We start from the raw sequence: 263232 nt of genomic DNA, 5'->3' as shown, positions 1-263232 counted from the left end.
TTAGAATTAAATTCAATCTCAGGATGTGATGAGTTGACATCGAGGTGTCAAAAAATTCCGTCAAAAAGAATTTTTGAGAGTCATCAGTCTGTTATTTTCGATGTTATGTCATAAACTAATTATAATATAAAATAGAATTGTTTACATTAAATATTTCAAAAGTTATCATTTTTTTCTTAAATATTATATCAAATTAAACAATGTTACATAAAATGAAATGGAGATGATACATAACTTTTTTAACTTCCCGTTCGATATCTATTGCCCACATTACAACCCAAATAAATGCGAATCGTGCAATGAAAGACCCATTCAAGAATGTTATTTCTTCATATTGAGGCTCAAATTCAAAACCTATTACTAAGATGGAATCACTCTCATTAATGAGGCTCAAATTCAAAACCTATTACTAAAATGGAATCACTCTCATTAATGCACCAGAGTCTATCTCGACGGAATATACAATTTTATTCATAGGTACAATACTAGGTGACAATATAATACAATGTAGTTGCTTTTTCTGCATTATTTATTAAAAAATTAAAAAAAGTAACAAATCACTCAAATTTAAGGAAAGTTTCAAAAGTTTGAAAATAGACTTTTTAACCCCACACGCGTCACTATGAAATGCTTCGTGCTCCGTGCACGCTTCTGTTTTTTTTTATTTTTTGTTCTTTTTAAACCCTTATTCAGTTTTAAAATATTTAAATTCAGTTTTGATATATCAATACCTCGTAAATTGGTTCATAAGGTTATGGACAATATTAACGAGTAATTTGAATTTTTTTAATTAAGATATGACATTAGAATTTATATTAAGATTTTAGAGTTTAAATTTAATTCCGTAAAATCTACTTTCTCTTATTCTATATCCCTGTTTACTCGTTCATTTTGACCAATCAAGAAAGTACAAAAAAAGTTATATTATATCATCATTTAAATTTTTTTAAAATTTTAAGTTTTGATTTATTATTTTTAAAATCATAATTAATAAAGGTAAAATTATGACTTCACTATGTTAATTACTGTTATCTTAATATGTGTGTCAACTAAATAAAGACAGAGAGAGTAACATATTAAATGTTATGGACAAATTATGAATGGTTCCATTATAAATTCACATGCATGGTATTTACTCTATTCCTATTTACCATATCAAAAGTCTTGTTTTACCAAACTTCAGCGTATGATCGTAATTTATGATCAAATAGATATTTAAAAATAAAATTTTCAAAATTAATGATCGAAACTATAGTAGAGGTATGGGCCAAAATTGTATTCCTGTTTGAAGAAATGTTTCAACGGCAGAGAAGTCTATTTAGTATAGGATAGGTTGAAGGGGAAGGAGTCAAAGCACTAAAAAGAGGAATTTTTGACAGAGACCAAAGCTGTAAATGTACAAAAGACCTATAGTTTGGATACACCCACCACATACTCATTCAATTTCAAACACATTAAAACTTTACTTTATTCAAATAAAAATTCTAAACTTGTCGTGTTTATGGGGAGTTTGAATTTCTGTCTTCACTCTTGTGTATTAACCTTCAAACAAAAATAGTATGTATAGGGGAAGGGCTACACTATACCTCCCAATCGATGGAGTACAACATTATTCGAGGGATCGAGAATTTAGTGTCTTTATCTGAATTATAAATAAGTTTTTTAGTATTAGTTTTTGAGGTTACGTTAGTTTATTTAAAAAATTACTTTTTTTATATGATATTAGATGTCCAGTATTGGATATGAGGAGGGAGGAAGCGTCGAGTGACTAGGGTTGGGAGATTTGTTCCTTTATATGGACTGTAATCCTCATGCAAAGTATAGCAAAAGAGATATTTATTGACAATAGATTTTTCTTTTAACGATGTTTGAGGTTATTGTATCTCGATCAGTTGCAAAAGTCTATGGCGATATTTATAAAGAGTATTGCTAATAAATACTCGCTATTATATTAAAGCCACTAACATAATATAACGAGAAGTATATTATTATCGCAAAATTATTTATTTGTTGTATTATAAAAGAAGGCTTTCGGGTTGAATTAGACGAGAATTCATTTCCTTAACATGATATTTGAGCCAGATATATCCAAATTCATTGTTTTTAGCTAGCGTTTGGCCATAGATTTCCAAATATTCTTGGCAAATATTATTTGAGTGAAAATTTGGGTGAAATTTCACCATGTGTTTGGCCATAAAATTTGGGAAGTATATTTCACCTTTTTAGAAAAATATAATTTATACACACAAGTTTTAAAAACTATCAAAACTAACTAAAAGTTTGTATTACAAGTCAATTGAATGTTAGTTACAACAATAACAAATAATGTCCATGACACTGAAGCAATGTGGTAATTTGGAGTGAGTGCAACAAGAATTATTCCATACATTGTGAAGTAGATAAAGTACATGACTTTGTTACCTAAAGTTAATTTTTAATAATTTTCATCAACAATCATATCATTATTTAATATTCACTAAATATTTCATCACTATTTTGGTGTTCACGTAAAAAATGATGTAATACAACGCAAGCAAATACTAGAGAGGGTGTTTTGTAAAAGATAAAAGATTGGTGTAAAATTTTAATTTTTAAAATATCCCAAATAATGATATTTGGCCCAAATACTAGAAAAAACTAGTATTTGGAAATTTGGGATATTTGCCAAATAATGACAAATTGTATGGACAAACATTATTTGCCAAATTTTTCCCAAATATTATTTGGAAAATTTATGGCCAAACGGGCCCTTAATGTTGTATTTCCGTTTTATATCATCCTCGCTTCTAATTTTTTTTGTTAGAACCCTTTATCTTATATTGTTCATGCTTTAGATGTCTAGTTCTAAGTGTAAAAATATTGGAGTCCGCATCATTCACGTGATAAGAATTTAATCTTGGTAAATGATTTAGGATAATTCTTCCTAGAGCTACTTTTTATGGTTTGAATTAAGTCCATTTCTTTTAACAGAAGAAAAATTTACTGCAAAGAATCTATTAGGTGAAGGCAACAAGTCAAAGCAGTAAAAAGAGGAAAAATTTTGGCAGAGATAAGTCACAGTCTGCCTATAATATTTTGGTATAGACAGAGAGCAAAGCATTAAATGGACAAAAAAAGATCTCAACCTTAGATTCTTTGAGTAATCCACATTGTATTTTTGGAACGTTTTGTTTATATTGTTGTCTCATTATATTACAATTAATTACCATACATTTTAATTGAGTTCGTAAATATATGATGAGATGTTTTATCAAATATTTTCGATTCATATATAAGTTTATCATATAAAACAGGGAAAAAAAATAAGTATACTTTGAACTATCGTAAATTATATATGCAGGTATATTCAATCATACTTTTGAAATGTTAGTGTCTCTGTCATCCGAAAGCTAGAGTAATATGCTCTTTACATTAACAAAAGACTAAATAGGACGAGTGACGTAATCTTATCCGTCGATCTGATATAAAATAAATTTTGAATCTATAGATAAAATTATGACACGTGTATGTTCATTAGTATAAAAAATTTATATGCTCTAGTTTTTGGACGGCAAAGACATCAATGTATTAAAAGTATGACGGATGATATCTGTATACCATTATTTGCGATAGTTAATAAACATATTTATCCCTTTTCCCAATAAAATATGCATACAAGTCTCTATTCCTCAAAGAGTTGCACCAAATTTAATTAGGAAATATAAATGTTCATAAAAACAACCTTTTAAAAATTGTTAAAGTATTGTTCTTCAACCAATCTCCTTACCATTTTATCGAGTATATTATTAAAAATAATGCATTATTAACATATTATTATTAAAAATATCTTTATAAATTATTAAAATATTATTTTCAACCTTATTATTGAAAATAATGCATCGTTATACACATTGTTGTTAAAAACGATTGTTGTATGAAATTTTATCGACATTTGTGTTACTTTTTTTAAATAAAGAAAGTTAAATTGACAGACTTTGGGACCTCAATTTTTGATATAGCGTTTCAATTAGACAAGTGGATTTAGTCTAAATATAATGATAATGTCGTGGTAACTTTGTTTAGGCATAATGGGGGACAAGGATACCAGAATTTTTTCCTCTCATTTCACATCAAACTACATTTTTTTTGACAATAATAGTCCTAATTAAGTTAATATTAATTGTAATATTATGAGTTTAAAATCGAAAATAAACATACAAATATATCATGCCAATATCTCTATATCACTTATGTCCTCTACCGGAACTAATCATATGTTATGTATTGTTTTCTCCTACCTAAAATAAATAATTTGGTTGAAGTTTGAAGCGCATCTGATATAGTTGAAAAATTCGATAAGAAGAAGAGTAATTTTAAAATAAATTAATTAATATTACTTTGGCCATTGAAGAAAAACATTTACTTTGAATAAAAAAAAGAATCTTTATTTTGAATCGAAAAAAATATTAATCATTTCTACCTAAGATGTTAAGATGATATCTTTGAGCAATTATATGTCTAATTAAGACCCTTAAAATGTATAGATTATACTTCTCAATGCTATTTCTATCAAATATATATTAAAAATTCATATAGTGATTCTTGAATTGTTATTAGAATATTTATGTGGAACTTTTTAAAAAATTTCACGTATGATACATGTTTTCTAATTTTTCGAAGTAATTTCTTTTCATCGCAGGAGAAAATAAGATTTATTGTCCTTTTTATAATTCAAATAGAAAAAAATAATGATCTTTTCATATCTTTTATGTGTAAAATGATGATTTCTTACAATAAAAACTCATAAAATTTATTTTTTTTAATAGAAGGCTAGAAAATCATTTCTCCCTATAATAGTGTCTATTGTGTAGCCTTAATCTTCCTCGCTGTCCAACATGGATTATGGTGTATTGTTGGAATTGTTTCACCCTTAACCAAAGTTTTCAAATTCGAATCCTAGGTATGGAGAAAATTCTATTGTGACTGTCATCCAAAATGGATCATGTAATACACGATTCGAACTTAGTCATGACTCTAATGTGGACTTCTGATACCAAATGAGAAAAAAAAAAAACTTTCATGAGTGGGACATAATAAGAGATCACTTGTAAGGTACTTCATTTGGGCCAAGTTGTCTAAAGAGTCCATTCCATTTTGGATTATAATTCTGTGTAGGCTTTTCTTCACGTTCTTTAAGGTTAAATTGTATGAACATATAAATCTGATACATATATTAGAAAACATATGATACAATTTAATTATAAAGCACATGAAGGAAGCAACTGGGCATATTCTGATAAAAAAAGTATATAATATAATAATATTAGTTTGAGAAGTATTAAACTCAACTCGACTCCAAACAGATCAATGGAGTCATCAATCAACAACTGAAGTTCTGAGTATCCATTTTTTCACCGTCACAGATAATTTCATAAAAAAAAAATTTAATTTAAATTTTTTAACTAAAACTATAAAAATATTTGTTATTATATCACACTCGCCTTTTTTTTTTGGTGGGGTGGGGTGGGTACAATGTAGCTGTGAAGCATTTACACTAACATGACCCATTCCAATTAATTGTTTTCCATTTTAAAGGATAATATAATTATAATGTTAATATGTGACACATAAAAAAGATGAGGAATAACATTACCCATGGATAGTCTAATTAATTAAGCTGGCCCTAGACCAACTAACTAGCTTAAAAAATCAATTTAATTTTGTGTTATCTACTTACCCAAATTAAGCATCGCTACATTTGCAAATGTTCTAACACTTTTAATTAGCATCACATGCTTTACACTTGTGTAACAAAAATTATATTACTATCAATCACAAGAGAATAAAGAAAGTTCCATTTGGAGAGCAATGATTAAGTTAGCAAAAGTATTTACAAATATTTCAATTTAATCAATGAACAAACATGTCAGTTTTCGACTCAATATTTTTTTTTTAATACCAAAATAATCACACATTCTAATTTTGTGTTTTATTTATGTGTTTGATCTTTTCTGTCTTAGTTTGGCTCGTTGAAGTAAGATCAAAACTAATAATAAGAGAAGGGCGATTGAAGAGTTGCATTCTTAGTCGTTGGACTATCCTAGCGATTAGGATAATATAAGTATAACATGTATATACTCTAGTAATATCTGTGTATATCAATAGATAAAAATATATCATAAATTTAATCAGTATTATGCGATAAAGATTTTGATAATGACCTAGTGTTTTTTAATTGGAGTTTTGAATTGGTATATAGACCACAATTGAAGGACAAGTAGGGTCAATCCACACATGGGATTTGCCAACCCAAAACTTAAAAAAATTTGTGATTTTCAAATTGATATTGAGTAGTAGTACAAATTATCATCATTATTACTAGTGATTTGGACATGTTATAAAGTAGGATGGTTCCACTCATCATGTGTGGCTTTGATTTGCTTTGTCATTGAAAGATCAGATTTGTCTATCACATTAACCCTTTAATTTTGCTTTTTTTTTGGAGAACTTTTGTAGAAGGACCAAATATAAGGCCCCCTCCTTAATTAATTCTACACATGGATAATTAATGAGACGTTAAGAAAAATTATTGGTAATTAACACATGATTAAATGCGAAATAAATAGAGAAGAAAAATAAGTAACAAAAATTTTCAAGTATGACCTATAGGTAAGCCTAATTCTCAATAGTGATTAGAAAAAAAATTATACTATCTCATATTAATTACCGTTCTTATTTATATATTTCGAATTTATAAGATATATATATTTTTTTAATTCTACGAGGACAATATATATTTTTTCCTTTCCCAAATCTATTTGGGAAAAAAATGAATATCTTAAACTTTTAGAAATTACAATTTTTTTTATGTATATAAGAGAAAAAATAAAAATATGATTAACAATAACAGATAAATTAGAGTGACCTATATGTGTGAATTCCTCAAGTCTCCTTTATTACTCTATTTAAGCTCGTCTCAATCTGATAACGATCAATATATCAGTTAGATATTTGAAAATCACTATGGTTTGAATTTGACCATTCAATTTGATCGTTGCTTGATCTCAATTTTCACTTAGGGTGAAAGTTTCACAAGATCCATTATATTTATCTTTTTTACTAAAAAAAAAAAATCAAAGCAAGTGATTTGTATGTGGACCTCACAATTTGGAAAGTGAGCTAATATCTTTCAAAAATTACGAAAATTTAATCCATAACATAAAGTTAGAAAATGCTCTTCGATCCGCATGTAATAACACAAGAATTTGCTTGGACTTTAATAACACCACAAGACTAGCTTATACTTCACATGCTACTAAAGGTTAGGTTAAAATCGAGAATCAAAATTAATAAATCGAATCAGTATTTTAAGAAAATTAACATCAAAATAATCAAATCAAACAAATTCTACATTATTGATTTGGCCCGGACAGCTAGGATTGGTTAAAACTAAAGAACAACCTACTTATCCAGTTGATTTTAACAAATTAAAAGTTGACATAAAATTTTTTAAAAATTAATGGACGTTCACCTCGTTATTTTTTTTTTTTTAAAAAACAATGGAATGAGTTTCCCTTGTTTCTTTAAATAATGTCTCGATTTCTATATTATTTTTAATAGTGAGTAGTAATTTCATTTATCATAAATCACATATAGTTTCGAAAATCAGTGGCTATAGCCTATAATCAGCATTCAGCAGGGCACTATCCAAAAATCGAGTTGGTTTTCATTCGACTAATAGTAATTGTCGATCCAAAATATTAATCGTATTTATACATGCGTTGGAAATTATTGATACATTACAATGGGTTGTAACCATGAAGAAAATATCAAGTAGGTAAGTAGGTCCATGTCTGGTCTAATAATAGTTCATTACAACCCTTTATTTTCACAGCAAGTTAGGCATATATGATCTAACTATCAAAGTGAAGCAACGTGAAAAGGAAATAATTGTAAGCACAGCCCCCCCTTGTCCATGGAGTAATTTGAATTTCTCAAAGACTCGAAGTTGTGAAATTTTCTTATACGATCTATCTAGGGGTGTCAAATAGACGGGATGGATTGAAATTGAAAATATTAAAATGAATTGAAATAGAAGTCGGGTTGAGTCTTGACCCGCTCAAGTTTATTTTGGGCTCAAAAGGGTTGGATCAAATGGGCTAAAAATGGGTTGGATTTTGACCCGATTAATCTCAATAATTTAACATATTGATATTTAACTTTTATAATAAGAATTTGAATTTAGCTCAAGAATTTTTTTTTTAAAAAGTAACAAATAAATAGATAAACCCTAAAAATGTTAAATATATAATAATTCATACCTAAAAAAAAAACATATCTTAGTAAAAAGTTTTTAAACGGATTGAAATTAGAGATTGAATTAGGCTCAATTGAGGATTCTCTTCAAATGAGTTATGTTTGAATGAGTTGAGATTGAACCTAATTCAAATTACCTTGAGTTCAACCCTTAAAATTCTGGACGGATTACCTATGTTTGGGTTATCCCACGTATGAAGCTCTCGGATTACGTACGAATCAATTAAACAAGCCAAACCAAGGCCTTCCTTCTAGAGAAAGCAATTGTCCTAATGAGTAAATCATGATTTATAAACAAGATTGCAGAATATCCTAATGCACAAGTATATCTCCATATTCTTTTTGTAAATAAATATTTGCGGTTATAAACTTTCAAATACATACTATAATTTTATAACGATTTAGTAGTAACTACTCAATTTTTTACCATAATCCTTTCACATGGTACATAGAATTTTTTCACGAGTATGAGTCTTATTTATTTGAAATTTGAAATTATGGTCCCAAATCACATATCTAAAATATTTGATTTCAAATTGTATGTCCAAACGTTCTTAATAAACAATACATTTCTTATTTCTCCACTTGTCTTTGATATTTATATTGAAGCCGATTAAATTCAAATTTGTTTAAAAAAAATTTCATTAAAAATAAGTGCCTTTTAACAAATCGACGAGCTCATACCCTAGAGGCATTGAATCCGAAATCTATAGGAGATTCAAGTTCAATATTGGGGTAAAACTTTCCCTTATAAATAATATGATTCCGTACGAAAGAGATTGAAATTTAAAAATCTTTAGCTAAAAATAAAGGACTACTTTATCAATAATCGTTGTTGGTTAATAAACAATGTTAATACAAGGATAGCGGTTAAAAAGGGATAAAATCGTCATAATTTGAATTTTCGCTGAGAACAACTTTTGAATACTGACAGCTCTTCTTCTGTCCCCAGTCTACACTGTACTATTAGGCCTCTCTTCCATTCTCAAATCACATGCTTCTCTCACTTTCTTTGGTTAGTGAGAGAAACATCTCCCAATCCTTCAAAGAGAAAATCATCATTTTCTTCTACAGTTCGTTATACAATTGGAGGTTTTGATTAACAGAAGATCAAACAATGGCTGGATATGTAGGTGTTTTTGTATCTGATACATGGCTTCAGAGTCAGTTCACTCAGGTTGAGCTTCGGCGATTGAAATCTCACGTAAGTTTTTCGATTTTCAATCTCTACGATTTGATACATGACTCTGCTTTTTAGCTAAGGTTCGGATAAAGGATTCAAGTTGCGGTAGGTTGAGAGAAGGAGTTACAACGCTAGAATTTTGATGAATTTCTGTAGACTAGGTTCGAATGGAGTTGGAACGAATTTTTTGGGGATTTGTACGGAGATTTTAACTAAATTTGGATAGATATGTAGCTGATTGATTTAATGTGTTAATCGGCTTATCAAAATCAGTTCTGAATTCTAAGTATTTTTGCTGTTTGCAGTTTAATGCGATGAAAAGAGAAAATGGAGATCTGATGCTCGCAGACTTACCATCTAAAATGGCCAGGATAAAGCACGTCGGTGAGAATCTTACAGAACAAGAAAGAGAGTCGTTTCTAAGAGATTCCTACAAAAGCTTGGAAGAAGATGTTGATTTCGAACTATTTCTTCAGGTAACACACGATCTCATTTAAAAGTAAATGTTGTTTGTTCGATAATCTGCATTTTCAAATTTGAAGAAGATATCTAGATCCTTTCTTCATGTTAGAAGCTATAGAAATGGTCTGGATTCGCTATAAAGGTGAATTCAAGTGTGAATTTGATTTGAACTTTTTTGTTATTTGGAATTACCTTGTTAGAACCTTCCATTGTACCTCCAGAGAGAACTTCTTTCACTTCCAAATAAGCAAAATACAGGACAATGGAAAAACAAAAAGGAATTGAAACTCCATACTTTAGACCAGTCTCTTTTTTGGCTAGAGATTTTGTCAGTTAAGTTATTTTATTGAAGCTTCTTATTTTTTACTTTTCTCGGCACATAGAGAGGACTTTAAGCTTTCAATAGTTTCAAATGATTATTTTGTGTGTCCATACTTTGAAAATAAATGAATCAATTCCGATGTTACTCCTTGTAAATTTAGAGTTTTGATATTTGTTTTAACAACTAGGAAGAGGAAGAAGAAAAAAGTAATGAATAACTAGCTTAAAGAGGACCTTTTAATCTCCCACAAGTATGTTCCTTCATTCATTGCAATTGTGACTCCAATGCATCTGTTGAATCCTACGGGCATTTGGTTTCAGCAGTTCTATTCTATCTATAAACTTAGTTAGAACGTTATCGTCAAGAATTTGTCGGTTTGCTTTGTCTAAGATCACAAGACTTGTTGAACTCATGACAGGTTTATTTGAAAATCCAAGCACATGCTGCTGCAAGGATGGGAAATACTGCAAAGAGTTCATCAGCTTTTGTCAAGTCAGCAACTTCTACATTGCTCCACACAATTAGTGAATCTGAAAAGGCATCATATGTTGCACACATTAACAGCTATCTTGCGGATGATGAGTTTTTGAAGAAATATCTTCCTATTGATCCTTTAACTAATGATCTCTTTGAGGTTTCCAAGGATGGAGTTCTTATTTGGTGAGCATCAAATCTCTCACTTTGTCTGTTAATATGCCTCAAGTATGTAAAACTTCTTTGACTAGATTGTTAATAGTATTTTCCTTTTGCTGCAGCAAGCTTATCAATGTGGCTGTACCTGGAACAATTGATGAACGAGCAATAAACATGAAGAGAATGCTGAATCCATGGGAGAGGAATGAAAATCATACCTTGTGCCTCAACTCTGCTAAGGCAATTGGTTGTACTCTAGTGAATATTGGCACTCAGGACTTTATTGAAGGAAGGGTATGTACCCCTTTCACATCAGCAATCTGTTTTCCAATGGATTTGTCCTATAAATTTAGGAAACAATTCCGACACGACTTAGTTGACTGTGTTCCTTGTTGAGTTACCAAAGGGATCTCATCAGTTGTGGGTTTGTAAACATGGTTTCAGCATGTCTTACTCATAAAACCATGTCTCAGTCTAAATAGCTCTATCTTCTTCCCTTGGCTTTGAGAAGCATTTCTGTAATATCAGCTGAATTGCCTTTTTCTTTTCATTTGAATATGAACTTAACCCTGAAACTTATGTTTGAGGGGCGACATCAAATCATATCTTACATGTTCAGTGATATCACTCAACCATGTGTCTTTATCCCTGCTGCCTGGACATTGTCTTGTTCTCTGGTCCAGTGGCTGGATTATATCGATTTTAGTCAAACTTCCTATGCTTCTTTTCTGCAATATCATGGTCTAATTGTTATTCAAAGATGTGTTTCATGCTTTTAGTATTCCTCGAGATATATTCATAAGATTGCTTTAATCAGCGTGAATTTCTTTGCTTGTGAGGTCTTATGGCTGACATGTGTTGTCTAACTTCAGTTTCTGTAGTTTTACATACTGGTCTAATACTTTATCTTTCTTATCGGTTTCCAGAGGCATCTAGTTCTTGGAGTGATATCTCAAATCATTAAGGTAATCTAAATGTATCCATACTGAATCATTTTAATGGATTTTTAAACTTTTAAATAATGAGGCAACTTTAGTATGGAATTTGCGCTACAAGATGAAGGAATCAGCATCAAGATATAAAAAATCACCAGCATACATTTTAGCTTACAGAACTTGAAATCAATACCTAAGCTTTTTTAAAGGACATTAATTTTCTTTCATGCTATTTCAGATTCAACTATTGGCAGATCTCAACTTAAAGAAAACACCTCAGCTATTGGAGTTAGTTGATGATAACAAGGTAAACGCACACACACTCATCAATGATTCATTATTTGACAACTTGTGGCGCAAAACATGTATTATATACTTGATTATTTCAAATCTGTGATGTCAGGACGCAGAGGAGCTGATGAGTCTACCTCCAGAAAAAATCTTGCTCAGATGGATGAATTTTCAATTGAAAAAAGCTAAATACGAGAAAATTGTGACAAACTTCTCATCTGACATAAAGGTAGATACGAATGAGTTGGACTTTGAATCAATTAGGTTGTGACTATGCAAATTTCTAATATCTGCAACATTTTTTCCTTGGTCTTCTAAAGATAATCTTTTCCTCTCAGAGAGAGGGTGACTGGTGTTTTTTTTTTCCCTCCGATTCCCAGAAATTCTAAGAAAGTTATCCATTGAAAAAATAAAAAAGGATCAGATAGTTAATATAATTAAAGACATCTGAGAGTTCTTAAATGGGCTACTAATTTTTGTAGAATGAGTGGTGGAAGACTTTCTTGTCCTTCTAACCTGGAAATAAAGGAGAAGAGCTTTCCTCTTCTTCCCATTCATGTATTTTACTAACCCCTTCTAAGTGTATAATGTTCTTGTAGGATGCAGAAGCTTATGCTCACCTCTTAAATGTTCTTGCCCCGGAGTACATTAATCCCACTACACTCAGTGTGAAAGAACATTTAGAAAGAGCGAAGTTGGTTTTGGATCATGCGGATAGAATGGGTTGCAAAAGATACTTAACAGCAAAAGATATTGTGGAAGGCTCTCCAAATCTTAATCTTGCCTTTGTGGCACATATCTTTCAGCATAGGTAAGAAGCTAGTGTTTCTTTGAGTTCGACGTGTGAACTTACTGACTGTTTCTGTTTTAAGTTTTCTTGTGTATGACACATTTATGAGAAGAAGTCGATGTTTAACTTTTGTGTTCTAAGAATTTCAGCTGTTGTAGGACACGGTTTTGGTAATTTTAATTGCTTTTTGATTAGCAGAATAGACAGAATATCTGCAACTTATGGACCATGTCAATATGTATATTATCTCTTGTTCTTCTAAAACAGTGCGTCTTGGTGCTTACCATGTTTCTTTCTTAGCATACTATTTGCAAGCAGAGTGACTTGAATAAGTAATTTTGTTCTTTTTAGCCACACTTTTGTAATAGAATGACCAATTGTATGATTAGCCAATTCAGATAGTCAAGTTTGAGAGGTTACAACTTCATAGCAGGTGTGGTAGAATTAGTGCCACACATTACATAGGGATTGATATTTAACAGTAAAATTTAGTTATTTGGTTACTTGTTTCAATCTCGAAATGACCATAAGCCTCTTATCCATAGGAATGGGCTGTCAACTCAAACAAAGGAAATATCCTTTCTGGAGATTTCACCAGATGAAGCTCAAATGTCCAGGGAGGAGAGAGCTTTCCGCTTTTGGATCAATAGTCTTGGAAATTCATCTTACATAGACAATGTTTTTGAAGATCTCAGAAATGGGTAAGTGCTACCTAGATTATCTAGTGCTGCAAACTTCCCCATGGTAGTCGGCTTATATGATGTTACTACGAAATTTTCCTGACTAGGTCAGACTAAAGAATTTGAACTCTGTTGTGATCTAATTTTGCTCATGCAATGACATTTACAGATCGATTTGGTGTCATGGAAGGGTGAAGTATTCATACAAAATACCACGTCTATGAGTGGTGTGCACACAGGTGTATTTATTTCAATCTAATGAATGTTTGTCTTTCCAGATGGTTGCTTTTAGAGACACTTGACAAGGTGTCTCCTGGAATTGTTAATTGGAAAATTGCTACTAAGCCTCCAATTAAGATGCCGTTCAGAAAAGTAGAAAACTGCAATCAAGTTGTGAAGATTGGGAAGCAACTGAAGTTTTCTCTCGTAAATATTGCTGGAAATGACATTGTACAGGGAAATAAAAAATTAATATTGGGTAAGTGTTGTCATCCTTTTTTCTTCTTCTTTTGTCTCCTTAAATTTATTCATTTCTCTTTCTCAAAAAAATTAATTTTATCTGTTATATCAACATGCTCTTTTTTGGTTTTGGGGGAGGGCGGAGGGCTTGTTTAACTCAAACTGTTTTGGGCCAACGTTCTTTGTTCCCTATTTCAGCTTACTTGTGGCAGTTAATGCGATGTAACATGCTTCAGCTCTTGAAGAATTTGAGATTTCATTCAAATGGGAAGGAAATCACTGATGCAGATATCTTAGAGTGGTCCAACAGCAAAGTAAGAAATTCAGGAAGCAAGAGTCGCATGGCTAGTTTTAAGGTATAATTTCTAAAGATCAGTCATTTTCAGATTTAGAATAATAAAGAGTTGAGTAGGCCTTCAATTGATTATTTTGATAAAAAGCAGGGCTTTGTTAGCAGACATATGATCATTATTAGCTTTGTGTGTGTGTGTGTGTGTAGGTGGGTGCATATAGCTTCTAATTTCAATGTTTTGAACCTTGCTTTGAAATGTTTTGTTATCGGTAGTTAAAAGGCGTGTAAATAATGTCAGTATGCACAACAAGTTCAAGCTTTACTTAGGCAAACTATATACATGTATACATATGATATGTAAGCCTTAACTATGACTAAACGTGACAATCAACAAAGAATTCCGGTAGAAAATTATCTGATATGGCTTGCAAAGAAAGTTTTATACAGTCTGATTTTCAATTGGGCACCTGTTTTTGGTAAAATTGGATGATTAATGATCAGATATTCTGATATAGTTGTTAGATGATGCATTACTAGTTGAACAATACCCCACAACTTGGCTAGCATACACCTGTTTTGCCTCTCGTTATCATGAGACAGAGAACTGAGTCTGTTTAATTTACAGGATAAGAGTTTGTCAGATGGCATCTTTTTCCTTGAGCTGCTTAGTGCTGTACACCCTCGAGCTGTTAACTGGAGCCTTGTTACAAAAGGAGAAACTGGTAATCTTATTTCAGACTTCAAATAGGCTCTTTCAGTTGTTCTGATTTTATATTAGTTGCTTGTTGGTATCAACACGAGGCATTGTTTCTCCATTCAGTCATGATTGTCAGTACATTAGACTTCTTAGTAATTCAAAATTTTATTTTGGTTGATGCAGAGGAGCAAAAGAAGATGAACGCAACCTACATTATCAGTATTGCAAGGAAACTTGGATGTTCAATATTTTTATTACCCGAAGATCTGATTGAGGTAATCAGTCATTTGCTCAACATGCATGGATGTTTGATGCATTCTATCTTCCAGGACACTAAATAACCTGTCTGTGATGCCTTTTGCTTTCAAGCAATTGAATTTGCTGCCTCTAATACTAAAACAAGTAAAATCACATGCGGCTTAATTTCACAGATGGTCACTCAACTATGCCTAAATATCACGAAAGTTACTAGATAATTCTCTTGCAAGTAATAACAGAAAGTCATTCGAAGGAAACAAATTAGACACCATTTGTGAATTAACCCGTTCGATGCTAGTATTGTGTCCTCTACTGATAACTGTAGTAACACTGCAAATCATAGTATAATGGTGTGTATGTGTATGTGTTTAATTAGGTAAATCAAAAGATGATGCTTACACTCACAGCAAGCATAATGTATTGGCACTTGAAACAACCAATGGAGGACCAAATTTCAATTTCAGATAGTGATAGTAGCTCAGTGGACACAATTTCAACCTCAACGTTGGATGATACCGCGTCTGAGTGTTCAATGGACGACAACAGCAACAGATAAACTGGGGAAATTTTTCATGTGTGCTGGATTTTATTCTCTCCAAATTCTTTGTTTTGATCGAAATTTTGAAAAAAATAGGGTGTATGGCTTTGTAAGTAGTCAGTCAGTGTTCTATTGCAGTCTCCGAAAAAGGAAGTCTATATTGTGAATATAGTTAAGAGAGTTATTTTTTTATTGTGCAAGTGATCTTGTGTAGTATACCTTGGGTTTTATATGTTTATTACTAGTGAATTTGTATGTAAAAGACCTAAATAATCTTATTTTAATATCCAATGGAAATAGTATAGTCGTCAATCCAGGTACATTAGATTTCAAGTTATCCATTATTATTAACGTTTTATTTATTCTTTTTCTTTAATTTTTTGTCACTTAAGTCTTCAAGACATATCGTTGATCTTTATATGGTCTGTATTGCACTATTGATGAAGTTATTTTCTCTTAGATAAATGTGTAATTAACAAAAAAAAATCATAAAATTAATCTCTTTAGGTGCATGTGCAATAATTTTTTAAAAAACATGTATTTGAAGTAAAAGTTTGCAAGTTTAAATTTCATATAGTTGATAGTTTAAATACTTATGATTAAAATTTAATTACTTTTTATCTACAGAGTTCATTCACAATAAGAGTTTAATAACAAATTTAATATAATTCTACAAAATGACAAAAAATATATGCATATGATCATAATTAAAATATTATTACTCGAAATTTAAAATTAAAACATCTCATATCTAAAATTACTTTTTTTAACACACATGATTTTATTTAGGTCTTAATATAAATTATTAATTTAGAAAAATAAAACCAATAGATGCGAATTTATAAGAATTTTGTAAAAACTACTACTACTATTTATTTAAATTGTATACGATAAATAAGAAAATATTTTAAAAAATAAAAATAAACTTTTGTCCATTAAAAATAAAATTTTAATTAGATGGTCGATTTCGAGTTAGGTCGTTTGAAAAATAAAAATTATACAACTAAATCCCCCAAAAGGATAATTTTTAGGCGTTAAAAGGTCCCACGATTTAGGAGTTTTTCTTCCCCGCCAACATCCGATTCTTCAGATTGGAAATCGAACTTGTAAGTATAATCAATTAAAAAATATTTACCTTTTTGTTGTTTTCGTATTGAAGTTGTGATTTTTTTTTTTTTAAATTTTGGATTTGTTAGGCTTATTATGATTCTTTCTGAGGAAAAAATCCGACGACTTGAGAAAATTTTGTGATTTTGATGTGTTTTTTCACATGGTTTGGATGAGTAAATGTCTATTCCAGTCTATGTATATAGTATATGAGTTTGTTCACTGAAAAGTCTTGAGGATTCTGGATAACTGTTATTTTGTTGAATTTTCCACTTTGGCTGTCTGATTCTGAAGTTGAAACTTGAAAATTTGAGTTTTTGAAGCTTGGAAATGTATTTTTCTTGGAAAAAGATTGAATTTTTACGAGGGGATGACCAGTTTTTGGGAACTCGAAAATATATGAAAGTCGGATCAAATTTCATGGCCAAATAGATATTTGAAATAAGTTTTCAAAACTTGATCCAAAATCTGTGGCGGAACACGAGATAAGTTTTTATCGGGTCAGTCATGAAGTGATTTATTTTCCTTTGTATATAGCTTGAAGCCTATATTGTTTCTATTTTTATTTTGGCAGCTGGATGCTTGTAATACCTTGTTTACTTCAGCTTGATGAGGGTAGTAAATGTTTTCTCTTTAAAGGAACAAATTATCTTCTGTTTGATGATGTTTTCCTGCGGAGATTTCTATCTTTTCTTTTGATGCAAGGAGAGGTTTTAGAAAAAAACAGTTGTTTGAGCTAACGAATGCTAAGAAAGACAATTTTTTACCAATATGGGTTGTGGTGGGATGGTTGGGTCTTGAATTGAGCCCTGGTAGCGCTGCCTCCTAAAAAGGGCTTGCAATGTGCGAATACGAATTAGTCAGGCTCCAATGCAGGTACCAGAACCAAGTGGGAAACCAACAAAAAAAAGAAGAAGACAAATTTGAAGTTTATTTATTTTTATTCCAAAGGAAGTTAGTAGGTTTTTTATGATCTTGTTAGACATTGTAAATGACAGGTGAATCTTACCAAGGTCAGACTTGAAAATGGTTTCTGAATTGATAAATGCTAATCCCATTGTGTATGAGAAGAAGGAGCGTCAAGCTAGGATTGCTCCAAGTACGGCTGAACATTCAGCTGAAACTATCGACCAGCTAGAAATTTTTGATATCCTTCTAAATGAATGCATTCTACCTGTTATGTTTGACTTGAAATTAATCTTTCTATGATTAGGGACTATCTATGAGGCTAAAACCCATCCACTTCAGAATCTTTGAGTTTTATTCTCTCAAATACAATCATTCAGATTTCAAATGGAGCAGTACTAGCATACTAAATCTATGAGTAGCGATACATAGAATACCTAGAGAAGGTCTTTGAATTTGCAAGTAGAGTTAATTTCGTCTTACTTGTTTCTGATATTTATTTTTGTACTCTACAGCTCAATGTGAAAGATGAAGTGGAGAAAGAACCTTTTGCTCCTTTTCTTCTTAACTTTTTCTTATATCTATTAAAGGGACATGTCATTCTACGCAAACAATTAATGGAGAAAACCTTTTGCGCCTTGGTGCGCGAAATATGTTTGCCAGCTTTCTCTTTTCTGGTGCAAACTCTGTTAATATGACTTAAAGGTTCATGAATTGTGTGTGCAAGCTTTCTCTTTTCTTGTGCAAACTCTGTTAATATGATTTTAACTGTGAAAAAATCGTCCCTAATCCTCATGCTCCAATGGTCTGATGTAGCATATGGTACTCTGTTCAAACAAAGATCAACCAGGTTTTGAGATTCATCCATCTCCCAATCCTAGGAATTCTCCCTAGATTTCAGATTCTGTTGAACTTCCCCTTCATGTCTTATACGAATTTGTTGGATTGTCAGCTCTCTCTGGCATGAGATTCTATAATGTTCGGAAAGGAAAGCCTCAACTCACACCCTCCACATAAAAGTTTTGGGGGGGAGGGTGAGAGAGGAGAGGGTGATGAGGGCATGCATTATTTCCTCTTTCAACATTTGTTTTACATCTTTTGTGCTTTTGTCCATGGCAATTCGAAGTGCGCATTGGTTTGCAATTCTTAGAAAATAGTAGAATATATAGGATCACATGTCATGAAAATTTCCTGGCTCATGTTGCTTCCGGTTCTGATCTGAGGTGTTACTCTTTAGTCTGAGATAGATTTATCTCTGTATACTTCCTATTCAATTAAAGTATGGGTCAGTGTAACTAATTGCTAACACGTGATTGCAATCTTCACTTTACTGCTTGATGAACTTTTGCATTATATCATACTTCCCCTTTTACTTCACAAATGTCAGTGTCCTTCAACGAGTAACATGAGCAAGTATGAAGTTTAGTTTGTTCGGATTAAATTTATAGATATGAATAGGTAATCATTCCTTAACATTCTTACACTACCTTAGAGATATAAAAGATCCAGAGCATCCCTATTCTCTGGAAGAGCTGAAAGTTATAACAGAAAATGCCATTGAGGTAGATGACAAGCGAAGCCATGTAAGGTGAGAGCTAAATCCATTTCATATGATTCTATTTTGATTCCTCGTAGTTGGCGTTTTCGTGTTGACTAAGAAGAGGAAGTTCTTCGATTTAGGGTCACATTCACGCCTACTGTGGAACATTGCAGCATGGCGACTGTTATTGGATTATGTTTACGTGTGAAACTTATGCGATGTTTGCCTTCACGTTATAAGGTATGCTTTATCACCCTTTTACTTAGACTAAACAGACTTGTGTGCGTTACAATCTTTCCCTGTAAAAAGCATATTACAGTTGATAGACTATTATGTTTTACATGATATGCTGTTATGATTTTATAGAAGTTGTCAATTTCTAAAATCACAGAGTACTGGAGAAGACGTTCATACCTGTAACCAGTCTCTCTATAATATGTCAACATTCGAGTTGCATTTTTATACTACAAGAATCAACGACTTCTATTGGAAATCATTCTTTTGTTGGAATATTATGATTTTTTTTATCATTGACGTTTCTTGTTGATATCTAGCTGTCAATTTAAATTGTTGGAAATGTTAATATATTTGCAAGTTATCAGTTTGCTTGTTCCTTTTAGTAATATATCCTTGTTGTCTTTTCAGGTGGATATTAGAGTAGAACCTGGGACTCATGCTACGGAAGCTGCAGGTATTGTCTCTCTGTATCTATCATACTACATCCAATATTTTAGTCACTATTACCAGTAAGCTCCAATTCTTAGCAGTCAGCTTCGACAAATGGGAATCATCCTTTTTCGAACAAAGTTCCTGAATTATAAATTATATTTGCTCTTCTTAGCATACCACACGGGCATAAAGCTGATTATGCATTTCTTTCCATGTATATGGTGTTCACGCTTTTAGTTAATGCAAGTATATCCCAAAAGAAAAACATACAAGCTTCTTGTTGTTGATCATACGAGAGCTTTCTAGAGCATTACCAATGATCATTTGTTTTGTGAGTGCAGTAAATAAGCAGTTGAATGATAAAGAACGAGTCGCTGCAGCATTGGAAAACCCTAACCTTGTCGACATGGTAGACGAATGCCTTGCTCCATCTCTTGAATGAGGAAGTGAGTTCTTGTTTAGTATGTGCAGATACAACTTGAAACACTTTAATCAAAAAGTCCCACGTTATATTATTTTGTTGTGCTTGTTTTTTGAACAGCGTTTCATTGGTTTTATTTAATTCATTATATTGATAATGTTGTTGTTTAGTGAAACTGTGAAATCACAATGTAGTTGGTTGGCATGAAATATGTTGTATCTTTTTTGTAAAGAGATATATGCAATATTCACTTGGTATTTTCCATATGTACGATCATTCTGTAGTTGGAATCTATATTGCTCAGGCTCTTTAAATACGGGTGCATGCATTCTTGGAGGAGGATCTGACACTAATGCCATAATGCGGCAGTATATTTAAAGAGTCCTACTAGTAACATAGAAAGGCAGTGCAAGATTATGAAAAAAATACAAAAAATAAAGTAAGGTAACCAATTTATCTTCTATTCATCCTTATTAATAATGACACTGTAGTTTGGAATGGCTAAAAAACATGTTTCCAAAAATTCTAAGAAAAAATTCAAATTTCTCGTACATGGTATGGAGTGGTTATTCCTAATATGTCAAATACCGTCATTATTTCTTCTTCTGGAAAAAAAGTTCACGACCTGTGGGTCTTCTACCTCCATGTGGCATTGCCCCGTTAGGCTTTCGCTCATTGCAGAAAAATTCCTTAGCCTCCTGTAAAAGTCTGGGCCGTGTCTCAATCCCAATGTGGCCATGGCCTAAAAGGCCTGTTCTATAATTAGTAGATATGACATATTGTATAAATATATCTACATAATACTCACCTTGGAACTTTGAGAAAAAATTACCTAAAAATATCTAATAAAAATAATTTACCATATAATTATAAAGTGTTTAGATTCTCTATTAAAAGAGACCATAAACTCCAAATACAGCTACGAACTTTAAAAACAACCAAAACTTTATTTTCACTTTTATCTTATAGGACCAATTTAGATTTTGAACCCGTGACAAGTTAATTAACAAGATTCATATTTAGTTTTTAATATAATTTTGATTTTGATAGATTTTTATATATAAATTGATGTTTTACAAAAAAATAATTAAGTTGAGGTAAATTTTGTATAGTTTTTTTTGGAATATTTTTATTTTTCTGTTTGAGCACTTACGACTTGAACCATTTTGGTTTGAATATTTAAGACTTGGTCCTTTTTTTTAAAGCGCTTACAACTTGGATCTTTTTTTTTTTTCTCTTTTTGAGCACTGGCGATTTGAATCATTGTTTTGTTTTTCTATTTGAACACTTACGACTTGGACCATTTTATTTATTTTTCTGTTTGAGCACTTACGAGTTACATCATTTTTTTTTGTTTGAGCTACTTATTATTTGGATCATTTTTGGTTGTTTGTTTATATCTATATCGATGCATGTGACTAGTTAAATTTGGTGAGGAAGATCTGAATGAATTTTGAGTTCAATTCTTCTTTTTATTTTTATAAATTTTGTAACAATTAATATATACAATTTGAGATTACAAAAGTATATTCATAAAAGCAAAATTGGAAAATGAAGGAATATTGGGTGGCATTAAAGGCTCACCAGTTGAATGGTGATAGTTTATTAACCCTTTCACTGTGTTATAATCATTCTTCGTTAACTCGTTCAGTTTGTTCAAACTCAATTATATTTCTTTTATTTTTTTAAAGACAATTACATAAGAGATTTTTATGTATAATTTTTTTTTTAATGTAATTGACAAGTAACGATACATGAAATAAAATTTAATTGATCAATCGGTAGTAGAGTTCACCAAAACATTTACCTACGCAATAGTAAAATCTTACATTTGATTGGGATTGTATAAATAAGCGAATAAATAAAGATAAATTTTCTATTTGATTAAATTAAATATCATATTTACCTTCCTCCTGAATACTAATATTTCCTACTCTATGTACACATCCTTTTTTTTTTTTTGTATCTTCTAATGATTTTACTTTCTAATTTCAATTCGATTTCTCTAAATTAACTATTTCATTTTGTCATATTTGATTATAGATTAGAAAAAAAAGTTCTTTTTTCCTGTATCTATCTTCTTATAAATGAAATCCTCCAATAACAAGCGATATAATATTTAAATTTCGATAAATACTATAATTGGTTCGTCTCTTTACCCTTTTCCCTTTTAAAATTATACTTTTATTTACAGTTGAATTAAACATTATTACATAAACCTGTGACATATAAAAAAAACATATGAACGTGTTTTTAATTAGAGATTAAAGAAGGATTAACAAAATATTATCAAGGGGATTGATTAGGCAAAGTGGTTGGTGAGGTGATTAATTTTATTTTCTTTTTGGCTCCTATCATGATAGTCCTACAATTAAGATTTGTTATTGTCATTAAAAAAAACAAACATGATGTGTTATATATGTGATAAAAATTTATAATCTAAAAAGCAAATGAGCTTTTTGCTTTAAATTTTAAAAAAAGAAAAAGGTGATCGTAGGTGGTATTTTTTTTTAAAAAAAAATCTTTGTGATTTAAAGATATGAGATTTTCTAAAGATATATTAATTATTTAAATAAAAAGCTAAAATTAAATAATTGTACAGTATAAAACATGTTTATTATGATTTTAGAATGAGCCAATATATAATTGAAAAGTTATTTGGATGGGTATGTTTTAATAAACAATTATTATTTAACGATATTTTTTTTTATAACTATTCATAATAACACATAACAATATTATAATAAATATATACTACGTATTTGAAAGTGAATTATATATATATAATATAAATGTATTATATTCTAAAATATATTAAACTTATCATATATTATTATAAGCATGAAGCTCAAAACTTAAAAGTTGAATTACCATTTTGCCCCTCTAATAAATTAAAACTTTTATAATTTTCATATGTATAATCTTCTTATTCTCATTCCATAATCTTGACCTTTCAAATTTCTAACACAAATGTAAATAAAAATAAAAATAAAAATGAATAATTATTCCTTATAGACAAGAAATTAAAGTAGATTCATGTATCTTTAAAATTAAATTTCATCTTTATCTTTTTTATATTTATTTTAACAACAATTCATGTGACTTTTCATGTTTCCATAATTTTGTTCTATAAATTTAACTTTCAAGAAAAACTTTTGTTTACCACTTCTACAATCTTGTGTTTAGGAACTCTAAACATGTGAAATAATGTCACAATTTGAGGTGAAAGTTGTGAGATTCCCTTCTGCAGTCACGAGAATAGACAAGAATTTAATTACTGAAGCATCAGAGCTTGATGTATTAGATCTATACTTATTTGTAGTAAGAATTATAATAAGATTTTTTTGTCTTTCTTCATATAGTTGAATTCATATTTTTTTAGTAAGTTGCTCTAAATTCATATTTGTATTTTGTATGCTCAAATGTTCAGTTTCACTATAGAGAAAAAAATAAAATGAAATGCCTAATTATCTTGCTTATATGTACCTTTTTTTATTTTATTTTTGGCTTCGTACTTATAATTTTATATATACATTAATTTTCATCTTTAAGAATGAAAGCGATAAAATAAGATGTTTACTCTTTTCTTTTCTTTTTATAGAAAAAAAAAGGTGAAACATATAATATTAGATTAATGGTGGATAAGTTATGTATGAAGAGAAAATTAAATTTTATATAAAAATAGTAGTTATTCATAAATATTTTGATTTTCAAAATATAAATAATAAAGACTTTTTACATAATAGTTTTAAATATTTATAGTTAAAGTAATTAGTTTAAAGTGTTTGTGAATAATAATTTAATACAATACTTTAAACACATTCATTACAATTATCAGGATATTCAAAAGGAAAAATAAAAAAGTTAAAAGGTTTTATTTTCCTTTCACTCAAAGTTAATCTTACACTATTTCTTCTAACATTATTCTACCAATAAAACGGAACTATCAAGAAATTTAATTTAGATAATTTTTATTTTTCCTTTTTGATTTGCATAAACGAAGTTTATTTTATTAATTTCTCATATTATTATCTCAATGCATTCACTTGGAGGTTAGAAAATTGGAGTGTCACAATTAGTAGTAAAACAGAGTAAGAAATCTCAATTAGACATATTTTATTATTTAGTAATACTATCTTTTAAGAAATAATACACTCATCGGTTACACGCGCAAAGCGCGTGCTCAGAAACTAGTTTGATAATAAACTGGAAAACAAAATATATTATAAGTATGTTGAAATGTATCATATATCAATAAAATTTATATTATATATATTTTATAAATTATTATCCTTAATATACATATATATATATATATATATATATATATATATATATGTATATATATATATATATATATTAAAATTATCAGTATGGTGCTACGGTTAATTTTAGCTATAAAAACCTATCAAAGAATTCAGAATTTTGATATTACCAAACATGGCAAAAAAAAATATTGTTTTACACTATAATATACTGTTAATTTGTTTGTTGGCATTTTTGTTTTTGTTAACAGAAGGGGCACCTCAGAGTGCACTGGTAACTCAACTCCCTGGCTTCAATGGCACTTTTAACTCAAAACATTATGCTGGGTTTGTATTCTTTTTGATAAAAAGATGTAAACTTTATATTGATTTTTGTATTTTTCTGAATGTTTCTTGAAAATGGGGTTTCAGGTATGTTAATATAGATGAAAGTCATGGCAAGAATTTGTATTACTACTTTGTTGAATCTGAAAGAGACCCATCAAATGATCCAGTTGTTCTTTGGCTTAATGGTGGACCTGGTTGTTCGAGCTTCGATGGATTTGTCTATGAGCATGGTAGGTAACAACCCTTTGTCGGAAAATTGCATTATATATACAAGGTTGAATCTTTTTTTACGTATATATAATAGATAAAGATCCCCTTTTGACATAGAGTGAGCTAGGACTAATAGCGCGTTTGATTCATGTTCATATTTTTACAGTGGCGTAGTCAGAAATTTCTTAAAGGGTGTCCACAAATAGCAATTTGTTATGTTAAGGGTGTCCAAAATAAGTTATTTAATCATTTTGTATATCATGTTATATGCTATTTTTTTTCCGATGAAGGGTGTCCCCTTGACACTATGTGGCTACGCACCGACACGTTGTAGTTGATAACCTTCCTTATTCTTCTTGTTAGTAGTTCCATTTTTGTGGAAGCAGACACTAATGTTTGTATCAGAGTAGACTGTTTACATCCCTAACCCTGCTTACATGACGATGGTTAAAATTAAAAGATGTGAATTGAAAAATGTAGTCCATAAAGATGCATTTACTAGTTTTTTTTTTGTAATAAGGAAGGGTACTTGTTTACATTGCAGGGCCTTTTAATTTTGATTTTGGAGAGCCAAGTGGTAGCCTGCCTTCTCTGCATAACAATCCATACAGTTGGTCCAAGGTTATTATTTGTGTTTGATTCTACTTTTATCATATGCTTACATTTCATTACTCACTCATTATGATTTGATTCTTCCAGGTTTCCAATATAATATATCTGGACTCTCCTGTTGGTGTTGGATTGTCTTACTCGAACAATAAATCTGACTACGTGACAGGAGACTTAAAGACTGCATCTGATAGCCACAAATTTCTCCTCAAGGTAACTACACAAACTTGAGTCCATACTTAAATTTACTAGTTTTACGCTAGCAATCAACCTACTACAACGTGAGCAGCTTATAGTTCTAAGTTTTATAGTTGTTCTGTATAGTAAAATTCATTTATTTCTTTGTCCTTCTAACTCGTTCGTGGTTCAACTAAATGATGCTCCCTCTCTCTCTCTTTAGTGGTTTGAGATCTATCCAGAGTTCCTCATGAACCCATTTTACATATCTGGAGAGTCTTATGCTGGAATATACGTACCAACTCTGGCTTCTGAAGTAGTAAAAGGTAATCATGTATTGGTTGTTGCTACTGCTAGGGCAGGGGATAGACAAACTTACCTTCTAATACCTGTCTTTTAGGTATTGATGCTGGAGTAAAGCCTGATATCAACTTTGAGGTATAATACGTTTGAAGATTTTCACGTGTTAACTAGTTGTATAGGCTGTAAACTCTTAACGTTCTATTGCGGACAGGGTTACATGGTGGGAAATGGAGCGACAGATGACTACACAGACGGTAATGCTCTAATTGGATTTCAACATGGTATGGGCCTCATTTCAGATCAATTATTCGAGGTATTTGCTTCTTCTTGTTCAAGTTTATTGCTTGAATCATTTGACATGTTCCAACTTATTGTAGCATAACACATATTGGAGCATTACTAGCTTATGATATATATGAGAAGGTTTATCAAACATAGATGAAATTGCCTGAAGATAGTTGTCAATTTTAATCCGCCAAAAAAGATGTCACAACTGGTCTCTGGTTATTCTGTTTTCATGCTCAGGAAGTTAATGCTGCATGCAATGGAAATTTCTACGAACCATCGCGAGAGGAATGTATAAAGATGTTTCAGAAAATTGATCTGGTAAGGTGTTGTCATTTTGTCAAGACAACAATTCATTGTTCTGATTTAGCCTTTATTGACCAAATCCACCTTTTTGCCTATTGCAGGTACTTAGTGATATAAACGTCTATGACATTCTAGAACCGTGTTACCACAGCAAAGAACCTAGTTTAATTACCATTAATAGCTCAAGATTACCTATGAGCTTTCGTAAACTAGGCGAGACAGAAAGGCCTCTTCCTGTCAGAAAACGAATGTTTGGCCGTGCATGGCCTTTTAAAGCTCCAGTAAAAGAGGGACGTGTCCCAACTTGGCCGGAGATTCTCAATGGTGTAGCAGTCCCTTGCACTGTAACTCACTCTTCATCTTTGTTTGTTCTCTAATGGTTCTCCGTTTAACTAATTTATATCAAAACATCATGTCCATTGCTCTACCTATGCATACTGTTTTACCTTTTAAGCATTCTTATGCACTTTTAAGTTCAGCTGTTGTAAATTTAAGTTCTTTCAAGCTTATATTGTTCCCTCTTTTAGAATCATGGTGGTTTAATCTTGAACAGACACATAATCTGAAATGAGAATATGCAGGATGATCGTGTTGCTACTGTGTGGCTCAACAATGCAGATGTTCGTAAAGCTATTCATGCAGAACAGACAACTGTGATAGGTCCCTGGGAGCTATGCACAGACAAAATAACTATGTATCATGATTCTGGAAGCATGATTCCTTATCACAAAAATCTCACAGCTCGGGGCTATCGGGCAATCATATACAGGTTCAATAGATTACTAAGTCTCTTGACTTCTCTCTATGCATTTTTTTGTGATAATTTCGCTATCACAGTAATTATAACATGCTCTTCCACTATTCTCATGTTGCTGTAGGCTGCCTAAGGAAAATGTTGTTAGTGAACATGTACCTGATCACACACAAATTATCCGAGAACTTTTTTGATGCTATAACCAGAAAAATTATGTTCATTTTTTGGTTTGTTGCAGTGGGGATCACGATATGTGTGTACCATACACTGGTTCAGCACTATGGACAAGATCTCTTGGATATCCGATCGTGGATGAATGGAGGCCTTGGTATGTGAATGAACAAGTTGCAGGGTATGTTCGCGTTCTAAATCCTCTTTATGTTTAACTAGTGCTGTTGCAATTCTGCAATATCCATTTCAAATGCTTAATCTTTTGTGCAGTTTCATACAAGGTTATGACAACAACCTCATTTTTATGACTGTTAAGGTATGTTCATATCAAGAAAAACATTCATTTTTCTGTTTTTTTTTTTTTCCTTTCTTTGATCTAAATTGATTTTGGATATGTTCAGGGAGCTGGACACACCGTGCCAGAATACAAACCACGAGAGGCGTTGGCGTTCTACTCTCGCTGGTTAGAGGGCAAGAAGATATGATAATATGAAGATTGAATTGGAAGAGTGGCTAGAGGGCAACAATAATATAAATGAATAATGAAGATTGAATTAGAAGACATTAAGTCCAATTATTTCAGAGATTTTTCTATGATAATATTGGATTTTTATCATCAATTTCTGTTTGCAATAAGGAATTAGTATTTGTATGTTATCCAATGTACCTTGTGTCTGTTGAGTCATGCATGCTCTTATTAATAAACTATTAATATTAATTAAAAATTAAAAGATTACAGAAATACTAAATAGATATGTGCATATATTTTTAGGATTTTTTTCTACTACCGAATATAATATAATATAATAAAAATTTTATTTTATAAAGAGTCTTGAGGCGATATGTAAAAGTATTTTTAATATGTATATATCTAACATAAAACTGGGAAAAAATTGAATGCGAAAGGTTAGGCGGAGTGGATTTTTTTTAAATAAATAAAATAATATCTAATTTAGTACTTTAAAGAATAAAATAATATCTTCAGCGTCGAATTTAATGAATCTAATGGGTTCAAAATCTCTGCTTAAAACGATATGTAATGTCTTTGCGTGCGAGAGGAGTCTACCCTTGCTAGAAAAAAATGATGGATTCGTGGGAATTGATTTGAGAGTGAGAAATCAAAAACTAAGAATTTGATGTGTGTATTGACAAGCCGTAGTCATACTCTTTAAGAGAAAGAGAGAGTGCATTACACTCACCATTAAAATGCGTTTCTCAAACTAATAAGTGATAATTTAAGTATGAAACTCACGCTTTCAATAGTTCAGATATAAAAATAAAATTATACTTTTAAATATGTTTTTATCTCAAAATTATGAAAAAACATAACTTCAATTACAATTTTGAATTGTTCTAAATGAAATATATTTTTAATTTTCTTTTTAAATTGTTAAAAAATCTAAAAGTAAATTTGGAGATAATTTTTTAAAATGATCAATGTGCTCCACATACTTTTTAGATGTTATCTCTTAAAAAGATAACAATTTAAGAAGTGAACGATATATTAAGCACATTTTAAATGTGTGTTTTGATTAGTTGTTGTTTATTGTTATTCTTGTTTTTATTATTATTGGATATCCCAATTTTGTGGCATGACATCTACATTAACTTTATGTGGTGCCATTCCTTTTTGGCCATGTTCCTTTTATATTTTAGGACCAATTTAGATTTTTAACATGTGTCATAAGTTCATTAATAAGATTCATCTACTTTACATACATCTTTATTCAGAATTTAAATTTTATATTATTTAATTTTTTAAATTTTAGTATTGAGTTCATAATTATTAACGTTATATATAAATTCAATTTTTATTATATTTTGATAAGTTTTTACGTATAAATTGATATTTAAATTATTAAATTTAGGTGAATTTATATATATTTTTTGAGATATTCATATGTTTTTGTTTGAATACTTACAACTTTTATCATTTTTTTTGGTTGAGCACTTACGATTTGGACCATTTTTGTTATCTTATTCTTTTCGAGCACTTTCGTAAAACTTGGACCATTTTTTTTGTTTTTTTTTCTTACTGACCACTTACGATTTGAACCATTTTTATTTTGTTTTTTCTGTTTTACACTAATGACTTGGATTATTTTTGTTTTGTTTAGCACTAACAAATTATTTTTTTATGGGAAAGAGTTTGAATTTAATCCTTCTTTTCATATTTTTATTATTACGAAGTCCCTAACAATTCATATACGCACTTTGATGATATAAAAGTATATTAGTAAAAGAATGGAAAAGGAAGAAATATTGAATGGTTATATTTTATTAAACTCTTTCACTTTATTATATGATAAATTTTCTATTTTGATGATTAAACTACGTGGAAAGTATAACAAACTACTTCTTTTCATATTTTAATTAATTTAAGATAAATTTTTTTATGTGTTATGTAATTATAAAAAATAGTACTAAAGTTAAGTTAGAATATCAAAAAAAAATAAAAAATGGTTAACTTTAATAATTTCATCTGTGTTGTATAATTGAGATTGTAGGAGTAACATATATTATTTGATAATTACACTAAGAGTATTATAAATTACAATAATTAACAACTTCAAATATTTGAAAAACATATCAAAACGTGGTTAATTTTTGAAATTTCACATGTGTCACATAAATTGAAAGAAAGATAAAAATATATATTATTTAAAAATTAATTAAAATTATTATAAATCACAACTTAGAATATTTAAAACTCGATTTCTCTCTCCTTCAAACTCGTACTATTGTCTACATTGATTCAGAATTCATAACATGCATTTAACACATATTATATATTGAGCTTTTATTATTAGATGAATGTTAGATGAAGTTTCTCTTATATATCTTATCATTATATAGACTTCATAAAAATAAACTTAACAATTTTTTGAATATATTTTATTTTACTCTAAACCATATATTTTGTTGACTCGTCTCTCTTTATTATACTTATGAATAAATTTATAATCTAAATAAGCAAAATAAGCTTTTTGCTTAAAAAAAGAAAATGAAAAAGGGATCGTAGGTGGGAGGTTTTTCACTATAAAACAAATATAGCATCAATAATTGCAAATAATTATTTTTTTTAAAAATAATTTATCCTATTAAGATGTCGTGAGATTTTTAAAAATAAACAAAAAAAAGGCTAAAATTTGGAAGATTGTCAAATATAAAACATGTTTATAGTATTATTTCCAATAAAGTCAATAAATAATAGTATCACGTAAATAAAATGAAGTGAGTAATGCAATACTAAATAAAGAATGAATTGAATGGAGAAAAATAGGAATGAAATTACGATTTTGCTTATATGTTAGGGATGCTTGGTTCCTACTTTATATTTATCTTTAAAAATCATAAATACCATATGTTTTGTTTATTCAATACACTATTTTTTAAAAAAAATTCAAACTTATAAACTTAAAATTTTAATTTTGATTTTCCATCGGAATCAAAGAGTACATAGGAAGCTATACAATAACATACTAGATATGCTATTAATTAATAAAAAACAAATTGGTAAACATTTATAAATTGTTTTTAGCTTTCTATACGGCTAAAATTTTTAGCTTTCTATACGGCTACGTAAAAAAATGTTCCTATTTTTATTTAAAAACAGTTTTAGTGATTTATTAAACACTTAGGAGCCGTTTGGTTACTTATTGAAATTATGCAGGTATTTAGTTATGCATGGTTTAGTTATACATGTATTAGTTATGCATGATTTATTTATGCATGTATTAGTTATACAGAGTTTAGTTATGTTGAGTTTAATTATGTGGGTATTAGTTATGCAGATATTAATTATGTAGGCATTATTTAGTTGTGTAGAGATTACAATATATGAATGATTAACTATTGAATATTAAACTTGTTGTAAATCATTAATATATATTATTTACAAAATATTACTAATACATGCTAATAAAACGTGGAATATAATGTTATACTTGATTAACACATGTACCGTCAAAAATATACAATCAAATTTTTAATATTAAAAAAATATTTATATTTGCATAAATAAATAAAAAAAATACTATAAGTATATAAAAAGAAATAAAAATAGTCTATATATAGTAGGGAAACAATAAAGTTTTATTTTAAAAAATTAAAAGAAATGAAAATGATCTATATATTAAAAGAAATAAAAACAACAAATATATATAGGAAAATAATAAAGTTACCCATTAAAAAAAAATTAATAGGGTAAATCTGTAATTTATCATTTTAATACATGTATAACTAATATTCACATATTTCACCTTCTATCTTGCATAACTTTATATATAGATTCTCTCATAAGCTATGTTGATATTAATTATGTTAGACTATAAAAAAATGCAACCAAATATCGTATCAATTAATACATGAATAACTTTTATACAACATTTAAATTCTTACCAACCAAATATGGTATAAGTTATGTTGACTTTTATATCTAACACAAAACTTCTACGAAACATAGTAAAACTAATACAACTTTTAATACATGTGTAAGATGTCTCTTATACAATAACCAAACAATCCCTTGTGACCCATATTATTTGCGGAAAGATTTGGCAAATAGTTTTTGTCCATACATTTTTTCATAATTTGACAAATATCTCAAATTCTCAAATATTAGTTTTTTCTAGTATTTTGGGTCAAATCTCATTATCTGGGATCTTTTGAAACTTGAAATTTTACATCAAACTTTTATTTTTTACAAAGCACCTTATGTAATAGTGTTTGCGTTGTATTACATATTTTTTTTACTTGAACATCATAGTAGTGATCAAATATTCCGTGAATATGAAAGTGATGATATGATTGTTGATGAAAATGATGAACAATCGGCTCAGGGTAACAAAATCATATGCTTTGTTTATTTCACGATGTATTGAGTGATGATTGTTGTACTCACTCCAAACTACGACATTGTTATTTATTGCAACAAGTTCGAATTTTCTTGTAATCAAAGGCGAATCCAGGATTTAAAGGTTTTAGGTGCACCCTACCTTCTGCCTATTGCACAAGAGCACTTTTATGTTTTTTATGGGTGCACTGTTAACTATATCTTAGTTTCTACCAGTTTTTCAAAATAAATATACATCTATACATATGCTTTTTTCGAAAGTTACCGGTTGCACGTGCACCCCTATGGTAAAGGGTAGGTCCGCCCCTGCTTGTAATACAAACTTATGGTTACTGATAGTTTTTAAAACTAAATATAAATCATATATTTTTGAAAAAGTGAAATATATTTTTCAAATACTATCACCAAACACATAGTAAAATTTCATAATATTTGCTAAAAATATTTAAAAAATGGCCCAAAGACTAGCTTAATTTCTTTACTAAAAAATACTTTTTTTTCTTAAAATAAGTGGTTTTCCTAACAACAGTATTGCCAAACAGACTCTAACTATATTTTGAAAACCTTATCTTCTGTCACTTTCTCCTAATCTTGGCTTAGAAGCAATAGTTGATGGACTAGTTGTTAGTATGATTCTATAAAAAACCATGAAAAATTCAGAATCTTCATATACCAAACATGGCAAAAAAAAACTTTGTTTTACACTATAATCTACTGTTAATTTCTTTGTTGGCATTTTTGTTTTTGTTAACAGAAGGGGCACCTCAGAGTGCACTGGTAACTCAACTACCTGGCTTCAATGGCACTTTTAACTCAAAACATTATGCTGGGTTTGTATTCTTTTTGATAAAAAGATGTAAACTTTATATTGATTTTTGTATTTTTCTGAATGTTTCTTGAAATGGGGTTTTCAGGTATGTTAATATAGATGAAAGTCATGGGAAAAATTTGTATTACTACTTTGTTGAATCTGAAAGAAATCCATCAAAGGATCCAGTTGTTCTTTGGCTTAATGGTGGACCTGGTTGTTCAAGCTTTGATGGATTTGTCTATGAGCATGGTACGTAATAACCCCTTCGTTTGAAAAATTACATTATATGTACGAGGTTGAATTCTATTTAAATACATATAGTAGATGAAGATCCCCTTTTGTGAAAATTCTGTCTCCACCCCTGTTTCAAACAGAGTGACGGACTAATAGCGCGTTTGGTTAATCTTTAGGGTAAAGAATCTTTACATTATCAATGTTTTTTCACATGTTGTAGTTGATACCCTCCCTTATAATTCATGTTAGTAGTTCCATTTTTTTTTGTGGAAGCAGACATTAATGTTTGTATTAGAGTAGACTGTCTACATCACATCCCTACCGAACCCTGCTAACATGGGGATGTGGAAATGTCGTACCATAGTGATGCAATTGCCATTCTTATTCATCATATTTGTTGTTTTTTACTTATAAAAGGAAGGGTATTTGTTTACATTGCAGGGCCTTTTAATTTTGATTTTGGAAAGCCAAGTGGTAGCCTGCCTTCTCTGCACAACAATCCATACAGTTGGTCTAAGGTTATTATTTGTGTTAATTTTACTTTTATCATATGCTTACATTTCATTAGCCACTCATTATGATTTGATTCTTCCAGGTTTCCAATATAATATATCTGGACTCTCCTGTTGGTGTTGGATTATCTTACTCGGGAAATAAATCTGACTATAATACAGGAGACTTAAAGACTGCATCTGATAGCCACTCATTTCTCCTCAAGGTAACTACATAAACTTGATTCCATACTTAAATTTACTAGTTTTACGCTAGCAATCAACCTACTACAATGTGAGCAGTGCATACCGGTGGAGTTATAAGTTTTATAGTTGTTCCGTATAATAAAATTCATTTATTTCTTTGTCCTTCTAACTCGTTCATCGTTCAACTAAATGATACTCTCTCTCTCTCTCTCTTTCTAGTGGTTTGAGATCTACCCGGAATTCCTCAAGAACCCATTTTACATATCTGGAGAGTCTTATGCTGGAATATACGTACCAACTCTGGCTTCTGAAGTAGTAAAAGGTAATCATGTATTGGTTGTTCCTACTGCTAGGGCAGGGGATAAGCAAACTAACTTTCTGCTACCTCTGTCTTTTAGGTATTGATGCTGGAGTAAGGCCAGCTATCAACTTTATGGTATAGTACATTTCAAGATTTTCACGTGTTAATTAACTAGTTGTTTGGGCTGTAAACTCTTTACGTTCTATTGCTCACAGGGTTACATGGTGGGAAATGGCGTGGCAGATGATATAATAGACGGTAATGCTATTGTTCCATTTCAACATGGTATGGGCCTCATTTCAGATGACTTATATGAGGTATTTTCTTCTTCTTGTATGGTTTTTTAGTGCTTGAATCATTTGACTTCTCAAACTGTTCTTTTATTTCTGGAAGTAATATATAGCTGGCAAATTAGTGGTCAATTATAATCCGCCAAAAAGATGTTACAAAACAAATGTTAAGCTGTGTGTATACATTTACCACTCCAATATATCAGAAAAATATGATCATTGCCTCTTTGTCTATTAGCAACTGGTCTCTGATTGTTCTATTTCATGCTCAGGAAGCTGTTGTTGCATGCCATGGAAATTTCTACGAACCAGTGGATAGTAATTGTTCAGAAAAGCTTAATAAAATTGATCAGGTAAGGTGTTAATTATTCTGTCATACTTGAACAGCATTTCATTGCTATGCTTGATTAACCCAAATACACCTGTTTGCCTATTGCAGGTAGTTTATGATCTAAACGTTTATGACATTCTAGAACCATGTTACCACAGCAAAAAACCTAGTGTAATTACCACTGGTAACTCAAGATTGCCTATGAGCTTTCGTAAACTAGGTGAGACAGAAAGGCCTCTTCCTGTCAGAAAAAGAATGTTTGGCCGTGCATGGCCTTATAAAGCCCCAGTAAGAGCGGGACATGTCCCAACTTGGCCGGAGATTCTCAATAGTGTAGAAGTCCCTTGCACAGTAAGTCACTCTTGATGTTTTGTTTGTTCTCTAATGGTTCTCCATTGAATTCCCAACTTAACTAATTTTATATCAAAACGTGTCGATTACTCTAGCTAGCTATGCATCCTGTTTATCTTTTAAGCATACGATCTATTGTCCCAACTGTTGTAAATTTTAAGTTCTGCTTATTTTGTACTCTCTTTAATGGAGTGAATTTCCTTATCTCTATTTCATTTAGGATCATGCCGGTTTAATCTTCAACAGACACATTATAATCTGAAATGAAATATGCAGGATGATCGTGTTGCTACACTGTGGCTCAACAATGCAGATGTTCGTAAAGCTATTCATGCTGAACCAGTAAGATACAATTTTCTCATCTTTACCTTTAATAAAAAAAATAGAGTTGGTGATTCATTCGTTCCAAAATCGTATGGTACAACAGGCAACTGTGATAGGTCCCTGGGAGCTATGCACAGACAAAATAGATCTGGATCATGATTCTGGAAGCATGATTCCATATCACAAAAATCTCACAGCTCGGGGCTATCGGGCAATCATATTCAGGTTCAACAGATTACTAAGTCTCTAACTTCAAAATTTGAATTGTGATATTTTTTCTATCAAAGCAACTATAACATGTTCTTCCACTATAGATACTCATAGAACCTGATGACACACTGATTATCCAAGATGGTCTCTTTGATGCTATAACCAGAACGATTATATATGTTCATTTTTTTTGTTTTTTTGCAGTGGAGATCACGATATGTGTGTTCCATTCACTGGTTCAGCAGTATGGACAAAATCTCTTGGATATCCGATCGTGGATGAATGGAGGCCTTGGTATGTGAATGACCAAGTTGCAGGGTATGTTCGCGTTTTCACCTTCTAAACCTCTTTAACTTCTCAAATGTATTGCAATTCTGCAATATCCATTTCAAATGCTTAAATCTTTTTTGTGCAGTTTCATACAAGGTTATGCCAACAACCTCATTTTTATGACTATTAAGGTAATGTTCATATCAAGAAAAACATTCATTTTTCTGTTTTTTTTTTCCTTTCTTTGATCTAAATTGATTTCGGATATGTTCAGGGAGCTGGACATACCGTGCCAGAATACAAACCACGAGAGGCGTTGGCGTTCTACTCTCGCTGGTTAGAGGGCAAGAAGATATGATAATATGAAGATTGAATTGGAAGAGTGGCTAGAGGGCAACAATAATATAAATGAATAATGAAGACTGAATTAGAAGACATTAAGTCCAATTATTTCAGAGATTTTTCTATGATAATATTGGATTTTTATCATCAATTTCTGTCTGCAATAAGAAATTAGTAATTGTATGTTATCTAATGTACCTTTTGACTGTTAAGGCATGCATGCTCATATTAATTATTTCACTCCAATATTCATCTCCCACACTTATTTAAGCTCATCAACAAGTATTTGAACACAACGTTAATCGAAAACAATATCTCTATCTCATAAAAATTAGAAGGAAGATTTATTATCCCTCTATCGTGACACTTTCTAATTTTCGAGAGTCAAATAATTTAAGTTTGACTGAAAAATTTGTGCATGAAATTTTCAATCTTTTGAAAATGAAATTCATATATTTGTAAACTAAGTAAAAAGTACTATAAGTCATTGATAATTCAAAATGTTCAAAATATCTATGAAAAATGTACTGGATAAACTTATTTGAATCTTGAAATAAAAAAAAGTCATATAAAATAGGACGAAAGGAATATCATTTATTGTCGTTGTCACGTTGAATAAGCAGGGGTAAACTAAAACCACAAAAAGCTAAACAATTTCGTGTGCTAACGTAAAGAGATTATTCGTACAATATTAGAAAAAATAGCTACAAATAAAGATAGAATTTGTTAATGTGATTCATAAGTAACAATATTAAAACAGGTGTGGCACATCGTGCATGCAATGGCGTGTGATATGTAATATTTTTCTACAAATATATATATGTGTATACTTTTAAGTAATCTTATTGTTATGAATTACACAAAAATTAGTTGTATAATGGATACTATTGTTATAACATTGGTTTTAATCAACCTTGTTATCTGCTCTGAAATTTCTTTTATTTACGTACTATAAATGAACAAAAATAAAATATTTTCAAAAAATTATAAGGCGAATCAATAATGATTGTAATTGAACTTCTCTATTTATCTTCAATATCGATTATGAATATTATGATGATTAAGCATAATCGAAATTTTTCAGAGACTTGAAATTGATTTCTCGTAGCTATCCTTCATGATTGGAGCTGAGATAATTCATACCAACTTGATTAGGTCAAATATCGGTAATAATATGTAATAATAATAATAATAATAATATCTACCTATCATAACTTTAAAATATTTTGTTTAGTGGAATTGTTACAAAAAAAATGATTTGATGTGGTATGTACAGTCACCCTTTTTATCAGACTTCCAATAAATTAATAATCTAACAGCAAAATGAGCTTTTTGCTTTTTTTAAAAAAAAAAAAGAAAAAAAGGATAGTAGGTGGGAGCTTGTATTATATGAAAATGTGTGGCATCAATAATTGCAATTTAATTAGACATAAAATATATAAATATATTTCTTAATTTGTGATATATGAGATTTTTCCAAAAGATATTAAGATTAAAATAAAATAGTAAAAAATAATTTATACTTAATTAATTATAAAATTTATTTATTATATTATTTTGAAAGCATCAATAAAATCAATAAATAATAATATAAACGGAATTTATCATTTTTCTAGTAGGTTAGGAACTTACTATATATATATATATATTGTATAATTTATTCAAAAATGTAATTCTAGCTGGGACTTAGAATAGATATAAAGCTACTTATATAGAATAACAAATTCCATAAAATGTTTCAACAAAAACAATGATTAAATAACAAAGTATTTTCCGTTAGAAAAGTCATACCAGCCTAAGCATGTGAGTTCATTTATAGTATTATCTTTCTTGGTTCGATAAATTCAATTATAATATATTTTATTCGTTTAAAAAAGAGTGAATTAATTTAATTTAAAATAGAATTTAAAATAAAATATTTTTAATTTTATAGTTGTATAGTAAAATTATATCAAATTATCAAAATATTTTTTAATTTTATGATCTTAAATATGTCACATGAAAAATTAAAATTAAAAACAACCTAAAAAAAAATTGAGTAAAAATCATACCATAACTAATTTACAGTATTTTAAATTGAGTAAAAATCATACAATAACTAATTTACTGTATTTTGAAAACCTTATATTCTGTTAGTTTTCCCAATCTTGACTTATAAGCAAAAAAAAATTTGATGGACTACTTTTAACTTATTAGTATGATGATACAGTTTAATTATTTTCTCAAACTATAAAAACCCATCAAAAAATTTCAGAATCTTGATATACCAAACATGGCAAGAAAAAACTTTATTTTACATTATGAGTTACTGTTAATTGCCAGTTTGTTGACATTTTTGTTTTTGGTAACAGAAGGGGCACCTCAGAGTGCACTGGTAACTCAAATCCCTGGCTTCAATGGCACTTTTCACTCAAAACATTATGCTGGGTTTGTATTCTTTTTGTGTTTTTTGATAAAAAGATCTCAACTTTATCTTGATTTTTTTACTTTTCTGAATGTTTCTTGAAAATGGGGTTTCAGGTATGTTAATATAGATGAAAGTCATGGCAAGAATTTGTATTATTACTTTGTTGAATCTGAAAGAGACCCATCAAATGATCCAGTTGTTCTTTGGCTTAATGGTGGACCTGGTTGTTCAAGCTTTGATGGATTTGTCTATGAGCATGGTAACAACCCTTCTGTTGTAAAATTACATTATATGTACAAGGTTGAATTTTTTTTTTTAATAGTAGATGTAGATCTCCTTTTGTTTTATAGTTGTACATAGAGTGAGGACTAATAGCACGTTTGGTTTATCTATAGGTTAAAGAGTCTTTGCATTTTGTAGTTGATATCCTCTCTTATTCTTCATGTTAGTCGTCTCGCTTTTTATGGAAGCAACCACTAATGCCTGCATTAGAGTACAAACCCTGCTAAAGTGAGATGTTTCGTGCAACGGATTGCCCTTTTCTAACTCATACTTGTAGTTATCTTTTAAGTGATCTGCTAGTGTAAAAATGTTTTTTTTTTCAAACACATTCAATGTATAAAAGTTGAGAACTTTTTAATCTTTTACATAGATAATTGGTCAACCAAAACTGTGTTTTTGACAGTCTCTGCAATTGACATAAAAATGTTGATTTCTTCCTTGACAGATTTGAAAATTCTTTTAACCAGCTCAAGTAAAAGATGTTAATTGGAAATGTAGTCCATAGAGATGCAGTTGCTATTCTTATTCATCATAAACAAAGGATTTCATTTACATAGCTTTTTGTTGTTTTTTTTATAATAAGGAAGGGTATTTCTTTACATTGCAGGACCTTTTAATTATGAGTTGGGAAAGCCAAGTACTAGCCTGCCTTCTCTGCATAACAATCCATACAGTTGGTCCAAGGTTATTATTTGTTTTAATTCTACTTGATCATATGCTTGCATTTCATTAGGCACTCATTATGATTTGATTTTTCCAGGTTTCCAGTGTAATATATCTGGATTCTCCTGTTGGTGTTGGATTATCTTACTCGAAAAATAAATCTGAATACGAGACAGGAGACTTGAAGACTGCATCTGATACCCATTTGTTTCTCCTCAAGGTAATATTACATAACCTTGAGTTGATTGTTAAAGTTTCTAGTTTTATGCTGTGTCCTAACTCATTTGTTGTTCTACTAAATGATGCTCTTTCTAGTGGTTTGAGATCTACCCAGAGTTCCTCACGAACCCATTTTACATATCTGGAGAGTCTTATGCAGGAATATATGTGCCAACTTTGTCTTACGAAGTAGTAAAAGGTAATATGGATCTTAAATGAACATGCATTGGTTGGTGTGGTGGGCCAAACAAACTAACTTTCTTCTGCTTATGTGTTTTAGGTATTGATGCTGGAGTAACACCCGCTATCAACTTTAAGGTATATATTATTTCAAGATTTCACGTGTTAACTAGTTGTCTGGGCTGTTAACTCTTAACGTTCTATTGCACACAGGGCTACATGGTGGGAAATGGTGTGACAGATGAGAAAATAGATGCTAATGCTCTTGTTCCATTTCAACATGGTATGGGCCTTATTTCAGATGACTTATATGAGGTATTTGCTTCTTCTTGTTTGATTTTTTAGTGCTTGAATCATTTGACTTCTCAATCTGTTTTAGATTTCTAGAAGTCATAGCTGGCAAAAGATGATGCTTTGAAGCATCTAATGCTTTTAATTAGGACATGCTCCAAATTATTGTAGCATAACAGATATTGGAGCCTTACTAGCTTCTAGTACATATGAGAAGGTTTGTCAAACATAGATGAAATTGCCAGAAGATAGTGATCAATTCTAATCTGCCAAAAAAAGATGTTACAAAACAAATGTTAAGCTATGTGTATATATCTACCACTCCAATATATCAGCAAAAACATAATCGTCGCCTCTTTGTCTATTAGCAAATGGTCTCTGATTATTCTATTTCATGCTCAGGAAGCTGTTCGTGCATGCCATGGAAATTTCTACGAACCAGTGGGTAGTAATTGTTTAGACAAGCTTGATAGAATTGAACAGGTAAGGTGTTGTTCTGTCATAGTTGATACATTTCGTCGAGACAGCAATTTCTTGGTCTGCTTTATTGATCCCAATTTACCTTTTCGCCTATTGCAGGTAGTTAATGATCTAAATGTCTATGACATTCTTGAACCGTGTTACCACAGCAAAGAACCTAGTGCAATTACCACTGGTAACTCAAGATTGCCCATGAGCTTTCGTAAACTAGGTGAGACAGAAAGGCCTCTTCCTGTCAGAAAAAGAATGTTTGGCCGTGCATGGCCTTTTAAAGCTCCAGTAAGAGCGGGACATGTCCCAACTTGGCCGGAAATTCTTAATGACTTATATGTCCCTTGCACTGTAAGTCACTCTTGACTTTGTGTTTCCTTTGTTTGTTTTCTAACAATGGTTCTCCATTGAATTCCCAACTTGACTAATTTTGTATCGAAACATGTCAATTGCTCTAGCTATGCATTCTGTTTATCTTTTAGGCATTCTTATCCACTTATTCTATTGTCCTACTGTTGTAAGTATTAAGTTCTTTCAAGCTTATTTTGTTCCCTCTTTGAGGAATTCATTTCTTGCTTTTGAAGCTTCACTAGGACTTTCTTATTTTGGAACCCCCACTTATCCTTTTGTGACCTCTTTAATGGATTGAATTTCCTTATCTCTGACTCTTTTAGCATCATGGCAGTTTAATCTTCAACACTGAAATGAAATATGCAGGATGATCGTGTTGCTACTGCATGGCTAAACAATGAAGATGTTCGTAAAGCAATTCATGCTGAACAAGTAAGATACAATTTTCTTGTCTTGTACTAGCTTTAAAGATGATGATTTACCTTTACAAAAACCAAAACAAAAAAATAAAGTTGGTGATTTATGGTTCAATGCTATGATACAACAGACAACGTTGATAGGTCCATGGGAGCTATGCACAGACAAAATAGGTCTAAGTCATGATTCTGGAAGCATGATTCCGTATCACAAAAACCTCACAGCTCGGGGATATCGGGCACTCATATACAGGTTCAATAGATTACTAAGTCTCTAACTGCCCTCTATGCTTTTTTTTTCTTTCTTTTGAATTACAGCTAAAACTTCTTGTCCTGTGCATTTCATGTATATTCTATTGTCTAAGTGCCTAAAGCACATACTTATTGGGATTAGAAAACTACTTGGTTTCTCGAATACGATAGCCCCCCATTTTAAGTACACACTACTCATGAAATTAAAAAAAAATAGTTTTAAGTTTTACAACTATCTCTTACCAGATAGCAGGTAGATATTACATACTGTGGACTGTGGAGATGTGAAAACAAAGATACAAATAATACGAATCTGACCTCATCTATGGTTTCTCATGCTCCAATTTAAATGCGCTGTGTAAATGTAAAGACCTGTCAATGATTACCATGATTACACTAGTCCTCAAGAAAAAGACAATTGTCTACATATGCGCGCTACTAGTAGAGATCTGTAGTAGTTACTCCTATGTCCCATCTTATATGACACTCTTTCCCTTTCAGTGACGTCTTTAAATGTTTGACATGATTCTCTATTTACTGCTTTGAATTTTTGTGAGATGTTTTCCCTATCAAACTAACGTTCAACCATTAATATAACATGTTCTTCCACTATACTCATGTAGTAGGCTGCCTAAGGAAAATTTTGTTAGTAAGCATGTACCTGATCACACACAAATTATCCGAGATCTTTTTTGATGCTATAACCAGAACGACTATGTTCACTTTTTTGTTTCTTGCAGTGGGGATCACGATATGTGTGTACCATTCACTGGTTCAGAAAAATGGACAAGATCACTTGGATATCCAATCGTGGATAAATGGAGGCCTTGGTATGTGAATGAAGAAGTTGCAGGGTATGTTCGCGTTTTCACCTTCTAAATCCTCTTCATGTTAAACTTCTCTAATGTGTTAAATGGTTAATATATTTTCTGCAGTTACATACAAGGTTATGACAACAACCTCACATTTATAACTATTAAGGTATGTTCATATCTAGAAAAAAAATTCATTTTTCTATATTTTTTCCTCTTTGATTCTATCAATTGATTTCCGATACCTTCAGGGAGCTGGACACACCGTGCCTGAGTACAAACCACAAGAGGCGTTGGCGTTCTATTCGCGCTGGCTAGAGGGAAAGAACATATGATGATATGAAGAATGAAGACTGAATTAGTAGACAATAATAAGTTCAATTATTTCAGATAAGATTTTTTCTTTTTCCTTATGAGTACTCTTAACAGGTGAAATTTATAAAAGAGAAAAGAAGGGAGAAGAATATTGGATTTTTACCATGTATTTGAAGATATATTTATCCAATAAGAAATGATAATTTCTCTGTTTATCCAATTTATCTTCCTACTGTTAAAAGCATGTTCATATCAATTTCTACGTGTTAAAGAAAATCTACTAAATATTATTAATTTTAAATTTGAATCTGATAACTCAAATGATCATTCATAAACTTCAAATCATAAATATTGAATGACTATTTTAGACCCTCGTGATACTGGAAGCATGATTCCATATCACAAAAACCTCACAGCTCGGGAATACAGGGCACTCCAAGTGAACTTGTCCATTCTAATATGTGTGTATATATATATTTTTAATATATAAATGTATCACTGACAAAATGTATAGCGACCTTTTAATATGTAATATACATTTATATATATATATCATTGAATCTAGTAAAAAAATAATTAGATATTCGTTGATGTTGTATGTACCGTCACCCCTTTATTAGACTTGGAATAAATTAATATTAATCTGAACAGCAAAATAAGCTTTTTTGCTTTTAATTTTAATTTATATAAGATATGTGGTGTAGCTTAATTAATTGGTATGTCATGTAACAAAAAGACTAATTTAAAAAGGATATTAAAAGAAATAAAAAGTTATGAAGAGACCTTCTTTTTAATAAATTATGAACAAGATAATATAGTTAAGATTTGTCAATATAATAATTTTTAATATTAAATATAATATATTTTTAAAAAAATTATAATTAAAGATTTATTTTGGAAAGTTAAATTTTAGCTTCTTAATTTAACTTATAGCATTGTGTCACTAATTTAAATAGAAATTTGAGGAAAATGAGAGAAAGTAAATGAAGAGTAGACAGATACAAAACTGGTCAAATATTCAATTATCTTAATTTATGCTTAGTTTACAATGTATCTAACTTAAAATATAATACAAAATCTTTAATTAATGAAAAGATATGTAATGATCTGTAAATAAATATAGGAGTAGTAAATATAATAATAATATATTTAGACTTCTACTTCATCATTTTCTCAGTCAAACATTACAAAAATCCAAATACAGAAATAAATTGATGAATATCATTAAATATAAAAGTTTTTTCTTTTTTGTTATTTTCTCCGTCAAAGATTACAAAAATATAAATCAATTCATAATTGACTTTTTACTCTATTATGATGTTGCATTAAAACAAATATTAATTATAATGATGTCACACTTCATTTTCTCACACTATAAAAGCCCCATCATTTGTGTTATTTTAAGGAAATCATCAAATAATTCTGAATTTTTAATACACCAAACATGGCAAGAAAAAACATTATTTTAGAGTATAGTATAGTATTAACATTGTTGGCATTTTGGTTTTTGGTAACACAAGGGGCACCTCAGAGTGCATTGGTTACTCAAATCCCTGGCTTCAATGGCACTTTTCAATCAAAACATTATGCTGGGTTTGTATTCTTTTTGATAAAAAGATGTAAACTTTATTTTGATTTTTGTATTTTTCTGAATGTTTCTTGAAATGGGGTTTTCAGGTATGTTAATTTAGATGAAAGCCATGGAAAGAATATGTTTTACTACTTTATTGAATCTGAAAAAAATCCATCAAATGATCCAGTTGTTCTTTGGCTTAATGGTGGACCTGGCTGTTCAAGTTTTGATGGATTTGTCTATGAGCATGGTAACAACTCTAATCCTTAATTTTACTGGTTGAGTTGAATTTGAGCGGGTTAAAATATACTCGATTAGATAAAAGACTTGATTTTTTTTTACAAATGCCTTTATTTTGTAATGAATAATGTTAACAATTCGTGTAACAGTTGAGTTTTGTGTTCTATACATTGCAGGACCTTTTAATTTTGAGTTGGGGAAGGCAAATGGTAGTTTGCCTATTCTGCATAACAATCCATACAGTTGGTCTAAGGTTATTATTATTTGTGTTAATTCTACTTTTATCATATGCTTACATTTCATTACTCACTCATTATGATTTGATTGTTCCAGGTTTCCAATATAATATATCTGGATTCTCCTGTTGGTGTTGGATTATCTTACTCGAAAAATAAAGATGACTATAATACAGGAGACTTAAAAACTGCATCCGAAACCCATTCGTTTCTCCTCAAGGTAACATTACATAAATTTATTAGTTTTACGCTAGATCTGTCCTAGCTCGTTTATGGTTTTTACTAACTGAATGCTGTTGCTAGTGGTTTGCAATCTACCCGGAGTTCCTCAAGAACCCATTTTACATATCTGGAGAGTCTTATGCTGGAATATACGTGCCAACGCTGGCTTCTGAAGTAGTAAAAGGTAATCATTTATTGGTTGGTGCTACTGCTAGGCAGGGGATAAACAAACTAACCTTCTGCTGCTTATGTTTTTTCAGGTATCGATGCTAAAGTAGAGCCCGTCATCAACTTTAAGGTCAGGGCTGACTCTGTCCATGTTTTAGGTAGATACACTGCAAGATTTTAACTAGTTGTCAGGGTTGTGAACACTTTATGTTCTATTGCACAGGGTTATATGGTGGGAAATGGCGTGACAGATGAGAAGATAGACGGTAATGCTCTTGTTCCATTTCAACATGGTATGGGCCTTATTTCAGACAAAATGTTTGAGGTATTTGCTTCTTCTTATGCTCGAATCATTTGGCTTTCTGAACTTATTTAGAATTCTAGTCTGTCAAGAAATATGTTACGAAGCAAATGTTAATGTATGTTTATTACATTTACCGCTCCAACATATTAGCAACTGGTCTCTGATTATTCTTTTTCATGCTCAGGATGCAACTACTGCATGCAAAGGAGTCTTCTACACCCCAAGCAGTCAAAATTGTACAATGTTACTATTAAAAATTACTCAGGTAAGGTGTTATTTTGTGATACTTGATTCATTTTGCCGTGACAACTACTCATTGTTTCTGTATTGGTCCAAATTCATCTTTTTCGCGTACTGCAGACAGTTATGGGACTAAACATTTATGACATACTAGAACCGTGTTACCACAGCCCCCTTAGCACCAAAAACTCAAAATTGCCAATGAGCTTTCATAAACTAGGCGAGACAGAAAGGCCTCTTCCTGTCAGAACTAGAATGTTTGGCCGTGCTTGGCCTTTGAATGCCCCAGTAAAAGAGGGACTTGTCCCATCTTGGCCAGAGCTTCTTGATAATCATCATGTCTTTTGCACTGTAAGTCACTTGAGATTTTTTTTCTTTCCTTTTTGTTTATTCTCTTTAAGAGACACATTATCTGAAATGAAATATGCAGGATGATACTGTTGCTACTGCGTGGTTAAACAATGAAGATGTTCGTAAAGCAATTCATGCTGAACCAGTAAGATACAATTTTGCTCATCTTGTACCAACTTTAAACATGATGATTTACTTTTACCAATTGGTGATCGATTTATGGTTCAATCTTGTGGTACAACAGGCAACTGTGACAGGTCCTTGGGAGCTATGCAAACACTTAAACTTCACTCATGATGCTGGAAGCATGCTTCCGTATCACAAAAACCTCACAACTCGGGGATATAGGGCACTCATATACAGGTTCAATATATTTCTGAGTCTCTTAACATGCATTCTGCTGTTCTTCTGTGTTACTCGTGATATTATTATTATGTAAAACACATAAAGAAAACTGATCGTCTATATGTATTTCGTGTATATTCTATTTGACTAAGACACATTTCTTTGTTGCAGTGGAGATCACGATATGTGTGTACCATACACTGGTTCAGAGAAATGGACAAGTTCACTTGGATATGCAATCGTGGATGAATGGAGGCCTTGGTATACGAAAGACCAAATTCAAGGGTATGTTCGCGTTTTTCACCAACTAAATCATGCTCATGTTAAATTTCTCTAAGGTGATCCAATTCTGTAAAATTCATACTAAATGCTTTAATCTTTTTTTGCAGTTACGTACAAGTTGCAGGGTATGTTCGCGTTTTCACCTTCTAAATCTTGTTCATCTATAATCAATCATGTGTTGCAAATTCATTCTAAATGCTGAAATCTTTTGTGCAGTTACACTCAAGGTTATGCCAACAACCTTACTTTTCTGACTATTAAGGTATGTTTACACCAAGAAATGTTTTTTTTTTCTTTTCGTTTTCTATTTTTTTCTTTGATTTTATTGATTGATTTCGGATATCTTCAGGGAGCTGGACACACCGTGCCTGAATACAAACCACGAGAGTCGTTGCAGTTCTACGACAATTGGCTACAGGGCAAGAAAATTTGATTATATGAAGAATGAAGAATGATTTCGGAGATTCAAAATAGGTTCTTCTTATTGAAAAGTTTATAAGAGGGAAAAGAAAAGAGAGGGATATTTGATGATGTATGTTCCTGTCAGCAATAGAAATGATAATTTCTCTTAAAATTGTACTCTTATCAATTTCTCTTCCGTATTCATCTTATATACTAGTAGTCTATTTACATTGTAATTTTCGAGTTCAAAAGAGTGACTATTAGCATCTTTTGAATCAAATTATTAACGAAGAAATAATATCAAAACTTCTTTACTTCACATTCATTATTGCTAGGTTATATTTTTACATGATTATGTAATTACTTAAGAAAATACTCTCAATAATAAACTAAAAAAAACAAAATAATTTATAATTATATAAATTAAATTAAAATATGTCGTATAAATTAGAACCTTAAAAGTAATTTGTGGACTTATAATTATTTCTGATAACGGATCCAAACCCGACATTTATTTTATTTTTTAAATAGAGTTTTCTCCTTTCACACTAGTGGAGAGTTTAGGGCACTCATTTCCCCCAAAATTGGCTAACATTCGAAGATGGCGGTCGCTAATTTGCAGAGATTCGCCTCACGAATCGCACGAAACCCTTCGATTTTTTCAATCACTCGATCCTCCGCATCCTCATGTTCGTCCCGCTCCGGCTCCGCCAAAGTCGCCGATCGGATCGTCAAGCTCTTCGCCGTTGACCCTGAGGGCTGTAAACGGGAGATTATAGGGCTCTCGGGTCAAACTCTGCTCAAAGCGCTAACCAACCACGGGTTAATCGACCCGGATTCTCATCGCCTTGAAGACATTGATGCGTGTTCCTCCGAGTGTGAGGTGCACATTGCTCAAGAATGGCTCGAGAAGCTTCCAAAAGCTTCTTACGATGAGCAGTATGTGCTGAAGAGGAACTCTAGGGCTAGGGTTTTGAACAAACATTCTAGGCTGGGTTGTCAGGTGGTCCTCTCACCGGAGCTTCAAGGAATGGTTGTAGCAATTCCTGAGCCTAAGCCATGGGATATCCCATAAAAGGTGAAAATGAATAGTTCTCTATGTCTTTGAACTGGAATTTTAGTGCTTTGAGTTAATAAGATGTGGAACTTTTGGTACTTGATAGGCAATTTCTGTCAAAATTGTCTGAAAGTTGACAACTTTGTTCGTTTTAAATGAATACTTTCCCGATTCCTGTATGAATTATTTTTAATATCGATCTGTCTTTGGTGGTTTGACGACACTTTAATTTACCGGTACTAGAATGGAGTTGGTTCGATAGAGTGGAGCAGATATAAAAGATTCATATTGTTAGTCCCAAGTCCCAACTAATTAGTGTAAGGCATAATTGTTGTTGTAATCTTTTAATTCCTCTGCAATCTGAAATTCATGTTTATGCCTTTGTAAAAATGTATTACTGACTTGAGAAACAAGGCTATGACTAAATTTGGTAAGAGGTGGAAAACATCATAGCCTTGAAGAAAACTAAGGATTGCATACCACTGGATGTGCCTATATAGAAAACTAATTGTAATGTATTAGCTGGAGTGCTATTTACTGAGTGTATTAGGTCCCTGACCTTCTAAAGCAACAGGAATTCTTGAGCGTTGTCGTGGTTAGCTGCAACTAAACATCGAGTGCTACTGGATGTGCCTCTAATTAGTTGTAGTGTATAAGCTAGTATTTGCTGAGTAGATTATGTCCCTGACCCTCTAAAGCAACAAGAATTCATTACATTTAGTGCCAATCTACTATTTACTGTGTAGATTATGTCCCTGGCTCTCTAAAGCAACAAAAATTCATAACGTTTAGTTATAGGCACATACAATCTACTATTTACTGAGTAATTATGTCCCTGACCTTCTAAAGCAACACAGATTCATTCTATTGTGAGGAAATTCTCCCGTTTCAGTTTGCAAGGGTTCTAGTCACACCCCATAGCAGGAGGACATGTGACGCTATGTCTGAGATCAATAAAAACCCCTTTCGTAATTGGGAGGGTTAAGATTCTAATTGGCACCTTAGACACAAGGAACTATCCCAGCTAAAGAGATTTTATGCGACATGCTTAAGAAAGGTAACAGAGTATCACTGCTCATACAAAATTCATTCTGAGAACTGGATAGTAGGCGGCCAATCAGTTGTTAACCTTGCCTATATACTTCCAGCTTTCTGTTTGTTTGAGTTTATGAGCAGTGTCATGTGTTAGCTCTAGATGTATTCTTTCTTCTGTTATTCTCTAGTATTCCCATCACCTTCTGCAATAAGGCTTAGACCTGTATCTGTTTCTGCTGTTAGACGTTCATCTACTGCCGTACTGTCACAAAAATGTCATGCATCAAATTTCCTTTCTAAACTTTCTTTTGTTTTTTGTTCTGGTAAACTAATAAATTTTATGAAGTGGAGGGCAAAACATATAAGCACCCTTTTTTCTGAACCTGAATCAGAGGACTAATATATTTTGGCCTGTCTGCCTACTTTCTTGAAATACTACTTGAGAGCAACATATACCCCTTGTAATCCCACAATTGGGGTCTGGTGTACGCAGACTTTACTACTTGAGAGCATCAACCTTAAAATATATTTATCATTGCGCTAAGCATATCTATCGCTGTACTCATGTGTTCTCTCACTAATGAATGTAGACATTTCTTCCCATGTCCTTCTTTACTCCTACTCGTGTCTATCTACCTTTGAAATGTTACTTTATTACTTCTATCAGACCAGCTTTCTTTTCAGCAAGCCATATTTTCATGGTACAACTTCGATTTTCATATCTTCAGATCACGAATATAAATGCACTTAAGACTTGCTTGGAAGAGGTAAACTTTATAGTTCAGCGGGTAAGTCAAGAAGCTTGAACTAGCTAATTTGATTTCAGTAGCCACAGAGTCTTCATAGTTCCAAGTTTTAGTGTTCATTCACATAAAGCTCTTTAGTAGTAATTATAGTACATGCGCAAAGCATTAGGTGATATAAAAGGTGGAATTGGGAATATAAAAAGGTGAGCCTTTTGGCTGGAGTTTGTGAACTCAATGATCCTGGCACATCTCATGATCCATTTAAACATAGTAACTTGCATTATTACCCATTTTCTTGGCATCTTGGTCTTGTGCTTATATATCTCAGCACCGCTATATTATTTTCTGTGTTTCTGAATACTTGGAGTAAGTAAGCACTATCCAAAACCAATCATATCTTTGTTATGGCAAGCAATAGGATGTAACAAGTTTGAAGCTTCTGGTTTTTATTCCTTTAGTACCTAAATTGTGTCTGTACACAGCCCTCTTACTGTCTTCAACAGTTAGGCATGAGCAACACACCCTCATACATGTACCTAAAAATGTTTTCGCTATGGCTGGTCGTGTTTCATGGGCCAATTTTGCCACCTCTAGAACATTGTCTTTACTCTCTTGCAGCACATCCGCCATGAACAACGGAGTAACTCAAAATCAGATTTAATAGTCCCTACAATGACTGAAAGGCCACTTATTACGACTTTATTGTTGAATTTTATCAATTTCTCCAACCTATATTTAGCTGGATGCATACTAGTACTTGTATAGTATACATTAAATTTTACGTGGTCCTAAACCAGACCTCACGTTTACAGACATGAGTTCCACATTGCCATATTTCAAGAGATGCCGTCCAAACTCACCTACTCAAACGTTCCTCTTCGCGAGTAACTACTTACCCATACCCGATATTTATATGCAATTTAAAATTAAAGCGAGAATAACATATCACTAAAAAAACAACATAAACACTAGTCTCACAAAGGATGGTAAAGTATATGCAAAAAAAACTTTCGAACAATTAAAACAAAAAATAGATAATAACATAACAGAATCAATATAATAATCTATGTACCACAATTAATACAAGGTGATATTATTGGTCCATATTATCTATTTCTCGATTCGCTTAGACTATTATTTATCTAATCTCCAAAAAGTTCAATAGCAATAAAGTTAGATTTGAACAAAATGTATCTTTTAAAACGTCAAATAGTTTCAAACAAATCTAATTTATCTTAACTAATATTTGATACGGAATTAATAATTAAATAAAGTCACCAAGAAATGTGGATTTAGATATTCTTGGGTCTATTTTTATATCTTAAAAAGAATATCATTGATTCCACGAAATTAGTGGGTGTCCTCAAACCACCCCTCTTAATTTTCCTCCACCATTTAAACCCCTTAGCCATATATTTTTCTCTTCTGAGAAATATTATTTCCTCTCAAATTTTCATGCTTCTTTTAAACACCATCAAAATCCCAAACCCAAATCCTTCTATACTAAAACCTTCAAAGGGTTTATTTTTAGATCATTCTCTTTGTTATTTGATCTAAGAAATGGACCCCGTAGAGCTAAATAGAATATTCCAAATGTTTGATCGTAATGGAGATGGAACGATAACGAAAAAAGAGCTCAACGACTCGTTGCAAAGCTTGGGAATACACATTGAGGATCAAGAACTTGATCATATGATTGAAAAAATAGACGTAAATGGAGATGGATATATCGATGTAGATGAATTCGGGACATTGTATAAGTCAATCATGGACGAGAAGGACGAAGAGGAGGATATGAGAGAAGCGTTCAACGTGTTTGATCAAAATGGTGATGGATATATAACCGTGGAAGAATTAAGGTCCGTTTTGGGATCATTAGGGTTGAAACAAGGTAAAACATTGGAAGATTGTAAGAGAATGATCATGAAAGTCGACGTGGATGGTGATGGAATGGTTGATTTTAAAGAATTTAGACAAATGATGAAAGGGGGTGGATTTTCATTAACATGAAATTTATTAGATCAAAAAAAAAGAAAAGGGTATATACTTGTGTATATATATATCCTTTTTTTGTATGTGGCCCTTTGAAAGAAGCAACACATGTCATATTTCTTTAATCTTGGTTCATTTACTTGTGTTTTTTTTAAAAAAATAATAATACAATATGTCATTCAAATTAGCTTAAACTTTTAGAAAAGGAAATTGAAGTTATATTCAGAATAACTCGCTAACAAATATCATTTAATTAAGATGCACATGTTATATCTTTATGCGCTAAATTTAGTGTACCTAGCAACTAGTATAAGCAAATTATGTGTAAAAGATTAATAAAAATAGTAGTCACTACGTTGTAGTTTCAAATTTTACAGGTGAAACACCATAACAATTTCTTAGTAATTTACGCATGGAATTTAAAGTTTCGCGATAATAACTATTTATCAATTACATAAGCTAAAAAGGTGGCTATTTGTGAAAAGATTCACAAGTGATGGTTTGGGCCTTCAAAGAAGACCATACTAGCCCAAGTCCATCAGCTAAGTATCCAATTTAGACCCATTTAGCTATTCCCGGAGACTGACTAGTTCCCCGTCGGCCACCAGATAGTCTGAAAAATGCTCTGGCGAGGTTTCTTCTTTCCGGCGACGCTCTGCAAATCACGGCAGCTACAACATCTCGTCTGCTGCCGATTCATCTTCGAACCCGTTTTACCCCATTCCGTTCCCCAGCAAACCAGGTACTATTTCTTCAAATTATGATATTTTGTTTCTGCAAAAATCATGCATTTACACTGATAACTGTTTATTTTGAAGTGATTGTGCTAATCTCATGATATATTAGTCTCTTGAATGCAGTATGCAAGGTTTTTGAGAGAGGAGTTACTGTTGGGCCACGCTTAGTCGTACAAAAATGGGATTTTGGATTGATAAATTCGGGCCGGTATTACTGTACGGCTGGAAAAGCTGGGGAAACGTCGAACGGCGGTGGGAATGATGCTGTTGCAGAGAGTTCCGGTGAGTTTAAAGAAGATAAAATCAAGAGGAAGAAACTGAAGGGTAAAAGACAGGTTGTGAAGTGGTTGAAGTTCTTCAGGTGGAAGAAGAAGAAAGAGTTCCAAAGAATGACAGCTGAAGAAAGAATACTTTTCAAATTGAGGAAGGTAATGTTTTTCTTGTAGCATGTTATTTAGTTTAGTGGAAGTTCTGTAGGATGATGTTTGAAGTAAACCTGTACCTATGCTGGTGAGAGGTCACAGGTACTCCTGGAATTAGTCGAGGTCTGCGTAAACTCGCCTGACTCCACCGTAGTAAAGATAAAAAGATGATTCTTGAACTTTGAACTACTTATGCTGCACGGTATCTCTTGAAATTGTCTTAGCTTGTTTATTTCATTCGAATGAATCAATAAGCAATACCTCAATCGCAACCTAATTAAGGTCGGATAGTTGAATCTTCTATATCTATTTCACTGTATCCGGCATCATTTCATTCCAATACTCATAATATCCCCTGCATTGATATTCAAGTCTATAGGTTGCCTAAGAAGAATGTCTTAACAAATATGGATCTAATGTAAGTGTAAGAACAAATAAGTCTTGATCCCAACTAGTTGGTATCTTTTATATATATCTTTTGGTTATAATTTTTCCTGTTTTCAGTTAATTATGCATTCTTCCTAGCAATTGTGAGTCTTTTTGTTTATATACTTCATTATAAATATAGTTTATGGGAAAGGAGGACTAGTTCTCTAGATATGCTTGTTCTAGCTTTTGTTTCCTGAAAGGATTACTCTTTGCCATTTCTGAACATAGAAATTATGTGTTCCTAATATATGACTTTCTTGAGGTTGAATAATTTAATGGACTTTCGGTGTCAATCTAGTCATGTCAAAAGGATATCTCAGTTGTTCTGGTTCTGTTGTCATTTGTAAATCTAGAACTGTTTTTGTGGTGAGTTGTGATGTAAGTTTCTTCACTAATTTACTTGCCACTAGATGCTAAAGAATAAATTGCTCTTTAGATAATTACTTTATGGCAATTCGTGATCCAAGACAATTATGGATGGGGTTGCTCCACCTACTTTATGTCACTGTCAAATACAATTGAAGTATTTAGGGATTGCAATTTTTCATCTTTCTAGGCACGGAAGAAAGAGGAGAGGCTTGTTGAAGCTCTTAGGAAGGTTGAGCCTAAGGAGATACCGGAGGCTACTCATGACCCAGAAATATTGACACCAGAAGAACACTTCTACTTCCTGAAAATGGGGGAGAAGTGCAAGAATTATGTACCAGTTGGAAGACGTGGGATATACCAGGGTGTGATCCTTAATATGCACTTGCATTGGAAGAAGCACCAAACTCTGAAAGTGGTGGTGAAAACCTTCTCTCCTGAGGAGGTTAAGGAAATAGCTGTAGAGCTTGCAAGATTAAGTGGTGGAATCGTTCTTGATATCCAGGATGATGACACCATTATAATGTACAGGGGAAAGAATTATTCTCAACCACCAACTGAGATAATGTCTCCAAGAAGTACTCTTTCCAGGAAAAAGGTTCTCTTACTGTCTGCTAATTTTTGGGTATGCTATAATGTGGATCCCCACTTTTTCGCGCTCTTATTTTTGTTATTGCTCCTTTACACAGGCCTTAGATAAATCTAAATACAGAGATTCCTTAAGAGCTGTTGAGAGATACATTCCACGGCTGGAGCAAGATCTTGAGCTGCTTCGGTTGCAAGCTGAAAATAAAACTGATGCTCCTGACAAAAATCAAGAGGCTGGCTTTGAGAAATTTCAGCCTGAACACCGTTCAGATCAGCAAATTGAGGCATCTGATAAGCTCAAAAGGATAATGATTGAAAATGAAGAACAGAGTGAAGAAAATGATTCCATGGTAGATACAGATATATGCTCAGATTCTGAAGATCTTTCAGATATTTTTGAAACAGACTCTGAGGAAGAGCATGAAGAGAAGGCTGAAGAACCACTTTATTTGGATGTGTTTGAAAAGTTTCCAGTGCAAAGTAATGGAGATGCACAGGATTTCGAGGAGCATTTGCGTCAAATATCTTCTAACTCGAGGAAAGAGAAATCACCAGGTAAAGATGTCGACACACCAGGTCTTGATGAGGTTGATAAGATTATTCTGCAAGCTACATCACTTTTGAAGAAACAGAAGAGATGAAAGTGGTTTATTCGTTAGCTAAAGTTCCAACAGGGGTTTGTTAAATGAGAGGCCTGTTATAGTCAACAGCTGCAACACCTTATTTTCACCGCTTCAGTCCTAAGAGTTCTATAGACATGGGGCGAGAAGGGAACCACCATGATGAACTAGTGTTATACGAGAGCCCAGACACATTGTGGTAGAGGAACACGCGGGCAAAGTTGTTTTGCTGAACAAAGACGATTACAACATTAGCAATTTCATTCTGGGGTTCCTGGACAATAGGATTATTGTTATCCAAGGGTTGATTCTTCCCTAATCCAGAGTGGAAGTTCACAAGTATGATCAGTCCTAATCTGGTGCCACTTACAGAACTCTTCCCTTTACGAGTCTACACAAGAAAGAACTTACTCATATTTGATATTTACTTCGCGACTATAGTAAATTACAATGGTTTGGTTAAAAACTGCAAACTTCAAACCCGTAATCTATGTAGTTGTTTCTCAGAAATGTATGAAATACAAAGTTGAGGACTGCCATTTCTTTGTTTTTGTCAACTATGTTGAGCATTTCTAAGAAAAATTGTGCTGGTGTTTCTTTGGGTTATTGAGATCTTGTTGAATTATATTAGTGTATCACTTCTTATATGAAATAGAATCTAAGTTAGATTCAAGATTCAAACTTAATGAATTCGACCAAGATTGTTAGCACTAACATCACTTTACTTTTGAAATTTAAGATTCAAATTTAATATTTTTTTAACATCGAATGTACAGAATCTGGATCCATGATTCTGATTCGAATTATTGATCGTTAAACTCCCTTTTAATAGATGAATACTTTAATTTCACAATTTAAATATTCTCTAACCCTAGCGAGCCGTTCTCTAAACAATTATGAGCATGTTTATACATATATTAAAAGACTTTGAGTAAAATTAATTATTGAACCCTTCCTAGCACCCCTTTCTAGATATACATATATATATATATATATATATATATATATTAAGCACAAAAAATATTTTTATCAGCACATTTGCAACATGCAGCACCCCAGTGTCAGAATACTACTTCCATTTGGTGGTCAAAAAGACATAATAATTGAACTATGTGATAATAACACAAGTCTAATAAATCATGCCCACACATATCACTCTTCTTTAGATATTGCAAATCATAAATAAAAAACACATTGCTTAGTAATTTAGATGGCGAAACTAGAATTTACTGTTTATGAATTTTAATAATTTCTAATATAGTAATCAAAATTATTGAATTCAATAGAATTTACAGATGATGATATTTTAATTTCGACTCTTTTTTTATTTTTTTACAAAAATTAAAAAAATAAATCTTGAATTTCGATTATAAAAAATGTATTAAGTATTAATGGTACCAATATCGAATTTCTATGCACTCCCACCCACCATCTATACAACAAAAACTTCTTTTCCTTTTAAAAAGAAAAAAAAATTCTTTAAAAAAAATTATTTTCCATACAATCATCCAAACAAGATCTGTCAGAGTCACGTGCCTTTCTCACGTGACTCCAAATCTTTACTTATTTTGTATTTCAGTGCTCCACTCTCTCAGCTTCTCTACTCTCTCCCTTTTCTTCTCCATCACCGGTAAGTCAAACACTCACTGAATCTGAAAAATTCTTAAGAGAGTTACACTTTTATCTGCTTTACCCTTTTGTAATTTTGTGTAGTTTGATGGATTTTTTGAGTTATTTTGATGATTTAGCCAAATGGGGTGTTAAAGCACATGTCTTTATATGCATGTATCAAGAATTATGTAAACTTTAGGTTTAATAGTGTTATTATAATGTTTATATGTTAATAAAAGTGACTGAGAAGTGTGAAAGTTTCATCCTTTAGGGTAATTACTAGTATGTTTTGTTTGTATTTCTGTTTTATGCTTACATTTGCTTGAAAGTGAAAAAGGGATCTACTTTTTCTGTCATTGTGTGGGAATTTTGATTTTAGACATTTTGACCTTAACTTTCATTTTTAGATACTATGGGGTTTTAGTTTTTATTTTTATTTTGTGGCTTTTGAAAATTTTACTCATCTTTTTAATTTTTTAGAGACCTAGTTGTGTTTGGTATTAAGGAAAATGTTTGTAAATTATTTCCTCGAAAAGTTTTTCAGATGTTTAGTTGTTGAGTGGAAAATATTAATTAAGGATGGATGTTATTAGCTTGTTTGACCATGTTTTTGGGAGATCTTTTATTTGAAAAAAGTGAGGTGTCTGGCCAAACTTTTGGGGGAAAATAAGAGTTTTTGAGGAGTAAGGGAAGATTTGGTTAAACACTAATTGTTGCTCAAAAGTGTTTTTTCTTAAATTTTATTAGCCAAACACAAATTGTTCCTCACCAGAAGTACTTTTCTTGGAAAACACTTTTCAAAATAAGTTGATTTTGAAGTCTGACCAAACATGTTATAATTGTGAGGATTAAATTATGATTTGTTTTGGGAATTTGATGAAATTTCTAATTTATTGAAAATAATGTTTAAGTGTTGGTGTAGCAAGGACGTGGATTAAGAGTCGTGATATTTGTTAAAAGATGATTTTTTGTATGCCGTAGGTGAATCCTTTTGATGGAATTTTTCCAATGAGAAGTGTTTCTGAATAACTTCTTTAGTGAAATACTTTCTAGGAAATTGTTTTCCTCCTTTACCATACACATGGAGAATCCCTAATTTGACTTGTTCATCAGAATAATATGCAGTTGAAAAGAATCGAATGGATACAATGGTTTCACTTAGTCAGGTCCAACTATTTTGCAGTTGAGGCATAGTTGATTGATCACTTCCACTGATTTCACTGTGATTCTTGTATTTGCCTTTTATGCCCCGATTCCTTAAAAAATGTTTAATAGCGGTAGGGTAGTTTCTGTCTGATTTTTGATAGATCGTCAAATTAGAGTTCAGCTTATACTAACAGGTAAAGTTAGATAGGAATGTGAAAATTGTGGAGTATCTCATTGAGTAACACCTTCTCTAACGTATGGACTTTGTTCTTTCTGTGAATTGCAGATCACAGGAAAGGGTCCTCAAGTCAGGCACTGAGAAAAAATGGCAAGCCAGGGAGAAGCTCACCCCTACGTTCCACATGATCTAAAATTGCCTGGTTTTGTTCCCCTATTCCTCTCACAGTCAGAAATTGTTGGTGTATATGGCATCTCATCCGTACTGGTTGTGGTGTTCATGTGGATATTCTCAGGTAATTATTCAATGATTATTGCATGACTGATTTGTTCTCCTTTCTCATCTTCTCCTTATATAGTATTTCGCTTAGTATCTTAGTGTTCATTTTTACTACTACCTATTGCTTCATTTGAGTATCTTAGTCTTCATTTTTACTACTGCCTATTGCTTCATTTGCTTTGTTAGTCTTGCTATTTTGCTGTCATTATTTTCCTTTCAATCCTGATTACACTTCTTTTAAGCTGAGGGTCTATCCGAATCGGCATCTCTACCTCACAATAGGGATAAGATCTTCTTACATCCTACCTTCCCCATATCCCACTTGTGGGACTACGATGGGTATGTTGTTGTAATTGCAGGCTGTCTTGACCATAAAAAAAAGAATCTAGTTTGATGTTAATGTCAACCCACAACATTACTGACTTGTGAATAGGATTAAAGAAGATATTGAACCCTAAAACGTCGAGTTGTACAGCTTATCCTATGCCTCAGTCAGGACTTCAAGCAATCTTGACAATTATTTCACTTTTCAATTAAGCTCATGCAACCTGTAAGTGTTAGTTTCATGTACTCAAAAGTTTAGTAGTGAATGATAAATGAGGACATAAATTACTATAATGTTGGTCTTTTCTATCTAACTCTATACTACATAATTTTTGGCTGCATTAGTGTTATAAATGTCTATATGCTAAGTCCATCTTTTTCATTCTCCATTGTGGCCCATTTTGTTTTCTAACTTCATTTCTCCATCTTCTCCTTGCTAGGATTTGTTCCTAAATTATCAAAGACTGACAGGGTACTCATGTGCTGGTGGATTTTCACGGGCCTAACCCACATGGTCCTTGAGGGCTATTTCGTTTTTACTCCAGATTTCTACCAAAAGACTAGTCCCGTTTACCTTGCTGAAGTCTGTAAGTCTCAATTTAGCAAGTCTTCTTACAATCAAGAACTGTTCATTTGTATTAGGATATGTTTCTAATTTGACCTATAAAAGTACCAACACAAACAATATATTGCAGGGAAAGAATACAGCAAAGGTGATTCAAGATACGTAGGCCGAGATGCTGCAGTTGTTAGTGTTGAAGGGGTCACAGCTGTCATAGAGGGGCCAGCGTGCCTTCTTGCAGTGTAAGTATCATTCTCAAGTGATATTAACTTGTCATGCACCTTGAGACTGTCAGAATCAATGTGCTTATCCTAAGGGGTTGCTTGTTCACATTCTACTTTTGCATGAACTTATAATGTACCAAATGTTATGCGGGAAATAACAATGAAGGGCTCTATTGCAGTGATCATTAATTATACAAGGAATAACTTAACTAATAACAATATACAGGGAATATAATTTTGATTAAGTAATAATACAAGGAATATAATGTAACAGTTACTTATTTTAAGGGTATCTCTCTCCTCGAATATGTTATCTTCGTAATGCTAATCCACTATTCTTATTCCACACTTTATCCCGCATAAAATAACATGTTTCTTTCTCGTGATTTAATGTCAGTATTTTTTTATAGCGCCAACCAACACTACATTAGATTATTGGGGATTTAATTATGCGGATTGTTTTCCTTGGATATCTGTGGTGGTTGAGTCAACTTGCATGCATCTCTAGTAATTTCACGTGGTACCTGCTACCTCTCAGTAGCTCATGTACCATGTAACTCTGTCCACCAAGGCTTTGGAAAGTTAGAAAGAAATTTCTTGCCTCTGCTTCAACCAAATATTGTATGCTGGGATCATTTTGACTAAATCCTTTCAACCAGACTATTAGTAGAAGTATATGGACAGGGCAGGGACATGTTTACAAGTTTGCTTCTATAAACCTCACTGTGGTTTTGGCATTGGCAGGTATGCTATAGCTACTAAGAAGGCATACAGGCACGTACTTCAACTATCCATTTGTTTGGGGCAGCTCTATGGCACGGCTATATACTTCATAACAGCTCTTTTGGAAGGCGATAATTTTTCTACAAGCCCCTTCTATTACTACGCTTACTATGTCTTTGCAAATCATTTCTGGGTTTGGATACCAAGTCTCATAGTGATCCACTGCTGGAAGAAAATATGTGCTGCTGTCCGCGTCCACGAGCAGAAGACCAAGACCCGCTGAGGTGATTCTAAGCATAGACATCCAAAAGCCTCAACTGAATAACATTGTCACATTTCTATTTTTTTTGTATGGTTGTTGAGTTTAATTGTCTGCATTAGAAACAATACTGGATTATTATCTCTGTTCTTGAAATCTGCTCATTCCTGCTGGAAAAAATGTCATTCTATATCTATGTTCTCCGTCTATATTTCTTAGTTCAGCGTCTTGTATACTAACACTACCAGGAGATATAAAATGGCATGATGACAAAATGAAATTCTGCATTTCCGCAACTTTCAACAACAAATAAAATCTGAAGATTATTACTTAAAACAGCCTCCCTAACTCCACGAGATACTGGGAGTTCATTGGATATGTTGTTGTTGTATTACTTAAAAATCACTGCACTACGCATTGATGTGATAAATTAACTGTAGATTACTACTATAGAGAAGAACAATGTACACTTGAAACAAGTTTTATAAAGAGTTCACGTGATCTTTCAGTTCAAAGTTTGCGTTAGTCTTATTCAATGAATGTAATTGTGTATCTTTTCCACTAAAATGAGTGGCTAAACCTCATTAGCAAGGGTCGTGGAATCCATGATGACTTGACCTGACCTAAACAAAGGATGTTTACGAAATAAAACATGTATTATGATTGTATACGTTATGAGTGAGTTCATTTTAATTTGATTTCTAATAGTTACAAACATTAGAAGAGGAAAGGATCAAAATAGTCTCTTTTCTTTGGGTTAAGGCCCAAAGTGATTCTTAAATTTTTACATGGAGCACTAATAGTTCCTCGTGTTTGTAATATTTGATGCACTTTTGGTCCTTCTCCAAAAAATTTACCTACTTTTTAGCATCGATTTTATTCATAAACTATGCATGAGATATTCAATCGTCATTTTATTCATTAAGTAGAAATAACAACTCCATATGAAAGAATGTGAGAAGAAAAACACTTTGTTTTGTGCAGTAGAAATCGTATTGCAGGTAAATATACATTGATGATGCAAAAAATTATTACATTATTAGTGTATAAAATTTAAATACAAAAAAGAAAACATAGAATATAAGTGTATATATGTTACACGAAAATGAATATCATTCTAAACATATATAATTTCACTTCTAGAGATTAAGGGAAATTGATAAGACGGCAGCTAGTACAAACCAACCTAAAAAGAAATATCCCACTAATATTGTTGGTTCCACATCTTCTGGCTCCTGTAATTATATGTTTATATACAATTAAAAAACGTAAATATTGATGAAAATGTTATTTTACTTATTTTATAGTGCTTGATAATATTTTTATCGCTTTTAAAGTGATGTTTTTGATATAATAACAATTAATTGAGTGATGAATTAGTACCTGAGGAGGAGGAGTCCCCGTAGAGGGCGGAGTTGGATCAACTTCAAATGGCCATTTGTAATCATCTGGTGCTTCACTCCTTACCAAACTCCAATCATACAGCCTTCTCTCCTCTGGTGTTGACAAAATTGAATATGATTCCTATGTATGATGTCAAAATGGAATAAATTAATCTCTAAAACTTTCTTTATTAATAATAAAAAATGAAATGAAATGAATACTTTTAGGAGTTGAAGCTTCTTGTTAAGCTCTTCTTCTACCAATCCTTCGTTCGTAATTTCTTCAATCTTTTTCTTGTACGCTACTGGAACCTATATATATATATTGTACGAACACAAAGAACAAACATCAAACACTTTAATCCAAATTGCCGTAACAATTCAGACCTTTTTACCTCTGCATTATTTAATAGTGTATTTTAAAGGTATATATATGTTTACATACGCATCAAAAAAAAAATATTGATAAAGTTTGGTATGTTAACAACAGTTTCGACCAAAATTGATCCTTTTCCCTTTCTTTTTCATCTGTGGGATGGGTGGAAAAAAGTTAAAAGAGAGGTAGTGTGGACCTCAGCATATGAACATTTTCTTGAAAGTCCTAGTATTCCATAGTGATTTATATCTGTTATTGCTGCATTCTAAAATGAAACTTATTAGTCAAATGAAGGAGGACACAAAAAGGTAAAATCATAGTCAAAATCGAATTTAAAATCTTGAAAAGAAAGAAAAAAGACAGATCTGCAGAGTTACCTATGCCAAGAAGAGCTTTTTCAACATTAAGAGCAGAGATAATAGAAGGGGGAATTTCAACGGGTGAGGTTTCATCTGTGTCTATCGCTGAGGCTGTGTCGCTGCTACTGGAGTTTCCAACTATTAACGCCAATTTTCTGCTCTGTTTTCGAAAATCTATAAAACAAGTTACATTGTTGGAGGCTATGTAATTCTGAGTTGTAATTGTTGGGAATTTTTGGGTGTAAATGTTGGGAGTTGCAGCCATCCTGTATATCTTCTTCTCTATATTTCTTTTCCTTTCTTCTTAACAATTTAGATTTTAAAAAAACAAAGTATGGGCAATTCAGCACCATTCATTACCAATCTATTACACTATTGAATAATACAATATTATGCGTTGCACAAAACATATAGACAACAATGTCGTTGTAGTATAGTGGTAAGTATTCCCGCCTGTCACGCGGGTGACCCGGGTTCGATCCCCGGCAACGGCGTTTATATTTTTTTTTAATGAAAGTTCAGGTAGCCAACCAGTTAAGCTCTTGTCGGTTGCGGATGAAAGTTGTTCGTTTTTTTTTGTCCACCAATATATATCTCTGTTTATTACTTCCAACAGTATCCCTAACTCCACGAGATAGTGATAAGATCTGTACACTTGGGATTTCAGTGGATATGATCGTAGTATTACTTAAAAATCATTGTACTATGCATTGATGTGATAAATTAACTATATATATATGTTACATATCCATATGATTTTCCAAGGTGGACTTTCCTGTCCATAACCTAAACAAATATTACAAAAGATTGAAATAATAGATCCCCTTACAAAGATATGAAGCTCCTGTGAGGTAGCAAATGTTTGATTGAATAGTTGAAGTGTACACAAACTAATCCAGAGACGGCTGTTATTAGAAAACAAAATAGGATTTGATAGAACAAAAATGATCAAGCAGTCCTGTTTTCATGGGGGTGGACGTTTGCGTGGATAAATGCATACCATGCAGCAGAAATATACACCAAAAGACCCGACGAAACGAGGATTATGAGGAAAGTAACTGATATAATAGTAGATTTAGCTCCACAGTATAGCATCCCAGTCTTGATCTCAACCACATTCAACATAGAAACCATGAGAAACAAGCAGCCCATAACAGAGGAGATAGCTGTCATCAACATTCCTGCTCTAAGGAGTGTTGCACTGACAATGTCACTGAAACCATGAGACAGATCTTCGCTATACAGAAGATGGAGGGAGAGTTTTATGGCCAGTGCTATTAGTGATGAGAAGAGAAAGAAACTGAACGAAAGCACCTCGAAGATTACTAGTTGTTTTACAGTTAGAATCCCTGGCTGACAACGTTTGCTACTGTTGAGGCTCTTTTGCCCTGGAGATGCTAGAGATAGCCCCACAAAAATGGCAATGGTAAAAAGTGAGTTCACATTTATGACTCCGTCTAGAGCTGTCACGGCCACACTGTGCTTGCCTCTGTTGTCTGAGTTTCTGCCAAATCGCAACAGCAAGATTATTTCAAAAATGAACAAAATTCTCTCACCAACAAGGTGAAAGGTCAGGTAATCAACCAACTGAGCTACTAAAATTCTCCGGATTATGCATTTAGGTTATGTATTTTTCCAACTATAAAACTTCGTGACAATTCAAAACAAAGCCAGCCAACCATTCTAAACATGTACATAACCAGCAAGCTAACACATTAAAAATGCCTAAAAATACAAAGGAATTCAAACTATACATACACTAGCAGTTCTATCACTCCAATTTAACTGATTATAGCTCGCGATTTTTTCTTGATTACCAGCAAACATTTGTTATGAAAAACATAAATCATATAAACATTCTTTACAATAACTTTAAAATGTAAGCTACATACTCTGAAGGTGCCATGGCTGTTCTCTAAAGCTGAAAGGAGTAGTTATGTATTTGTTTTCTATGAATGTTTACGGTGACTGAAAAAACTAATCTACAGCCTGGAGGTTTTATAAATGTGTATCCTCAATTTGGAGGTAAAGTATTTTAATGCATGATTTGCATGTAGAGAGAGAGAGAAATATTTTGTTTAACTGTTCATTTTTCGTATTTGCATACTTGAAAAAAGCTATGATAGAATTTGAGTAGAGTGAGTTACAATTAAAGATAATATTCTAAAGAAAAGGGAAAACATCTGCATTTTTTAAGACTTCAATCGTTCTTTATAAATTTTTTTAGTTATATGACTACCCTTTAGAAGATACTTTTGCTGTTTTGCATAAAGAGTTGGGAAATTGATGATATAAAACTAAGGGTGTTAATCGTTCTGTTTCGATTATTCTAGTATGTGTTGAGTCCAGACCATAACTAGTAAAAATCAGACTCATACTGACTTGGAAAATGTAAGAATTTTATATACAGTCAAGTCATTGAAAGAGAACTACAAGTTATAAAGAATAAGACAAGTAACTCGTTACAACGAGTTAAATTGCAGTCCTCCAAGAGCTTAGTAGTTCAATATACAATTTAACATTGATAATGTATAGTTACATCAATTAACGAAATTTACTTAACAAAGTAAGGAAGATCAAGGACATAAAGGAGGAAATAAGCCCAAGTGACACCAGAACTTCCACCAAAAAAGAATCCACCAGTGAATTTAGCCCATCCATCTGCAGTTTGCAGTTGATCTGGTACTTTTTTCCTGCCAGTCAATGTTAGTGCTGGTGCTGTTGATGGATCTCCTTCTTTGAATGATGAAATTCCATAAATTGTCAAACACATACTAAGGATCACAACAAGTCCTGCTGCTGCCAATGAACCAGCTCCCCCTGCAACAATATTTTCGACACACAAATTAGATATATATCGTGTATGCATAAACAGTACAATAAGTTGAGTTGCAGAACTGTTTTGTAAATGACCTTGTTAGACCAAATTTTGTAGATGTTAGATGACTGTTATCTATTGGCAAAACTCTAAAAAACTAGGGACATCTACAGTGTGAATCAACCGCGAGTTATAAAGATTAAACTCATCAAGTTAAAATTCTATAGTCGGATTTTACCTGCATAGGCTGTGTTTCTTAACGGACCAGCCTTAACGAATGGGCCAACTAGTAAGAATCCATGGGCCAGGCCCACTTCTACTCCCCGGAGAAGTGGGTTCACCGCGGTCCGATAGGCAGGCAAGTTGGAGAGATACCATGCAATCAATGGACTTGAGGTGACTGGAGTTTCAAGACTTCCAATGAAAGGGTCACCATTAAGGGGCTGAACCACTTGGAAAGTAGGCTGCAGAATCAAGAAAAACAACACAAAACAAACCAAAATTTGTAAGAATTTTTTTTTCTTATAAGATAAGCTTTAGGTATGACATTTGAGTATTGATTTTCAGATTCATTGATCTTTCTGTCACTACCCAAAGAATTAAATTACTGAATTTCCTCAACACAAGAGAAACTTTTTATATAATGGCAAAAGGTGATTAAAAAAAGTTAGTTCCATGTATAGTTGTGCTTGCCTTCACTTAGAAACTCTACGCCCCCAATTAGATTCACGCATACTCTCGAAACTTGAATTTACATTGCGAGATTGAAATCCAAGTGTGACACTTTATTATCTTTCAAGATTTCTCTTTAGAACTTTTAGCTCCACAATTTATCTAAATAAAAAAAACAGAAATCCAAACTATAGGTGATTTTTTCTCATTTGTCAACCCTTAGTGGACAGAATTACTCAATAGATCAGAAATTTTAAATTTATGAGTTCTGAATAAATTATTGAACATATTAAGTGAATGTTTTTAACACAAATATAAAATCTACCGATTTGACCCCCTGTTGAGGCAGTACAAATTGATCTAAACATCATAATTATCTCCAAAAAAAGTAATCAAATTCAAGAACATGATAATAAGAAGAGTGATGATTACTTTATCAGCTTGGACAGCCTTGACGGTGAAGCAAGACTTTCTTGTTGAAGGGAAAATCTTTAAAGGTGCACCAGTAATGCCTTTGGGAGTGACAAGGCCGAGGCCTTTGGTTAAAGACGAAGCAAAGCTGCTCTTCAACTGGCTAGCCATTGTGGATGCTGCAGTAGCCATTTTGGAAAAGTATTGTTTGGCAGTACTGCTGTTTGTTCGATCAGAATATAACAAAAGATGCAGACAAATCCTGTTAATGACTGGCAAAGAAAATCTTTTGGGTTTACAGATTTTGGTGGTTCTTAGGGTGGATCAAACTCTTACGTGGGAGCTTCTTATTGGTTAGTTTTAAAACATTATCTCTTATCCAAACTGCATTGGTCAAGAATGGATCATTCATAGCTTACTTGATTTTTGTATAAAGAAAACAGGGAAAGAAAGTCCTGTTTACATCCTTCACGACGGTGGCCCAGTGGTTTGGGCATGAGACTTTCAGATAGGAGTCTCAAGTTTAAAACCCCTTCCCAGCGAAAGCAAGGAGTTTGTTTTCTAGGTCAAGTTTGTCACATCAGGCCTGTTTAGTGCAGGTTACGTTTTTTTTTTTGTGATTTGCAAGGCACCCAAAAAGTAGCAGTAGTGGCTGTTCTTGAAAACAGAAAAGTCCCTATTTACACCAAATTGACTTAATAATTTTACATTATAAGAACACAAATTAAATTGGAAAGGGATTAAGTAATTTTGGTATGCTTAATAGTTGAGTTGCGCGAATCAGCTTATAGTCGAATAATTTTTGTTAACATGAGAATCAATACGATTGTTTCTTCAGCAATTTAATAGAGTTCAGAGTCTAAATGACAACTTTTTTCATCAATAATTTAACAAAATCGAAACAGACCAAAAGGGTAAAGGCGTGACCCCTCACACGCCTTATTAACTTTTTTTATTGAATGACGTGTGAGAATCACGCCTTGGTTCCCACACCTTTCCCTAAACGGGTGAGGAGCATAGTTGAAACAGTTTGCTAATGGCAGACGCATTTTGTTATGTTTCAAATAGTTTTGAGGCATTTTTGAACCAAAAACCAAATGGATGATATTTCATTTCCAATAGTTCGAAGGTGACCATTTATGGTTGATTAAATTAAAACAATTTATATGTAAGACATGTATCTTATATTTGGTTCCATTTTTGACAAGCATATAAACCACTTTCAAGCCAAATTTGTATTTCGTGAACAGCTATCCATTTAGTCTTTAGACTAAACAATCCAACTTGAACTGGTTGATTTTGAGAAACCAACTTCTTCTTCTTTTTTGATAACCGTGATGTCTGGACCAACTTTCACATAGATGAAAAGAATCATCGGAGATTTGAACGTGAGACCTCATGACTCTCAACCACTTCATAGACCATTAAACCACGCCCTTCAGCCCTTGAGTGCTAGATATCACTTCTTTTTTATATAACCAAGATTAGCCACCTAACACATTACACATTATGCATTGCGCGATTACCACTAAACTAGAGCCTGAGGCCAGAATTAGAATCAAGAACAAAATGTGCGGATATGCTAGTAAAAATTCATTACATTCCCCCAAGAGATCAAGCGGTTCGATATACAACTTTGATTCATAATAGTTGCATCAATTAATGAAATTTACTTAACAAAGTAAGGAAGATCAAGGACATATAGGAGGAAATAAGCCCAAGTGACACCAGAAATTCCACCAAAAAAGAATCCACCAGTGAATTTAGCCCATCCATCTGCAGTTTGCAATTGATCTGGTACTTTTTTCCTGCCAGTCAATGTCAATGCTGGTGCTGTTGATGGATCTCCTTCTTTGAATGATGAAATTCCATAAATTGTCAAACACATGCTAAGGATCACCACAAGTCCTGCTGCTGCCAATGAACCAGCTCCCCCTGCATACAATACGCCGGGTTCATCATCTATTATATGTACAAAAAAAATTGGACCATAGTGTAATTTTTCGACAAATGAGGTTCAATTGAATTCTCTTTCATACTCCCCTTCCTTGTTAGTTAACAGTTCTGTAGGTAACTATAAATTGGACTTTACCTGCATAAGCTGTGTTTCTTAATGGACCAGCTTTTACAAAAGGCCCAACTAGTAAGAATCCATGGGCCAGGCCCACTTCTACTCCCCGGAGAAGCGGGTTCACCGCGGTCCGGTAGGCAGGCAAGTTGGATAGGTACCATGCAATCAATGGGCTTGAGGTGACTGGAGTTTCAAGACTTCCAATGAAAGGGTCACCATTCAGTGGCTGAATCACTTGGAAAGTAGGCTGCAGAAACAAAGAAGATCAGGACATGAATTAACCATATACATGATTCGAAGAGGGTTCAATTGAATCTAATTTATAGAAAAGAAAATTGAAATTGTATATGTTTGTATTTCATATGTGACATTTTTATCATTTTCGAAAAACACTGAGAAAATATTGAAATTCAAGAACATGATATAATAAGAAGAGTGATGATTACTTTATCAGCTTGGACAGCCTTGATGGTGAAGCAAGACTTTCTTGTTGAAGGGAAAATCTTGAAAGGCGCACCAGAAATGCCTTTGGGAGTAACAAGGCCGTGACCTCTGGTTAAAGACGAAGTAAAACTGCTCTTCAACTGGCTAGCCATTGGGGAAGCTGCAGTAGCCATTTTGCAAATATTGTTACACTTAGGTCAGACAGGAATATAACTAAGATTCAAACATGAACATGAGGATTTTTTGGTGGCAGACAAATTTTGTGGTTCTGAAGGTGGATGACTCTTACGTGGGAGCTTGTGATTGGTTGTAAAATAATAAAACGTTATCCCTTATCCATACCTCATTGGTTAAAAATGCATGATTCCTATGGACCTTTATTTTTTCTCATTTTTGTAAGTTTTAAAATTTTAATGTTGAGAATCCATTTTTTACGTTAATAAATTAATAATAACCCACAGTAACTAAATGAAAAAAATGAAGTCGTGAACTCATATCAACTTTGTTGAGAAGGGAGTGGCAATGATAATTGAATTCCGTCTCTTCTATTACATTTACGTTACATTACAGAGAACACTGCACCCGAACTGACTATCACGGACGAGAACAAGTTCGACTTCTCTTTGTTTCTCTATATTGGTACACACTAGCAAGTATACAGACTAGTTTATATATAATTTTCAGTAAACATCACGAAGCAAACGTTAAACATGAGATTAATGGATATAAACATGAAACAGTACACAGTGCATATATTCAAAGATCAAAATATCAGCTTTTACACCAGATTAGAAATAGACAAGTCGGCTACATTCAGTATTAAATTCGCCCACACGAGCAAATTAAGCAAACTCCAAGGTTAAACACTAATAGTTAAAGGGATAATCATCAAAGTTTCCTGATCAATGCAGGTAAGGAGCCTGGTAATGGTAGCCATTTCCGAAAAAGTCGTGGCCTGGAGAGAAGTTGTATGCAGGAGCACCTATGAAAGATGGGACATGAGTGTTGGTCGGTCCAGGGTAAGCATATGGTCCGTCATAAACAGGTTGCGGATACCTATCAGTCATTCTGGGATAGAAGTTCTTCTCAGTGACGACATTATTTACTCGGGGGCCATTTCCGACACCATTGGGACGAGGTCTTTTGGATTGAGGTTTTGTAACTTCAGTTGCCTTTTTCTTGTCGGACTTTGCTTTCTCCAGCTGATGAACCCTTTTCTGAAGGGGATCCACAAGGTATTGCTCCTCAAGCTTATGGTCTTCAATGCATTTTAATACAGCCTTTAGTGCAGACAACTCTTTCTCATTGACATCATTCTGGAGAAAAAACAATTAATTATTCCAAATGACTACATAAAATAAAAATTACACCCCTTTACAGCAAGCCTGGAATGGATTAGTATTTAGGTGACTCCTTGTTCGACCGAGGTCGAGTGTTCAATCCTCATGTAGTGTAATACCCTAAATTTTGTGCCTTTTTGGCAATAGAGGAAATAGAGTCTGGAGGTATTAAACCCCTAGCTTTTTATACCGTAAAGACTAAGTAAATCCATGAGATGAAATTATTAACGATCCCTTGAATGAAAAATCATCGTCTCCTATGATATGCAAAAAAATAGTTTCAACAAACTTAACGTGCTAGTAATTTTTTAAAAGTACTCATCCTCCTCTGATAAGTTGCAGATCATGCACATTTTTGTGTTTCCGAAATGATATTTTTACATTTGTGTTTCCGAAATGATATTTTTACAATATGTTCACTTTTTAAATTGTGACACCACTTATGAGAAGTTCTACATACACCATTGTACGCCCCAAGAGATTTTTATACATGGACCATGACACAACAGTAAACACCGAACAGGCTTCATTTGGAAAGCAATATGATAAAAAGAAAAATGTCTAGTCCAAATTATACCAAGGCACAAGGAACAAACCTGCACAGTAGGTGATGCATTTCCAGAATTGGAAGGTGTAGATGCTTTGCTAGCTTCATTCAAGTAGGATTTCAATAGAGAAACAGGTGGAAACTGCTCTGTCAGCTCAAATGCAAAAGCTAGATTAACAGCGTCTATATGTCTTCCATTGTTTATCAACACATCAATAACACCTGTATAGAACAAGCAGCAAACTATTCAAGCAGATAAGAGAAATGAAGCTTTAGCTTATTTTTTGATAAGTAAGACTGCACTGACAAGTAAAGTATCTTCACAATGTCAGTTGTCTCAACAAATAATTATGTGCAACCATTTATACTAAAGTATGGATCAGTAACCTAGAAAAGAAGGTAAGTAACTAGCTAACAACAAGTTTAAAATGTTCTACACCATCAATTTATACTAGTAAAAAGCACAAAAAAAAGGGAAATATCAAAGATGTGATGTATTCCTTTGCAGTCAAGTGTCTGGTGAATTTGCTTATGAGTTTCAAATCGCTTTATCATTCTAGCTTTATATGTTACTTCCTATTTTAAAAGTTCTCCATTCGTATCAAATTAAGTTATTAAATATCTAGACTCCAAAAGAATTAAGACTTTCAACAAGCTAGATGAGAACACTGCATTCTGTAATTTTTACCATGATATGACTATTTTTTGAACCATCATAAAATTGCTCTTTAAAAAATCAAGGGGAGAAAATAAAGGTTTTTAAAAAAAAAAAAAAAAGGGGGGGGGGGGGGGGGAGGGGGGTGTAAGAGGCCTTAAGAACTCGTGAAAAATAGAAAATGGAGAAAAACCCTTGAACAGTTAATTCTTTAAGTTATAGAAACCAACCTGGCATTCTGTCAGATAATCCAAGGGAACGACAGAGATCAGCTGTTTGGCGACGACGTGAAACCATGGGTATCAGCTTGGATAAGTTCTCCTGGTTAAAGTTGGAACTAATACTAAAAGTAGCAAGTAGTTGTAAGAATGCATGAGCCTCCAAAGAATTTCCATTATTTGCATCAACATCAAGTTCATCCAACTTCGGGTTCCACTCTTCAGCAATAGCTTTTGCACGTCCTCTAGTATTTTCTGATATTATACTTGAAATGGAATCTGTATCCAGGGTGTTCAATAAAGTACTAAGGCATTCCAGCAACATAATACAAGTTCGCCGCAGTCCCAAAAGATTAGCATCTTTTTTAGCATCAGAAATAGACATATCAGAGTTGTAAAACCCGTGCAGCGAATCCAGAACCAGAGAGGCGGGATTGGTTGAAGCTCTTAAAGCAAGTGGAATCTCCTCCCTGAGTGCTGCCAGGTTTTTACGGTTGTCTGATATGAATTTGTGCAGACCTTCAGAATCCATATTTCGGCATAGATTAACTAGCTCTGGATAAGACTTAACTTCCACAACACTATCCTGAAAAGATTTCCATGTATCCCCTGTAACAAGCCCAATTTCTGTTAAATTATCGGGTTTCTCTTCCAGAACAGATGGCTCGTCTTCAACTTCACAATTAATAACAGTTGGTTCCACAGAACAAGGGCTCCTATGCTTCTCCAAAGCAATTGAAATGGCAGAAACTGCTGCATCTCTTTTCTCCTGGAGCCTCTGAAGAGAAGATTGCTCTTTAGCAATAACAGCTGCTTGACGCTTCTCCAATATCTCTGTAGATTGAACAATTTTTGTCTCGAACTCCTTCTCTTGGTCTTCCAGTTCAGTGAAACGCCTCTTCAAGGATTTCTGAAGCCCATTAAAGTGCTCTTCAAGTTGCTTCCACTGCAGGTTGAGAGTAACAGCACGGTGACTTTCCAACTCAGCGAATGCTTTCTGTAGTTGCTGTATCTTAGATGTTGTAGAGTCCATCAATGTTGCAACTGATTGTGTATCTTCCATGGTAAAACTCCCTGATAAACTATTGAAATTTCAATAAATGCTTGAGATAATTGTGATAAAGCAACAAAATGTGCATACTTTTGTCAAATAAAATTATAGAAGTTCTAATTTTAGATCTTTTTGATGTTGCATTATTTTTTGTCGGCAAATTATTGAAAGAGGTCATACATATTACACACCTAAGCCTAATTAAATTTGTTTTTAAGAATCTCAATACCAATTTTTTTTCTTCTAATCCTTCAACTTTTCTTTTCATGGAGTATGTCAGAGTTGGTCCTAAATGCTCTTAAACTTATTTCACATCACCGATGCTAACAGAGCCTTTACCAGTACAAAATACCTGCTAATCTTTTTGAAAGAGTTGCTGAGAACCCAAAATGGGATCACAGTTACAGGTTCTTCACCCATAGCCAAAAAGAGAGAAAATGGCAGACCCACAAACAGAGGAAAAAACAGTTATTTTGGGTTAAGGCCGTAAGGGGTGATAGTGCTTGGCGATTAAACCAGAATGCGGTTTAGTTTTGATTACTTGCAAGACTATTCAACCCAGAACCTCATTATTTTCACTCAGGATATCGTGAATCAAAAAATCGTGTGTTAAGGCTAAAGCTGGTCAAGCCATAGTTGTGATTATTAATACAAGTAAGTTGTATTCTATTTTATATCTTATATGACCATGTCAAAGTTATCATAAAAGACTAATTCACTTACTTAGCTTAAAGAACTTGATATTAAAAAAAAAAAAAAAAAACTTATTACTAGTTCACTAAAGTCATGCATGCAGTAGAAAAGCAAAATTATACCAAACACTGTAAATCTTGCCTCATTTGATTAATTTTCCTATCCATTTGGTATGAGAAAGAAACATAACCATCATTCTTTGACGTCGTAATTCAGTAAAACTCCTAAAGTAGGCTAGCAACTACTAAGTAAACATAAATGTGTCATATTACACATAGAAACAACAGGTTACTCGAAATTCAGGATTAACAGATATAGAAAAATAATACTCCATAGAATGCATTGTCAAAATGTCAGGTTACTATATAAAAACACAAAATACTAACATCGATTCTCCAATGATTTATTTTTTAAAATAAAATAAAACAAATAGAGAGCCGGCAGCAACATACTCGTCAATAGACCAAGTATAATTTCACTGAAGCTCAAGTAATCGCCAGTAGTTATACTGACGATCGACAAAATACACTGACAAAATAAAAAGATCAACTACTAAAATCCAAAAAAACTCAGCTCCAGCGAACATTCAACAGAACAAACTTCATAAAAAGTAAAAACTGTACTAGTTAATTGTAGACGATTAAACGCTTGATCTGAATGTACTGAGTGATGGTAACGAAGCAAATTAAACAGAATTTCAAGTGAACTTACACGATCGGCGTAGGCGGCGATAGGCGAAGAAGAGATGTCGGCGGCAAATTACGCCGGAGAATTTAGACCATTTTGGGTTTGGGAGGGTTTGAAGGAAAAAGAGGAAAGTGAAATGGAGAGTACAATTTATTATACAGCTACCCGACAGAGACCACTCACTCACGCAGACAGCGCACAAGCCACAATGAATAAAAAGAGCTTTCAACTACAGTACTCCCTCCTTTACAGCTTTTTTTTTTTTAAAAAAAAAAAAAACAACAATTAATTTAATTTTTTTTATTTTTTCCGTCTCAATTTATATTGTATCTTAATTAGACGAGGACATGACTCAGCTAGCTAGTGTTTGTTCATAAATTTTTAAATATTTTTTGACAAGTTATTTTTAGCAAAATTTTACATGCATTTGATATAGAATTACGAAGAAATATTTTACTTTCAAAAAAATGTATGTTTTATAATAAACCTATAAGCTTATATTCTTATTTATGATGAAAATATTTCGTGAAAAGCTATGACAACAAACATATTTAGTATGAATTTTAAAAAAGGAAGAAAACAAAAGAAAAATATCATTGATTTGTATATGAAAAAACTAAGCTTACTATTTGTAATTGAAAGTGTTGGTATTTAAGCATTTTGATATTAAAATTAAAATTTTAAGTGTATATGTTAGTGGGTATAAATTGACAAGAATATGGTCTATCACTAATTTTACTTATTATTCTACTTTATTATACTTTGTAACTTATGTAATATTTAGGCTATTTATTGACTCAATTTACTATTAATTATTTTTATATTCATTACAAGGAAGAATACCTTGCCTATAGGCTGTAAATAATGTGGTTACTTTGTATTCGGGAGGGGAGATATACTCCCAAGAAATATGAAAAGTGGAAAAAGATATTTTTGAATTGTACGATATTATTGGGTTGTGTTTTAAAGGAACAAGCCAAGAGTAATATTGCTGGATCAGTGTAAACTATATTACAGTAGACTTGTCTTCTTTAAGAAAATGAGATATTCGTGTCTCAATCTAAATGATTGATTTATTCACTTTCTTCATTTTATTTTTAATTATAATTTATTTTATTTGTGGTACGTTACACCAACATGCAATGGTTTTCCTCAATGGTGAAAAAATGTGAGAGCTCTCAATATTTTCCTAAAAAAACCTATAAAATACTTTTTGAGAAAATTACACTTTGAAATATTATTTTAAGGTCGATCAGACACTAATTTATATATAATATATATATATATATATATATATAAAATTTATTGACCAAATATAATTAGTAAAAATAAATTAAAAAAAAGAATGTTTTTAAATACTAAAAAGTTAATTTAAACGATTATTAATTAGGTTTGAATTATTTTTTAATATTCCTTTAACATGTTTTACATTTTGTTTGAATCATTGTTATCCATTATTTCATAATGTATTGCACTGTATTATACTCTATTTTACTATATTGTATAATAGATACAATGTTTGGCTAGATTGTATTGTTTATTGTTGTTTAATAACATTTTAATTGTTTGGTTTGATTGTATAGTACTGTATTGTAACTTATAAATTTACTTAAATTTCCTTCATTATTCTATGTTAGAATGTTTGACTAGGTTTAAATAATTAAGCTAAAGGGTAAAATCGAAATATTATGTAAAGATATAATTATAGAAATTAAGTAATAATGAAAATACATCAAATTGGTTGTTCCATAAAATAAGAATTTTCATTGTTACCTAACAACGAAATTTAACAATGCAGTACAATACATTTTAAGTAACAATCAAAACAAATATTGTATGTAAAGTAACAATACAATACAAATACAATGAATAACAATGATCCAAACATAGTATTAAAGGTATCGCTACAATCTTAAACAAGCCAAATTGTAGCCTCGCATTTATGCATTGATAATATAGTTGTGAATTAAAATAATAAAGTTAAAAATCTATTTATTTATTTTATTAATTTTTGGTTCATAAGTGTGCAATTTGATTTGTGGTAAGGTCAACTATAGCTTAATTTCAATAATTGTGAAAATAAAACTAAGATCTGATTAAATGTTCCCATCTGTTCAGTGCAAAATCAAACGCTTTTTTTAAAGTTAAAGATTAATCTACTTTAAGAAAGAAAAAAAAAATCCCATATTAGCAAATTAACGAATCATTACTATTTCAAAATTGTTTGCTTTAGTCTTTTAGGTGCTTTTAACTTATTCACAATTGTATATTTTAATTCGTACGATAAAAATATTTGGATGGCTAAACCAAATTATGATTTAGTCGATTCGTTTGATTTTATCATATTAATGACTCATTTATTTTATTAATTTAATTTATTTTGATTCGTATAATTCAATTTATATAAAAAAAAATATGTTGATAAATAGCCGAAAATGACCCATGAAAATTTTTAACTACTCATTCGATTTTTTTTCCAACTTCATTAAAAACTAGTAAACACTAGTTAATACAAATATTATGATAAAATATAGGGATAATTGTATATAATAGCAAACTAATAACCTAAAATAAATGGAGTAGCTACGGTTTGATTTAATTGTGCTCCATAGCAAACGTTAGCCAAAGTTTGTCAGTCGCCTCTCTCCCAAAAATCTCTCTCGACACTCTCCCGTTCTCTCTCGCCACTCTCCCTCTGCTCGTCTTTCTCGCTTCATACACAGAAGTGTATAAATTGTGTTTCTGTTTTGTATAAAGCGAGAGAAAATTGTATATACACATGCAAAAACATATATCTTCGTGCTATACACTTAATTATACAATTTACAAATATTTTACTTCAATTCAATTGTAGACAAATGCAACTTTATACAAATATTATAGCGAAAAAGGCCAACGAATTATACAATTGCAGTGAAATAAAATTTTCTCTCGCTTTATACAACAGAAGTGTATATATTTTGTTTCTGTTTTTGTATAAAGCGAGAGAAAAACATATATATTCTTCTTATACACTTATAATTATGCAATATACATACATTTTACTTCGATTCAATTGTATGCAAAATAAATTTTACACAAATATTGCAGCAAAATAGGCAGCGAATTATACAATTGTGCATTATACAATTGCAGTGAAATAGGATAGCGTATTATACAATTGCAGTGAAATAGGATAGCATATTATACAATTGCAGCGAAATAGGCCAGCGAATTATACGATTTAGGCCAGCGAATTATACAATTGTATATGTATAGTGAATTATAAAATTTTATATTTGCTATGGAGCGCAATTATGCAAACTTTGTTATAGCATACAAATATAAATTTTTTATTTGCTATATGTAAAAGTTGCCCTAAAATATATGCTTTATTTATTATATTTTTAAAGGAAGTGAAAAAAAAAAAAAACCAAAAAGTCGGCATTTGAAGGTCATTTCATTTAATTATAATGAGAAAAACATGTTAAGAAAAAATCATCTATTTTTTAAAGTTGATTATAGGTTTGGATCAAATTTGCCGTCTAACTCGTGCAACACAATATGTTTAATTACTAACTTCATTATCTATTATTTCCATAGCTCTAAATTCTAATGAAAATAATAAATTATTTATGTTGTTACTATTGACTTATACTTGTTATAAATATTTAAATTTTATATTTGTTTGATTTTACATATGAATCATATTAGAGATTTCTTTTTGTCTTGATACAACTATTCATTTTTTTAATTTTTATCTTTTTTTTTTCTCTCAATATATGTGTGGTGAAATTATGTGAAATTACTAAATTGAAGCTTATTCTTGAATTATAATTATCATCATTCTGAATCGTGTCATCTAAATATATTTGTCATTGACTCATCTATTTTTATTACTATAATATAGAATGGAAACTTCACTTGTAATAGTTGATCAATCTTAGTGGCAATATTTTGAACATTTCATTGCAAATGTTAGTCTGAAAAAAGGGGGCAAATTTTAAAGCTTTTCAACTACAGTGTGACCCTTTAAGTATATTTTTCATTATTGATTAAAACAAAAATTACATACTTTTATTCATCATTTTATTAAAGATAAATTAATAAAGTTAATATTTTTTAGTTATAGGATCATTTCAATTTATTTATCATATTATACTTTTAGTTCATTTTAAAAAAAATATAAATTAGCGGCTTAATTTCAACATTTTATGTAACATATTTAATATCATAAAATTATTTTTTTGATATATTTAACATATTTTTGTTTAAGATGATAAAATTTAAAAAGTTTCTAACTATCTTATATTTTATGTCGAGTTTAAACAAACAAACGAAAATATACACAATAATATTTGTCGTAAGATAAATTGAAAATGAAAATATATCACGTAAACTCGATTAATTAGCTTGAGGTGTATGTCGAGTTTAAACAAACAAACGAAAATATACACAATAATATTTATCGTAAGATAATTGAAAACAAAAATATATTACATAAACTCGATTAATTAGCTTGAGGTGTGAAAAGGGGAAAAAGAATCTAAAAGTCAGAAGTCATCTAAAGTTTAATATTCATTTCAATAATTCATTTCAGTATTTTTGTTTTTTTCTAAAAAAAATAATATTCTAAGAGTTTGAAATTCATATTGAAACTCTAATACACAATAGAATTTATTTGAAAAAAATACTTTTAATAATATTTTTTTCATACTTAAAAGCTTAAATATAAAATTTTTAACTAAAATAAAATAATTTTACCAATGCACCATAATTTACGTCGATCCATTTCGATTAATTATATTTTGGTTGAAAGAATAATGATGGGTTTCACACTTTGCTAAAAACTTTTCCAACCAACAAATGAAATATCAAGTCAAGCAACTGGTCGTCGCCTGTCCCCGTTTAACACTCTTTTTTCTTTTTTGCAATTTCTTAACAAGTTTTCAGTTTTAGTTCTCACTGTTAGCCTTCTTTCTTTGACCAAAGAAAAAACTGTGTCATCAAAAAAAACTACTTTTTTTTTTTGCCCCTTTTCTTCTTTGTAATTGACCATCAAGATCCAGCAGTTGATATCCGCAACTGGGTTGTAAGTATCTTGCATCTATAACTTCTTGGTCTTCTTTTGATATTTTTTATGCTCAACTTGTTTATTGGTAGAATTTCTTATTAAAAATTGTTCCTTTATTATGTTGCTGCTTGCCTTTGACTAAGGACTTGGCAATTTTTTGAATGTTGAAAGTTTTGTAGAAAGGGTCTGGACTTAATTTATGGAAATTGAAGTTTCTGTTTTTTGGTATTTATGCCTAGTTCTTATGAAAAGATTGCTTTTTTCTTTTAATTGTGTTGGTAGCTGCTTTGAGTAAGGACTTGGTAAATTTGTTGAATTTTGAAAGTTGTATAGAAAATCTCTGGACTTTTATTTCTGGAAATTGAAGTTGAATTTGGCCTTTTGTTGTTTGATCTTAAGAACCCTTTTTGGATTTTGTGGATTGTGTGAGATGGGGTTTGTGTTTTATATCTAGTAGGGGTCTTTTTTCTTTTTTGAACTTTCTTCTTGAAGGTGTGAAGTTTTGTGCTTTTGGATGTGGATGTGGAAGATCAAGTAAATTCTGCATTTTGGTAAGAATCTCTCTACCATCTCAAGGTAGGGGTAAGGTCTGTGCAGTACCCTCCCTAGACCCGACCTGTGGGATTACACTAGGTTTGTTGTCGTTGTTATTGTTGACCTTAGTAATTGCAACTAACCATTTCTTTAATTCATTGGTTGCCTTCTTGAATACTTTGAAAGAGGACAGTGGTTTATTATTTGTTGAAATTTGGAAGTCATGGTCAAAAAGCACTCAACTTTGAAACTTTCTGGGATTGGAATTTGCTTTCTTGTTGTTTGATTTTCAGAACCTTTTCTGGGTTCTACTAGCCTTGCTTGTTGGGATTCGTTGTATATCAAGTAAGGAGGGTTTCTTCAACTTCCATCTTGGAGGTGTGAAGTTTGTGGTTGTGGCTTTGTAAGGTCAGATAATATCATCTTTCAATAAATTTCGTGTGTTTTGCTTATATCAAGTAGGGGTGTTCTTTTTTCTTCTTTTCATTCAACTTCTGTGTCTAAGGCGAGAACTTTTATGATTGTCGCTGTAGATGATCAAGTGAAATTATCTTTTGAATGAAGTTTCCCTTTTGTTGATGATAATTTTATGTAAGTGCATCTCTTAGATTGCTGTTATTGTGCTTTTTCTCTTCCCAAGTCTCTTTTGCCTCCTTGTTGGCTGTTTTTCCCATTAAAATATATAAGGAACAGCTTTTTGCTTGTATCTGACTTCTCCGATAATCTTTATTTTGGTTGTCCTGTAAGTGTGGGATTTGAGTACCTCTACTTCTGGAGAATCACTAGTTTGCTTAAGAAGAAAAGTTATCTAGTGTTGATATGAAATGAGTCCGATGAGAGCGGATGAACCGGAGATTCATATAGTTTTTTCCGATTAGTTTGGAAGTGAGGCAGCGTTGATTGATTGATAAAACTGATTCATCATCTTATATTTTTCCTTGCAGCCTTACATTTTGCTTCTCAACTCGGGAGAAATCGTATTTGTTCTTGCAATGGATTTTTCGGGGTTGCAAACTAGTTTATAGAGATCTTAAATGTTTCAATCAACTACTTAATTAGGACCTTCGATTGTTGCGGTTATGACGGTGCCTCTCACCAAGATGGCTTTGGATAAGAGAGCTCTTACTACCTTTGCTGCTATTTTGATTTACTTGGTCTTGAGCTGTGCTGTTTGCTCTGCTGTTCAAAGCGACATTGACTGTCTGAAATCTATTAAAGATTCATTTGAAGATCCATTGAATTTCTTGAACACTACATGGAAGTTCGATAATCAGACCGAAGGTTTCATCTGCAAGTTTGCTGGGATTCAGTGCTGGCATCCTGATGAAACCAGAGTTTTGAGTATCAGTCTTCCTGACATGCGTCTCAAGGGCAAGTTTCCACGTGGTCTTAAGAATTGCACCTCTATTACATCATTAGATCTTTCGAGCAACGAGCTCCATGGAAGTATTCCAAATGATATCTCCAAAATTATAGGTTTTGTGGTAATGCTGGATCTCTCATCCAACAATTTTTCAGGGGAAATCCCAGTTAATCTTGCAAACTGCTCTTTTTTAAATAGCCTTAGACTTGACGACAACCAGTTTACGGGCCCAATTCCTGCAGAAATTGGCTTGCTTGGTCGGCTCAAGAATTTTAATGTAGCAAACAATCGATTGACTGGAGCAGTTCCACGTTTCACAAATGCAACTTTTCCTGCAGAGATCTATGCCAATAATGCCGGACTGTGTGGACCACCATTAACTCTTTGTGAGGATATTGCTAAGAAACCCCGTACTGGAATCATTGTTGGTGCAGCTGTTGGTGGGGTGACTTTAGGTGCTGTATTATTGACCATTGGTATGTTCTTATATATGAGAAAGATATCCAGGAAGAGGAAAAATGCAGATGATCCTGAAGGGAATAAATGGGCGAAGAGTATTAAGGGTTCCAAGGCAATCCAGGTGAGAATTAAAAACTGTGTCATTACTGAAACTTCTGTTCGCGCTTTGTTGATTGGTCATAAATCAATTCTAGTGGGTTGTGTTTACGGGTTCTACTGTGGCATTGCGATTATATTTAGAACCATAAATTCGTGTTTTCATATAAGCATTTAACTAATGAACTTTTCACCATAAGCTCTTTTGTGAGTTTTCTCTTGCTCAAGCGTTCTTAATTGACTTAAGGTGCCTTATTTTCAGCTTTCAATGTTTGAGAAATCTACTTCAAAAATGAGATTAAGTGATCTCATGAAGGCCACCAACAACTTCAGCAAGAACAATATTGTTGGGTCAGGAAGAACCGGGACATTCTACAAAGCAGTACTTGATGATGGCACTTCACTTATGGTTAAGAGGTTGCAGAATACTCAACACTCAGAGAAAGAGTTTACATCCGAGATGGCTACGTTGGGAAATGTGAAGCACCGTAACCTGGTACCTCTTTTAGGTTTCTGCATGGCGAAAAAAGAAAGGCTGTTGGTCTACAAAGATATGCCAAATGGCACCTTGCATGATAGGTTGCATTCATTGAGTGAAGGGGAAAAAACTCTTGAGTGGCCTATGAGAATGAAAATCGCCATTGGAGCAGCCAAAGGATTTGCATGGCTTCACCACAACTGCAATCCTCGTATCATTCACAGAAATATTAGTTCTAAATGCATCTTGCTGGATGTGGAATATGAACCTAAAATATCAGATTTTGGACTTGCTAGGCTCATGAATCCAGTTGACACTCATTTGAGTACCTTCGTAAATGGGGAATTCGGGGACTTTGGTTATGTTGCACCTGAGTATGCGCGAACTCTCATGGCTACACCAAAAGGTGATGTGTACAGTTTTGGTGTTGTACTTCTCGAGTTAGTTACAGGTGAGACACCAACTTCTGTTGCCAAAGCTCCCGAGACCTTTAAGGGGAATTTGGTGGAATGGATCACACAACTCTCTGGTGAATCTAAGCTTCAAGATGCGATTGACCATTCTCTGTCTAGTAAAGGTTATGACAGTGAGATCTTCCAGGTCCTTAAAGTTGCTTGTCGATGTGTGTTGTCTGCTGCTCCTAAGGAGAGGCCAACAATGTTTGAACTGTACCAGCTTCTGAGAGCCATTGGAGAGCGGTATCATTTCACAACTGATGATGACATTATGATGCCTGAGAGTGATAGCGGATTCCAAATGGACGAGCTCATTGTTGCTCAATAAGTAAACGAGGTCCTTCGATAATGGTTGAGTAAGATACAATAATTACTAGATCATTTTCTATCCTGTACAAATACCACGGTTCACTATCTATATAGGTCATTCTATTTCTACTGTGTAAGTCCCTTATTCATAGCTACCCAACTATGTAATTTGTGCTTCTTTTTCTGTATTTTTAATGGTGAAGAGATTTCTACAGATGTGATGTTAGTCAGTATTTTTCGTCTCTTCACATTTACTGCTTGAAGAATGTAGTCTTATCTTCCAGTAATTATAAAATGCAAAGTTGGAAAAAGTCTCTCACTCAAAGCTGACTGTAAGATGTCCCAAACATTTGAAGACTCTATTTTATATTTCACATGCTTAGATTAGTACAAAGAATACCTGAGCCTGTCTAAAAGATCCACGTACACTCTACCCCTCTTATGTTGTTATTGTGTCCATCAATGTAGGTTAGAACCTTCCTATTATTTTGGATGTGATGATAAATCTTGCTATATACATATGAAAAGGATAAAGAATTTCCAAGATCTTATACAAAATGATCTAATAAATACAACTTAAGAGTTACATATTCGTGGTGCAGAGTCTCAGGCAAACTCCTACAAGGCCTTTACAGTAGATTACATTGGTTTTGGCCAAAAGCAAAACACTAGGGAGTTGCCTGTTGTGACCAACTAACGCTACTAAGAAGATAAATATTCATCATCAGAGGAACTATGTTGCCGTTTAGCTGTGTATATGCTAGTGACAGGTTGTAGATTTGGATTAACTGGAACTGGAAATTTATGCGCGGAGCTAACTACTGTCCTCTCATTTATCATCCCAACTTCCTTGCAAACGCGATCAAGAATCATTAGGAAGTCTTTGACCACCATGAAGGTTCTGAGAGGGTGAGCCTCTTCTCTAGCTGAATCTCCATGGAAATACTCGGTTATTTCCTTCACCAGTGACATGGCCAACGCCTCTTGAGCTTGGAGCCGTATGATCTTCTCTTCTGCTATTTCCATAAACCTGTTCATGGACTCGGAGAATTTTTTAGTACTGCTTTCCTCTGATCCAACCGCTTCAATGTATCCTGCAACCTCAGCAATGTTTCCAATTCCCTTAGAAAGCTTTAAAACATCGCTGTGGAGCACTTCTGAATCCATAGCAGCAGCATTTTTAACATTCATAAGCTCTGAAGTAATGTTGGAAACCACTTGAAGGCCAAGTTTCCGGCACTTAGCGTCATCATTAGTGGTACACTGTTCGTTCTGATTTCCTCCGGAAAGACGAGTACCTTCACCTTTTATAATCTCCTGAACCACAAAATGCAAAAGGGTTGTTTTCCCATCTGCTCCCTTTACATCTACAAGCTTTAGCAGAGTGTCAAGTTTGAAGGCATGAGCATCTCCCCTGTTTGTCCCAACATTCATGCGGTTACCCGTCTTCAACACGGCTTCCAGAAGCTTCAAGAACATTCTGCTACTTCTCAACTCTTCACATGCTGCCTGTAGTAGGAAACCATTTTAAAGACATTATTCACAAGTTTTCTTCTGATCTAAATCAAAATTCTTCTAGTGAATGGATCATCAATAACAAGTAGAAGTTGACGATGGCTTAAAATAGTTACCTCTAGAGTTTCAAATGACTTCCTGAGGTAGTCCACCTCATAATCGAAATTTGATATATACAGCATAGCGTCTACCCTTTTGAATGCAAAAGGTACATCAAGCACTGCTTTCAGAAACTTCTCTGCTGGCCCGAGCTTGACTGGAGAATCATCTTTGTATTCTTTTAGCTTACGTTCTTCCTCTTTTGATGGAGCCATCTTCAATAAAATCTCAAGGAGCTCACTCCCAATAGTTTCAGCATTTCCTGAATAGAAGATATAACTTGTTACTGCTGTCTATTCTCCTAAATCCAAACACTATACAAGTTCTAGACACACTTGAACTTCTGCCTATTGATGAAACCAAGAAAGAACATCGAGTGAAGGAGCAAACTTTTAGCACGATTAACTACATGATTTTGCCTCGATCAGTACTAACACACACTTCCATTTCAATTAAGAGCTAAGATTTAAGTAATATAACTGTAAAGAATTCTTACAGTATCAAGCATTTTAACCTATTGTAGTTAGGTAATCTATCTTATTATCCAGCTTACGAATCCCAATGGTTACAGTATAAACCACCTACTAGCATAAGACTGAATATAATTAAGTTAAACTCTTCAAAGAACAGTGAAAATGATGAATACCTTCTAAAAGGGCTTCACATATTTCCTCTGTGGTTACATTTATGGCCCTCAGCAAAATTGCAATGTTTTGTGCTTTCTTTGGATCAAGTACCCTATTCTCTTGGCTCGGTGAGGGTACTAGACGTCTAGTTGTGTCGTTTGCATTCAATGTAGGAGTCTTTACAACAAAGAGTGTTTCTATCATCTCTTCATTCAACCTGCAAATTAACCAGTATCAGTTCTATTCAACTTATACAAACAAAAGGCAATCAATACATGTAGTTAACAGATTATCATACTTAAATGAGCTCGATTTCAGTTGATCCCAAACCATTTCGCGATCCGAACTTGCTCTCACTTTATCCCAATGCAAAGTTTTCAACTTTGGTTTGGGTTCCTCAGTTCTCTCATCATCCTTCTCAATATGTTCCGAAACAGAAGGCAACTCCATTGGAGAAACCAATACTGGACTCTCAATTCCAATGGGTTTTAAAGGAGATTCAAGAACTGGAGGGTTAAATGCTGGCTTTGAAAGTGGAGGTGAGGGTGTTTTGGGGCTTTCTATATTCTTAGAAGGTGGTGGTGGAGGTGGCGGCGGACGTGGCGGTGGTGGTCCAAGAGCTGGTGTGGCTTGCTGTATGTGATTTCTGATTGTCGCCGGAAACTGAACATCTTGATCCAAAAGATTAAAAATTCCCGGAGATGAGTCCATGCTTCTGGTTGAATATCTCTCTGGTGATAATGGGCATGGAGGTGACGGTGATGGTGATGGAGATTCTGCAAATGGTGGCACAATTGTCGCCGGTGGCGGTGGAGGAGGAGGTGGATACTGAGGTGGTGGAGCGGTGTCAACAGCGACCAGTTCCGGTGACTTGGGTCTTAAATTTTTCCTTTCCGGACTCAAACTCGCCGGCGGCGAAATGCTCAGCGATACAGACCGGGCCGGCGAACCGGACCCGGAACTCGAGGACGAACTCGAAGAAGATGAGCTACAGCCAACAAATCTCTCAACTTCAACAGCAGAAAAATCTCTTCGGGACAGTGAGTCACCTCCGATTGAACTCTCTCTACCACCCATAGATCCGGCAGAAGAGTAAAAATCCACATCATTTTCAGCAGTACCGGAGAAAAACCTGGTATTCCCATAACTCTGTCTCAAATTCCGTCCATGTAACGGCGGCAATGGACGGAGCTCCGGCGAGTCCATTTTTCTGGAAGAAGGAGCAGAACTAGTGTTACTACCATTACGATTCTGAGCATTATGTGTTTCAATTCCGCCATGTGAGCTAGCAAGTGTACCCAAATAGAGAAACTCCGAACTAGTCTGAGACGGTCTTTGAAGCTTAGGAATACTATTATTCGCATCATTCTTAGCACCATCCCGACTCAACCCATTGCTATTACTATCAGATCTTTGTGTTTTTCGGTAATTCTGCTTCCTTCGCTTTCGTGTATGCAAAAAGATAGCAATAGAAAGAACAATGACAGCAGCAATAACAGAGATAATAGCAGTGACAATGAGTTTACTTGAAACAGGGTTAGATTTGGAGGTATTTGGAAGGATAATAGAAGAAACATTTGCAGGAACAAAATCAGCAGGTGAATCAGGGGGAGGTGGAGGAGAAGGGTAAGTAGGGAAAAATGGGTTATTATCACTGTTATCAGGAGGCGTAGTAGAGCCTTGAAATGGGTACTCTGTAGGGGCTGGAGGAGAAGGTATAGGTGGTTGAGAAGAAGGTGAAGGTGAGTCTAATGGGAAAAAGGGTTCATGTAGAACACGGCGGTTGTTTCCGGCGACGGTGGCAAATGACAAGTGAGGTGAAAAACAGAGGAAGAAGATGAAGAAAACAGAAACCACCATTGTTAACAGAGATTTCTTTCTTTAAAACACTTTTCGTACTGAATCAAGAATCAACAAAGAAGTTTTTCACTAATTTAGCATATATTTCATTTTACTTTAGCTTACATTATTTCATTTTTTAGTGAATAATCAATGTGCTCTGTTCTTTGTGAATGTTCAGCAAGATTCCTTTTTTGGAATTTGGTCAAATGGGAAATGGTAATAGAAGACAAATTGCTGAAAGCATAGGGGCGGGGGAGTTGTCTGTGTTTACAGTGAGGAAAAAAGACAGAAATTTGAAGAAAGAAACCAAGAGAGTGACAGAAAGCAGAGTGAGAAAACCAAAAAAAAAAATCTAAGGGGAGAAAAAGTTTGTGGGTGTGAAAAGGTAGAAAATTGGGGAACATTATAGAGTAATTATTGCATAAAAAAGTACATTCATGGAAGACAGAGATTTTGGATGGTGCAAATCCAGCTAAGTTTATTCTCAGCTGGGTGAGTAACAATGCTCACTGCCTGTGGTTCTGATACAATGGTGAAACTAATTTATCATAATTAAATTTAAGATTATATAAAAAAAATATAATATTCATAATTAATTGTGTAATTTTAATATAAATAACAAACATTAATAAAAATGATAAACAGACAGCGATATCGGTTGTAGTGAAGTGATATTTATGTAACGATATAACGCCGTATCTCATAAGTCGTAAGTGGCCCCTTTCATTCGCTATTAATAAGTGTTCAAAATTAGATAGTAGTTGATAATTTATATTTTAACGCTTTTAAATTTAAAAAGTACTAACAAGTTATGAATTGTTGATTTGTATTTTAATGTTTTTAAAGTGATTTAGATTTTATAAATAATAAATTGTCAATCAAAAATTAAATTCTTTAACTTTTTAATATTGGATAAAGATAATTTATACTAAAAGTAATTTGAATCGTTGGTTAAGAATGAAAGAGTGTCTATCACACTATTAAAGTAGATAAAAATTTCACATTGATTGAGAAATGGACGAGTGATCTCCTTAAAAATCCCCGCATAAACAAACTTTTGATATTGAGTCAGTCCAGATGTCATATCTTAACACCAACACAAGTGACTTAGAATTTTCTAAATACTAATAAATTATCAATCAAAAATTAAATTCTTTTTAACTTTTTAACATTTAATAAAGGCAACTGTATACTAAAGCAACTTGAACCTCAGCTTATCAGTGAAAAAGTGTTTATCACACTGTTAGAGTGGATAAAAGTTTTACATTGATTGGAGAATGGACGAGTGATCTCCTTAAAAGTCTCCTCATGAGTTAGCTTTTGGGATTGAGTCAGACACAAGTGTCATATCTCAAACACCGACACAATTTTAATAGATTTGGATGTGTTACTCAGTCAAATAAGCGGAGGTAGATCCACATTCATACGAGAGGATACACATGAACTCATTAATTTCGTTAATAATCATATGTACATATGCGTATCTATTTTGAGAAACTAACAAAAATCAAGTATAATTAACGATGCACCCATAAATAGTATAGAATGAAGCGCATCACTCGCGAATTTAGAGTTCGAATCCGTTTCGTCGAGAAATGGAAGTGGATGTAAAAAAAAAAGGGGGGGGGGGGGTGTAGGTGAAGCACCATAAAAAGTTATTTTCTTAAATACATAATGACATTATTAAATTGTAGACGAACAATAATTTAAACTTGATTAATTTTCTTGAAAGAACAGAAAGCACAATGTGATTTATTAATTTATTAATTAGTAGTGGATTTTGGATGCTGCGCTGCATGGTTCATACTTACATTGCATTAATATTATTTTATTGATTATAAATAAATTGAAGTAGTAAATATATATTCCTAGAAGACACCAGTAGGATTATACAATTATTATTTTTTTTAAAAAAAAAAGCAGCATAATTTGACTATACAGAAGAATGTGGCCGACAATGATTTACAAATAATATTTTTATACAACCAAAAAATATAATTTTTTAAAACTTCATAGACATTAGTATTCTCCTTATCCAATATTTAAATCAACATAAAATCACCTCCCACGTACGTTAGGTATATAAACTAGTAATAATGCACATTATATTATGTTTCAAAATGAATCATCAAAATCAAGGTTAACAAAGAGAAAATAATCCATTTTTCTTTTATAGATTTAAATTTTTTATAGACACAAAACTTTTACAATGTTGAAAAATATAAAATTTATACGAATTTTTGTGGGAGATAAAAAGGATATTTAAAATTATTTTATACACTAATGTATTACACCAACAATTCTTAGTTAAAAAGTAAAAAGTTGCAAATTGTAATTTTTAGAGAAGACTTTTGTGTAACGGACAAAACATAAGTAAATAAATTAAATGTTTTCTGATGATAGGTAGATCTATTTCTTTAATGCATTTATTATCTTCTATCCGTATAATATTTCTCATTTATTTAACTAATACTTCACTTATTGAAGTTATAATAGTGATTTTTTGTAAGAAAAAAAAAATCTTTTAGATATTTTAGAACAAATTTATCTTTTGCTAAAAGTCCAAAAGAAGTGGTAATATTTGGGACCGAATAAAGTAATAATCTAGTACTCAATCACACTTTTATCAATTTTTGTTTTTGTCTAAAAGAAAATGACGCAATTTTATATTTTAAATTTTTTATAATAGAAAAAATTATAACCATACAAATTATCCTCAGCAACAACCAGTGATTAAATTTCATAAGTGTTATCTGGAAATGATAGAATATACGTAGATTTTATTATTACTTTGTGAAAAAAAATATATTATTTTTAAAAAATTCTCGAATTAAGTACAATAAATCCAGATAAAAAGAAGAAGGATATAGTGAAGAGAATATATCAAGAATCAATGTACACCTTACTAAAATGAATCACAATTTTAGTATGTCATATTAATGATATTAATTACAATTTTTTGAAAAAAAATAATTACCTATGTTATATTAATAATATTATATAAATTGAGACAGAGAGATTACTGATAACATAAAAACAACTGACAAATGAGTCCAATTATCATGTGAATTTGTAGCACTTCATCAGTTCATGGAATTGGAAGAAGTAACCATTTTGGACACTCACAAACATGCAAAAGGCCTTTCAGAAAAATAAGAATAAACTATATAATAAAATTTTGGACAAGTTTCCCATTATTGTTATATTTGTTTCTTATAATATAAAGTTTGTATATATTATCATTTGAGACCAAACTTTTTTTTTAAAAAAAATGTCTTTAGACTTTAGGACAAATACTTTTCCAATAATGTAGAGCTAAATGCATGGACACATATATAGGCTCCTATTTATTTACTAAACAAAATAATTGTAAGAGACACAATTAATCATTTAAGCACAATAATAATTACTATTTGTCACTAATTTTAATTATTTAGTACAAATGATAAAGTATTAAAGTAACAAAAAAGATAAAAATGATATCTCAATGACATAAGTAAAAAAGTTAGAAGAATCTACTAGCCGTTCGATATGTAAACAATTTGGAAAAGTTTGTCCCAGAAATAATTTTTTTGAGTCGATATTTATCAAATTTTATTTTTTTTACTTTATAAAGATAAAAATTAAATTCGTGTACACGTACATCTTATTCTTTTCATATCTCACTCGTAAAAATAATTTCTATTAATCTGATTTATTTTTGAGTTCTGCGACAATAAAAGCTTAGTATATCAGACAATTTTTTATGACTGACTGCAATAATTATCAACATTATCGTTGCATAAAGTTGGAAGTCGTTTTACAATTAATATACCAAAAGATAAAGAAAAAAAAAGGCCCTAAAACACCAAAAAAAACTTTAGTGGAGAATCTCTCTTTATATAATTACCTTTTTTTATCTTTCTATCATTTTCCCCCTTTGTATGATCTAAAATTTGTCCGTACTTTAAATAATTTTTAAAAGAAAATCTTCCATCATTATTGCACCTATTCAGCATCGCACTCGATTAATAATTTAACATTAGTAGTATGTTTTATATGGAATTAATAACGATTGATTAATAATACCAAAGTGGTGAATTTAATTATTTATTTGATGAAGAGCCTCCATAGTTTTAAGACTTAATTTTTGTGTTTAACTTAAAATTAAGTGATTAAAATAGTTTTTGATTTTACTCCAACACAATAAAAGAGTTTAAAAGTTTAATTTAACATAAAAACACTTAAAAGATAAAATTAATTCAAGATGACTCTTACTCTTGCTTGTCATCGTGTAATATATCTGTTTTGAATTAAATCCGCACTCTGGAGGATTTCCCCCATCCTTTCCCCCCGTGTCTCTCCTCCAGCATTAGATACTAATAATATAAGACTCATGTCATGACTATATCTTAGTTGATTAGTTTGTCTTTTTCTTGATTTGATGTGGCTAATGACTTTTTATTAGGAGCGTAGCATAAAAAGGTTTTTTCTGCAGTAACACAATCTAATTCACAAAAAAAAAGTGTTAATTATCCTATTAATATTAATGAACAATGATGTCAAATCTCTAGAAATACTGAAATGGAAAAGTGAAAACAAAAGACAAAGCAAAAAGGGGTCAAAAAAGAGTAAAATATTTTCACACAATCAGAGTCACTGTAAGATAGTTACAACTCACAAGTGAATCGCTATGATAATCAATCATTAATCACTTGGTAAAAATGAAATTTTACCTTATTATCATCGGTGTATATAACTTAAATTCTTTATTTTTATATATGACATTGCGAAAGATTCCTCCATGTATGCAATGTACCGGCAGTTATAAACAAAAAATTGAAATCCAGATGTGACTTGTCAATACATGTTCTTCCAGCCTAATAACAGCTGCTTTTGCTTCCTACTTAAACTGTACACATACCAAATTACATGCAATGAATCTATGGCAACAAAGACTACTGCTCCCTTCATTATTGTTCATACAACACAACTGCTCCAATTTTTGTTTATCATCATAATCATAACTAGTTCAATTCAAAATTTGAATTATGGACCAATGCTCATTCTGTCATGAGAACTCAGACTCCTCTAGCAAAGTTGAAAGGGGTAGTGTACTTTTTGAGGATCTGACACGAGTATAACATCTCGAGCAACATATACTACAGCTATAACTAGGAACCTAGCAAATACTCACTCTTTTCTGTCAAAGATCAGTAATGAACTAGAATTGACATGCTTCTTGGGTCAAACAACCGGACTAGCAAAAGAAGCATTCAAGCATGACCTTGATCAAATAACGAAACCAATATGGTCACAAGTCAATTGTAAGTGCCTAAAGTTGAGTCCAAATCATCTCCATTGCCTATTTATATAAACTTCTCATACATTGCAGTAGGGCTACATTTTAGTCCATGATTCGAATAGAAAAGCCAAAAATTTACATGTTGATCACTAGGAGCATGTAACAATTAGCTTAGCCAAGTTCAACACAGATAAAATTGGCCAAACACAAAAAATAGATCTTGATTTCATCAAAAAAGGAGTTATGTATCTCATTCTATCCTAGTATATACAAGAAGAGATTCCATTCATGACCATAAAGAGACACCTTTTTAAAAAAATTCTTTGCAGATGCTTAATGCTGTTGAGAAGTTAACCTTCAAACTCAATGGAGAAGACAAATGACAGAAGAGCAGATTAACATTCATCTCAACCTTCCCATTTTATTACCCAAAGCTCCGAATGGTTAGGACTGAACCTTGAGATAAGAGCCCTCAAAAGAGAGAAACATAAAATCATACAACAGCATGCAGCAACTTGCTAAACCTGGAGATGGATCAAGTTCCTCACCATCACTGCCAACTAATGGGAGCCCATAATATATGACGACGTTTAACTAATTCATCCTGAGGCTATTCTGCATGCAGGAAGCCAAGAAATATTAAGCTACAGAAAGTACTATAATCAGCACCTCTGCTATTAGTAAAGAACCCAAGTTGATATCAAGAACACTACATCAAGTAAACTGGCAGATGATACATGAAAAAAAAGAGGGAAAATAACAAAAAGCCCAATACAAAAGATTATTGACACTACCCTTTTCTTATTACTACTTCAAATGCTTTGCTTGTGATGAAAATTCCACACAGTGCCAACGTTCCATTTCATTTCACTCCAAATTAGGAATTGAAAAGTTACCTTGTGAAGAACATCAGGCCACAGAGACCTTAAATCCACAACAGAAGAAGTACTGAATACAGCATAAAAAGATCAAAGCACTTGACATGTTTCTTAATATAGAAAAACCTAATAACTTTTCAATTCCAAATGAGGCGAAATGTGTTTTCAATGTTAAGCAGCATATGTAATGAACAAATAAACTGTAAAATCATTAGTTGCGCGTAAACAGATGATCATTATAGAAACCGGTTTAAGGTGAAACTCAGAATGATGCAGTGATTGAACAGGACGCTTATTTGAATAGAAGTTCTACCTTTCAACCACTGCAAGTTGTTCTTAATTCAAATATTGCATACTCATCAAGCATGTCCTTTTTAGCCTTTGTACACACACACACATATAAACCTTACAATTTCTCTTTCTTATAATTCCACCAGCTATTCAGTAATTTTTTCCACCATTATTCTAATAGCAAAGTTGATGAAACATCGGGAGGACGGGGAACTTGTTACGACTTCCTTTTTGTGCATGAGACTTGCACATAAATCCATTTTAAAGTAGCCAAATTTCCAAGTTCCAACTCGTATTCATCATCAAAGTTGGAGAGGATCCTCCTTCAATAGATACTCAGTTACTTGCAAAAAAGATATGGTTGCTCAGTTGGTCCAGTTCATTTACTTGTTTACTGACACATCTTAATCAGGGGATCAATTTTCAACAACACACAACTGAAAATGTATAGTACTAATATGCACACACATACATATGTAGACTGGAGACAAAAAAATCATCCCAAAAGAAGTATACATAATTATTAATTGATCCCAATGAGCCAAAATAATAATAAATAAATAGAAGATAAAAAAATACCTTAAAGAGTTAGGCATATCATTTGATAACTTCTGTTGCTTTTCTTTATTGATGTAAGCAGTACTCCAGTATGGTTAGAAACTTCCATTCTTTTCCAACTAGCCTTGACCAGTTTCACCTTATATCTCCACCAGCACATTCAGGACAGCACAGACAAAAGTTTACATCTTTTATGCTCAAGGACAGTGCACCTCAGACACTTCCATGATCACATATCCACCTTACCATAATGAGTTTGAGGCTGCACCAATAACACATTTTTCCGCAGTCTTTTTGCAAGATGAAAATGAATCTCTAACAGCAAACCGTTTCATGAATGTTTAAAATTTTCCAAGATATGCTTTCTTGTTTCTATTGTGAACTTCTTTATCCAAAAAAATTGTTCTAAAATATTTATCATTTCAGAAATCAAGAAAGGGTTAATTTCTTTTTCCAGTTCCAGCTTTACTACTCTAATAGGGCGGATATAGTCAATAGCTAATCATTTGGGAAACAGCTACAGGTAACTTAGTCAAATATCCCTTATCATTCTGTTAATGATAGCAAATGGTTTTCTCAATGCGTGTGCCAAAACTTTAAACGATAGATAAAAAAGGATAAAGGAGTATAAGATAGTTCCACCTGACTTCCATGAGAAGAAATTTTTTTATCAGATATACGAAACAGGCAGGAAAACATTTTGTCAGACATGCAGATGCCTCCTTTCACACTGTCGAGGCCAGACTAGATGCATGCCTACTTTTTCATGGTGGTTATTTAGAAGAGGGAGGGAAAACTGAACTATATAAATCAAAACCGCCAGATTGCAATCATGAATACACAAAAAAGTTCGATGCATCTGACCAGTAATTTTTTTCCCAGGAACAGTCTCACTCAAATAAAGATACAGATGTCAACACCAGCGCATGCCATAAAGTTCTTCAACAAATGAATTGATCAGGACATGAACTTCTGATATTTCACAATTCTAAATAAAGGAACCCTCCAAATTCTCAACTACAAAATCTGGGACAACATAAATTATACAACCACACGCACAATTCAGCCAGCTACCTTTATTGAACCAATCTCATCTAGCTTTGAGCTCCTGTGCTGCAACGTTTAATCAGATAAGATGAAGGGAAAATTAGTAAAAGGTGAATGAATGTATACTAAGTGTAAGATTTAGATTGTGTACATGAATTTATAGCACGAACTAACGTTTGCATATTTATAATTTTCCTCAAAAAGAAGGTTCAAAATATAGTAAAGAAAAATATTATATGAATCCAACATTTTTTAGTTACCTTGCTTTTCTTGTGTTTGTGGACACCGTTAAGATCCTCCTCGTCATGCTTCCTTTTCTGAAATCAGTTTAAGAAAAAAGATCAAAATCAATGAGTTCTTTTATCCGTTTTATTACAGTGAAGTATGACTCTTTGAGTGCCAAATTCCAAGGGTGAATTTTCCACAAAGCAACTCAATAGTTAAGTACCACCCGGCAAAAAAAATTTTTATAGGTCCCACCCGGAAAGAACTTATAACAAAAAAAGAAGTATCAAACTATCAGAGAGAAAAACTATATAGTCAACACCGCATTAAGTAGATTACACACATTAGGTTATTCTTAGAGTAAAGGAGTGGATCAGAATTTTACCAAGTTAAAATATATGTATCACTAAACTAAACAGAATCAGGCCAGACTCAACAACTTATCGCCTCAATAACTTAAAAGTCAAGTGGCAGTTCATTTCAAAGACCTCATGCTCGTGCCTAGGAAGCTGAACCTTAATTAGTCTCAACATTGTTCCCACTTGATCATAGAGAGGCAACTTGTAAAAAAAAGGATAATGTACAAATGGATTAAATTATCAAGTATAAATTCAAAAAAGCAAGTGCAACAGTCAGCCCAATGGTACTGAGACCTGTTGTGAAATTTGTAGTTTCATACACTTCAAAAGAGTTTACTTAGTTAAGATAATGTTGAACCAGTCTTCTAAACTTCTGAACATGAACCTAAGACAATATTCAAAAGTAACAACATACCATGAGAATCATCATTCTTGAAACAAAATCATTTGAGTTAAGATGACAGCATACCTTTTCATGTTTCTTTGAATGCTCAGCACCAGGATCATTGTGGCCACTTTTATCTTTCTTTTTCTCTTTGTCCTTGTCTTTACTCCGATCTTTATGACGATGTTTGTGCTTCTTATGCTCTTTGTCCTTCTCCTTGTCTTTATCCTTGTGTTTTTTATGCTTCTTCTCCTTCTTCTCCTTGTCTTTCATCTCGCTCTTAGATTTTCCAGCTATAGTGGGGGTGCCTTTGTCAGACTATCAAACACCATGAAAAGACCTACTGATCAGCAACAATTATAACAGGAAAAAAACAATTTATGTTTCAGCACATCATATGAGGAAACCCTATTCAAAAGCTCCAACTTCAGAAATCATAAAGGATAAGAGTGTTGCTTAGAAGAAGGTGTACAAATGGAGTTAAATCATCCAAATTCAAAAGCAGATATCTTACAGGAGACAAATTGACTGGAGCCGTTTCACGTAGTTGGAAGGCTTCTCTAAGGACATCTAAGTCAAAGGGCCGGATACATGAACTTGTCTCTCTTGAAAAGGAAGTATCCTGCGTGAGCTGATCCAACTGCATCTTCTCACCTTTCCTAATTTCGGTGTCTCCAACCACATTATGAAGATAATGTGTATCGGAAATTGACAATGGAAGCGACCTCTTACCAAAGAACTCATAATGAGGCAACAATTTGAAGTGACTAATAAGATCGCGAGCACCTGTGAGTTCTCTTGGCCCTAAATGAGTTGGCAATAAAACAATAACTTTACTTCCTGCAAGTAAGAACTAGAGCAATAGGACTATAAAACAAAATTTCAGCAGCAAATAAATTCGTCATCAGGAGTCTGAACAAGAATATCAATCAATGTGTCACATTCACCTTAATTCTGAGCCTATGGATGCAATAAATAGCATTCTTCATCAATTGCATACTAGTCGCATGAGTAGACATGCAGTAGTCAAGATGTGTAACAAGCAAGGAGACTGTATGTCCCTATTTTTATTTTTTCAGGAGAAAGGTAAACATGTAAAAGTCTTACCTCTTCCAAAATTCTTGCTATCTGGATCCATCAATCAGCACCAAGTATATAAATAGAGCATTATTTCCTGGATAGCATCAGTAGGTAAGACAATCCAGAAATATCTTATTGCAGCAAAGGTCAATCTACTCATATGACTAGAATGCAAACAAAATGGCATTGGAGGAGGACAATTGGGAGAATGTAACCATAATACAACCATAGTGCAAAATGATAGAGCTCATAAACCTTGTCAGAATCATTTTCAAATAAATACTGCATTAATGTCATGGATTTGGCAGGGGCTACTACCGCCTATGTTCAAACCAGAATACCAAGAGTAAAGATAAACGGTGCTAAAAGCGACACTAACAGAAAGAAAGACAGATTTTATCTGTTCAACTAAGGAGAACTTATATATAAGCTGGCAGAGAGATCATTTCATATGCAATTTCTATACCTCTACTCTCAAGTGAATGGGGAGGTCTTATTTGATCAAGCATAGATACAACAAAAAGAAAATTGAAGTAAATAATAAGGAAAAGGGAAAAAATAAACTCAGATTGGTCGTAAGAATAGCGTCTCCCGTGTACAATGGCAGCTATGTTATTTAGAGTGCATAGTGTCCCAAAAATTGTCTATAGTAACTGAAAATGTTATCTACTGCACTAAGTCCAGCCTCTCACTAAATTGTGTATAATTGGCCTAAAGATTAGTTTTTTTCAAACAGTTACTTCAAAAAAGCAACTAATACAGTTTTTCAAGCCTATAGATTAAAAAATTTTCCAACAGTCACTTTGCAAATGCAACTCAAAACAGTTTTCCAGCCTAAAGAATGGGTTTTTCCAACAGTTACTTCACACATGCAACTCAAACCAGTTTTTTCAGCCTAAAGATTAGTTATTTTCAATAATTCACTTGAGGAATGCAACTCAAATTAACACTTTGATCCTTGACAAGACTAAGCAATAAAAATGAAAAAAGAAGAAAAAAACTCAACTTACTGCTCCAACAGAAAGATGAGAGAATTACACTTACCTCAACTTACCTCTTTCTGTTGGAGAAATAAGCTGAGTTGACCTGACCTCAACTTACAATAGAGAAATTTTTTTTATTAAAAGCTGATTCGATTACAATTTGAGCTTCATAATTTCAATATATCTGAATATCAATGACGAAACACATTGATCTTTGGAGTTAATGACTACGTGATCCCTTTCACAATCTAACATCAGTACATAGAGAATTCAAATCTCCAACTACGAAAAAATAGCTTACTCGATCAAACTGATGAGTATCCAATCCAATTGAAGAACGAAGCTCGTCTGTTTTCCAATTGAAGATTCTCCTGAATCAAAATAATCGAAATTTAGGGCTTAGGGTTTGCAAAAATTCACCGTAAGCTCCGTATAATTGAACCAAGAGAAACCCTAATTTGGCAATTTCACAGAGTTGAAAAAATATTGGCACCAATTACGGCGTATTATTATTATTATTATTATTGCGACATCGTAATATTTATATTTTATTTTACTGGCGATGTCGTGACTCTGTTTCTTCTCTGTGTGATGTTGACATTAATTGCCCCTGTCTGACCTGGTTTCTGGAGGAGTTTATAGTAATTTCGACTCAACTTATTTTAATTTTTGCCTCAAATAAAATCCACTAATATCAAGATATATATGCGTAATTGAGAATTGATTAATAAATTAGAACGGTATTTCGCCATTTTCTCTATTTTACATAAGTTAACAAAAAATGTGAAAAATGGCAGTGGTTATTGGTAGCTACTACAATAACTAAATAATGTTATTCAATGATGTTTTGTAAGAAAGATAAGCCTTCATTTAATTGAACGAAAATTTCTGCATTTATCAAAAATAAATAGATATTCAATGTACGTGTTCAGAACTAAGAAAGATAAATCTTCATTTAGATGAACGAAAATTTCTGCATTTATCAAAAACGAATGAGATCTTCAATGTACGAGTTCGGAACTAACTCAAACAATGAAGAGTTTGATTTAGATTGAAATTATACATGACCTAATAAACTGCTAAATCTGAAAATAGCATTAAGCGAAGATGTCAGTATGTCCCTTAGTTAATCAAGTGGTCTTTTGACCTTCATTTGATTCCAAAAATCGACATGAATCTCATAAAATTGTATATAACCAACCCTTAGTAAAGAATAAACAATCTATCTTGATTTAAGTATAATTTCAGTAAGTGGCTTGTAAGTCACGTAAACATAAACTTTATTACTATATCAAAATTTTTCATTAAAAAAAAAAATATTAAAGAGACCACACTCAATATATCATGCAAGTCATATATTTTAAGCATTAACGATTGATTCTATAATTCAAATTCATAACATAGAGAAATAAATTGTTGATCAAATTATGCAAAATTAGTAAATTGATGACATTTTAAGAGTGTTTAACTCTAACATGTCAATAACGTAAAATTACTTATCTTAATTCAGATACTTTTTGAAATGATCACCTTTTACTTCCTTCGTTCACTTTTATTTCATTACTTATCCGTTATTTTAAAAGTAATCTTTTACTTTCACTTGTCACTTTCAACATATCAAAATTATTATTTTTTTACATATTTTAATTCGATACTAATTACTCATTCTCAAATCATTTTTCAAAGACTAATCTAAACGTCAATTTTATAGGAGTATAATAAAATAATAGTGTTCAATTATTATTTTTAATAGGGGTACCAATTACGAGCAAAATAAGTAAAAAAGAACGAAAGGTTTATTTTACTATAAACCTGGATTAGTGTACTGTAAATAGTAGTTTATTTAATTAAACAGTAACTTAGAAAGATGCTTAGTATGACAGAATCTAGAATTAACCGCGAAATTATCTTCCTCCGTCAACGATCTTAACTCCGCCGTCTTCCGCCGCTGATCTTCGAAGCGGGCAATCCCGGAGACTATATTTTCTCCGTACTAGAGAAGAGAGAGATCTTGGAAGTTTTTACAGATAATAAGTGTCCGGAGCAATGGCTTCCCTTAAAATCAAAGCGGTTTTCTGTATGCAATTGCTACCTTTGCTCATCGGAGCTTTTTCCGTTATCCGAATCAACGGTAGTTGGGATGTGGAAGAAGGATTGCTACGCAGGCAAACCGGACACCAGAGAGAGTTTGATTACTTCAAGCTATCTCTCTTATGGCCTGGCACGGCTTGCCGGAATACCACCAAATGTTGCTCTTCCAATGCCTGTTGCCGGTACTTCTCTTTATTCTTCTTTCATATCTCAAATGATTTTTCGCAGAACTTAGTTATTCAGCTGATTGGCAGATTGTAAAATTAGACTAATTGTCGATTGATTTCTTCATTTTGCCTATTTATTCTCAGATTGTAAAATTATATCACGTCTAAGGAATTTTAAGCTAGTTGTGTGTTTTGTAAGGGTTTCATGACATTTGAAAGCAGAGGCTTACCTTTTTTTGTCTGTTTTTTTTTTCAGCTCAAACTCACCATCAATATTCACTATTCGTAAGTTATTCCGGTTGCGAAGGATGTATATATATTTTGTTTTCATGTTGTGCAATGTGAGAGGTAGAATTGAATAAGGTTTCTCTTGCTTCAGATGGACTTTGGGCTGATTACAATGACGGAACGTGGCCTGCATGTTGTTCTGGCCCCCAATTTGATAAGGAGCAGGTATATTGCTAACCCTGTTCCCCGGACCACCTTTTTATTCCGTGAGGACCGTTTGGAGAGAAACTTAACTGGTGGAACTGTTGTTGCTTAGATATATACCGGTTTGAAGGGAGAATTGATTGGTAGAACTGTTAATGTTTAGTTAAACACCTGAAGCATGCTCTTTCATGGAAGATGGGCGCGTGCTTTTGTTCCCAAAATATATTCATATATTTTGACGGTAAAGCAGTTTATTGGCTGTGAAGGCTACAATAATTCATACCCATAATGCACCCATCTGCAAGTGTTGGTGGGATTTAATAGGGAATTATGTAACTGAAGATCTGTTTATATTGTTTGTCAAAACATGTTGACTCCAAATCCAGAAACGCTTGTCACAGAGAATAAGTTTCAAACAAATGAAGAATTTTAAGACAAATGTGAACTGTTTGGATTTGCAAACGTTGTTATCCATTCATAAGGAGGTTCCCAAAGCTTATAACTCCGGAAATTAGGATTCGGCAAAGTAACCTGATGTACTACTAGCATCATACTTGCATTTTTGTGACTGATCATTCATTCCTATTTCTGGTTTTAGTTGAAGAGTCTTAGATTGCATATAAGTTTGCCTTTCATGGTGTACAATCTGTTTGTTTGAACATTCATTTCATTCTACTGGCTATAAGTTTAAAGTGCTGCTTCTTTTTTCAGTCTCCTTTGATCAATCCTGAACTTTGCCTTAATATAGAAGGATGTCTTTTCTGAATTTTATTATCAAAAATTTCATGTGTATTGCATGCATTATTTGTAACACTTGATTTGCAATGTATTTTGTATTAACTTGTGATTATTCAGAGATATAAAATATAATTTCAACAGAAAGATATACTTCATCCAAACAAGTGTCTAACTTTTTGAATTGTATGAATGGGATAATCCTTAAAGTTAATGTGCTCTTGTTAGTGATTTTGGACTACCCTTTGTTGTTAGATATAAGACAGTATTGTAAAGGCTTTTCATATTTAAAAGAAAAACAAAAAAACTCAGCGTTGTAAAGGCGTGTTTAAGCCCTGAAGCTGAGTGTATGGTTGGCGTAGCCCGCGTAGGTGCTGCACCCCGCTCAATTGTTGTTCAATGCAGCACCAATGTGCTAAGACATGTTCCTCAAAACCGATGGGTTCTATCACAGACCAGACATCGTCAAACAATAACTATACATGCCAGTAAATCTCTATAACTGTTGCTTGCCTTTATCGTTATTTTTATTGCATTACATTTATATTATTTCGGTACCTCTTTCATCTGCTCTTTCTTCACTAAAATGGGCAGTTTAATAGAGCTTTGTGCTTGACACTAGCGGGCTATGGAGCTTTTAAATGCCTTTCTCCTTTCAAGATACTGATTTAAGGTCCTTGCCTTGGATTTTTGCTGGGAAATGGTATCACAGTTCTGGCTTAAGTATGCAGATACAGTTAGAATGTTAAGCCTATCAATATCTCTGCTGGCAAGTTGATTAGTAATATATTTAATATGAGCATCTGGAAGTTCTTTACAGAAGGATCTGTGCTAATTTTGAATATTGAGAATTCAGCAGATGGGACTGAATAAAGAAGCTTCTATTTCTTCAACTCTAAGGGACATCCATTTCCTACTGCATATTTATATAAATATTCACCAGCACTGAGTCTGAAACATTGTCTTTTGAGCTTAGATATCCATTCATTTTGTAGATTTCAACATTGCGTAAGCCTATGAAGAAGTACTGGCCTTCTTTTAGTTGCAAGGCCACCTCAACTTGTCATCACGAAAAAGGATCATTTTGGGCTCATGAGGTGGTTTTTCATTGTTACTTGTACTAATGATTGATAAAGAATTCGATACAATTCAAGGAACTAACATGTCCTTCTTGTATTTCTTTTATGCTGACTCTGGAGATATTCGTTTTCAGTGGGGTAATCTCTCTTTGCCTTATTTTGTATTCAGTTTATATATACATATATCTTGCAAGATCTTTGATCAAGATCTTTGATTGAATTGAGAAGCAAGATTCTTTACTTACCAGAAGGGTGTATAATATAGGAATTACCTTATTTCTCACATCTTCTAACATTATTGGTTCCTTCTTCTCCTAGATATAATTACATTAACATTTTATAGTCCTTGTGCATTCTCATTTTACATTTTTTTTAAGTCAAAAATAAAAAAAAAATATCATTTGAAAGTTTGCGGATAACTAAGTTGAAGTTAAGGCCAGTCTGGAATGTTATTTTTTCTACTAAATGTGGGATAACCTTATTTGCCCTTTATCCTATCTCTTGTCTGGCAGGAAATAGAACCCTTAAAATACTTCAGATGGATAAACTGTCATTTTACTTCTGAAGCAAGCACCTAACTGTTAATATGGAGGATATGGAGAGGATAAAATAGGGGTCTTACCTGTTGAAATGTGAACATTGTCTTGACACTTGAAAGAGAGGAGTTTATGATTTGTGTGATACATAAATTTAGTTAGTTCATGTACTTAGGATATTAATGTTAGGACATATGTATAGTTGAATACATGTATTTGAGAAAAATGGGAATGAATTGAATAAATGATGGTAAATGTACTGAACTAGGTACATTTGACCAAAAAATATGATAGGTACATGCTAGGATAGTCCTACAAAAATATTCAGATATAATAGCTATTTTTGATTAGCCAAAATGAAGTCAAGTTGGTAAAAGTCCACTTGTCTTCAAAGAGCATTATTTATTGAGAAAGCAAGTAGAGTGAAGTATAGGAGAACCACTTCCTCCACTTGTCTTCAAGAGAAAATGAGTCACTGAGAGTGCTCCTCCTCCCTATTTTCCAACATTACCAACCTACCAACTGCAACCTAAAATTCAAAGTTTTGTGTTTTTTACACTTATAAATATCTGATAGAGACAAAAGTCAGACTAGTAGATGTTTCTTTTGTATGTAGTGTGATCTTTCATAATTTTATGTCATCGTTCGCAGAAAAACACGGGACATGTTCTTATCCAGTTGTCCACGATGAGTATGAGTACTTCCTGATGACTTTGAATGTTTACTTCAAATATAACGTCACTGTAAGTTGATTGTTATTCTATTTATTTACTCCAATAAACTTTGCCTTGTGTATTTTCTATAAGATTTAACCTTTGAATTGGTTCTTATTTGCATCCCAAACCCCACCTAGTGGGATTTCACTGGGTATGTTGTTCTTGGTTCTTATTTGCATATATTCAGTACTGGGGCAAAGAAATTGTTTTATGTGTCAGATACAACAGCAGCTTAATAGCTCATCTTGAATATCTTGGCTAATAATTTATGTCAAAACTTAAAATCACATATGTTATCGATATCTTTCCTAAGAAAATTCCCCTTGGTCAATGTAAACTTTTAAATGGATGATCGTCGACAATATGAGATATACAAGATTGTGGTTACATTTACAACAGCCTTCTGGAATTAATTTCATTGCAATAACTTACTACTCATTAGAGTATCCTTAGATGCAAAATATACCAAGAGAGTTAGCAGTTGGACTTTATTATACTGAAAAACTGATCACTTTCCCATCATCTGTGATGAATTTTTTCTTAATAAACTGCATCATAACTTTCTGGATATGTTAAGAATTGGATCACTTAACATTCCTTTAGCATTCCATGTTCAGATGTTTTTTTTTTCTTTTTGAAATGTCACTACAGCTTCATTTCATTTGGTTGAAAAGTTATATGTTGTTCCTCTTAAAAAATATAATTACATAGTGTGGTTGCCTGGTAGTTGAGTCCACTACTGATGTACTCAAAAATTGAAATTAACCAGGGAATTCTGTTTGAAGCCGGGTATGTACCCTCAAATTCTGAGAAATATCCACTGGGAGGCATCATTTCAGCCATTCAAAATGCCTTTCATGCAACTCCAGAGTTGATATGCTCAGGCGATGCGGTGGAGGAACTAAGAATATGCTTCTATAAGGATTTACAGGTTGGTTCTCTCTAATCCTCTAATTGAAATGGATGGCCTCATTTAAGATGTTTGTCATTATTTAGGCAACGAAATCATTATTATGTCTTTCAATAATGCACTCCTTGTTTGTTGTCACTTCCTTTCTTTGTACAAATCTATCATGTAGATATCGTGAGTGTGCAATTTAGAGATGGGTGATTATGTACTTACTTTCCAAGTTCATTCATCTTAATTCTTAAGTTACATATTAGCAAATAAAGCAGACATCTTAATCTAAATCTCTGCTTGGTTAATCTTATGTCTAATATTCTTTTGTGTAATTTGATATCAAAACGTGTCTAGTTATATATTGTCAGATTATCATCCCCACTACTTCCATTTTGTAGATGACCTCGTTTAAGATGTCTGACATTGTGTAGTGTAGGATATAAATTAGTATGTCCTTCAATGATGCACTTGTGTCTGGTGTTAACTTCTTTCCTTGTCCAAATTTAATAAGTAGATATCACGAGTATAGAATCTAGAAGTGGATGATTCACTCCTTCATTCTGAATTCATGCGTCTTACATGTTTGCAGATAAGACAGACTTCTTAGTTCTAAATATCTGCTTGGATAATCTTATATCTAATTGTATATTGCTTAAGTTACTAACAAAAACATGTCTTATTGTAAATTGTCAGTTTTTCATCCCCAAAAATTCCCTATTTATCGCCTCATTTAAGATGTATGTCATTGTTAGTCCATGACAAGAATTAATGTTTACTCCAATAGTGCAACCAGTATTTGCAGTTAACTTCTTTGCTTGTCCAAATCTAAGTGGACGATTCAGTTCTTCCATTCCGATTTCTTTTATCTTATCGCTAGCAGATAAAAGGACTCCTTAATTCTTTTTTTTTAATCGCTGCTTGGTTAATTTTATGTCAAACTATCGTCTATCTATTGTTTAATTTAATACCAAAACATGTCTGATTGTATATTGTGAGACTATCACCCCCAAAGCTCCAATTTCTATCATTCAATTTCTATCATTAATGTGAATATGGTTCTCAATTCCTTTCTCTTTTACAGCCTCGTGATTGTGCAAGTGGTTCTATCATCAAAAGTGGTAGAGTCTCTTCTGGGTCATGTCCTCAGTATGTCAGCTTGCCAGTAGTAAATGGATCAGGGGGTAAGTTCACTTCCACACAATCTGGGTGCCCATCTTTATCTAATTAGATTAGTTCAACTGGATGAATTAAAGATTGATCAGTTTGTGATCCGATCAACTAATATGACATTTTTGGAAGTCAAATGTCATCATGTTCTGTTGTTTCGCACAATGCTCTATTTTGTAAGATGATTAGCCCACCAGTATGCAGTTCTGTAGCCTTGTTACACACAAACGAGCAACAAAATGACTATTTTTGTGGTCACAGTTCCTTCTTGATCAAAACCGAAGCATCTAAAAGTTGTCTATGCCTGCTTAGCCTAGCCTACAAATGGTCTAAGCATCATTGTTTTCTAAATCTCCTTATTTTGTATAAATATTTTACTTGGTTATGAGTTTACATGTTGACCTATCAATCAAACAAATACAAAGAAAACATGAATTTGACCTACTAGTTATATCCAAGAAAATATATTGGAAGATATTACTTTTTTATCTGTTAACAGAGTAAAGAGGAGAATATGTGTATATTTTTTTGTTTCATCCCTTGCTCTCCTAATCTCCTCTTGAACAGTCCCTGCCATTGGCTATTTTTCATCTTTTTAAGAAGCTTACTCTTGGTTCTCTGAAGGTAACAAACAAGTGGCTGGGTTCGGTCTCAAGCTTTGCTTTGCAGTTCACTTACTATTGATTTTTGCATTTATCTGAGAAGGTAGCTGGACTCCCAACTCAAAGTTAAACCCCACGAGTTATCTGTCGACCCTAGAAAGTGTAATTATCAAGATCAGATTAGGAGTATGGAAGCACATATTTGCTCAAAAAAGGGGCATAAATTTTTCCATTTTGGGTTCAGCACTTGAAAGTTTCTTGACTTTTTCTTTTGGTTTCACAGGGCTTGACAACACAACGGCAGATTTTTTATCTGAGTGATAGTCTTACAGCAGTTCCCCATGGTCTAAGTCAATTTGATCAGGTAAATTTTACAGGGTTTATAAGATCAGATCCTTATTGCTTTGCGAAGATGTTTAGCATTCAGCTTGGTATTTATAAGCTATACATTCTTCTTGTAAAGATTATGAGATGATGTTGGTGTAAGTTACTGGTCATTTGCATCTCAGCGAGAATTGTTTAATTTTTTGCTTTATTGTATGGTTCCTTTCTATGAAAGTTAAGTATTCTACCTGCAAAATGCAAACCAACTAAACGACTGTTGTTATGTTGTTCATTGTTAGGAAAAGAGGGACTTTCCCCAAAAGGGTAGAGATTACAGTATATAAAACAGATGGAACTCCAGAAAAGTATGGTAAACAACTCTATGTCGAGCACCAAAACACATCTCTTCATTAAGCCAAAACAGTTGCTTCATCCATGTTTAAGTTTTCCCAAGAATCAGGAGACTGAAATCCCTCAGATAAATAATATAGTTGAAAACCCAATACTACAGTCCCAACCATTTTTACAGTTTCTAATTTTCTGTAAATTGTCTTTTTGAAGCAATTCTTTTTCGTGAATAAATCTGGAGGACAATTTCCCCAATCATTTCATTTCCTCCTACCAGCACAAGTGCATTTTGTCAAACAGTACTGTTGTCTCTAAATATACTCAGTGTTCTGTGCATGTAATTTGGTAAACTGACGATATTCAAATGAAGTCCAGTGACCAACCACATACAACTTAATATCTCCCTCGGATATCCCAAGCTGGCCCAAGCTTTTCCTTGGGTCAACATGAAGCGAAGCTTCTTTCCCTTGCATACCTCCATCAATAACCATCCTATGTTCAAACTGAATTGGTCTACAGCCAATAAACTCTGCATACGGAAAATGGATATCAGAGCTCATCTTCTGTAGCTTCACAGCTGAGCAGAAGTTCATTATCTAGTATTTGAGAAGTTCTCTTCATTTCACATATCAATGCATCAAGGTTGTCATATATCTCGTTGCATCTTGGATGGGCTTTATCACCAACAAGGAACATGTGTAGCACAGACTTGATCTCAATCCAGCTACAACCTGGCTCCTTCTTGAGCCCACCATACCTCATCACTTTCCTCATTTCAGAAACTTCTTTCCACATTCCTGCAGCAGCATAAATATTTGACAAAAGTATGTGAGAAGACGAGTCCTCAGGGTCTAATTCCAAGAGACACTTTGCTGCTTTTTCTGCTACCTCCACATTCCTGTGCATCTTACACATACTAAGCAGAGTTCTCCAAATCACATCATCAGCCTCAATAGGCATGTCTTGAATAAGCTTCAGTGCATCACTAATTTGCCCCGCCCTCCCTAATATGTCAACCATACATGAGTAATGTTCTAATTGAGGATCTAATCCATAGTTATTCGACATTGAATTGAAGTGTTGCAGTCCTTTTTCAACAAGTCCTATATGTGCACAAGCTCTTAAGACTGCAAGAAAAGTTGCATGATTTGGTCTTACATCCTCAAGCTGCATCTTTTCAAAGATCTGCAAAGCCTCTTCTCCAAGACCATGTTGTGCATAGCCACAAACCAGAGCATTCCATGTGACAAAATCCTTTTTTGGTGCTTTTTCAAACATCAACCTAGAATCCTGCATGTTCCCACATTTCGAGTACATGTCAACAAGAGTGCTAGTTATAAACACATCTGATTGCAATTCTTGCTTTATAATTTGAGCATGAATTTGCTTTCCGAGCCCAACAGTAGCTAGATTGGCACAGGTATCAAGAACTGTTGCAAAGGTAAAGTTATCAGGTTTTACTCCCTCTTCCAGCATTCTAGAGAAGAATTTCTGAGCTTCCTCACTTTGTTCACACAATGAGAACCCCGATATGATTGCATTCCAAGAAACGATTGTCTGTTCCTTCATTCTCTCGTGGAGTTTCTCTGCCTCTTCTACCTTTTCACATTTACAGTACATATCTATTACAGCACTCCCAATGAAGCACTCCAACCCCATCCCTGATTTTATGATCCTGTTGTGGATCACCATGCCAGTGTTAAAATCTTGACGAGCTGCACAGGCCTTTAAAACGCTACCATAAGTGAATTCATCTGGTTCCATCCTTGACTTAAGCATCCGGAAAAATAGTATCAAAGTTTCATCCTCGTGTCCATTCTGCTCGTAAGCTGCAATTATAGCATTCCAAGACACTGCATCTCTTATTTCCATTTCGTCAAACAAACGTAGAGCTTCTTGTGGTGCTTCGCATTTGCCATACATGTCCATAATGGCATTTGCGACACAAACATTGGACAAAAAGGGGGTCTTACAAGCTACCCCATGTAGCTGCATTCCCTCTAAACGCCCTTTGAATACAGCACATGCACTAAATACACCAGATAAGCTTATTTCATCAAACCCAAGATAAGACTTCAGCAAAAGCCGGAATAGTATTACAGCTTCATATCCTTGATCACCTCGAGCAAACCCAACAATCAAGGCATTATAAGATTGTAAATTATGGTTTGGCAACCAGTTGAATACCTTCCTAGCATCAGACAAACTGTTACATTTGGCATACATGTCCAAAGTGGCAGTAGCTACAATGACATCGTATCCAAAATCAGTTTTCAATGCATGACCGTGCAATTGAGAACCCAATTTTAAGTCTGATAACCCGGCACAAGACCTGAAGACACTAGCATAAGTAGATTGACTCACTCCTACTCCTCCTTTTTGCATATTCTTGAAGAGGTGTAATCCATCAGAAAACTTATTATTTTGAACGCAACCTGCTATCAGAGCACTCCAAGAAACCCAGTTCTTCTCAGGCATCTCATTGAAGAAACATATCGACTCATCCAATCTCTTGCATTTCGAATACATATCCACCATTGCACTCCCCGTCACCACATCAGTAGCAAGACCTAACCTGACGACTAACCCATGCACCTGCATCCCTAACCAAGAATCTTCAATACCCGAACAAGCTTTCAAAATAACAGCAAAAGTTGTTCTATCAAAAGCAATACCATCTCTTCCCATTTCAAGAAAAGTTTGAATAGATTTCCCATAATTACGATTTTGCATATACCCGGAAATCAAAGAATTCCATGAAATTGCATCTCTTTCAGGCGTCAAATCAAACATTAATTGTGCCTTGTCCAATTCACTTACCATGGAATACCCAAAAATCATGGCATTCCAAGAAACCGTATCTCTTAGAGGCATTTTATCAAACACTTTATCAGCATAACCCAAATTGGAGCATTTTACGTACATCTGAATCAAACAATTGGTGACGAAAACAGTGGGTTGAAACCCAGAAATTATCATCCGAGCATGAGCTTGCCTGCCTGGTTGCTGAGTGCAATGTTTCGCACATTCTTGGTATATATGGGAAAAAGTTCTCCTGTAGTTGTTTGGGTGCATTTGGTTTGCTGCTGCTGCAAGTGTTGTAAATCGTCCAGGGCGATGTTCCATCCATTTATATCCAACTGTTGATGAAACAGCACGAAATACATGCCATCAACTTTTAAAATCATGCTTTGGCGGGTGTTCCAGCTTCATACAACAAGGATTGTCGGTTAAAATCATTGCCTAATCAACAAAAGTTGGGGTTTTCCGTTGATATTTTTTTCATTTTTTCTGTACTTTCATTACTTGGACGGTGACATTATGTCAACAATAAATAACAATACATTCATCATTTACAGCAAATTTTACAAAGGGATTTGGGGTGAGATTGTAGAGTGTATTCAGAATTTAAGATTTCTAACTACATCGTGTTTTTATATAAATTTGAACCATTGCTGATGGTGGTAATGAGATATATTTGACAATTTCGTAGTTAATAATTATTTGGCTTTCGTAACTGGAAGACACCATACAAGATTCAATTACAAGATCATGAACACCACTTAATTAGTGGCCGTAGTATCCACCAGAAGAAAGCTAAAATATAACACATTGAAAGACAAATAAGAGACGTATTCTATAAGCAAAACAAAAAAGAACTTATAGAAGAAAAGGCACACAACAAAACTAGACAAGACAACATTCAACACACATACCAGCACCTAGAATCAATTAGTGAAGAAATTGCCTAGACATTAACGCTACAAACACATTGCCATTGGCAAGGCAATAACAAGTAGGCAAGGTTACCTTGCAAGTGACATAATGCAACACTCCATGCCAGATTTATCAGGCTGAGTATAAAATTTTAGGACATTCAAATTGGTAAATTATCATTCTACAGAGCATGCAAAACTGAGATCTCAATAAAGAAGAAAAAAACAGAGTATAAAAAGAGCATAAGCAACAATAATATTTCAGGACTCTTGCACTGCTGTTTACTCGTCATCCTCATCATCATCGTCATTTCCAGCAGCTGAATTCAAAGCATTCAGTCTCTCAATCAACTTAGCCTTCCTTTCCTCGTATGTTAGCTTCTTCAGATTATACCTGCAAAAGTATCAAAAAATGAATATGCAGAAAAAGAAGCATCGAGGAAAAGAGAATTAACATTTTCCTATAACCTTGAATAAGTCATATAGGGATACAGGAAAACAAGATATAAGCATACTAATTGCTGCAGGCAGAAGACAGGTCATAGTTTTTCCTACATGGCATTCTAGAAATGAAGAATCAGGATGAGCATCAAAAGCATATTTCATATTCAATAACAAAAGGTAATCATAAATCCACCACCCAACCCATTAAGTAAAATGTTTGAGAACTTCAATACATCCCAATGCAAGGAATTTTTTTCTGATAAAAATGAGAACGAGATAAATCTAAAGAGAAGTTTATACCTCTTGTGCTGTTTAGGAGGTTGCTTCTCAGATTTCTTTGGGCTTGGATCAGCACGAATGGCAGCATGAACCTTCTTGTACATCTCCTCAAGGCCATCAGCCTCAAAACCCTTTTTGATGTACTGACTAAAGTGTGTCTGATATTTCTCTGGTTCATCTTCAATTAGAGTCTACAGATAGAAGGAAGAGATTTAGCATAATAGACAATGGGGTGTACCTAGATGAAGAAATAACATAGATAATACTCAACTATGCATTTCTATAAATTTGATGATGATAGTAAACTATAAAAGGACTCCATACAACCATTCTATTTACCTGCATATATGTAGCAACGTGGCCACCATATATGTACTTGCGGTGAACATCAGCATCAAGTTGCTTGGAATCCTTGCTGAATCCAGCGAACCTCTTCTCACTGTGAGGAATATCAAGTCCACCATCCAATGCACCCTATATCCAACCAGGGAAGAATTGCATTTGATTTAAAGACATCTAAGGTCATATGGCACAAATTATCCATTGTAAATATGAAGAGTAACACAACACGCAAGAAACCATCTCAGATCTTTAAAGATGAAAGGTTTTGGACAACACAGCAGGCTCCTGTTAACTTAAAAAAGTCTATATTATAATAATCAGAAAGCACACCAGACAGATTAATACCCTAGGACAATTGCAATCAGGGTCTCATACCAAAATATTTATGAGGTGTAAGCAAGTGATTACTATTCATCAAAAGGTTCACAAAAGCCATCAAAGCATTTGCTTATACATCTTTTATCCTGAGATAATATTATTCCCTCCCTTCTGTTGATATGGCAATCTTTCCTTGTTGGTTCATTCCAAAAAGATTGATATTTGGGAACTCTATAACCTAACTTTCTCATTTTACCCTAAATGGAATGATGGCATAGGAGAGATAAGGCATTTCACATACGAAAAGATTATTAAAGGTAGTTTTTTCACATGCAATGTATCATTTGCTCAAACGTCAAAAACATTTATTTCTTAGAACTCTATGCACAGTTGAGCATGCATACAACATGAGATGCTGACCTAATACCAAAAGCAGGATTATACCTTGAGAGCACCAAAAACACGATTTCCTGTAGTAGTTCTTAGAAGGCCAACATCCAAGAGAGCTCGGAAAGGCCTTCTGCTTTCAGCAGGTTCAACAGAGTAGTCCTCCCCATTGACCTGCAAAGATTGGAAAAATCAGATGGCAAATAGAAGCTACTACTACAAGAAAGGACAAAACACCTATAACAATTGAACACATCTGCAATTACCTCAAGGTTCCCTTCATACTCCTCATCCATTTCAAGCTTTTTAAGAACTCTCCTTGCCAAAAGAAGTCCAGTGCAGTAGGCTACATTTGAATGTCAATGAGTTAATAGTTCAATAAGAACTACAGAACTTCAAATGAGATAACCAAACAATTAGAATAGCTTGTGTGAAAGTACCAGCAGCATAATTAGTCAGTCCAACTTCTAGGCCATAACGAGGCAGCTCGTTAGCATAAGCAGAGGCAAGAATCATGTCACCAGCAATACTAGCAGACACAATTTGTGCAATTATGTCCTTGTTAGTCTAGAAAAAATGTTAAGGAAGCGAAGTGAAGGAACAGTGCAGCTATTGTGCCCATATTTCGATTTTACAGATCGACCAGACCCACAACATAGATTCGTGATGATCCTAATTGCCACTATAAATCATGTGACTCAAATTTACCGTCTATGTAATATTAAAAGGAACAATACATGTCAAATCAATTAACAAAATCCCAAGAGGAAACCATCCGACCCATGTATATAATATTTTAAAGTAAAGAAGAAGTATTAGGATACAAATCGGACAACCAAACGATATTTAGGAGTGTTGTACTTATTTTTGTCCTGATTGATCAAGCGATTCCTGGCTCTGTAATCTGTTTTCCCCTCTGCATGATAGTAAAAAATGAAAACCAATCAGATAGTGAATTGTCTATGTTGTGACAAAAACAAAAGGAATGAAAAGAATATACACTATACCTCTCCTTCTCTTGAATTTAACCTGGAAACGCTTAAAATAAGCCCTTGTCTTCTGGACTTTGATGAAGGCCTGCAACACAATTTATTAACAGCATCAAGCAGAAGAACAAGCATCAGAAGGTTTTGATGTGCTGGTACATTCACATTAAGTACAGTTTTTCCCAATAATCTTTTAGTTTGAGTATGATTTTTTGTTGATAGAAAATGCAGAAAATTTCTAATATAGTAGAAACCGTGAAATTAAGTGAAGCATGAATCAAATGCAACTAGACAAGTATGATAATCCATCCCATACCTCAACAAGTTTAGGATTATTGTACATTTGATGTTTTTATCAACCTGGCTACTTTTTCTAGGTAAAATACAGTTAACATAAAACCAAAGCATCAATATGCAACAAACAGAAAATAATTATTTCTAGGTAGTCAACTAAACCAAGTACGAAGAAAAAAAAAGAGAGGGACTTGCTCAATATCTGAAGTCTGTATGTCAATATTATAGCCCAATCGTTACAGATTAGACAAGATCCTGAGAGATATGTGCAAAGTGTATACATAATTCATAAGAGCGAACTTAGGTAAATCTCTAGATATTTCTAGAGAACATTGATGAACCGGAGGAACAGATCTTTTAAGAACTAATGGAGCAGAATAGAAAAATCAATGTAGTTATAAACAGCAAACACTACATACACAGACTTGTAATCCTCCACAAAAATCAAACAAAGCGACACAATCACTCTTAGAAACAGGTACAGGCTTCAGCATAAACATTGAAAAAACCGTATAATCAAAATGTAGCATTCTGCTCTTTCTATTCCAAATATCGACTACTAAACAGCAACAAGAAAGCTTCGGAAAGTGTTAAACAAACCAAAATGCAGCACGGAATGTATAAAGAAGCTCAAGTTAGTGAATCTCACCATTGTTTCTTCTCGATTAACCTCCGCCGGCGGACGTGAGGGGGAAGTGGGGAGTGGAAGAAACTAATGTGAGAAAAGGGACTGCCGCTGCGGAGCTTATTTTTATACTTCACTAAAACCCTAGTCGATGGCCGATACTTTCTTTTGACCTTTATACCCTTAGACATTTTGACTATTTTCGTGGAAAATTTTAGGGTACTTTGGTCATAAAAACTACTCTGGTTCACTTTTTTTCCGGATTAATTTCTCACTTTTGCCAAAAATAAAATAAAATAGTACAGTTATTATTTTTCTCTAATAAACCTTAATGTCACAAATTTATTAGATACTCCATTCATTCGGAAATGTTCCTAGCTCATCAAAAGTCAATTAAATTTATTTTTAAAAGTAAATTAGATCATATTAATTTGATATTTTAAACCAAAAAAATAGATATACTAAAACTATAAATTTCAATTTTTTGCATATTAATATGATGAAAAAATGCATCTTAAAATGTTAGTCAAAGTTTTTATAGTTTAACTCTAAAAACAGAAATCATAACAAACAATACCAGACGGAGAGAGTAATTTGCTACATGAAAATTGTGGCTTTCCTTTGGAAACATTTATCAAGTTATATGTTAGTATGATGATACGATATAGGAAATTCGAAAGTAAGAGGATATTTCTGTATGCGTTGCTTTTTAATTATGTTTATGTTATGTGTAAATGTAAGTATAGTTGTGTTTGTGTATCATTATTTGGTATCTCAAATGTAGTTCACGTATTAATTTCTCCTGTTAGTACCTTGTTAATTGAGTTCATTTAATTAAATTTATTTAGTATATTTTATATTTTATTTAAAATTTATAAATTATCAAGCAATAGATAAAAAGTTACTTTAATAATATTACGATCCAAAAAAAAAATGAATAACATGTTACTTTTAGTTTGATTAGTTCTTACAAACCATCAAATATTCATTATTGTGATTTTCATTCAAAAATCAAAATGCCTAAGTACGAAGGAAGATACATAAGTAATCTCTACATCAAGATATTAATTAATGATTCCATTTTTATTTAATATTGGTACTTTGAAACATCATGTTAGCCAATCAATGAACCAAGTCTCGAATTTAAGTTAATTAAAATATATAAAGTAATTAGAGACGTTAAATGAATAAATTTAATCAGATTTAATTGTGATAAAAATATATTAATTCAATTAACATGCTATGATTTTAACTTTTTTCAATGTTTGCTCGGATCAAATAATGAATCATCAATTTAATATAATCCAACTTTGCTCCTTCAAATTAACATATTCCAAATCTACAAATTTGATTTTGTACATATAAAATTATGTTACATTTTGACATGTTGAGTTATATTGTTTGATTCATTCGTCAAAATCAACAAATAGATGAATGATTCAACTCGTATATATTTTACTGGTATAAGGTATAAATATAACTCTCTAATTTTGAGTGTGTATAAGTAGATATTTAAATTTATATAAAATTAAATAAGTAATCACACTTATCCTGCATGACATAATACATGCAGGACGTCCCGTAGGATACAAAATTGCAATGTCGAGTGTCATGTAGGATGAGTATGTCTAATTATTCAATATACAAATTCAAATATCTACCTATGCATATTTAAAGTTAAAAAATATAATTATCAACTAGCGTCTAACTTAAAAACTGATGTTTATGTATTATGTTTATTTCATTATATGACCACCATGAACTTAATCAACTAGGCCACTACTTCCCCATTACAATCATCTCTCCCACTTATTTGCCACAACGAAACAGAGTGTGAGAGAGAAAAAAAAAGTTGAAAAGATGAAGGCATCTTTCAAATTCTCTGCCTCCTTCTTCTTCATCATCTTTCTAATAATATTTATCAGTTCCCAAATTTCGAAAGTATATTCTCAAGGCAGCAGTACAGATTCGTGCAATACGAATCTCAAACTTAAAAGCGAAATTCTCTTCGATACAACTTCCTTCCATTGTCTTACAGTATGGAATCAACAAGACTACATCCTCAGAGTACAATTTCCTTCATTATTACTTTCAGAAATCGCTAATTTTCGATCGTAGATTAGTGCTTCTTTTTTTTTTAGTAGTGATATCTCACTAACATTTTCTCTGTTTCAAGTATATGAGAACAGATACAAATGTATGGAGTTATGTTCTCTCAGCACCAAACACAAATTCGTATATTGCTATGGGATTTTCAGAAAAGGGAAAAATGGTTGGCTCAACTGCAATTGTTGGATGGGTCTCTAATGACGGAACTGCCACTATGAAGAAGTACTTTCTCGGCGGTCAATCGCCGAATCAGGTATGTATCCAGATCTCGGACTGGTTAGCGTTGTTTTTGGCTCGAATTATGTATATATAATTTTTTTAAAATTTAAATGTATACGTATAATAATATCATATTTATTCTGAATCCATTTTAAACTTTAGATTTTGAATTTCCGATCAGGTGTTGCCTGATGAAGGAAACCTTCAGCTTGTCAACTTTACATCCTCCGTCGTAGCTGAAAACTCGAGAATCTATTTGGCCTTTCAGTTGAACACTGAAATGCCCAGTAATCGGCTCATTTACTCCGTCGGACCGTCGGGAATGCTGCCGTCGACCGCCGATTACCGGTTAACAGAACACCAGGATCATATATCTACTTCCTTGGATTACAACTCAGGTTAGTGAACCGGTGGAGTTCGAATTTTATTATCTGGTTATTGTATGGACTTAATTTCATTGTCTTATATCACACAAAAATTATTTCAAATTTTGATATAATGTAAAATCACACAAATGTTTAAATAGTGCTCTCTCATGGAGTATTTCCTTTTTTTTTAAAAGTAAAATTTATTTTTAAAAAATAAATAAGTCTCTTCCTTCTTGGTGGACAGAGTTGCTTATATATGTTGTTGGAGGAGGTGATAAGATATTTCACGAAATTAGTTAAAATACGTGAAAACTATTAGTTGCTATTGTGAGTCTGTTACTATATCATACTTTTAAAAAATAGTGCCGAGATGAATATGATTCCTTCTACTTAATAGTTGTGTATCCCTTCATGTTCGAGTCATCCTTGGTTTGAAAAATCCATGTATGAACAGAGAAGTGTTTCCTCATCTTACGCAATGCAAATTCATAATTGAAATTTGAATATAGATACCAAACACCTAGTGAAGGATGAAAAGGACAAAAATACTAACTTGCCACATTGTGTATTTTTGGATAATAAACCGGCCAGCATCTAAGAATTCGTTGAAAAATAACATTTTTGATACAATAATATTATAACATTGCCATGAATTTCGAACTTTAGTAAGTGTGAAATCTAAGATAGAGTCATGATATTTGAAATCCATGATGGAGTTATGAATTCCGAAAGTTGCCTATTTTTCATTAACTTGAGAAGTTCTGATCATTTTTCAACTACAACCCAGAATATGACTACTTCGAATTCTATCCTAAAAAAAGAAAAAGTTTTTTTAGTAGGGAGACTAGTAGCGGTGGGTGGGTTCCACGAACAACTTCTAATGAAGGCAATCATAATTGGTCTAAAAGAGTAAGAAGATAGTTGCCCTGCACCAACAAATGTATCACTTACTTTATATTCTAGTCATAACGATAATAATGTTTTAAGTACCAACAAACATATGTAGTTTTTACGTCTTTGACTTTAGGAAGTTGGAAGCCAATTTTTTATTATTTTTTTTCATATGGTGTCCGGTGCTAGAGTTTGATTAATTTGAATTTGTGTTGAGTAAAGCTTCATTAAGGAGCAACAATACTCTTTATCAAGGTTTTTTCATATTCAAGACTTGAACTTGAGATTTATGGTTAAGGAAGGAGCAGTTTAATACACTGCATCACATGTTTGGTGGTTGGAAGCCAATGTTGTTTGTTAAGTTTTATTTAAGAAAAAAAAAAGGGCTTCCTAATTTCAATACGTACAATTCAATCAATCAACTATTTCTATAAGCCAAAATAGTTGGCATCCCATGACTAACAAACTAAATGTGTATTTTAATTTCTTTTAAGACAAAGCAAATCTCAGATTGGAAAGAAGAAAATCAAAGTACTATGGTGTAGTAGTAGGTATAACATCTTTAATAGAATAATGTCTAGTTTGTTGATTGAACTGGATTTTATAATAGCATGATGCTGTATTTTATTTTAAATGGGGTAGATATAGCTTTAAGCTGATGCTTTTCCCTTTTTTATTTTTTTAGAAAAAACAAAATATGAAGTAAATTTGTTTGATTGAATCATTTTAAGTACTCTGTTTGTCCTCGTTTATGTACAACTTTCTTTTAACTCATCCTAAAATGAGTGTTACATTTCTATATTTGGAAAATGACGATGACATGAGTCGTTAGGACATACTTGGTACATAGATTCACCTTGTTATTATGATGAAAATGAAAATGCAAAACTCTCACAATCTACAGATTACAACGCATCTTAACTTCATGGCTGCTTAATTATTGCCACATAATAATGGGACAGAAGTAGGGTGAAAGTAACTTATACGTTATGAGTTCATGTGAGCTCAATAATTTTTTGCTTAGACCATGTATATGTATCAAGAAATTCACTAAATATTTGACAGTGAACTCAGTTAATGTTTTTGTGTATTGATTTCTAATGCTTGTCATGTTGTTGTTGAACAGGTCAAAGTGAGACAAAGACCCTTTATGCAAACCTGAGGAGAAGCCATGGACTTCTAAATATGTTTGGATGGGGAATTCTCATGCCAATTGGGGTGATGACAGCTAGATATTTGAGGCAATATGATCCAATCTGGTTTTACTCTCATGTAACTATTCAATCGTTAGCGTTCATCCTTGGATTCGCGGGTGTTATCAGTGGGCTCGTTCTCAATAATCGTCTTCAGAACAATGTCAATAGACACAAAGGCCTTGGCATCTTCATTCTTCTTCTAGGTTGCTTGCAGGTTTGTTTCAACGCTCAAGTTGTTTCTAAAGTGACTCGACTTACAAAAATTACATTGATGATTATGATTTACCGATATTCATTTTGTCTGTTTTTTCTTTATTGGATAGGCTATTGCAATATTGGTGAGACCAGACAAGGAATCAAAAATAAGAAAATATTGGAATTGGTACCATTACATTACAGGGAGAGTATTGATACTTTTGGCAACAATAAATGTTTTCTATGGTATTAATTTAGGAAATGCAGGAAGTTCATGGAAGGCTGGTTTTTCTGTTGTTTTGGTTATTTTATTCATCACTGCTTTAATGCTTGAGATCAGGATGTGGAAGAGAAGATAGAAATCTTTTCTTTTTTTTTTTGGTTATGCTTCATTCATGTAATATTATTGTTTATTTTTCTTGTTTTTTTGAAGATTTTCCTTTGTATTTTCTCTATACACATTACATAATACTAACAGCCAATTCTTTTCCTAACTTAATATTTGTTCAATTGAGTACAATATTTAGTGCTGTGGTGCCAAAGGATATGTCATACAGGGGGAAACAAGAGACCCTCAAGCACAGATCAATCGCAATAGACAACGAAAACAACAGAATAATTTCAAGGGTCAAACATTGATAAAACCAATATATTTATACAACAAACTGGTGGTTCAACATGAGACAATTAGCCAACAACTAGTATGTTGAAGGATTGAATTGTATGAAAAGGAAAATGCTGTGTTGCAGGAGATTTTCAGACGACGCAAAACATTATCTTTTGTGACTATAGCTGTAAATTCATTCCCTATGCATTTGGGTCCTTGTCCGATGAGCTATCGGTCATGATTTCATCTTCTTCGTCGTAATTCAGCTCCTATAAGAAAAATATAAAGTTTCCATATCAATGTCAACAAAAGAAACAAAATTTAGCTCTAGTAAATGTTCTACTTGCCTTTAGATGATCACCCTTTATCTTCTTTTCTTCTATCTTCTCCCTGAGCGTTCGAATTGGAGAAATTTTTTGCTGCAATATACATTCACCAGCAATCAATTTCATCTCAATGTGATCATCGTGCCTCAATTTGAACTTAAAACCTCAAGATGAATTTTAAACCCCTAAACGTCAACCCTCTTGACTAGTGTGTTCATGCGATTCAAAATCCATATATTTATATTAAAAACAATTATTGGTGTAAAAAAAAAAACACCAATATATATGTTGTAGTTTTTTTAGAGGGGTTCGGGTGAGCACCCTCGGGACCCTCTAGATCCGCCCCAGACGGTAATCATGTTCATTTCATTGAGATTCACGCAACCATAAACAAGAAAATCATTCAAAAAAGATCAACTTATAAAAGGATTTATATTTTAAATTTCTTGCATCTTCATCTAAGATAAATCTCAAATTACAAAATAAAATTTTTGAGATTTCATTTTTATCAGACTTAAGTTCAACTGAAAGCAATCAGAATAAAATAGAGTTACCGTGCAGGATAATCTGAGCTCGTTCAATCGGAAAAGCCGATCAACTTCAAGTTCCAGCTGTTTCTGCATCTCCCCTCTGTTTAAGAGCTCTTTCATCTGCAAATCCAGCATCAAATCCCTTTCTTTCAACATCTTCTCTGTTTTCTCTTTATCGCCTTTCAGCCTCTCCAGCTTTTCACGAATGGCACTAAGCTCCTCAGCTAACGATGAATCGAAAGGTTCATCATGAATGCAGCTGATTCGATTAGTTGCCTTTTTTGGAATCGAAATACCTGGATGAAGATTCTCCTTGTTTGAGTTTTGAGTTACTGAGATTTCGATCCATTTTTCAGGTTTATTTGAATTGGATGTAACTGGAGTTGCCGGAGTGTTCTTCGGTTGAAGCGGTTTCCGGCCAGATATTGGCCGGCGGATCTGATTGTCGGGAAAAGGTGATGGGGCTGTCGATGGCATTTTGTTTTTTTTGTATAGCTTTAATTTGTTGGTTCGAATTTGAAATGGTGAAGGCGGACAACAACGGCTACTTATAAAAATGTGTGTACGCAGACTGGCACCAGAATCCAATGTTTTTCTGAACATAAAACATTTAAATATATTTTTTATTAAAATATTTTAGCACAACAAGGCCCATTAGCTCAGTTGGTTAGAGCGTCGTGCTAATAACGCGAAGGTCGCAGGTTCGAGACCTGCATGGGCCATATATGTTTTTGTCAATCAATTATCATCAGTCCTCACTATTAGAGCTAACTTCTCTCATTTCCTTACTAGGTAAGAGTATACGTGCATTTTTTATTCACATGTTTAAATTATTTTTGCGTAAATTATTCATTAACTGTTTCTCTATTTCTAAAGTAATGATAAGATATGTAAATACTCTTCATACTCTATTTATATGGAGTTTAATAAAATAGAATCTTTAATTTATTTCTACATTGTTTTTTTATTCTTTTTCTTTGATCTATTAAAATTAATTTCTCTATTTCTAAACTATTGATAAAATATGTAGATCTATTAAAATTAATTTCTCTATTTCTAAACTATTGATAAAATATGTGAACTTTTCATGTTTTATTTTATAAAATTATATTGAATATATAGTTATTGAATCAATGAATGGTAGGCACCAATTGATTCCAAATCCAAACTCAAGTAAAAGAACTAATTGATTAGATTTAACAATCTTACCCATTACAGCTGGTCACCAATTGATCATAAGAAACAAAGATTAAAAAAATATATATTTTTATTTTCAATCATTTTCTTTAATCTATACGAAAGAAATTGAAATTTAATGTGTCTTGCATTAAGAAAAATGGAGAATACTTTGAATACTTATCTGATATAATCTTGTCATTGTTTAATCTTGATATTATTTCCACAATATAATCTTGATATAATTCGATTGCAATCTAATCATCCAAAGGATCCTTTATAATCTTCGTTATATATTTTACATAATATATCTAGATTTGATTTTCACTTCTCCTTTTTCTTTTTCTTTTTAAATTTGACAATACAATAAAAGATTAAAATTAAATAAATTGTGATTAGGTTAGAGTTAATGTTTGATCCAGTTTTATCAAGTTCTAAGTCTCAATCAAAAAAGCGAATAAATTGACTATTGGTGGCAATTATAGACGTGTAAATAGAAAAATACATAAATCATGAAGACCTTTTCTTTGATTGCAAAATTGTCTAAATAATTTAATAAAACATAGAAACAAATAAATTACTACAATATAAGCATCCTGTTCTATATTAATTTACAAATAAATAAATGGAAATTTATATGTTGTCATTATAGTCAACAAATCAACCAAACAACTATGCTTGTGTCAATAATATAATATTACTCATTTAAATAGATAGTGTAATTGTTTTCTCAAACTACTACAATAAATCAGTAACATCTAATCTCAACAAAGTGAATATATAAAATATCAAATCTATTGTTAAACCCATTCATATTACTTTAATCTGATTATTTATTGAGTTCATTTAGAGCTGAGGATTTTATAAAAACAATTTATTTACGGACAAAAGTAAAGATAATATTTAGATATTTTATAATATTTATATTTATTTTATAAAATTTTACTAAATATATTGTTATTATAGTTTACTTGTCGAAAAAAGTATAGTAAGCCTCCTTTTTGGGATTTGAAATTGACATTAGGCCAAGGGAGAATGATAGGTAAAGTCTAATAAACTTTAGAATAGCAATATAGCACAAGCTTGTACCACTTATTAACAAAAGAAAAAAAAAACATTATTCTTAATAAGGCAAGGTATAATAATGTTACATATTTTGAGATTTACTAATTTAAATTTATGTCAAAAAATATATTTTAATAATAATATCTCTCATGAAAAAACAATTAGAAATCAAACACAAAATTCATAAAATTTATAATGAGATAATACTCACCATTCTTTTGCGCTCTAAGACATAACACATTTAAATTCGTACTATTTTTTTTATATATTTTAAACTATAACGTATACTAATAAGTGAATCAAAACAAACTAACAACAACACCATATTTAATATAATTTCACAAATAAAATATACGAAAAATGTTATATATACAACATTGTAAAGTTAAAAATATTATTTTAATAAAGTCTCAACTAAAGAAAAATATATACTCATTGAAAATAATAAAGAAAAGTTAAAATAACCACATTTAATATGATAAATGAAAAAAAAAAATAAGAAGAAAATTAATGAGGATCCATTTTTTTTTTTTTTTTCAAAAAACTAAATGACTCTCAACTACACAAACATCAAATACATAATTATGACTAGCGTGGGTGGTGATGCATCACCCTTAATCATAGATTTCAGATTTAAATTTTAAAATTAAAGAAATTCTTTTTGAAATTGCTATACCCAAATAAATCTTGTCATACACTATTTAAATTTTGATTAAATTTCTAATATATATATACATATAAAAAAATAAATACATAATTATAATTTTAAAATAGAAAAATAGTTGCCACATATCATTTTAATGTCTAGCCAACAATATATTATGCTACAATCAATATTCCACAATGAAACAAAAAAGAATCAAAATTTCGCCCAAAAAGTAAAAAGGTTCTTCTACGAAATTGAACCCAATCAATAACAACTGAGATAAAAATCGACGATAAACGAGAAAACAAAGGCGCACGACGGAGGCGGAGGAAGAAGAAGAAGTAGAGAGAAAAGAAGAAGAAGAAGAAGAAGAGAGAGAAACAGTCACCGGATACTCAGTCCTCCTCCTCTTCAAACCCTAATTCACCAATTTTCTCTCTCTACCTATACGTACATATATTCATATGTATTGATAGATATATATTTATTCATATTGATGCAATTTCTGATCATTCACATTTCTGCTTTGTGATTTCGGTTGACGGTATTGGCCTTTCAATTTCTTCTAATTTTCAGATCATACCAACAGCAATTGCAGTGTTTTCAAGGTAATTCGGTCCAGATCTGAAACGGCTTTAATATATATCTTCGATGGATGACCTAGATATGTTGACTCGAGATTACGGGTTTAGACCCGGTGGAAAATCGGCTCCGATGAGATCCGACGGTGGAGATCGTCGTTCCTCTTCCGTACGATCATCGTCATCTTCACCATTGTATGATGATCCTGATGGTTTATTGTACAAAGACGTCTTCGGTGGACCTCCAAAATACACCAAGTCTAGTAATAACAACAGTAAATCTTCGTCGATGAATGATATCAATTACGATTCAATTTTCAATACGGGCAATGATTCGAATAGCTATAACAACAGTAAAACATCGTCTGTTCCGGTGTATGACAAGCCTGTGTACGACGAGGATATTTTTGATGGATTGCCAGGACTGAAGAGCAAATCGGAATCTGAATCTGCATCCACTCTGAGATTTGACGACAACGTTTTTGCTACAATGACTTCGCCACCACAACCAAAGATGAAGGACGAACACTTTGGTGATCTGCTTTGGAATTTGAAGTCGAATGAGAAGGTAACAGGGCCTAAGAGCAGTACGAGCTCGAGCGCCAAAGAGTTTGATGATTTGTTAGCTGGTTTTGGGAGTAGCACTTCCACCAGTAATATGAGGTAATTTCTCATATTTCTCAAAGCTCCACTTGTTTCTCTTATCATTGTGCTTTAAATAATTTAAGCTATTTCTCATTGAAATCAAAGTAATGACTAGAATGGCTACAAAATTAAGGTATTGTTGTTTATATAGCTGATCCCAACTAGTTTAGTCAGTGATGAGAAGGTTATGGACTACCAAAGAGCAGAGAACATTTTACTTCCGTACGGTCATACATACATTATTTTGATAAGGGGGTGGGGTGGGGTGGTGGAACAGGAATCTGGGTACTGCAGAAGGCCATTATGCTCATTGCTCACATACATACTACTGTCTATGCTATTTGAATACAGCCTGAAAGGGATAACATGTAACAGATTTTGCCCTCTTGCATGTCGAATAGGATAGAGCGTATCACAAAATTCTTGTAGTATCTTTTAGCTTTTGGAAATTTGTATTTCTTATTATTGTTTATATATGGAATTACTTGATATATTATGTCTAAATGCTCTCTTTAGGCTGAAAATGCTTTAATTAGGTGAAGTAAGAACAGCTTATGAACACTACGTGATGGCACACAGAAAATGTAAACTGTTGTACTTTATCCATACTTGGAAAAAAAATGGTGGTACTTTATCCAAACAATAAAAATACAAAATATGTAACTGTTGTAGTGGAATACATATAATTCTGGTTAGAATTCTCAAAGTTTTGGTAATTGTTGGTGCTTAGTAGTGTGTCTTGTTGTAAAACAAAGCCAGTTCATTTTTCCGTTTGCCCTTTCAATTTTCATGAATTTCTTTTTAGACTGACTAGAAAACAATAGACACTTTGATATGTTGCATTTTTCCTTGGCATATCAGTTGCAATTAGTGTTTTTAATTAGTGTCAAATTGTTATCTTATCTTTGTTATCCTGCAATGTGATTGTCTAATGAGCGACAGGTGGTTTTGCACAGGTCATTCACAGAGTCTAGTCATTACTCCAAACCCACTGGAAATTCAAATCAAAGTACTATTGCTCTGGATGACCCTTTTGCAGGTCTAGGGCCAACCTCAATGTCGCCTTTGTCTAATTCGGGGGAGTTCATGGATCCACTTGAGCAGATTGGTCAGCTAGGTAAATCTGGAAATGCACACTCTGAAGCTTCATCGGTTAGTGGAGGAGTTCTTGATGATTTAGATCCACTGAATGGTTTTAGTAAGTCTGTCCCTCCATTGTACTCTGCTAGGACTAACAGAGGGACGGGAGGGAGTCCTCAGAGGGTAGGATCTGGAAGGAGTGACACACAAGCCTCTTCTTCTAGAGAAAACATCGGAAAATCTTCTTCCAGATCTTCTGATAGCCGCTCACAGAAAAAGGTGCCTGCGGATGGTTTTCAGGACTCTCCTCTGTTTGACATACCTTCAGCTGATCCTCAGAGATCTTTTGGTCCAGCTGGCTCCCCCCCTTCATATCCAAGTGGCAATATTCATGAAACACACTTCGGATCAGATACGTCCCCAAGATCAGAGGACCAAATGCTGCCTTCTGATGATGTGTGGCTTAGTGTATCAGAGATTCCTCTTTTTACACAACCTACAAGAGCTCCACCTCCATCACGACCTCCTCCTCCAATTCCTCGGCGAAATTTTAAGTCAGAGTCTAGTTCCTTTGCTTCAAATGCAAGAAAAAAGGGTGACAGACATTCTTCTTCTCCAAGTTACAACCAATACTCTCAAAGTCCTAAGGTTGTTCGTCCTGCAGCCAAGAGCCCTCCAACTTCTCAGTTGGATGAACTTGATGAATTTGCCATGGGTAAATCTCCCCACAGTGTGGATGGAAGTGCAGAAGTTTCTGGTGAAGATATGAATGCAAACTCAGTAGCTGCTGCATCAGCAGCTGCGATGAAGGAGGCTATGGATAGAGCTCAAGCCAAATTTAGACATGCTAAGGAAGTTCGAGAAAGAGAATCTGCAAAGGCAGCGAAGAGTAAGGAGGCTGTAAATCTGGACAGGGATGAACAGGCCATGCATGAGACACAAGAAAAAGAATTGAAAGAAAACAAGGAGAGATTAGAACGTGAACGTCAACAGAGGGAAAAAGAAGAGGAAGAGAGAGCACAATGGAAACTTGAGAGGGAGAGGGAGAGAGCCAGAGAGCTAGAAAGAGATAGGGGTAGGCAAGCTGTAGAAAGGGCTACTAGGGAAGCACGAGAAAGAGCAGCAGCAGAAGCTAGAGAAAGAGCTGCTGCTGCTGCTCGTTTAAAAACCGAAAGAGCTGCTGTGGAGAAGGCTGGAGCTGAAGCTCGAGAACGGGCTGAAAGGGCTGCAGTTCAGCGTGCACAAGCGGAAGCCCGTGAAAGAGCTGCAGCAGAAGCTAAAGAAAGAGCAGAAAAGGTAGCTGCAGAAGCAAGGGAAAAAGAAGCACGTGAAAAAGCTTCTGCTGCAAAGGCTGAGGCTGAGGTAAGACGTCGAGCAGAACGAGCTGCAGTAGAAAGAGCTGCTGCAGAGGCTCGAGAAAGGGCAGCTGCAGATGCTAGAGAAAGGGCAGCTGCTGCTGCAAGGATGAACCAACAAAAGAATGATGATGATCTTGAATCCTTTTTCAATATGGGTTCTAGAGCCAATAGTACACCAAAGACAAGAACAAGTTCTGTTAATGTAAATAAAGCAACCTAAGATATCAATTTAAGCCTCTTGCTATGCTCTATCTTTTATTATTCATTTTGGTAACTATTTCTTTGTTTCACCTGTCATTTCTAGGAGACTTCATTTGCTTCACAGTTCCAGAACAAGGCAGGTGCTGGAGGGCCTAAACCAACATTTTCATCTACCACAACCTCCTCCAACAGGACAAAGGCATCTTCAACAACAAGCTTTGCTGATGATCTCTCTTCAATATTTGGAGGTACTTAATTTTTTGCGGTTTCACTAATTCAGGGGGTTAGTCTGTACTACTAGTAAAGCCGCACAGGCTAGATTAACTACCATGGTGGCTTTTCACTTTCTTCAACTTTAGCTTCAATTGAATTAATGTCACGGCCACACAATTAAAACTTAATTCAGCACATCAGTTAGTAGCAGTTTTTATTGAATTATTCCCTCAATTGTACAGAAGATGTTATTTGAACTGTCTCAATTTCTTACCATTTTTTTAAATATTGTATTTATACTTCAAGAAGTCACTGAGGCAATGGTATGCTTACAGACAAACTAATTGCATACAAAATGTGTCATGTTGTTGGTTTTAAGTCTGTCTCATCAATTTCATGAATACTGAATTATGTTACTTAACCAGCTGCCACTTCATCTGGAGATTTCCAAGAGGTTGAAGGGGAAACCGAAGAAAGAAGAAGAGCTAGACTGGAACGTCATCAACGAACTCAGGAGCGTGCGGTATGCCCCCTGGCACACATGTGTCTTTTATTTCATATTTGGATTGTCGGGGCAAATTTCTATTTACAGCCTTTTAGCATGTATTGCATAGTTTTGCTTTATATATGATTTTTATGATATATATTTGCTCAGGCCAAAGCTTTGGCTGAAAAGAATCAACGTGACCTTCAAGTTCAGATGGAGCAGCAGGAAAGACACGTAAGCACTATTTTAAGAAACAACTTGCAAACGTACTAATACATTATTGCCTGCTCCGCTGCTTGTTACAGTTAGTGGAATACTCAAAAAACAGTGCCTATAATTTTCTTTGTATACCACTTTTACATGCCTATATCGAATTACAGAGTTATAAAACAATCATGTTGTTGCGATGTTTTTTTAAGATGCCCCTTGTCATTTTTAAAGCGTACTTTCGAACTTCGATTGGAAAGATTTTCTTTCTTCAAATCTTACCTGAACTTTGTGATCTTGTTTAAAGATGCAAATTTGAACTAGCCAAAGTTTAAACTTAAAGTAAAAGACTCCTCAAGGCCTTGCCTTTTGCCTTCATGATGCTATCCTATCTATAGCTGAATGAGTTGAACATTGCTTGTTCATAATTCCTGACTAAACTGTGTGCTGGCAGCGCTTAGGTGCATCAAGATTTCTAGGATGCGCTCTTTGGTCTATTGGCTTTTGTGGTGTCTTTCATCCTTTTTCTTTTTGCTCTGACTTCTGTGATATGTCCTTGCTATGATTTTTACTATTTTATCAATGTAATTGTAGATGCTTGCTTTTTTTTTAACAGAGAATATCTGAGAGCCTAGATATTGAAATCAAGCGATGGGCTGCTGGGAAAGAAGGAAATCTGCGTGCATTGCTATCAACTATGCAATATGTATGTTCTGTTTTATGTTCCGTTTATATGAGGAGATTAGTAGTACCCCAGAACTGTTAGATTCCACTTAACACACACCTGGTTATTAACATGAGAGAGGAGAGAACTTAAAAGGAGTTTTTTTTCGTTGAGAAGAAATTGGCAAACAAATGACACGTACTTCCCATCCATTTTGCTATCTCTGTATTTACTTGCTTGCTAATCATAGTCGATTTTTTTCTTTTGTGGTATTGGGTGTGGGTTGGGGGATTGTTGCCCTTCTACCTATTCACACCTTGAACAAAACTGGTATTAAAAGTAAAGAACTCCAAGCACACACACGTACATGGGAATTCATCATATCACATAACAGATTTTTCTTCCAACCACAGAAATTTATGCATCTAAAGATTTACACATGTATTGAACATCTGAGGGGACCAAAATAACTTGGATCTTAGAACAATCATTACTTTTTTGATTGACATTCACAAATAAATTATTTATGAATGGGAAAACCTCTACTTTCTGAAACATTTGATTGTATGCTTCTAATAGAATGGTCTTGATAAAGATATCAAATTAACTTGTGTCATAGGTGCTTTGGCCTGAATGCGGTTGGCAGCCTGTTTCTTTGACGGATTTAATTACTGGTGCTTCTGTGAAAAAGGTATATAGAAAAGCAACATTGTGTATCCATCCTGATAAAGTGCAGCAGAAAGGCGCCACCCTTCAACAGAAATATGTTGCTGAGAAGGTGTTTGACATGCTCAAGGTACTTCTATCACTGGTCAACATGATGTTCCATCAGTGCATTACGAATTTGGTTCTTCATCAACATGCCCTTCACACTTCTTGTTAATCGGAGATTTTACTCCTTTATCATGAGACATTAATAATCAATTTGTCTGTGGTTATGGGCTAGGAGGACCCATCTAGTCCAAATTCCCAACATTCTCAATTTTTCCCCTGGTATTTGCTTTTCAAGCCATGGGTCAAGGGTTCTGAAATTTATGAAGCCTCTTAAAAACACAGGTTTCTGTGGTTTTATAGGAGGGATTCTTATGCAGCCTTATGAAAAGTTTCATTTCTTGGCGTCTTTCCTTTTGCCTTATCAAGATTTTCATTGAAAGATCCTTTAGTTGTCACTGCTTATGTCCCGTTTTATTTATACTCAAGTCTATTGTGCTCTTTATTAAGTTCTATATCTTGCAACAGGAAGCATGGAACAAATTCAATTCAGAGGAACTTTTCTAGATGCTGCGTCCATTCATTAGCTTTGATCTACCTTCAGACTTTTTGATAGAAGAGGTAGCAACAGTTCCAAAGCAATGCTCGTGCTGACTCTGCATGATAATCTTCTTTCATAATGTGGCATGCTGGACTGGTAAAATGGGCCTTTGTAGCAGTGATGGTCAAGTGCAATATATTACTCTGTTGCTGTAAATTAACGTCAGTGCCCGAAGACATTGGTGGTGCATGGCTCTTGATTTGACTGGTTTCTGGGAAAAATGTCAGGCATTTTTCATTATGTGCAGCACGAAAGGAGCATTGTATGATTGAGTTGTGAAGTTATACAAAATGTATTTTCCCTATTCATTTATGTCTAAAGTCTTCTGTTTCTGCATGAGAAGAATATTTTTTAAACTGATGTTGTATTGAGTAAATCAGAATGATATTTTTGCACGATGTGAAAAGGTGAATTTTATTTAGTACCATGTGATGCTGTGTTTTATTTCTGCAGTTGAGTTTTGTCACTGATTTTGGACTCTCGTAATGCCTTTTACTTAAATTCCTTTTCCATGAAATTTTGCTCAATGTTTTACAATAATTGACGAAGACCAAATCTCTGCATTCGTTCTTCTTCTCAAACAAGGATCAAACCTGAATAAGTCAGTCTATTATGATTAGAATAAAAAACGAAATCAAATCAAAATTTTAATTGATTTACGTCGACTTTTTGGTCAAAAATATTTTTAAAATATAGCTCAAGTTTAAATCACATTCTTAAAATATCATTCTTAATAGAAAATATCTTTCAAAAGTATTTAAAAGTGAACAATATTCACCCTTCTTCTTGAATTTATTAAAAAACTAATAAATCTCACAAAAATTAAGTCATCCATTCGTAATTCGTAATCCTTAGATATGCCAAAAATACTAATAGTGGATTTTTGTGGTAATCGAGTTTTGCATTATACAAAATCTTTTAATTTGACATTTTCTTTTCATGTAATCTGATATTAAAAATATTATTAGTTGAAATATTTTTTAATTTTATTTTTTATTAATTGAAATATATTTCTTCTCAACTGAATATGCTAGAATTAAACTCAAATACAAAACGTAATCAATATTTTGATCACTTCAATATCAGATTGGCCAAAAAATTTATCAGTCTAAATACAGTTTGCCTATGAAAAAGGTAAAGATAATTAAGCTCTAACTTCTTTCTGTTAGTAAATGAGAAAAAGAACAGGTCATGTATACTCACACCTTTCAAATATTTTTTGTTTCGGTAAGCAATAGTGTCTAAAATTTTTAAATTTTTTTCAGGAACTTCTTATAGCAAGTAATGAAATTATAGCGGCAAACTTTGTTGATGGTCAAGTGAATTGGTCATGTTTTTGTAGAATCCCTTATTTTTTTAACAATATCTAATAGAATGATGAAAAAGGTTTCCTTTTAAATGTTTGAAGAATATATTATACTAAAAATGATACTTTAAGAATATAATTTAATTTTAGAATTTAATTTAAAGAGGTTGTTTTCCAAAAACTCGATTTACCAGAACACAAGTTGAGAGTTTCAGTTCATTTGATTAAGGTCCGGCAAAGAGAAATAATAGAACTTGACGGGCTTTCCTTGAAAATTCTTGAAAAGTTGGGGGATGAAAGTTGAAATTGAAAGAGTATGTTCACTCTATCTGAAGCGCGTGACTTTCATTCTTAAAAACCAAGCAAAATATCACAATCGTTCGATCAAAACCCTCAGCATGGACTCAACACACGTTCTCTGATGCGTAGCTGAAGAAATATCACCGGAAAGTTCACAGGAAATAAGTGGCGGCGGTGCGTGGCTCTTGTTGAATACCAAGCGAGAGGAGATAAGATGCCGGAACATCCTGCTGCAGACTCATCAGCCACCGACAACACCGTCACCGTCAAGCGTTATGCCCCTCCCAATCAGCGGTATCAGAATGATCTTATCATACGAATCGCTCTTTCTAAATCTGGACATATTTTATTGAATTGCCGAATTTGGATGTGTTTTATTGAATTGATTTATTGTGATATTGTCCTTTGTATCAGGAATCGTTCACTCGGCAGGCGAAAATCTGGAGGTAACTGGTTTTGATAATGATAGATTATGTTAATTAATTGAGATTATGTTCAGCTTAATGCCTTAAATTTACATGGAATGTACTGGTATTACCAAGGCTAATCTCACTTAAAAGATAAACATAAGTAAGCTGCTAAAATCTGATTGTGTAATTAAATAGTGATCCGTGATCACGCATACTAAAATCTGATTGTGTAATTCAATCGTCATAATACATCAGATCTTGCCTATGTCAATTGCGACAAGTTTGAAAGTGGGAAGTCTTGAAGCTGGGATGTAAGTTGAATTTCCGATTAGATGAGCTAACTCTAGTTGGGAATGAGAGTTGTAAAGATTGTTTTCATAAAAGCTTCCATTAAGTGGAAGCTATCCTTGTGATCTTTTAAGCTAGACTCGGAAAATGCTCTCAGGCACATTTTATAAGTTTTTTGCTAGGGACGCTGTGGTATCACGTGTATTTATCTGTGATCAACTAGCAGAATTGACCCTTCTTTAAGGTTATACATGGTAGACATCTACAAACTAAGCCACTGTTCAACCCCTGTGAAAACACAGGGGAGGATAAATACTTCCTAAAATCTGAGTTGACCTTTTGACATAGAATAAGACCTTTGAAGTGTGTGATACTCTCAACTGGTCGACTAGTTTTATGTGATGTATGTTTCAAAGAAATAGATAACTTTTGTTCTATGCCTATGGACTTTTGGCTGGATTTTGTCTTCTATACTAGGAATCTAGATCGACCTTTCTCTAATGGTTTAGTTTACAGATCGACTTGAAAGAGCTAGCAGCTATGCTAGTGATGGAGAGAAGAACCAAATGAGAGCAGCTAAGTCTGTATCTGATGCTGGAGTCAATCGAGTAAATGATTATCCTCCAACAAAGTTAATACCGCTACAAGGATGTTGTACAAGCGAAGCTTTTCAGCTACTAAATGACCGTATGTTTTTTTTTATCAAATCATGAGCTCCTAATGTTATCAATTCCGTCATCTATTTAATTACTTCGTTCTCGATTACATTGTCATACCTTCCATATCCTTTACAGTTCTCCCATATTATGATTAATAATTTGGTTACCAGCTTCCAGTCTTGTGCATTAACATTGTATGATGCACCTAGTTACTATGATCAAAAAGTCACAAGTGAGAATTATCATGAAACTTCATCTTTTTTTTATAGGCTGGGCAGCTGCTCTGAATGCTCATAATAATTTATCAGAAGATTCTCGTGGTAAGTTAGGGTGCCTCTCTACTAATCAATTGCTCTGTTTCTTCCTTGAGTTGCTATGTAAGAGAAGTTATTTGGGATACTTCTTTGCCATGTTTCACATTTCAATTTGTGTTGGAAATGTAAATTTTGTGAACATATACATTCACTGCATAATTCATCTATCTGGTGCTTCTTTTGAAGGTAACACCATATATTCTTCTGGATGGGTATGTTGAACAGTTCTAAGCCTGGAATGTGTCGGCGTTTTTGTTTTGCATCATATCATCCACCTCCTGGTTATCCTGATTCCTGAGACCTAAATGCTCACACTTCTAATAAAAATAATAAAATTGACCCTCATTCATCCCAAAAAGAAAAAATGTTAAATACTTCTAAAGCATGCTTCAAGTGTCCTTTCTGGGATTGAGTTCTTATGTGTACTAACTTCATTCTGACTGGGTAGTAATGCCAAGTTTGAATGGCCTGCCTGGATTAATTTAGCTTTTATCATCTTATATGGTATTGCCAATCGTCGATGTCCTTGAGCCTAAAATAGGCTTTAGAGCAACAAAAGGAATTGTAGGAAATGAAAACTGCATTGTAGTTCTCTGGTGTTGAAAAGGAGTGCAGAAAGTATTGAATTTGTTATTATCTGTTTAATGTGTCCATTGTCTTTAGCTTAGTCGTAAATTACTAACTAAGCTTTGATCACTGTGCGGCTTAGGTCAGAAAGAATTTCTAGGAGACATTGAGCATAAATAAATCTCACTTCTAGTAGTAATAATGGATATGTTTTCAAATAAAATAACAATAGACACATCTACATGTTTTTAATTTTTTTTCCGTCATATACAGTATTGGATTGTCCTACAAAGGTAGGGGTAAGGTCTGTGTATATCCTATCCTCCTCAGACCCCACATGTGGGATCACACTGGGTATGTAGTTGTATGTGTAATATTGGATGAAGATGAGATTAAATAGAGCAAAAATGAACAGTAAGGGTTCATGCAGTTGCAACTTTCTTGTGATTGAAGTATTATTGTTGTACTCTTCTGATCACAACTAATTTGGCTGTCGTTCTATTTACCCAGAAAGGCCTGTAATGTACACAAAAAGATCACCTTGGGGGCATCCTTTTCTTCCACATCAAGTAAGAGGCTGTCTGCTTATTCTCTCCCCCCTCCCTTCCCCAGAGTCAACTTTCGATAAATACTGATCATTTATCTTTTGTCTCCAGTTGATGTCACAAGCAGGAGCTGAATCTTCTACTGGCCAGAAGGATTTTCTAAGCAAACTTCAGATGGCTATGCTCAATACACATGTCAATTTCGATGCCTAAATGCTATCCATCAAGTGGTCAAAAACTAAGGAGTTTCAGAATTATTTGCAATGCAATGTTAAATACCTGTTATCAGCCATCATCAATCCTGAATAACTACTACGTATTTAACCTGTTGAAAAAACTCTACTTGTGCATCATTTAAAAATTGTAATTCTGTACCTTCCCACAATTTTTCTGTTTTTATATTTTTTACGCTTTCAAAAAAAAAAAAAAGTTATGGTGGTGTTGGGGCTAGCTTGTGTGAACTTTTGACTATTTCCTCACCAGGTACGTATTATCTCCCCACTAGCATTAGAACACCATTCAATAACTCTGTCCATCAAGTTTAGGCAGGCGGAGAGTAACTGTACCCATTTTTTTTTGTTTTTTTTTAAGTCTGATAGAATTTTGCGCTCTGGTCTTCTATGATTTTCGCTCACTTCATTGAAGTTAGATAACGCTCATAGGCGTATGCTGCACTAATAACATAAAGAGGGAAGAACCCTCTTCAACTGCGAAAACAGCATTGAGAAATACAAACCAAAGTTGGCAAATGGTGTACATTTTACTTATATCAAGTAAAACTTAATATATCCAGTTAATTTTACATCAAACCGTCAAGGGAACGCATATACAAAACCCCCTTTCACCTCAGCAATAGCCTAAGATAATCATGCCTCGGTCCCAAACAAGATCAACGTTTTGAATTCCACCAACCATCATTCTCCATTTCAGTTCATCTTGCACAGTAAAAATCTAAAGCTTTTTGGCGCTCTTATCATACATATATATATTCAGTAACTGGTATACTGGATCATACCTAACTTTTACAAAATATTGTTCAAATGGCATTGAACAAAATGTTAGCTAAACCCCATTTTGAGGGAGATCTTTGTGGTCATTTACAGACAGTGATGCTGCAACAACAGAACCGTCATTTGAACGGGTAGATCCGTCTCTACCATACTTATGTCCCTTCTTCTTTTTCACCTTCTCAGCCCATTCCACAAGACATGTTTGAACATGATTATCGAACATCGATTTCTTATAATGACTCCCCATCTATAATTTCATGTAAAAACAATATTAGGAGAAGGACATTCAGGTTTAAGTTTCATCGATTGGTTTGAGTAAAAACTCACCTGTGTAACTAGAGCATAAAGTGGCAGTGTACTATAGCTGCATAAAACTTGAATGATTACCCTGGAAAAAGATGAAAACCACCTTCATATATGAATGTTAAGGGTCAAGAAATTTGCAATAAGGGGGTTGGTTTATTTGAATTCCTTTCGCTGAAAAATCACACCGTATATATATATATATATGAAGTTATGAATAGAGGAAGGAGTAGTGAACTCTACCCTATGACGAGCCGTGGAATCACAAAGACATATTTTCCCATAATGCAGGAGTGAAAGCCATATTGGAACTACAAAGATTATTTTTAAAAAAACATGAAATTTAGGAAAGGAACATTGAAAAAATTGTATTGAACACTGAATTAGAATGGTGTTGATTAATGACTTACCAAAATCCAGAAGAAAAATGCTATTTCAAAAGCATTTTGGAAGAGAATAAAATGTATCAAGAGGAGGATGATTTGAGGGTTATCGAACCAAAAGTGATTATCAGATGGTGTTACAACCAATTCGCCTTCTATAGCTACATGTTTCTCAGCAATTTCATGAGCTAACTGTAGAATCACATGCTCCAACTTTGTTCCCACAGAGAGCAGAAGCTGAAAAAATGAAGAACCAAAAAGGCAACATAAAATCAACTTAGCTTCCTGCTGCTTTTAAGCCTTGATCATGTTGGCTACCATTTTATTATGACTTGAATATGAGTAGAGTAGCAGTGCAGATTACCCTTGAACTATTTTTATTAACAAAAAAAAGAGCCTAAATTGATAGCTCTCGTGATCGTGTGCTGAACGTTAATTCATAGATAGGAGACTGAAAGAATGAAAACTATACGAGTGAAATTCATGACGGGGTCACTCACAATAAAAGGAAAGAAAGCAATCCAGAAATATGTATGCCAACCTGCACAAGCACAGTGATGTATCAATCTTCACATCACAATAAACGAAACTATCCTCTAAACGAAAGCACAAAGCACAATAGCATTGTAGTAGGCTGTAGCATGAAATCGTAGCAGTGTGGCAAGGTGAACAAGTTTGAGCTGGGATATACCGTTAATGTTAAGCAACAAGAAGAGGATTACGAATATCCAGAGATACCAACTGCAAAACAAACAAAAAACAAAGAGCGACAAGTTCATTTGAAGAACCAGCAGTGAGAAACTACATTCTAAGAGCTTTAGCATCATTCTATCACTTGCCTGATACCAACAACTGTCCTAAAATCGTCTTCCAGTGCACGTATCATGTACCTATGAAAATTGAATCTTGGATTTCCCTTGCAATGTGTCTACACAAGGAATATGCTTTTACTAATATTATGTATAAGCCAAGTAAAAATCACTACATTGTAAAACAGTTTCTATCTAACAACTATGGCAAATGAACATAGTTACCATAATGAATCCCAAACGAAGCGCTCTGTAGTCTGATTCGTTGACAGAAGCATAAAATTGCTTGAAGAAAGAACGCTGCAAATTTTCACCAAAATACAGTAAGTTAGTTGATTAATACCAATACGAATCAGAGAAAGAAGGTGATCATATGAGTCTATCGCGAGTCATTTGAGAACATATGTCAAAACAATCACACAACAGAAGTTTTTTTGTTTTTGTTTTTGTTTTTTGGCACATATGGAAATACAAAGATTCCATATTGTTCGCGGAGAATGGGGGTGCTTACCACCCAACCCAAAATGGCTGATTGTGTACCCATACCCTGAAACCGATTCCTGATGAAATCATGTTCAAAGACATGAGTAACTGTTGGCTTCAAATGAGCTGCAAAATGGAATACCAATATTACTAGTAGCTTTACATTTCAACCGTTTACTTAATTCCTTTCCTATTTAGTCATACCATCTTCGGATTCATAATCATCTTTTACGATTGCATCCTCCCATTGCTTCCATTGACGTATCTAGGCCATTATTAAAACATTCACAAACAATGAATCAGCCCGAAAGACAAAGTAAAAGAAACTCAAGCAGAAAAGCTTAGTAACTCTCACCTTTGCTCCTCCAAATACAATAGTCAAAACAGAGAATGTCACATGCACAATAGCTAGGACAAATATAAAAACATGAAGGTGATGCAACGCCTCAAGAGATAGTAACGGAACCTTGTTCTGTAAAAACAACGGAAAGTATTATATAAGAAGTAAACACCAATGTTTGAAGTCATATTGTCAAACATAAAAGGAAAAAAGTGCAGCCAAAGTTACTGGATTCTGCCAAACTCGTAACTTGCAAACTAACAAGAAACAGATATAACAGAACATCGCCAACACAAAGTATATAGCTGGAAGTTAAGAGCAATGACTTAAGTACTTTATGACGGCAGTAACCCTCAGCTGACATTGTTTCTTCTTCAAGCAAATGCCGTTGATGGTGAGGACCAGCATGATAGTGAACCGCCTGATTGTTAACCTGAGGCTCTTTGTGAGGCGGAGGTGGAGTTAGAGTTGGAGTTGGAGTTGGAGGTGAAAATGAAGTATGCTCCAACGGTAACGCACAGGGAAGCAAGTGTGTTACAACATGAGGAGGCACACAGATTTCAACAATACGACTTTGAAATACTGTTAACAGCAGAGAAATAAACCCCAACAGCATCAACTCTGCACATAATACACATTCACAAAATAGTTCATATATAAATACAACCTTAATTGATCAATGTTGTATATTTTTGAACCTTCTTTAACTTTCTGTAGGGCTTCATACAGATGCTTTTGATTCTTCTTCTTCAGACGCTGCAACCAGTAGCAGAGCCAGAGATTTCGTTAAGAATGTTCAAAGTTCAATACATATATATACATATACATGTATGAAAATAATTGACCTATATACCTAATTAATATAGTATGATTTTCCTATGAAGTATGTTTAACGGACCACCTTTCACTCTATGTTGCTAAGCTACGTATTGGTTGCATCTATAATAAAATAATGAAACTTGAACAAACCAACAACGATCAATAATAACAAGTTCAGATCCGCTATATGAATTCCTTATACCATTCCACTTGTAAACCGTTTCATAACATGGCGAAATTGAAAAGGAAAAATAAAATGATGGAATCTTAGTCAAATGTTGAAAATCAATTTTTTTTTTCTCTCTGCCCTTGTGATGAACACTATATGTAAAAAACCGTATCAGGCTTGTCCTATGCGACAAATTCAACTCAGAAGTCATTGAGAAGGATCGATCCCAGGTGGATAACCATCCTCCAAACCAACTGTCATCCAGAAATAGAGAGAAAACAAAGACATTATATTTCATAAAGACATTGATTTCTTAACAATAGACAGATTCAAACATGACAATAAAATGCATGTTATTTATTTGTTGTTTTCATAGAAATACCAATAAACTCTTTTAAGAAAAAAAAAACTACGTGCACTAAGCTTCAGCTACGCACATTACAAGTACAAAATCTTATCCTGCATTTTCGAGAAAATCTTTTATATAACCATATTGCACATTCATATGATAAATAATTATAATTTTTTTAAAGAACAGAAAAAATAAATAAATATATATATATATATATATATACCTTGCCAGCGTAATGGATGAGACGTTCAACAAGAAGAGAAATAGAAACAATGACTGTGCATACAGCAGCAACCACCCATGTTGGTGTATATTCCAATGACCCTTCTTCCTCTCCACCTCCCTCCATATATTATTATTATTATTTTCTCCTGTTTAAGTTTTGGTAAATTATTTCATGGATTAGGCAAATATGATAAAATTAATTAATGAAATGAAACAGAGAAAAATGAAATCACACCCACAATAAATTGGGGGAGTGATTATGAAATGATTGATGATCAAGAAAAAAGAGATGAAGAGTTTGGAAGAAAATTGCCAAAAAAAAAACTATATTTTCCCAACGACGTGGTTTGCATGAATGATGTTTCATGTGTTATATTAATTTCATTGTCATGAAATGATGTTAATGTGTGTTTCTCCTTTTATTAGGTTTATAAAGGTAGTTACTAATTTAATTTTTCAAAAAATTAAGATTGTAAGTTAAAATAATATTACATTATATAATATTTAACTTTACGTTTATTTCAAAATAAATCACACACAAAAAACTATTTTTCTAACTCTAGCTTTTGATAACGCGAAAAAGAAAAATGAATAAAGGCTATGGATGTGTATTGGCCAAATTTGAATATGACTAATGTTTTCTATTTCTATCATTATAATTAGGGATACTAAATTTTATGGATAGCACGAATTAAATATTATGACGTGTTTAAAATTATAAATTTCAAAGAACTTGGTTATTATATTAGAATCGAAGCGAATAATGTATAATAAACTTTGATAATTAGTTATTTATGTCATAGATTGATGATTTTTCCAACAATACCCAACATTATAAAATTGAAAATAGAGTGGAGGTGCAAATAACATTTTGGGATTGTGAGTTAAAATTTAAGAAATTGGATTCAATACTAAATGGTAGTGTACTAGAATACGAGATATTTATGGATGTTTGAGAAAATTATATAATATTTTATGTCATACCAACTTATCATAATTCACGAAAAAAATTATATCTCAGAAGAATCATAAAGAATATCATTTTATGAAAAAAATATCTCCATATAATAATTAATTGAATAACAAAGAATAAAATTTAATAATATTAGATTCATGATAATAATACTTCATTGAGCTGTCAATATGGGTCAGACAGATTGTTCAGACTAACCCATAGGCCATACTAGTTTTAAAATGGTGGCCTCACAACTCTAGGCCTCTGTTTAAACCAAAGTTGGTGTTTTATAATTTTTTTTAATTATAATTTGTCATTTTTTTATTAGAAAAAATAAAAATCTCATCTCTATTAATTTTTTCCCCATAATATATTTAAATAAAAAATAAATATACTTCTTCAAGACTTTAATTTATTTTTAAAAAAAGATCTAGTAATTTTTTGTATATACTCTAAAAATTTTTTAAAAAAGTTTGTCTTACATAACCAATATATTATAAAGATAACCACAATAACTATCTTCCTTTTTTTAAAATAAATAAATAGGAAAAATTGTTAACTTAATTTTTTTGCTAATATGTGATAACTATTTTTCAAAGAAAAAGTTTTACAAACAATTTTACTTTAAAGATTGACTCATTAGAAAAATGAAAAAAAAAAACAAAAAAAACAGAGGGATAGTCGTAGCCACAGGAAAAATTAAGTAAAGAAAATAGAAAAAAATGTGTGTAATGTATTTGTGGATAAAATAATATATTGTTATGAGTAATGACATAATAAATTTTTTTATAAAATATTAATCATCTATATCATGTTTAGATCTTGATTTAATTAATTAAATAGTAGCCGTTTTTATTTTTTATTATGTCATGAGTCTTCAATTCAAAGTAAAAAATTGAGGAGATGGAGAGGAGTTAAGACTCCAAAAATAAATAAATAATAAAGAATTCCAATATTTTTTTATTAAAACAAATTTGGTCTTGAAGAAGTTTATTTCCTTGGTTTGGATAAATAATAATAAATAATCTAATTGAGGTGGGCTCTTTATATTATCCAATAGGAGAATGACAGATTGTTTTTTATGAGTAAAAAAACCCTATAGTAGGTCAAGTGTGCTTAAAGTTATCAACAATGCCAAATAGGGACACAATGGTACTCAATATGATAGCCAAAATCAGTTTGTTAAACATGGCTGAGTTCATAATTTAGATCAAACACCTTTTTACATCTAAAATCCAGAATCACTTTACAATGGCAGGTAACACCACATCTTGGGAATCATAATCATGAGATGATAGTTTCATTCACTGTCACTTTTTAGACTTGGAGACTTTGAATATGTGCTCCTTGAAGTATTTGAGTTCAGCTATACTCTCCTTAATGTCATCCATAGCTCTGTGCTTGTTTTGCTTTTTAGGAGCCTTCCTGTTGTCTAATTCAAAGTAGCAGCAACATATAACATGTAAAACTCCCCAACCGAACCGATATATTTCTCTGGAAAGATCAGATAAACCTAAAAATGCAGTATAGTTTTACCTCTTGGATACCAACGAAAACACAGTGCCTTTACGCTGCTGACGTCAACAAGTACATGCGAAAACAAACTTGCCAAATTTGGCATGAACTTCTGTAACATATAAATTCGAAAGAGAAGAGTAAATAACTGGTGATGTTATATATATGCCTCAACGTTGGAAGGCTGACTATAGAAAGAAGTATAGAATAATCCTGAAGTTCAGTGGAATGACCACCTAAATGATATAGTACGCACAGGCGTCTATTTGTAGAATCGTTCCTCCAAGTGGTATCTATAGATTCAGACAAACACACACCATACCTTCAGAAAAAGAAGATCCGTATAGATTGAATTTCCTGCGAGCAGTGGTGTATAAGTCCTTATATTTCTCTTGACAAATTCAACAACCTGCACGATGCGAGGGAAAAAGGAATATTAATCCAAGAAGCCAACTTGTAGAATCCAGGGCTCATGAGGAATGTATGTGAATAACATGCCATTTTATTAGGCAAAAGGGCGAAGAAAGGTGTGGATGTCTGTGGGTTCTTTTAAATCCAGAATTGTCATGCAGCTCAATCATGGCAACTATATCAAACATATAGCTAAAAACTTGGTATGTGATAACAATCTAAATCTAAATTCATTTGGATAAATCATATGATCCTCTTAGTCTGAAAGCAAAGGATACTGCCCATGACAGAAGCATACTGTCCAAGGATTGTCTTAAAAACTTGTCAAACAAGCTTAAAGAACATTTTTTGGGCTTATTAAAGGGAATATGATACCTGCTTCTCGGCTTCTTCTTCAGTGATGGTACTCTCGAGCACCTTCTGAGTCAAACCTAAATCACATTAAGTTTCATCTTTGAACTAACATTAGAATCAACAAAATGTACTCTATAATGAAATGCTAGTCGTATTTCTCATAAGACAATTTTAGAACCTCATGCATACACATTAAGCCACTTACCACTCGCTGCATGATGGGTCTGACACCATTCTCCCATATTGTCCAGACACTCCTTAGTTTGATGTATAACTAAATCAGGACCCTATTTTTGAAAGCACAAAATGAATTCCTGTTGGTAGAAGGATGAGAAAATATTGAAGAGATGTATAGGACGCACAAGTGATCACGCACGGCAAAATTCTAGTGATAGAGAAGGGTAGACAAAATTCTGTAAATTACAGAGAACAATATTACCACCCTAGAGCAAACTCAGCAAAGTGGAGAAAGAAATTTTATCAGCCAATTGGCATTATGATGATAAGTACCATATACATTACTTTAGATCTCTCCTCCTAACTTCGAATTATATTGTAATATTCAATCATTATGATGTTAACAGAGTGCAAAACTAGAATAGAAATATGGGATAAGTTAGAAAGGTGAGACAATTTTACCTCAATTGATTTGGTCAAGTTTCCATCAGTAATTATACAAGCAATCTCCAATATCCTTTCAACTTCAATATCCAAACCTACAAAGGAAGAAATGTCAAAAGAAAATTATACTTCCAAATTTTAATCTTCAAGAGTATTTTTGGAGATGTACAACGCAGCAATTTTTTGATGCATCAGGACGTAAGATGAGCAAGACAATGTTTTTGTCCAGCTTATGTTTGGATCAAGTTGATTGGCCTACAATTCTCCAGCTTACGTTTAGATGTGGCCATATTCTCAATTTAATTGTATTGGCAACTCTATACTCAAGGGAGTCTCATCCTCCAAGTCTATCTACTAAGCAAGTATTATGTGCCACCTAATATAATCCAAGATCCGTTGTTAGTGACACAATGATAGTTTACGGATTAAGGACCTAAGGATTCCTTGGTATCCAAGAAGAGAATCTAAAGAGAGGTGAATCTGGTACAATTATTGAATGAAAATTGGCAGAACCCATATACATTAGGACAACAGAAATATTATCTTTCAGGATAACCAATAGCAATATTTATATTTTATGCAAATAGTGATTAAGGATGTGCAAAGTATGTTAATTGATGTGCTTCAATATGTGTCTTTAAGAACCAAACCAATTTCACGAGTCATGAACTAAGAATTACCAGTCATCTCAAGGTCAATCCATACAAGTGGCAATTCGTACTCTCCTGAGTTGTCATCTTTTTCCTTGGCTTTACCTGCAGAGTTCACAAATTGTCATTTTCTCGCAGGGATAGTTAAATGTTTGAGTTTCTGGAACTAAATGAATACTGAGGACTGGGGATTCACTATTATTCCCTCCTTTTCCTATTGACCATTCAATTATTGAACTATTCTTTTTCAACACACCTATTGATCTACAAATCTTAGTATGATGCAGACACATATTTACAAATTCTGCTACCCAGCCGTTACCTCTTCCATTTACTGTCTCAGTTTCCCCAAGAGTTTTTGTGTCATCCTGGCTATCGGCGACATCCAAATTCAGACATGAGAAGCCATTAGAGAGTTGATTCATTTTGTGAAAGCCTTTGATCATTAAGCTCCTAAGGAATGAAAAATAGGTTAATGTTGAACGATGATGTTTTTTACCTTAGGAACTAAAATAAATAGATCAAAGAAATAACTTGTTTCTGCGAAGGTGAGTACTCTAACTTCTGAGACAGATCAACTTTTTAAGAATCACTGAAAAAATCATGCTTAGTTGCACTCATCATGTCAAGTTCCAACATAGAGAACCCAAGTTAGTAATAAAGCATAAAATATAACTCCTCCCATTTTTTTTAAAACTGGTAACTTTAGTCTATATATCCACAAGTATACTACAAAAAAGTGTAGTTCCCCTTCAAAAGTTTTACAACTTACTGTTAATCATGAATAGGTCTCTGGATTACTCAATGCTTCTTCTCGAGTGCACAAGAATATCCAGACAGATGGGAGAAGAATATTCACTGGCATTCTAAGAGAATTAGTCGACAAATAAAACACGAAAGAAAGGAATACGAACAGCAGCAAACCCTTGGCATCACTTTTCTATGTAAAATTATGCATATATTGTTTCAATAACCTTGGTGTCCGGGTCAACTTGCACACACCTTGACTAATTCCATATAATACCTCGCAGGCTCCCACCATCAATAAGTACCAAGTAAGTCTGTCCACCAAGATTACGACAAATGGATAGAAATCAGCTAGCTCTTGGGATTTGGACCTGAGAGCTAGCATGTTTTGTTTTTAAGATTTTTCTCTGCCTTTTAGAGAAGCTACATGTTACTGCTGGAACATGATTATGCTCCCTCGTAGTCACACTATTTTACCTTACACTTGTTGTTTCCTTCGACAATCTATTTGAATTGATAGAAACTAAGCATTAAAGTCCAACAACCATAATCCAAAGAGCACACAATCCCAAATGAATGAAAGGAGCTCGCTCTGCTGTCAGGAAGAGCCCTTGATCAATTGTCATTCAGCAAATGTATCACCACAAATGAAGATCTAGTATTACCAGGCGAACAAGGGTACTATAGCAAAACCCCTCAGAACAAGTCCAGAGGGTTCAATACGGTATGACAAAACCTATTTTGAAGGGTTACAACAAGTTGTCCTATAAGAGACTAAGTAGAGAACAATGCTCTCTATCTTCAACTCATATGTACATCTACTTAGTCATCAACATCTCTTAACTAAAGTCATATCATATATGACACTTCCTCATAATCCGTATTCCCATCAGCTTTCGAGTAGGTAAAGAAGTTGAAGCTTAGTTACATCAGCTATTGGCTATACACACACAAAAAAAAAGAAAAGTAATCATATGTGTGAAGCATCTACTGCTCAAACCCTATATTTGTTTTCAAAAATCCACTCAAGATACATAAATAACTTAACAAAAATCCAGTAAACTACATTTTCTAAAATCTAAAACCCATAAACTCAAATTTCTAGCTCCGTCTCTAGGTGATGTGGTACTCTTCTTCTTAATTCTATTAACAGTACTCTGTATCTACTATCTACTACTACTAACTTAAAAAACAGTTCTTGATTCAAAAAAGTAGTATGTCATTTTATCAAACACATAATAATCATTCTGACATAGATATAAACAGTACACATAGAGCTGTGAGTAAGAATAAGGCCGTTAGGAGGCGGAGGAAGGGTAGTTTACCGGCAGAGTGGTCGTCGGAGGTGGCGCTCGAACAGTGTTGAGTGTTGACTGGTCAGAAAAAAGACTCAAAAGTGAGACGGTACAATAGTATTACTATTTCTTCGTTGTTTGAAAAATGGGGGAAAAGTGGGCCGCATGTCTTTTTCGGGTCATTCCCCCAAAATGTCTCTGTCCAACTTTAATTTTTGTCCTCAGATTTGAGAACTTCAATTTTTTACTATTCAATATCCATTTTAATTAATAAATAAATAAAGTACTTTTGATATCAAAATAACAAATATTTTTTTTCATAAACAACAAATTTAAATTTTTATACATGAATATATATATATATACTAACAATAACTAATATAATATTTGTGTGTGTGAGAATTTGTGTATTGTATTGATTTTCTTTGGATATATATATCTTCTCAGACATATAACACAACTCACGTGATATTATAATATGAATATAATATCACGTGAGTTATGTTATTTTATGACAGACTTATATTCATATTATAATATCATGTGAGTTGTATTACATGTCTGAGAAGATATATATATCCAAAGAAAATCAATACAATACACAAATTCTCACACACAAAGATTATATTAGTTATTGTTAGTTATTGGTATTTTTTCATAACAATTTTTGAATACTATAACAAATTTTGAAAATAATATGTAAATTTTGTCTCATTACTTAACTCTTATGAAATTTATGTTTAGCCAAAAACAATATAATCTCAAAAGATTAAAAAAAAAGTTAAAATTTGGTTCACAAAAAATTATAAATAAGCATTAATAGAAAAATCAATATTTGGATATTTTTCAGTTCTTTATATTTATTGATATTTGAGTAAACTTTTTATGCGATACGTTTTTATATGTTTATTCACATCAAAACAACTTCAAACACAAAATATTTGAAGATAGCTTGTCAAGGACAACAAATGATTGACTATAGATACACATTATTTACGGTTCAAATAACAATAATTAAACGGTAAAATGGTCTAGTGAATCCTTATATACTTGTATCAGTTTGTATTCTGAATTCTTCTACTTATATATTTGTCATCTGAACCCTTGCACTCAATTGAAACAAGTCTTTTAAGTCCCTCCTACCATGAGTGTAGCTCACTCTCCTTTATATAATTGACATGTAATATCCACGTCACATATATTAATTATTTCATAACTATTTTTTAAAAACTATAAACCAAAATTTTTTAATAAAATATAAAATAATAACATTTTAATTTATTATTAACATTCTAATTCTTTCTATTTCACCACCAAAAAAAAGTCATTGCCGATATCGAATCACATATACTTTCTCCCTCAAGTAGTAATCTGGAGCCTCGCCATGGTCAATGAAAGTTCCTACGGCCATTAAGGCAGCAACAATAAACATCTCAGCAATAGCCAAAGGCAAATTGGACAAATCCTGGCAATTTCTTCACAATCCCAAAACCAACAGCACCATTATTCGTCTTCTCCACCTTTCTTTCACTATTTCCTTTAAACCCTTCTTCCAATTAAACTTATATTGGCTTTATCAGATGATTCTGTGCCACCATGAACATTAGACGTAAACATGATTTGTGAATAAACGGTTCTTTTTCTTGGAATTTGTGCATATTGGAGCTAAAGTCTTTGAACTCCTCATCAGTACTCAAGAATGCCTCTGTTTGCGATATTTGCGATTTTTGTTGCTGTAAACATCAAGAATTTGAGAATTGTGGATAAACGGACGAACCTACTCGTTACACCTCCATACACGGATTGAAGCAAACCTCTCGCCTCTGTAAATTTTTATCCCCAAAAACTCCAACATCAATGGAGACTCTCAAGATTTCATCAATTATCTCACTTGTGCAACTTTCTCCCTCAACCTTTTTAATCTCCGTCACTGTTAGATGACAATAAGTCTTCTATGTAAACTCAACATCCTTTATTGATTAGGATAGCTCTTTTCTATTTGTATTCAAACTCTATCATGTACATCATCAAAATATATATATATATATATATATATATATATATATTATGGCAGCCTTGGTCACCTGCAGCAGTGACCAAGTTTCTGTCCTCTTCCTTAAGTTTCAATTTGGTATCAAGAGCCAACTTTTTTTTTCTTTCTTTCCGCCACCATGGACAACTCCAACCAGTCCATTGCCGCTGCCGTTCAGCCACAGTCATCCTCTTCCACACATCTCTCCATAACTGACTCCAACTCCCAAACAATTGCCCTTCCCGGCCTTCCGATAAAACTTGATCGCGAAAATTATTACCTTTGGCAATCTACCGTATATTCTGCCTTTGAAGCCTTTGATTTGGAGGGTCATCTTGATGGAACTAATGCTCCATCCGCCACTATCTTAACCACTACTCAGGACACCTCTGCATCCACAACAAATCCAGCCTTCACGGCTTGGAAGAAGCGCGACAAAACCCTTCTTCTTTGGCTCAAAACTACCATGAGCCATTCTATCCTACCTTACGTAATGCACATTCGTACCACTCGTGAAGCTTGGTCATATCTTTCCAACCTTTATCAATCTCAATCCCGAGCTCGCGTCATGCAACTTCGCCACCAACTCCAAACCACCACTAAGGGTTCTTCAACCATTATGGACTATGTTGACAAGAAACGAACTATATCCCATAGTCTAGCCCTTGCTGCCCGTCCCATAACAGACGAAGAACTTATGAGTGCTATTTTGTTCGGACTAGACTCTTCCTATGGACCTTTTCGCTCTGCCATTAACCCTCACCTTGATAACCTCACCACTGACTCACTTCTTGGTTTACTTCTCCAAGAAGAGGAGAAACTGGCTGAGGAAACCAAATCCTTCCAACTTCAAGCCAATGCCATATCTCGTCAATACTCCAACTGCTCCCCCATCACTGGATATCCTAATCAACAAAGTGTCACCACCTCTCAAAAATCCTCCACTCGCCCGACCAATACCAACCTCCCTCGTTCCTCTAATAGATCATCACCTCGCATAATCTGTCAAATATGTGAGAAACCCAACCACCATGCTCGTAATTGCTACAACCGCACCAACATGGATACTTACCCACCAACCTGATCCTCTAGCCGTCCACAAGCCAATATGGTTACTCCCTCGACTAATTCTATGATGTCTCCTTCGGCTATTATTGATAATTCATGGTTTGCGGACTCAGGTGCTACCAATCATGTTACGTCAGACTTGTCTCAACTATCTATTCACACAGACTATAATGGTGAGGATCAACTTGCTGTAGGTAATGGCCAAAAACTCTCTATTAATCACATCGGCTCCTCTAAGCTTTCTTGTGCTACTCGACCTCTTCATCTTTATAAAATTCTTCATGTTCCTTCCATCACCAAGAGTTTACTGAGTGTTTCTCAATTTACTAAAGATAATAATGTCTTTATGGAATTTCATCCCTCTTGTTGTTTTGTGAAGGATCATCGGGGAAAAATACTACACCGCGGGTCAATTGATGATGGTTTATATCATTTCGATGGTGGTGGGCTTCCTGTTATCTCATCCTCAACTCCTCGCGCCTTTGTCATATCTCGAGCATCACTCCAAGTGTGGCATGAGCGCCTTGGTCATCCCCATGAGCAACTTTTACGTCGTCTAGTCTCTAGTTTTAATCTTCCAGTGACTTCCAACAAAATGCCTTCAGTTTGTGGATCTTGCCAATTAGGAAAAAGTCATAGGCTCCCGTTAGCATCTTCCTCAAGTCGTAGTTTATTCCCTTTTGATTTGGTGTATTCTGATGTTTGGGGGCCTTCTCCGCATCTTTCTATTAATGGAAACAAGTAATTTGTTCAGTTTCTTGATGATTCTACTAAATTTGTTTGGATATTTTTCTTGTCAACAAAATCACAAGTATTTGATGTTTTTAAATACTTTCATAAGATGGTTTCCACACAATTTGGCAGAAACATCAAAACGTTGCAAACTGATTGGGGTGGGGAGTATCGTAATGTGTCTTCATATGCCCAATCCATCGGCATAACTCATCGTCTCTCTTGTCCTTACACTCATGAACAAAATGGGGCTCCAGAAAGACGTAACCGCACCATTGTGGAGAAAGGACTAACTTTACTTGCTCGCGCATGTCTTCCATATCAATACTGGGAGCATGCTTTTTCTACCGCCACATACCTACATAACTGTACCATCACTCCCATACTATCCTTTAAGTCACCCTATCAAGCTCTATGTCATCATCCACCGGATTACCAACTCCTTCGAAAATTTGGGTGTCTATGCTACCCTTTTCTTCGTCCTTACAATCATCATAAAATTGATTTTCGCTCTCTTCCGTGTGTCTTCTTGGGTTATAGTTCGAAGCATAAAGGTTATCTATGTCATTATCCCCCCACCAATAGGATGTACATTGCTCGTCATGTGACGTTCGATGAAGATAGATTTCCCTATCCTCATTACAACAAGTTTTCTTCTTGCTCCAGTGACAACTCACCACCCTCATCCTTAACTTCTCTACAATCAATTTCCAATGCGTTTCCCACATCTGCTACCTCACCTTTACTCCATTCACTAGCAGATTCCCCTTCCTCATCCTCCCTACCCACTCGAGTCCTACCAGTACCTCATTCATCCACCACAATATCTCTACCACACAATACATATCCGCCCGCCGTCGCGTCCTCTGCTTCAAGCACATATCAGAATGCTCCCACATATTTCCGGCCTACTACTTCTTCCAATCATCATATGACCACACGAGCTCAAACAAATTCCCTCAAGCCTAAAACACTTGTTGTATCTCGCCATCCTACCCCAGTTTCATCCGTTATAGCCAGTGAACCAAAACCCTATAAGCAAGCTGCATCCTCTCCTGAGTGGTTGTGCGCCATGGAAGCTGAATATCAAGCATTGTGTCGTAACTGCACTTGGACACTTGTTCCCTGCCCTCCCACTGCAAATGTGGTGGGTTGCAAATGGGTATACCGTATTAAGCGACGAGCAGATGGTTCAATCGAAAGGTACAAAGCTCGCTTAGTTGCCAAAGGTTTTCATCAAGAAGAGGGGGTGGATTTTCATGATACATTCAGCCCAGTTGTCAAACCTTCAACCATCAAACTTGTTTTATCTTATGCAGTGACTAAAGGTTGGGCTCTTAAGCAATTAGACGTTAACAATACATTCCTTAATGGTGACCTTACGGAGGTTGTTTACATGTCTCAACCACCAGGCTTTATTGACAAGTCTCACCCACATTTTGTGTGTCGCTTGTCGAAAGCGTTATATGGACTAAAGCAAGCTCCTCGCGCCTGGTTTCTCAAGCTCAAAACATTTCTCCTATCGCATGGTTATACTTGTTGTTACTCTGACTCATCCTTGTTTGTCCGTCATACTTCTTCCTCCACTACCTACCTCTTAGTTTATGTGGACGACATCATCATAACGGGTAGTGATCCCTCTTATATATCCTCATTCACCCAATCTCTTGATCTTGAGTTCTCTTTAAAAGACCTTGGTAATCTCTCATTTTTCTTGGGTATTGAAGTTAGTCGTGTCGGATCTGGGATGCATCTCTCTCAAACTAGCTACATTCGAGATTTACTCACTCGAACAAAAATGACAGATTGCAAGCCTTCTCCTTCTCCAGCGGACACCACATTTCAATTGTCCAAACATGGTGAAACCTTTGATGATCCATCATTATTTAGGAGCATTGTTGATGCTCTTCAGTATGCGACCATTACGCGACCAGAGATCTCCTTCTCAGTTAGTCGTGTTTGTCAATACATGAAGAATCCTACATTAGATCATTGGAAAGCCGTGAAACGGATCCTTCGCTATCTCAAAGGCTCCCTTACGCATGGTATCTCCATCACTCCATCCACTTCATCTAGTATACATGTCTATTGTAATGCAGGGTGGGCTGCTGATCCTGATGATCGTCGTTCTCATCATGGCTTTGCTGCATATTATGGTCCTAATCTAATCAGTTGGTCCTCACGGAAGCAAAAGGTAGTAGCTCGGTCCAGCACTGAAGCTGAATATCGTGCCATTGCATTTGCCGCATCAGAAGTATCTTGGATAGCTAGTTTGATCAAGGAACTCCGATTTCCTTGTCCTTGTCTTCCTGTGATATTCTGTGATAACATCAGTGCCATTTATCTCACTGCCAATCCTGTCTTTCATCAAAGGTCGAAGCATATTGAAATTGATTATCACTTTGTTTGCGAAAAGGTTACTCGTAGCCAGCTTTGTGTTAAGTACATTCCTTCCATTGATCAAACTGCTGATGTGTTCACTAAAGCTCTAAGCTGCCCTCGTTTTGCTCATCTACGATCCAAGCTCACTGTCTCCAAACCCGACATGTGCTTGCCGGAGGGTGTTAGATGACAATAAGTCTTCTATGTAAACTCAACATCCTTTATTGATTAGGATAGCTCTTTTCTATTTGTATTCAAACTCTATCATGTATATCATCAATATATATATATATATATATATATATATATATATATATATATATATATATTACGGCAGCCTTGGTCACCTGCAGCAGTGACCAAGTTTCTGTCCTCTTCCTTAAGTTTCAATTGTCACACACTATCACTATTTTTATTTCTCCCTCCAAAGTAACAACAACCTAAGCCACGACACAATCAGATCTTGCCACCATACAATCAAATCTGGCCAAACTTTTTTGTAAGAGGCAAGTTCTTCTAGTTCTTGTAAACTTCTATAAGAGCTGACTTTTGTTTATGTGAGATGACAGTCATAACCTGTGCAATTGACAACCTTACCACCTTGATTTTGAATAACTTGTTAGGAGCTCCACCGGTTACCTTTGCAACGCGGAGAAGAGCAAGCTCTACCGTGAGATGCTTCACTGAGCCAAAAGGTCTGTCTTCGACTTATTCCTCAACTCATGATCTTTTATTCTCGCCATGGTTGCTGCTCCTTTGAGGTTACTGCTGAGATGCGGAAGGAGATTGGAAAACAATTAAGCTTGGAAGAAGAAATAAGTTTTTAATCAATTTCTTTTTAGAAAAATATTTCTTTTATAATTTTAATATTTTTTTTAAACTTAAAAAAGTTGTTCACTCGCCTTAAGATGCGAGAAGTCACGTATTTTCGCCAACTCAACCATCTTAAAGACACATAAGCTTGGTCAATGATCAGAGAAATTGTTAAATTATGTTTTATTGAGTTTAATGGTTCAAATGACAAAAGTATAAGTAGAAGAGTTCAAAATATAAACTGACACAAATATAAAAATCCACCAGACCATTTCACCTAATTAAATACAGGAAAAATTGTATATAATAGCAAACTAATAACCTAAATTAAATGGAATAGCTAGGGTTTGATTTAATTGTGCTCCATAGCAAACATTAGCTAAAATTTGCCAGCGTCTCTCTCCCAAAAATCTCGCTCGCCACTCTCCATTCTCGCTCGCCTCTCTCACTTTATACACAGAAGTGTATAATTCTGTTTCTGTTTTGTATAAAGCGAGAGAAAATTGTATATACACATGCAAAAATGTATATCTTCGTGTTATACACTTAATTATACAATTTACAAACATTTTACTTTAAATATTGCAGAGAAAAAGGCCAACGAATTATACAATTGTAGTGAAATACAATTTTTTCTAGCTTTATACAACAGAAGTGTATATATTGTGTTTCTGTTTTTGTATAAAGCGAGAAAAACATATATCTTCTTGCTATACACTTATAATTATGCAATATACATACATTTTAATTCGATTCAACTGTATGCAAAACAAATTATACAATTGCAGCGAAGCGAATTATACAATTTAGGCCAGCGAATTATACAATTGTATATGTATACCAAATTATACAGTTTTATGTTTTCTGTGGAGCGCAATTATGCAAAGTTTGTTATAACATACAAATATGAATTTTTTGTTTGCTATATGTGAAAGTTGTCCTTAAATATATGTAACTTCAAAACCTTTTATAGGACTAAAATTATGTTACGATGATCTCAAAATTAAATCTTTACACATTAATTCACTTGGAAATAATTTCATACACTATTATATCACTAATGTTTAAATGACAATGCACACAAATAAGTAACTTTCTAATTTTATCTTTCAAATTTTATAAAGTTTACCATATGTGCATACAAAATATTATAATTACATAGTTTCATGACAATTTATTAAAATATATGCATGATAATTCATTAAAATATATCGTATATTATTATTATACTAACGATAGTTTTCACCTTAGTTTTTTTCGAATCCACTTTCATTTTTCTACGAATCAATCTTGTCATTTTTTTTGGATCATCTTATTGTTGTTATGCTTTATTTAAATTAATTAAAGTTATATTTTAAAAAAACTCTTTATTTTCATAAAAGAAACACAAAGATAAAAAATAATATTATATACCCATCACATTCTTCGGACTCCACCGAATAAAACCGGGTCGGGTTCTGCCGAATTGATTTTAGGGGTTTTGTGAGGGTTTATTTTACACCTTTGCTGTCACTGAACTCTCTCCTTCTCCTCTATATCTCTCAGGGGAAAGAGAAGACTTTTCACATTTTCCTCTATTTACACAATGGCCACTCTCGTCCCTCCGGCAGCTACAGATTTTCCGGCAGTCTCAAAGCCGACGGTGACCGAACCGGAGAAAGTCGATTACTTCAACTTGCCTTGTCCTATTCCTTATGAAGAAATCCACCGTGAAGCTTTAAGTTAGTATTGTACTTCATCTATTGTTTGATCATTGTGTTCAATTTTCATTCCATTAATTTTATCTGACTTGATTTGTATTGGAATTTAATTGACGTGACTAGAGTGAAATGGATTTGAAAGATTAATTTCTGCAACCCTAACTAGTTTTGGATTGAGACGAAGTAGTTGTGATCTTTTCTTCCAACTTGCTGCTGATTGTTTACTGTATAGCTAGACTGAAATGCAATTGAAGCCTTTAGTTGTAGCTACATTATTTTGTTAATCCAATTGATAATATCAGATAGGCAGTATCAACTCCAGACGATGTGTAGTTTCTTGATTTGAAGTTTTGGTGCATGGGTTTTGGACGGCGAAAGGTAAGAAAGGGTCTGCCTCGTCTGAAGGAAGGTGAGGTGCGCGGCTAGGAGCTCGCCTTTTTGAAGTGTGGTGCCAATTAATATAAAAAAAAATTAAAATAGTTAATTCCATATATAAATAATCGAAATTTCAATCAATTGCAATAATATATTTGCAAATATTTCAATTTAAAAACTGAGAATAGATAGTATATACTAAAAGTCTAGAACTTGAATGAGAATAATACAGAACAGAAGTCAAAACAATTAAAAAAAAAGAGGTAGAAGTAACTCCGAAGTTGGGAAAAGAAGAAGCAAAAAGAAATAGGGGAAGAAGACTTTTGAAGAAGAAATTAGAAGTAGAAATAAGTATTGATTGGACTTTGGAGTCACCTGAAAAAATCTAGCTGGTCGCCAGAGAAGTCTAGTTGAGTCGACTGGTTGGAATCGCAGTTGCATTCTAAGAGTGCAACTATACAAATTTGAAAAAAACAACCTAAAATACCTTTAACTTTTAAAATCCTAAATTAGTTGCCTTCTTTTAAAGATTATATGAAAGCAACACCTTTCTTGCCATTGTTGCCATGGCGTCGTCTTTTGAAAATCGCCTTGCCTCAAAGCTAATAGGCGATGAAGGGTCACCTCGCCTTTCACAACACTCGTGCAGGGGTGCTAAAATGCTTACATAGAGAAGGGTTAAATGAGTGTGCAGACCAGTATAGGATTTGACGCAAAATTTTTAGCTTCTATTAATTTAAAGTGTGTAGATTCTGTATCAGCTAATGTTTGGAAAAAACAGAAGTGAGATCAAATTTGTCGGATTCATAGTCCACTGCAAGCTAGATTAGTATTGAACTGTTAGCAGAAGTTTTAGTGCATGTAAACACTGTAATGATTGGTTATTATTTTAGTTCATGTTAGTGTTGTTGCTGTCATCAATATTATGTCTCTTAAGTCATGATCTAGTTATCCAGTGTCTGGCCTGCCTAGGAGCTCCCACCCTTTTTGCTCCCTTAGTGACTCAAATTCACAACCTTCGGGTTGGAAGTGAGTGCTGCTTAGCATTCGAGCAACTCCCTCTTGGATGTGTCAATTAATGCATGTCTTACCTTGGCAGTGTCTTTAAAGCCTGAGCTTTTTGAAGGGATGCGCTTTGACTTTACCAGAGGACTTAATCAGAGGTTTTCACTCAGTCACAGGTAGATTTGGCATTTCTAGACACATATCAGATGTATTACTATGCTTTCCCCATTCTTGGATGGAGAGGGATATTTTCTCAATTATGAAAGAAATCTGCTTCTATTTCTGTTAGTGTTTTCATGGGGCCCACGGAACTTCCTACTCAGTCTACAGATGTAGTCAAAATTCCAACTGCTCACTATGAGTTTGGTGCCAACTTTATAGATCCAAAGGTGTGTATTTGATACTATCCCTATCTAGTGTCTGAAATCCACATGATTATCTGAGTGTTGGAGCAATGACTGTTTCCTGCAGATGATGCTTTTTGGGAGAGTAATGACAGACGGTAGGGTGAATGCAAGAGTGAGGTGTGAGTTGTCTGAGAATCTTGCAATGAAGGCTAATGGTCAGGTATGTGTATTTTTGATTGCTTACCTTTGATAGTGTTGGTAAGCAATTAATATATATCAAGAATAAGCCATATAACTCATATTTTTCTACTTATCAGCTAACGGGTGAGCCACACATGTCGCATGGCATGGTTAATTTTGATTACAAGGTACTTTTCTTTACTCTTATGCATGAAACTCAGGGCATGCAAGTCATTGGATTTAATTCATGCTTTCGGTTGGAATGTAATGTGGTATTCTATTTCTGATCAAGTCAACCCATACTATGCACAAACTACGGTATAGCCTAGATGACTTAGGAAGACTAACATTGCGTGTTCTTGTCTTTTTTTGTTTGTTAAGGGTAAAGACTACAGAACACAGTTTCAATTGGGGAATGGTGCATTATTTGGAGCCAGCTACATCCAGGTAAATAATCAAGACTTGCAACTCTGCAAATTAGCCAATAAAATACATCATTAAAAGCACTAATATTTTCAAAAGTAAATGGCCTTGTCTCTGATCATTTGCAGGAAAAACCAATTTAAAGGTTTCACACATTTATGTCCACAAGTTACATGAAATATCTTGAAGTTTCAAACAGAGTCAATTTTGATTCAAGCAGGGAATACCACAATTTCACAAAATTGGAATACAGTGTAGAGGGTTCGTGTATCAGGGCTAGAGTAACAGTATGAATAAATATCACGCTGGCAAATGGGAATAAGACCTAGCAAGATTGGGAGATAGATAAAGAATAATCATCAGGGTAGTTTCGTCTAGTGTCAGCGAGAGATAAATATCCTGTAGTGTCTCTATTTGATAAAAATAATTTCAGGTTGTGTCAAAAAATAGATCATCTGGGGAAAAAGCAAAGAAGAGAAAAAACCTTGTGACTAATGCCAGTTCAAACACTACCTTTGATGCCCAACTTGAAAATAACCGAGATATCTTAGTTTAGATTTGGAATCTTTAAGATGTTCCTCACCATCCTCATGATCCTAAAAACTTAAGTGGTAAGAAAAATATCAAACAGATCGTCCCGCGCTTTACTCCAATGATGCACCACTTATGCATAAATCTTCGATTTTCTGTAAAGACAGTTTCTTGATTGAGTGATGTTCATCACATGTGAATAATTCTTGTTTGAGTGACGTTCATCACATGTGAATAATACTGCATAATTTTTTGATATTTTTAGCATTAAATTAAAAGGGCTTATCTACTCAATGGCCTGGAGCTCTTGAATCAAACATAAAATAACGATAATTTTGACAACTTTCATGGACTTGTTACACACCAACAGCTGAAAGCAATTTGATTTTGCAGTTTTCATCACTAATATATAAGCAGGATGATTTTTTTCTTGTGCTTCCTTCGATTGTGGTTGGAGTTCATTTTACTTACTTTTTGGGTGTATGTAACATACATTATATTTATTTCAACTTCTTGATCAATCAATGTACCTTTATATCTTTTGCAGAGTATCACTCCACATTTGTCTCTAGGTGGTGAAGTATTCTGGGCTGGTCAGCATCGGAAGTCTGGCATTGGTTATGCTGCTCGTTACAACACAGATAAGATGGTAAAGTGCTTATTATTAGATACTCCTATTAGAGTAGCATGCTCTTTAAAAACATAATAATTGGAATTTGAAGGTATTATGATAACAACAAGATACATAAATTCATGAAAGAACATTTAGAACATGAAGTTGTTAATGGGTGTGAGCGCAGAGGCGGACCAATGCGTTGGGGTTGAGGGTGCACCAGCACCGGGAAATCTAATATACATGTAATTACCTCCAAGAAGTAGAGATATATTAGTTGTGGCAGCTGCATGTGCAAATTACAGCTGGTGCATTGGTAGAAGGCTCCATCAGTCCCTCCATATTGAGAGAAAAATCTTATGGGTTGGTCTAATTTTGTTTCATCGCTTGCTTATAAATAAAAGAATTGAATTGAGTTGAAATTAACCACGAACTGAATATGCTCGCTATTATGGGTCTTTATAGTCTGGTGATAGATTTTCATTTGATATAATAGTGCACTCGCGGCTGTCAGAACCCTGGTCTGCCTCGATATATTTGTAGTTCAATTTTTATTAGTATTAGACAGATATTTGGGGATATCATATTAGTGTGTTCTTCTCCTTTAGAGTTATTTGCCAGCAACTTAAATCGACCTGGCATATTTTATATCCTTGTGATTTGTTCCCTTAAATACTTGTGTTTTTATCGTGCCAATCAGGTGTTCTGGAATGTAATCATGGTCTAATGATTGACACATGCTTCTTAGGAAAATATTTGATCTATTCCTTTAAAAAGGAAACTACTTGTTGTATTTCCTTTTCTAGCCCTGCTATCCCTTTTACTCCTACTAGTTAATTTCCTGTGTTTGTTTACATAGTCATCATGCTTAAAAGTTGATGGACTTCAATTTTTACCAGTACGTATTTTGGTCTCTTTTAAAAGGGTTCAACTAGTAAGCGCCTTTGAAAGAAATCTCTGGAAATGTTGAGGCCATTGTTGGCATCTCCCTATTATCTGTATTATAAACTCCTTTAAATTTAAAAGGTTTTCTGGAAAGCAAATTGCTTTATATTTGTAGCTTTTCTTAATAATTTGTGATGCAGAATTTCATGGAATCGCACTGGTTCTTCTCTTCCTTTATGAAACATATTTAAGCAGTTTACAGTAGCACCTTTATTCATTGTGTTGTATTTTTGCTGATTTCACCAGAATTCAATATTTATGGTTTTTGCTTAATGAGTGTGTTACAACTTGCTTGGTTGATTCAATTTTTCTGCTAAGTAGTGTATGTTTCATTCTGCCTGCAGGTTGCTACAGGGCAAGTTGCTAGCACTGGAATGGTTGCACTGGGCTATGTTCAGAAAGTTTCTGACAAGGTTTTACAAAGGCATTCCCTAGTCTAGAGATAGAGTTAATGATGAGTAGGCTTGATAATTGACTTTCTTCCATGCAGGTGTCTCTAGCATCAGACTTTATGTACAACTATATGTCTAGGGATGTAACAGCAAGCGTTGGTTATGATTACATCCTTCGGCAGGTAATTTCTGTGGCAAACAAACTGTTAGAATGTTTGCTGCAAAGCTTTGCACTTGCTAGTTGTAGTTTACTCAGTATCTATCTGTCATCTGGTTTTGATGAGTGTATTGCACTGCTGGTCTGCTGCAATTATTTGAGCTAGTTCAAATGGTGTGCATGTTTGATTCTGGCAAAATTATCTTTTAAATTTGAACTGATTAAATGCAGACTCCAAGAGATTATTTTTGCTGATTTTTCGACACCTTGATGCCAAAACGACGTCAATATTCTCATTCCCTTCTGTAAATTTTTACGCATAAGATTAGGCATTATTCTAGTTGCTACATGTATTATGATGATCACAAGATAGTTAATATTATAAGTCTATGTTTGGACTTTCTCATGTTATTTTGGGTGCATAGCTGTAGTTGGCTCATTTATATTAAAGGTGGTCAAGATCAGTAATATTGTGTGCATTGCAGTGTCGTCTTAGAGGAAAGATTGATTCCAACGGCTGTGTTGCTGCTTTCCTGGAAGAACGCCTGAACATGGGTCTTAATTTCATTCTTTCTGCCGAGGTAAGTGTCATATGTGCTGCAGGTCTAATTCTTTTTCTTTATATAATTTCTCTTCAACATCCACCTCTCTCATCTCGGGTGCAGTTTTTTCCTTCTCAAGGGGATGGCATACAAATTTCAATTATGCTTTACTCTTTGAGCTTTTACTTTCAAAACAACTTTCGCGTTTTTACAAGTCTCTATCTTGTGCACTTTGGCTACTCAACTGTTATAAATCTGCTCCTGATGGTGCCTGCAGATTGATCATAAAAAGAAAGATTACAAGTTCGGATTTGGGCTGACAGTGGGAGAATAGAGGAGGCAGTCAGTTTAAACAAGGGTAAACTTTTGATCGATCATATCCGTGGAACTAAAAGCATCTTAGGTGATTCTTTACCTCAATAAGAATCAACACATCAGTTTTGTATTTTTTATTGAGAAAACTGCCATGGAACATCAGGTGCTTCAACTAGCCATCAGTAGTTGATTTTGCAGTGTGGTAAGGGAACATTCATGGTGAAATTTAAACGGAGGGAAAAATCGTTTTATTGTTTTAATTCCTATAGTCGAAAGATATTTTAGCCCTTTTTCCTGATAGAGAGAAATATAAATTCTGATTTAGTGTTTATGGATAGTGGCATTTGCCCAGAGGCTTATCCCTACTTGAAAAATTGTTTATGTAATTCTTTTGCATTCATTTCATGTTATTTGCGAAGTAAAGAGGCGTTAAAGGTGCACCATAAGGAGAAGGTTCACCATAAATACTTAGCACATAAATTATCTTTTGATTTTCAAAATTATATCGGGCTTGTGGATTAGTAAAAATGGACGGATGAAGTAATTTTTAGCTCTTTAAACCCCCACCAATCACACACATCAAGGAATTGTAGATTTCATGAAAAGTTCATCAATATGTCCTGAGTTCCCACGGCGGCGTTTCAATTTTGACATGGCTGTTCACCGCCTTGCCAAAGCCAAATACTTCTCCGGTATGAGATCACAAAAATGCACTTAACCTGTTTGACGAAATGCCACAACTAGATTGTCAGCGGACTGTCTATTCCTTCAACGTCCTTTTGAAATCATGCATCAGATCAGAGAGAGATGATGAAATTGGCTTGCTGTTTCGTGAATTACGCGAGAAATTGTCAATTGTGCCTAATTTAACATCCTATAACCTCGCGATGAAGGCGTTGTGCAAGGCTGGTTTTGTGTATTCTGCTGTGCTTTTGATGGATAAGATTGAAAAGCATGGGGGATTAATACATTGTTAAAAGCACTTTCTGATAGTAAAAGGTTTTCTGAGGCTGAAAACTTGTGAGTTATGATGGAAAAAGAGAAATATTCTTCCTGATACTTGCAGTTATGATATTAGATTACGAGGTTTACTTAAAGTTTCTGAGGTGTCAAAGGCGATTTAGTTGTTTGAGGAGATCGTTAAGAAGGGTTTCAATCAGCTACTATAATATGATAAAAGTGTATGTTGATGAAGGGAATTTGGAGCAGGCTAATATGTGGTATGAGAAGATGGTGCAAAATGGTTGCCTTCAAAGTTTTCAGTTTTGATTGAATTCCACTAGTAAAAATTGTTTCTAATTCATTCCCTTATGGTGCAAACCTGGTAGACCTAGGGTTCAAAGCATGATTTTTTCTCAATCTATCTAAGCGCCTAATATTCCAAAGCCAAGGAGACCACCCATCCTGTTTCATTTGATGTGAGACTCTTTAATACTCCACCTCGTACCAAGGCTGGACATTTGGAGCGTCAGAATTTAATATGGAGTTCCAACATTGGTAAATAATACTTTGGGGTGATCTAGTGATTTGGGCTTGGAACTTCCATATTGGAGGTCTCAAGATCGAAATCCCTTAATTCAATTTTCTTTAGTTTGTTTCAAAAAATCGACTCCTTTCCTTTTTTTGATAATACTTTAACTTTCTACCTGACATGTTTAAGGTCATAAGATTAAAAGTCATTTTGGTTGACATAATTTTAATTTAAAATCACAAGATTAAAAAACATTCTTTCTTTTCTTAAACTTCGTTTCAAATCAATTTAGGATATATTTTTTAAAATGGAGGAAGTAATCAGGATGAGATTTAACCACGTAAAAAAATGAATCTTTGATTTTCATCCATTATTGGATTCTTCAACGAGTACCTATGTTGGTGGTTGATGGCAATTGACATTTGACAATTTGTCTATAATACGTTACGTTTTTCTTTTCCTTTTCAGAATGCACACACATGGCTCTATTACGAAGAAACAATAACGATCGAGTACAGTTGTATCTATATCCATTGGCCTAAGGTCTTACTTAATTCCGTAAATTGACTAAGCTCCGCATGTCAATTTTATTCCTTTCTTGTCGATAAATACTCCATATCTTTTTTAGTGTGCATAAAGTAAATTTTGTTTCACTATAGTAATTTATACTCCTCATATAAAAGAACGAAAAAACATGCAAGATCTTTCAAAGATAGAATGTTACCTGTTCAATTAACTCGATTTGTTGACATGACAAATTCGATTTTGGCTAAGACATAAAACATATAAAAACAACACCACAAAGGACGTGTCATTTTTATTTGATGGTAGAAAAAAATTTTGTTTTTATTTTTTATTTTGAATTACATTTTCATTTGTATTCAAATTAAAAAGAAAAGAAGCAAAACAACCTCCAAGTCAAAGAGAGTGTGGATCAGATATAGAAAACAAAGGAAATTTGAGCTCTATTTTTTCAAAATATCAAATTGATCTTGAAAAAGATTACGTGAAATTAGACACAAAAAAAGCATCAACATAAAAAACAATACAAAATTAATACGAAAATAAAATTAAATTTGTTCTTGAAACGTTATTTACTTTTTCAATTGAAATAAAATGAAACTTTGAATCAAAGAATGCTCAAAAATATCAAAATATAATTTAGAGATGAAAGGTAGCCGTGTAAGTCAAATTTGTCATGCCTTGCCAAGCATCCTTGAAAAAAACGATTACAAACAAGTTGAATTTCTTTAATTTGAAAAAAAAAATGACATTCTTTGTTTGTTTGTAATACCGACTTTTTTGGTATTACTTGTGTCCATATTTCAAATCTAATATTAAAATAAAAGGATTTAATTTACGTGCTAAAGTAAGTACTGTAATTTTTTTATACTATTAACTATTTTTTAAATGATAACATCAACTCTTAAACAAATAGCTAGAACACTCAAAGGGACTCTGGTCAGAATAATTTTATACTACCAAGGAAAGGTAATGCCAATAACAAGAATCTTTATTTTATTTTATTCAAAGATAAGAAACAAAAAAGTTCTTAAATCACGTTTGTTGGTGGATTCTTCATAATCAAGCAATTGTTCCGTTTTATTAATATTAATTAATATAATAATAATAGTGCTTCGTCCCTTTTATCAACATACAAAATTATGGTATATATTCACCCTCTTAAAATATTTCAAACACATATAAGTGTGATAATTAAAGACCTTTCATTATATTTAAATTTCATATACTCTAATTAATTGCATAAAAGAAAAATATATGAATTTAAAATAATAAATAAGAGTATCATAATCTTATTTTAGGGCCATGTAAAAAAAAATAAAAAATTAACATGTTAGTAATTTTTACAATTCTAATAAAATTTCTCTTGATTGAAGATCTATCGAAAATAATTTTTTTAAACCATTAGCTAACGCTGCGATAGCAACATAAGATGCAAAGCCTTTTCATCGATGTGAACTATTGGGGAGAATCTATCTATTATTCTTATCCTGTTGAAAATAATTCTTTGTGATCTATCTTTATTTTAGTAAAGTTTCTTGATTTTCGTGTAATTGGATAAACTTTATAACATGTCGTTGAAATTAAAAATGAGTTTTTTAAAATATTATAATTAAAATGATTTAATCTCTTAATTTTCAAATCACATTTAAAAAATAATATTTAAAATATAAATTTAAATTAATCGAATCAAAATCAATTATAGAAACCTCTAATCTTTTGATGACCCACTTTATCAAAAAAAAATAAAATTAGGAAGTTTGATAAAAGAACATGTGTCGCATCAATTGAAGCGTGTGACCGTGTCAAATGCGTTGCTCGTAACCCTATTTTCTCTCTCATTTTGCCGGAGTTTCGATGGCTTTCGTAAACTCCATTTCAACAGTTACAAGACCATACCGCCATTCTCGTTTCTTATAAACACTCTATTTCTCAAACAATTTCAACTCTTATTCCCAATTTTCAACTTTAATTTGTCAAAGATGTGGAGAAATTCCTGTAATCTATTGAAACGGACAGTTACATTGGTTGCGAGGACAAATACGGTTAACAATGGGGTGAGGCCGTTTTTGGGTGTGGATTATAAGTTCGGGTGCTATTGTGGCCCGACCAGAATGGTGGGTGGGTACTATTTTAGCTCTGGGTCAAATGGGGGTGGGGAAAACAAGAATGGGGATAGTATTACTCATGAGGAAGCTAAGAGGTTGATGAGATTGGTGAATGTTGAGGAGCTGAAGTGGAAATTGGGGATGAAGAATACGGAGGTTATTGGGTATATGGATCTGTTAAAGGCGTGTAAGAATATGGGTGTGGCTAAAACCCATGATGAAGCTGTTGGTTTTGCTAGAGTTCTTGATGAGGCTGGTGTTATATTGCTATTCAGAGATAAAGTTTATCTTCATCCTGATAAGGTGATTATTTGCTTTTTCTCTTTATGTTTTTAATGTTTATGGATGTGTTTTCAATGTTTTGTGTAAAAGGTGTTTGATTGATAATTGGTATGTATAAATTTACATTGTCTAACTGTAATATACAATGAAACCAGAAACGGCAATTAGAGTGTATGTAGATCTTACCTTACCTTGGCAGGTATGGAGGTTGTTTTCGATAGATCCTCAGCTCAGGGGAATCAAAAACAGAACATTTATGAAGACATAAGTAGTGACAACATCAGGATAATAAGATCATGAAAAGATGAGATCTTTGGGGGTATCGCTTTGGTGTTTGGTTTCATTGCCCTCTAAGATGGGGGGAAGGAATATTATTTCTTTTGGGTGTTGTGAGGAGTATCTATTACCGGCAACATAGAAGGAAGGGGAAACAGGAAAGCATACAGTCAGTAGCATATGCTAAAATTTCCAGAGCCAAGAACGACATAGTTTCTTTAGCTTCACTCACTTGTTCTGCTTTTTCTGTCTGCCTTTGGTATATGCAACGTAACAAGGACGTTATAGATTAGTTTTTCCTAAGAATTAGCTGTGAACGGTTAGTAATCAATTTCATCAGAAAATTGGAATCATTAATTCGAAAAAATGGTATCAATCAATGGTGTGAGCTTGGATTAGCTGATGTGTTTTGTAGTTGAATCGCAGTTTCCTTAGATCAATATAAACTAGCAGAGTCAATCAGTGTGATTGTCCTGCCTTTGATTGGAGTATTTATGAGAATCACAATGAAAGGTGTAAGGCAGTCTGGCAGGGGTTGGTGATGGTGGTTGGAGATTGGTGATGTTTGATATGCTGGTTGCATGCTGAAACTTATTGAATAGGCTTTCAATAAGCATGAATATAAGAATTGTGGAGAACGAACTCTTGTTAGTTTTCTCATTCCATAACCACCTACCTTATTGTAGACATTGTCTCATATTGCCTAAAATCTGCTAGATTCTCAGTCCATTAGCTGTTAGTATAAATATGCCTTATTTTGCATGGACACGTCATGCTTCTATTACTTCTTTTCTGTATTTGCATGAGAAAATGTGTAACATCTCCCCCAATCTTCTCCACGTAATTTAGTCTAGCACTGCAACTTTACAAGCGTTTATTTACCCCCTTTATAATTTGAAGGGAAATTAATACTCCTTCCCGAAAAATCCTAGATTCATTTTCAGGAGCGCTATAATGTGCCTGACATGTGTACAACACCATTTTTTCAGTTGGTATTATTTTTACTGTCTTATTTTATTGTTCCTTTTTAGTTTTATCCTTCACTTATTTTATCAATAAACTACATACAATTTGCATAAATAAGTTATGTGGACAAGTTTAGGGGTCATATTTTGTATTTTCTCTATTTGCATAACATCGTCCAATTACTTATTTTCTAATTTAATGAGACAACGAGAATTAGGAAATCATGAAAGAGTTAGAACTATGCTTTCTTTGATCACAAATTTATCGCTTAATAGAGAGTAAGAATGCAGTTCTAAATGCATACTTGGTTGTTTCTGGATTTGTTAATGACATTTCTTAATAGAACGTCCATTTCTAGCTGGCCCTCTTAAAAGTTTTCTCACTATTGAAATATTCAGTTTCATGTTCTTCCTTCTTTTTTTTCAGGTAGTGGATGAAATTAGAAAGGCAGTTCCCTTAGCACTTCTACCCGAAGATGACCCCACAATAGAAGAACTAAAGATTCTGCAAGAGAAGAAGGATAAAATAGATGAGCTTGCCCATAGGCATGTGCGTCGCGTTTTGTGGGCTGGTTTAGGGGCTGGCCTTTTGCAGGTTGGGCTCTTCTTCCGTCTTACGTTCTGGGAATTCTCTTGGGATGTGATGGAGCCAATTGCTTTTTTTACAACTTCTGCTGGAATAGTAATAGGTTATGCTTACTTCCTTGTTACTTCTAGAGACCCATCATACCAAGATGTGCTGAAGAGGCTTTTCCTCTCAAGGCAGAGGAAGCTGATCAAGAAGCATGATTTTGATATTCAGAGGTTTGTCGAATTACAAAAGAAAATCAAATTACCAGTGAATAGTCAATCTTCCATTAAACATCGGTTAGGAATGGAGCTGGAACCCGAGGATCTTTTACATGGTCACTAAATCATGTTGGCCTCTGATCCTCTTCTTCCCAGCTTCTCACATAACTATATCCTTACTAAACTCATACCTTTTAGCCAATGTAAGCCCTTCATTTTGTCACGGAAGGTGAATATCTCAGTTGTTAACAATCATCCCTGATTTTACCTTGTAATTTGAAGGTTATATTTCTTAAATCTTCTTTACAAGATAGGCTTAGATAGTAGTTCTGTCCATCACAATATCCTTCAAGCCTTTTACTCTGATGTTGTTGTCCTGTCATATATACTTGAAAGTTGTACAAGATACTGATGTTATATCAATGATTTTATGTTCGTTCTTCTGGATAACCCCTGTGAAGGATTCAAAAATATGCAGTCGATTGCATAAGAAGAATTCCTTGTTAGTTGCTTTGTTTTCTTCATTGTGTTTTTCCTTTTCATAACTATTTTGATTTGTTGCACTTGAGCGGAGTGTCCTTTGGAAATAGCTTCTCTACTTCCACGAGGTAGGAGTAAAGTTTGCTTACACTCTACCATTCCAAGACCCCACTCATGTTATTTCACTGGGTATCTTGTTTAGAATGCCCAGGCTTTTGTAGTATTGATACTAGATACTGAGTTTGAAAGTTTGTTCCCTCCTCGGTTAATGATACTGAAATGTATAACAATGATCATGCACACTTTCAGTTACCTTTCTTTCATAGTTTGTATGAAATTTTCATTGGTAGTTATTTGGTTTCAATTTCGTTCAGTACAGTTTCTGTAGTATAATCTTACAATTTTTTACTAGATGAGCAACAATGGAAGGAGAAAACATGAGAATGTGTTTGTTAAATGAAAAGGAAATATTGACTTTATATTGTCCATGTTGGGATAACTATATGTTCTTCTAGTAAGGCAGTGGATGAAGAACTTGATCAGTTTGTTGGAAACAATAGTCTGCTGCTTCTGGAGGTATAAGCTGCAAGTCATTATTAGAATATGCATTTTGCTGGCTCGAGTTCTGGGAATGGTGAAACTCGTGGTTCTCGGGTGTGAATGGAGAAACTTGCATTAAGGATGAGGGTAAGGATGATGTTGAAGCATCGGATAATTGTGTTCTGAGAGACATTGCTTCAGCTGAAGCTTCGTTTAACTCGGATTGTAAGTGAAATATGTGTTTCTGGAGGGCAGAAATAATGCCTACACTGCCATAAACTGGATCTCTGAGTCTTGCTGTAGCTTCATAAACCATGCTGATTACTGCATCTTCTCTATTATCCATTGGTATCTCCTGCTGAAAAATTAATGTCAAACATACAAAAAAAAAAAAACTCCCAGATATGCTATGTATACAAGGTTAAAATTATTTTATACGTAAACATAATATATGTTAAATTCATTTCATGAAAATTTTGATTTCGCTACTGATGGCTCGTTTATGGGTGTACATTATTATAGTATCTTGTCAGCCTTATTATTTTTTTTGAACTGATTCTACTTTATCTTATAAGGTAGTTCTGTAGTTAACTTTTAATGATTTTTTTGTATTTTTTTTTTTTGCACTATTATATTATAAATTTAAAAATTTAAATGACATAATTAGTAAATATGAAATTGAATGTGCTAGTTCTTTACACTTTATAAGCTCTCTTTTCATTGTGTATAATATAATAATATAAAGTTAAACATTATGGTTCAAATTCAAGTAGCAATTAAAAGGCTTTGGTAATTTCTTCCAATTCATTTAACTCACGGTAGCAGAGTTATCTAATATTTTGCTAGTAGGAGATATATAATAGATAGCTGGTGTGACGCACAACCTAGTCTAGAGACAACGACATCAACATATTTATTATAAACTTACATATGAAATCTGAAAAAAGTATAATGTATGCAGATTTTATCGATTCTTATTTCCAATAAACCCTCCAGTCAAGTAAAACATTTTAAAGCAATTTGTAATTTGAAAAAAAACAAACAAAAATGATAGTAGTGACAAAAGCAAATTATTAAATACAATATGGTAAAAAGTTCATAGATGGTAAGGAAAGCACAAAAAAACACATGTATGCGGTAATGGAAAATGAAAGAACAAGAAACTACGAGAATAATATTACGAATGATACTTACTTGTAACATTTTGGTGATGTTGCTAGCACCAAAAATACGATGAACAACAACAAATTTATGTGGTTCAGTAGGTGGAAAATAAGGCAAGAAAATACAATCTTTAGTGCATCGCCTACGAAGAAGCTTACATGCTGAACATGGCATATGTTTATTTTTCTTGCTTAATCTAGAATTCATCACTCACAAATATATATTATATTATATTAAAACACTTGCCTAATATGACACTATTTATTTTTAATCAACACAAATCGACTTACTTAATTGAGTATTTAAGGACATAATATAGTAAATAGGGTCCACAAAATTAGGTGAAGAACAGAAAAATCTTTAAAGATCCTAATTTTAATTAATTAAGATCTTGCAAGTTGTAATAAAACCTTCATATCTCTTTCACTGTCATTTTCAAACTCATAAAATTCATTGAACAAAATGGAAACTGCTTGACATGAAGAATTTACACCAATTATTGTTATTCATCACTAGTATATTTTGAGTTTCACTTATATATATTCGAATAGTAGAGAAAAAAAATTTAACTTGATTTGTTATAACATGTTATTTGTCTTATTTTATTGATCGTTGTAGTTTTTTGTTTCACGGAGGGTTACTAATAAATGTATTGTCTATTTTTTTTTAAAAAAACAATATATTTTAATAAATTGTATATTTTCTCTACTTATTATTGTGTGGATAATTGGGTTAGTGTAGGTGACAATATTGATTTAATATTAATTGAAATACGTTTTGAGACAATATATATTTGACAATATATAAGGGAAAATGACCTTTCTGCTGCCGTTTATTTTTTTAAAAAAAAATAATTTGAACATATATTTTGCAAATTCAGTTTTAATTTCTATAGTAGGATGATGTGGTTATGTAAGGAGAATTAGATCTAAAAAGGTTTTACTCACACTGTCTCAAATAGATTACTTATATATGATCACATTATTTTTTTAAAAAAAACATGAAATATGGATAAATTCTACGTTATATATTTTTTTCGTTTTGATTTATTTGTGATTTTTTTAGTCCGTTCAAAAAAAAATAAATTCTTTTTGGCAATTTTTTATCATAATGATTCACGTAACATGTTTAAGATCATAAGATTGAAAGGTATATCCATATAGAACTCGTAAGCTTTAATTATTTTCTCAATCTTATATGCAATAAGCTTATCGGTAATTTTTTAATCAAACTCATTTGTATTTTTTTAAGAGATATAGAATACTGTAGTATTCTAGAGATAATTTATCCTCTTATTCTTTTATTAAAAATAGGAAAGTTAAATAATAATAATAATAAAATTATATGACGAGTTAAAATCAATTAAATAAATTAAAAATGAGGTTGTAGCTTCTTTTTTACCCGTGAAACAATATCAAATCAAATGACAAGAAGACATTTTTATTCTGTAAAAACTATCTCATGCATGATATAGAGCTTAATTAATTAAATACCTACCGACAGTTTTTTGCATTAAAATCTTATTTAGACTGCAAAGTAACATTTTTTAATTTTATGATCGACCCAAGTTTTTTTCTAATTTTATTTCTAAAAAATAGTGTTCTCCTACAAAAATATTTTCTAATAAACTTTTAGTATTTTAAGAAAAAATTATTTCTAATCATGTATTTTCAGTTAGTCTGATTCGACGAAAAATGTGAAAAAAGTCAGATTTCACATCATATATTATTCATTCAATCAGTGAATTTTTTTTTTTTTTCAATAGTGACGGAATGCTACTGTAATGATGTTTGGACCAAGCCAGCATAATGCTTCACTACTAAAACAAAATCAGGAATTAGTGACAGATTAAATTATAGATAAAAGAAAAATTCATCGTTAATTTTATTTTGAAATGAAGAATCATTAAAAAATTATTTTAGCTACAAGTAATTTAACGAAAAATTTAGCCATGTTCGGATTTTTTTGTCTTTTGGCAGTGAAGGGGCAGGAGTTGTTATTTATACTTTCTTATATATATACTTGCATTTGTCAACTTGCTAGTAAAGAGAATCTCATATCCTCTCTTAGTTTTCCGCATTAGTTATTTTGGTAATGGTATTAGTTATCCTCTGATAAGTTACCCTAATATATAAGAGATAATTTATTATATCACTACAGTATAAATAATAAAGATAAGTTATTTTAAACTTGACAACTAAATAAAATACCAAAATTTTAACTCACGATTATTTATTCTTGTAAAGCATGTAACATTTCCTCCTCCTCCTCCTTCTTCTATTAGATGTGTTATTGTGAGTGTGTATATAGATATATGCACATATTTAACGTTAGATATCTTATGTCTATCAAATCAATTTCAATAATGTAGTAACACATTCTTGTCGTTTTATGTTTTGTTTGCTCTCTGCTATTATAGGTTGGCTGCCTAATTGCCTTTCATATTAGTGGCTTTATCTTCCGATTATATTGTACTTCAAACAGCAAAAATGTACTAACAGAAAACAAAATTCTCATAGGATCCTTTCGATCTTGAGAGGCGGAGTTAGTATTTTTAACTTTATGAGTTACGGATAAAGCATATAATACATTTCAAATTTTTTTAACCCAATTTAAAATTTATATATATATATATATATATATATAAAAGATTTGAATGTCATTCCCAAAGGATTACCACTTCACTATCATAATCAAATCAAATTTGTCGATCAGCCACCAAAAATTTGGGATCTTATGTGTGGCCTCCACATTCATGAAACTTTCTACGCGTCTATCTTTTGGCCTTCTCAAGGGTCACGATAGGATAGATTGATGCGAGTAGAGTCAGTGAATTCAAAATGAAACTAGTTTTAAAAATTTTTAAAAATTTAACAATATAGTAATAAGTTTCTTATTCTTGTAGATCACCAAAATAAGAGAGTTGCTAATTTCATGCACAAGCCAATGTGAGAATTATTTTTTTTATTTGTTTTATTTTTCTTTTTAGTCAATTTAAGAAACAACGTCTCTTTTCCTTAATCTGAGAATTCTTTAATCTTAATTTTTCAAAATGACATATTTGAGACTGCAAAAGATACTTGGATACATTCTATATATTTTTAGCTCAATATCACAAGATTTAAAAGGTTTTTTTATGACAAGGGAAACTCACAACTGCTAACCTTTGGATATGCACTGGGTAAAAACTCGGCTCCTATGCAATAACTCGCAAACCACATAGGAGAGGTAACCCACACTAGGCAAGTCGGGTGCGACGAGCTCGACCCAGAAGGGAAACCCCTTGCTTTCGCTGGCAGGAGATTTCGAACTTGAGACCTCCAACATGGAAGTCCAAGCTTTAATCAGTGGCCACCCCGAAGGCAAACCTTTTTTAAAAAGTTTTTTTTTTTTTACTTTATAAAAAGACAAATAAATCAAAACAAAAGGAGTATATGTTAAGAGGAAGTAGCCGTATCTAATCAATGAATATTCACATAGACAACCAAATGAACTACTGAAATTCCGAACACAACCTAACTTTTGAAATTGTGGCTATTTCCAAAAAAAAAAGTTAGTGGGTTAAAAGTGACAGGAATCAGAAGTCTAGGGCTGAAGGAAAATATAGAGCAAAATTAGGGTACCAAAATTCACTTTTGTTCATTTAGATAAACCACGAGAATTAGGAACACAAGCTTGAGGATATCAGATATGGCTTCAACTACATGGAGCATGTCTTGTTTGAAATCAGCTCTCCCTTCAATTCAACCAATTTCCAACTCTTCACTTCGATTCTCTTCTGGGTCTTCTCCTTCTCGTATCACAATTTGCAAACCCAAGTCTAGTTCAACAATTATTCAGTCCTTCGAGGGTCTTGCTCCCCTTCATCCACTCTTGTCCCTTTTCTCTCAAGGTAAAATTTTTATGATTAATTTTGTGCAAATAGATAAATTTCAAGAGTTAAATACCATCATTGTACCTTTTGCTCCAATGGGTGTTACTTTTAGTTTTAAAAAATGGGGTGTGGGTGTGGGTGTGGGTGTGGGTGTGGGGGTTGGATAACTCATGCTGATACATTGCCCTCGGAAACAGGGGAGGAGTTACATGTATTGAAGGGGTTCAATTGAAACAGATGATTTTTATTTTTTTTGTATAGATGAATTGTTGAATTCCTTCTAAGATACAGAAGTTTCTAGTGTAGAGGGAAATGTGGCTGAAAATTTGCTTTTGGTTGCAAGTTCAATTCTAAGGGGTTGCATTCTTGAAAATTTTTGAATCCCTTTTAGTATTCCTGGTTTTTTCTTATGATTGGCAATGTCTACATTATTTTTGGTTGTATGCTGCTAGTTGAAATTGCCACATTGTGTGTTAGTTTGTTCCCTGAAGCATGTGAATGCACAAAAGCTTGCATCTTTTAGAGTAAGGAAAGCCAAGCTATATTTTGCGCGGTTGGTGCATTCTGATAAAGGAGGGACTCGAAATAGAAAGGGGTAGGAAAGATACCGTGTACCTTTGTTCAAATTGTGGATCTCCTTCATTAGATTTGAGTTTACTGTTGTTCAAGTGGGGTTTGAGAGAGACTAGCCTCAGTACATCCCACTAGGCGAGAGGGTTAGCTATTTTCCTATTCTTTCTCATTAAAGTTGTGGGATGTTAAGGTAGGGAGGTGTGAAGATGCAATTGATAGCGGCTACAGATTTCTATTGCGATATGGTAATCAAGGTACTTCTAGCCTCTAGGAAAGGGGGTGTCTAACTGGAGAAGTCACAATGTTTCATCTGGGTTGTCAAGAATGAAATAATTCAAATGTGGAAAACATGTATAATATTTGTGTACTAGGTACTGTAGCACACGTACAAACTTACATAGAGTCTGATGTAGAGATGTTGTATCACTACAAACACGCTACTAGTTATCTAAATAGCAGATCTCATTATAATTGTAGCATTAACAGAAGGAGACTTGAGCGAACTGATTAGCTGATGATGTTGAGACATCATGTTGAAGATGTTGATGTCTGAGATTTGGAACTGTCTCAGAAACGTGAATTCCTAGTGTACTCTTGAACGTTGAGGCGTACTTATTTAGTCAATTTTACTCTTGACTTTATAAAAAGAAGTTCATTTTACTAATGCAGCTTTTGCATGTTAAGTTGTGCTGCTCTACCATTATTACACCTTTAATTTGTATTGCAGATTCAACAAGTTTCGAGAACTCATTCACCATAATTGATAATGGTGGCCGGGTTTTTGCAATGAGGCATGGCAGGAAGGTGCCCAAATTGAATAGACCTCCTGACCAGCGTCGGGCACTTTTGAGAGGTCTGACAACTCAGCTCCTCAAGCATGGGCGTATAAAGACCACTAAAGCAAGGGCCAGGGCGGTTAGAAAATATGTTGACAAAATGGTGACGATGGCAAAGGATGGCTCTCTTCACAAGCGAAGGCAAGCTCTTGGATTCATTTATGAGAAGCAAATAGTGCATGCATTGTTTGCTGAAGTCCCGGAAAGATATGGAGAGAGGAACGGAGGATACACTAGGATAATAAGAACTCTACCTAGGCGAGGGGACAATGCACCAATGGCATACATTGAGCTTGTATAGCAACTGAATATTCATTTCGAAGGATATTTTTGGTTGGTTCTTAATTCTGATGAGAACTAAGAGATTTTGTTAGTTTCACCAATTATTCCATTCAATTTTAATTTGCAGTTACTGTTTATTTGGTTGGTCACCTTTGATATGTTTCAAGCATTTAGTTGTTGACCTCTGCATATTGTATCAAATATAGTTGTTTTCATGGAAATTGCTGCAATCAAACATGACATTGCAAAGCTTATTTTACACCATCAGTATATAGAAAGTGAAACTCAAATGTCAAATACGTGAAATCTTGACTATATTGTCTTCTTAGCTCTTTTATGGCCCATTAGGCATCTACTTGATATAACATTTTGTAACCTCAGCCTCTTTGTTAACACACTTTTAACCGGTAACACATAAGAATATCTACTACACACATTTTAACTTACTTTTTTTGCTTTAAGTCGAAAAGTAATTTCGAAGAAAACAGGGTAGAAAAAGTATTGTGATAGATGAAAAAATTCCTTATACTGAGGGAGGATCTATCGGAAACAATATATCTATCTCCTGAAAAAAACTATGACAGGTTGCTTAAAAAGAAAAAGGTAAGAAAGTCGAAATGACAGAAACAAAAGTTAGAGGGCCAAAGGAAAAATATAGAGTAGAGTTGGGGTACTAAAAGTTCACTTATCCATTCAGATAAACCCACAGCTCATTCGGAACATAAGCAGAGAAGCAAGAAATCAAAGTTAGGAAGATATGGCTTCTGCAACTTGGAGCATGTCTTGCTTGAAATCGGCTCTCCCTACAGTTCAACCAATTTCAAACTCATCACTTAGATTCTCTTCTGGGTCTTCTCCATCTCGTCTCAGGATTTGCAAACCCAAGTCCAGTTCAACAATTATTCAGTCCTTCGTGGGTCTTGCTCCCCTGCATCCACTTTTGTCCCTTTCTTCTCAAGGTAGCATTTTTTCTGATTAAAATTCGTGCAAAAAATATGTTTTTTTCAAGATTTCAAACCACCATTTTACGTTTTACTCCAATTGGTGTTACTTAGTATATGTAATTTCTTTGATGTTGCATTGTCTGTGTTTGAACAAAAGTTTGCATCTTTTAGTGTAAGGAAACCCAATTTCCCTTTTTATTTTAAGCCCCTTCTTGTTAACTGTGGTGTATAGGGGTGGGTAGTTAGGCGGAGCTAGGATATTCAGTTTATGGATTCTAGTTTCTTAAAAGGCAGTTTTTCTTTCTGTACATACTAACTCTTGACTGAATTTTTAACCACAAATGCAAGCACGAGTACGAAGGGTAGCCTTGGTGTAACTGGTAAAGTTTTGATGTGTGACCTGGAAGTCACGAGTTCAAGCTGTGGAAATAACTTCCTGCAGAAAGGCAGAGTAAGGCAGCGTATAATAGACCCTTGTGATTCAGAGCCATTCCTTGTACCCCGCATATTGCGAGCTTAGTGCACTGGACTGTTGACAGGCTTGTAGCTCTACCCTTGGTGGGAGTTGTGGAGTCCTATGTATAGTGGTTGGTATCACTCTATAATAGAGAATTCTTGATTAGCTCCTATACATAGTTCAGCGGGTATTGCATTTCTACTGCTAGAGTTTAGTCTGTGAACATCTTTCCCTGTCAGTCTGCAGCATATGATTGAGCTCTTGATTTATGACTCTCCTAATAGTGTTGTTTTATACCAAATTTGTTGTTTTATTATCTTTGATCAAGTTTGCCTATAATTTTGAGTTCACATTACTCAATGATCAAACTTGTGTGTGAATATATTGCTCTACCATAAGTATACCTTTAATTTATATTGCAGACTCAAAAAGTTTTGAGGACTCATTCACCATTATTGATAGTGGTGGCCGAGTTTTTGCCATGAGACATGGCAGGAAGGTGCCCAAACTGAATAGACCTCCTGATCAGCGCCGAGCACTTCTGAGAGGTCTCACAACTCAGCTCCTCAAGCATGGGCGTATAAAGACCACTAAAGCGAGGGCCAGGGCGGTGAGAAAATATGTAGACAAAATGGTCACAATGGCGAAGGATGGCTCTCTTCATAAGAGAAGGCAAGCTCTTGGGTTCATCTATGAGAAGCAGATAGTGCATGCATTGTTTGCTGAAGTTCCCGAAAGATATGGAGAGAGGAATGGAGGATACACTAGAATAATAAGAACTCTACCAAGGCGAGGGGACAATGCACCGATGGCATATATCGAGCTTGTTTAGCAACTGAATATTCATTTTCCAGGTTCTTTTTTGTTGGTTCTGAATTCTGATGTGATCTAAGAGATTTTTTTGGTTCACCATTATTCCATCCCAAATTCCTGTATGTGGTTCAATTTTAATTTGCAATACTACTCTGTTTATTTGGTTGGTCACCTTTGATCTGTTTCAAGCATTTAGTTTTTGACCACTCCATGTTATATCAAATATGGTTATTTTGATGGAAATTGCCAGAACATGATAGTGTAACAATTTTTCTACATCAACCAATAAATGCATGAACGGAGATTAGGATGGGGGACAACTACTAAAGCAACCCGTCTCAGCAAGATTGGATAAATTAGCCAATATTGCAGGATGAAACCGAGTGTTGTAAAGTTTAGTACAGCTTATGAAACAAAAATAAGTAGAAGACTGCATCTACTGTTGAAGTGAAGCAATATCTGTCTGAGAGAAGAGTTGCATCATTCCTGCTTACTGTCTTTAATGAAAGGAATTGGTAGTTTTTGAAGAACTTTCTCATCCACTTGACTATACTGTTTCCTGAGTTCTTTTATAGCCATTTCTCCATAGGTATCTACTTGATCTCCATACTTTTCATAGAGAAATGGTACCGTCAACAGCATGACAGTTACTGTCCAAAAAATGAAAATTTTGGTTATCTTGATAAATCATTATGAACACAGAAAACAGGTCACGCATCAACCGAACTACTGAATTTCCACATACCAGTGAGCAAATTTCATAAGTTTGGCTTCTGCAGCCAACAGATACAAAATGCAAGTGTATAGAGAACTTACTGAGGTATACAAGGGTCAGAAAACTGAACCATCTGCCAACAATGGAAACAATCCACAAGCTAAAAATTGCCTGCAGATGAGCATTTAATCACATGAACTTGTTGCAGTTGAAATGGACTTTACTAGTAATGACAAAGTTCAAGGAGTGGAAAATTTTACATATAGAAACTTCTTCAAATCATTTCCGGATGCTACTTCCCGAAAGATACCAACTGCACTGGTGCATTGATTCCTCAGTAAGAGGACCAATCGCATCCACAACTCTTCTGGCAATTCAATCTTTGGTAACTCTACAAAGCTCCTGCCCAGTGAATACTAGATGATCAATTTAGTACAAAAATTACCCTTATCTCAAAAAAGATGATCAATTTAGTACAATGCTCGAGCAAGAGGCACAACTAGCAAAAAGCATGAATGCAGAGAGTTAGATGGTTGGAACCAACTCATAAATATCAACATTTAACTCCTTCATCCATAACCCGAGATCTCAGGTTTGAGTCAGGTATGGAGTCGCCTTTGTTAGTGAGCACTTATCCCCCGCCCAAATGTGGGGCTTCCTCTAATGCAGGTTTAGATACCAGATGGAAAACTAAAAAAATACTTCACTACTAAAACATTGGCCAAGGAAAAGGAAGTGAACTCACTTGTTGATAAAGAGGGAGAGATTGGACCAAAAGAACAAGATGGCCAATGAGACTATGAGAGAATGGCAAATAAGAGTGAGCAAGTGATAACCAATACATTCAAAGAGAAACCATATGACTGTGGCACCAGCAAGCAGTCCTCCTGAAATCTTCTTCTTCCTCCATAGTAGAATATCAGCCACTGATCCATCCATTTTCAGAACAAACCAATAATCACCAGTTACTTCAAGAATGATTATTAGTGTAGAGCTTTTAACGCAAATTTCAGTTGAATTTCGTCCTTTTTATAGTACTCGCAACACTTATGACTCTTTAAGTTTGTCAAAAACCTAAAATTGAGCACGTTAAGTCCAACTGATGAAACTTCTCAATGAATCATCTTAAATTAACGGAAATATCATACGTCTCCACATTCCCATTTTTGTTTTCAATGAGGCTTTATTTTTCGTTACTGATAGACGTTTTTTTTCAGTGATTCTCTTTATTTGAACCTCTCTGTTCTCACTATGATCAGTGCAAATTGAGGAAGAAGATCTCTATCAGGTTCGTCTAACTCAAAACTGTAACTCTTTGCACATCAATGATCAATCTTTAGTATGTCTAGATGTTCGTCAGTTGGACAAAAAGTGCTCAATTTTTCCGCAAACTTAAGAGATCATATGCATTCAAGAGACCATTTTTAAATCAAAAACTCAAAAAATGGACATGAAGAATTTGAGGAAAACATACATTTGCCACCACCTAAAATAGAGTGGACAGGTTTGTGACGATTGAAGAGATGACACTTCTTCTTATCGATTGGACGTCTAGAATCATCTGTTGTTGATGATGAAGAAAAATCATTGTGATTTAAGGCTTTTTGCTTATTCTCCATTGTAGATTCACCAACAATTTCCTCCACTGGATTGGACATTTTGATCAATTCTCCTGCAAATATCAACTCATCAAATAAACGAATCAACAAGTTCAATGGACTTATAGATATACTGTCAGATCATCTAAAAGATAAATGAGTACAAGATCTAATTAGTAAGAGTTGGGTACAGAATCGTGCTCGATTTTCTCCTTAATTTTGATATATCTAGCTTCTTGTTTGTTGTGTTTGAAGAAGTGACTCATAGAGCTGTTCAACTCTTCTTGTTTTAAGACTGTTACTGAATTATTCAAAGAGTCCAACGAACTGAGAGCCAAAGGTGTGACCAAAATTGCACCATTACCATATGTTACCCATTTTTTCCGCATAATTCCAGGATTTATATTATATATGAAAAAATACATATACTAAATATTTTTGACACTGTCAGGTCATCCAATTATATATATATATATATTTGATTACTTTTTCTTCAGTAATGCTGCGATAAAATGAATATTGTGATTTGCGACTTGCATCTATTTATTGTGAACACGTAAAAAATATGGAGAGCTGGGTATACATAAGACTAAATAAAACTCAATTTTATTTTATTTTTTTGCATCAAAAGTTATAGTTAGATTACCTCATTATCAAGGGCGGGGCTATAGGGGCAGAAGAGATTCATCTGAACTCTTTTCGACATAAAACTATACGGTATACATAAGTTCTTTTCTTTTCTATATATAAATAAAATAAACTTTGACTCTGCTACTGTTGTCTGCTCATTACATATAAATAAAAATAAATGGAAAAGTAGCATCCAAAATCAACTCTCTATTTGATCACAACTTCCTCAAAGATAGATACACACCATGTCCAGGCTCAATGACCAAATTTAGAGCTGGAGAATGAACATACTTTGGTGAAATTGATAAACAAAATTTGGTCAAAATTAAAGAAATGAGTATCTTAAGTTCCACAATAGCCAAATTTTGTCCCAAGCACACCCTTGGTCCAACCCCAAAAGGCATATACACATGTGGAAATTCACATGCACCTCTAATTCCATTTGCAAACCTTTCTGGATTAAACTTGTATGAATCATTTCCCCATATTTTTGGATCAGTGTGTAATGTTGTCACAATTGTCCAAAGATTAACACCTTTAGGAACACTAATTTCTCCAAACTTCATTTCTTTTAATGCTTCTCTTGATATCACTGCTACTGGTGGATAAAGACGCAATGATTCGTTAATCACCATTGTTAGCTGCAAATCAAGACATCATAGTAATACTAATCTTTGTTAGCTTTGATGAATTTTTCGGAGGATGATCATATGTGAAATTAACTCGTACCTGTTTCATCTGTCGAATCATGTCAGCATCAGGAATTCGACTCTTACAGATTTGTACAACTTCATCGTGAACACGTTGTTGCCAAATTGGATTTGCAGCCAAAAGCATGAGGCACCATGTTGCAGCAACAGCAGTGGTTTCATAACCAGCCAAGTAAATGTTTTTGCAGTTATCAACTATGAAATTATCAATTGCATTTTGAGTATTCATGTTTATTGTAGCTCCTTCAAGAACCATTTGCAGTAAATCCTTTTGATCACTTGGAGCTGCTTCTGATCTTCTTTTTTCTTTCACTATTTTCAAGATCAATGCTTTGATTTCCTTCTCTAATGCCCATGTCTCCCTGTTGTTCTTGCTAGGAATATATCTGTTCCATCCAACAACAACAAAAAATAAAAAATTGGGTCGAGATATCTAGTTTATGGATTTTGAACAAGTAGACACACACGTCTTATGCGTGGCGCAACGCAAATCAGCTCGAGTGTGTCTCACGCGAAATGCCTTAGCTAAGGCCAAGTTAAAGAGCATATTTATCTATTTTGCTTTTAAGTAATCACTAGATATAGATTTGATATCATCAGACTAAAATGGGATTTTCGGGTTATAATACAAAAAAAGCATTAGATAGACTTTCATTTTCGATTTGAGAGAAGTACTGAAAACACCCTATACTCAGCATAAAAATTATTAGTTTCATCAAAACACCCTCAACTTAAATACACCCCCGATCTTGCAACATGAATGAAATTCACTCCTAAATTCTCATCAAGTTTAGAGTATTTTCAATGCTTCTCTTGGTTTTTTATAATTAAGAGTCACATATTTCTAGAAGAGTTTGAAACCACTTGCTATGTCACGTGACAGATTGAAGGTATATCTAAGTTTAGATAGTAGAGTAGAAGAGTATTTTCAATTTTAACCCGTAGTTTCTTAAGACTTTGGAAGAAAAACTCTCTGCTTTTGATAAGGGCATGTAAATGTGTCATTTCTAGTACGTTTATCGTGTGATTCTCATCGCACAAAGAGTTATTATTATCTCTCGAGAAAACTTATATCAGAATCAAATGTTAAACTAAACGTGGGATAAAGTAATTTCACATTTTCTTTCCGGGATATTGTACCTGATTCCGGGGATTCCGGTAGACATGACCCTTCTGGAAGAAGCCTCTTGGAGGGCTCTAAGCTTATAGAAGATTTCTTCTCCTTTTGAAAAATTGCTTCCAAAACATGCTTTAGAAATTACGTCTCCGGAGAATCTTCTCAAGTCTGGATCAATTTTAATGTCAGCAATCCCACCTTGAGCTTCAATTTCATTATTCCATGAATTCAACAATGTTAATGCAGAATCCTGCACTAAATTTATCATACCCTACATGAAAGCCACAAATATATAGAATTTGAGACAGATCATGTATCTTTCTGGTAAAAAAAAGTTTCACTTGATGAGAACCCATAAAGTCCAAATTTTTTACCTTAACTTTATCCATATATAACTCAGGAGCAAGAATTTTCCTTTGATGTGCCCAAAAAGGTCCATTTGAAGTTAGGATCCCATTGCCTAACAAAGAGCCTCTCTCTTTTACTTGATATGTTGGCTTTCCCAAATCCAATGATGTGCAAGTAGTGATCTCTCTTACCATTTCTGGTTGTGTCACATGTACAATTTGTGTGTTCCCAAGAGAAAACATGAATACTTCACCTGTTAAATACATAAAAGCGACTTTTAAATGAGATAGTCGCATAATTCAATATAGTATCATGAGCATAAACATAAGTCATCCCCTATAACAACAACAACAACATATCTATTGTAGACACACGAAATGAAGTGAAGCATACGCAGACCTTACTCATACCTCAAAGAGGCAAAGTTAGACGTAAAGGTCGTAAATAACAAAATTTTAAACATACCATATTGTCTGTGCCATTGATCAAAGAAGGGAAGGATAGTTGCTCCACAATTATGTGAGTCCACTACATCTCCATTTGAGACAAATTTTTTAGCAGCCTCATATGATTTTTTCATCTCCAAGATGTTTCCAAGAAGAAATTTTGGTTGTGGCCCAACTATTCCCTGCTTTTTAAGAGCTAATTGGAGCTTTCTTGGCTTTGTTATAAGTAAATTGTAAAGATGAAACAGTAGACCAAATACACATACTAGTGTTATTGCTAGCAACTCCATTTTTGTATATGGCTCAATGAGTTTTCTTGTTTTTGTTGTGTTATGGAGGATTTAAAGTGGAGTGGTTATTTTATATTTATATAGAAATTAATGGTTGGAAAGAGAAAATATATATGATATGTTAGTTGCCAAATCCCATAGACTAGGAAAAAATATTGGATGGTGCTTCTAGTAACCATAGCTAAGTCAAAATAGAAAATCAAAACACAAATAGTGATGATTTTGAAAGGTGAATTAGAAAAGGAAAGGAAGAGACAATGAAGTGACTCGGGGAGTGTTCGAGTCAGAATTTTGATTTTATGAATTTTGAACTTTAAAACATGATCAAGTCATTCAAGTGTCAATATCTGAATTTAAGTTTAATATGTAGATATATATTTAGTGAATTTTGTAACATAAATATATTGTTTAAGCAAAAATTATTGAATGGTAGGTATTTGGGTTTCTATCCTTAAAGGTGTGCTTGGTCGAAAGGAAAACATTCACCAAAATACATTCACCAAAGGTATTTGGGTTTCAAATATGTACGTGATCGAATGTGTAGTATTGAATCCTTAAAAATAGTATACCTTTTAAAAATTTATACGGATATGATAACATTTTTGGATACGATAACATTTTTAAAGCCGATCGAATACTTTAACCTTCATCATTTTGAATCGAAAATAAATGGTATTTAACCCGTCTGTACCTTATTGTGTCAAAAATGGGGCATAGTCATTAGATAAAATGACTTTTGTCTTACATTTTAGGTAAAATTAATATAATTTTTTTTTAAAAAAAAGAATTGGGCCTTCCCCACTTAGCATGTCAATTTTGAATAAAGTTAATTTTCCACTTAATTAACTAGCATTGCATAGACTAATAAGGGTTGTGCTAAGAGGGATAATCATCCTAATTCCATCCATTAATAGAGGTTTCGCGTTCAAATCTAAATATAAAAAAAGAAAGTCTTGATTAAGAAGTATTTTCTTTTAAATAGGTTTAGTAAAGTAAATTTGAATTAAATATAAAAAAAGAAAGTCTTGATTAAAAAGTATTTTCTTTTAAATAGGTTTAGTAAAGTAAATTTGAATTAGATGGATTGAATAATGTGAAAATAAGAACAACTTCCACTGCATAGTAGTACCCAAAGAATTATGCGGAGTTATTGAAAAATAGTTTTAGCGCCTATAAATATACATAGTAGTAAAGAGTATTAAATCGACATTAGTTAATTATCATTGAATTTAATGTCATTATAAACTTTAGAGACGTTTATATAAAGTATTAATTATCGAGCCAAATATATATATATAATAATAATTAAATTATTATTAAAAATAAGTAGCAGATTTCATCAGTAATCAGTCATTAAGTTGAACTAATCAATAACCTTTTACTTTTTGGTATAATTAAAGAGAAAAAGTTGAAGTGGTGAAGTTGGTATAATAATTTATATAATATGGTGGGGTATTACCTGAAGTGGAGAAGAAAAATTAAAAGAAGTTTCTCAATATAATAATTTTTAAAAATGCGTTAATCATTAAAAAAAAACAAAAAACAAATTAGTGCCACCTTTAATCATTTTGTAGTCTATTTAGTCGAACATCATAAATAATTTTGGAGAGTAATAATTTATATTTGAATTAATAATTTTAGAAATACTTTTATCAATATTAGAATAGCCGTTTTGCTTAACTAAGGTTTTAAAAGAACTTCTATAAAAAAAATTACATATTTTTTAGCTTATAAAAAAAAAGTTTATGCTATCATACAAAAATATATTTTTTTTTTCTTCTAAAATCATAATCAAACACCTTACCTTTTTAAAATAAATATTTTTTGGACCAAATCAGATACTTCTTTTTCAATTGTGAATGCTTTTAAAGTATGAATTTTGAAACAAATGACGATATCATATGATAAATATAAATTTAAATTTTATGAATTTAATTTTTAAAGCTTTAATATCAAATTTATTAATTTTATTACGGTATAAATAGGACTGGATTACCTAATTGTGTATAAACAGAGCAAAGATTTAACTCACAAAATATTAGTAGCCTAATATTTAAGCAGAAAAAATTCAAAATAATTAGTTTCAACTTAAAGCTATTTCCCCAATATATAAACTTTACCTCAACAAATTGTTGATTGTTCAAGCTTCAAGCTCGTAATCGTAGGCGAAGGCGGTACTGGTAAAACTACTTTTTCTCAAAAGGCATCTGAATGGCGAATTCGATAGAAATTACGAACCTACTATTAGTGTGGAGGTTCATCCATTGGATTTCTTCACAAATTACGGAAAAAATCGATTCAATTGTTGGGATACAGTTGGGCAAGAGAATTTGGGATGTCTTCGTGATAGTTACTACATTGATGGCCAATGTGCAATTATCATGTTCGATTTTACAGTCCGCCTGAGTTACCTGAATGTACCTACATGGCATCGCGATCTGTTTAAGTTTTGTGAAATTGTTCCTTTTGTTCTTTGCGGAAACAAAATGGATTGATATCAAGCACAAACAGATTAAGGCGAGGGAAATTAACTTCTACCGGAGGAAGAAAAATTGGCAGTATTATGAGATCTCAGCGAAGAGTAATTATAATTTAGAGTTTCCTTTTTTATTCTTAGCTAGGAAGCTTGTCAACGACGATAATCTTCATTTTGAGGAGTCGCCTGCAATTGCTCCGCCGGAAGTGAAGTTTGATTTAGATACAGAGAAATGGCGGGAAACAGAGTTTTTGAATTGCATACCCAAACTGCCACTTCCGGATGAGGATGATGATGTAGCCGATGATATACGGGGCTTTGATGAACGGACGGATTGACAAAGGTGGAGGTAGAATTTTTAATTTTTATATTGCATATTTTTAATATTCATAGGTTTTGGTTTTGGGGTTTAATTTAATGCTTTCTAGTATAATTGTAAGGTTGTGCATGGTTTATAAAGTTAGATGAAGTATGTTCGATTTGTTTAATATATATTTTTATGTATATGTTTTTTATTTTTTATGTTCTTTTTTAGTTGTCATGTTATCTTTTTAAAAGTTAATTTAACTATTTTTAAAGCTATGATATTTTAAAATAAAATTTCAGATTTTCAAAACTATACAGAATGTACTATATATTACTACATATTTTCTGTATTATGATAATAAAATACAACTTAAAATATTTGTTAAAATTCATACCATTCTCCAAAAGAAACTATGGCAACTAAAATGTGATGGCGAGAGTATTAAATAGCGAACTTAGAGACGTAAATTGTATATGTATATTGGTTAGATAATTGTATGTATGTAATTACTATGTATATGCATCAACTATTGTATTTGTATAGATGCGTACAATTATTTTTTTTTATACAATTGAATCAAGTTAAAGATTTGTATTTGTCTATTTAATTTCTCTCTCGCTTTATATAAACAGAAATTATATACATTATATTTGTATTATTTGTGTTTGTATAAAAAGAGAGAGACAAAAGAGAACTAGGAAGGAGAAGATTTGTAATTATATAGTTATAAGTGAATAATACTGAAAGATATGTATTTGTATTTGTATATCTCATCTCTCTCATTTTATACAAACACAAGAACAATTTATACATGTGTGTTTGTATAAAGTGGGAGAGAGGTTGACATCAGAGAAGTGAGAGAGAGCCTGGGCAAGGAGAGGAGAGAAGTGAGGGAGAGATGACTAGAAAAGAAGAGAGTGGCAAACTGGCGACCGAGATTTCAAAGATAGGGAGAGGAAGGGAGATGAGAGGCAAGAGAGAATAAAATTATAGCTAGAAATAAATTTTGAATTGTAATTAATGCAAACGATAGGTATGTTAGCTAATATATTTGCTTTATTGCGTAATTTTTCCTATTAAATATCGATGTGGATGGGCGATTTTAATTGGGAAAATTTCATATATGGCAAACTTATTAGATTAAATAACATTATATGGGTATAGTTTACCTAATTACATAATATGGGTATAGTTAAGTTATTAAAGGTGTCTTTAATTTTGTATATAATTTTTTTATTATTATTTATACAATTCTATCTTAAAAAGTTGTTTGTAACTGAAGCATTAAATATGGTAACAATAAATCAAGATAATACCACAATTTTAGGGAAACATTCTTATTTTCAAGCCATACGTTCAAATTCAAAAAAAAAATTCATACAGCCATTGAAACAAAAAAATATTTTATTTTTTTTTGCTATACATGTACAAAAATGCATTTTACGAATTTGTATAACAAGAGATATATGTTATTCAGGTTTTTAATTGTATATAGTATATACTAACACTTATTTAATGTTTTTATTAATTGTATATGCATATTCAATACATTATATTCGATAATTTATATATAACTACTACAATATACAAAATTATAATCACATATGATATTTTCCCATCTATATACAATCCCTACTACCAGCTATTAAAACAGACATGTACATATCAATTTTTGTATATGTATGTAAACTTAATATATACTAACTTCAAAAATTTGTATATAACTAATAAAATATACAAATTCTAATTATATATTCAAATTTTTCATCTGTATAACTAAGTCCAATTACTATTTTGTATATATATACAAAAACCAAAAATAACATAAACATGCAATATACTATATACAATTACTCACATGGAATATACTATATACAATACTTAATTTAATGGTTTTTGTATATTGACAACTAATTAACAAAAAAATTGTATCTAAGTTTGTGTTTTAAGACACTACCTCATGATTATGAAGTTCTTTAGATCCGACTTCACAATCATTTTCCTCTGATTCAAATAGTACAATTTTCCTCTTTCTTGTACCTTGTACAATTTTAATGCCTCTAGTTTTGGCATTTTTAATAACTTGTTGAACTGCCATAGGGTCGTTTTTTTTCTTTGATGTCAGCTTTTCCATGGTTTGTTCTTGTATAAGTTGTTTTGATTTTCCCAAAGACCCTACTTTAACCCCAAATTCTTGAGTTAGCCCCATTGAAAAGGATGGTAAAATGTCAACAACATTGACATGAAAAGGACTACCTCTGGTAATCCTCAAAGATGTAGACGATTCGTTCATTGTTTGAAGAATTTTAGATCTATCAAGAACAATAAAACGATTATTTCATCAAAATATATGGGAAAAAAAAACAGAACACATATACAATTTTTAGATAAGTTAGAAAAAAAGGTAAACAACTAAAATTAAGGATAACTTACGAAATTGACTTCAACTTAGGGAGGGGACTTCAACTTCAGGAGGGATTACTGAAATTTTGGACAAAAATTCGAAATTCAAATCTGATATTGGAGTATTAAATGTAGGAGAAGACGTTAGAATGAGGAAAGGAGAGAGAAAATTAATTGTGAATAGGAGAGAGAAAATTAGATTGTGTATAATTATATACAAAATTAGAAAATAAGGTTTTTATACAATTGGTTACATAATAGGTTGTGGGCCCACATTAATTATAGCAAAATAAAATAAACTATAATTATATAATGTAAATAAATTAAACTATACCCCTAATATATAATTAGTTATGAATGTTTGCCATTTCATAAAATTTAGAACAATATAGTTTGAAAGCCCAAGTCCTATAAATCCATCGACCAAGAAGCCCGCAACAAATATGGATTATCTATGATTAATATGGCTCATAAACAAGTGTATATTATATGTATATTGTGTGCATGTCATTATATGTATATTGTGTGCATGTCATTCTATGTGTGGCGTTTTGGATTAATGATTATAAAGTGTATTGAAGTGTACTAGAAGTGATAAAATAATTCATACAGAGTATAAACATAATATTTTTTTTCACTTGCCTGTGAATACAATATATATAACAAAATTATGTGTTGAACGAACATTTACAATATATTCGAATAAGCAAACTGATAACGTGGATCCAAACTACAAATGTTTATGCAAACGAAAAAGGGTCATGTTTAGAGTTTTGTGCAGTTTTTAATATCAAGTGATAGTGCAATCTTTTCCAGTTCTTGGCTAGCTAAAAATGCAACTAAAATGTACCTACAAATATGTCATTTTGAGGCTCAAATTTCAAAAAGAAAAATCATTTTTTTACAATTTTGTGGTTACGGGAGAAGTGGCATTAGAAATGAGTTTAATGGATTAGTTGGGTCGGGTATAATTTATATTAAAGAAAAATTATAGGATAAAAATATCATCCTAGGTGACACATTAGTATAATTTATATTAAAGAAAAATTATAGGATAAAAATATTATCCTAGGTGACACATTAGAATAATAAGGGTGGAGACATAGGAATTAATAACCCGAGCATAAATATATCAAAATAATATAACGAGAGATAAATATAATTTCCTTTTGAAAGTACAAAGACAAATATGATTATTTTACGTTATAAAATTTTCTCTAAAGATAATTCCTTGAATTTTATTTTAATTTTATCGAAAAAAAACTTATTTATCTCAAACACAACACCGAGTGAATGTCGTCATCAAGGAAGTTGTCGCCCGGAATTTCCTCTTTCCCTTTAGAGTTAGTAAAGTTCATCTTAAATTGAGTTGTGATTTGATCTTATATATGCTGACGGTATATAAATATAAAGTTAATACTGTCAAATAACCTAAAAGTGATTGATTGTAAATATCCATTATTAGTTGAATTACTAATTTAGAAAAAATATATTTAAAACATGATATATAATATGTTAGAATACTTTTAATAGTTTTAAAATGATTTCAATTGTTATTAAATAAGCTAATCCCATTCAACAATATATATTTGAACGGCAAAACAAATAAGATATGAGAATTAAAAGTCTCGAATTAAAATAAATGATGAATAATTTTTTTTAAAATGATATAAAATGCACGGCTAGATGGCTCAATAATTAATAAAACAAATAAATATTATAAAAGATTTAAATTCAAATTTCAAAAAAACGTGTAGTCATTCCTTGATATGTATGTTATAATATATTAACCTTAAAGAGGTAAAGTTGTCTAATAAGTGGTAATTATGCTTATGGAAAATAGTAGTAATAAGTACAATATCAATTAATTAATAGCTCGTGTGAACAGATTTACTTGCACAATTAACAACACAAATATTAAAATCAAGAATGTATTGTCTAAGCTCACCTCACTACCAAAATGTAGGCATTAGCGTAGAAGGGAAATGTCCTCTCAATGCTCATATTGAATATGGATCGAGTTGTTTTATAATGATCTGAACGTAACTCATTCATCGTTATAATGGGTAAACAGTTCAATTTCGGAATATACTACACCTCCAGATGGTGAAAAGAATCAAATTAAATCACATGCTTCACCGCTTATGCGGGCCCCATCAACTCAATCTTTTTACTTAAACAATCAGATTCATTGCTAATTTTGTGAATAATTTAGTCAGATTAACGATAAAATTTATATTTTTCTAAGTAAAGATTGTATAATATATGTATAACATTAATAAGAGTTCAACTATATTCACGCATGATATAAAGAATCGTAACGTCTCATGTCACGCCTTTTATATGTAATAACAACATATAGTCATTTGTTTTATTTTTAGAAATTATTCGTAGATATTTTAGGTGATCTCGTATATATATATTTTACACTATGGTTGTATATAAAGTTAAAAGAGAATTAATAATTTATGAAGGTGGGAGGCTTTATTGCGATCCACACATTGTTGTCTCTGTCCAACATGCATGGTCATATTATTTTCATTCAAGTACACTGTTCCCCCTTCTATGGAATCCTATGCTACCTACGCTTATACAAATATAAACAAAAACTTATTTACATTCGATATTATTAAAATGAAATCGACAAAGTAAAAAACTTACTTACATATGATATCTACGACAATCTCAAGTTTTATATTTATCAGATTAGTTATTAGTAAGTATACCAGCAGATTGCGAATAATTTTTTGTTAATTGATTTGATAAATATATATATAAAGGTTGAACGTCGCGATAGCCGATAGTGTTTTCATATAACGATATTGTATATTTAAGTAAGTGTTTAGACATGATTTAATTTATATTTTTTTTAAAAATAAAAATATTGGCTATAATTAGGACTAGTACTTTTAATTAATTAATTTAATAGAAAAAGACAATGGCGCCTATTAAGAGAAGTCATGAGACTCGTTTGTTCAGGAATTTCGTCAGTCATTAAAAATTTATTGCAAAAAAACAATTCATGACAAGTGAGTATCTATCACTTTACTAGTCAAGTATTCTGAATATTTATCTGTATTGAGTATTTATATTCAGTTAATTATTATAATTATAGTTAACTTAAAGTTAAATTGATAATATATATTATTTAATTATGATTTAATAATAAATTTGTGTATGGTATTTATTGATTTAGTATAAATATCACATTGGATTAAAAAAAAATTCTAACTATATTTGTAATGAAACAATTAAATTTTTGGAAGATGCATTCTGGAGTCTGCCACTTGTGTTGATTAGAGTTCGATTATCTCGAATTTCAATTGCCTAGTTATTCAGTGGGAAGCATTTTCTACTAAAAGTATTTTATACCATGTTCGAATTTGAAATCGCTTATTAAGAAAAGAATAGTCTATTCATTGTAGTTGGTGGTGCTAGTGTTGATATCAATTTACTTACAATGTAATATTCTAATTTTTATTTTGTACAAACTACTTATATAAAATTAATATATTGAATAAATATTTATTTGCATGAAATATTTATATTAAATTAATATAATTTTGTTATAATTAGTGATTAACAAAATAAAAATATATATTTACTAATCATAATTAAATGATGAGTGTGGATATTGAAAAAAGCAAAAATAAAATAGTACATTGAATCTTTTAAATTACTTCTTTATAGTGATATTGTTTGGGGGTGGGGGGTGGGGATGGGGGTTGTGGCAAATTTGTTTTAGAGATTTGATTTTGTGATCTATTATAAATGTTAATTAGTTTGGTACATGTTTAATAAACAAAAATAACAAATGAAAATGTGTAATTATAAAATCATTTGGTTCTATTCAAAATTGCAAAATAGACAGAGAAAAAAAATCATGCAGTTGATTTATTTATTTATTTTTCAAGTAATAACCATAAAGTCATGATTTGTCACTTGTAGTTACTACTTAAAGTGAGTTAATAGTAATTAAAACTCTTTAATAATGTCCATAAAAGTAAAATGCTAATTTATGATTTTAACGACTTAATAATCAATAAAGTGAATGTTAATTTTAAAAAATTTCAAATTTCACTAAATTAAAAAGGAAAAACACAATAGTGACTTAGTGGATAATAAGGTAAATACATGTCCCGAAGAGGTTTAGATTTCGAAAAATAAGAGAACATTAACACGGTATTTGGATGGTGGTTATTCATTGTATTTTATTGTTAGTTTGAATACATTGCTCATTTTAATTGTTACTTAAATTTAAATTGTATTTTATTGTTCAAAATTATCTCAAAATAACGATAAAAAATATATTTTTATATAACAATCGATTTGGTATGATCGTGTCGTCACCTCAAGGTTTTCTTCTCATTTTATCTTTACCTATCATTTATCAATCACAATCTATCTGTTACCCCATCTTTTCATAGTCGCTTTATCTTTGTACCTATTCTTCTTATTAGTTTTATCATTTAAATTATTGATATGTGACATTAACAAACACTATATTCTTCAAAACAATACAGTATAATACAATACAACACATTATGAAACAATACATAACAATCATCTAAACAGAGTATATATGTGATTGATTTCATATTTTATTCAACATTAGATACTCGTATTTGAAGTTTTGAACACCAATTAATCTAGATTCTCGTTAATGTGTATTGAACATCGATTAATTTATATTTTCGCTACGTATATATCGAACAAAGATTAACTTAGACTTTTGTTTCTATGAAATCCACCTTCTTCCCACAGAAACACAAGAATTTTATTTATCTCGCCACAATCACGTGAAGCTTGATTCTTCTAAATCTCTATGGGAATAGAAAACCAGCATTTATCTCATCAGAATTACATAGAACTTAACTCTACTAAACCTCTAAAAAAATTTGTATTTATCCCACCACAATTACGTAGAGGTTTTCACTAGATAGATAGAGAAAAACAAGAACAAAAAGGAAGTGTTGCTGCTAACGTGGGCTAGTACATGCCCCACACCTATTTAAGTCTACAAAAATACAGTTCACTATTTATTTCTCCCCTGTTTTCCAGGGTTTCACTGATTCAAAGCTTTCTCCTCCTCCTCCTTTCTTTATAAACCAAAAAAAAAAAAAAGTTTTCTCTTTTGCTTGTCTCTTCACTCGTTTGATTTCTTCCCTTTCCTGTTGCTGTCCAAAAAAATTGTTTACAGACCCTTTTGCTGAACTCAAGTTCATGTCTAATCTGTATAATCACAACTTGAATTTCTCACCTGCAAGAGCTGTCTCTCCTCATATAAGAACCAACCAAGATGTTGATAGGTAAGGGATAAAAATCCTTTTTTCTTTCCTCTTGAATTTGTGGGGTTTGAAATTTGATAGCTTTTGTGCAAGATTGATGCTTTAACAAGTTTTGTTGTTTTTGTTTTTGGGTGTTTCTTGAAATTTTTTGTAGTCAGTACTTGACAGAGCTGTTAGCAGAAAGGCAGAAGCTTGGACCCTTTACACAAGTTCTTCCAATTTGCAGCCGACTCTTGAATCAAGGTTGGATTAAATCTTGAATTTTTATTTGCTGCTGTTAGAATATCTATGAGTTGTTTGTGCATTTCTCTGATAAACTTTTTGTATGCTCTGTTTTTTTTTTTAATCTATAAACTAATCCTCTGCTGTTGTTTTGAGAAAGTTGTAGCTGTTGGTGCAAGTTGATCAAATCTACTGGTTTGCTGTATGTTTTTAGCTGAACAGATTTTAGTAGTAAAGACTGGATTGAAATGAGATTTTGATAAGTTTCAGAACAAGCGATATGTGTTGTTTAGATTTTGTTTGTTTAAACAGTATTCTTGCAGGAATAGATTACCAGGATCAAGTATTGGCTGTTAGGTGATGTTAAGGTTAGCATGTCGGTTGCGAAGTGTGTATTCTGTTCCACATAAACTTTAGTCGAATGGTGTTTTCAAAGAGGCAGATTACAGATTGGTTTGTGACCTAATTATTCTTTGAACAAATGTTTGTAGAAGATGAACACTTTTATAGCAAGTTGTAAGGGGTTATCTTATTTTCCTTGTGTCGGCACATATGCCGATGAAACGGTTTAATTTGATGTACGCTATTCTTAATAGCTTTAATTATTCTCCGAATGGAAATTCTGAATTTTAGTTTCAATTCTTTGACAGAAATACTTAGACTTTCTGGAATGATTCCCAATCAAGTACTCAGTGACTATGACAGACTACAACGTGGAAGCCCTAGTCCTGTGGGTTCAATTGACATGATGCAACATGTTGGAGGAAAAGGTTTAGGTGGTTGGAATGGGAATGGATGGAACGCCTTTCAAGAGGTCAGCTTATGCTTATCTCATCTTTAGGCACAATATTTAAATTCTCTTTCCACTAATTATGTATTGCTCCTTATTAGATATCTTATGTGTCTGCCAATAGGGGCTAGCTCATGGTTTCTATGCTTATTGAAACACAAACATTGTGTATGGTAATCGTAGTAAGTTAACATGGAGTGGAGACTTAAGGAGAGCAGAATAGTATTTATACAAAGATCGTCTGAGCCATTACTGTTATGGACTTATGGTGAATTCGTCTTCAGTATCACATTGACTAATAAGACTGACTGTGTCTTCTCCTTGTATAGAAATGAGAAATTAATTCAGTTCTTGAAAAGCACCCCCAAACGAAGAAGTAGGAGTTAGCTTCAGTCTAAATTTTGTGGCAAGTCTAGACTTCGTAGGATAACAACTACTCATCAAGTGCCTTAGAAACTTACTATTCATTGGAAGAATATAGGACAAACAACTTTCAAAGAAGATGAAATGAGATAGTGCTAAATGCCAATGCCAGATAGTGCCAAAATTTTGGCACTTCCAATGCTGAAGCTCCGAGACTCTTCAAAGGAAAAGGATGAACTAAAGAATTGAAGCAAAATCATTAAATGGAGGAAGAAGATGAAACGCGGAGAAAAACAGCTAGATGTTCCTCTTTCTGCTTGAGTTAGAAATTTAAACACATCATGCATTGTTTCCTTTCTTCTTTAACTATGCTAACTCTTCATACCATCAAGAAGCCTGTCTGTTTATTTCTATATCAGGGGTTTGGCGGCATTCTAGAAGTTATACAGCCAGCTTAAATCCATCTCCAGAAAAACTGACATTGCAAATGCTCTCTTTCTAAGTTGAACTAAATAATTGTTTTTTCTATTAATCTTATTCTTCACTCAAGCTGAGGACTAGAAAAGTTCTTTGGTTTTCCAGAAAGATATGTGAGCTAACTGAGACCCTCCCCATGGTCTTTCTTTCTGTCATGCGGCATTGCTTATTGTACTCCTAATGCTTTTCTGGTTGGATTGATATCCCTGAAATTCATTTTGCAGCAAAGATTAGGTGGACCACAGGGAAGGCCCATCGACTGGCAAGCTTCACCAGGGAGTCCAAGTTCATTTGTTGTGAAGCGGGTGTTGCGCTTGGATATACCTGTGGACAGATATCCGAATGTAAGCTGACTTTGTTGACAGTAGATAATGTTTAATGATCCCATCTATTTCTTTATGGATCTAGGTTGGATTTACCTTTGAAGTGTCAGGTTGTATTATCTGGTGTAAATATAATGATGATGTACATGTTGCATTAAACTCTGCATTTCAACTCCCAGAGGTGCCAATTTGTACCAAAAATTATGTGATAACTCCTCATAATTAGTGACTCACTTAAATCAAAAGAAGGGAGTAGACTGTAGAGGGATGTGTTTGAAGACATTTTGATATTTCATCAAATTATTTGAGCAGTAGAAATCAGTTGCACTGAATCGTACATTTCATATGGCACAGTTCAACTTTGTTGGACGGCTTTTAGGTCCTCGAGGTAATTCTCTGAAGCGAGTGGAAGCATCTACTGGATGTCGCGTATTTATCAGAGGAAAGGGTTCAATAAAAGATGCTGAAAAAGTAAGTTCTTTTGACATTTTTCTGCTAACTGTCCTGCTTTTCGTCCAATATTCTTGTAAAAGGCTTTGCTTTTTCTATGATGCACTCCGTACATTTCTGTCCTCCATTTTATATCTGCGCTCCACTGGGTGTTTTGCTTTTACTTGTGTTCATCTTATATTTCTTATGCTTGTGTTTGTCTTATATTATTGTAGGAGGAGAGTCTGAGAGGTCTTCCAGGTTATGAGCACCTCAATGAGCCACTGCATGTTCTACTTGAGGCAGACTTACCCATCAATATAGTGGATGTACGAATGAAACAAGCTAGCCAAATTATTGAAGAGTTGCTCAGACCTGTGGTAAGCACATTTTGATTCCGACATATACAACTGTAAGCAATTGCACACAAAGCACTCATAATGTTGTACTTGTGTAGTTCTTAATCATAAATTGAAATGGACGGACTAAAAGAGTTGACATATGCAAACATCTGATATGAAAAAAAAAAAAGACATCTCTTATGATCTGTTTTTTAGTTTCATACTTCTTTTTGTTTCATACCTAAGATGGTGACTAATAACTCTTAGAACTAAATCCCCATAGGCGAGAGGTCTAATGTAAAGATCCCTCAACGTTATACTGATTATCTTAGTTTGACTTGACCTGGTGATTTACCAAGAGAGTTGTGAATATAAGTAGTTTGAAAGGTAGGTAAGAAATTAGTGTTAGAAGATAATTATTTTATAGTTTTGTGATTTCCTAGGATCATATTGCTAATTTCATGTTCATTTGCCTTGAATTGCAGGATGAGTCGCAGGACTTATATAAAAGGCAACAGCTTAGAGAGCTTGCTTTGCTGAACAACAATTTTAGAGAAGAGAGCCCCCAACCAAGGGGTAGTCTATCTCCTTTTAGTTCAAGCGGGATGAAACGCGCAAAAACTGGTTGGTGATGAGTGCTATGGTATGCACAGCTGCTTCGCATCTCCAGACAGGAGGATGCTAATCTGCACCTAAATACAGCGCGCTTTTGTGGACTTAACGTTGTGAAAATAGTATGTGACAAAGGAAACATGGCAGATCAAAGAAAACCTCAAAACTGATTTTGTTGACTGTAGTTGTTTGTTGTTGAAGTAGAATGATTAATTTGATTTATTTGTTCTTGACAGCTAAGTTAACAAGGGTGATTTCCTTTCCTTTTTGGGATTTGTAACTTATAATTTACTTCATCCTTCGTTAAATATAGATTGCTATATGTAAATCCCATGATATGGATTTAAGACCATGTTATCTCTACAACTGCTGGAGCTATCGTCCACTCCATGATTGCTCCGGGGCTGTTCTTTTTCTTTTTTTTTTCTTCTTTTTTTTGTGGTGATTGTGTGTTTGGTTTGTTTGCGTACACCTTGATAAATTTCACAAGATACTTGTCTACTGGATAAACTCAACTCTTGAGTTGAATTGTGTAAGAGAAGGAACGTGAGAAGTAACAATAGCGCAAAAGCAAGTAGTGGAGATCTACAAAGGTAACCGGAGTTGGGGCTCGGGCTGTCACACATCTCTTTATCGCTAGATGACACTTTCTCTTCGCTCTAAATAATATCGATCGAGCTTCTCCTTATTGCTAGATGACATTTTCCTCGCTATACTTAGTAGGCGTTTGGTCATGCTATATCATATCATGATATGAAATTAGCGTTTGGACATGTGATTTCATGTTGATTCCATATCATGATATAGAATATCATATTCTCCGAAAATCATGGTATGAAAATTTCATATCATTTGAGATTTTTTAAATATAAAAATTGATCCACAAGTCTATATTTTGTTAAATCAATTTCACGGACTTTTGAAGCTTGGAAAAATAGATTCAAAATATTGAAACAAGGCATGAACCATTATGATATTGACACATAAGTGAAAACTGTTACATGATAATTTGCGAGCAGTGATGAAATATTTATGGTCTATGAGCATAAAAATATAGTTGTGGATGAATTTGACCAACAAATGGCTCAAAATAACAATGTTGGTTTGTCTTCTCGGTCACATGATTGAAAAATGCATGTTCAATGTGAGGAGATAGTTTGTAATATGGGGTTATATTAAAGACTAGTTTACTACAATTTATGTTCAATTTCTTTTGTTGAATTAAAGTTTGATGAAACAGTTACTTATGTGAGGGAACAAATAGCTTCGTGATAATTTATTATGCGATTTCATGAATTTTTGTTTATTGGTAAAGATTGAATAAACAATTAGGGTTATTTTAATTGTTTTACAACTTATGTGATTCTTCTATTTATAAGAAAATATACAACACAAAAATTTCATATCGCATGTCCAAACAAAACTCTAATTTCATCACATGATTCCACGGGCCGTTAATGTCGATCGACTTGTTGGTCGTTTCCTCCGCTCTAATTAGTGTTGATCGAGTTATTTGTCATTTCTTTCACTCTAATTAATGTTGTTCGTGCCTCTCTTTATTGCTAGACGATATTTTCCATTTTCTTCGCTATTAATGTGGGTCGAGTTGTTTGTCGTTTCCTTCAATTCAATTAATCTAATTCGAGTAAAATGCTTTTTCTTCGCTCTAATTATTTTCGGTCGAGTTGTTTGTCACTAACTTGGTGTCACTCATCTCTTTATTGCGTTTCCTTCACTCTAATTACTTTCAGTCGAGTTGTTTGTCGCTAACTTGCTGTCACTCATCTCTTTATTGCGTTTCCTTCACTCAAATTACTTTCGATCGAGTTATTTGTCGCTAACTTGCTGTCACTCATCTCTTTATTGCGTTTCCTTCACTCTAATTACTTTCGGTCGAGTTTTTTGTCGCTAACTTGCTGTCACTCATCTCTTTATTACGTTTCCTTCACTCAAATTATTTTCAATCGAGTTTTTTGTCGCTAATTTGCTGTCACTCATCTCTTCATTGCGTTTCCTTCACTCTGTTACTTTCGGTCGAGTTCTTTGTCGCTAACTTGCTGTCACTCATCTTTTTATTGCGTTTCCTTCACTCAAATTACTTTCCATCTAGTTTTTTGTCGTTAACTTGGTGTCACTCATCTTTTTATTGCGTTTCCTTCACTCATATTACTTTCCATCTAGTTTTTTGTCGCTAACTAGCTGTCACTCATCTCTTTATTGCGTTTCCTTCACTTAAATTACTTTTGATCGAGTTCTTTGTCGCTAACTTGTTGTCACCCATCTCTTCATTGCGTTTCCTTCACTCTAATTACTTTCGGTAAAGTTGTTTGTCGCTAACTTGTGGTTCCTCATCTCTTTATTGCTAGACGACACTTTACCATCGATCACTCTTCCGTTGTCGGTAACCTTGCTTATGGTGACTCATCTCTTTGTTGTTAGACGACATTTTTCCTTTGATCATCTTACCGTTACGCTTTCAAGTTCAATCAGAAGCTTATAAAAAAAAAAGATAATACCAACCAATGCTAGCTAGTTGTTTGTCCTTTCTCTCTCTCTAATTAATATAGATCGAGTTGATTGTTGCTCATACTTATGGTTGCTAACTACACTTTTCCTTCGATCATCTTGCCAATACTTAAAAGTTCAATCAAAAGCTTAGAGAAAATATCACACTGTACCAATGCTAGACTACACTTTTCCTTCACTCATCTTGTTATTACTTTAAAGTTCAATCAAAACCTTACAAAAATTATAAGTAGAAATCAAACCAATAAGCAAATAGAGTTAGAAGATAATGCTCAAAATAAGATTAGAGAAGACTAAAATGAGAAAATTAACCATTAAATTAAAAATTTACACCTACAGAGCTCATCAGTCTGGGGTAGGCCCCAAAGCCTCAGACTACTACAATTTTTGCTTATCTAGATCATAAGGGAACCAAAACAATTGATAAATTATCAGTGCTGCCTTCTAAAAATGCTTTTTGAACAATTTGTTGAGACAATGCTGTTAAATCTGAATGGTCCTCTGCTTCATATAAAAACTCACAAACTTTTTGGTACTTAAGCTTTCAAATATTCCATCAGATGCCACAACCAAAAACTCATCTTTTGATGTTAAATTAAGCCAATCAGTCACTTCTGGAGTAGCTATGATTCCAACACTTTTCAAAGTAACATCACCAATAGCTCGAGTCATCGGAAAATGGCCATTGAGAAGAGGAACATAGTTGGTGTAAAATGTGAATTTACCTCCAGAAGCTTCAACCCTAGCTCTCTCGTCCAATCTGTCTGCATTGTGATCTTCTGTCAATTCCTTCGCCAATTTCCCAGAGCAAATAAACGCCTTCGAATCCCCAACATTTGCGACTAATACCTGTTTTTGCAGTAGATCCGGAATCAAGTTGGGATTCCAGAGCGAGTTTGCTGAATTCTGCATCAATTTCTTCAATCGTTTCAACTAACGACGATTTCAGAAATTCCTTAGGGTTAGAATTTTGGTACCCTAGTTCTTCTGGAGAAACTTATTTTAAAAAAAACCTAGACGCCGTCTCACTAGCCTCCGATCCGATATGCCCGTCAAAAACTGCTACAACACCAATTTTGACCTGTTCAACGCCATCATTAAGTCCAAATTGAGGAATTTCAGGTTCAGGCTTATTGTTCATCAAAAATCCAACAATGCAAGCGAAGAAAAATCCATATATGATTAAACGCTTCATGATTCAAGCTTAAACAAAGACGTAACGTTAGAATTGTTTAGGGTTTATCGTCAGAAGAAGGCTTAAGAGTATGTTAATATAGTATTATAGTTTACCATAAAAAGAGTACGTTAATAATATATATATATATATATGGCAGATAACGTAAAAACAACCTAAATTTGACGTAACTAAGTATGGTGTATATTTTTTTCACGCAGATTCTAATACACTTCGGATTCTTATTCCTAAAAAATAAAGATTTCTTCGTCACTCTGAATACAATTTTAAAAAATAATCTTTACATAAAAGAAATAAATATTTTTTAATTATAATTTGTAACTGGCCTGTAAAATTAATTCTTTCATTTTTTAGTGGAAAAAAACCATCCAAAAGTGTCATACTTTTACGAATTTCATATATTAACTAATCTAATATTACCAATACATATCTAAATTATTATATTGGAAAAATTTTAAAATATCAATATTTTAACATTTAAGAGGGCTTATTAGCAACACTTTCAATATTTAGTAAGAATGTCAAATTTTAGTTTGTTATGTATCTTATTTATGTTTTTATTATTTGTTTTTATTTAAAGAATATATAATTATTTAATAATAAAAGGAAGAAAATCAAGGGAGAGAATATTTTAAAAAAGAAGAAGTAAGAATCACTTAATTTTCTCCATAATTTTTATCTTTTTAAAATTATGTTCATTCTACAATATATTCTATTTATATTTATTATAGTTTTTATTAGTTTGTATTCGTTCCAATAGATATGCCGAATGTATTTATATAGTAATTTAAAAAATATATTTGTATTCATATATTTTTTTCCCTATATAGTTATTTTTTTCTTTAAAAATCTTGTATGTATTCATTTCAATATGTATTTATTCTAGTTTTTATTTAGAATTTTGTATAATAATATATAAAATACAAAAAATTAGTATGATGAAAAAGTGTGAAATATAAAATTGAAAAGAAATAATTGAATATTTGGTGTACTCATTCTTAAATAAAATGTATAACTAGTTCACATACCTTTAGAATAAATACAAATTAGAAAAAATGTCAAAAAATTCAGAAACAATGCAACATAATTTTTAAATGAATACAACTATTAATTATAAAAATACATACTGACTAAAACAGTATCAAAATTTAATATATACTTCTAAATTTATGAATACAAAATATAATAAAACTATAAAATACAAAAATAAATATTAAATATGGTACATTGTAAAAATATATTTCTAATTTTTATTTATTCTAAAAGTATGTGTATTATAACACACCTTGAAGCGTAGTACTAGTTCGTCTAAAGCCAAGCGGGCCCTTCATGTGGCTAATTTTATCGGCCCAAATGGGCTACAGTTCTTAGGCCCAAACGAATTCACCGGAAGGAGAAGCTTCCTCCTCCATCCACCAAATGTCAATTATCATTCTTCTCTATCTCGAACCCTAGCTTGTTCATCGATCGGAGAAATCACCGTTAAGTTTCAGCTAAGATGGGGAAACAACCAGTTAAGCTGAAAGCAGTTGTTTACGCTTTATCGCCATTCCAACAGAAGATTATGCCAGGTCTATGGAAGGACCTTCCTGGTAAAATCCATCACAAAGTCTCTGAAAATTGGATCAGCGCTACTCTCTTGCTCGGTCCTCTCATTGGCACCTACTCGTAAGTAGTTCCATCAAGTAAATTCAATCTCAATCCCTAACTTTGTTGAGATCGGCTGTGTTAATTAATCATCTATACTTGGAAGCATTTCGTGATATTGTACCTGTAAATATTTGTCATTTCTGTCTTCTTTGCTTCGTCGTTTTCACAGTTCTTCTCTCAGGCTCTGATTCCCGCATCCAAAGTACTTGTTAACAAATTGGTTCCACTTTTGATTGCATAGATTTAAGCTCTCCCGTATAATTTCGTTGTTTTTAATTGGAATAGAATGAAGTTGCTTATATATCCAATATATGACAGCTTATTCGATTCTTACCAAATCAATCAATTAATTAACTATGAATCAATTCAAATTATGTATTCCAATTTAGTGAGCGCCTAGATGAAGCACACTCCTGTTAATTTTGTATCAAAGGATACCTCACAGTTATGACTATTAGGACGTTTTCATTGACCTATGTCATACCTCTGAATTTGAAGCTGTGTGTGCTTTGAGACGGCTCAAATTGACGGGTCCATTTCATACTTGTTTTTGGATATGCTTACAATAAAAGGACCGAAATTTATAGCCAGCTTAGAAGGGGAACTTAGTTGGTCAGGCTTTTGTTGGAATATAACATATGGGAGTGGAGAGCTGTTAGAATATGTTACGAGCATGAATACCAAACATTTATGTTTGGCATATCAGAGCTTTTGGAGGTACCTACTAAGACGACCCATGAGATACGTGAAGCCTTCACACATTGTGAATCTTCCTTCATTTGTTTTGATGAAATACAATTACACAATGCCAATTGAAATTGTTGAAGACATTGGCTTCTATAAGTATGAAGCTGGCGGTCTTTCTTTCAAGCCTGCTTACTGATCGGAATAGCAAGGTCAATAAAAGATCTTCCTTTGTTTTGTATTGTTCATGTGGTGTGGATTCTTATTTAATTCCTGTTTCTTTGAGGGTTGGGGTTGGAAAGGACGTGGTGTATGTTAGTTCTTTTGAGTAGAAAAAGTTTTCTTGGTAAAGCATGCGAGCTTAAACCTCAAATTGATCTCAGTTTATATTTTTGTTGGAAAAAAGTTGATATGCAGCTATATAATCCTTTTCGATATGTAAAATGTGTCGATATAAAATTATTTCACCACTAGTAACTAGATGTAGTTTGATTTTCTAGGATATATAATTTGAGACATATTTTAGCACTAGTTAGATTATCATGTACTTTCACATATTGTGTATATTAATAACTTGTTCAAGAACATATTCTTTAACGGAATCTTAACTTAAGTGTTCTTGTTTTTTCTCATTTTTCTGATATGGTCAAAATAAATCCGATTAACTTCTTTCTCCTCTATTTTCTTTTTGCTGTTCATTTTTGTCTCCAAGCAAGTAAAAAAGTGATTGCTGCAAAAGTCTTAGTTATTTTGAGTTGTAATTTTTCTCAAGTATGAGCTGCATTCAGGCGTAGAGGAAATTTACTTGTGTAGACTAGACTGTTGAAGGTTATTGGCAAGATTATGGTCATTGTTTTCATCTTCTGTTGGCTTGAGCTTTCTGAGTCAGTTATCCCTCCCCTCTTTTCCCCTTATAATAATAGATAACCAAGATGTAAGGATTTTCTTTTGACTTATTGTCACCTGGAGCAATTCTTTGCTAAGTTAGGTTCTAGAAATTCCTATGTTATTGGTTGAGAATCTCCAACAAATATATGTATGTGGTTCTAGTGGTTGCTTCATTCATAGCCAATGTATTTCTTTATGCATGCAGGTACGTGCAGCATTTCCTGGAGAAGGAGAAGTTAGAACACAGATACTAAGTTCTGTTCGTCATTTGTCCGGTGACCAACGTATAAATGAAGTTCTGTTTGTCACTTGTCTGGGAGGACTGCTATTTCTATTTCTGTTTGAATAGGAAATAAGTCATGCTTTGGAACTGCTACCATCATTTTGAGGAATTTTACTTTTATGGTTAATTAAATGCAACTAGTTGTTTTATGGTCTGTTGAAACTTTTGTGCATCCTGAATCTTGTGCTGAATTGGAGTCTGCAAAATAGTTCATCATACACACCATTTATTTGCTATTTCATCAATTGTCGCGTTCACTCTGAAATAAAATATGGTGAATATAGCATAATTAATTATTCATTCAAGAATATGATTCCCAAACTTGCACAGTGCCTATGGAAGATCCAAATACACGTCTAATATTTGGATAATCTGATCTTATCTTTACCCATTTGTTAAGGTGTATTCATCTATATGAGCATATTAATTTGATCAGCAAGATCATAGATTTAAGGAAATAGTAGACTTCTGTTATCTGTACCACTTCGCTGAAAAAGTTATCTTGTGAAAATCTCGGAGTCTAATCTGTAATGGCAACAAGTTCACACTGTTGCCAAGAGACAGTACGAGCACGACAAACTTGGCCAAAACTCGAAGAGTGTCATTAACTTACCCATTTTGCTGTTTAAATCGGATGCACTCTACCCATAAAAAAACTTTCTTCCATTCTCAAAAAAATAAATTATGACAATGCTTAAAAAAAAGAACAGAGGAAGTACTATTTTTCTAAAAATACAAGTTGATAATAAACTGTACTTCTCCGTACTAATTGCACCAACTAGATTTATGGGAATATACGTCTTCACCACAAGCAGGCTTGTTTCAATTTATGCGCCTCAGAAATAATTAGTTGCAGGGGGCGGCACTAAAGAATGTAATACCACCTGTCATAAGAAGTATCAATTCATCAAAACTTACGAGCTCTTAACCGTACAAGAAATTTTCAAATACAGAACATTATAATTTCAAAAATGTTCAATTGGATACTAATTAGGTTCATGCAAAGACAAAAATTCAAGCAACAAAGTTCCATTCAACAGACTAGAAAACTAAATGTGCTATTTGTGAGATTATGCCACTTCAATTCACTAAGCAGATGTAAGGAAGGCCCTTCCAGGTTGACGTGCAGCAAGTCGACCATGGTTGCCAAGAAGCTGCAAAAGCAAAAGATCACATAATACGTTGTCACAACCAAAAAGTGCAAATCGCTACTGGCGACCAGATACATGAATAGCAAAGCAAAAATATTAGTTTAAAAAGAAGGATATGAACAGACAAACCTTTGCATTCACACCATCTGGGAGAATACGGTTCTCTGACTTGTATCTCAGATAATCAGTTCGGCTGAACTTGGTGAATCCCCTGAATCAAAGTAGCACATGTGAGATTCAAGGACAAGTATCTAACTGTCTAAAAAACCAAAATTATACATGATCAACCATCGCCTCAATGGTTAGGCTAAATGGCTTAATGAGACAACAATAAACAAAGATATCATGAAACTTTACAAGTCTTAGATGGAAAACAAGCCCACAGAGTTCATACTTCCGTAGTGGAATAAGACGACTTTTGGCATTGAAAGGAAGAAAATTGTGTGATTAACTGTAGGGTGTTTTTTTAGAATGAATCTCTCCAAACTAAATAACTATTAGATGAAATAGAGCCCTTTTTACACAACAGCATAATCCTTTAATGGAAAAAAGTACAAAGTTCTCAAACAAATCAGTAGCATAAGATACAAAGTGAAACTTCTGATAGAATACATACCACTTCCTGCTGACAATGATCTTTTGACGTCCAGGAAACTTGAACTTGGCACGGCGCAGAGCCTCTTGGGCATGGTTACTGTTTCCATCTTTGCAGCGAACAGATAGAAGAACCTGACCAATTGCAACACGAGCACAAACACCCTGGGGCTTACCAAAAGCTCCCCTCATACCAGTTTGGAGTCTATCAGCTCCAGCACACGACAACATCTTGTTAATTCGCAAAACATGGAATGGATGAACCCTGACCCTTAGGTGAAAAGCATCTTTCCCGGCAGACTTGGTCATGTACTTGTTGCAAGCAATACGGGCAGCTTCAAGTGCCTCACTTGAGACATTCTCCTTCTCCCAACTGACCAAATGCACACAGAAAGGGAACTCATCAACTCCCTTTTTCTTCATGCCCACATCATAAATCCTGATCTTTGGATCAGGGACACCACGGCAAAACCTTGATTTTGGGTAAGGCTTGTTCTTAATCTGACGATAACATCTTGCAGGTCCTGTCAAAAATAATTCAAACCATTACATCAACGCCCAAAGATGGAAATGTGCCAAGGACTCATAGCGCACTATAAAAATTCATTACAATACAACATATGCTGAAATTAGCTATGTCATGACTGGAACTTAAGCAAGATACAACTAGTGGTGCAGGAACTCGAATATGTTTTTCCATACACATTAACAATTACCAACAAAATAGTAATGAACAAGGCTAGTCAGACAACTATCCTAGATAAATCATTTGCAACTTATGTAGTCATTATTCATCACGTAGTTCATATGTAATTTAATTAAGTACTTCCAATCTCTCACACATGAAGAAAGGATTACTTTGACACAAAATTATTAAATATTCCTTCAATTTTCCAAGCAAGTAATATTCTTATAAAGACAGCATTCATCCTTTCCGTGATTTATGTCTTTCAGGGTTTCGAAAAAAACTAGCTTCGCAAGTAAATCTGCCTCAAAGACTACAGAAAATGCCACATACTTCAATCTTGAAGCAACACATTTTACCATGATAGGTCTCATTTTTAATGTATTAGTTCAAATCCATTAGCTTAACATAGAACGGCAAATTCCAAACCTTTAAAGCTAGAAAACCCCAACAAAATAAATTCAATAATCCAAATTCTAAACAAACTAGTTTTACAATCAAATACACAAACAAACAAACATATAACGAAATTACTCTATATCAAATAAACACCCCATTCACATAACAAATATACAGGCCTTCACGCAACAAACTCTTTTTTAAAAAAAATATTCACATTAATACAATTTTAAAAAATAGCTAACACAGTTTCCCAAATGATTCATATATATCAAACATGGCACACAAATCCAATCATAAAAATACCAGAAATGCTAAACTCAATGAATCCGTCAATGGAGATATACGTAAAAGACCAAATTTTTTTCCAGATCTGACGAACAATACATTATAATACAAATAAAATTTAATAAATAAGGATTTAAGCGAAGCAACTTACTTCTCCCCATGGCTATTCAAATGGGGCGTCACTGCAATTGATCTGCGGCTTAACAATTGTCTGTAAAGAAACAAGGAAGAGAAATGCCCTAAACCTTAGCTTAGAAATTGTTTGGGCTTACGTCACAACAAATAGATGGGCTTGGGCCGACATTGTCAACAAACTAAGGCCGGGTTTTGGCATAAGTTACTTGACCCGTCGTGTTTTGTATTATATTTTGTATTATACTTTATTAATAATATTGTTTACTAAAAAATAATTTTTTTTAAAAAAAACATGTAAAGTATATAATATTCTTGGTTGGAAAAGCAAACATGACTTTTAAATTCTGTTTTCGAAATCTCTTATGGCATAATTATGTGTTCTGAGAAGGAGGTTTCTTTGCCAAATAAGGCGGTAGCTGGTAAGGAGACTCAACAAGATTGGAGGTCTAAGCAAAAATTAAGGAAAAGGCTCTAATATTTTATATTTTTTCATTATATATATTTTTATTTGAAAAAAAAATATTTTTTTAGATGTGAAGTCGTTTGTTATTGTTTTATTTAATTGATTTGTTTTAATAATTTCTTTTCAATTGGATAGTATAGCTAATTCATTGAATCTCTTGAGATATTATTGATCTTAAATAAGATTTGATCATTTATAGTTTCAAAAAACTTCTTTGGTTAAGGCAACAGTTACACGAACTATTAACATTATTATATAGGTAATATGTGTATTTATAAAAGAATCAAGTCTTTTTATTTGACTTAATATCTTCATTAAATAATTATCTTCTGCTTGTATTATTATTTCTCTTAACACTTTTAATTTAAAAAAATAAATCTAAACGCTCAATATCATGATAACTATAATGTGTTAAATAAAGTTTAAGGTTAAAAGTTAATGTCTTTCAAATTTTTCATCATCTAGTGATTTTAATTTGCCATATAATATGATCAATTTCAAGGGACTTTATAATTTCGTTATCAATATTTTCATCAAATTGTTATTTACAAAATTCAGGTTCTATATTCCTCTTATTTGAAATTTCAGTAATAAAATCCTAACACTCATGGTATATATACTTTTTTTATAAAAAAAAAAAAAAGAAACATTGATAAGTATTTTTTTAAAAGAATAATACGCCCTAAAAATATGAAGCCCTAATCAGTGATTTTAGTGGCTAGGAATGTAGAGAGTCTTGATAGCTAGTATATAGAAGAAAAAATAATTGTATCAAAGAAAACATGCTAAACTAGTATAAATTATCAATGCTCAACCTAAACACAGGTTTATCTTGTGGTTAAATGAACAAAAAAGATTATTGGCAAAGAAAAAGTTAGTTATATGCATATTCCAGTTGAAACTACAAAAATTTATTTGCTAAGTGTGACTGATTCAAGCTATATGTTGAAAAAATTTAAAGCATACAAATGCACAGACACATAGTGATAGTCTTAAGAAGGAAATTGTAGAAAGATTACACATTATTAAGTTGAAAGCTCATAGGTGTCGAGGATACATACAAAAGTTGACTTGTAATTAGTTTGCTTTGATGTTGTTATGGCCTCTAACCCTTCCTAGAAAATAGTATTAATTGTTAGGTGCTCTTTAGTGTGTATTGTTGCTTTATTGGTTATGGTAAGCTTTTCATATTTTACCCAAAAAAAGTTAAAAAAATATCATATATCATATTATGTTTAGTGAGTGGACATTATATTTTTGCCTCATTACTCTTATTAATTGTGTAAGAATGTGATCATTAGTTGTTATAATACTTGTAACCACCAACTCATCATTTCACCAATTATCTCTTTATTTATCACAACAAATAATTATTACCTATAAATAATGGCCTATTTTTGGATTGTAAATAACAAAAGACATGTGAAAGAGTGTATGAAGAGATGAGAAGAGTTGTATGGTGTATAAACTGAGTTAGTAAAGTGAAAGCGAGAGACGAAGAATAATATTCTAAATCTTCAACTATACTCACTATTTAAAAGATAGCAAATAATTATATGTTGAAAGAATATATTTTTTTATGGAGTTTTGTACTCTTCGACTAATCCAAAGCTGTTTGAGTTGTACAATGTTGATGAGTTGTTGTATCCTGGAGGGACAAGTCAAGAGTGTTATTGCTAAATCATTGTAAATTATGTCGCAGTGGATTTAAATGTTCTTAAAGAAAACGAAATATCCACGTCTCAACCTAAAAAAAATTTTTATTCATTTTATTTCTACGGTAATTTATTATATTCATGATATATTACATCAATTTTTATTATAAAAAGAGAGATACAATTGTTTGATATGTAGTATTATTTCCAACTTTTTTTTAAACAATTAGTGAAAAAATTAAAAAATAAACTAAGAATATGGGCAACAAAAAATTTACCCGGAAACAACAATGAGGGAAAAAATTTCTAACAAAGACATATCAATATTCTTTAGAACGTATTTGTGATCTTTAATAAAAGTCAAAAGAATAGTTATTACTCTATTACAAATTTTATTGATACAATTTTTTTTAAAAAAAAAATATCGTAAAAAAATATCAAAAAACATGGTGCAATGGATGAAAGTGCTTCTTAAGAAATATTAAATTTAAGCACTATATATATAAAAAAAAAAAGGTAAAAAGACAAATATACTTCTGAACTATCATAAATGGTATAGATATTATTCGTCATACTTTATAGATATTGGTGCCCATGTCTTCCAAAAACTAAAGTATATATATCTTTTATACTAACGGTCATACACGTGTCATAATCTTATCCACCGACTCGACATCGGATCGATGGATAAGATTGTGCCACATGTCCCTATTTAGTCTTCCGTTAGAATGAATGACATATACACTTTAGTTTTTGGACTGCATGAATACTAATGTCCCTAAAGTATGATGAATTGTATCTGCATACCATTTACGATAGTTGAGGGGTATATTTATTTTTCCCCAAAAGAATATCAAAGGACATAAATCACATACATAAATCTCTCAAACTGACTCAAATTGATATAATAGTATAAGCGCTGATACATTAATCTGATGCGCGAGATACATTCATCGTTAAATAAGATACATTACTTTTTATACATAATATACTAATCTGGTGTATATTTTATACCTGATACACTAATCTAATGCGCGACATATACTAATTTGATGCATTGATACATTAATCTGATGCGCGAAAAATGAGGGATTTTGAAAATTTGAAAAACTAACAGGGGATAATGATAATAACAGAACTTAGAGATAGGATTTCTATCATTTTTTCAAAAAATAATGCTTCCACTCGAATAAAGTCCACAACATATGTTTGAAATAATCGAGTTTTAATATGAATACACCTAGAACCGTCAAAATGAGCTTGGCCCGCGAGGTCGGCACAACTCAACTCTAGTAGGCCCAACCCTTTGCCTAGAGGCCAGCCCGTGGGCTATTAATTTTTTAAAATATTTTTTTATATATTTTTAATGGTGATTTATTTGTAAAGGTTTTATGAATAAATATTTTAAAATTAAAAATATTTCATAATATCATCTTTCGTGGTGAAATGTAGATGATGAATTTCTTAAGGAAATAATATCACATGTTGATTCAAATGTGATCTATGGTGGAAGTAGAAATTGAGTTGTAAAACGTTAATTAATGAGTCATGTAATATTTAGAAATTTAGATTTATTAAGTATTTAGGCTGCTTTGTGTTGATGGAAATCTTTTAAACCAACTATTTTTTTGTGGAAGAAATGATGGAACGATCAACATTTATCCGCTAAATCTTACGTTGGCTTTATGTATTTTTGTAAGTATTCACCAAAGTGTGATTCATAGATGTATTTTTGCAAGTATTCACCGAAGTGTGTATTTATAAATGAATTTTTGTATGAATTAATGTCGTGTTCATAGACGTCAACATTCGATACTCTTTCTAAGAGAGTAATATTGAGGAAAGAATCAAAATAGTCCATCTTCTTTGGGCTAAGGCTCAAAGTAATCATTGAGTTTTCACATATAGTACTAATAGTCCCTCTTGTTTGCAATATTGGTACATTTTTTGTCAATCTCCAAAATTTTACCTATTTTTTTGCATTGATTTTATCCATACGTATGGGGTGTTCAATAGTCATTTATATATTTAGCAGAAATAATAACTTCATATCAAAGAATGTGAGAAGAATAACACTTTGTTTTGTTTAGTAGAAATCATATTACAGGTAAAGTCGAGAGGTTCATCACGATAATTTCACGTGCAATAGTACAATTTTTTCTTATTTTCCGTGAATAGAAAAAAGTGTTTTTCTTATCATTTCTCTCAGATAAAGTTATTATTCTATTAAATATGTTAAAAAACGATTGAACATTCCTTATATTAAATTTTGGACAAAAATTAATGTTAAAAAATAGGCAAAGTTTTGGGAAGGACCAAAAGTGCACCAATATTGCAAACACGAGAAACTATTAGTGCTCTATATGAAAATTTAAGGATCACTTTCAATCTTAACCCAAAGATGAGCGACAATTTTAAGCTTTTCCTCAATAATATTAGGGAAAAGGGTCTGATGTACCCCCAACTTTGTCATTTGGAACTGATATACCCCTTGTTATGAAAGTGGCTCATATATACCCCTACTTATAAACAAATGACTCACATATATCGTTTTCCTAACGGAAAATGAAAATAATAATATTTTAATCTAATTTTTTATTTTTTTTCTAAAAAATATAATCCCATATGAGTAGAATTAATCCTCGTCAAACATTATTTTTTTATTTTAATGAATAATTTAGAATTATTATTTTTGATTATCAAATTTATTAAAGTTTCACTAATATTCTTGTAAAACTTATTGTAGATGACCATTTCTTTTCTTCGAATACAAAAATTAAATTACAATATAGACATAAAAAATAGTTTTAAATATTTTTTCTTTACACTAAGGAATGAAAGAAAAAAAACAAGAATAATAAACTCAAATAATTATAATAAATAAGTCAAAAAAATAATTTATGTATTAAAAAAATTTGAAATATACCTTGAACTTTGAAAAAAGAATCATATATGCCCCTAAATATATTTTTTTTTAAAATTAAAGTAAAATTATAAATTTAAAAGTAATTTTTTCACTTTCGTTAAATGAAGGGTATATATGAGCTCATTTTGTAACGGCAGAGGTATATGTGAACCATTTGTATAACGGTAAGGGTATATATGAGCCACTTTCATAACGAGGGGTATATCAGTTTCAAATGACAAAGTTGAGGGGTATATCATACCCTTTTCCCATAATATTATTCATTTTTGGGTTGACGGGTCAAACCTTGGGCTGCTTAGGACTTGATTAGACCGCTATTTTATTGACTCTTTAATTAATGGGCAACTTTCACATATAACAAACAAAAAATTCATATTTGTATGCTATAACAAAGTTTGCATAATTGCGCTCCATAGCAAACATAAAATTGTATAATTCGCTGACCTAAATTGTATAATTCGCTGGCCTATTTCGCTGCAATTGTATAATTCGCTATCCTATTTAACTACAATTGTATAATTCGCTGCCTATTTCGCTGCAATATTATTATAAAATTTGCTTTGCATATAATTGAACCGAATTAAAATGTATGTATATTGCATAATTATAAGTGTATAGCAATAAGATATATGTTTTTCTCTCGCTTTATACGAAAATAGAAACACAATATATACACTTCTGTTATATAAAGCTAGAGAAAATTGTATTTCACTGCAATTGTATAATTCACAATTGTATAATTCGTTGACCTTTTTCTTTGCAATATTTGTATAAAATTTGCGTTTGTCTACAATTGAATTGAAGTAAAATGTTTGTAAATTGTATAATTAAGTGTATAACACGAAGATATATGTTTTTGCATGTGTATATACAATTTTGTCTCGCTTTATACAAAACAGAAACAAAATTTATACACTTCTGTGTATAAAGCAAGAGGGGCGAGCAGAGGGAGTGTGGCGAGCGAGAATGGAAAAGTGACGAGCGAGATTTTTGGAAGAGAGGCGTCTGACAAACTTTGGCTAACATTTATTATGGAGCATAATTAAATCAAACCATAATTACTTTATTTATTTTAGATTTTTAATTTATTATTATAAACAATTTTCCCTTAATTAATCAATATGTCCTAACCCATTTAACTCTTTAACCATTAGAGTTTAATTAGCTTGAATTGACCCAGCCCATTATGATATCACATGAGTCTCCTTTTCCAAAAACTTGACCCGAGTCATCCAACGATTACAAACTGGTAGCTCTATACCCGATTCGTTCTCTGCTTTCATCGGGCTTATCAAGCTTTCTTCTTTCGCACGCCATTCTCACCTTCTCCTTTGTGTGTATCAACTGCCGTAATTTTTATCCACTTCCAACAATGGCAGCAGCCATGGTTCTCGATCCAAAACCCTCACCGGAGCTGCCTGCAACTCGACCCGACTTATCGTCACACGACGTTCCTTCCGAAAACGGCGAAGACGACCTCTACGCTCGCCTGAAATCTCTACAACGGCAGCTGGAGTTCATCGAGATCCAAGAGGAATACGTGAAGGACGAACTGAAGAATCTCCGCCGTGAACATTTACGGGCACAGGAAGAGGTAAAACGGATCCAGTCGGTGCCGTTAGTAATTGGCCAGTTCATGGAGATGATTGACCAGAATAACGCCATAGTTGGTTCAACGACGGGATCTAATTACTACGTGAGGATACTCAGCACGATTAATCGGGAGCTACTTAAGCCTTCGGCTTCTGTGGCTTTACATCGTCACTCGAATGCTCTAGTTGATGTTTTGCCTCCTGAGGCTGACTCGAGTATTTCGCTGCTAAGCCAATCAGAGAAGCCTGATGTTACCTACAACGTAAGTCTATTATTTCTGAATTGTGTTAGTTATTGGTTGAATACACTGATTAGGGTTTATATGTTACTGCTTATTAGGGTTGTAATATTTCTGTCTGATATGTTTCTTATTTCTTAGGGTTTATTGGTTAATTTTGCCATTTGGTTTCCTTAATTGGTTCATTAGAGTTTGTAGTGTGAGCTAATGACTTGTGGAACTCTTGCGTTAGGTTTTACTTCATAGTGATTATGAGTTCTAGATTCTGATTTTGCTATCAGCTAGTGTAGACTTCATTAGATGAATGCAGGCTTTCCCGTTACTCCTAAAGTTCATTGCCTTTATTAATTAATGAATCCCAAGAATTGATTTTTATGATAGGCTCACTAAGAGCTTGAACAACCTTAGTAGAATGAAGATTAATTAGTCAAGGTGTCACCACCAAGAACTTACGTAGATTAGGAAGCAAAGTGCTTGTATATAATCCTAATTATTTAGCGAGTTAAATTAGAAGGTGAATGCTGCTTTCAAGTCTCAATGTAATGTTAGAATGCCTCATTTCTTCTTATATGGTTATCCTAGATTTCTGAACACGTTTTGTGACAGAATGACAATATTTTCAATAGTAATTTTAAAACCAAGAGAAGAAACTCCTTTTTAAAAATCATATGAACTCATTGGGGAGATTATTTCTCTCTAATCAATCAATTCAGTGGTCGCATACTCATACAATCACATTGCGTTATATATTCTTATTTAACCTCTGTTCCTATCAGCCTCTCCGTGAAAGATAAGTACACCTGCAGCCATCACTTTCCCCTGGCCTTATTCAAAATCCTATTATTGGCTTCTAAAAGGCAGCTAAGTGGCAATTAGTACCTATACTCTAGTCCTTAGAGTAGTTGTAATGTGTGCAGCACTTCTATCAACCACATCAAGTGAGAAGGAAATTGGAAAATCTTGTTCACTGGTTGCAGAAGGAAGCATATGTTGCCTTAAAATTGTGGCTAGAAAAACGGGTGATACAACAAGCATGACATGTTCTCAGAAGAATCAGGATAACAAAGTGTGGTTATTGGTGTCTTTGGATATCCGGTGCTCCATAAATGTTGTATCCTGGATGAATATGGATATTGTGGTTTACTTTTGGTATGCAGCCCTTGTTGTATTGTGGGGAAGTAGGAAATAGGTTTGCAAATGATTGAACTGATTTTGTAATTAACTGACGAATCACAATTTGGTGATCTGAATCCACTTATCTATTCATAAAAGGAACATGGGTGTGGAGTGCACAACTCGTAGACTACTCTCCATTATTTTTCTTCAAAATCGTGAAACATTAGTGAGGTACTGGGTATTAGTAAAGAATGCATCTAATTCTATAATCAGAAGTCAGAACACTAATGAGGAAAAGGCATTATGTTCTTATCCTAATATAAATGCCTTTTATATAAGCTTGTATATGCGTCACATTACAGCTACAGGCAAGCAAGTGGACGTCTGATATATATAGGGCTGTTAATGTGCCTTCCTTTATATTCTTACTTTATCTTAATCTCGTTTTTTCCTCACACCAGGATATTGGAGGATGTGACATTCAAAAGCAGGAAATTCGTGAGGCTGTTGAGTTACCTTTGACTCATCATGAGTTGTACAAGCAGATTGGTATAGACCCTCCCCGTGGTGTCTTGCTTTATGGTCCACCAGGTACTGGGAAAACTATGCTTGCAAAGGCTGTTGCTCATCACACTACTGCTGCCTTCATAAGGGTGGTTGGCTCAGAATTTGTTCAGAAGTACTTGGGTGAGGTATGCATTGAAGTAATGAAATACCATGAGCATTTTTTGTTATGCATCAATGTGTTGTTACTACGTACTAATCACACCTATTGTTGATGATTCAGACTATTTGCACAGCGTTGTTTGAAATGCAATTTCTTTTTTTGAGGTCTTCCTTTCTATTGTATAGAAAGAAATTTGGAAGATAAAAGGAATTGGTGTATTATCTCAGTTTCTTTTATTTTTTAATTTCATCATTAGTAGCTATTGTTTGTGCAATAATAAGGTAATTATTAATTAATGAATATTACTTCTACCGCAAACTGTATGATATAATTCTATTTGCTGTAATTCACTTTTTTTTTTATCGACATCAAAGATTAGGCTATTAATTTGTGTAAAAAATTAATTAAAGATTACATTTTACCTTATTAAAAGAAAATTACTGATTTAGAAGCTAAAAAGCACCATTAGAAAATATACCCTCTCCCGCTACATCAAATGTCTTTGTTTAAATTTGCATTTCCATGAAAGTATAATTGAACGCTGAATTCTTTATCTTTGTTGGGTGAACATGTGGAGCCAATTGTTGGAAATTTGATGGTTGTAAACGGAATGGAAACATTGCTAGAAGGCACCATGAAAACTAAAAATAACACACTCACTGCTATCTGCATTCTCTTGTTTAGAGGCTGGAATTTTTCTCTACTATAGTTCCATAGGGTTTGACTCGAGACCTCTCGTGAATCGTGGTAAAGATTGCCCATTGTCTCAAAACCTTTTCAATTTCTTTAATTTCATCGTATGGCTTATTGCCTCTGTTTGTGTCTCACTATGTTAGGCTACTACCACAGTTCCAACTTGTCACTGTAATAAGACTTTTTAGCAAAGGTGCAACTGAAAGTACCAAAAAGATGGATAACCCTGAGTAATACCATGAATACTGCGTATAGCATTGCATTCTTCTGCAGGAACTCCAAACTTTTGTTCACACATCTGGCACCGAGCTGGATACTCGTTTAAACTCCTCTTGCATCTTATAGACATTGTCAAAGAAGACCCTACGAATCTACATCAGTAAATACCTCGACAAGAAAGATATTGATCAGTAAAGATACAGAACACAGAATCTCCTATTTCCGTTGTGTTGACTGGTCAACATAATGTGCACGATCCATCCTTAAAATTAGAAAGCCATATAGGAGAACTACTCGTCGATACTTAGTAGTTAACCGAGAAGCCATTAAGCCTTTTTTTCTTTTTGAGAAGTTTAAGACAAACCATCTTTCTTGTTGCTGCATGTTCTCCACAACTCTTTTATCTAAGATGCAACTTCAGTTCAAATTGCAATTCTCGGAGCCAAACTTGTTTGTCTGGAGATATCTTTTATTTCTTAGTTAGGACTGGTCAAGTTTGTCCAAAAAATGATGGCAAGACTGCATTTGTTTCTATTGCTCAAAGTTAACTTTCACCTTTTATTATCTGACTGTTCAGGGTCCACGAATGGTTCGTGATGTGTTCCGTCTTGCCAAAGAAAATGCTCCTGCCATTATATTTATTGATGAGGTAGATGCAATTGCCACTGCGAGGTTTGATGCTCAAACTGGAGCTGATAGGGAGGTCCAGCGTATCTTGATGGAGTTGCTTAATCAGGTAGGCTTCTACAAATTCCTGAAGTAATCCCATAAGAATTTACAGTTTTTGCATTGTTCACGAGGTTTCCTTTTGGTATGTCTTATGCAGATGGACGGATTTGACCAGACAGTGAATGTGAAAGTTATCATGGCAACTAACAGAGCTGATACTTTGGACCCTGCACTTCTGCGTCCTGGAAGGCTTGATCGGAAGATTGAATTTCCTTTGCCTGATAGGCGTCAAAAGAGGCTTGTTTTTCAGGTAGAATTTGGAAGATTTTGCCTCAGGACCTTCTTCAACCCTATTTCCCATTAGCAAACATAAAGAAATTAAGATTGGAATAATATTGAAGGAAGTTATGATAGATTGGCTTCTGAATTCTGCCTCTCACTCATTATGTTATATTGTACCAGTATTTCCAATTTTTTCGCAATGAACCTCAAATCTGAAAGTTGGATGATTTTGGCCAGGTCTGTACTGCTAAGATGAACCTAGGTGACGAGGTTGACTTGGAAGATTATGTTTCTCGCCCTGATAAAATTAGTGCTGCTGAGGTTTGTCTCTTTATACTTCATCTATTTTTTCGACTGATAACAGGATTCTTCACTATTGATTCAAAATGTTGATGTCTACTGTTACAACTAAGAGTAGTTCTTTATTTTGCTTCATCTGCTTTGGTCCTTCTATTTTTAAAATGTGAATGATCTTTATAATTGAAGAGTCAATTTGACCAACACGACTGTGATGCACATGTTGCAATGTCTACAGATTGCAGCTATATGTCAGGAAGCAGGTATGCATGCAGTGCGAAAGAATCGATATGTCATACTCCCCAAGGACTTTGAAAAGGGTTACAGGACCAATGTGAAGAAGCCGGACACTGACTTCGAGTTCTATAAGTGATCTGTAAAAGTAGATGAGCTAATATTTTTAGAGGTTGACCTTGTACACTCAATATGAAAATTCTTTTTAATATGTTTTTAATGGTACTGCTGGTTTGTCAAACGTCTGCTGGTTTGTACCGTTCTAGATTCCATTATTTGTTCGTTCAGAAAGTGCAGCGTGAGCAGTCTAATTATCCATTTAAGCTGCTTAAGTATCGCATTCGAAGGGGTGTGTCTGTAGACTCTCAGTCATTTTAATGCCGCATTCTGTGGGATGGCTAATCTCATATATAAGCTTTGCAGTAGTACATTTTCATTCGGTTTTTGACTTACTGTTCATTACTCCTTTTCATTTACCATTGTCTATTACATTCACCAGAAGGTGCAAGAAGCACTACTGACATAAAATAATATAAAGTCTGTTTTTAGATAGCCTTCTTATGTTTTACGTCGATTTACTAATGCACTGATCCATACGTGCACCATAGAAGCTACAAAAGATGAGGTAGATTTATGATGTCAAAAGGATGGGCTATAAATTAAAGTTGGAATATTTGAAAAGTTCATATAATCTTATAAGTAACATAGTTTATAATTTAAAATAATGGTCAAAGTAAAATATCTGTGGTACCTCAAATAATTATAGTGTTTAAAACCTTAATCCAAAGTTTTACTGTGCGTTTGACAATTAATTAATGTTTTATAAATCTTGAGGATTAGAATTGTACAACTTCTAAAATAGGGATAAATTAAAGGACAAAGGACAATAATCACGTACTTGTTCTTAAGTTTATGATTACAAAATTGCAACTGGAGGAGCTTGCCAAGAGGTAGTAGGAGCACAACAAACTCAGCCAAAACTTGACGAGTGTCTTTAACTTACCATTTTGCTGTTTAAATCGGATGCACTCTCTCTATAGAAAACATTCATTCTTAAAAAGTAAAACGAGGACAATAAAAAGTTACGGAGGGAGTAATATTTCTAAAAATATCAGTTAAAGTAAGAAACTCTTCTCCGTACTAATTTTACCAAACTAGATCCTCAGGAGTGGACGTCTTCACCACAAATAGGTTTGTTTCCAGTTATACTAGCCAAATACTCGGAAATAATTAGTTGCAGGGGGTACTAAAGAATGTTATTACAACCTGTCACTATGTATCAATTCATCAAAACATACGAGCTCTTAATCATACAAGAAATTTCAAATACAGAACATTATAATTTCAAAATTGTTCAATTGGATACTGATCAAGTTCATGCAAAGACAGAAATTCAAGTAACAAAGTTCCATTCAACAGACTAGAAAACTAAATGTGCTATTTCTGAGAAGATTATGACACTTCAATTTCCTAAGCAGATGTAAGGAAGGCCCTTCCAGGTTGACGTGCAGCAAGTCGACCATGGTTGCCAAGAAGCTGCACAAGCAAAACACCACACAAGAAGTTGTCACAACCAAAAATTACAAATAGCTACAGGCCGAGCAAAGCAAAAAGAAGGATATGAATAGACAAACCTTTGCATTCACACCATCTGGTAGAATACGGTTCTCTGACTTGTATTTCAGATAATCAGTTCGGCTGAACTTGGTGAATCCCCTGAATTGAAGTAGCACACGTGAGATTCAAGGACAAGTTTCTAACTATCTAAAACAACGAAAATAATGCATGACCAAAGATAGCCTCAATGGGTAGGCTAGATTGCGGAATGAGAAGACAAAAAAAAAACAAGATATCATGAAACTTTAGGAGTCTCGGATGGAAAACAAGCCCAGAGTTCATTTTTCCGTAGTGAAATAAGACAACTTCTGGCATTGGAAGGAAGAAACTTGTGTAATTTACTGTAGGGTGTTCTTTTAGAATAAAAAAATCTTCACAAACAAAATAACTAATTAAATGAAAAAAAGCACTTTTTACACAGCAGGATAATCCTTTAATAGAAAAAGTACAAAGTTCTCATACAAATCAGTAGCATAAAATACAAAGTGAAACTTCTGATAGAATACATACCACTTTCTGCTCACAATGATCTTTTGACGTCCAGGAAACTTGAATTTGGCACGGCGGAGAGCCTCTTGAGCATGGTTGCTGTTTCCATCTTTGCAGCGAACAGATAGAAGAACCTGACCAATTGCAACACGAGCACAAACACCCTGGGGCTTACCAAAAGCTCCCCTCATACCAGTTTGGAGTCTATCAGCTCCAGCACACGACAACATCTTGTTAATTCTCAAAACATGGAATGGATGAACCCTGACCCTTAGGTGAAAAGCATCTTTCCCGGCAGACTTGGTCATGTACTTGTTGCAAGCAATACGGGCAGCTTCAAGTGCCTCACTTGAGACATTCTCCTTCTCCCAACTGACCAAATGCACACAGAAAGGGAACTCATCAACTCCCTTTTTCTTCATGCCCACGTCATAAATCCTGATCTTTGGATCAGGGACACCACGGCAAAACCTTGATTTTGGGTAAGGCTTGTTCTTAATCTGACGATAACATCTTGCAGGTCCTGTCAAAAATAATTCAAACCATTACACCAAAGGCATAAAGATGAAAATGAGCTAGGGAAGACAAGCACAATGACTCAGAGCGCAATATAAAAAATCATTACAATACAACATATGCTTAGACTAGCTATGTCATGACTGGAACTTAAGCAGGATACAACTAGTGGTGCAAGAACTCGAATATGCTTTTCCATACACATATTAACAATTCTACTCGTCACCTATCTTAGATAAACCATAAACAACTTATCAAGTCATAATTCATACGTAATTTTAGTAAGTACTTCCATTCTCATACACATAAAGAAAAGATGTTTCGCTGACACAAAACGAGGAACTCTTCCTTCCATTTTCCAAGCAAATAATATTCTTACAAAGACAATGTTTATCCTTTGTATCTTGGTTGGTAACAAAAAAAACTAGATTCGCGAGCAAATGTGCCTAAAATACTACAGAAAATGCCACATACTTCAATCTTGAAGCTACCCGTTTTACCAGGACAGGTATCATTTTTAATGTATTAGCTCAAATCCATTAGCTTAACATAGAACGGCAAATTCCAAACATTTAAGAGCTGATTCCAAACATTTAAGAGCTAGAAAAATCTAACAGAATCAATTAAATAATCCAAATTCCAAACAAACTAGTTTTACAATCAAATACACTAACAAACAAACATATAACAAAACTACTCGATGTCAAATAAACACCACATTCGCATAATAATTATACAGGACTTCACGCAGCAAACTTTTTTTTTTAAAAAAAAACAATATTCACATAAATCATGGTACACAAATCCAATCATATAAATACCAATGAATCCGTCAATGGCGTAAAAAGCTCAATTTTTTTTCCAGATCTGAGGAACAATACATTATAATAATACAAATTAAATTTGATAAATAAGGATTTAAGCTAAGCAACTTACTTCTCCCCATAGCTATTCAATTGGGGCGTCACTGCAATTGATCTGCGGCTTAACAATTGTCTATATAGAAACAAGGAAGAGAAATGCCCTAAACCTTAAATAGGAGTTGTATTAGGCTTAGAAATTGTTTGGGCTTACGTTTGGGCTTACGTCACAACAAATAGATGGGCTTGGGCCTACATGGTCAACAAACTAAGGCCGGGTTTTCGCACAAGTTACTTGACCCATCATTGTCTTGTAAGATTAAGTATATATTAAATTTTGTATTACATTGAGTAGTTCATTAATAATATTGTTTACTAAAAAGCATACACATTTTTTTAAAAAAAAATGTAAATTATATAAATATTCTTGTTTTTTTTTAAATATATATATATATATATATATATATATATATTCTTGGTTGGAAAAGCAAACATGACGTTCAAATTCTTTTTTCATAACCTCTTATTTAAGTTGTTATGGCAATTATCTGAGAAGAAGGTTTCTTTGTGGGTTAGAGGGTTCATAGAATTTATATAAGGTTGATGAAACATCTCAGCACATTAGGCGGACGGATCGACTCAAGATTGTGGGTCTGAAGCGAAATTCAAGAGAAAGGTTTTAATATTTTTATATTAAAAAAATATTTTTTTAGATGTGAAATCATTGGTTAGTATTTTATTTAATTGATTTGTTTTACTAATTCGTTTTCAATTGAATATAATATAGCTAATTCACTCTATTTCTCTTGAGAAATTGTTGATCTTAAATAAGATTTAATCAATTTTAGTTTTGAAAGACCTTTTTTTGGTTGAGACAATAGTTACACGGACTATTAACATTATTATATAGACAATATGTGTATTTGAAAAAGAATCAAGTATTTTTATTTGATTTAACGTTTTCATTAGATAATTATTTTGTACTTCTATTATTACTAGGTAGAGATGGCCCGTACAAGTACGGGCCCAACATTAAACAAATTTTTTGAGCTAAATGCATAAAATAAGTTCCTGGTTAATTTATTTGCATTGAATGTGTATCATTTATGTAGTGGTACATTTTTATCGCTTATCACCCTAACAAAAAGTACCTGTGAAAAAAGAGAGAAATATTTTGGTTCAAAGTTGAATACTTAGTTCATATATAATTAAGGAAACCTCAAAAATAAAAGAGCACAAAGTAGCCTAATTCAAGTGATGAAATCTCAAATATTTAGTAAATGTAGAAGGGTCTTTGTACACAAGTAACACAAGTCCTTCGTACACAATAATACAGATTACAGATCACCTAGTTGAGTTGCTGTATGAATTTTTTTCCGATCAATATTTTGCATCAATAGTAATTTAAAAATTATACACTCATACTACCAAAACAATTGAACTGTTGAATCCAAAACAAACAATAATTGAGAAGTCAATACGGGAACAAAATACGCAGCAGAAGAGCTAGCTGAAAGAAAATAATTCAGCACCATAAACTAACAAAAGATGATAAAAGCAGAACTATATTGACAGATTATGCTATGCACGAGTCCTTTGTGAGGTAGTTTAGACGGTCTACTACATTCGAGTATTTTTCTGTTTATAGGAAGCGATTTGAAAGAGTTTGTACAGACTGGTTGATAAACTTAGAAGTTCCTGACATATGTCAATTACAGAAATCGACAAATGAGCCTTGTCTAAAGCTGCAACATTTGGACCTTTTGGTATTCACATGTCTGCCTTGAATTAGGGGTGGGCGTTTAAAAATGTAGGAGAATTGTACTTGCTTATGTTTCTTCTTTGCTGCTTTTCTTGTGGGCCAAATTAACATTTTTTGAGAACTTTTGAGTGAGAAGGTGGGAGGAGGGGGGGAGGGGGGGTTTAAGTTTTTCACCTTACTTAAATGTTGAAAAAGAACCCTTTTTTCAGCTTTAGAAGTGAGTATTTCCTTCTTTATCACTTGCTGTTCTGATGAAAGGTTCTTTATTAGATAGCTGCATAATTTAGGGAGTGATCTAAAGGGTGTTCAATATTTCTTTATAGGGGCTCTGCCTATAATGTTTTTTTTACCTTGTCTTATTACACATGCTTTTCCTTGTAATCAGTGAAATGATCTAATGAAATACATCAACTAAAATGAGACCTAAGTAGGAGGCTATTAATTTATATTCAAAATATTCACCTGGTATTAAACTCAATTATGGGGAGTTAAGATAAAATGATTCTTTTGTGTGAGAAAGGTAGACTTGCTATGTGGACTAAAAAAAGGAGAAAAAACTTTCAGGTTGTGATCCAAAATGGAAGTTTAGACAATTTGGTTTTGGTTTCTCACTTGGTGAACGTTGTGTGGTCTCTGATTAGTAGTTTGACTAATTCAAATTCGTGCTTGGAACTGAAAATCTTGCTTTGGGGTATAACACTTTATTCAAATCCATCTTCAGCCTTTGAATTCCATTCGAATAGTGTAGTATAATTTTCTGTGACTTGAGAAACATCCATTTGCAGGAGGTTCTTAGCTTCATAATAATGCTAACTAGTTACTTAAAAAGAAAAAAAGGGTGAAGCTAACTTTGATATTTCATGAATATGTTAGCAAATGTTTGTGTCTCTGTAGGGAAGTATGAAAAAGAAATATCTTAGATAACCATATAGCGATTCAGAAAATTATTTTCATATCCTACATATCAATGAACACAACAAAATAATAACCTCTGTGTTGCAGCTTTATACATATGGTTTGATAGTGTGGCTTATGGTAAATCAACCAGTATGCTGAACAATATATACCAACCATCCAAACAGTATGCAGACAAAACAAGAGAAGGCACCCTTTACTATTACAAGTGAAATTTACAGTAGAGCAAAATCTGATGAAACATCATGATGACATGAAAAAACTATATGATAAATAATAAATAAAGCTCTTTTGGTTAGTGTTATAGAGGAAAACAATTCATACTATCAAAATATACAAAAGCCATAAAGGATCAGTGAAGCTCAACATGACAAAGGATTCACACATGACATATATTTAGATATATCCCCTGCTTATCCTAGTTTTTAAGTCTAGCTAATTTTTTACTTCCTTTTCAATTTATTTATTTTATTTTCTTTTAGTTTGCTTAAAAAATAATCACTTTTTTCTATTTAGCAATTCTTATGTCCAACATTCTGTCAGACATGTTAGGTGCATTATACACATCTTTAGTTTGTGACTACAAGATTTAAAAGTTATGTGTCGTGTCAAGTCAAACTAAGACAAACAATTAAAATGGAGGCAATAAATTTAAAAAATTCAGAAAGAAATGAGTGAAGAGAAAGTACTATACTGGTGCAGACATGTTTATCCCAAAGCAGAAAGACATTTTTGGCTTAAAAGGTTTTCTTTCATGAAAAAAATGAAACATATCTGCATAACTTCAATTTTTACGACACCCAAATCTATAGAACAAGATTTACAAAAGTTCAGACCCTAATTTCTAGACATGTTTATAAATTATGCTTATCTATTGAGAACAATATTCTTACCACAAACAATAGAGTCACTACTTTAGCAATTAATTAAGATATTTGATAATAAAATTACAAAGAAAAGAGAAAATAATGAAAATAAACTCTCAGTACAAAATTCAACAGGAATGATACACACAGCGAGCAGCAAGACAACAAATTGTTGGTCCACGAGGTACGACTAAAGTCAAGTGAAAACATACCTTATGCCAAGGGTGTGCTTTGATTTGTGGAAACCTAAAATCAGTATAGTTTGGATTCATACAGCGAATTTCCTCCCTTGTCGGTGTTCCAAGTACCTATAAAATGAAGCAAATGACACAAGAATCAGTAAGCTATAGAAGTCTAGATCACTGCAAACCTGCTACAATATTTGCATCAGTAAACAAGAATTTATCACACAGCACCTTGATTATCTCAACAAGTTGGTCCACATCATTTTCTCTAGGGAACAATGGCTGCAAGAAGATTACAAAAATTGGTTAGAAACTGGAAAAGTGCACCAAAAAAGTCCGCAGAGATTCCATGGACAGTACGTAAGCTATAAGATTCTAGATCACCACAAGAAGAAGCTCAGCAAGGACACAGCCAGCTGACCAGATATCAATTGAAGTAGTATACTCTGTTGCACCAAATATGAGTTCAGGAGCCCGATAAAACCGCGAGCAGATGTATGAGATGTTTGCTTCTCCTTTAACCTGAAAATATATGGTACTTCCATAAATATAAGAACCAACTACAACCTTAAAATCGAGTAATTCTCACACAAAGGAAGCTTTTTTGAAATGACATAGTCTACACCATAAGCTTGCAATAGTCAAAATTAAGATAATGAATTCACAGTCATGGAAAGTGGAAACCTATTGCTTTCTTATTTAAAGTCACTGAAAAGGTGAAAATCCCATCAAAGGTATTCATGGCGTGATTATAAATTTTCACATATCTGTCCTCCCAAGAAAAAAGAAAAAAATTACATTATGAATTTTTCAGTTCATGGGATATGCTAAGGGAGGTAACTTTTTTTGAGAAAGTATGCTAAGGGAGGTAACATAGAATTATAGAACTGCACCATGGTTAAATAGCAAACATCATCTAACTCCAACATGGTCAGACTCAACTTACATTAAACACAACACCTGAAAGCGACAACAAGATCAATAAACAGGTGACTACAGAATCTGACCAATCACAAAATCATGGCTAACAGGATCTTATCCTAAGAGAATTACCATGGCCTCAGAAATATTTCAACAATAAGTATTTAACTACATGTGTTATCTGGTATTCAAGAACAAATGTACGAAGAAGTCAAAATATCCTGGACATCTAGAAAGGATCAATTTACAGTTGACACAAACATTAATAAAAAAAATCAGGCCAAAAGACCCGCCTACTAAGTCAGAATTATTACTGACCAAGTTTGAATTAAAAACAGTGAACACATCTCAGGAAGACAGGGATCAAATCCATAATCTTTAGTACGAAAATGATAATAGCCACAGAAACTCTTATGATTAACACTTACCAGTACTTTCGCGCTTCCAAAATCGCAAATCTTTACTTGGTGAGTTAGAGGGTCTACCTGTGACAGCAAACAATGACATAAGGGGAAAAAAGCCATAATTTGCTATGCAAAATTAGCAGCTTGAAAGATGCATTACCAAAACATTCTGAGGCTTCAAGTCCTTGTGGCATACGCCAGAAAGAGTATGCATGTAAGCCAGCCCTCTAAATACCTGACTACGTCTAAATCTTAGTATGGCTCAAAGCTTAGGGAACAATAATACCACTTTGTATTGTTCAAACTAAGGAAACAAAAAATACCACTCAGGAAAGCATTTCACTCATTTGATAGGTGTAAAGCTTAACATAGATGAGTGGCATTCTCTGGTTCATATTGCTATAATGCTTTAGCACTCTATACATAGTTTCTGGAACATATTCCATGACTAAATTGAGAAAAAGTTCATTTGTACTCGTAGTTGAATAGAAGCAGTGCTTTAGGCAAACAACATTTGTGTGATCCATAGTTTGTCTGACTTTCTGTAGGTAACTCTATCTAATTCACTATCTTTCTTCTCGCTCGTATCGTATACTTTTTCTTGTTCAAAGCGTATCCGCACTGATGGATATATACATTGTACAATATTCAACAAAATGTTGCATTATGACTGTTGCATTTTGATTGGTTTTCAGCACCAAAAAGTATCTGTGAAATAAGAGGGAAAATGAATTTAGTGTGTAGTTATTGGGAGGAGTAAATGTGGAAGTGATGCAAGATCTAAGTACCTGACAATTTTCATAGTCATCATTTACTTGCAGTATATTCTTGGAAAGTGACTTGAAAATAATAGGATGTCCCCTCAAAGCAAGTGAAATTCAGTTCAAAACAAATATTTTGTTAGAACAACAACTATGTAACAACACCTCCACACAATTTCCTATACAAGCTGGAATTTTTTGGTGCATCAAAAGAAACATAAAAGGACATCTATTTGCATCTTGATACAACATACATTAAGTCAATCATAATTATAAGATATAAGTAATCTATAACCTATTACAACTCCTTACATCAATAATATGTTAACAATTGCAAAACCAACTAAGCAGCTTAAGAGAACTAAACTATGATACTTAATGTTGCAACACTTGAATATTTTAGCATATTGGTTACTCAAAAGAAAAAAAACTATGGCATCAGTTTGGGTATGTGTGGTCTTTGAAATGAGACACTAAAACGGAATGAGACACTCACCAAAAGTATGTATTATATTGTGATAATACTATTGTTACTTCTAGTACAATTAATAAACTAATGATTTGAGAAACCAAACAGAGAAGAGATTAAAAAGCTAATTGACACCATCACAAACAAAAGAACGCAAAATACAAGCAAAGAGATAACACTAACCTTAACACTGCGAGACCCACAAAGACAGAGATTATTGAATAGCGAAAGCTAAAGTAAATGGAAGAAAATTGGGGATAGTATGAAAAGGCAACAAAGGGTTGTTCTCATAATGTTATGAAGACATGGAAGAAAATTGGGGATAAAAATGAAAAGGTCATTAAATTAAAGCCTATAACATTTCTGAATTGCTAGAGAGTAGTGGCACAAGAACATGGGATAGCCAATTAAAAAGCATCAAGTAAATCTTTCATTGCCATGATTTTCCAAACAACTATTTTGAGGAAAAACTTTTCCCACCGAAAGCAAAAGAGTAACAACATTAAACAAAAGAAAGTAAAGAAGCTTTTGAATCTAGTGGAGACAAACTTTTGTGGGCTTCATACAAACAAGTGAGATTCATAGTTGACATCAATCCAAAAAAAAATCATACAAGGAAAGATCAAGGTGATGAAGGTCAAATGATTCAATTTTTGAAACAACAAAGGATTAACTTTATTTAAAAAAAGATCATTGAAACACAGAATTCTCTAGCCTCCATTATCAAAGAACATACAAGGGATAATTTCTATTTGGGCATCTACTGCTTTAGATATTCAATGTATTGATTAGGTATATTTAAAGCATGGTTTTTATTTCATTACTTGTGTTGTCGTGTTCTGCTCTAACAGAAGATTGTTTGTTTATGACCATCATTGTTACAAGTCGAACAAGCTATTTAGAATTGTGTCAATTCACAATGCTAAACTTATTATCAGTGAATTTCGGATAATGTCTAAATCTAATTTACTACTTTACTTAAGGGTTGTATTGGTCTCAACCGTTCAACGTTAAATTCTCGATAAAAAGAATGAACAAGAAAGACGTTGATTTCAAAACATTTTTTATTCCCGTTCAACAAAACAGTTCAAAGAATGAACAAGAAAAAAATCTTCTTCACATTTTGAGTTGCTTCATTTCTTTGTGCTACTCCCATCTCTGGAAGTTCTATTGAATTATTTAGGCATAACCTATTACTATAGTACACGTACTACTTCTTAACAACTAACTGTACACTAATATTGTACTTAAGTGCATAATTTTTTACTAATTGAATGGCCAAGACAAGAGTGAGTTATTATGTACTTTAGCTTTACTTTTATCTTTCTACACTAATATATGCACTGTGACTACTTTGATGAACATCACAGTTAAAATAAAATGTAAAAGCAACCAACTCAACACCTATCTAAATTTTCTTTCCACTACATCACAATTTATCAAAGCCAATTCTTTTGGCCCATCAAACCATAATTATATAAGATATAAATAAATTATAACATGTAACAATATATTACATCAATAACATGTTAGCAGTTGCAAAACAAATGAAATAGCTCAAGCCTCAAGAAAACTAAAGGCCTAAGTCATCGATAGCCCCTTAAAGTTGTCCGCATAATTCATTTAGACACCTCAACTGAGACTCTTACCTATTAGACACTTTAATATTAATAAGTATTTATCTATTGAACATAAAATAACAACTATCTTTACAAATATTGTGCGTGTAATGCACGCTCTTTATCTTGACAAAAAGTACGAATAGAACTACGACACGTGGCACATGGGCCCATTAATTTAATTTTAAAAAATAAAGAATATTTTCCTTCCTTTAATAATATATAAAAAATTAAATTAATTAAAAAAAAAATCTTTCCCCTCACCCTCACCCTCACCCCACCTAACCCCATCCCATCTAACTTACTGCCCTTTTTTCTTCATCTTATTCTTTTCTTCTTCTCTCTTGTTCCATAATCACCATTCCTCTTCATAACAAAAAAAAAATGCCTAACCCCATCTCATTTCGAATTCATCCACCAAATACTTTTCTCTTTCATTTTCTTCATTATATGTTATTCCTTTGACGACTATTCCGATTTTATAAATATAATCGACCTTGATAAATTATTTTAAAATCGACAACAAAGAGAAATTAAAATTATATCAAATATTTTATAGCATTTCTAATAAGTTTATGAATGGTGATAGTTGCTCAATTGGAGTTATTGAAAATAAAAAAGTACAGATATTGGTCAATTTTTAACTCAAAATGTTTCAGTTTTTCTTCTTCTTGAAAATGCAGCAGACGTTTTGTTTACGAAAAATGAAAAAAAAATCATAACAAAAGCAGAGAAATTTGAAGTTTTTAAAATGGTGGGTTGAAGGAAGATGAGTGTGGGTTTTTTTTTTTTTTTTTTTATGATTTAAAAGATTGATGCTTAATTAAATTAATTTTTTTATATATATTTAGTCAATGCATGCCAAGTGTCAACAAAGTAGGTATAAATATTTAAAAAAAATAAAAAAATGCATTCACGCGCTCAGCAGCAGTGAGATACACTTACTTTGCCACATCAGCGTTTTGTGTTTAATAGGCACATTTCTTGATAATTTAGGTGTTCAATAGATATAAGTCCTAGTTCAGGTGTCTAAATGAATAATCGGGACAAGTTTGAGTGGCCGCATATGACTTTGGGCAAAACTAAACTATGATACTTAAGGCTGCAGCACCTGAATATTTTATCATATTGGTTACTCAAAAAATGGAAAGAACTTTGGCATCAGTTTGGGTGTGTGTACTGTTTGAAGTGAGACACTAAAACAGAATGAGACACTTGCTAAAAGTATGTATTAGGTTGTGATAATACTATCGTTACTTGATTTACGGAATTACTACCAATCAAAAAATCAAGAAATGTCTAATCCACATTGCAAAAGTAAGCAATGTATTGGAAATATTTTATTGAACTTCCCATGTAGACAGGGACATACTCCTGGTCACAAATTCCAATTCATTTAACTTCAGATATAACTATGAGAGGTATATTTACAAAAGAGCGTAAGATCCTAATTTAACTTATACCTGCTATTAATAGTTTCTTATTTTGTCTATGACGTATTCCAGTTCTTTTTCTACTGATCTTTCTTTTCATCAGTAACAAGACAACAACTTTATACCCTTAAACTCCTCAAACACCCCCAAATTTCCTATTAATCAAAACGGAGCAGAACAGAGTGACTGGATCGCTACTAATCAAGTAGATAAAAGGAGGAAGGAGAGAAAAAGAAATCGCAATGACAGGTAGAGAAGAACATACTTGTAGTTGAAACATTAATAGTAATAACTGCAAATCCTTAACTTCACACTGTATGCTATAGTATTTTTAATAATTTGTATCTATCAAATAACATATGTTATAGTTCAACTTCAACATATGATACTATTGTGTAACCATGTGAATTTGCAAAAGCGTAGACAAAAAGGTAATAGAGATATTCGGTTTTCAACACTGCAATGGAAATATGAGTGTCAAGGAACAAATAGTAACCACACTCTTGTCCTACATAACAATAAGGGAATAAAGCACTTTAATAACATGTCATGGTTTCCATGGGCATTTCAAGTTTTTTCTGTGTTTCCACAAAATCAGTTGACAAACATTTTCGCTAAGCAGTGGCCCTGTGTCAGTATTTATTTGAGATACCATTTATTCGATGATCTCTAAGCGCTAGTCCTCCCATGCTATTTATAGGAAATTTTGCTTATCAATTTCAAAAGCTTTGGAAGTAATCACCCTTCTCCCCAAATCACACGGACATAGAGAGAATAAAACTCCAGAGTGGAATCAAATCAATCAATAGTCAAATTTAACTAAAAAGAGACCTTACATTCAACTTTCTGTAAATTCCACAAAGCAAATTAACAACATTCAACCCAAACGGTAACTTACACTATAACACAAATTATGCCTATAAAACAAAGAAGAACAAATCATAGATTTAGAAGGATAACAAGTCCTCCACGTCAAAACGCACAAGTAACAATATTCCAACTAACACTATCAAATATAGCAAGAGAAAAGATTTAACCTGCTTTACCTGCCTTAAATTTGAGAGAGACTACTATAAATAAAAAAACTTGACTTTTCAAGGGAGGTGCTAACTACTTCTCAAATCGCTTTACCAGATGTGAGAGGGCACAATATGTTCAACCGCATCCTCGAAATCAACTACGAAAACGCCAATTCAATAAGAGGAAGAAACTCCAAGCCAAACACACAAAAACCCAAGAAATTGATTCCGATGAAAACCCCATACATGAACGGAGGAAGTTCAAAAGAATTCTGAGAAAGAAAATTCAAAGCCCAAATTAATTACTGCATGTGACAAAACACAACAAAAATCTGAAACAGAAATCCAAAATGAAACACGAAAATCATAATCACCCAGCCAAAATTGAACGCATACAGATGAAAATTATTGGGACTTCCAAAACACAAGGAAAATTGGACATCAATAACATGGAAAAAGAAGCAAATTTTCACACACCTAGATCTAATTTGATATATTCACACACCTAAATTTGATAGTCAAACTTCAATTTTGAGGAAAAGAAAGATGATTAAAAAAAAACTCAATGAAAACATGGAAGAGTCATACCTGGATGAAATGCTGAAGAAGAATCTTGCTATGCACTGAGTTGATGAAGACAGACACAAAGTGAGGTGTAAATTGATGGTACATGAGGAAGACACGTAGTTTTAATAGGCAAGTGAAGAGACAGAAATACCCTTGACAACAATGAAACAGGCATGTTGAACAAGCCTTTTCTAATATAAGAGAAATTTCTTTTAGCACTTTTAATTTTTTAAAAATAAATTTAAAAGCTCAAATCATAATAACTATAATGTGTTAAATTAAATTTAAAATTCAAGTCAACGCCTTTTTAAATTTTCATCATCAGTAATGTCAATATAGTGAAAAAAATTTAAGCATACAAATGTACATAGCATATAGTAACAGTCCAGATCAAGAAGGAAATTATAGAGACATTAATTAAACATTATTAAGTTGTTCAGAAAAATTCATATGTATGGATAATACATATAAAAACTGACTTGTAATTATTTTACTTGATTTTGTTGAGGCCTCTCTATACTTTACACCCTTTCTAGAAGGTGGTATTGATTGTAAGGTGCTTTTTAGTGCTATCGTTGCTTGTGTAACGATCCAAAAATAAATAAATAAATAAATAAATATATATATATATATATATATATATATATATATATATATTAATTAAGTAAATAAGAATAAATAGGTATTTAAGGGCATAATGGTCCTTTCGCGTATTAATTAAAATAAATTAGATTTGTATTTATTTATTTTAAATTCTATTTGACTAATTCTTAAATTAGTCTCCTAATCCTAATAGTTATCTCTCTCTCACGCTTCTTAACTCTCTCTCTCACGTTCTCCATCTCTCTCACGTTATTCTGCCAAATACCAACAGTTCTTCACGCTTGAAGAACTCACAAAAATTTTTAAGTAAAAGAAAAAATAATCAAAACGTCAAGGCTAAGAGAGGTTCGTCGAGAGAGGTGTACGTTGAAGTGAATTGGGAGTGGTTTGGAGGAGTTTTTCGGGCAGCAACATCAAAGTTTGAACATCGATTAATGGTATGGGTTTCTCTAATGGAATTCTTTCTCCAAGAGTACTTTCTTTCGAACGTTTCTTATACTCTTGAAACTAAGGTTGTTCCCCTTCGTATGTCTCTGTCCTTAGCTCCCTAACGAATTTGTAGGATGGGTATATTGTGCTGCTAGATTTTTTGCATGAATGTTGTGTTAAAATTAAATATGAATGTGTTTATGTGCGGGAAATCACAATAATGATCATCAAAATATGACCGGAAAAGTTGATGTATGGGTGTGTATAGGGCAGCGTTTTAGGCATTGTTTTGAGGTGTATAGGTTGTGTATTTATCATGTATTTTATGTGATGTTCATTTTGACGAAGTATAGTGAATTGAATGAACCATGAAATCTCCCTAAGAACTAATGTGAAATTTGATTGAAAAGTGCAGAAAAATCGTGGAATAAATTTCTAGAACTTAGAAATAGGCTTTAAAAGAATCTGGAAATTTTTGGATGTCAAAGAAATAAAAAAAAAAGTTTTGAGGCCTGCAGGGATCGAACCCAGGACCTCCCTGCAGCTGCCTTAAAAAAAAGAATAAAAAGGGAATGCTGGGGGCGTGGATCGAACCCACGACCCCCATTTGCGAAAAAGAAAAAAAAGAATAAAAAGGAAATGCTGGGGGCGGGGATCGAACCCACGACCCCCATTCGCGAAAAAAAGAAGAAAAAAAGAATAAAAAGGGAATGTTGGGGGCTGGGATCGAACCCACGACCCCCATTCGCGAAAAAGAAAAAAAAATAAAAAGGGAATGCTGGGGGCGGGGATCGAACCCACGACCCCCGTTCGCAAAAAAAAATAAAAAAGGGATACGAGGCGTGGGGATCGAACCCACGACCTCAGAGCTGAAGGGGGAGTAAAATATTAAGGGAATAAAGGTGAGGCTGTGGGGGTTCGAACCCACCACCTCACAGCCTCCATCCCCAGCGAAAATCACTGAAAAATAAGGGGGGCTGTGGGGGTTCGAACCCACAACCTCCCTATTCAAGCGAATTTTTTTTTAAAAAAATGAGATTTAAATTAAAATTCTAATTAAAGTGGAAAATTAATTCTTTCATGTAAATATTGAGATTTAAATTTGAATTCTAATTAACATAGAAAATTATTCTTTCATGTAAATGATTGAAATTTAATTTAGAATTCTAATTAAGATAAAAAAATTATTATGTCATGAAAATGTTGAGATTTAATTTAGAGTTCTAAAGTTATGAATATTAGAAATAAAATCAATGAAAAATATAAACGATATCCAACTAATTCAAGATTTGGGTTTCCGTGCCCAAACCTCCGTATTGATACATAAGTCATACGTGAGTAAAATATTCAATAATAATGCCATATACTTAGATCCAAAAATCAAGATATTGGTATATATACAAGATACATAAGTCTTGTAATACATAATCTTTGGAAAATAAGAAACACTTAACGAACTATAAATGAAGCCCCATGGCTTGTATGTATAGACACATAAGGTTAACATACGCTCAAAAATAAGTGAACCTAATATATACGTAATGAAATGAAATGAACATTTACATAATAAGAGGTGAGTGACTGTGAAAAATAAAGGTGCTAATAATGAAGAATGTGGTGACAATCATGATGTGAGGTTAATGTATATGATGAGAGCAATCTCAAATGAGCCCAAGTAGATGTTACCAATACGTACTCACCAATGAGAGTGTAAGATAATAAAGAGACCAGTCTCTATGAACACTCTAATGAAAATATTGAGTTTAAAACACTTAATACTAATGATGAGATGAGAAATCATCTATTGAGCTATGATGTCCTCATACTAGAAGCCAACTTCCATGATGTATGAGTTGAATGTAATGGAACTTTATACCGAGCATCGATAGGCTAGCTATGAGCGGTGATGCCTCCTTTCGGGAAAGGCAAAGGTTCACGTAACTCTCATGAGATGAGACTGTCCGGCTTGCCGGGTATGGGTTTCCATACATCTCCTAGTCTTTGAACCTATATTGCCGCTATAGGGATCTGGCGGGGTTAAATTCCCATATACACTAGCATATTATCGAATCGCTTTGACCGGTGATTCCACCTCTTTTAGGTGTGGGGGAGACACTGGATTTCATGATGCTCACATGATCTATGTCGGTTAAAGTTAAAGTTCCCAATGAATGAATGAGGCCAGCCTCAAATGAATCATATAAAGAAATGAATGATACCGAAGGTGTTAGGATAGGATAATCAAGAGGTGAGCTAGATTCAGGTAATGACATTAGGTTATTCCTGATCATTGCACGGCAAACCCGATGAAAGTCTTAAACTACATTCTAGGTATAGCTGGTGTTCGCACTGGTCTATGAATGAATTGAAATGAAATACGTATGAAGGAATGAAGCAGACTCTGTGTTTGCTAAAGAAGGCTCCCTAGTTGAGGTCCCATATGTTGAGCCCTCATTTTGGAAAGTCTTAAGGTTAAGTCTATGATAATAAGGTCTCATGGTATATGAATGAATAATATGAAAGAAACTATGTGTTATATGTTATGTGCTATATGAATATGTTATGTGTTGTGTGCCATACGATAATTATAATGATGCATGTCACTCTCATGGCATAACTTTTCCAATCTCAATTTAGCAAGTCCACTGACTTGACTTCCAAACATCATGTTGTTAGGAAAGAGCTATTCTTCCTCATGCATGTCCCTGGTGTGTGCTTGCATATACCCATACTTAGTAAAAGCGTGTACTAATTCCATACAAACATCTACTTTGAGGTGCAGGCACAGGTGGACGGTAGAGCTATATGTCACGACCCGCCCGATACCCAGGAAGATCGTGACCCGCCTAGTAGCCAGCAGCCTGTGCAAGGGGGAACAGACAACCCAAAACGGCCAGCAGGCAAAGGGGCAGGCGTCCAAGCAGGCAGCAGACAGAGGGTCAGGAGTTTCAGCCGTTACAGGCAGTTTCAGCAGTTACAGCCGTTTCATCAGTTACGGCCATTTCAACAGTTACAGCATGTGAAGGGTCGACAGATTCCAGCCTTGGAGGGGCTTGTGCAGGGCCTCTGGAACGTGGGGCAGACTAGGGTGCAGCTAGGAATCCCTTTTTGGAAGACATAGAAGCATGTCTTGTGGGCATGGACTTAGGGGCTTGTATATAGTGTAGCATTTATTTACTCTTAGTGTTTAGAGTAGTATAAATAGGTAGTCATTGTATTTGTAATACATCTATCAACCAACACTTGAATACATGTCTTTCTTCCAAAATTTGTCTTTGTCTTTCCTTCTATTTCTCTTAGCGATCCAAAATAGTGAGAAGGCTTACTTGAGTTTGCGAGATACGTGAAAGAATCGTGAGCAAACCGTCAAGTGCCGCACGGAGTATTGTCCGAATTTAAAAGTCCGTGACAATTGGTATCAAAGCAGGTTCATCGTAAGAGAATGACGAACGAAGGAGACGGTAGCGGCGTTAGCACCACCACCAACGTTCAGAAGAAGAACAAGAAAGGGAAGAAGCAGCAGACGGGTAATGAACCCAATCTGCCCGGACTTCTCCCAAGCGTTCCTCCACCAGGTGTTCCTACACCAAGCGAAGGGCAAACATCTCTCCCTCCCCAGATTGTCGATGGAAGTGACGTAGACACTGGCGAGGAGTCTGTGGACGTTACTGTCGGACCGGAGTGGATTGCAAGGGTCGAAATGGCGAGGCAAGCCGTTGAGATCATAGGCCAGCGCTTGAACAGAACAGACAGAAATCTCAAAACTCTTGAAGAGTACTCCCTTGAGGAAGTTGAGAGTGTCCAGAAAGAGTTGGAGGCACGCCAGCGAGCCGAGTACGAGACAAAGGAGGCCATTACTTCCTTAGAGTTCAGGCTTAGGGAAGCACTTGGCGCAGTTGAGTCGCTTAAGGCCGAAGTGGCAGCACTCAAGAATGATAGAGAGGTTGGTGGATCCTCATCACATGACCGGGAAAGGGAAGCCAGAGTTGAGGCAGCCACCAGTCTTCAAAGGCGTCCGTGACGCGCAAGCGGTGGATAATTTCCTTTGGCACTTGGAAAATTATTTCAATTGTATGCGGGTCCGTAGTGATGTCAACAAGATCAACACGGCTGTGTTGTATCTTTCAGAGTTGGCCATGCTGTGGTGGAAGCGTAAAGAGTTTGACATCGCAAAGAGGGCATGCGCGTTGAACACATGGGAGCAGTGCCGTGTGGAGTTCAAGAAGGCATTTCTCCCTAGCAACGTTGTCTATGAGGCAAAGCGCAAAATGCAGGAGTTGAGACAAAAGGGCAGCATACGCGCGTATGTGCGGGAGTTTACCACCCTTAAATTTCAGATTCCCGACCTCATGGACGACGACGCGTTGTTCTACTTCATGGATGGGCTGCAAAATTGGGCCAGAACGGAGTTGGAACGGCGGCAAGTCAGGACTATAGACGACGCCATCACGCAGGCTGAAGCCTTGACAGACTTCAAGCGAGAGAAGTCTCTTAGTGCCGAGGTGGACGACGAGGTAGGCAGTCATGATGATAGTGGGGATGACAGTGGCGAAGGCGAGGAGCAAACGCCACAACCCAAAAGGCGTGACACCTACGGGTCCAGCGGCAAGAAGCCCGGAGATCGTGGCAATACGGTAAGGGATTCCAAGGATGGTTGCTTCATATGCAAAGGGCCGTATGGTTACAAAAGATGACCTGAACTGAAAAGTCTTGGTGCTATACTCCGTGAGCGGAAGGAAGAGAAAGCCCAAGAGGAAGTCGGGGAGACTAAGAAGTTGGGCGTGGTAAGCCTATGCGGAGCTGCGATTGAACAACCATCAACGAGGCCAAGGCAAGTTGAGCCAAGGCAAGCGGAGCCGAAGCATGCTGAAAGGGGCTTGCAAAGTCTATGGCGTGGGCTCAAACGGTCGACATCACGATCAACGAGAAGGTTGCTCGTGCGTTGGTCGACACCGGTGCGGAGGTCAATGTTGTGACCAAGACGGCAGCAAAGAGGTTGGGGTTGCGATATACTTCAAGCAACGCCCAAATCAGAACTGTCAACGCATCACCGACTCCCATAGTTGGAGTAGCACACGGCGTGAACATCATGGTAGGCGATTGGCAAGGGAAAACTAAGTTCGTCGTCGCCCCCATCAATATGTTTGATGTTATTCTTGGGCAGAAATTCTTCCAGCAGTGCCATGCAGTAATCGATCCTCATCTCCAAAAATTGACAATCATGGAGAAAGGAAGGGAATATACAGTTCCCATGGTGAAGGCGCAGGCAACGAAGGGACAGGCTAGACTGACAGCCATGAAGCTCGAGAGGGTCGACGTGAGAAGAAGGTTAACACCAGCAGCAACCATTGTAAGTTCGAGAGAAGACAATGGTGCTGGAAAGACCATGCCACCGCGCAGTGAGAGGGTTCCGAGTAGGGACGCTGACGTGATGAAGAAGCCGCCGGAGCACTTGCCTCCGTTGAAAGAGGAAGTTCGGAAGATCGGGTCGAGAAAGGTTGGGATATCGATGAAGAGGGTGCTTGAAGGGATTGATCGAGTACGCGAGTTGATGGTCGCCCGGCAGAACTCAACGCCGATACGAACGCAATGCGACGCGGTCGTCGCATCATCAGGTGAAGGAGTTTGTCACGACCCGCCCGATACCCAGGAAGATCGTGACCCGTCTAGGCAGCCAGCAGCCTGTGCAAGGGGGGACAGACAACCCAAAACGGCCAGCAGGCAAAGGGGCAGGCGTCCAAGCAGGCAGCAGACAGAGGGTCAGAAGTTTCAGCCGTTACAGGCAGTTTCAGCAGTTACAGCCGTTTCAGCAGTTACAGCATGTGAAGGTTCGGCAGGTTCCAGCCTTGGAGGGGTTTGTGCAGGGCCTCTGGAACGTGGGGCAGACTAGGGTGCAGCTAGGAGTCCCTTTTTGGAAGACATAGAAGCATGTCTTGTGGGCATGGACATAGGGGCTTGTATATAGTGTAGCATTTATTTACTCTTAGTGTTTAGAGTAGTATAAATAGGTAGTCATTGTATTTGTAATACATCTATCAACCAACACTTGAATACAAGTCTTTCTTCCAAAATTTGTGTTTGTCTTTCCTTCTATTTCTCTTAGCGATCCAAAATAGTGAGAAGACTTACTTGAGTTTGCGAGATACGTGAAAGAATCGTGAGCAAACCGTCAAGTGCCGCACGGAGTATTGTCCGAATTGAAAAGTCCGTGACATATAGGTTCATTGTTGCAGCTATTCGGACGTCAGCATTCATCCGGAGTTTGGTAGGTCCTCATGCTTTCGAGGATGCTACTGTTTTACATTCTAGCGTAGTTTTAGAGTTGAGCTAGTGGAGCATGTTCCACTAGCGTTTCTTTCCCGTTTTGGTTCAGACTTTGTATTGGGGTTATTTTGACCGATATACAATTAATACTTAATGAATTATTTCTTTCAGTTGCTTATATCTTAATTGTTAGATGGTTGATGATGAACGATTACGAAATATAAAGAATGTTTAACAAGTATGATTAAAGAATAAAAAATTTCAAATTTTCCGCTAAAATTAACCTATGTAAGGTAAGAATGACGTAAGTAGGCTTGTTGGCGACCTCTGAGAGGTCAACGACGCCGGTCTCGTCTGGGGTCTAGATCCAAGCCGTGACAGCTTGGTTGGTTATGCTAAGCTTTTCATAGTTTACCAAAAATAAAAAATTTATATACACGAGTAGACATTATATTTTTGCCTTATTACTCTCATCAATTGTGTAAGATTATGATCATTAGTTGTTGTAGCTCTGGTAACTTTATTTCATCAATTATTCTACCTCTTTAGTGTTGTAACCTATGTAACATATAGGTCATTCACTTATCTAATTTTGCTACTCGTTATATCCTTATTCATTCTAAGGAATAATTATCATATATAAATAGTGATCTTTCTTTGTGTTGTAAATAACAAGATACATGTGAAAGAGTGTAAGAAGAGGTGAGAAGAGTTGTATTGTGTATATATTGAGTTAGTGAAGTGAACGAGAGAGTTGCGACAGAATAATGATTAAGTCTTCGACTATACTCACTATTCAAAAGAGAACAATTATATGTTGAAGGAAACATGTTGTTTTTTTTAGTTTTGAACTCTTCGACTAATTAGAAGTTGCTTGAGTTCTACGATGCTGCTGAATTATTGTATCTTGAAGGGACAAGTCAAGAGTATTACTGCTAGATCAATATAAATTATACCACAATGAACTTGGATATCCTTTAAGAGAAGGAGATATCTACGTGTCAATCTAAAAAAATTGTTTATTCATTTAATTTCAAATGTAATTTATTATATTTATGATATATTACACCAACATCATAAAAAGAGAGATACAATTGTTTGATTGTAGAGTTATTGTGAAATTTCCAATTGTTTCTTAAATAATTAGTGAGAAAATAAATAAAAATAAATAAACCAAGAATATGTCAAGAAAAAATTTACATTAGAAACAACAATGAGGTAAATATTTTCTTCTGTAACTTAGATATGTGACCTTTATTGAAAGTTAAAAAAGAATAGTTATTACTTTATCACAAAATTTGTTGATTCAATGTTTTTAAAAAATAAATTTATCGCTATAATTATAAAAAAAAATAATGCAATGAATGAAATTGATTCTTAAGAAATCTTGGATTTAGATATTATATATGGAAAAAGGGGAAACTTTCACATATAGTCACTTAAATATAGCCTAATTACTCTCTATAACTATAGTTTGATAATTACATTCCATAACTACATGTTATATGAAGGAGAGAGTCTCGAGAGAGGGGAGAAAGTGGGAGAAAGGTATTATATATGAATACCCGTTAGATAATTGTATATTATACATATATATTTGTATATATGGCAACGAGATCGTGAGAGGAAGGAGAGAGGCGAGCGAGACTGTGAGAGGAAGGAGAAAGGCGAGCGAGATTGGCAGAAGCAAGAGAGAGGCGAGCGAGAGAGGACAGAAGTTGGAGAAAGGTGAATTTTTTGTGTATATAATTGTATATTATACATATGCATTTGTATTGAAAGAGAGGAGAGAAACGAGAGAGGTGAATTATATATATATATATATATATATATATATGTATATATATATATATATATATATGTATATATATATATATATATATATATATGTGTATATATATATATATATATACACACACACATATATATACTAAATAATTGTATATTCATGTATTTGTATACTTTGAGAAAATTATACATATATAAACGTGATTAATTATATAAATTCACATTCAGACCACGTAATTAATGTATAATATTAATCGAGTAATTATTATAACGAAATATAACTATGATAAGTAATTTAACAAATTTAATTAACCGCATAATTTTTACAAAAAATAATACTTACCCTCAAATAGAGCCCGCAATATAAATTCAAATAATAGAGTTTTAATATAGTACAAACACACATGAGTATCATTTACCAAAAAACTCGACCCGAGTCATCCGACGATTAGAACCTGAGCTCCACACCCGATTCGTTCTCTGCTTCGTCGGGTTTATCAAGCTTTCTTCTTTTGCACTCCATTCTCACTTTCTCCTTTGTGTGTATCAACTGCCGTAACTTTTTTCCACTTCCAACAATGGCATCAGCCATGATTCTCGATCCAAAACCCTCGCCGGAGCTACCTGCAACTCGACCTGACTTATCGTCACACGACGTTCCTTCCGAAAACGGCGAAGACGACCTCTACGCTCGCCTGAAATCTCTACAACGGCAGCTGGAGTTCATCGAGATCCAAGAGGAATACGTGAAGGACGAACTGAAGAATCTCCGCCGTGAACATTTACGGGCGCAGGAAGAGGTAAAACGGATCCAATCGGTGCCGTTAGTAATTGGCCAGTTCATGGAGATGATTGACCAGAATAACGCCATAGTTGGTTCAACTACGGGATCTAATTACTACGTGAGGATACTCAGCACGATTAATCGGGAGCTACTTAAGCCTTCGGCTTCTGTGGCTTTACATCGTCACTCGAATGCTCTAGTTGATGTATTGCCTCCTGAGGCTGACTCGAGTATTTCGCTGCTAAGCCAATCAGAGAAGCCTGATGTTACCTACAACGTAAGTCTATTGTTTCTGAATTGTGTTAGTTATTGGTTGAATACACTGATTAGGGTTTATATGTTACTGCTTATTAGGTTTATAATATTTCTGTCTGCTATGTTTCTTATTTCTTAGGGTTTATTGGTTAATTTTGCCATTTGGTTTCCTTAAAATTGGTTCATTAGAGTTTGTAGTGTGAGCTAATGACTTGTGGAACTCTTGCATTCGGTTTTACTTTATAGTGATTATGAGTTGTAGATTCTGATTTTGCTATCAGCTAGTGTAGACTTCATTAGTTGAATGCAGGGTTTCCCATTACTTCTAAAGTTCATTGCCTTTATTAATTAATGAATTTTTAGAATTGATTTTTATGATAGGCTCACTAGGAGCTTGTACAACCTTAGTAGAATGAAGATTAATTAGTCAAGGTGTCATTACCAAGAACTTACGTAGATTAGGAAGCAAAGTGCTTGTATATAATCCTGATTATTCAGCGAGTAAATCAGAAGGTGAATGCTGCTTTCAAGTTTCAATATAATGTTAGAATGCCTCATTTCTTCTTATATGGTTATCCTAGATTTGTGAACACATTTTGTGACAGAATGACAATATTTTAATAATAATTTTAAAACCAAGAGAAGAAACTCCTTTTTAAAAGTCATATGAACATTTCAATAATAATTTTAAAACCAAGAGAAGAAACTCCTTTTCAAAAATCATATGAACTCATTGGGGAGATTATTTCTCTCTAATCAATCAATTCACTGGTTGCATACTCATACAATCACATTGCGCTATATATTCTTATTTAACCTCAGTTCCTACAGCCTCTCCGTGAAAAATAAGTACACCTGCAGCCATGACTTTCCCCTGGCCTTATTCAAAATCCTACTATTGGCTTCTAAAAGGCAGCTAAGTGGCAATTAGTACCTATACTCTAGTCCTTAGAGTAGTTGTTATGTGTGCAGTACTTCTATCAACCACATCAAGTGAGAAGGAAATTGGAAAATCTTGTTCACTGGTTGCAGAAGGAAGCATATGTTGCCTTAAAATTGTGGCTAGAAAAAGGGTGGTACAAGAAGCATGACATGATCTCAGAAGAATCAGAATAACAAAGTGTGGTTATTGGTGTCTTTGGATATCCGGTGCTCCATAAATGTCGTATCCTGGATGAATATGGATATTGTGGTTTACTTTTGGTATGCAGCCCTTGTTGTATTGTGGGGAAGTAGGAAATAGGTTTGCAAATGATTGAACTGATTTTGTAATTAACTGACGAATCACAATTTGGTGATCTGAATCCACTTATCTATTCATACAAGGAACATCGGTGTGGAGTGCACAACTTGTAGACTACTCTCCATTATTTTTCTTCAAAATCGTGAAACATTAGTGAGGTACTGGGTATTAGTAAAGAATGCATCTAATTCTATAATCAGAAGTCAGAACACTAATGAGGAAACGGCATTATGTTCTTATCCTAATATAAATGCCCGTTATATAAGCATGTATATGTGTCACATTACAGCTACAGGCAAGCAAGTGGAGATCTGATATATATAGGGCTGTTAATGTGCCTTCCTTCATATTCTTACTTTATCTTAATCTTGTTTTTTCCTCACACCAGGATATTGGAGGATGTGACATTCAAAAGCAGGAAATTCGTGAGGCTGTTGAGTTACCTTTGACTCATCATGAGTTGTACAAGCAGATTGGTATAGATCCTCCCCGTGGTGTCTTGCTTTATGGTCCACCAGGTACTGGGAAAACTATGCTTGCAAAGGCTGTTGCTCATCACACTACGGCCGCTTTCATAAGGGTGGTTGGCTCAGAATTCGTTCAGAAGTACTTGGGTGAGGTATGCATTGAAGTAATGGAATACCATGAGCATTTTTTGTTATGCAATAATGTGTTGTTACTACGTACTAATCACCTATTGTTGATGATTCAGACTATTTGCACTGAGTTGTTTGAAATACAATTTCTTTTTTTGATGTTTTCCTTTCTATTGTATAGAAAAATTTGGAAGATAAGAATTGGTGTATTATCTCAGTTTCTTTTATTTTTTTATGTCATCATTAGTAGCTATTGTTTGTGCAATAATAAGGTAATTATTAATTTATGAATATTACTTCTACCCCAAACTGTATGATATAATTCTATATGCTGTAATTAGCTTTTCTTTTTTATCGACATCAAAGATTAGGTTATTAATTTGTGTAAAAAAATAATTATAGATTACACTTTACCTTATTAAAAGAAAATTACTGATTTAGAAGCTAAAAAGCACCATTAGAAAATATACCCTCTCCCGCTACGTCGAATGTATTTGTTTAAATTTGCATTGCCATGGAAGTATAATTGAACGCTGAATTCTTTATCTTTGTTGGGTGAACATGTGGAGCCAATTGTTGGAAATTTGGTAGTTGTAAACGGAATGGAAACATTGCTTGAAGGTACCATGACAACTAAAATTAACACACTCTCACTGCTATCTGCATTCTCTTGTTTAGAGGCTGGAATTTTAGTCTACTATAGTTCCATAGGGTTTGACTCGAGACCTCTCGTGAATCATGATAAAGATTGCCCAATATCTCAAAACCTTTTCAATTTCTTTAATTTCATCGTTTCGCTTATTGCCTCTGTTTGTGTCTCACTATGTTAGGCTACTCCCACAATTCCAACTTGTCATCGTAATAAGACTTTGTAGCAAGGGGCAACTGAAAGTAGAAAAAAGATGGATAACCCTGAGTAATACCATGAATACTGCGTATATCATTGCATTCTTCTGCAGGAACTCCAAACTTTTATTCACACATTTGGCACCAAGCTGGATACTCTTTTAAACTCCTCTTGCATCTTATAGACATTGTCAAAGAAGAACCTACTAATATAGATCAGAAAAAGTATCTCCACAAAAAAGATATTTATCAGTAAAAATACAGAACACAGAATCTCCTATTTCCGTTGTGTTGACTGGTAAACATAATGTGCACGACCCATTCTTAAAATTAGAAAGCCATATAGGAGAACTACTCGTCAATTTTAGTAGTCAACTGAGAAGCCACTAAGCTTTTTTTTCTTTTTGAGAAGTTTAAGGCAGACCATCTTTCTGTGGCCAATCGAGTAGAGCATTTCAATCACGTCAACATGCAGCTTGGAATGTACATTTTGTTGCTGCATTCTCCACAACTCTTCTATCTAAGATGCAACTTCAGTTCAAATTGCAATTTTCTGAGCCAAATTTGTTTGTCTGGAGATATCTTTTATTTCTTAGTTAGGACTGGTCAAGATTGTCCAAAAATGATGACAAGACTGCATTTGTTTCTATTGCTCAAACTTTACTTTCACCACTTATTATCTGACTGTTCAGGGTCCGCGAATGGTTCGTGATGTGTTCCGTCTTGCCAAAGAAAATGCTCCTGCCATTATATTTATTGATGAGGTAGATGCAATTGCCACTGCGAGGTTTGATGCTCAAACTGGAGCTGATAGGGAGGTCCAGCGTATCTTGATGGAGTTGCTTAATCAAGTAGGCTTCTACAAATTCCTGAAGTAATCCCAGAAGAACTTACAGTTTTTGCATTGTTTATGAGGTTTTCTTTTGGTATGTTATCTTCAGATGGATGGATTTGACCAGACTGTGAATGTGAAAGTTATCATGGCAACTAACAGAGCTGATACTTTGGATCCTGCACTTCTGCGTCCTGGAAGGCTTGATCGGAAGATTGAATTTCCTTTGCCTGATAGGCGTCAAAAGAGGCTTGTTTTTCAGGTAGAATTTGAAAGATTTTGCGCTCAGGACCTTCTTCAACCCTATTTCTCGTTAGCTAACAAATAGAAATTAAGATTTGAAAAATATTAAAGGAAGTTATGATAGATTTGGCTTCTGGCTTCTAAATTGTGCTCTCACCCCTTATGTTATATTGTCCCGGTATTTCCATTTTTTTCGCAATGAACCTCAAATCTGAAAGTTGGATGATTTTGGCCAGGTCTGTACTGCTAAGATGAACTTAGGTGACGAGGTTGACTTGGAAGATTATGTTTCTCGCCCTGATAAAATTAGTGCTGCTGAGGTTTGTCTCTTTACACTTCATCTATTTTTCGACTGATAACAGGATGATTCACTACTGATTCAAAATGTTGTTGTCTAGTGTTAAGACTAAGTTGTTCTTAATTTTGCTGCCATCTATTTTGATCCTTCTATTTTTAAAATGTGAACGACCTTTATAATTGAAGTGCCAATTTGACCAACACGACTGTGATGCATGTTGCAATATCTGCAGATTGCAGCTATATGTCAGGAAGCAGGTATGCATGCAGTGCGAAAGAATCGATATGTCATACTCCCCAAGGACTTTGAAAAGGGTTACAGGACCAATGTGAAGAAGCCGGACACTGATTTCGAGTTCTATAAGTGATCTGTAAAAGTAGATGAGCAAATATTTTAGAGGTCGACCTTGTACACTACCTCTGCAGATTCTTTTTAATAAGTTTTTAATGGTACTGCTGGTTTGTCAAACATCAAATGGTTTGTACCATTCTAGGTTCCATTACTTGTTCGTTCAGAAAGTGCAGCATAAGCAGTCTTACTATCCATTTAAGCTGCTTAAGTATCTCATCGTGAGGGGTGTTTCTGTAGACTTTCGGTCATATTAGTGCCTCATTCTGCGGGATGGCTTATTTCCTCATATATTAGCTTTGATTTTCGACTTTCTGTTTCATTACTCTTTTCATTTACCGATGCCTATGTCTTGACTACATTCACCAGAAGGTGCAAGTAGCAATATTGAAATAAAATAAGTTGCGTCTGTTTTTCGATAGCTTGATTATGTTTTGCGTCGATTTACTGATGCACCGGTCCATACGTGCACCATAGAAGTTACAAAAGATGAGGTAGATCTAAAATGTCGAAAGGATGGGTTATAAATTAAAGTTTACACATTTGAAAAGTACATATACACTTTGTTTGGATTATTGTTACCTATTGTTTCATAATGTATTATGTGAAATTGTATTCTATTATACTGTACTTTATTATGATAGATACAATGTTTGGTTAGAGTGTATTGTTTGTTGTTGTTTAATAATATTTTAATTATTTGTAATTATAAATTTACTTAAATATCCTTAATTATTCTAGGTTAGGAGGTTTGACCAGATTTAAACAATTAAGGTAAAGAATAAAGTATCATTTTGAAATATTATTTAAAGATATAATTGAAAAAAGAAATCAAGCAAGAATGGGAACACAACAAATTGGTTGTTCCATAAAATAAGGGTTTTCATTATTAAATAACAACGAAATTTAATAATACCGTACAATATATTTTAAAATAACAATCAAAACAAATATAATAAGTATAGTAACGATATAGTACAATACGATGGATAAAATGACCCAAACATAGTGATAATCTTATGAATAACATAGTTTATAATTTAAAATAATGGTCAAATTAAAATGTCTTTGGTACCTCAAATAATAATAGTGTTTAAAACCTTAATCTAAAATCTAAGTCTTGTGGATTAGAATTGTACAACTTTTAAAATAGGGATAAAATTTAAATGGTGATCTAAGGAACGGTCGTTTGAGTAAATCAGCCACTGAAATAATGAACATGGGCCTTTCCATTATCCAGAACTAAACTTGGGTCCGAAAATTCGGCCCATGTAGTACTCCATATATATAGTAGATTTGTATCTATACAAAACCCCTCTTTGAAACCCTATTCTCCAGCCCCTCCTTCTCTTCCCTGGTTCTGTAGCCATGGATATTGACAATCTGAGGGCTGAGCAACCGCCGGCAACCTTACCGGCGAAACCCAACTTTCAACCTCTAAAGGCCCACGAAATCTCAGACGGCCATGTCCAGTTTCGCAAAGTTACTGTCCCACAGCATCGGTACACTCCACTGAAGAAAGTATGGATGGAAATCTACAATCCAATCTTCGAGCAGATGAAGATTGACATCCGAATGAATCTCAAGAAGCGTCGGGTTGAGCTGAAAACCCGAACCGATACTCCCGACATCAGCAACCTACAAAAGTGCGCTGATTTTGTTCATGCTTTCATGCTAGGGTTTGATGTCTGTGATGCTGTTGCTTTGCTCCGTTTGGATGAGTTATATGTGGATTCCTTCGAGATCAAGGATGTGAAGACACTAAGAGGTGAGCATTTGTCTAGGGCTATTGGTAGATTGTCTGGGAAAGGAGGAAAGACGAAATTTGCTATAGAGAATGCGACGAAGACTAGGATAGTAATTGCAGATAGCAAAATACATATATTGGGATCGTTTTTGAACATTAAGATTGCTAGAGATTCACTTTGTAGTCTCATTATGGGGTCTCCTGCTGGTAAGGTTTACTCCAAGCTCAGAGCTGTTACTGCTCGGGCCGAGATGCTTTAATTTTGATTTATAGGATGTTTTAATTATCAAATTTTGATTTTGTTTGAAATTATTGGTTCATATAAGTATTGTACTGATATGTATGTGACTTGGAGAATCCTGAGACTATACCAAGTTCTGTTTTTTCTCAATAGATGAATACTTTCAGTATGGGGTGATTATATGTATACGATACGAACCGTGTTAGTATTTGTTTTTTGTTATAGCAGTGTTATCTAATTATACATGCTTATCTTATATGATTATTTGCAATTCTTATGTGCTTTGTAAGATTATAAATATGATTATTGCAATAAGATTAGTTAGGTTACCAGTTCATATTTTCATTTTTATGTTAGTTAAGTTTCCAGTGCATGCGTACTCGTACTCCATTGTGGGATTACATTGTGTATGTTGTTCTATGTTCAAGTACACATAATATTCACACACTCTACCCTCCCCAGACCTTACTCGTGGGTTACTCCAGTTTTTTGTTGTTGTAGTAGTACACAGAGTTGAATGTTTTGATGACTTAGTTGTCCGAGTTGAAGTTTTTGATCTTATCTCGGAGCAGAGTAGAATAGTTTGAGGGCGATTCTTTGGCGGCTATAATTTTCAGAATTATGCGATGCTTTTTCAATTACTTATCACTGGTCCGTGTTTCTTCCCCACTGTACATGCCAGATATGCTCTGCACGGCTGCATAAACATATTATCTGATTGTATAGAAAAGTATATCCTCTCTTACCCCCTGCTCATCCATTTTCACTCTGATTTCGTTGTTCTTGACATTAGCTGCCTTTTGCCTTTCTATTACTCTGATCTTCATCATCACACACACTAATTATTGGGGATGTGTTTCATATTCTAGCTTTTTACTTATAAGTGGGGAAGTTTCATCCTCCGAAGCCCAACCCATACTTGTTTCCAGTGTAGGTAAGTTTGTCTCCACTTTTACTTTAGCCATACCAGGTCTGGTTGTGCTTCTTTGTAGCTTCATCTAATACTAAAGGTGTGCGTACATCAATGATCATCACTTCTCACATGATTATGAATTGTCCATTAAACTTGATAATCTTTACATTGTGATAATTGTCCTTTTCTGTAGCGTCTTTATGTCTTCTTTTTCTCTGCTCCACGGTCACAATCTGGATCTTTATAGATCTTGATAGCATGAGAGTAGACAAACCTTTTGGTTCGTCAGATCGAGAATTTTATGTTTAAGCAATACACCTCTTCCTCTTCATGTTTTGCTTGCTGTGCTGTGTGTGATCCTCTCCAGACTTGTTAATAATTTTTAAGGCTGATGATGATGTGAAGTCCTTAAAATCAATGTGAATCCTTGTGTTCAAATGACTAGCTGGTTAATGCTGCAATATATGTTTTATTTGTCTTGCGCTTCCATCTTATATCTAGCCGATTGCCCTTTGCATCTCTGGGTTGTGTTAGTTGCTTTGATCGACTGGTGAATCCACTTGCTTGTGAATGGAGCTATGAAAAAGGGTCAGCCCAAGCCTTGTGGGTCTATGAATTTGAAGGGTTAGGGTGGGCCGACTGGGTCGAAAAAGCTCGAACTTGTAATTTTATAGCATTAAAAAATGAAAAGATCATCAAATCAAGTATGACAAACAGTAGTTTTGTGTCAAACACTAGTAAAAAATTTAGTGTAATTAGCATGTATTTCGTATAATAGATACACAAAAGGTGAGAGCGTGAAAATTGTTCATGTATTTTAGATACATGCGGATCTATTTAGATAGACTGTATCAAGAACAATTTAATTTAATTTATTTGAATAGACTATATCAAGAACAATTTAATTTAATTTTGAGATACTTGTAACTGTGCATCAAAATTTGATAAAATTCGTAATATTACAACATAATGTGTATTTAAATGATTAAATGATATACTAGTGAAATTATCAAAAATTATTTTTAAATAAAAAGTTTTGGCCTATAGGCCAACCTTGACCCGCCTTCGATCAAGTCTCGAGGACCGGGCTTATAAGCCCCAATTTAAATGAGCTTAAAAAATGCTATTTCAGCTCTGTTTCATTAATGTGCTGAGTTGAATCGACTCGATGGGCTAAACTCATATTGACGTTCTATAGTTCTATAGTTAGTGAAATTGAAATTTCACACTGAATTTTTTTTCTTTTGCTTATCAAGTACAAGATTTTATTTTTTTTGGATGTAAGTTCATCCTTTTTCAATTTATCAGGATTGGATTCTCCATAGTGTTAATGTGGCTATGGCTAGATTGTTTAGCCGTACTAGGATTAAGAACTATTCAAACTATGAAATGTGAGACATCTTATGGGTCAATTTATTTATCTATATCAATTCAAATTATACATATAAAATTACTCTGATATTAACGAGCAAACAATCATGTCTGCACACTTATATCAATTCTAACAGTAGAAATAACCTTTTTATACATTTTACGTGTAAAATTAAAAATCTTTTAGGTGTGACCATGAATATTTCTTATAAAATAGACAGTAGTGAAACAAATTTGTAAAGGCTATAAAATTAAATCTTCCTATATTAAACTCTTCTATCAATTTAATAATTAATATATCATGTCAATTTCATATGCTTTATTGGGCACCATGTGCTTCATTTTTTTCCTTTCACTTTTTGTATCTTTCTTATTGACCTGTTCTTTTCTTATTCTTTTTGGGCACTTTGTTTCTTCAAGAATGACTAGCAAAAATAGTTTAGTTTGTCTACCTAATCCTTGTAAGTATTAACCAATTTACAAGCATATTAGGTCAAAATGAATTTTCTTTAGGTGTATTTAAAAAAAATATGTCAGGGTTTAATTAAATTCAAATTCGTACATATGAAGATTTGTTTTTAAATTTAATATTTTCATTTTGGTGGAGAAATTATTAGATATTTCACATGTATGGAGAAGTTAAGAAGTACAACTATGTATATCTAATTCTTTTAGAACTTTCGATTATAAAATTATACGAGATATATTATTTTTATTGATATGTAATTATTGAAAGAAGAATAACTTTTATGCTATGTACATTAAATATACACCAACCAAGTCTTAAACCATCCACCTACACCTCCACTCTAAAAGGGGTAGTAATTGCCAACCTATCCTTCCTGTGATCCAACTGTCATTCACAAGTGCAAACTTCACTTCACAGTACATTAGTATTATTATTATTACCATTATTATTAATAATATTTATTTATTTACTTTTGTGTATTAATTTTCAGGTAGCTTTGTTTTTGGTAATTCAAATGGAGAAAATTATTATATGAATTATATATGGATAGCATTGTTTCAACATTAAAGATATGATTCATTATTCAGAAGAAGAGTACAAAATCAATTTCTTAATAATATATATTAAAATTATTACTCACACACAACAAAAAAATTAATAAAAGAGAAAGAGCTCAATATTTGCACCGTATTTTATAGTTTATTTAGTTTTAGACTTATATTATTTCAATTTTATTAAATATCGTAAAAATAATAAAATTATTTTTTTATTTAACGTATTATATTCTTTTGATCGCTTCAAGTCATTAAAAATGTGATCACATAAGAAATGCGAGAATAAAAATTATAAATAACAAATCAATTAATTTTTTTTTTTAAAAAGGATGTTCACTTTGCTATGCATTATATTCTAATATTTTATTTTAGTAGAGACAATTATTCTCTTATTATCTCAGCAACATAAAATAAAATTTTAAAAAATGGATAAAATAAATACGATGTATATTCAGTTAGCTGTTATATTATAAGAAAAGAAAAAAAACAGATTCATTACAAAAAAGCTGAAATTCCTTTTACCATTTCTCCACCTCTCACTCTTCACTTTGTACTTTGCACTAAACACTCCTTCTTCTTCTCCATTAACACAGATCCAAATCTCTTACTACTTCAGCTCAAGCTAAACGGGTCGGGTCTTGTTCAGCGCAAAATGTGGTTACTGCAACTCGATGAATTTGATTTGATGTTCATCTTTACTGTTAATTTCATCTCAGAACCTCACTATTACTCCTAATACTTGAAGTGCTTTCTCGATTTTATAGGTAATTTCACTGCGATTACATAATGTTTGTTGAATTTTATAATTTTGTATTTATTTTCTGCTAATTTTGGTAGCAGATCTGTTTGCTTATTTGATTTCTATTTGTTTGGCATTGTTAGATTGAACGGTCAAGTTTTATTTATTTTGAAATATGATTTTTGAAGGTTTTCTGATAGTATTTTTTTTAAATTTTTTTTGAGTAGCTTTAAATTTGATTTTTAGAAATTAATTAGGAAATCTATGATGAATTTATTTATTTTTAACTTGTATATATGGTATGATTTTCCGGCCTGCAACCCTGGCTCCGGCGTGGACTATTAAGTAGCAAGACCTGTATGTTGTTCAGTCTTCAGTGTCTGCTTCTTTGATAATGTGGAAGTACAAAGAGTTGAGAAATTGAATATGTTGTTGGTCCTTATGAACTATCATTGGATTATATTTGTGTGATGGAAGCTTAGGATTCCCTATTACTGGGACCTCATATGAGTTGGGGTTGTTCAATAGTCTTAATTAACCCAACTCTCTTTGACATTTACTTTAGAGAAGAATTGTGAATGTGGTAATAGGTAACCCCAACCCCCAAAAATAATAATAATAAAAATTTCATGATTTGGTAGATTTTTTTGATGTAGTTCTTCTTCATGAACTGTTTCAAGCTCCAACCTTGAATAAGCATTATCATGTCATGAAGGTTGAAAAACTTGTGATTAAATGGGTTAGTCCAGTCCCGGGTTGACTTTGAAGGAGTGGTTATTTTTTTTCCAGTTGCTTATTAGATACTATCACGTTAGAGTACTTAAGTGCTAGCTATTTGTATGTATTTTTTTTCTCAAAACATCTCTTGTTTATTAATAATATAATTACAAAAGAGGGTGGCATAAGGTGTAACACCTCTTCTCACACGTAACACCAAAAAAAAAAAAAAAAGAGTTTCCATCCCGGAAGGCTTCTTCTTCAGTTGGAGTTTTTACCAAAACTGAGGGTGGCTCATAATGCCAACCAGAATGGTTTTTCTGTTTTTGAACCTAAAGGAGGCAAGGTTAAGTTTATCCATCCTCAAAAGGCTTATTTGTATGTATTAGCTCTTGCTCTTCTTCTTCAAGACTCTTTGTTCATGAAACTGAAAAGGGAGTATTTGGGATACAAAGTTTTTTCTTTAATGTTTCTTCTTCAACTATATTATTTTCTAATCATGCTTATACTTCTGTTTTGAGCTGTTTAATATATTCGACATGGTTTGGTATCTCTTAGCATCTTTATTTTTGGCTTAGAAAGTGATTTGGCAAGTTTTCTGGTTTTGCTTTCCGAACATCTCTTTTGCATTTTGTTTTGTTTATTTCTTGGTATCAGTATCTATGAGATTATATAGCTTTTGAAGTAATTATAAGTTGTATGGTGGATAATATTTGCTTTCACCATACAATGTTACTTGACTGACTGTTTTTTTTTTTCTAATTCTTCTTTTTGTGGTTCTATGAGAACATGTTTAGTTTTATTAGTCTTCTTCTCCAGATGGTGAAAAATTAGTTAAATGTAGAACAATTACTAGTTCATTGCTAAGTGCTTTTGGAACATATGTGCAAATAGAAACATTAGATGGACGCATAGTAATTGTTAATTGGAATCCATAAAAAAGTCATACAGTTTTAGTTCATGAAAATTTAGTGCAGATTCCAGACATATGTCTTGAGGATTTTCGTATAACTTTGACTGCATAGATGCTTGCTATGTCAAAATGTCTTTTTTTATCCTTCCTCTCTAATCTTTGGTGTTTGTTTGGTTCCCAAAATGTTCATTCCAGGACGACCACAATACTGGCAGCATAGTGGCTTTCAATCCATTGAAGGTATCCTCATGAGAATGTACTGCACCAATCAACTGCTACATTCTCTTTTTGTTGTAGCAACTCTTCTTTCGCTGTGCCGCGGTGATCTAAACTTAGACAGACAAGCCCTTCTTGACTTTGCTGCAGCAGTCCCACATGGCTGGAAGATCAACTGGGATCCCGCCACTCCTATCTGCTCATCTTGGGTAGGCGTTACTTGTAGTAATGATGAAGCCCATGTGGCGGAAGTACGACTTCCAGGAGTTGGACTCATTGGTTCACTTCCAAAAAATACTTTTGAGAAGATGGATAGCTTAAGGATTATCAGCCTTCGATCCAATCGTCTCAGTGGAAACCTTCCTTCCTCTATCACTTCACTTCCTTCTCTTCAATACCTGTTCTTACAGCAAAATAACTTATCTGGACCTATTCCTTCTTCTCTTTCAAATAAACTGAATATTTTGGACCTATCTCATAATTTCTTCACTGGAAAGATACCTGAAACAATTCAGAATCTGTCCCAGCTAACAGGTTTAAGCCTCCAGAATAACTTGCTTTCTGGACCCATACCCAATATTACTCTTCCAAGGCTAAAACATATTAATATAAGCCACAACAATCTCAATGGTTCTATTCCATTATCCCTCCAAAAGTTTCCAAATTCCTCATTTGTGGGGAACTCACTCTTGTGTGGACTACCCTTAAATCCTTGTTCACCTGTTCTACCACCATCCCCTCCTTCCCCTTCCCCGCCTGCACCCTCCCCAAACACGCAAGAAAAAAGTTCAAAAAAGAAACTTAAACTAGGAGTTATTCTTGCTATTGCTGCTGGAGGGGTTGTGCTAGTCTTGCTGCTAGTTGTGATCCTGGTTTTGTGCTGCCTGAGAAGAAAAAGGGGTGATGGCAGAGGTGTGCGGAAAGGGAAATCTCCGGGCGGAGGAAGGAGTGAAAAACCGAGGGAAGAGTTCGGTAGTGGGGTGCAAGAACCTGACAAAAATAAGCTTGTTTTCTTTGAAGGTAGCTCTTACAATTTCGATCTCGAGGACCTATTGAGGGCCTCAGCTGAAGTGCTAGGAAAGGGGAGTTTTGGAACTGCTTATAAGGCTATTTTGGAGGAGTCATCAACAGTGGTGGTTAAAAGACTTAAAGAAGTCATTGTGGGGAAGAAGGACTTTGAACAGCAGATGGAAATTATTGGTAGAGTTGGACAGCATCCAAATGTGGTTCCTTTGCGTGCTTATTATTACTCCAAGGATGAGAAGCTACTGGTGTATGGTTATTTCTCAATGGGAAACTTGTCAATGCTCTTGCATGGTAAGGCATCATATGCTCTCATCGTCATTCCCTTTTTCTATTTGTAGTGTTTGGTGGAGTAACTTGATTCGCGCTTTGTGATTATGCCTGATAGTAAGTTTCTTCACAATACAAAATGCACTCAAGTAATGTCCTAAACAAATCTAAACAATGTGAATTTGAACTTTTAAACTTGTGAACTGGTGTGAAAAGAAGCATTCTTTCTTGTAGCTATTGTAAAGTTAGAGAAGAAAAAGTCTTTCTTTAGAATATTTGCATCAGTTTGATCTTTCTAGGTCTATTATATGAGTATAAACAGCTCTTATGTTATTCTGTATCTATTGTTTCTGTAGCTACATATTGACACTTGCTGGCTTTCTTTAACCTATCATTGGTAGTCTATCACTCGCACAATCTTGCTGTTTTTCTAACTGGAAAGCTGCTAGTGCTGAAAATTCCATGCATGATATACCTAATATCTATCCTGGAAGACTACATCAGAATAGAACTCATCCTCATTCACTAACCTGCATAAACTTATCAATGTCAAGTATACTGCCAATGATGTTACGTACTGCTGATATTTCTCTTCTCTATTCCCTATCAAATCCCCACTATCATTTAGGGAACAGGACTCCGGGAAGAACTCCGCTGGACTGGGAGTCGAGAGTAAAAATATCTCTTGCAGCAGCTAAGGGGATCGCCCACATCCATTCAATGGGTGGTCCAAAATTTACTCATGGAAATATAAAGTCCTCAAACGTCCTACTCAAGCAAGATATGGAAGCTTGCATCTCAGATTTTGGTTTAGCCCCTATAATGAACTTCCCTGCAGCCCCATCCCGATATCCAGGGTACCGGGCTCCTGAGGTGATAGAAAGCCGAAAGCATAGTCATAAATCAGATGTCTACAGCTTCGGTGTGTTACTACTCGAGATGCTTACTGGTAAGCAGCCAATGCAATCACCGGGGCGTGATGACATGGTTGACCTTCCTAGGTGGGTCCAATCAGTTGTCAGGGAGGAATGGACATCAGAGGTTTTTGACGTCGATTTGATGAGATTTCAAAACATTGAAGAAGAGATGGTACAAATGCTGCAAATTGCTATGGCATGTGTTGTAAAGGTCCCAGACATGCGACCCAACATGGAGGAAGTTGTTAGAATGATTGAAGACGTCAGGCAATCTAACTCCGAAAACAGGCATTCTTCAGAAAGAGAATAGATCCTATGATTCAAATGTGCATATCCCTTGATTCCTTGGATTTCTGACTTACAATTTGCAAGTGCAGAGAAGTTCATTCGATTTCGATTACCCAGTGCAACAACATACATGTTTTCTTTCCCTAAATTTTCTGATTCAATCCTATTGACAAGTGTATCTAGTGAAAGTGTGGATTTGTTTTCCTTAGGAGGTATAGTAGACAAGTTAATCATCTTCCTTTTTCTTTTCGTTTAAGAACTCTAGTCATTTGTTGTAAGATTCAATCTGCACTGCACTTATTAACATCTCATTTATGCAACATGTCGAAGCAATGATTTTTCTGGCATTCAAACACCAAGTAATTTATAAATTCTAGTGAGTATTGGATAGTGATATCGTTTATTTATACTGCCATGTGTTTTTATTTGTAAAAAATAGAATATGTTACACATTTCTATCACTAAAAATTATAGTATGCATTGGTGTTCTTCTTATTGTTCGCGTGACATAAAGTTGGAACCACAACAATTAAACTTCACATCACAAACATGGAATTTGAACTACACAATTCGAACTTCGTGACACCATACTTCTCAAAGTTCAAACTATAAATCGAACTTCATAGCACTATCATAAAGTTTGTAGCGCAGAACTTAACAACGCTTTTAATTAATGGCTAAACATTAAATAATCTATAAACATTGGCTAAAATTCAAATAAGTGGTCACTTTGTGTCTTTCCACAAACTATGCGCACATTATGACTTCAGTAGACGATTCTAGAGCCTTGCTTCTGGGCCCCACTATAAAATATGGTTAGGAATAGCATTTCGTATACGTTATGTAGAAATAATATTTATTTACTCATAAAGTTGCAGATTCTTTGCATTTATTTTGAGATTTATAAATGTTATCAATATTTATTCAGCTATAAAATGGAGTAGATATTTTAAAAGTAAATACTTAAATATCTCATTCTTTTTCTTCTTTTTTTTTTTTGTTGAAATGGACTAAAAATGAGTGTGTATAAATGCTAACAGAGTGAATATTGTTTTCTATTTCTTACATAGGATTGGCTCAAAACCTAATCCAAGCTCTGCAATTTTCCATTCAATTAATTGTCTTCCACATCTTCCTCTTCTTAATTCAGGTATTTTTCTGCATATAACTGCAAAATGAAGAAGATCTAGATTTTTCCGCATGAACAATCCATTAGATCTCTTAGCCTTTCCTGTTTGAGTTATTATAAGCTTCAGTTTTGTAATTCTGTGACCTTAATTTGTGTGTGTAACTGTTTTCTACTTTACTTGAATATGGAGATCTGTGGAGTTTGATGAAGAAATTGTTATTATAATTGCTTAGGACTTGGATTAGAAGGTATACGGACTGAATTATGGCGTCGAAGCGCATATTGAAGGAGCTTAAGGATTTGCAGAAGGATCCTCCCACCTCATGCAGCGCTGGTATATCGGCTGTACTTTTTATTTTTGCCTTACACTTCTGATTGCTGAGCTTATGTGCTAGTTTTGTTAGCTGTAGTCCAATAATTAGGTCAGTGTGGTTGAATTTCTGATGTTTTCTGCGGTTTCTGTTTTGCTAATGTTGCTAGTTTAGAACAAGTCTGATTTAGTAGTTTGCTGAACCAATTTTTTGCTTTCTGTACTGGCAGAGTTGCATGATTTAAATGTTTGTTTCTGTAAAAATTAGTGGCATTAGCCCCCGGTGGTAGCCTAGTTGTCCAAGAGCTGAGTTGGAGTAAGTATGTTAGCATCCAAGATTCAAATCTCAGTAAAGGTGAACTAGGTGAATCATTCCCATTTGCCTATGCTTTGGTGGAAAAGGTCATAAGATACATGTCCTAGTTGTAGGTAGCTGGTATAGTTGGTGTACTAAAAGTGTCTGTTAAAAGCTTGGACATTAATGTTATGGAAAAAACTTATTGGCATCATTAGTAGGTTGATCCGTTACGTGTTAACAGCAGCTGAATGCAGATTCGGCTCTCTTTTATTTTGTTTTTGCTTATAGATTTGTTATATGATATTGGTGTCCAACCAAGTTGTGCACAACCGAGGTTGTATTGCATCTTATACTGGTTTTTCTTTCTCACTTCTGAGATTTAGCGTTCAATATATGGCACTTGAAGATTGTAATGTTACTTATAATTGTCTATCAAGTTTCTGCATCATTCTTTGTTGTACTTCTCCTAATGCATATTTTGTCATTTTTCTGATGAGGAACTGTTTTTCCACTTAGATTTAGGTGCTGAGTGTGATTATACATTTGTTATAGTGAGTCTTTTAATCACATGGCTTTTATGTCGACATTAACTAGCATATTTTGTAAAATACAGGTCCAGTGGCTGAGGATATGTTCCATTGGCAAGCAACAATCATGGGGCCTACAGATAGCCCTTATGCAGGAGGTGTATTTTTGGTCTCAATCCATTTCCCCCCTGATTATCCTTTCAAGCCTCCAAAGGTATGCCTATGCTCTACAACATCCTTATCATTTTCTTCATTTCTTGAAATCAGCTGGAACTTTCATGAATGACACCCCACCTGTCTAGTTGTGTCCATATAGAATTGAATGATAGTAAAGTTCAAATTACTGCCTACTTCGCCATCATCTCTTGTTTTTATTTATAGTAGAATGTAAAGATCACATTGACATTCTTCCATCAGCGCTGATGAGACAGAATCGAACGAGAAGAAATCTAAGACTAGGCTGGTGATGTGCCACTGTGAGGAAGGGTCACAGGGTCACAGAGAGCGCTAGCATTAAAAATCCTGTCATTTGTTTGTCAGTGTGGTTTTCTTACCATATAGATAAGACCACGGAATTACATGGTGGAATACAATACACTCAAAATTGATAGATAGTTTCATATTCCTCTGGAAAATTTCAGGAAGCCTTGGATACTAGTTACTAACTGCCTGGAACTTCCTTATGATCATTCCCCACTACTTGAGATGATATTTGAAGTGTTTTGTTGAGAAGCTTATCTAGTCTCTGCTCTCTTATGTTCTGGTGCTAGAGTGAGCTGGTACTTCAGGGTGCTGTTCATGCTTATAAGTATGCTAGTTTTTACACCACAGTGTCCACATAACATGATGTAGAAGATGACTACATAATGTAGAAGATGGCTGGCGTTTGTTTGCTGCTAGATTAGTTTTACCTTCATGGTGGTTCTGTAGGTTCTAGGAATTTTGTTTGTTTCAGGCACTGTTTGAAATTTGCAGAATGAGTTCTCTCTGTCAATTCTGAGAACGTGTTCGATTAATAGTTTGACTGGTTTTGTGGTGATGAGTCAAGGGTCTGAATCTGATCTTTTAATTGTTTTTTTGTTTCAGGTGGCATTTAGAACTAAGGTTTTCCATCCTAACATCAATAGCAATGGAAGTATATGTTTGGATATCCTTAAAGAGCAATGGAGTCCGGCTTTGACCATATCTAAGGTTTGTATCTTGGTCTTTGTTTGTGTCCCAATTAAATGTTGCTATGTTTTTTTCTGGTCTTAGATTTCTTGATGAATGTGAGTCCAAGCCAGAGTCTGGATTTAACAAAATAATGATGATGGTGGTGGTGTATGATTTGATTTGGTGGAGAATGCTAGACTTTTGTTATGTTTTGTTGTCCAGACTTGTTGAGTTTTGATCTCCTCTCTCTTCATAATTAAGGACTTTGAGGCATTGGAATCATGGCTCAGTAGGCCAAATAATCTGGCCTGGGAGTATACTTAGTTAAAAAAGCCTTATGTCAATATAAATGAATGTGAGAACTGTGATTGGCAAGTTATACTATGGCTTTACTAATGTGATAGTGCTCTGGAAATAGGATGATTTAGACCAGCATGTTTGTATTTGAAGAGAGAATGCGAGCAGTAATGCCAATCATAAGGAAGGATAGAGTAGAAAAGGAAAGAACAGTAACTAAACATTATCATGACTTGTTTAAACTAAAAACAGTAACTATATGACAACATACCCAGTATAATCAGACTTTACTTCTACCTCAGAGGTAGAGAGGTTGTTTTGACCTACGACGCAAGGAAAAGTAGTCCAGAAAAAAGTAACAGAAGTCAAAAAGATATTTATTAATAAACAAATATCTATGCCCTTCAAAACATGCTTACCTTAAATAACATATTTGTTCTGTCAGATGTCAAGCAGCACCTTAGCAAGTATGATTCCATTTTTAGAATAAAAGAAAGGAAAGTGAGGGGAAGTATCATGTTCATTTCTTTATTAAAGAAAGTCGAGTGTGATATCTTTTGACATTTAGGCTCCTATTATAAAAGTATTTACTATATTATTGTCTGA

At 33.4% G+C, this 263232-nt stretch overlaps 44 protein-coding genes, 2 long non-coding RNA genes, 2 other non-coding genes and 1 pseudogene across 63 annotated transcripts in view; 29 read left to right on the top strand and 20 right to left on the bottom strand.

Moving 5' to 3' along the window:
- The first annotated feature begins 6871 nt into the window (after nucleotides 1-6871).
- On the top strand, nucleotides 6872-16155 carry LOC101257576 (fimbrin-2). The gene is made up of 15 exons (XM_069299504.1): nucleotides 6872-8487; nucleotides 8557-9499; nucleotides 9784-9954; nucleotides 10681-10922; nucleotides 11018-11189; nucleotides 11822-11860; nucleotides 12069-12137; nucleotides 12234-12350; nucleotides 12721-12932; nucleotides 13457-13612; nucleotides 13870-14069; nucleotides 14249-14406; nucleotides 14968-15064; nucleotides 15223-15314; nucleotides 15674-16155. The coding sequence occupies exons 2-15, from the start codon at nucleotides 9413-9415 to the stop codon at nucleotides 15851-15853; spliced, it is 1992 nt and encodes a 663-aa protein (XP_069155605.1). The 5' UTR covers nucleotides 6872-8487; nucleotides 8557-9412; the 3' UTR covers nucleotides 15854-16155.
- Nucleotides 16156-16800: 645 nt separating this feature from the next.
- LOC101258468 (protein AE7-like) lies at nucleotides 16801-20742 on the top strand. Of its 3 annotated transcripts, none has more exons than XM_069299503.1 (6): nucleotides 16801-16941; nucleotides 17925-18090; nucleotides 19332-19436; nucleotides 19529-19628; nucleotides 20034-20079; nucleotides 20399-20742. In XM_069299503.1, exons 2-6 carry the CDS (start codon nucleotides 17969-17971, stop codon nucleotides 20497-20499), a joined length of 474 nt encoding a protein of 157 aa, XP_069155604.1. In that variant the 5' UTR covers nucleotides 16801-16941; nucleotides 17925-17968; the 3' UTR covers nucleotides 20500-20742. The 3 variants fall into 3 exon arrangements, with proteins under 3 accessions (XP_069155604.1, XP_069155603.1, XP_025887560.2); XM_069299502.1 differs by having other exon boundaries at nucleotides 16803-16941; nucleotides 17941-18090; XM_026031775.2 differs by lacking the exon at nucleotides 16801-16941 and adding an exon at nucleotides 16942-17818 and having other exon boundaries at nucleotides 17941-18089; nucleotides 19331-19436.
- Nucleotides 20743-24882: 4140 nt separating this feature from the next.
- LOC101257276 (serine carboxypeptidase-like 20) lies at nucleotides 24883-28650 on the top strand. The gene is made up of 13 exons (XM_004242389.5): nucleotides 24883-25070; nucleotides 25155-25300; nucleotides 25825-25901; nucleotides 25980-26102; nucleotides 26290-26392; nucleotides 26467-26504; nucleotides 26581-26682; nucleotides 26895-26975; nucleotides 27062-27304; nucleotides 27542-27729; nucleotides 27953-28066; nucleotides 28156-28201; nucleotides 28287-28650. Exons 1-13 carry the CDS (start codon nucleotides 24919-24921, stop codon nucleotides 28368-28370), a joined length of 1497 nt encoding a protein of 498 aa, XP_004242437.1. The 5' UTR covers nucleotides 24883-24918; the 3' UTR covers nucleotides 28371-28650.
- A 4720-nt stretch (nucleotides 28651-33370) lies between these two features.
- LOC544223 (wound-inducible carboxypeptidase) lies at nucleotides 33371-37148 on the top strand. Its single transcript, NM_001247762.2, has 14 exons — nucleotides 33371-33570; nucleotides 33655-33800; nucleotides 34227-34303; nucleotides 34381-34503; nucleotides 34703-34805; nucleotides 34882-34919; nucleotides 35000-35101; nucleotides 35347-35427; nucleotides 35514-35756; nucleotides 36033-36098; nucleotides 36184-36305; nucleotides 36495-36608; nucleotides 36706-36751; nucleotides 36835-37148. The coding sequence occupies exons 1-14, from the start codon at nucleotides 33419-33421 to the stop codon at nucleotides 36916-36918; spliced, it is 1497 nt and encodes a 498-aa protein (NP_001234691.2). The 5' UTR covers nucleotides 33371-33418; the 3' UTR covers nucleotides 36919-37148.
- A 1883-nt stretch (nucleotides 37149-39031) lies between these two features.
- On the top strand, nucleotides 39032-43781 carry LOC101258166 (serine carboxypeptidase-like 20). The gene is made up of 14 exons (XM_004242392.5): nucleotides 39032-39329; nucleotides 39423-39568; nucleotides 40199-40275; nucleotides 40352-40474; nucleotides 40570-40672; nucleotides 40754-40791; nucleotides 40867-40968; nucleotides 41347-41427; nucleotides 41524-41766; nucleotides 42133-42198; nucleotides 42314-42435; nucleotides 43175-43288; nucleotides 43370-43415; nucleotides 43498-43781. The coding sequence occupies exons 1-14, from the start codon at nucleotides 39175-39177 to the stop codon at nucleotides 43579-43581; spliced, it is 1500 nt and encodes a 499-aa protein (XP_004242440.1). The 5' UTR covers nucleotides 39032-39174; the 3' UTR covers nucleotides 43582-43781.
- Nucleotides 43782-44964: 1183 nt separating this feature from the next.
- On the top strand, nucleotides 44965-48243 carry LOC101257871 (serine carboxypeptidase-like 20). Of its 2 annotated transcripts, XM_010324800.4 has the most exons (15): nucleotides 44966-45154; nucleotides 45239-45384; nucleotides 45551-45627; nucleotides 45708-45830; nucleotides 45914-46016; nucleotides 46093-46130; nucleotides 46224-46325; nucleotides 46489-46569; nucleotides 46665-46895; nucleotides 46975-47040; nucleotides 47140-47258; nucleotides 47412-47525; nucleotides 47630-47647; nucleotides 47739-47784; nucleotides 47872-48243. In XM_010324800.4, exons 1-15 carry the CDS (start codon nucleotides 45006-45008, stop codon nucleotides 47953-47955), a joined length of 1497 nt encoding a protein of 498 aa, XP_010323102.1. In that variant the 5' UTR covers nucleotides 44966-45005; the 3' UTR covers nucleotides 47956-48243. The 2 variants fall into 2 exon arrangements, with proteins under 2 accessions (XP_069154963.1, XP_010323102.1); XM_069298862.1 differs by having other exon boundaries at nucleotides 44965-45154; nucleotides 46975-47258.
- Nucleotides 48244-48395: 152 nt separating this feature from the next.
- On the top strand, nucleotides 48396-49204 carry LOC101258765 (uncharacterized). The gene has a single exon (XM_004242394.4). It carries the CDS (start codon nucleotides 48526-48528, stop codon nucleotides 48997-48999), a length of 474 nt encoding a protein of 157 aa, XP_004242442.1. The 5' UTR covers nucleotides 48396-48525; the 3' UTR covers nucleotides 49000-49204.
- A 2936-nt stretch (nucleotides 49205-52140) lies between these two features.
- Nucleotides 52141-52941, top strand: LOC109120532 (calmodulin-like protein 3). Its single transcript, XM_019214506.3, has one exon. The coding sequence runs from the start codon at nucleotides 52323-52325 to the stop codon at nucleotides 52770-52772; it is 450 nt and encodes a 149-aa protein (XP_019070051.1). The 5' UTR covers nucleotides 52141-52322; the 3' UTR covers nucleotides 52773-52941.
- Nucleotides 52942-53293: 352 nt separating this feature from the next.
- LOC101259346 (uncharacterized CRM domain-containing protein At3g25440, chloroplastic) lies at nucleotides 53294-56522 on the top strand. The gene is made up of 4 exons (XM_019214505.3): nucleotides 53294-53496; nucleotides 53601-53919; nucleotides 54899-55306; nucleotides 55398-56522. The coding sequence occupies exons 1-4, from the start codon at nucleotides 53375-53377 to the stop codon at nucleotides 55935-55937; spliced, it is 1389 nt and encodes a 462-aa protein (XP_019070050.1). The 5' UTR covers nucleotides 53294-53374; the 3' UTR covers nucleotides 55938-56522.
- A 987-nt stretch (nucleotides 56523-57509) lies between these two features.
- On the top strand, nucleotides 57510-61418 carry HYD1 (probable 3-beta-hydroxysteroid-Delta(8),Delta(7)-isomerase). Of its 2 annotated transcripts, none has more exons than NM_001366090.1 (5): nucleotides 57510-57546; nucleotides 58960-59146; nucleotides 59895-60041; nucleotides 60150-60258; nucleotides 60985-61418. In NM_001366090.1, the coding sequence occupies exons 2-5, from the start codon at nucleotides 58999-59001 to the stop codon at nucleotides 61244-61246; spliced, it is 666 nt and encodes a 221-aa protein (NP_001353019.1). In that variant the 5' UTR covers nucleotides 57510-57546; nucleotides 58960-58998; the 3' UTR covers nucleotides 61247-61418. The 2 variants fall into 2 exon arrangements, with proteins under 2 accessions (NP_001353019.1, XP_069154795.1); XM_069298694.1 differs by lacking the exon at nucleotides 57510-57546 and adding an exon at nucleotides 57549-58867 and having other exon boundaries at nucleotides 60985-61414.
- A 774-nt stretch (nucleotides 61419-62192) lies between these two features.
- On the bottom strand, nucleotides 62193-63720 carry LOC101259949 (NAD(P)H-quinone oxidoreductase subunit U, chloroplastic). Its single transcript, XM_004242398.5, has 5 exons — nucleotides 63358-63720; nucleotides 63177-63238; nucleotides 62827-62916; nucleotides 62606-62746; nucleotides 62193-62457 (listed from the first exon to the last, which is right to left on the bottom strand). The coding sequence occupies exons 1-5, from the start codon at nucleotides 63602-63604 to the stop codon at nucleotides 62362-62364; spliced, it is 636 nt and encodes a 211-aa protein (XP_004242446.1). The 5' UTR covers nucleotides 63605-63720; the 3' UTR covers nucleotides 62193-62361.
- A 41-nt stretch (nucleotides 63721-63761) lies between these two features.
- On the top strand, nucleotides 63762-63833 carry TRNAD-GUC (transfer RNA aspartic acid (anticodon GUC)). Its single transcript has one exon. It is a non-coding gene; the product is annotated as a tRNA-Asp (tRNA).
- A 190-nt stretch (nucleotides 63834-64023) lies between these two features.
- Nucleotides 64024-65502, bottom strand: LOC101264641 (uncharacterized). Its single transcript, XM_004242495.5, has 2 exons — nucleotides 65232-65502; nucleotides 64024-64843 (listed from the first exon to the last, which is right to left on the bottom strand). Exons 1-2 carry the CDS (start codon nucleotides 65243-65245, stop codon nucleotides 64288-64290), a joined length of 570 nt encoding a protein of 189 aa, XP_004242543.1. The 5' UTR covers nucleotides 65246-65502; the 3' UTR covers nucleotides 64024-64287.
- Nucleotides 65503-65721: 219 nt separating this feature from the next.
- On the bottom strand, nucleotides 65722-68052 carry LOC101265555 (photosystem I reaction center subunit XI, chloroplastic). Its single transcript, XM_004242417.4, has 3 exons — nucleotides 67262-68052; nucleotides 66396-66621; nucleotides 65722-66159 (listed from the first exon to the last, which is right to left on the bottom strand). The coding sequence occupies exons 1-3, from the start codon at nucleotides 67430-67432 to the stop codon at nucleotides 65894-65896; spliced, it is 663 nt and encodes a 220-aa protein (XP_004242465.2). The 5' UTR covers nucleotides 67433-68052; the 3' UTR covers nucleotides 65722-65893.
- Nucleotides 68053-68820: 768 nt separating this feature from the next.
- LOC101265249 (photosystem I reaction center subunit XI, chloroplastic) lies at nucleotides 68821-70173 on the bottom strand. The gene is made up of 3 exons (XM_004242416.3): nucleotides 69758-70173; nucleotides 69333-69558; nucleotides 68821-69175 (listed from the first exon to the last, which is right to left on the bottom strand). The coding sequence occupies exons 1-3, from the start codon at nucleotides 69926-69928 to the stop codon at nucleotides 68910-68912; spliced, it is 663 nt and encodes a 220-aa protein (XP_004242464.1). The 5' UTR covers nucleotides 69929-70173; the 3' UTR covers nucleotides 68821-68909.
- A 308-nt stretch (nucleotides 70174-70481) lies between these two features.
- Nucleotides 70482-75166, bottom strand: LOC101261131 (FRIGIDA-like protein 3). Of its 2 annotated transcripts, none has more exons than XM_004242402.5 (4): nucleotides 74971-75166; nucleotides 72528-73597; nucleotides 71692-71864; nucleotides 70482-71071 (listed from the first exon to the last, which is right to left on the bottom strand). In XM_004242402.5, exons 2-4 carry the CDS (start codon nucleotides 73576-73578, stop codon nucleotides 70658-70660), a joined length of 1638 nt encoding a protein of 545 aa, XP_004242450.1. In that variant the 5' UTR covers nucleotides 73579-73597; nucleotides 74971-75166; the 3' UTR covers nucleotides 70482-70657. The 2 variants fall into 2 exon arrangements, with proteins under 2 accessions (XP_004242450.1, XP_010323105.1); XM_010324803.4 differs by having other exon boundaries at nucleotides 72528-73589; nucleotides 74971-75151.
- A 4587-nt stretch (nucleotides 75167-79753) lies between these two features.
- LOC101261424 (probably inactive leucine-rich repeat receptor-like protein kinase At5g48380) lies at nucleotides 79754-84004 on the top strand. 5 transcript variants are annotated; one of them, XM_004242403.5, is made up of 3 exons: nucleotides 79754-80017; nucleotides 81478-82476; nucleotides 82714-84004. In XM_004242403.5, exons 2-3 carry the CDS (start codon nucleotides 81613-81615, stop codon nucleotides 83710-83712), a joined length of 1863 nt encoding a protein of 620 aa, XP_004242451.1. In that variant the 5' UTR covers nucleotides 79754-80017; nucleotides 81478-81612; the 3' UTR covers nucleotides 83713-84004. The 5 variants fall into 5 exon arrangements, with proteins under 5 accessions (XP_004242451.1, XP_069154962.1, XP_069154961.1 ...); XM_069298861.1 differs by having other exon boundaries at nucleotides 79910-80941; XM_069298860.1 differs by having other exon boundaries at nucleotides 80013-80550.
- A 210-nt stretch (nucleotides 84005-84214) lies between these two features.
- On the bottom strand, nucleotides 84215-88425 carry LOC101260547 (formin-like protein 1). Its single transcript, XM_004242400.5, has 4 exons — nucleotides 86232-88425; nucleotides 85954-86150; nucleotides 85325-85569; nucleotides 84215-85202 (listed from the first exon to the last, which is right to left on the bottom strand). The coding sequence occupies exons 1-4, from the start codon at nucleotides 87791-87793 to the stop codon at nucleotides 84396-84398; spliced, it is 2811 nt and encodes a 936-aa protein (XP_004242448.2). The 5' UTR covers nucleotides 87794-88425; the 3' UTR covers nucleotides 84215-84395.
- A 7167-nt stretch (nucleotides 88426-95592) lies between these two features.
- Nucleotides 95593-99388, bottom strand: LOC101264640 (mediator of RNA polymerase II transcription subunit 19a). Of its 2 annotated transcripts, none has more exons than XM_004242414.4 (6): nucleotides 99167-99388; nucleotides 97910-97976; nucleotides 97317-97606; nucleotides 96887-97120; nucleotides 96094-96150; nucleotides 95593-95899 (listed from the first exon to the last, which is right to left on the bottom strand). In XM_004242414.4, exons 2-6 carry the CDS (start codon nucleotides 97938-97940, stop codon nucleotides 95849-95851), a joined length of 663 nt encoding a protein of 220 aa, XP_004242462.1. In that variant the 5' UTR covers nucleotides 97941-97976; nucleotides 99167-99388; the 3' UTR covers nucleotides 95593-95848. The 2 variants fall into 2 exon arrangements, with proteins under 2 accessions (XP_004242462.1, XP_010323107.1); XM_010324805.3 differs by having other exon boundaries at nucleotides 95593-95894; nucleotides 99167-99387.
- A 1289-nt stretch (nucleotides 99389-100677) lies between these two features.
- Nucleotides 100678-107826, top strand: LOC101263127 (ribonuclease 2). The gene is made up of 10 exons (XM_010324806.4): nucleotides 100678-101138; nucleotides 101380-101408; nucleotides 101503-101576; nucleotides 103286-103387; nucleotides 103504-103507; nucleotides 104557-104648; nucleotides 105391-105552; nucleotides 106604-106703; nucleotides 107314-107394; nucleotides 107575-107826. Exons 1-9 carry the CDS (start codon nucleotides 100912-100914, stop codon nucleotides 107388-107390), a joined length of 867 nt encoding a protein of 288 aa, XP_010323108.1. The 5' UTR covers nucleotides 100678-100911; the 3' UTR covers nucleotides 107391-107394; nucleotides 107575-107826.
- A 45-nt stretch (nucleotides 107827-107871) lies between these two features.
- On the bottom strand, nucleotides 107872-111580 carry LOC101264944 (pentatricopeptide repeat-containing protein At3g02330, mitochondrial). Its single transcript, XM_004242496.5, has one exon. It carries the CDS (start codon nucleotides 111087-111089, stop codon nucleotides 108513-108515), a length of 2577 nt encoding a protein of 858 aa, XP_004242544.1. The 5' UTR covers nucleotides 111090-111580; the 3' UTR covers nucleotides 107872-108512.
- Nucleotides 111581-111818: 238 nt separating this feature from the next.
- LOC101262823 (large ribosomal subunit protein uL18) lies at nucleotides 111819-115511 on the bottom strand. The gene is made up of 9 exons (XM_004242408.5): nucleotides 115379-115511; nucleotides 114457-114526; nucleotides 114274-114365; nucleotides 113890-114016; nucleotides 113716-113795; nucleotides 113507-113623; nucleotides 112742-112876; nucleotides 112424-112593; nucleotides 111819-112073 (listed from the first exon to the last, which is right to left on the bottom strand). Exons 1-9 carry the CDS (start codon nucleotides 115379-115381, stop codon nucleotides 111962-111964), a joined length of 906 nt encoding a protein of 301 aa, XP_004242456.1. The 5' UTR covers nucleotides 115382-115511; the 3' UTR covers nucleotides 111819-111961.
- A 1597-nt stretch (nucleotides 115512-117108) lies between these two features.
- On the top strand, nucleotides 117109-120826 carry LOC101263424 (cytochrome b561 and DOMON domain-containing protein At3g07570-like). Its single transcript, XM_004242410.5, has 5 exons — nucleotides 117109-117421; nucleotides 117531-117716; nucleotides 117864-118080; nucleotides 120068-120351; nucleotides 120461-120826. Exons 1-5 carry the CDS (start codon nucleotides 117215-117217, stop codon nucleotides 120689-120691), a joined length of 1125 nt encoding a protein of 374 aa, XP_004242458.1. The 5' UTR covers nucleotides 117109-117214; the 3' UTR covers nucleotides 120692-120826.
- Nucleotides 120827-120948: 122 nt separating this feature from the next.
- On the bottom strand, nucleotides 120949-122330 carry LOC101266648 (uncharacterized). The gene is made up of 3 exons (XM_004242421.4): nucleotides 121820-122330; nucleotides 121287-121358; nucleotides 120949-121208 (listed from the first exon to the last, which is right to left on the bottom strand). Exons 1-3 carry the CDS (start codon nucleotides 122270-122272, stop codon nucleotides 121140-121142), a joined length of 594 nt encoding a protein of 197 aa, XP_004242469.2. The 5' UTR covers nucleotides 122273-122330; the 3' UTR covers nucleotides 120949-121139.
- Nucleotides 122331-122443: 113 nt separating this feature from the next.
- TRNAI-AAU (transfer RNA isoleucine (anticodon AAU)) lies at nucleotides 122444-122517 on the top strand. Its single transcript has one exon. It is a non-coding gene; the product is annotated as a tRNA-Ile (tRNA).
- A 2038-nt stretch (nucleotides 122518-124555) lies between these two features.
- On the top strand, nucleotides 124556-131857 carry LOC101260243 (auxilin-related protein 2-like). The gene is made up of 8 exons (XM_004242399.5): nucleotides 124556-125926; nucleotides 126865-128548; nucleotides 128651-128795; nucleotides 129186-129283; nucleotides 129416-129481; nucleotides 130071-130160; nucleotides 130738-130914; nucleotides 131358-131857. Exons 1-8 carry the CDS (start codon nucleotides 125334-125336, stop codon nucleotides 131394-131396), a joined length of 2892 nt encoding a protein of 963 aa, XP_004242447.1. The 5' UTR covers nucleotides 124556-125333; the 3' UTR covers nucleotides 131397-131857.
- A 1120-nt stretch (nucleotides 131858-132977) lies between these two features.
- On the top strand, nucleotides 132978-136204 carry LOC101265836 (uncharacterized). Its single transcript, XM_004242419.5, has 6 exons — nucleotides 132978-133330; nucleotides 133451-133482; nucleotides 134251-134421; nucleotides 134663-134713; nucleotides 135785-135843; nucleotides 135931-136204. Exons 1-6 carry the CDS (start codon nucleotides 133251-133253, stop codon nucleotides 136030-136032), a joined length of 495 nt encoding a protein of 164 aa, XP_004242467.1. The 5' UTR covers nucleotides 132978-133250; the 3' UTR covers nucleotides 136033-136204.
- A 356-nt stretch (nucleotides 136205-136560) lies between these two features.
- LOC101260832 (MLO-like protein 1) lies at nucleotides 136561-142328 on the bottom strand. Of its 2 annotated transcripts, XM_019214439.3 has the most exons (15): nucleotides 140711-140851; nucleotides 140001-140389; nucleotides 139846-139903; nucleotides 139482-139768; nucleotides 139163-139279; nucleotides 139012-139072; nucleotides 138836-138933; nucleotides 138550-138624; nucleotides 138355-138443; nucleotides 138207-138256; nucleotides 138016-138056; nucleotides 137543-137752; nucleotides 137376-137443; nucleotides 137157-137217; nucleotides 136561-137076 (listed from the first exon to the last, which is right to left on the bottom strand). In XM_019214439.3, exons 4-15 carry the CDS (start codon nucleotides 139761-139763, stop codon nucleotides 136882-136884), a joined length of 1347 nt encoding a protein of 448 aa, XP_019069984.1. In that variant the 5' UTR covers nucleotides 139764-139768; nucleotides 139846-139903; nucleotides 140001-140389; nucleotides 140711-140851; the 3' UTR covers nucleotides 136561-136881. The 2 variants fall into 2 exon arrangements, with proteins under 2 accessions (XP_019069984.1, XP_004242449.2); XM_004242401.5 differs by lacking the exon at nucleotides 140001-140389 and having other exon boundaries at nucleotides 140711-142328.
- A 478-nt stretch (nucleotides 142329-142806) lies between these two features.
- LOC101264943 (oligoribonuclease) lies at nucleotides 142807-147499 on the bottom strand. 2 transcript variants are annotated; one of them, XM_019214440.3, is made up of 10 exons: nucleotides 147291-147443; nucleotides 145991-146076; nucleotides 145541-145671; nucleotides 145249-145323; nucleotides 144587-144663; nucleotides 144153-144234; nucleotides 143969-144024; nucleotides 143505-143591; nucleotides 143204-143294; nucleotides 142807-143099 (listed from the first exon to the last, which is right to left on the bottom strand). In XM_019214440.3, exons 3-10 carry the CDS (start codon nucleotides 145662-145664, stop codon nucleotides 142978-142980), a joined length of 714 nt encoding a protein of 237 aa, XP_019069985.1. In that variant the 5' UTR covers nucleotides 145665-145671; nucleotides 145991-146076; nucleotides 147291-147443; the 3' UTR covers nucleotides 142807-142977. The 2 variants fall into 2 exon arrangements, with proteins under 2 accessions (XP_019069985.1, XP_004242463.1); XM_004242415.5 differs by lacking the exon at nucleotides 145991-146076 and having other exon boundaries at nucleotides 147291-147499.
- An 8266-nt stretch (nucleotides 147500-155765) lies between these two features.
- On the top strand, nucleotides 155766-162198 carry LOC101262530 (mitochondrial import receptor subunit TOM40-1). The gene is made up of 11 exons (XM_004242407.5): nucleotides 155766-156008; nucleotides 157462-157543; nucleotides 157657-157756; nucleotides 157839-157934; nucleotides 158032-158082; nucleotides 158276-158341; nucleotides 159396-159497; nucleotides 160751-160819; nucleotides 160897-160980; nucleotides 161441-161536; nucleotides 161775-162198. The coding sequence occupies exons 1-11, from the start codon at nucleotides 155873-155875 to the stop codon at nucleotides 161829-161831; spliced, it is 939 nt and encodes a 312-aa protein (XP_004242455.1). The 5' UTR covers nucleotides 155766-155872; the 3' UTR covers nucleotides 161832-162198.
- Nucleotides 162199-165532: 3334 nt separating this feature from the next.
- Nucleotides 165533-168675, top strand: LOC101266343 (calcium uniporter protein 6, mitochondrial). Its single transcript, XM_004242420.5, has 2 exons — nucleotides 165533-166216; nucleotides 167864-168675. Exons 1-2 carry the CDS (start codon nucleotides 165788-165790, stop codon nucleotides 168347-168349), a joined length of 915 nt encoding a protein of 304 aa, XP_004242468.2. The 5' UTR covers nucleotides 165533-165787; the 3' UTR covers nucleotides 168350-168675.
- A 356-nt stretch (nucleotides 168676-169031) lies between these two features.
- Nucleotides 169032-170697, bottom strand: LOC101267537 (uncharacterized). Its single transcript, XR_011221539.1, has 2 exons — nucleotides 170440-170697; nucleotides 169032-169600 (listed from the first exon to the last, which is right to left on the bottom strand). It is a non-coding gene; the product is annotated as an uncharacterized lncRNA (long non-coding RNA).
- A 3348-nt stretch (nucleotides 170698-174045) lies between these two features.
- On the top strand, nucleotides 174046-176111 carry LOC101267247 (large ribosomal subunit protein bL17c). The gene is made up of 2 exons (XM_004242423.5): nucleotides 174046-174301; nucleotides 175584-176111. The coding sequence occupies exons 1-2, from the start codon at nucleotides 174100-174102 to the stop codon at nucleotides 175991-175993; spliced, it is 612 nt and encodes a 203-aa protein (XP_004242471.2). The 5' UTR covers nucleotides 174046-174099; the 3' UTR covers nucleotides 175994-176111.
- Nucleotides 176112-176640: 529 nt separating this feature from the next.
- On the top strand, nucleotides 176641-178359 carry LOC101266952 (large ribosomal subunit protein bL17c). Its single transcript, XM_004242422.4, has 2 exons — nucleotides 176641-176933; nucleotides 177798-178359. The coding sequence occupies exons 1-2, from the start codon at nucleotides 176732-176734 to the stop codon at nucleotides 178205-178207; spliced, it is 612 nt and encodes a 203-aa protein (XP_004242470.1). The 5' UTR covers nucleotides 176641-176731; the 3' UTR covers nucleotides 178208-178359.
- Nucleotides 177864-180909, bottom strand: LOC101265837 (reticulon-like protein B2). The gene is made up of 6 exons (XM_069298859.1): nucleotides 180666-180909; nucleotides 180378-180575; nucleotides 179649-179829; nucleotides 179164-179305; nucleotides 179005-179074; nucleotides 177864-178838 (listed from the first exon to the last, which is right to left on the bottom strand). Exons 2-6 carry the CDS (start codon nucleotides 180559-180561, stop codon nucleotides 178669-178671), a joined length of 747 nt encoding a protein of 248 aa, XP_069154960.1. The 5' UTR covers nucleotides 180562-180575; nucleotides 180666-180909; the 3' UTR covers nucleotides 177864-178668.
- A 312-nt stretch (nucleotides 180910-181221) lies between these two features.
- On the bottom strand, nucleotides 181222-184250 carry LOC101262224 (cytochrome P450 714C2-like). Its single transcript, XM_004242406.4, has 5 exons — nucleotides 183772-184250; nucleotides 183333-183559; nucleotides 182982-183229; nucleotides 181861-182227; nucleotides 181222-181772 (listed from the first exon to the last, which is right to left on the bottom strand). Exons 1-5 carry the CDS (start codon nucleotides 184040-184042, stop codon nucleotides 181347-181349), a joined length of 1539 nt encoding a protein of 512 aa, XP_004242454.2. The 5' UTR covers nucleotides 184043-184250; the 3' UTR covers nucleotides 181222-181346.
- Nucleotides 184251-186158: 1908 nt separating this feature from the next.
- Nucleotides 186159-187008, top strand: LOC101266134 (GTP-binding nuclear protein Ran1B-like; annotated as a pseudogene).
- Nucleotides 187009-188855: 1847 nt separating this feature from the next.
- Nucleotides 188856-189334, bottom strand: LOC138349063 (uncharacterized). Its single transcript, XR_011221592.1, has 3 exons — nucleotides 189259-189334; nucleotides 189082-189137; nucleotides 188856-189000 (listed from the first exon to the last, which is right to left on the bottom strand). It is a non-coding gene; the product is annotated as an uncharacterized lncRNA (long non-coding RNA).
- A 4840-nt stretch (nucleotides 189335-194174) lies between these two features.
- Nucleotides 194175-198425, top strand: LOC101264337 (KH domain-containing protein At3g08620). Its single transcript, XM_004242413.4, has 7 exons — nucleotides 194175-194537; nucleotides 194671-194759; nucleotides 195389-195552; nucleotides 196593-196712; nucleotides 197046-197162; nucleotides 197357-197500; nucleotides 197947-198425. Exons 1-7 carry the CDS (start codon nucleotides 194452-194454, stop codon nucleotides 198091-198093), a joined length of 867 nt encoding a protein of 288 aa, XP_004242461.1. The 5' UTR covers nucleotides 194175-194451; the 3' UTR covers nucleotides 198094-198425.
- Nucleotides 198426-201082: 2657 nt separating this feature from the next.
- On the bottom strand, nucleotides 201083-201794 carry LOC101266427 (probable protein phosphatase 2C 51). The gene is made up of 2 exons (XM_004242498.2): nucleotides 201633-201794; nucleotides 201083-201448 (listed from the first exon to the last, which is right to left on the bottom strand). Exons 1-2 carry the CDS (start codon nucleotides 201792-201794, stop codon nucleotides 201083-201085), a joined length of 528 nt encoding a protein of 175 aa, XP_004242546.1.
- Nucleotides 201795-203161: 1367 nt separating this feature from the next.
- LOC101267820 (cytochrome b-c1 complex subunit 8) lies at nucleotides 203162-205461 on the top strand. The gene is made up of 2 exons (XM_004242425.5): nucleotides 203162-203462; nucleotides 205222-205461. Exons 1-2 carry the CDS (start codon nucleotides 203293-203295, stop codon nucleotides 205268-205270), a joined length of 219 nt encoding a protein of 72 aa, XP_004242473.1. The 5' UTR covers nucleotides 203162-203292; the 3' UTR covers nucleotides 205271-205461.
- A 741-nt stretch (nucleotides 205462-206202) lies between these two features.
- Nucleotides 206203-208738, bottom strand: LOC101263720 (large ribosomal subunit protein uL16). 2 transcript variants are annotated; one of them, XM_004242411.5, is made up of 4 exons: nucleotides 208568-208738; nucleotides 207067-207568; nucleotides 206580-206661; nucleotides 206203-206453 (listed from the first exon to the last, which is right to left on the bottom strand). In XM_004242411.5, the coding sequence occupies exons 1-4, from the start codon at nucleotides 208575-208577 to the stop codon at nucleotides 206388-206390; spliced, it is 660 nt and encodes a 219-aa protein (XP_004242459.1). In that variant the 5' UTR covers nucleotides 208578-208738; the 3' UTR covers nucleotides 206203-206387. The 2 variants fall into 2 exon arrangements, with proteins under 2 accessions (XP_004242459.1, XP_069154959.1); XM_069298858.1 differs by having other exon boundaries at nucleotides 208435-208575.
- Nucleotides 208739-214758: 6020 nt separating this feature from the next.
- LOC101261929 (26S proteasome regulatory subunit 6B homolog) lies at nucleotides 214759-219844 on the top strand. The gene is made up of 6 exons (XM_004242405.5): nucleotides 214759-215450; nucleotides 217004-217234; nucleotides 218699-218857; nucleotides 218948-219100; nucleotides 219310-219393; nucleotides 219608-219844. Exons 1-6 carry the CDS (start codon nucleotides 214968-214970, stop codon nucleotides 219740-219742), a joined length of 1245 nt encoding a protein of 414 aa, XP_004242453.1. The 5' UTR covers nucleotides 214759-214967; the 3' UTR covers nucleotides 219743-219844.
- Nucleotides 219845-220859: 1015 nt separating this feature from the next.
- Nucleotides 220860-223369, bottom strand: LOC101264022 (large ribosomal subunit protein uL16). The gene is made up of 4 exons (XM_004242412.5): nucleotides 223162-223369; nucleotides 221731-222232; nucleotides 221238-221319; nucleotides 220860-221139 (listed from the first exon to the last, which is right to left on the bottom strand). Exons 1-4 carry the CDS (start codon nucleotides 223169-223171, stop codon nucleotides 221074-221076), a joined length of 660 nt encoding a protein of 219 aa, XP_004242460.1. The 5' UTR covers nucleotides 223172-223369; the 3' UTR covers nucleotides 220860-221073.
- Nucleotides 223370-223583: 214 nt separating this feature from the next.
- Nucleotides 223584-234088, bottom strand: LOC101266734 (shaggy-related protein kinase eta-like). Of its 2 annotated transcripts, none has more exons than XM_069298856.1 (8): nucleotides 234028-234088; nucleotides 228927-233711; nucleotides 228299-228846; nucleotides 228163-228219; nucleotides 227198-227335; nucleotides 227045-227095; nucleotides 226841-226936; nucleotides 223584-224236 (listed from the first exon to the last, which is right to left on the bottom strand). In XM_069298856.1, the coding sequence occupies exons 3-8, from the start codon at nucleotides 228350-228352 to the stop codon at nucleotides 224186-224188; spliced, it is 447 nt and encodes a 148-aa protein (XP_069154957.1). In that variant the 5' UTR covers nucleotides 228353-228846; nucleotides 228927-233711; nucleotides 234028-234088; the 3' UTR covers nucleotides 223584-224185. The 2 variants fall into 2 exon arrangements, with proteins under 2 accessions (XP_069154957.1, XP_069154958.1); XM_069298857.1 differs by having other exon boundaries at nucleotides 233552-233711.
- Nucleotides 234089-243484: 9396 nt separating this feature from the next.
- Nucleotides 243485-248956, top strand: LOC101268289 (26S proteasome regulatory subunit 6B homolog). The gene is made up of 6 exons (XM_004242426.5): nucleotides 243485-244151; nucleotides 245761-245991; nucleotides 247507-247665; nucleotides 247756-247908; nucleotides 248126-248209; nucleotides 248420-248956. Exons 1-6 carry the CDS (start codon nucleotides 243669-243671, stop codon nucleotides 248552-248554), a joined length of 1245 nt encoding a protein of 414 aa, XP_004242474.1. The 5' UTR covers nucleotides 243485-243668; the 3' UTR covers nucleotides 248555-248956.
- Nucleotides 248957-249834: 878 nt separating this feature from the next.
- Nucleotides 249835-250692, top strand: LOC101268583 (uncharacterized). The gene has a single exon (XM_004242427.5). The coding sequence runs from the start codon at nucleotides 249904-249906 to the stop codon at nucleotides 250540-250542; it is 639 nt and encodes a 212-aa protein (XP_004242475.1). The 5' UTR covers nucleotides 249835-249903; the 3' UTR covers nucleotides 250543-250692.
- Nucleotides 250693-254299: 3607 nt separating this feature from the next.
- LOC101268878 (probable inactive receptor kinase At5g58300) lies at nucleotides 254300-259266 on the top strand. Of its 2 annotated transcripts, none has more exons than XM_010324810.4 (3): nucleotides 254300-254594; nucleotides 256395-257732; nucleotides 258337-259266. In XM_010324810.4, exons 2-3 carry the CDS (start codon nucleotides 256448-256450, stop codon nucleotides 258933-258935), a joined length of 1884 nt encoding a protein of 627 aa, XP_010323112.3. In that variant the 5' UTR covers nucleotides 254300-254594; nucleotides 256395-256447; the 3' UTR covers nucleotides 258936-259266. The 2 variants fall into 2 exon arrangements, with proteins under 2 accessions (XP_010323112.3, XP_069154956.1); XM_069298855.1 differs by lacking the exon at nucleotides 254300-254594 and adding an exon at nucleotides 255212-255664.
- Nucleotides 259267-259799: 533 nt separating this feature from the next.
- The window catches only part of UBC3 (ubiquitin conjugating enzyme), a 4502-nt gene continuing 1069 nt past the window's right edge, over nucleotides 259800-263232 (top strand). Inside the window, exons 1-5 of the mRNA NM_001247318.2 lie at nucleotides 259800-259868; nucleotides 259984-260063; nucleotides 260276-260376; nucleotides 261264-261391; nucleotides 262264-262368. Coding sequence (NP_001234247.1) covers nucleotides 260307-260376; nucleotides 261264-261391; nucleotides 262264-262368 — 303 coding nt within the window. The 5' untranslated portion in view covers nucleotides 259800-259868; nucleotides 259984-260063; nucleotides 260276-260306. The remainder of the gene's footprint in view (nucleotides 259869-259983; nucleotides 260064-260275; nucleotides 260377-261263; nucleotides 261392-262263; nucleotides 262369-263232) is intronic.

This window comes from Solanum lycopersicum, chromosome 6, assembly GCF_036512215.1.
Source record: "Solanum lycopersicum chromosome 6, SLM_r2.1".
NCBI lineage: Eukaryota > Viridiplantae > Streptophyta > Magnoliopsida > Solanales > Solanaceae > Solanum > Solanum lycopersicum.
This window is presented reverse-complemented; position numbering and strand designations above follow the sequence as displayed.

Bases quoted from the DNA above. Each gene is read 5' to 3' on its own strand.
- LOC101264944 (XM_004242496.5), bottom strand. From the start codon at position 111,089: ATGGAACATCGCCCTGGACGATTTACAACACTTGCAGCAGCAGCAAAC.
- LOC101264337 (XM_004242413.4), top strand. From the start codon at position 194,452: ATGTCTAATCTGTATAATCACAACTTGAATTTCTCACCTGCAAGAGCT. The intron at 194,760-195,388 runs GTTGGATTAAAT...ATTCTTTGACAG, and splicing joins CAGCCGACTCTTGAATCAAG to AAATACTTAGACTTTCTGGA. The intron at 195,553-196,592 runs GTCAGCTTATGC...TTCATTTTGCAG, and splicing joins GATGGAACGCCTTTCAAGAG to CAAAGATTAGGTGGACCACA.
- LOC101265249 (XM_004242416.3), bottom strand. From the start codon at position 69,928: ATGGCTACTGCAGCTTCCCCAATGGCTAGCCAGTTGAAGAGCAGTTTT. The intron at 69,559-69,757 runs GTAATCATCACT...TTGTTTCTGCAG, and splicing joins AGGCTGTCCAAGCTGATAAA to CCTACTTTCCAAGTGATTCA. The intron at 69,176-69,332 runs GTAAAGTCCAAT...TATTGTATGCAG, and splicing joins AAGAAACACAGCTTATGCAG to GGGGAGCTGGTTCATTGGCA.
- LOC101262224 (XM_004242406.4), bottom strand. From the start codon at position 184,042: ATGGAGTTGCTAGCAATAACACTAGTATGTGTATTTGGTCTACTGTTT. The intron at 182,228-182,981 runs GTACAATATCCC...TGGATGGAACAG, and splicing joins ACCGGAATCCCCGGAATCAG to ATATATTCCTAGCAAGAACA. The intron at 181,773-181,860 runs GTACGAGTTAAT...CTTGATTTGCAG, and splicing joins TGATTCGACAGATGAAACAG to CTAACAATGGTGATTAACGA.
- LOC101264022 (XM_004242412.5), bottom strand. The intron at 221,320-221,730 runs GTATGTATTCTA...ACTTCAATTCAG, and splicing joins ATCATTGTGAGCAGAAAGTG to GGGATTCACCAAGTTCAGCC. The intron at 221,140-221,237 runs GTTTGTCTATTC...TTGCTTGTGCAG, and splicing joins CAGATGGTGTGAATGCAAAG to CTTCTTGGCAACCATGGTCG.
- LOC544223 (NM_001247762.2), top strand. From the start codon at position 33,419: ATGGCAAAAAAAAACTTTGTTTTACACTATAATCTACTGTTAATTTCT. The intron at 35,102-35,346 runs GTATTTTCTTCT...TTTCATGCTCAG, and splicing joins TTTCAGATGACTTATATGAG to GAAGCTGTTGTTGCATGCCA. The intron at 36,099-36,183 runs GTAAGATACAAT...ATGGTACAACAG, and splicing joins AAGCTATTCATGCTGAACCA to GCAACTGTGATAGGTCCCTG.
- LOC101262823 (XM_004242408.5), bottom strand. The intron at 114,017-114,273 runs GTATCCTAATAC...CATTTTTTCTAG, and splicing joins ATCGTTTGGTTGTCCGATTT to ACTAACAAGGACATAATTGC. The intron at 112,877-113,506 runs GTATAATCCTGC...GGTTGGATATAG, and splicing joins GTGTTTTTGGTGCTCTCAAG to GGTGCATTGGATGGTGGACT.
- LOC101260832 (XM_004242401.5), bottom strand. From the start codon at position 140,836: ATGGAGGGAGGTGGAGAGGAAGAAGGGTCATTGGAATATACACCAACA. The intron at 139,073-139,162 runs GTGAGAGTTACT...ATAATGGCCTAG, and splicing joins TTGTATTTGGAGGAGCAAAG to ATACGTCAATGGAAGCAATG. The intron at 138,934-139,011 runs GTATGACTAAAT...TCCATTTTGCAG, and splicing joins TGATTATGAATCCGAAGATG to CTCATTTGAAGCCAACAGTT.
- LOC101257276 (XM_004242389.5), top strand. From the start codon at position 24,919: ATGGCAAAAAAAAATATTGTTTTACACTATAATATACTGTTAATTTGT. The intron at 25,301-25,824 runs GTAGGTAACAAC...TTTACATTGCAG, and splicing joins TGGATTTGTCTATGAGCATG to GGCCTTTTAATTTTGATTTT. The intron at 28,067-28,155 runs GTATGTTCGCGT...TCTTTTGTGCAG, and splicing joins GTGAATGAACAAGTTGCAGG to TTTCATACAAGGTTATGACA.
- LOC101258166 (XM_004242392.5), top strand. From the start codon at position 39,175: ATGGCAAGAAAAAACTTTATTTTACATTATGAGTTACTGTTAATTGCC. The intron at 40,969-41,346 runs GTATTTGCTTCT...TTTCATGCTCAG, and splicing joins TTTCAGATGACTTATATGAG to GAAGCTGTTCGTGCATGCCA. The intron at 42,436-43,174 runs GTTCAATAGATT...TGTTTCTTGCAG, and splicing joins TATCGGGCACTCATATACAG to TGGGGATCACGATATGTGTG.
- LOC101266734 (XM_069298856.1), bottom strand. From the start codon at position 228,352: ATGCATACTCTTTCTGGCGTATGCCACAAGGACTTGAAGCCTCAGAAT. The intron at 228,220-228,298 runs GTAATGCATCTT...TTGCTGTCACAG, and splicing joins TGAAGCCTCAGAATGTTTTG to GTAGACCCTCTAACTCACCA. The intron at 227,336-228,162 runs GTAAGTGTTAAT...ATATATTTTCAG, and splicing joins TTGGAAGCGCGAAAGTACTG to GTTAAAGGAGAAGCAAACAT.
- LOC101264640 (XM_004242414.4), bottom strand. From the start codon at position 97,940: ATGGATCCAGATAGCAAGAATTTTGGAAGAG. The intron at 96,151-96,886 runs GTATGCTGTCAT...AACTGATTTCAG, and splicing joins ATTCAAAGAAACATGAAAAG to AAAAGGAAGCATGACGAGGA. The intron at 95,900-96,093 runs GTAACTAAAAAA...TAAACGTTGCAG, and splicing joins ACAAACACAAGAAAAGCAAG to CACAGGAGCTCAAAGCTAGA.
- LOC101266343 (XM_004242420.5), top strand. From the start codon at position 165,788: ATGTGGAGAAATTCCTGTAATCTATTGAAACGGACAGTTACATTGGTT. The intron at 166,217-167,863 runs GTGATTATTTGC...CTTTTTTTTCAG, and splicing joins TTTATCTTCATCCTGATAAG to GTAGTGGATGAAATTAGAAA.
- LOC109120532 (XM_019214506.3), top strand. From the start codon at position 52,323: ATGGACCCCGTAGAGCTAAATAGAATATTCCAAATGTTTGATCGTAAT.
- LOC101261929 (XM_004242405.5), top strand. From the start codon at position 214,968: ATGGCAGCAGCCATGGTTCTCGATCCAAAACCCTCACCGGAGCTGCCT. The intron at 215,451-217,003 runs GTAAGTCTATTA...TCCTCACACCAG, and splicing joins AGCCTGATGTTACCTACAAC to GATATTGGAGGATGTGACAT. The intron at 218,858-218,947 runs GTAGGCTTCTAC...TGTCTTATGCAG, and splicing joins TGATGGAGTTGCTTAATCAG to ATGGACGGATTTGACCAGAC.
- LOC101266952 (XM_004242422.4), top strand. From the start codon at position 176,732: ATGGCTTCTGCAACTTGGAGCATGTCTTGCTTGAAATCGGCTCTCCCT. The intron at 176,934-177,797 runs GTAGCATTTTTT...TTTATATTGCAG, and splicing joins TTTGTCCCTTTCTTCTCAAG to ACTCAAAAAGTTTTGAGGAC.
- LOC101261424 (XM_004242403.5), top strand. From the start codon at position 81,613: ATGACGGTGCCTCTCACCAAGATGGCTTTGGATAAGAGAGCTCTTACT. The intron at 82,477-82,713 runs GTGAGAATTAAA...CCTTATTTTCAG, and splicing joins AGGGTTCCAAGGCAATCCAG to CTTTCAATGTTTGAGAAATC.
- LOC101263127 (XM_010324806.4), top strand. From the start codon at position 100,912: ATGGCTTCCCTTAAAATCAAAGCGGTTTTCTGTATGCAATTGCTACCT. The intron at 101,577-103,285 runs GTATATTGCTAA...TTCATTTTGTAG, and splicing joins CCCAATTTGATAAGGAGCAG to ATTTCAACATTGCGTAAGCC. The intron at 104,649-105,390 runs GTAAGTTGATTG...GAAATTAACCAG, and splicing joins ACTTCAAATATAACGTCACT to GGAATTCTGTTTGAAGCCGG.
- HYD1 (NM_001366090.1), top strand. From the start codon at position 58,999: ATGGCAAGCCAGGGAGAAGCTCACCCCTACGTTCCACATGATCTAAAA. The intron at 59,147-59,894 runs GTAATTATTCAA...TCTCCTTGCTAG, and splicing joins GTTCATGTGGATATTCTCAG to GATTTGTTCCTAAATTATCA. The intron at 60,042-60,149 runs GTAAGTCTCAAT...AATATATTGCAG, and splicing joins CGTTTACCTTGCTGAAGTCT to GGAAAGAATACAGCAAAGGT.
- LOC101260547 (XM_004242400.5), bottom strand. From the start codon at position 87,793: ATGGTGGTTTCTGTTTTCTTCATCTTCTTCCTCTGTTTTTCACCTCAC. The intron at 86,151-86,231 runs GTATGATAATCT...GTTAATTTGCAG, and splicing joins CTGAAATCGAGCTCATTTAA to GTTGAATGAAGAGATGATAG. The intron at 85,570-85,953 runs GTATTCATCATT...TCTTCTATTCAG, and splicing joins ATGTGAAGCCCTTTTAGAAG to GAAATGCTGAAACTATTGGG.
- LOC101259949 (XM_004242398.5), bottom strand. From the start codon at position 63,604: ATGGCTGCAACTCCCAACATTTACACCCAAAAATTCCCAACAATTACA. The intron at 62,917-63,176 runs GTCCACACTACC...ATATATATATAG, and splicing joins GAAAATGTTCATATGCTGAG to GTTCCAGTAGCGTACAAGAA. The intron at 62,747-62,826 runs GTATTCATTTCA...CATCATACATAG, and splicing joins AGAAGCTTCAACTCCTAAAA to GAATCATATTCAATTTTGTC.
- LOC101264943 (XM_004242415.5), bottom strand. From the start codon at position 145,664: ATGATCAAAGGCTTTCACAAAATGAATCAACTCTCTAATGGCTTCTCA. The intron at 144,664-145,248 runs GTAATTCTTAGT...CTTCCTTTGTAG, and splicing joins GATTGACCTTGAGATGACTG to GTTTGGATATTGAAGTTGAA. The intron at 144,025-144,152 runs GTAAGTGGCTTA...AATGTGATTTAG, and splicing joins GACCCATCATGCAGCGAGTG to GTTTGACTCAGAAGGTGCTC.
- LOC101260243 (XM_004242399.5), top strand. From the start codon at position 125,334: ATGGATGACCTAGATATGTTGACTCGAGATTACGGGTTTAGACCCGGT. The intron at 129,284-129,415 runs GTATGCCCCCTG...ATATTTGCTCAG, and splicing joins AACGAACTCAGGAGCGTGCG to GCCAAAGCTTTGGCTGAAAA. The intron at 129,482-130,070 runs GTAAGCACTATT...TTTTTTTAACAG, and splicing joins TGGAGCAGCAGGAAAGACAC to AGAATATCTGAGAGCCTAGA.
- LOC101259346 (XM_019214505.3), top strand. From the start codon at position 53,375: ATGCTCTGGCGAGGTTTCTTCTTTCCGGCGACGCTCTGCAAATCACGG. The intron at 53,497-53,600 runs GTACTATTTCTT...ATGATATATTAG, and splicing joins TCCGTTCCCCAGCAAACCAG to TCTCTTGAATGCAGTATGCA. The intron at 55,307-55,397 runs GTTCTCTTACTG...TCCTTTACACAG, and splicing joins GTACTCTTTCCAGGAAAAAG to GCCTTAGATAAATCTAAATA.
- LOC101258468 (XM_069299503.1), top strand. From the start codon at position 17,969: ATGGTTTCTGAATTGATAAATGCTAATCCCATTGTGTATGAGAAGAAG. The intron at 19,629-20,033 runs GTATGCTTTATC...TTGTCTTTTCAG, and splicing joins GTTTGCCTTCACGTTATAAG to GTGGATATTAGAGTAGAACC. The intron at 20,080-20,398 runs GTATTGTCTCTC...TTGTGAGTGCAG, and splicing joins TCATGCTACGGAAGCTGCAG to TAAATAAGCAGTTGAATGAT.
- LOC101262530 (XM_004242407.5), top strand. From the start codon at position 155,873: ATGGCCACTCTCGTCCCTCCGGCAGCTACAGATTTTCCGGCAGTCTCA. The intron at 159,498-160,750 runs GTAAAGTGCTTA...TTCTGCCTGCAG, and splicing joins GTTACAACACAGATAAGATG to GTTGCTACAGGGCAAGTTGC. The intron at 161,537-161,774 runs GTAAGTGTCATA...TGGTGCCTGCAG, and splicing joins ATTTCATTCTTTCTGCCGAG to ATTGATCATAAAAAGAAAGA.
- LOC101258765 (XM_004242394.4), top strand. From the start codon at position 48,526: ATGGCGGTCGCTAATTTGCAGAGATTCGCCTCACGAATCGCACGAAAC.
- LOC101267820 (XM_004242425.5), top strand. From the start codon at position 203,293: ATGGGGAAACAACCAGTTAAGCTGAAAGCAGTTGTTTACGCTTTATCG. The intron at 203,463-205,221 runs GTAAGTAGTTCC...TTATGCATGCAG, and splicing joins CCTCTCATTGGCACCTACTC to GTACGTGCAGCATTTCCTGG.
- LOC101266648 (XM_004242421.4), bottom strand. From the start codon at position 122,272: ATGCCATCGACAGCCCCATCACCTTTTCCCGACAATCAGATCCGCCGG. The intron at 121,359-121,819 runs GTAACTCTATTT...TGTATATTGCAG, and splicing joins AGCTCAGATTATCCTGCACG to CAAAAAATTTCTCCAATTCG. The intron at 121,209-121,286 runs GCAAGTAGAACA...TTTTTCTTATAG, and splicing joins TAAAGGGTGATCATCTAAAG to GAGCTGAATTACGACGAAGA.
- LOC101268878 (XM_010324810.4), top strand. From the start codon at position 256,448: ATGAGAATGTACTGCACCAATCAACTGCTACATTCTCTTTTTGTTGTA. The intron at 257,733-258,336 runs GTAAGGCATCAT...ACTATCATTTAG, and splicing joins CTTGTCAATGCTCTTGCATG to GGAACAGGACTCCGGGAAGA.
- LOC101268289 (XM_004242426.5), top strand. From the start codon at position 243,669: ATGGCATCAGCCATGATTCTCGATCCAAAACCCTCGCCGGAGCTACCT. The intron at 244,152-245,760 runs GTAAGTCTATTG...TCCTCACACCAG, and splicing joins AGCCTGATGTTACCTACAAC to GATATTGGAGGATGTGACAT. The intron at 247,909-248,125 runs GTAGAATTTGAA...GATTTTGGCCAG, and splicing joins AAAAGAGGCTTGTTTTTCAG to GTCTGTACTGCTAAGATGAA.
- LOC101265555 (XM_004242417.4), bottom strand. From the start codon at position 67,432: ATGGCTACTGCAGCATCCACAATGGCTAGCCAGTTGAAGAGCAGCTTT. The intron at 66,622-67,261 runs GTAATCATCACT...TTGATTCTGCAG, and splicing joins AGGCTGTCCAAGCTGATAAA to CCTACTTTCCAAGTGGTTCA. The intron at 66,160-66,395 runs GTAAAATCCGAC...ATATTGTTGCAG, and splicing joins AAGAAACACAGCCTATGCAG to GGGGAGCTGGTTCATTGGCA.
- LOC101261131 (XM_004242402.5), bottom strand. From the start codon at position 73,578: ATGGAAGATACACAATCAGTTGCAACATTGATGGACTCTACAACATCT. The intron at 71,865-72,527 runs GTTGGTTTCTAT...TGTTCTATACAG, and splicing joins ATTATCTGACAGAATGCCAG to GTGTTATTGATGTGTTGATA. The intron at 71,072-71,691 runs GTTTGTTCCTTG...TTTTTTCTCCAG, and splicing joins ATGCATCACCTACTGTGCAG to AATGATGTCAATGAGAAAGA.
- LOC101266427 (XM_004242498.2), bottom strand. From the start codon at position 201,794: ATGAAGCGTTTAATCATATATGGATTTTTCTTCGCTTGCATTGTTGGA. The intron at 201,449-201,632 runs GCTAGTGAGACG...CTGCAAAAACAG, and splicing joins ACGGGCATATCGGATCGGAG to GTATTAGTCGCAAATGTTGG.
- LOC101263720 (XM_004242411.5), bottom strand. The intron at 206,662-207,066 runs GTATGTATTCTA...ACTTTGATTCAG, and splicing joins ATCATTGTCAGCAGGAAGTG to GGGATTCACCAAGTTCAGCC. The intron at 206,454-206,579 runs GTTTGTCTGTTC...TTGCTTTTGCAG, and splicing joins CAGATGGTGTGAATGCAAAG to CTTCTTGGCAACCATGGTCG.
- LOC101267247 (XM_004242423.5), top strand. From the start codon at position 174,100: ATGGCTTCAACTACATGGAGCATGTCTTGTTTGAAATCAGCTCTCCCT. The intron at 174,302-175,583 runs GTAAAATTTTTA...TTTGTATTGCAG, and splicing joins CTTGTCCCTTTTCTCTCAAG to ATTCAACAAGTTTCGAGAAC.
- LOC101263424 (XM_004242410.5), top strand. From the start codon at position 117,215: ATGAAGGCATCTTTCAAATTCTCTGCCTCCTTCTTCTTCATCATCTTT. The intron at 117,717-117,863 runs GTATGTATCCAG...ATTTCCGATCAG, and splicing joins GCGGTCAATCGCCGAATCAG to GTGTTGCCTGATGAAGGAAA. The intron at 120,352-120,460 runs GTTTGTTTCAAC...TTTATTGGATAG, and splicing joins TTCTTCTAGGTTGCTTGCAG to GCTATTGCAATATTGGTGAG.
- LOC101257576 (XM_069299504.1), top strand. From the start codon at position 9,413: ATGGCTGGATATGTAGGTGTTTTTGTATCTGATACATGGCTTCAGAGT. The intron at 13,613-13,869 runs GTAAGTGCTACC...TTGTCTTTCCAG, and splicing joins TTTGAAGATCTCAGAAATGG to ATGGTTGCTTTTAGAGACAC. The intron at 15,315-15,673 runs GTAATCAGTCAT...GTGTTTAATTAG, and splicing joins TACCCGAAGATCTGATTGAG to GTAAATCAAAAGATGATGCT.
- LOC101268583 (XM_004242427.5), top strand. From the start codon at position 249,904: ATGGATATTGACAATCTGAGGGCTGAGCAACCGCCGGCAACCTTACCG.
- LOC101265837 (XM_069298859.1), bottom strand. From the start codon at position 180,561: ATGTCCAATCCAGTGGAGGAAATTGTTGGTGAATCTACAATGGAGAAT. The intron at 179,830-180,377 runs GTATGTTTTCCT...TGGATGGATCAG, and splicing joins TATTTTAGGTGGTGGCAAAT to TGGCTGATATTCTACTATGG. The intron at 179,306-179,648 runs GTGAGTTCACTT...TTCACTGGGCAG, and splicing joins CTCTCCCTCTTTATCAACAA to GAGCTTTGTAGAGTTACCAA.
- LOC101265836 (XM_004242419.5), top strand. From the start codon at position 133,251: ATGCCGGAACATCCTGCTGCAGACTCATCAGCCACCGACAACACCGTC. The intron at 134,714-135,784 runs GTAAGTTAGGGT...CTATTTACCCAG, and splicing joins TTTATCAGAAGATTCTCGTG to AAAGGCCTGTAATGTACACA. The intron at 135,844-135,930 runs GTAAGAGGCTGT...TTTTGTCTCCAG, and splicing joins ATCCTTTTCTTCCACATCAA to TTGATGTCACAAGCAGGAGC.
- LOC101257871 (XM_069298862.1), top strand. From the start codon at position 45,006: ATGGCAAGAAAAAACATTATTTTAGAGTATAGTATAGTATTAACATTG. The intron at 45,628-45,707 runs GTTATTATTATT...TGATTGTTCCAG, and splicing joins ATCCATACAGTTGGTCTAAG to GTTTCCAATATAATATATCT. The intron at 47,259-47,411 runs GTTCAATATATT...TCTTTGTTGCAG, and splicing joins TATAGGGCACTCATATACAG to TGGAGATCACGATATGTGTG.